Source organism: Equus caballus, chromosome 13, assembly GCF_041296265.1.
Source record: "Equus caballus isolate H_3958 breed thoroughbred chromosome 13, TB-T2T, whole genome shotgun sequence".
Classification (NCBI taxonomy): Eukaryota; Metazoa; Chordata; class Mammalia; order Perissodactyla; family Equidae; genus Equus; species Equus caballus.
In genome coordinates this window covers 2412479-2635527 of record NC_091696.1, presented here as the reverse complement: position 1 = coordinate 2635527, position 223049 = coordinate 2412479, and the positions used below count along the sequence as shown (strand labels likewise).

Below are 223049 nucleotides of genomic sequence, written 5' to 3'. Positions count from 1 at the left end.
GGTTATTCATGACCAGGGAGGGGTCAGCAGAGGAGAGAAGCATCAGGAATATTTGAAAGCACAGACCTCAAGGAGCTGGTAATTGCAGCTTCTTCCCAAATGTTAACTGCGGCTGCTCAAAGATTGTAAAATGAATGAAGGCTTCGCCTCTTCCTTCTCTGTCCTGGCTGCGAGTGCCAGTAGCTGTGATACTGACAGAGGGTGGGGTGCGCTGGGAAGGAAGAAGAAAACTAAAGACATGACATGATGCACAGGCTGGAGGGGGGGACTTGGCAAAGAAGAGAGAGCCTTTCCTGGAGGCAGGAGAGGAAACGGACATGGGGTTGAGAGCTGGGCATGGGGCCTTAAGTGCTTACTCTCATTTACTCCTCACACCCACCCTGCAAAGAGGGCCTCATTTTTACAAATGAGCATGCAGTATTCAGAGGGGGTAGGAAACCAGCCTGGAATCACACAAGATTTCGGTGGGCGACTTTGACCCAATGCTCCTTCTCTTGCTGGTACCCCTCGCAAGCCCAGGCTGCAGCTCCTGTGATCTTGAGACTCAGGCATCTCACCTTCCATCACTCACCTTAGAAACGGCCATTAGCCTAGAACAGTGGTTCTTAACCTCTCGGAGGATGCCTTTGAGAGGCTGGTGAGAGGCATGCATTCTTTCTGCAGAAAATGCACGTCCCTGCATACAGGCACACGACCGTGGTTCCCCCTACAGCATCAGGGCATCTGTGGATGTCCCGAACGGAAGCACAGCTGGTGGGGTACAGGTAAAGCACGTCCTCCCCAATCTGGTATATGGTGAACAATTTTTAGGTAATATGCCAACGTGTCTGTGGTTGGAGAGCTGATAGACAAATGTGAGAGGAAGCAGAGTTTTGGCAAAAGGGTTTCTGCCTTCTACAGATGGAAGGAGAGGGCTGGGGCTTGGGGAGAAAGCAGCGGCATTGTTTGGTGGTTCCTTGGCTTGGCCATGCCTCAATTTGCCCATCTGTAAAATGGGAGCAATGGCAGTTCTAACCTCATAGGCTCGTTCCACCTGCAAAACACAGAGAAGTGTACCTGGAGCCTGGGAATCTCAGCTCACGCGAGAGCTGCGGTTCCCTCCAGCCTCTGCGTCCACATATATCAGATAAGAGTGTTCTGGGGTTGCAGAGGGAACTCCTGTTAAATAACACCCCTGGTGTTCCCCTGGGCTTTGAACAAGTTGAGTGAGACCAATGAGAGGTGAAAGCATCCCCTTCATTCTCCAGCACCATCACGTACATCCCTCCACCTCCCAGGGGCGTGCGGAGGCCGGTCAGCATCGCACTCACTGCAAAGGCATTTTCTGTGCCCATCACGCCAACCCCAGTCCTGCGTGGCGCCTGGAAGCACCTGCGGTTTGAGATGTGTCTGCATCTTTGTGACCACCACCCTGCGAGTCAGCTTTGGCCTCTAGTGAACCCCATCAGCGGAACCTTCTAGATGGAAACCTGCTGTGTGGAAACACAGTGGCAGCTGCACTTGGGTGTCAGACAGGGCAGTTTCTTTCCCTGTGCGGCCCCTCCTTGTGTGGCTGCAATGGCTCAGCCACTTCCCTCTTCTCCTCTGCCAGCAGGTTACACAGGACTGCCTCGCTGCCTGCAGATTCCCAGATGACTCTCCCAGCAGCTGCCTCTAATCGGAGACACCTCTGCCTTTAAAGCCTGCAAGCCAATGATGATGACCTCGCTCACCCCAGGCTGCCTCCAATTTTGTTTTTCAGCAAGAGAGAAGCATCTGTGTTACTAATGAAGTCAAGATTTGGGGAGAAAAAGCATACTTCCAGCTAAGTTCTGGCCTTACATAAATACAATCCACTCGAAGAAAAGCAACAGACTAGAAAAAAATATTGTTAGCACCCGTAACAGAAAAAATGATTACTGTTGATAATATATAAAGAGCTCCTACAAATCAAAAAGAAAAAGACAGCCCAGTGGAAAAATTGACTTTTTTTTTTTACTTAAAAAATTGTTTTTAGTTGTGGTAAAATGCAGGTAACATAAAATTTATCATAGTAACCATTTTTAAGTACCCTCACATCATTGTGCAACCAGCGCCATCATCCATCGCCAGAAATTTTTCATCTTCCCAAACTGAGACTCTTTCCTCATTAAACACTAACCTCCCTGCCCCTGGAACCCACCCTTCTGCTTTCCGTCTCTGTGAACTTGACGACTCTAGGTCCCTCCTATAAGCAGAATCATATAGTGTTTGTCCTTTTGTGGCTAACTTACTTCATTTAACATAATGTCATCAATTATTTGTCCATGTTGCAGCATGTGCCAGGATTTCCTTCCTTTTTAAGGCTGAATAATATTCCATTGTGTGGATGGACCACATTTTGTTTATCCGTTCATCCATCAACAGACACTTAGATTGTTCCATCTTTTGGCTATTGTGAATAGGGCTGCTATGGATGTGGGTGTGCAAACATCTCTGAGTCCTTGCTCTCAACTCTTCTGGGTAGAGACCCAGAAGTGGAATTGCTGGATCACATGGTGATTCTATGTTTATTTTTTTGAGGAACCTCCAGACTCTTTTCCACACAGCTGCACCATCTTCCAGCCCCTCATCTGCCCTTCTTTCTAGAAGGAGATAAATCTCTTATTGACGAAGCCAGTTGAGTCACAGTTTACTGTTCTTTGCCCCCAAAGCACCCTAATTCATACAGATATGAAAAGGCACAGTTGTAGCTGAGATATGATTGGCCAATAAACATATGAAAATATGCTCAGCCTAAGTGGTTAAATAGGGAAATGCAAATTGCAATAACAATGATATAATTTGTGCCTATCAGATTGGCAAAGAGTAAAAAGATTGATAATACGTAATGTCGGTGAGGCTGTGGTATAGGAGGAGCTCTCGTACACGAGCAGAGGGAGTCTTCATTAGTACAGCATTTGGGGAGGAGAATGGGAGGGCACCTCTAAGAATTTAAATTCACCGATCCTTTAACATAACGACGCCAATTCAACCTGTATGGTAGAAACACTTGCACAAACGTACAAAGGAGTAGAGCAGAAAGACATTCATTTGCAGCAATGGCAATAGTGAAAACAGGAAAGAGTACAAATTGCCTCTAAACAGACTTGGGTAAATAAATCACGATGCAGTCACACTGTGGAAAACTACGCAGCTGTAACAAGAACGGGCTTTGTGGCTAAGCGTGCAAACATGGAAAAACTTCCAAGACAATAAATAAGAGTTCAGTGAAAAACAAGTCACAGAATAATGCAAATAGTTTAATTGCACTTACGTAAAACCTTGTATCTGAACTTATACATACTTGTGTATACATATGCAAATGCAGAGAATAAAGACCCTATAAAGGCACAGAGAAAAGTATCAACAATGGTTCCTCTGTGAAGAGAAAGTGGAGAGATGGAAATAAGAGGAAACTTGACCTTTTTATTCCATGTTCTGCTTGAAAAAAATTTTACAATGTATTACTGTATTGTGTGATTTCTTAGAAATGCAAGCCGCTCATGATGTTTAAAGTCAATATATAAAGGGGATGTGTTACAGAAAAAAAAGGGGTTCATTGTATAGGGGGTGGTTCTGCTCGCCCCCTTTCCCCCCTGAGGCCCGACCCCATGTCACAGACGCGTGCATTTCCCGGCCACGGAGAAAATGGCAGCAGCTCCAAGGCTGCCAGCGTGAGGCCATTGCCTCCAATTTCTCAGCCCGGGACCGGGAGGAGCCCGAAAACAGAACCATCTCTCAGGGCTCTTCAGGCCTCCACAGCCGGGCAGCCCTCAGGCCTCCCCCTGTGCAAATGTCAGTCACATGCCCCCTCATTTCTTCCTACCTGGCGTCACCCATGGAGCTCTAGCCTCTGCCGGGAGCCAGCTGCCCTGAGAGATTGGAAGGTTGCAGCCGCCTCAGCCACATGCCGGAGTCACATTCCTGGTTTGCCGCCATGGGGCTGGAAACTGCCCTGTGCAGAGACGCCCAGCTGAGAGGGCCAGCAGGAGCCAAAATCCATCCCGTCCTCCATTCAAGGAGCTCTGTGCATCTGCTCAGAGGAAGGAGAGACTTCTCTGCAAAGGGCATGGTCCACTTGCTAAGGTAAGCACCCTTACAGTTGTGTGCACCCAGAGGGGTCCACTTTTCTGCGACCTGTACAATAACCAGGTGGAGCGGCTGAGGTCCCGGGTGATCCCCTTGTGGGGAAGGTGAGCTGGAAACCTAGAGGCTGGAACAGGAGGTGGGGAGAGGGGGGAAGAGGAGAGGAGAGGCGGGGAGAGGAGCGGGGAAGGGAGAGGAGGAGAGAAGAGGAGAGGGGAGGGAAGGGGAGGGGCCACGGGTCAGGCTGAGACCCATGGGCCTTGCTCCTCTGTCCTCACTTCCCCACTCCCTACACACGCACACCCAGAGAGCTGTTTTCTACCTCATTCTGGCATCCTCTGACCAGGATTCTAGTTTGTTCTGGTCCCAAATCCAGTGCATCTCAAGTTCACAGAGGAGGCCCCGATGTTCCCTATGGGGTCAGTACAAATATGGAGCAAACCCTCAACTCAGCAGGAAGCAGGAGGTAGGACTTGGGCCAAGAAGCCCAGACTCCCGATTTCAGTGGGGACGCAGCCTCTCCTGGAGAAGAGAAGGAAAGAACCTGAACGAGACGCCCCTCCTTACAGGATCTGGAGGAGCATCCTTCAGAGCGCCGAGGTGCCTCCTGCTGAAACAAGAGGAGAGGGCTCCGAGTTAGACCCGGCAAACATCCCTTTGCTGAGCACTGAATCATTTTTTTCCACTTTCCCTTTACGGAGAGGAAGCTATTTTGAAGACTGCTCAGCGCTATAAAAATAAAGGCAGAATCCCATATCTGGGCCTCGGCAGAGCCCGCCGCAGGAAATGTAGAGTGCAAGGCTATTTATACAGCGAGGGAGCGTTTCGGCAAGAAACTCACAACTAGCGTTTAGAATTAATTTAGCGCTTTGTCTGCTCCAAGGACATATGCTATGTGTCTAGAATTATGACACCTCCAACACCATATGTGCGTGTTGGAGGTGGCCAGAAAGGATCGTGGAGCCTCCTGGCACACAGACACAGGCGCGCTCCATGTGTCGGCGATGATCACCCCTCCCTGTGTGTGTGAAAGCAGCCGATGCCTCTAGAATCCTAGAGTCTTTGGAAATAAGTGGGCATATGGCACATGTCTCGTGTGTTGGCACCAGGTGCAGAAAATAAACGGTGGTGTGCAATGCGGAGTCAGGCAGGGGGTTACCTGTGCTGTCCTTGCTATCTCGGCTTCACACAACGTGGCAGGCTCCCAGCTCAGAGGGGCAGCTCGGCGTCCCCAGGGCTTGCATCTGAAAGTACTGCCGCCTGCGGTGGGAGTGTTGGAAGAGGACTCGGGAATACACACCCACCTGATCTGTAACTGGCAGCGCACGCGGCAGTTTTTCACCTTTGAAGCGCTGCAAAGGTAACTGGTTACATCTGGTAACACAGAGCTGGAAAATCTGCTAGCCAGGGACTGAGCGGCTGCCCAAGGGTTGGAAGCAAGGAGAGAGAATCATCTTGACAGATGCGGGGTTGCAGGCCAGACCCCTGAATACTGTCCAGGAAGGGAGCTGGGAAAAGCAGCGATTGTCACCAGTCAACTGACTCATTGTCCCCCTGGTGGTCAGACATCTTAAGAAGCCCCAAGACTCTTCTCCCCATTCCCTGTGGGGGCCAGATGCAAAGTCATCTATGCACTCAGCAAACATTTATGGAGCATGCTTGTAGCAGGTAGTTATACAGAAGAGAACAAGACATCCAAACGTCCATCTTCGTGGAGCAGACATTCCAACCAGGGTGACAGGGATGTGTCGTCTGCTCAGGCCGCCACCACAAGACACCACAGATGGGGCGGCTTAAACAACAATTTACTTCTCATGGTTCTGGAGGTTGGAAGCCCAAGATCATGGTGCCATCAGGGCTGGTTTCTGGTGAGAGCTCTCTTCCCGGCTTGCAGAGGGCGTTTCCTCTGTGCACCTGCAGGGAGAGAGAGATCTGGGGTCTGTTTCTCTTTTTATAAGGCCACCAGTCTTATCTGGATCAGGGCCCCGCCCTTATGGCCTCATTTAACCTCAATTACCCCCTCAATGGCCCCATCTCCAAACACAGTCGTATTGGGGGTTAGAGCTTCAACATATGAATTTTAGGGAGACAAAATTTAGTCCATAACAGGGAAAGAGAGACACACAAAGTAGTAAGTCCATTACATTGAATGTTTGAAGGAAACTGCCTCGAAGAAAAATGAAGCAGAGGAGAGTGCCGGGCGGGTTTGCAAATTCAATGAAAGTGGTTGGAAGGGCCTGGCTGAGAGGTGATGTTTAAATGCAACAAGCCACTCAGCCTTCCAGACACCAGGAGGGCGCTCCGGGGACCAGACGACAAGTACAGAGGTTGAGGAGTGCTGTGGGTAGCCAGGAGGCACGCTGGCCCGAGAGGCGGCACGATGGGTGTATCAAGTTCAGAGATGGCGGACAAGGTCAGCCCAGCAATGGGGGGATGGGACGGATCACATGGACCCTGTAGCGTTGGCAAGGATTTGGCTTTTACTCTTGGCGATGAAGAACCTTCAGGGGAGTTCAGGGCAGAGCAGTGACATGACTTGACCTCTGTTTTTAAAGGACCACTCTGGCTGCTGGATAGGCAATATTCTGTCAGGGTGAAGGTTAAAGCAACTTTTTTTTTTTTTTTATTGTGAACTCAATGAGTTATTGCTTTAGTCTCTGGTTTTCCAATTGCATTCAGGACCCCGTAGAGAAAGAACAAAGTCATAGTCAGGAGACTTGGGTGGAAACCCTCACTCTGTGATCACGGACAAGCCACGAAACTGCCCTGCCTCAGTTTCCCCATCTGTCAAATGGGGACAGTCATGGCAGCCCTCCCCACCTCACTGGTAGCAAGGCTTTGAATGTAAAGATGCTCTTGGGCGCTGGGGGGTCCTGGGGGTGAAGCCAACACTTCTTGCCCTTGTGTCCTCTGGGTCAAGCTGGGGTGAGCTGTGGTGTCATAGCATCCAGAGTAACCCAACACGAGGCCATGTCTGGAACGTGTGTTGAGCCGCGAGGGCAGTTGTCAAGCTAAACAGGGACAGTCTCACGAGATGGATGACTTCTGCGGTGTCCTCACCGCGGAATGTCCCCCTAAAGCTCCTAAACCCCCCACTTCCTGTAGCCAGCAACTTGCAAGAAATTGTTTTCTCCTTTTCATTTAACAATCACCAAATTCATCTTCAAATTGTGCAAACTGAAAATCAGCTCATGAACTGAAAATAATATTACCAACTAGAGAGCACAAGAATTTAAAAAAAAAAAAGGTTTTTAAAGACTGGGTGCCCCTTGCAGAGAGAGGAGATTTCATCAGTAGAAAGGGGCATGCAGGGAGAGGCGAGTGTAACTATTCCTCCATATACTTTTTTTTTTTTTTTAAAGATTTCATTTTTTCCTTTTTCTCCCCAAAGCCCCCCAATACATAGTTGTATATTCTTCGTTGTGGGTCCTTCTAGTTGTGGCATGTGGGACGCTGCCTCAGCGTGGTCTGATGAGCAGTGCCATGTCCGTGCCCAGGATTCGAACCAACGAAACACTGGGCCACCTGCAGCGGAGTGCACAGACTTAACCACTCGGCCACGGGGCCAGCCCCTCCTCCATATACTTTTTATACACATGTGTATAATTCCTTTAATTTCAAAACAAATTGTACTCGCTTTGGCATCTTGATCTTTTCACTTAACAACGTGTCTTGTATACTGTTCCATATCGGCACGTAGAGAACTTCCTCATTCGTTTTCATTTCTTTTGCACAATCTTTTTCATAGAGTGAAAGTACCATAATTTATTCCAGCAGACGCCTATTTATTTGGGTTGTTTTCCATTTGGGGCTAACTTCTACGATGTACCCAAATGCTTCTGGGTACCCGTGTGAATACATCTGTAGGATAAATTCCTAGGAGAGGAGTAGCTGGGTCAGAAGGTCAGGGCATTTGGCATTTGCATAGGTCTCACCCAATTGCCTTCCAAAAAACTTGTATTTACTCCATGACCCCCAACGAATGAGAGCCGTGATGCCCCAAATGGAAGTTGTGTCAGTCTCCTGGGGCTGCCCAGGAGGTAAGAAATGACTACAAGCTAAGATTCAAAACAACATTGTGACTCTGTCACATTTCTGGATGCCAGACTCCAGAATCAAGGTGTCGGCAGGGTTGATTCCTTCTGGAGGCTGAAAGGGAGAATCTGTTCCACGTCTCTTTTCTAGCTTCTGGTGGTTGCTGGCATTCCCTGCTGTCCCTTGGCCTGTAGATACATCACTCCAGTCTCTGCCTCCGTCTTCTTATGGAGTTCACCCTGTGCTTTGGGCGTCCGAATTTCCTTTGTCATGTAACAACACCAGTCATTAGAATAGGGCCCACTCTAATCCAGAATGACCTCATGGTAACCTGATTCCATCTGCAAAGACCTTTTCTCAAATAAGGTCACATCCACAGATATTGGGGGTTAGGACTTCAACTTACCTTTTAGGGGGACACAATTCAACCCACAACAGAGGTATTATCAAGTGTTTTCACCTTTGTCACTCTGAAAGACCCCAGGCACTTTTTATGGCAGGGTCAAGTCAAGTCAACAGTGGGAACCCCAATAATCCTATAAAATGCTGCTGACTGCCTCATCGGCCACCCCTGACACCTAAAGTTCATTGTCCCTCATCAGAGGGCTTCCAAAGCTCGTTCACTGGCGGGGGAGGGGGTTAGGGAAGTGGAAGGTGTGGCGAGTACAGGGAGTGTTATTATAAGATGCTCTTGCTTATTTCTCAAACTTGGGTACCACTCGAGCAGACTTTGCCAATGCCGATTCCTGGCCCAGTGGACTCCCATTTAATTGGAGCTTAAATTATCAAGTTCTGCAAAGTAGAAAACCACAAATAGTCGAAGTTATCATGCTTGAAAAAGCCCTTCAGACATTCAAAAGCCGACACTCAATTTCTTCTGTTTGCCTTTGCATTTTGGCCGTGGTGTCTGGAAGCCAAGGTCTAGCTGGGGCTCTCTCTGTGTCACCCCCGTCTGCATTTTGGGGCCATGTGATACATCTCCCTCGAAATCAGGCAAGGATGCTCCTGCCCAGGGAGAGCTTGCGGCATCTTATGCGCCTCTTGAGAGGAAGGGCAGTATTCAGTTTCTCTCTTCCCTTCAGCAGAGCCTTAAAGTGAACAAATCTGAAGTGGTGACATGCCGGGAACGCAGGCTCAGCCTACGTGGAAACCCTAGTTACGGTCTGCCAGCAAGATGAGCGGCCCGGAGGCGACGGGCGGCCCCCAGGGACACAGAGGATGCCTCCAACTCTCTCGGCAGCTCAGCCAGCCCCCTTCCCATTTTCTGTCTGTGGGGCACACTGGGGCCCAGTCCTGGTGATGAGCCTGTGTCATTCAGCTGTTTCCTTCCCATGGAGGGAAAAGGAGGGAGCAGGATGGTTGGGAATCCTTACCCGGTGCGCGCTTGCTAATCCAGAAAGCCGACGGCAGTGACTCTAGAAGTAGAAAAGCAGGGGAAACGAGAGCTCCTCCGGGCTCTGACAGAGATGCAGAGAACCCTGGGGTCCGATCGATGGAATATGTAATGGACTGAGGACGTTTGCTTTGGGAAATCTCCCCATCTGCTCCAGCCAATTATCCTCGCTCAAGATGAGGATCCTAAGTGTTTTGCCCCGTTTAAGTGATATTTAAAGACCTGCCTTTGTGTCGGAGGAGCCGGGGAGGGCTCCCCAGCACACATCAGTTTAAGTGGAGCAAACGAAAATGTTGTGCGCAATTCTTGATTTATTGACTGACTTCTCCCGGTCAATTTCCCACTGGGGAGTGGCCTGAGGCTGGAAGCTGCATGAAAATCTTCCAAATGCTGCTCAGAAAACAGGGTGTCACCCCGTGGACACACTGCCTGCTCCCTGAGACGGCTGGAGAAAAATCCCTGAGCCCAACTGACCACTACATGTTCATGGTTAATCCCAAGCACTAAACACAATGAGGGTTCACCATCCGTGCCGGATAACTGTACCAAGGCGAGCAGTTTTATTTGCCAGAAGTTTCCTGTTAGGATTTCGCATGGGCAGATGGGGAAAGGTGAGACCGGCAGAATGACAGAGCCCCACCTTTCCTGAGAGGGCTCCTAACGCTGGGGAAAAGGCAAGACTCCTTTCCAGACTAGAAAGGCAAATGAAAGTTCTTGTTTACTGATCTTTTTTTTTTTAGGGTTTCTTAAAGAGAAGGCTGTTATTGGTCACAATTTCATTTCCTTTAATATTTTAAGAGAAAAAAAGATCCAATATTGGAATTATTTTAAATGAGCATCATTTGATGGTTTGTTTCTGTCCGTGTGAGCCTATATGGAACAGAGCCACATGGGGCCTGGGGGATGGCTTGGGTTGCATCCTGGGGCATGCTTCAGGATTCTGGTACAGATGTGTTGTACTCAGAGTGGGCTTGGGCACAGAGGGTGTTCATCATGAGCCCCTGCCTTCTGGACTCGTGACATCCAGGATTACAAGGCCTCCGATTCAAGCCATTCTGGTTCTTGGAATACAACCGCAAAGCCAGAGAGACATTACAGAGAGGGCGCTAAAAAAAACTACCCTTTCTGGAAAAATGTACACTAGGTAGACAGTCTCAGAGTAATATGTGAGTTCACTCAAATTGAGAAGCTTTAAAACCCTCTTCTGGAAAAGTCTGAAGGTTTAAATTTGAAAGTAGGTTCTTTTCCCTTGCTTCCTAATTTCCACAGACACCAACATGTTGTTTAGAAATCAGAGTCGTTTCCAGACACTGAAAGAAGTTCACCGTCAGATTAGTTCAAATGGCTGCTCAGATTGTAAAATAATTTAAAAGTTGTCTTCCAGTCATCCCTTCCTTTGATCACTTACAAACTTATGGAATTCTAAAGAATTGAATGAACAAAGGGATGAGGAATTGCCCTCTCGTCCCACAGGACCCAACACTAGGAGACACACCATTAATACCTGTAGGCGGCCTGAACCCCTGGCCATGGGATGCCAGCGCAGAAGACCAGCCAGAAGGAAGAGATCACCGAGTCCTGCTCTCGGAGAGTTTACAATCTAGAGACTGGATAAAGAAAGAGCCAGCAAGGAAGGGAAGGAGCAGAGAGACAGGGCTGACCAGGCAAATCCATGCTTTGGTGAGGAACCCCCAAGTCTGATTTGATGGAGGCCTCTCTGCCATTTGCCCATCACCGGCCCTGTTCCTTCCCCTCACTGTGTCCAAGCTCCTTGCCATGTGACTCTGCATTTCTTCCCCTTGAAAGGAAGGAGCATGTTCCCCGATACCCTGACTGTGGGTTCCCTCCCAGGACTTGCTTTGCCCCATAGAATGAGGAGGGCGTGACGGTGTGCCAGTTCTCAGCCTGGACTTGAAGAGCGCGTGCACATTTGGCTTTGTTCTTTCGTCCTTCTGCCATCGTCATGAGCAGGACATGCCTGGCTAGCCCACTGGAGGAAGAGCCAACACTGGATCATTCAACACTCTGCCGACTCTCAGACCCTCAAGGAGAAATAGTTGGAGTTCAAAGCCTTTGAGTTTGGGGTGGTTTTGTTTTGCAACAATTTTCTATCAATAGCTCACGGATACGCTCCCCTTGCACGACTTGCTCAGCCCTCCCCATTCCGCGTGTTTTGGCTCGTCTGCATCTTCCACAGCACCCACGCCAGCCGCTCTTCTGCGTGCTGTATGCTAATATTGATTCTCTGAGACCCTTCAGCACCACCATTGATTTTTCAGTCCACCTACTTTCCTTGTACTGACGTTTCCATCTCCTTTGAATCTGTCTGGGGTCCGTAGCGCCTCTCGCACACGGGTCCCGCTTGTCCTGCCCTCATCCGGCTCTCATCCCCTCTCCCCTGAGCTTGCCTTTCGTCCCTGCCCTTCCTTCCTCCGCTCCCCATCTCCCTTTGCCTTGGAGCGCTGGGCAGATGCTCACTTCCCCTCCAGAGTCCCCACTGCCTTCTTTGCAGGAAGGAATTTAGAGACGCTCTGTGGAGGCATTATTCATACATGAGACATTGTCACTGTTGACAGGGTAGGTAGGTCCCACGGCGGGCCTCGGTGACCTCCGATGCCAAGATCTCCTGGCAGAGGCAGCCGGGCTTTTGTGGAACAGACACAACCTTGTCTGGCAGCATGCAGTCTCTGCCAACAGCAAATTCCATGGACTGCGACGGTTCCTTGACAGCATTTATTAACATATTAATGACAGGAAAAGGCTTTTTGGCAGGAATATCTCAGCCCTGGGTCCTCCTCTCTGAAGGAAAGGAATGGGGCTGTGTGGGGATGCAAAGTATACACCAATGAACCAACACCCCTGGTGATGATCCCCAATGTCACCAATGCTGTTTTAGAGGGTGGGCTCACAGACGCAGACACTCTCGTCTGCCTGTTGAACCCCAAAGTCACGCAGTTGGTTGCAAGGAACAGGGACCCACCCAGGCTAACACAAGAAAAAGGGAAGTCTCCATCAGGATCCTCACAGCAAAGATGGCGCACTCAAATTAGGATGACTCAAGAAGGGCTTTAAGAAAGACAAATGGTTGGGAAGTCTGCTGGGAAACCACAGGGAGATGAAGAACCTTGGGGCTAGTAACACAGGAGCTCCCCCATGTCCAGGCCCAAAGGGGCATGGCGGAGCGGATTACAAGAAGCAGGGAGGAGAGAGGCACGTGGAGAGAGCCACCTTCGGTTACGGGACACAACTGGCCCAAGGTGACCCCTCAAGGAGGGAGCCAGGGAAATCAACACACTGGCCTTGACCTCCTCTGTCCCTCTGAACTCCTTCTGGGGCTCCCCAGTGGTTAAGCCCAATGGTAAGCCAAAGATGAGTAGTCCATTGACGTCATCCATACTGATCAGCCTCCTGGGCTGAGAGCAGAGGGAAGAAGAGTGGAGAGTGGATCTGGATATTTGTAGCTCGTAGGCAAACCCTGAGACAGCTGTTGAGGGCTGGGCTTCACAAAGTCCAATGCTAAGAAGGGGTCTGGATTCACGACAGCTCCAGAGGCCTCAGTAGCAGCTCCACCATGAACACAACTCAGCTACTCTCCACGGTTCTGTTGCATCTGGTCTCACCACCAAATAGCAAACCAATTCCCTGTTTCTTCATTTGAATTCCAAAGAAAGAGAGAATCTGAACTACCCAGTTTTAGGTTCTGGAATCAGTTTACACGATACAAGAGGACACTGGCAAGTCTCTGGATCACTCGGGTACCAGACTAGTCCAGTCTAGCAGGGTGGCATGCTTCCACTGGAAGGCGATGGGATGGCGCACATTCATTCAATCATTCCGTCTTAGCTTGGATTTTCCTAGGGGCAGACCCCGAGACTAGGATGCAAATAAACTAGGTAGGTAGTTTATTTGGGAGATGGTCCCAGGAAGCACGAGTTGGGGAATGCAGAAGTGAGAGAGGAGAGGAAAAGCATCCATTCAAAGGTGCATTAACAAGCTGACCGCCACTGTGGGTAACTGAGACTGCCTCCTGCTGTGGTACTCGGTGAGTCAGTAAAAAACGTGTGCCTCAGAGTTATCCCAACTAGGGGCAGAGGGGGTGGAATATTTGTACATATACTTACATTCTATTTTTATATACATGTTATATTTATATTATATATAATATAATGTTATACTATATTATATTATATAGACATAATATATCTGATAAATAGATATATCTGGTATATTTCTATAATATATCAGATACAGTATATCAAATATACTATATTTATATATGCCAGTCGATGGCTGAGGGCCATTGGGGACAGTCATGCTCAGGCACTTTCCAGGGACCAGAGAGGGTCCTGATGCCATGGGAAGTTAGGTACAGTGCACCACAGTGGTGTCCGAAGGGTACTTGGACTTGGGATTTGCTAGAATCGGGCGTGGTAAGACACGCAGACATGGAAATGACTGTCACGAAGGAAGGAGTTTTTACACTCTCTGGAAACAGGAGGCTGCACACCATGCAGGGCCACGTGGGGCAGCACCAGGGTCAGTGGGGAGACCGAGGGAGGTGGGCACTGTGGGCAGGAGGCTTTATCGTGCTTTCTGCAGGAAGGAATGGACGAGGCAGGGTAAGCAGGCTGAGGAGCTGCTGGTTTGAATAATTCCGATGGGCTCTGGGCCAGAGGGGCTGTCCCCAGTTTGCTGCTACCCGGCCCTGGGGAGATCAGGCTGGAGAATATTGGCCCAGAGTTTGAGAGCCCCATGGAGGAGGGGGCGGGGTATGGCACTCTGGGTTGCATTTGGAAGGAGTGCCCCCAGGCCCGTTGTTTGCTGTCTCTAGGAATTGGATAGTCCTGGAGGGACAGTCCCTCCAGGGTCAGAAAGGCCCCAGACGTCAAAGCACCAGAAACACAGACAATAAAGACATGGTCAGTGCAAACGGTGAGGCCAGAGGGGAAAGAGAGAGGGTTGGAAAGGGGAGGGTGCACTGAAAGTGTCCGTTACACATTTATTCCACTTTTTAGTAGAACCTCCTGTGTGTAAAGCCCTGTGCCAAACAAAGAGATTTCCAACAATCATGGGGGACTCTGCTCCCATCATGCAGATGATGCGGACACAGCGACTTCAGCTTAGGGCAGGCAGGACCGGAGCCGCTATACGTGTAGGCGTTGTCCACTCCAGCGAGGACGGGAACACACTTGGCCCCACGTCTAGTCAGTGCCAGGAGTGGGCACCGAGAGTTCCACTTTCAAAACCAATTCTGGAAGCTGCTGGGCATGCGCATCACTTCTCTCTCTGCCAGAGCCGGCCAGGGAGGTGCCATCCACTGGCTTTTCAGGACATGATGTTGTCTGCTGAGTGAACACTCCAAGGCCACTTGGGGAATCTGTGGAAGCTGCATGGGAGGTGGGAAAGGGAGCATAAAGGAAGCTGCTGGTGGAAGCTGGGGTGGGCAGGACAGGGTAGCACCTCCTGGAGAAAGATCCTTCTATGATGAGGGCTCTCGCTGCCGGCTTCTTTGCATCAAAAAAAAAATATCCCACTTTGGAAGATGGGAGCCTGCAGAACGGAAACACCAAAAATCTTCAAACAAGGCAATTAACTTTTCCGTCTAGACCCCATCCTCTTCAAAGCAATGAAAGGTTTCTTTCAGCAAACTCGGAACATTTAACGAGGCTGGAAATAAAGCAGTTACCCACGTTGAAAACCAGGGAGCCAAAAAAAAGGAAAACGGAAAAAAGTCACAAGGACACGAAAGACGGAGCAGTTTCTGGAGTATCCTTTGCAAAACTGCATTGGGCGCTTCCATTTGATTTCCAAGTTATTGGGCCCAATGAGGCTGGCTGGCTCTCCTTTGCCTTTCCCCTGGGCGGTGGCCACTGTGACACAGAAGACAGCAGCCCTCCCTCTCTGGGGGACAAGCGGCACTTCAGGGCAGGGTGTCCAAGCACCTTTCAGGACCCAGCCTCCTGCAACTCAAATGCTGCGTTGACAAGGAAGGCTCAAAGCTCGGGACACTGGCAAACGCCTTTCTCCATTATGATTTTTTTTTCTTTGAGCTTGCTAATTAAATCATTAAAATTTTATCTTCACTTAACCATGGATAAGAACCATTTGAAACATTTAATTAGCATGCTGCAGGAGGTACACAGCAGCCAGGAATCTCCGCAAGTTGGGTCCATTAGGAAGGGGAGGTGGAGGAAGTCGGGGAGAGGAGAGAGACACAAGAAAGGAGACAGAAAAAAGAGGGTGGATGATGTACGTGCAAAGGACTCTGTCACCACTCTCCTGCCTTTGATAAGAGCTGGGAGAGCGAGCAGAGCCCCCTGCCTGGTCCTGCCTCTGCCTTTCTCGTGAGCTTTGGCTGGTGGCCACAGCCAGATTCTCACCCAGCGTGGCAATCCCTGTGTGCGTGCATGTGTGTGCACATGCGTGTGTGTGTGTGTGTGTGAGAGAGAGAGAAGTAATGAGATTGGGCTTCCAGGGCTCTTGGCTCGACAGTCTAAACTGCATTTCACATTTTACATACATTTACATTCAGGGCCTCTGAGTTCCCTGCCCTTCTCCCACTGCCAGCCAGCAAAATAAAATATCACGAAATAAAATGGAAGTGGTGCAACCCCAAGGTCAAGCTAATAAGCAGGTTGGGAAAAGGGCTCCTGGGCGCGTGGTGAATAGAATCTGCCGGTTTGAGCCTGTCTGTCATGCCCAGCAGCTTGCTAAGCATTTTTGACAATCTCCCGTAATCCCACAACAACCTCAGAGCTGGCATTATCATCTCCTTAGCCGTGGCGAATCTATGGTTCCCGTTTCCTGTGGCCGCCGTAACGAAGCACCACACTAGGCAGCTTAGCACAGCAGACGTTTATCATCTCACCACTCCGGAGACCACAAGTCTGAAATCAAGGTGCGGGCAGGGTCATGCTCCCTCTGAACCCCGTGGGGAGCCCATCCTGGCCTGGCCTCTTCCAGCTTCTGGTAGCCCCAGACATTCTTTGGTTTCTGGCAGCATCAGCACGGTCTTCCTGCCTCTTGACATCGTCTTCCCTCTGTGTGCATCTGTCCCTGTGTCTAAATTTCCTCTTTTCTAAGGACACAGTCATATTAGATTAGGATCCACCTAACGACCTCGCCCTAACTTGATTACCTCCGCGAAGAGCCTATCTCCAAACAAGGTCACATCCACAGGGACCGGGGTGAGGGTTTCAACGCGTCTTGCTGGGGACACCAGTTAGCCCATAACAGTGGCTGTGAGAGAATTCAAAGTCCATACAAGGTCACACAACCGTTAAGAACGGGAGCTGGATTTACCACCCACATCTGACTTCAGTGCCAGGCTCCCGACAGCTGCGCTGCTCCAGGGGCGTCCTAGGCCTTACACACGGGGGCTTCTGCTCCCCCCATGACCCCACCCTCCAGGAGTGTCCCAGGCGGGCTGTCAGGGGCACCCAGAGCCACTCAGGGCAGGCATGGCCGGAGCCTGGAGCAAGCCTCAGGCTCTCTTCTATCGGATAACGGATGCCGACGTCCTCGTCTGTCTCTGTTGTTCTGTGGGAATTCAGGGCTCACTGCAGGTGTGAATAAATCTCCACGAGCGAGGATTCCAGTCGATTTTTTCTGGTGACACCACCCCCTCCCTCCAGTTCTCTCAGCTCCCTTGCTCATACCTGGCCGCATGGCCAGTAGGATCCTGACAGGACAAAGTGGGGGGCCCAAGTGACGCTCCCCTGGCTGTGGCCTCAGGATGTTAGGATCAGAGGGGCCTCTCAGACTCTCCTTTGTGTCCCAAGCCCTGAGCCCAGGAGGTGCCCTGGCGTTGCTCAGGGTTGTCCAGAAGGGAGGGGCCTGTCTCACCTTCTTGGTGTCCCCATTGTCTGTCCCTACCCCCCGGGGCTTTCTCTGTCACCTCCAGCTCCACCCTGCTCAGGGCAGAGAGAGGATGCTGGAGGAGGGCAGAGGGAGGGGTGGCCTCTGACAGCCAGGCACTCACCCTCGTTTCCTGCCCACTCGGGTCAAGTGCATGGTCTCTTCGATAGCTCCCTGTTCATTCCTGTCGTAAATGAACGAGTCGATGGCTGCCTCGCTGAGAAGCAGACAGCCCCCAGCATGCAGGCGCATCCGCCAAGTTTTCCGCAGGAGGGGATTACCGAAGGGAAGGATTTCCCCTTAAACAGTAATTATTAAAATCCTTTGAGGCAACATGAAGGGGAGCGTATGCAAAACATTTAAGGAAACTTCTGGTACTGAACCGCTATTATACTGTCAAGTTACAGATACGGTGCAAGCAGAAAAAAAGAAAAAAAAAAACCCACGGATGTCAGCGTTCACAAAACATAATGATACACGATTGCACGTAAAGTGGCAGTGACAGGATGAACCTGATCTGTTTGTTATGAGTTAATGAGAGTGTGCAATTCTTTGATTTCCACTAACTCCCCGGGGGGAGTTTAGCCCTTTATTCCAGAATGGGCTTCAGGCTGGAGTGGGATATCTGATTGCACCGCGGCCGCGTTCCTGGCAGGCTCCCCTGTGTGCTAGGGAAGGAAGATTTCTGCTCCCGGGACAGATGGAGCCAGTGGCCAGATGCTCCGTTGACAGACTGGTCTCAGTGAATTCCAGAGAATTCTTAAAAGGGCTGGGGGAAGTGAGTGTGTTGAGTGGGGCACGAAGTGTCAGCCAGCAGGAGGCAGTAGGGAGTCAAACCCCCCCATCCTTTGTGATCACCTTCCCACTAAATCCGCCATTTCTTCCTGGCCAGGGAGGGGTGGCAGGCTGAGAGAGACAGCACCGGGGGCCCACGCAGATCTTGGCAAGAAAACTTCGGCTCCCACACCTCCCCCTTTACCCACAGCAAATAAGAACTCGTTGTTCTTATTCGGGGCGTGTGTGTGCCCAAGAAAGTTCTGGTTAGATTCTTGGGCTGGGCAGAGGGAGGGCAAGTCATTTTTTTCCTTCCTTGTTAGGAGGGAATATTCCACAGAAGAGAAAGCAGACAGGTCTTTGTGAGGTGTATCCGGAAATTTCTATCGCCCCAGGCACTCCCTGGGGCTTTATTGATGCCCCCGGCAATTCAGCTTGAGTGGGATCTGAGGAGAGTGCCTAATTGGTCCTGGCTGCTCCTGAGTCACCCAACAGCAAAACGCCATCCTCCTCGGCTACAGCTCCACTCTCACCCTGGAATGAGCTCTGTAGCTCCCGCAGCCGGGGAGGTTTCTCCACTGACCAGTAGCTGTGACAAGGCTGGAAACGTTCCATACCAGGGCCTGCGGATAGTGCTAGGGGTGACAGCCCATTTTCGTCTCTTCCCTGCCACACAAGATTCCCTGGGGCCGTTGCCAACAGCATTCTAAGAGTCTTGGACTTGCTACTTGAGGAGTGATCCAAGAACCAGCAGCATTGGCATCAGTCGGAACTTGCTAGAAACCCACAGCTACGGAGCCAGTCATTGTAGCAAGGTGATCTGCATGCACGTCACAGCTGGAGAAGCACTTCTCTGAGGTGCTAACCTGGGCTATACTGATGCCCACCCTGAAGGACAGCAGAAGGGAAGACATCTCCAGATCTACCCAGTCTGAGGGAAGAGTCCAGAAACGAAGACCCAATCGTGGAGATGGCCTCTGTTATGGGCCGAATATTTCTGTTCCCTTGAAATGCATATGTAGAGATCCTAATCCCCAAGGTGATGCTATTAGGAGGTGGGGCCTTTGGGAGGTGACTGGGTCATGAGGTGGAGCCCTCAGATAGGATTAGGGCCCTTATAAAGGGACCCCAGAGAGCTCCATTGCCCCTTCTGCCATGTAAGGAAGGACACCGTGGAGGACGCCATCTGTGAACCAGGAAGCAGGTCCTCACCACACGCCGAATCTGCTGGCAACTTGATCTTGGACTTCCCAGCCTCCAGAACTGTGAGAAGTAAATGTGTGCTGTTTATAAGGCACCCAGTGTGCGCTATTTTATTACGGCAGCCTGAATGGACTGGACACCCTCCCTTGCACATGGAAAAGAAAGAGCTGCTTTTTGAGCTGGGCCTCCCACAGGGTGTACCCCACAGCTCCGGGAGGAGATGGTGACCCCCAGAAGAGCAACCGAGAGCGCTGAGAACACAAGACAAAACATGAGAGTCCCCTCATCCTGACCTACCCCTCTCCCCTCACCTGTGAGGAGCTTGAGCTGTCGCCCTCTGCTGGGCTCCATGAGAAATACAACTGGGGGCTGCATTGTGATGCCTGAAATCAAACCAGACCTCAGGATAACGTCAATAAATGAGGATGATGCTAACAGCCAAGCTGCACCGAGGACCGCTCTGTCCTGGGCCCTCTTCTAGGGGCTTTATATATGAACCCACTTGATTCTCACAGCTCCCAGGAGACTTTTATTATTAGAGACTGCAATACCTACACTTGTCCTTGACCATGCCTATTTCGTTGCAGTAAAACTCAATACATGCGGCATAAACTTTACCCTTTTAAGTATTTTTAAGTGTCCAATTCAGTGGCCTAAAATGATAACTTTAAAAAAAAAAAAAAACTTTGTGAAATGAGTAATGTGACCACCAACCATCTTATTTTGCTGGAAATGGACCTCAAACAAATCAAAAAAAAAAAAAAAAAAATGGGGGAGAGGGGAACAGCACTAGCAGCAGCCCTGGCTGCTTCAGGAATGTTGTAGAAGTGGAAAGCGGAGCCACTCCCTCTGGCAACTGACCTGGGAAGCCCTGTGACCGTCCACTGTTCTCCGGGCGGTGTGGCCTGCTCATGGTGCGTTTCTAAGCCGAGCGGCTCTCCTGTCTGAGTTGTTGTCACAGCCTGCTGGGCACAGCCAGCAGGCAGCCGCCACAGAGACCTGTTCAATCATATCTACCTGGCTGTCCACCAGCGCCCTCGGAACTGGCAGTTCCCAAGAGGACGGTCAGGGCCAGACCCATCCCCCAGATGATCCCAGCTTCCTGCAGGTGAGGGAAGGGAAAAATCCAGAAAGGCCCTAAACACTTGGAGGAGGCTCCCCCATCTCCCCAACGCTGCTGATCAGTTCTCCCCGTCAGGGGTCCGACAGAATTCCTTTGACCCCAGGGGGAGTTTCGTCACTTCTGTTGGCCAGTTAGACATCAAATCCTCTCTAGAAGCCAGTCTAGACCTGAACTGGGTTCTCAGGTTTCAGCCCACACGTTTCCAGACCAAGTTCTGTGACCACGTCTCTCGTTCGGCTCCTTTCCGAGTTGCGATTCTTTCTCCTTTAACCACATGGTGGGGGAGAGCAGTAGGATGGGATACACAGCTTTCTCCCTTTTAAAAACGAAAGATTTCCAGCACAGAACTTGACCGAGTGTAAATGGCACAGGTTCATTGCCACGGACTTAACTACTTCTGTTCCCTTCCCCCTGAGAACCAGCCTCATCTTGGAAGGAGAATGGCGGTCTGGGTCTTAAGAATGCTCCTCAGACCTGACGGGTGACTGGGGAGTGAGCCTGAGCGCCTTGCTGAGGTCTTAATGTCCTGTTTAGTTTAGGGGCATTTTTACCGCTCACCTGTTTGTCTCCTCCTCTCAGTGACTGTCTTCTTTCCAAAGGGGAATCAGTTCAGGACAAGAGACACAGCCTTTCTGCCTTGCCCTCCCAATCTCCCACACCCTCCTCCAGAAAACAGAACGAGGCAGGGGCTTGCCTCCCTGAGCGGGACTGAGTGGGCGCCAAGTTAGTGAACAAGACTTGCACCCCATCCGGGCTCAGCCACAGGGAGTGTATCGGGGCCAGGGTGGGGTACGCTGGGGGGTCTGCCTGGGGGAGGAGGGGGTGCGGCACCATCTGCAGAGCTGAGACGGGGTACGGCTTGGAGGGCAAGGGGCCCAGATGGTTCCCAGGCAGCCCCTGGGAGGCTGGCTTTGATGCCATCCTAGAATTTGGTTCAGAGTCAAAGCAAAGGAATGAATTTGTTAGCTGGAAGACAGCCCTGAACTCTCCCCAGGAAATTCACTGAAAAAGAGATTTAACCTGGGAGGGTTTCCATGAGGAGATGAATCACCCAGCTTCCCTCCCGTATTTCATACCCAACATTTCACTTTTCTGCCTCGGGTTAGATGAAGGAATGTATAACATCCCAAGACTCCTGGGCACCGGATCTGAAGCTGCCAAAGGACATTTACTGACCTTGTCTCCTGTGACCCTCTGGGCAACCTCGCAGGTGGATGGCCGAGGTGTAGTGACTGGATCCTGGGGTAAAGGTCCCAGTCGTACCAATGGAGAAACAGGAGACAAATAAGGTCCAGTGACTTTGCCAAAGTCCCACAGCCTGGGAAGGGTGGTGAGGACCAGACCCCGGGTCTCCAGCCTTATTATTTCATGGTCCTTGGCTTCGGGCTGCTTCACACTATGGTGTTGGGAAAGGCACGGACATTTAGAACTGAAACCAGATCAGTCATAGCCCCATTTAAAGTGCTCAGTGAGCACATGTGGCTGGTGGTTGCCACATTGGACAGCACAGAACGAACACTTCCATCATCGCAGAGAACTGTGTGAGCTTCAATTCAAGGCTGATCCTGTTTCCTTTGTTCCTCTCCCCATTCCCGGCGAGCTCTAGACTCTTTTGAGGCAAATCACAGGCATTCTGTCATTTAGTCTATAAATATTTCAGTATGCATCTTTGAAAAATACGACCACGATACTATTATCATAGCTAAAATTTCATAATAATTCCTTAATATCATCAGATATCCAGCCAATGATCTAAGTTCTCTAATTGTCTCATAGATTATTTTTTCCTTTATTATGTTTAAATGTGAATTGGGGTCTAAATAAGGTCCAGATAGTGTGATTGGTTGATCTGTCGCTTAAGCGTCTTATAATCTATACCCCCTCCTTTTCCTTGCAATTATTTAGTTAAATAATTATTTAATTGAATTATTTAATGAAGCAAGAGGGTCCTACAGAGTTTACCACAGTCTAGATTTGATGATTGCGTCTCCATGGTGTCACTGAACACGTTCCTCTGTCCTCTGCATTTTCTGTAAATGGGTAGTTGGGTCTAGAGGCTGGGTGAGATGCACGTTTTGGTTCTGGGCAAGAACATTTCATCATGTAGTGCCGTGTCCTTCCATTGGGGCACAGAACGCTTGGTTTGTGTCTTTGGGAGGGATGTCTGTGGCCTTTAGTTGTCATTGCATACATCTATTAATTCTTTAGAAGCTTCAAAACGGTCATATTTGAATCCTACACTCCTCTTCATTAATTAGCTGGAATACTTCTGGAGTGAGGACCCTCCCCTCATCCGCCATTTGGTCACCTGGCCTGAGGTATAGTTGCTAGAGGGAAGGCAAGATAAGTGCTTGATTTTTTTCCCCTTTTATGATCAATTTTCAAAATAATGAGTTGGTGGCCCAGCATCCTCTAGAGGTGGTCAATGAGCGATTTTATTTTTCTTTTTTAAGTAGCATCAATTCATGGATTTCAGCATATTTGATGTGTTTCAATCCATCGTACTAGTTATCCTTAAGGATGCTGAATTGTCAGAAGGGATCTTTGGACCAACTCCCCCTGAACCGTGGAACTGGCAGCTTCTGACACAAGAGCCATCAGGCTGGTTAAGGAAAGACAGGGTCCCCTCATCTTGCCACAGGCGGCAGCACCCCACCTGGTCAATCCAAGATCTGCCCATGTGCAGATGCTTGGTTCACAGACAAGAGCAGCCACAAACAGAGAATGTTCTAGAACCCAGCCAGGTGGTGGGAAGGGCCAGGCACCATTCCTGGTCAAGAGGGAAAAACCTGGACCCAATTTCCCATGGTGAAAGGTGTGTCTTGTTGGAACGTGGTGATGCAAGACATTGATTCCAAGCTTTAAAATACACACATTGCACACCACATGTGCACACACATCACACCGATACAACACAGCTTCTGTTCATGAGGGAAGATAATTTCCAGGCTTCTGTTCCCACCTGCCGAAAACACAGATGCTCTCATATCGCATAATGGGCCAACTAATCTGATCTGATAAAGGAATAGCTTCTGCTTTTTAAGGCACAGCTACCTGCACGTCTATGTAAGTTTTTTTCTCTACTCCTCCCGCCTCAGAACTCAGGCCGTTGATGAGCAGGGACATTCCCAACCAACCAGTATTAAGTGGGATTTCTAATGCCGTTTTCAAAGCTGGCAGATACCCACTGGCATTTTGCTTATTTTATTTTCTCCATCCCTGCTCAGGACGGGATATTGTAGGTGAATTATTTATACCGCCAAGAAACCAAAAGAAAGAGAGAGAAAAAGAGAGAGAAAGAGCGAGAAAACAGTAATTTCTGCACGGCTGTCAGGCAGGTTTCTGCCTTTCTCATGAAAAAATATTTTATTCTCCCTTCCTTTTTGAGAATTTCGTTTGTGTACTGCCACGGGAGGACAACGTTATTGATTTATTTTAAATATTTATACTGAATTACAACATCAAGATAGACACATGCATTAGCAGGAGCTGTTCAGAACAATATGCCCATGAAGTTTCCATTTGAACAGAAAGTTGAGAAGGCTGTGTCTACAAACATCAGATGACTCATTCTTCGCTAATTACTGACACCTGCAGCGGAATCGCTCTCTACTAAAACTCAGCATTTCGGTTAATTTCTGCTCTAATTAGTGTGGTAACAAATGCATCTCCTGCTTGATATAGAAATGCAGAAGCTGCACAATGACTTCGGGAGTTTTCGATTTTCTTCCTAAAATTCTGGCAAAGAAATCAAGAAAAGGCAACGGTTTGGGCTTCACGGTGTGAGCCAGGGGGTCAGGGGTCCTGCTACCTGGGACAGGGCAGGGTCGCTTAGAAACCAGTCAGTTTGATCTCTTGAGATGGGACAGTGGAGAGTTCAGGACCTGGGGGTCAGACAGTCTTGGGTTCCCGTTTCTGCCCTGCCATGCACATGCTGTGTGACCTTGGGCAAATCACTTAGCCCCTCTGAGTCTCAGGATGGGGATAAACAATTGGTCCCAACTCCCTGGGACGTTGTGGAGGGAGAGCAGTTGGAACGTGGTGGGTGCTCCATACACATTCTTCCCATGGCTACTGCTTAGGATCAGCCCCATTTTTCTTGACCCCAAAACTCCCTCACCAGTGTCGCTCCCCGTTTCAGTTCTCCAGGCTTAGCTCCTGACAATTTTCACTGCCTTGTCTAGGTCCTGTTTGTGTGGCTCCTGCCTCCAACAGGGCCATGATGTGGTCATACGTTCTTCTTAACCCGGCCTTTTTCCCTCCCAGGCCCAACCCACTATGTGGACAGCAAAGCAGCCCCCTGCAAAGCTCCTCATGTGCATGGACTCCGTAAATCTTCATGACTTCCAAGGGAGAGATGGCATTGTTCCCTCATTTTTTGATGAGGAAACCAAGACTTTAGGGAAAGCAGTTCAAAAACATATCACCAGACAATTCACGGCAGAGGAAATCAAAATTGCCTATCAAGCTTAGGCCAAGTTGCCCAACCTCACAAACTGTCAAGGAAACGCGACTTCATTGGTCATGAAATACCATTTTTCATCCATCAGAGGAGCAGATGACAAAAAGGGCAATGACTTCCAATGCCAGCCTGAATATGGAAAACCTGGAGCTCACGTGCCTTGTGAAGGAGCATGAATTGCTGCAAATTTTATGGGCATTAAACTTACAATAGCTATTAAAATTTAAAATGCATGTCCCTGAGCAAGCAACCTCACCTTTGGGAATGTATCCGACACAAGGAAAATCAACAATGCGTGAAAGACATCTATAAGGATGTTTATGGCAGCCTTGCTCGAGGTAGGGAAGATGAATGACTCCTACAGTGTTGTCTGTAGTGGAGGAAAAAATGGAAGCAACTCAAGGATGTTATAGGATTGTTCCTACTGGGGCAAAATGGACACAGACTAGGTTTTCATCCATAGGGAGGAGCTGACTGAATTTTGTCTGTCTGTATTACGGAATACTATGCAGCAGTTTAAAAGAATGAATTAAAGCTCTGCACGCTTGATTGCTGAGTGGAAAATACACCTAAGCCACTCCTTAAAACGTGTTATAATGAAGCAATGCCATTGCCTGGTTTTAGATAATATTCACTAAGTGGGAAAGTATCATAACGCATTCCCAGACATCCAAAAACCCCAAGCAAGCCCCCTAAATTGCTAAACCTCTCTGCAACACCCACATATCAATCCACCAACTATTTTTGCAAAACAGCCATTTAAAACGTCAACAACCCAATTATTTAACACTGACCGCTCTCACTCGAGGGTGTGTGCGCGCGTGTACGCCCAGCAGGGATGTCTTCCTTCTCTACTGCAGTTAACGTACCCGTGATATCAGCAAATGGCAAGATAATATGTTAAAGATACACGGTGAATGCAAATAAGACTTAGCAAAATAAAATAAACAAGGGAGCATTTTGCAATGGTGATTTAATGATTGGGAAGTCAACTGAGTGAGGAGGCGGACCGGTGCTGTCGTGGGCGTGTGTGCCATCCGGATGCCCCTGCCGTGAGGAATCTGTCGCTCCAGCTGCTGGCAGGGCTGTGGGCAGACAGCCTTCAAACATGAGCGCTTCAGGAGCTTCTTCTGTGGGGACTCGTCTCCCAAGGCCACGTCCCTTCCTGGGACAGCTTATCCACGTGGGTCGTTGGCTTCCTGGTCTAATGGGCACAGTCGGACATCTGTTCGCCCCTCAAGGATGAGCATGGTGAGCAGCCTTAGGATTGGCAAATTTGAACAATCCCAGCGGGATCTGGGGCAGAGGGGCTGTCTGCAGTTTTCTGGTGCCTGGCCCTGGGTGACAAGGACAGGGGGATAGTGGCCCAGAGTGTGAGAACCCCATGGTGGAGGGGGTTGGGGTGTGAGCTCTGGGTTGGCTGGTTTGCATTGGAAGGAGTGCTCCCAGGAAGTTGGTCACTATCTCTAGGACTCGGCTGCCCCTGAGGAGGGGCGGTCCCTGCAGGGTCAGCAGGACCCCAGACGCCAAAGTACCAGATCCAGACAATAAAAGACAGCATTGGCACCTGTCATCAGCGAGGTGAGAGGATAGAGAATCATGCTCGCAGGAGCTGCGTAATCGCCAGCACCGGAAAGACAGCCGCACGTTCTCACTTCCCATCCACATCGCTCCATCCACAGCTTCCAAGGATGGCTCAGTCTCCCTGGAGGCAGAAAAGACTGCACGGGCATCTTGGGTTTGACATGGACTCTGCTCTCGGATGCTGGTTCTCTCGTCCTTCGCCAGCTCACACTGCTGCCCCTCCCCAACAGTGACCTCAGCCTCTGGCCAGGTGGGGCTCCCTGAGACAGCAGACTGGGCTTCAGCATGCCGGATGGTTACCAAGGAGTGCCCCCGGGGCTGCCACCCTGCAGGGGAGGGGAGGGAGCAGGAGTGGGCAGAGGGAGAAATGGAGCTGTGGCGCAGCCTCAGCCATGGCCTCCTCCAGCCCTGCCGGGTCTCTGGAGCCAGAATGGCCCCCCAGAGGGGCCCAGTGCTGCTACACTAGCTCCAGGCCTTTGCAGCTGCCTCGGGAGGCCTGTGAGCCTGGAGGAGGTACAGCCCCCTGCCCCGACCAGTTGCAGGTCAGGGAGAGGTGGAAGGGCCTGGCAGAGGCTGGAGGTTGGAAGAGCATCTTGAGGGACGAGCAGAACGTCTGACAACTACACACACAGAGGAAGAGCATGACGCAGAGAGAGGCACCGAGGCTGAGGCTGGGGGGTATCTGGGGTCTGGGGAGTTAGAAGAGAAAAGGCTGTTGGGACAAGCAGGGCCTTGGTGTGGAGATCCTAAATGGGACCCGCTGGGAAGCCCGGCCTGTGCCCAGCGGGCCAAGGGAGCGGTCAGGAGGGTTAAGCAGGGCTGGCCGAATCTGCTGTGTTGCTGAGGGTGGGTTGCCGGGGAATCAATGGCTGGCTGGGTTTTTGTCGACTGAATCAATGAACAAATTTGGAGCTGTTGCAGTCAGGGCTAGAGTGGAGCGGACAAAGTTTGGAGATATTTGGGATGCTGCGTGAGGACTTGGCGACTGATGGAAACGTGTGCGGGTTGGGTAAGCAGTGAAGGGAGGCCAGCACGGACCCTCCCTGGTTTAACTTGCAGGGTGGGTGGGCGTTGGGGTATTTACCTGGAGCAGAACCTCAAGGACACACTGGGTTCGGGGAGGAAATACCTTCTTGTAAGAAAAAGGCATCTTGAATAAAGTTCATTTAAAAGAGCTGTGCTGGATGCTCATCGATGTGGGCCAAGCTCATCTACCAACTTCCTCCGTCCTCCTCGCCAACTCTCTGTCCCCCCCATGCTTCTTTCTTTCTCCTTTCCCTCCCCCCTGAAATATATTTTTAGCATCAGAGTTATTGAGCAGCCCACACACGGCATTAAGGAAAACTTGACAATAATTCTATGTGACATAAAATTCATTAGAGGTACCAAGTTTTGCCTTAATTATTCAGAATGCGGTATCCATTCAATCCAAAACTCGGATGAGATGGTGCATAGAGGTACGTGGAGAAGAAGGCTGCCAATACGAGCTGAACGACCTCGTGACGATGGTTTATCGTCTAGTCTGTTTCCTCAGCTCTAAAATACAGTGCAAGCTGTCCCACAGGACGCCGTGAGGACCCAGCAGAGTCACTCTATGGGCAGGGTTATCCTTTCCTCCCTCAGCCAGCTGGTATTTTTTTTTTTTTTTTTGAGGAAGATTAGCCCTGAGCTAACTGCTGCCAATCCTCCTCTTTTTGCTGAGGAAGACTGGCCCTGAGCTAACATCCATGCACATCCTCCTCCACTTTCATATGTGGGATGCCTATCACAGCATGGCTTGCCAAGCGGTGCCATGTCCGCACCAAGGATCTGAACCGGCGAACCCCGGGCCACCGAAGCGGAAGGTGCGCACTTAACCGCTGCTCCACCAGGCCGGCCCCAAGCTCGTATTTCTGACCTTGGAGGTATGCCACGCTCAGCCCTTGCCGAGGGGGCATCTCCTTGTCACCTCGTCTCCTCATGATTCCCTGACTCTGCCCACTGTGGACGTGAACCGGGATTCCTGTTAACCCAAACACTGGCACCCAGGGCCACTGACCTCACACTGGTTTCCATAACTTGGATCCTTCCTCCCCAATTTGCAACCACTTTCTTAGTAAGTGATTACAAAGCTGAACACCGTCCTTTCCATGAGGGGTAGTCCTCTGAATCAATTGCAGAGGCATGTTTCCTGCTCATTTTTCTCCCGCGTGGTGCATGCTTCATCATCTTAAAGATCTCTGCTTGACTGTTAAGTGCATTTGTGCAGACTGGCGTGATATTTCTTCCCTATTGTAATTATTATTTCCTCTTCTAATTTCTGAGTTATATGATCGCTTCTAACATCATTCTCCCAGCCCTTGGACACAAAGATTTCCGCCGTACCCCAACAGCAACACTGCACGCAAAAAGCATAACATCAGTGAGATGGCCCAGATGGATGTGTAAAGATCCTATAGAAATAAAGCAAATGGCACTGATGGGCTAAGCAGGACAAGCATCGCCTTGTAAGAAAAATACCAACGTATTCATTTAGCAACCATTCCAGACAAAGGCAGAGTGATCATCAAGGTTTGGGGCAGCTCATATCACCTCGAATTACAATGTAATTCTTCATGGTGGCGACCTCATTATTACATTTAAAATGCTTGTTCATCATAAGGTCTGAGCGGGCACCAGAGAAATCTTTTGGCACACACGTTCCTCCGCCTCACTCAGGCAGTTCCCGAGCTCCCGGACGCAGAGGGAAATAAAAAGCCTTAACAGCAAAAGAGCCTGACCCTCACTGTGCCCAAGGCTGTCGTTTGCCTCATCACGTGCCATCAATATGTACTTTGCTCTGAGGCCATAAGGTGGTGTTAGCAACCTGTCGGCTTTATAGAGGTGAGCCAGGGAGCCAGGAAGCCATTCACGGGCCGGAGGCAACAGGTGACAGTGAGACCCTGTCACTCAAGTCTGGCCCAGAGACCAGCAGCCCAGGCATTGCCTGGGAGCTTGTTAGAAACACACCCCGCACCTGCGGCATCAGAAACTGCGATTTCTTGAGATTGAAGTTCGAGAAGCACTGGTTTAGAAAGAACTTCTTGAAATAAAGCCGAGAGAGGTGGAGGAGCTCTCGTGCCAAAGGCGGCCCCGGGACGTCATGTCGGGACCGTTTTCAGAGCATCAGAGCATCAGCGCCTGGGGAGGAGCTGGTGGCTCCCACTTAACATTTAGGAAGTTTCAATTAAGGATAATTTTGTTACTCGATGATTTCGAATCAGTAGGATTTCAGCATTTTTTTTTTTTTAGGGGATATGTATGAACTTGAAAGAAGTGCTCAAGTGGCTTTCTCTGTTCTCATCAAGCCAGTTTAGATTCCAGAATCACGTAACTCCTACTCACTCAGGTTGTTATTCTGATAATGGGGGAAGGAGGAGGTGGAGGAAGAGGAGGAGGACAGGATGAAAAGAAGAGGGAAAGAAAGAAAGAAAGGAGGAAGGAGGGAGAGAAGGAAGGAAAGAAAAAGGCAGAGTAAAACTGCTCTTTATTTAAGGGAAGCACGCCAACCCTGGTCCCTGGTTGGAAAGAATCGTTTGTTTAAAAGAATTTTTATTTTTTAAAATAGTGATTCAGTGCCAGGCAGCCCCCAAGTGTTGGACTTTATAAATATGCTTTTCTAACTGGGAAGAATGATGCTGGCTCGCTCCACGTCATTACTGCCGGCCTGTGCCAAAACCAGAGCCGAGGACGTAAGTGTCACCTGAGAGACGACCGGTGCTTATGGAAGGAGACAGTCACAGCGGGGCGTGTGTTAGTTACCTGTGGCTGCTGTAACAGTATACCTCAAATCAACAGAAATGTGTTCTCTCGTGGTTCTGGAGGCTGGAAGTCTGAAATCAAGGTGTCGCAGGGCCACGTTCCCTCTGAAGGCTCCAGGGGAGGATACTGCCTGCTTCTCCAAGCTTCTGGTGACTCCCAGTGTCCCTTGACATTCCTTGGCTTGTGGATGCATCACTCCAGCCTCTGCCTCGATCTTCACACGGCCTTCCTATAAGGACACTCATCATTAGGCTTAGGGTCCACCCTAATCCAGTATGACCTCATCTCAATTTAAAACATTACCTCTGCAAAGATCTTATTTCCAAATAAGGTCACGTTCTGAGGTTCTGGGTAGACATGAATTTTGAAGGGACGCTATCTGACCCGTACGGAGGGGAAGGCAGGTGACAGAGTGGCAGGACGGCCCAGCAGGGCGATGGGATACCTGAGTTCTGCTCCTGCCTGAGCATCCTCCGGGGCCCTCCGTCTCTATGTTCATAAAAGAAGGTGCCATCAGAGCCTTTACTGAATTTTTTCTTTAATTCTAGGGTGGCGGAAAACTGACTGAGGATACACGAAATGGGGCCAACGAGGAGAAGTGGCTAGAATTCCTCTCTCCTTGAATACTCAAACTTTGGGTCAAGGTCCCAAGTTTCGGACTCTCCGGATTGGTCCCTCAGGCCCCTTAGGTACGTCCTTGCCTCTCTGCTTCCATCCCCTTGCATTTGAAACCGAGCTAATAACTTGGAACGTCCTCACAGGAATATTGTAAAGAAGTGGTATTTAAAAGAAAATGATTCTCCAGCTTGTTGCAAATAGGAGGTGCTACAGGAATATTAACTAGGAGGTGACCTGCCGAGGTTCCTCAGATTCTAAATCTGGAGAGAAGGGGCGGGGGGGTGGGTGGGCGGGGCAGAAGGAGCTATTTTTAATTCCTCGCCAAGAAATGATTTTTTAAAAAAATCCACACTAATATTATGAGCTCAGCCTGTTCCAACAATGAATTCTGTTTCCGTAATTGTCCTGTCCGCGGTTATGCTGGTGGAGAGAAGAGCAAGAATCAGGGTGATTTCCATCTAAATCTGCCTGTGTTTCCAGGTGGCAGAGGGGGTGGGGATGCTGCAGGAGCCCCCAGAGAATCCTGAGGGAGAGGGATGATGGCTCCCCCTGATACCAAGCCATATGACTAAGAATTAATATTTAACAGTAAGTAAGTGGCAAGGCCCTCAGTTAGCACACATTATCTAAGGTCAGGAACAGAAGAAATGCGTTTATTTATTGATTTGCTTTGTCCACTCTCATCCCCATTTGTGCCTCTCTGTGCATGAGAATCAATATTGCCTACAATGTCCAGATGTTTTTAAAGGTCTCCTGGACGCGACCATAAAGACAGGCAGCTCTCTGCTTCCCGGGCCCCCTGCCGCTGGGGAGAGCATGACAGCAAGAAAGTCGCTTATTCAGCGAGAGCGCTCAGTCTCCTTCTGCCACCAGGCCTGCTACACGATAATTCACTACTGTTCCAAGAGGACGGCCGTACGAATTCAGCGCGCAGTTTCTCATCGGTTTTTATTTTTTCAGAATGTTTGAAACACAGACAAGAGCAAAGAGCAACAGAATAAATTCCCCAGGTGCCCACCGCCCAAAATGGACAAGTGCCAACATTTTCTGCCTTTTGGGTCTTTTTTAATATAAAATGAAGAAAACGTCTCAATCCCACTGGCAGGGTCTTCCGTCGCTCCTCTCTTAAACACGGGTCTTCAGGCTGGCGTCATAAGTGCTGTTACCCTCCTCTACGTGAATCCGTGAACAATCCATAATACTGTTGTTGGGGCTGCTTTAAGGTTTCTAGAACTTGCTTTCTGTCAACCGACACTACATTTTTGATAATTACCCATGTCAGTCTATATACATCTAGATTATTCATTGCACTTGCTCATGGAAGTCTGTCAAATGAACACTCCATGCCTTATTCATCTTCCTGTTGGTGGACATTTAGGCTATTTCTCTTTTACAAGCAACGAATATTCTTTTCACGCCTTCTGGTGTACACATACGTGTGCAATTCCTGACTCACGTGTATGCGAATTTTCAGCCACCAACTTGCTCCCCAGAAAGGCGGGATCGATTTGCACTCCCCCTAACAGTTCGCAAGAGTTACTTTCCCTCCCATTCTCCCCAACATTTAACGTTGCCTGACTTTTCTTCCTTATTTTAAACAATCTGATGGATGGGGTAGGGGAAGAGTACCGCACGATTGCTTTCATGTCGTTATTCTTGGGCTCTCTCTGTTGGACGTCCTGAAACGCAGCCAAGGGAGCAGAAGCCAGAGCAGGAAGCAGATTTAGGAAATCTGAGACTGGAAAGTCTACCAGGTTCCAAGGGGCGGCTCTCCGGAGACCTCGCCAGCAAGACTGCCGTGCCCCCCATCCCACCCGCCATTTCAGGAAAGCGGAGTAACCAGGTAAGTATTTTGAGGACGAGCTGTCGAGTAGGCAAGATCAGGGTCCGCATGTTGGCTCTAGACTTTCTTTGGACAACTGACTTCACTCTCCGAGCCTCAGTTTCCCCAACTGTCAGAGGTGGACCACAATTCTCACCCTGTGGGTCCTGCAAAGGCCGAAGGAAGCAATATTTGCAGAGGGCTTAACACATCTCTTGGCATATAGCATTCAGAAAAGCTTACCTGTTATTATTAATAATCAATAGTACATTGAAAGGGTTGAGGCTCAGGGCCGGCCCAGTGGCACAGCACTAAGTGTGCATGTTCCACTTCGGCAGCCCAGGGTTCACCGGTTCGGATCCCAGGTGTGGACATGGCGCCACATGGCAAGCCATGCTGTGGTAGGCGTCCCACATATAAAGTGGAGGAAGATAGGCACGGATGTTAGCTCAGGGCCAGTCTTCCTCAGCAAAAAGAGGAGGATTGGCAGCAGTTAGCTCAGGGCTAATCTTCCTCAAAAAAAAAAGAAAGAAAGAAAGGGTTGAGGCTGGCTCTGGTGGCACTGCCAGGGTTTCTTTCCTGCCTTGGCCACTCACTTGCCATGTGTCTGTGTTGAATCCCTTGTAAAATGGGAGTACTGTTCACATCAATTGTGAAGATCAAGTGAGGTCATTCATTAGTGCATAGCACACAGTAAGTGCTCAATAAACGATTGCCCGTATTTCTGACAGCAAGTTAGTGAGAGCAGAGCTAGCCTGTGATCTGTGCAGAATCTGTTCAGGAACCTTGACCTGGAAGGTCACCAAACGGCAAATGTTTCATAGTGTAACGCAGCTCATTTAAAGTCTTCCAGATGAGGAGAGCTCTGTTCTCGAGACTGTCAACCTTGGCAACCGGATGATGGTGGGCGTGCACGTTGGGGAGGGCCCAGTGGTCCTTCTACTGGCTGCCTGGTTCTGTGGCATGATGGCAGGTCTGGCCTCCAAAGGCCTGGGCAGGTTTTGGGCAGAGGGAAGAGAGGAAGCTGAGCCAACCGAGGGCAGCGCCTCATGCAAAAGCTCCTCATGCCCGGGCCCAGGAGGCAAGCACTACGGACTGGCCCCGGAATAGAAATGCTGGTGGGAAGCGACATCAATTCTCTCCTCTTCTGAGATTTCGCCTGCTAGCATTCTGAGTGATAATGAATCACTCATTTCTGACACGGTTTATTTTTCCAAGAAGCATCCAGCCATCTCATTTCAAACATAATTGAAATGGGGAAAAAAATGCTGTGATGTTTATTATTAATTAAACAGGATTACAGGACCAACTAGGTAGAAATGGGCAGAGGGAAGCAGACATCATTCCAAACGTATCACACCCTGCTCCAGACCTTCCTGGGAGGGGCTTCCAGATGAGATGCCTTTTGTCATAAATCCAAATCTTTATTCACGCCTATCTGCATGTTGATGCTGGAATTAGATGCTCTGTGTGTGCGGATGTTGGAATATTTATTGATAGTTAAAATTTCATGTTCCCTGGATTGATGTTTGTGCATAAGGACAAATGACTAGTGTCTTGCAGGTAGTTGGAACAGGTGTAGAGTAAAGATTATTTAACACCAACTTCTGCTTTCTGTCTTCAGATTCTCCAGGAAACGAGGAATCAAATCTCCAGGGACGATCCAGGTGGGAAATGGAAATAAATGATAAACATATAAATAAGTCAGTTCTGTTTCCTATTGGTTGGGAGCAGCCTTTCTCTTTTATGATCTTGTTACTGTTCCAAATTTATGAATTCTAAAAAATTTAGAGACGATTTGAAATATTTAAATGCGTTTTAAAGACTCTGTAGGAAACGGAGCTACAGCCTGACAACCGCCGAAGTGTCTTTCACAAGCCTGTGCTCACTCGGGGAGGGCGTTTGCTGAGTGGTGCCCGAGTCCCATCGGTGCGATGCTTGGGCTGCATAAAGGGCTGCAGCTGGAGACAGGGATGGAGGACCCAGAGTTAGGCTTGGGGATCCCACCCAGAGCACTGTCCTTGGAGTATGGACAGCAAAGATCCTCAAAGAGTGTGTCTGCAAGATCCCTAGATGGCTGATGCCCACCCTGTTCGTACCAAAAATGTGCCCAGCACAGTGTCTTGCTCATAGCTCATAACCGGATGACTCAGTCCTTGGTCCTCCCAGGAGTGGCATACCGAGAGTGGGAGCCATGACCCCCACGGGCCACACTCAGGGGTGCGTCATCTGTAGAGAATTTTAAAACAATAATAGGGGCTGGCCCTGTGGCCGAGTGGTTAAGTTTGTACGCTCTGCTTCGGCGGCCCAGGGTTTCGCCGGTTGGGGTCCTGGGCACGGACATGGCACCATTCATCAGGCCACGCTGAGGCAGCGTCCCACATAGCACAACCAGAGACACTCACAACTACAATATGCAACTATGTACCGGGGGCCTTTGGGGAGAAAAAGAAGAAAAGAAGAATAATAAATAAAACGAAAGGATAATGCAAGAGAACAATGATTTCTGCATGATTATTATAAAAAATAATTTTGTCTGTAAAGGAGAGGGGTATTTAAAAGGATGGGCTTCAGGCATCTGTTGTGCTTGGCGCACCTCTGCCTCCCAGCAGACTTGAACTACCACCAGTGGCTGGGTACCTGCTGTGAATTTCTGTCCTATAAGCATTTACCTGGGTCAGAACCCTGAGGCCTCAGCAGAGACCACAATAGACATTTCTAAATAGTGAATCCTACAGTTAATTATTTAAGTATAAATGTCATCAGTGCCATGAAAGAGAATACTGTAGGAAATGACCATATTAGTAGTCTATTGCAGTATCACAAATTACCACAAAACGTAGTGCCTCAAAACAATAAACGTATAGTATCTCCATTTCTGTGGGTCAAGAATTTGTGCATGGCTCAGCTGAGTGGTTCTGGCTGAATCTTTCTTGAGGTTGCAGACAGGAAGCAGACTGGTGCTGTGTCATCTGAAGGCTCGACTGGGGCACTGGAATCCACATCTAAACTCGCTCACTAGCTGTTGACCAGAGGCCTCAGGTCCTCACCATGTAGGCCCAAGCAGAGGCCTGCTGAGTATCCTTACAACATGGTGGCTGGCTTCCCCAGAGCAGGTGATCCAAGAGAGAAAACAAGAAGGAAGCCACAAGGCTTTTTATGACTTAGTCTCAGAAGTCACACATCGCCACTTCTGTCATATTCTATTCATCAGAAGTGAGTCACTAAGTCCAGTCTACTCTCAAAGGGAGGGGAATCACGCCCCATATCGGAGGGAGGAGCACTAAAGAATTTGTGGGCTCATTTTAAAAGCCCCGCACCAACTCTGGAGTGTGAATGGGAACTATCTAGGTAAAGAAAGAGGCAGGAGCATCCTGGGGAGAGGAAACAGTGGGTGCAAAGGCCATGGAGCGGGAAGGAGCAGAGTGGCTGGAGAGCAAAGAGGAAAGTGGCTCCAGACCAGGAAGGGGAGCCAGGCAGGGAGGGATCACACTCTGCTAAGGATTTGGGGTTTTATCCTAATAGTGAGCAAAGGGTGTACAGCAGGGGATTGACACGTTCCAATTTGTATTTTTTAAGAATCTCTATGGTAACCACATGGAGACTAAGTCAGAGGAGTCAGGAATCGATGGGAGATGGATCCATTAGAAGGCGGGTACCATAACCCACGTTGAAGGAACGATGGCTTGGCCAGGGAGTGGCGGGGGATAGAAAGAGCTGACTGGGCTCGAAAGGTATTTACTGATGGGTTGTGAGGGGTTGAGAGAGGGAAAGGGCAGAGCCGACACTGAGGTTCTGGCTTGTGCGGTTGGCTGAGGAGGCAGTGGCTGGTGCCATCCACTCTGACAGGGAAACCCTGGAGGAAGAGGAGCCGTTACAGGAGGAAGGTCATGAGCTGAGTTTTAACCCACTTAGTCTGTGAGCCCTGCCAGATCTCCAAATGGCGCCATCAATCAGAGAGCTGGCTATACAAGGCAGGAGTTCAGGTTTGGGAATATCCATCTGGCCATAGGTTTAGCCTTGTAGGGAGAGAAGGAAGGCAATTACTTCCGAGAAGGGAGGAAATAAGATAGAAGATGGCATCTGAACCCCTTTCTCTCAGCTAAATTCTTGTCTGCTTTTACGATTTGATTAGCTAGACAAGAAAGTTACTTGTTTTGCTTGAGCTACTTAGAGTTGGGGTTGGGTTTCTGTCACTTGCATCCGAAACGTTCTGACAAATAGACAAGAGCACTTGCGAAGGGTTTTTGCTTCTCAGAACAATAAACTCATCTTTCCTCCCACTTGGAAAGAAGATGAGAAAGTATTTAATTTGTATGCAAAGGGAGATGGATGGTGACCTCCTGCTTATCAAAAGCAGCTTGTCCTCTTTTCAGAAAACAGAAACTTATATTCTACTTCATACAAATGCTGCAGTGCAGGATGGCAGCCCGAGGCAAATATTTCTTTCTTCTTTTTTTTCTTTTTGCCGATTGTTAAGCAAGACCTCACTTGCTGTATAAATGCTTCTGTAACCTTTGACACAACTGCTTCAGATCTTTCCTCCTGGGTGAAACTTTCGGTGGAAGGGGCTGGACAGAGAAGTTTAATTAGAAAGCCAATCACCCACCCATGGGTGATCAAAATGCAGAGTGTGCGGGTCCCTCCTGGCTGGCATTCTAGCAAGAGCAAGTGATGGAAGCCAAATGTGAGTGGCCGAACGTGTCAATATCAGGTACCCGGTCAACATGTCATCCTGGGAGGTCATGACCCTGCGTTCCTTTCTTAGAAGAACACAAATTATCAAAGACCTGACATGTTGGAACGGAAGGAAGGAGGCTAGACAGTATGACACTGAGTGTCGCTTTGGACATCACAGTGATACTCCTAGGAATAATGATGGATGCGGCATTTATCACCTACAAAATGTTTTCACGTCTATTGCTCACCAAGCCCTTCCTCAGAGCAATTCCCAATCCTTATGGGACCCAACTTCTAAATGAGCCCTCAGGTCCAGAAATCCTTAGTCCTTCGGACCCATCTGCATCATTTTTAGAGTTTAACATATCCTGAAAGAAAGTGGCAATGTCTCTTGTATTTTCAATGGCTGCATAGCAAATCATGGTGGCTTAAAACGATAACCATTCGATATCTTGCAGTTTCTAGGGATCAGGAATTTGGGAGCAGCTCAGTTGAAGTGATGGAAGCCAAATGTGAGTGGCCGAACGTGTCAATATCAGGTACCCGGTCAACATGTCATCCTGGGAGGTCATGACCCTGCGTTCCTTTCTTAGAAGAACACAAATTATCAAAGACCTGACATGTTGGAACGGAAGGAAGGAGGCTAGACAGTATGACACTGAGTGTCGCTTTGGACATCACAGTGATACTCCTAGGAATAATGATGGATGCGGCATTTATCACCTACAAAATGTTTTCACGTCTATTGCTCACCAAGCCCTTCCTCAGAGCAATTCCCAATCCTTATGGGACCCAACTTCTAAATGAGCCCTCAGGTCCAGAAATCCTTAGTCCTTCGGACCCATCTGCATCATTTTTAGAGTTTAACATATCCTGAAAGAAAGTGGCAATGTCTCTTGTATTTTCAATGGCTGCATAGCAAATCATGGTGGCTTAAAACGATAACCATTCGATATCTTGCAGTTTCTAGGGATCAGGAATTTGGGAGCAGCTCAGTTGGGCGGTTCTGGCTCAGGGCATCTCTCTCTCTCTCTCTTTTTTTTTTTTAAAGATTTTATTTTTTTCCTTTTTCTCTCCAAAGCCCCCCGGTACATGGTTGTATATTCTTCGTTGTGGGTCCTTCTAGTTGTGGCATGTGGGACGCTGCCTCAGCGTGGTTTGATGAGCAGTGCCATGTCCGCGCCCAGGATTCGAACCAACAAAACACTGGGCCGCCTGCAGTGGAGCGCTCGAACTTAACCACTCGGCCACGGGGCCAGCCCCTGGTTCAGGGCATCTCTTGAGTTTGCGGTGAGATGTTGCCTGGGGCTTCAGGCATCTGAAGGCTTGAGACTCCCCTTCTGAAATGGCTCACTCTGTAGGGCTGCTTGAGTGATCTCGCAACATGGCAGCTGGCTTCCGCCGGAGTAACTGATCCAAGAGAGAGCGCAAGGCAGAAGTCGCAACACCTTTTGTGACCTCGTCTCAGAAACCACACATCATCATTTCTGCCAGATGCTGTTCATCAGAATGAGTCACTAAGTCCGGACCACAGAAAAAAGGAGGAGAGTTAGGCTTCACATTTGAAGGGAGGAGTATCAGATCATTTGTGGACGTATTTTAAAACCAAATCTGTTGAAGCCAAAAAGCTGGGAGAAGAGACAGCAAATCGGTGCAACCATTCATTGAGCAGAGACTAGGGAACCCGACTCTGCCACACACGTGTTATTCTGCAATGAGCATTTTTTATCAGTCAGGGTGCTAGCAGGAAACAGATGGCACTCTCAGATGGTGAACCACCTCAATACTCACAGGAAAAGCAATTGACAAAATCCAACACCCATTCATGAATAAAAAACATCAACAAACTAGGAATGTAAGGGAATTTCCTCAGCCTGATGAAGGGCATTGACAAAAACCCACAGCTAACATCATACTTAATGGAGAAAGACTGAACATTTTCCCCAAACTGGAAACCAGACTGGAAACCAACAAGGCAAAGACATCCGCTCTCTCCACTTCTAGAGAGCATCGTGCTGAAGAGTCTAGCCAGCGAAATAAGGTCAACAAAAAAAAATTAAAGGCACCCAGATTGGAAAGAAAGAAGTAAAACTTTTTATTCACAAATGATATCATCATATATGTAGAAAATCCTAAGGAATTCACACCAAAAAAATCCTCCTGGAACTAACAAATTTAGTAAGTTTGCAGGATAAAAGATCAATATACAAAAATAAATTGTATTTTTCCATATTAGTAGTGGATAATTTGAGAATGACATTCTTTTAAAGTTCTTTTGCAATAATATCAAAAAGAATAAAACATTTTGGAATGAATTGAAAAAAAATTGTAAGATTTGTACACCGAAGACTATAAAACATCACTGAGAAAAGTTAAAGAAGATGTAAATAAGCGGAGGCATATTCCATGCTCATCAATTGGAAGATTTAATATTGTTAGGATGGCGATATCCCAAAATCGATTTATAGATTCAATGCAACACTAATTAAAATCCCAGCAGGATTTTTTGAAGAAACTGACAAGCTGGTCCTAAAACATGTACGGAATTGCAAAATGCCCAGAATTGCCAAAATAAGTTTGAAAAGGGAAGACAAAGTTGGAGGACCTATACTACCAACTGCAAAACTGACTGCAAAGCTACAATATTTGAGACAGTGTGATACTGGAGGAAGGGGCAGCATATTGAGCAATGGAACAGAAGCGAGACCTCCAAAATAAACCCTTACATTTGTGGTCAATTGATTCTTGACAAAGATGCCAAGGCAATTCAATCGGGGAAAGGATGGTCTTTTCAAAAAGGGTGTTGTAACAACTAGATATTCGTACACAAAAAAATGAGCTTAGGCCTTTAGTATATAAAACTGAACTAGTATGAATCATAGACCTAAACGTAAGAACTACAACTATAAAACTTCCAGGAGAAAATCTTCAAGAATTCGGGTTAGGCAAAGAGTTCTTAGACTTGACACCAAAAGCATGAGATAACTGATAAATTGGACATCATTAAAATAAAAAACTTTAACACTTCAAAAGACACCGTTAAGAAAATGGAAAGGTAAGCCATCGTCTGGAAGAAAGTGTTTTCCAATCACATATCTGACGAAGAACTTGTATCCATAATATACAAAGAACACTTGCAACTCAATAAGAAGAAGACAATTTAACCAAATTAAAAATGAGCATAAGACTTGATGGACATGACGCTAAAGACGGCACACAAATAACTCATAAGCACATAAAAAGGCACTCAACATTATTAGTCACTAGGGAGACACAAATTGAAACCATAATGAGATACGACTATACACCTAATAAATGGCTGTAGTTTTAAAAAATCAGACCATATCAAGTAGAGACGAGGATGTGCAGAGGTTGGAATTCTCATTCATCGCTGGTGAAAATGTAAAATGACACAGTAGCTTTGCCAAACAGTTGGACAGTTTCTTCAAAAGTTTATCATAAACTTACCATACAACCCAGCAAGTCCCCTCCTTGGAATCTGCCCAAGAGAGCAGAAAGCATAGGTCGACACAAAGCCTCGTAAGCAAATTTTCATGACAGCTTTATTAACAATAGCCCCAAACTGCAAACAGCTCAAATATACATCAACTGGCGAGCAGATAAACCAAATATGGTGCATCTATACAGTAGACTACTATGCAGAATAAAAAGGAACAAAATACTAACACATGCCCACAACATGGATGAACCTCAACAACCTGAGGCTAAGTGAAAGAAGCCAGACATAAGACTATCTCTTGTATGGTTCCATTTATACGAAACGTCCAGAAAAGGCAATTTCTCAATATTGCCGGGAGCGGCTGCAAATAGGCTGGAGTGAATTTTGGGGCGGGTAATGGAAATGTTCTGAAACAGGACAGCGGTGATAGCTGCATAATGCTATCAAATTACTAAGGATCATTGAATTGTACACTTGCAATGGGTGAACTTTATGGTATGCAAATGACACCTTAATAAAGCTATAAAAGAGAAGAGAAAAGAGGAGTCAGAGGAGAAGGGAGGCCTGGCGATGTAGTCCCTAGAAATGAGTTTTGGGGCAGAGAGGAGGTTGGAGAAGGGCGAAGAGTCCATCTGGAGGGGCAGACATTGAAAATCCAGTTCAATGAGTGACTCCTCCTCCCCAGCATCTTTTCTCCACTCTTGGTGACAGCACTCCACTTTTCCTTGGGCGAACCACTCCTCCAGCTCTCTGGGGCCACCACTCCTGCCTGCAGGGAGGAGCAGGTGACCAGGGCCTGGCCAACCACCGGCGATCCTAAGGGTGTGACGAGAATTCCTGGGAAGTCATTGCTGTTGGTTGCTAAGCAGATCAAGCATAAGGCTGACGCTTTTAGAGAAACCTCTGCCCACCATGAGGGAGTGCCTGCCTGGAAAGAAGCCATCACAGAGGAACGTAGAACTGAGAGATGGGGAAAAGGAGAGAAAGACACTATGTCTTGAGGTTCAGCTCCTCCTGGTCCTTTCAGATGAGTCAACAAACTCCTCTCGTGATTACATCAGGGTAGGTTGGGTTTCTGTCACTTGTAACCAAAAGTCTTAACTCCCACACTTTTTCTACTGCATCGAAGCTTGCTGCTCTGTGCTCTCACTCCTCCTCCTTTATCTTCCCCTCGCTTCCTCTGCCATTTTCCCTTCCCTTGTTCACTCTCACCTCCCACCATTAGGCTTCTAACTGCAGTGGGTGAAGCGGAACCAGCCACTCACCACCCACTGTTTACCAGCAGCTTCAACTTGTTGGACAGGTGACTTCCTTCTCCGAGCCCCTGTCACCTCATCTATAAATCTGGGGCAATAATATTGACTTATGGGTTTGCCAGAAGGATTAAATGAGGCACCATATGCCAAGCATCTGTCACATAGTAGGTTTCCAACAAATGTAACTATTATCACTAATCCTTATTATCTTGGCATTAGCTGGCCCAAGAGGCGGCATGCGGTACTAGGATGGTTGCAAAGCTATGTATACAGTCAGCCCTTGTGTGTCATGTCGTGGTGAAGAAGTCAGAGTTGACTCTCAGGCACCACACCACCCCTGGGATGGCCAGTATCACTGGTCCACGTCTCCCTAAAGGTGGAAGACGTTGGAGAGCAATTAACTAGAGCTGAGAACAATGAGGCTTAGAATTGTCCGCAATAAGCAGGATCCCTCCCGATTGTGGTCTATCTAATGCTTCCCAAACTCGAACGTGCGCACAGATCCACTGAGAACCACTTATGCACCAGGTGATCCTGGCAATTCAGGAGGTCTGGCATGGGGCCTGAGATTGTTTTTCTAGCTGGTCCCAGGTGATTGCTGCTGGTTCACGGACCACACGTTGAGTAGCAAGGATTCCAAAGCCCTGGGTTTCATGTTTGCCTGCACATTGCAATCACCTGGGGGAATTTTAAACAATAGAGATGCCCGGGTTCCACCCCAAGAGGTTCTCATTTAATTGGTCTTGGGTGTGGCTGGGGCATTCACATTCATCAAAGCTCCCCAAGGAATCCTGAGGGGCTGCGGGGAGCTGAGAACCATTGTCCTAAATGCACCCTGGTCTCTCCCTACGTGTCCTCAGGCTGGAGGATTTGCTTCAAACACCAGAGAGGGAAGTTGACTTTTTTTATCCTTCTGTAAGTACCTCCCCCCAAGAAGGAAATAAGTGATTCACAGCTTGAACCCTGGCACACTGAAATATCAACAGAGACAACGAATGAAAGTCGAAAGGAAAGATGTGTAAACCCTTTAACCTAATTAAGATGCCTCGGTGATCCTGGGGGAGGGGAGCTGTGAGTTCCGAGCTTCGTTCAGGGAGCAGAGCAGTGACATTTTCTCCTAGGGAAAGGAAAGCATCTCCCCAAATCGTGACCTTGGTGACCCTTCAGATATTTTCGGGGAGTCTTGAATGTTAATGTATGCGCTCGAGAAATGTTCCGTTCCTGGAGAAATGTTATCCCTGGTCCTTTCAGCTTGGAGTTGCCGCTTGTCTCCACTTCTGAGCTTCTGACTCAGGCCTTGTGGCTTTACCTCCCGAAACTCTAGAAACTCAGCCTTGATCTTGAGAGCTGGGAGCAGAGAGGGTCATGCCGGGCCCCAGTCCTTGCCGTAGGCGGAGTGGTGTCAGCCCCAACACGGAAGCCACTTCAACCACACTCAGCCAGCACCCTGGATGTCAGCTGGAACCCAGAGAACGTAGGGTGAGCGGCCAGCGATGGAAATGAGAGCTCGGAACCCCTTGCAAGAAGAAGCACAAAATGCTCATACTTTGTTTTTGTATTTTTAGTAAAATTTTCCCACATTGAATACTTTCTATTGTGGTAAAATATACATGGCATCAATGTCACCATTTTGACCTTTTTTTTTTTTTTGAGGAAGATTAGACCTGAGCTAACATCTACTGCCAATCCTCCTCTTTTTGCTGAGGAAGATTGGCCCTGAGCTAACATCCATGCCCATCTTCCTCTATTTTTTTTAATATGTGGAATGACTGCCACAGCATGGCTTGATAAGCAGTGCGTAGGTCTGCACCCAGGATCAGAACCCATAAACCCCGGGCTGCTGAAGTGGAATATGCAAACTTACCTGCTGTGCCACCAGGCTGGCCCCCCAGTTGGACCATTTTTAAGTGTACAGTTCAGGAGCACTAAGTTCTTGGGCAACCATCTGCACCATCCACCTGCAGAACTCTTTCCATCTTCCCAAACTAAAACTCTGTCCCCATTAAACTTGCACTCCACCCCACCCCCAGCCCCTGGCACCCACCCTTCCACTTTCAGTCTCTGTGCATTTGGCGACCTTAGGTCCTCACATGAGTGGAAGCACACCATCTTTGTCCTTTTGTAACTGGCTTATTTCACTTAGCATAATATCCTCGAGGGTCAACCATGTTGTCGCACGTGCCAGAATTTCCTTTCTCTCTAAGGGGGAGCACTGGTTTCGGAGCCTGTTTGAATTCCAGACTTGAGGTAGATGCTCCACCTCTCTAGGCCTCGGTTTTCTCATCTGTAAAGTGGATCATCATGTCCAGCAACAGCCTGTTAGGGGTTGTGTTCACCTGTATGTAGCAGAAGTCCAACTGCAGGGGCTTCAGCAAAGAGGGCGCCTTTCTCTCCACTTCAACATTTAACAAGACATCTGCAGGAGGCAGCCCAGGGCTAGGAAATTGTTCCACGATATCCTCAGTGTCCTAAACTTGTTCTTTGTGCTCCGTCACTCTTAGCGGGTGACTTTCATCTTCATGATCATGAGATAGTTGCTCTTCCACAGCTCCCTGTCCATGTTATGGGCAGGAAAAAGGGGAAAGAAGCAACATGCATTAATAAAAACAAACACACACCTTTCAGGCGTGATCATTGAAAATTGTGAAACAGTTGGAAACAGAAGCAATAGGTCCTGTGAAATGAGACAGGCAAACAATGTAAGAAGTAACACCTCTTACATTACCAGCCTCCTTTGCAGCCAGGAGCGGTCATGTGACACATTCTGGCCAATGAGATGTGAGAGGAAGTCTGTCTGAGACTTCTGGGAAAACGTCACCTTCTTAATATGGGCACCACCCCTTCCTTTTCGTTGTTTGTTTTTATTAATGCAGGTGTTAAAAATTTAGTGCCTTGCCACGCTAACCAAAATCAGGGTTCTAGGTAGTAAGGAACGAGGAGGGGAATGCATGAGAGGTAAGTCATAGTGATCAACCACTTCACAAGTTGTCCCAGGGATTCAATATTGGTATGCAAAGCATCTGAAATAGTGCCGGCACGCAGGAGGCACTCAGCCAAGGAGCATGTCCATGATGATGATGATGATGGTGATGATAAAGGATGTGGACAAAAACATTCTCAGCAGAATAAGATTTTTCCTAAAGACTTGGTTAACCAGATTCGTTGGGAAAACAATAGCAGCCAATAAATAGCTGGCATTTGTTGAGCGCTCATTGTGTACCCGGCGCTTTGCAGGCATTATCTTCCTGAATCCTCAGGACTCTCCCACGAGCACCTGATTTCCATTTAGGCATATTTTTGGGGGTCAACTCCACTTCTGCTCCAGAAAAGGGAGGTGCCTCAGGCCCAATCTGAGCAATTAATCTGATCCCCTGGACTCTCGTTGGTCCAGATGTGGTCACATCACCCAAATCAGCCCACGAACCCTGGGGACAGTTATAATGAGGGGTCCTCACTCTTCTGTGAGGGGATCCAGAAGGGACACTTGCCTTCTCTCCATGAGGACGTTTCCAGCTCCGGGACTAGCTGGCAGCCATGTTATTATGTCATGATGAGGCTGACACTGCCCAGAAATGGACATAAACAAGGTACCATCTCAGTTTGAGGTGAACTTGACATTCATGGCACCTCTATGCATCCCAAATGGTGCAAATTGTTACTAGGATCAGCCCCATTTTACAGACCGGAAAACTGAGGCTCAAAGAGGTCAGGGCCACACAACGAAGAAGTGGAAGAGCGGAGATTGGACCCCACACAGTAGGACATCAACCATTAGAACATAATCACTCTGTTGTACCAAAATAGTGTGCTTTTTGGTGGAGGTTTCGAGTCCCCCCCCCCCCATCCCAATAACCCTGGCATTTCCATCTTTCTTCCTGAGCCCCCCTCCTCTAGGATCACTGACATCTTCCATGCCAAGTTCAGCTCCCCCCAGCATTCATGCAGGCAGTAAGGGAGTCTGGAGTCTTGCTTCTGTATTTCCAAAAGCTTAATGGAAAGGACCTGTACATTTACAGAGAGTGACAGCTTTCAGGATAATTCGAATATGGAGCGTCACTGGAATCATATCCATTCCATGGGGAAACCCTGGTTAGCTCCATAACAGTAGAATGTTCCTTTCCTATTGTATGTCTTTGACTAATAATTTTTTTAATGAATGCATTATTTCTTAATAAATGCAACTTAGTAAACAAAGCCTTTCAAAGTGCAAGATGTATGAGGAACACAACAAAGGGAGCCTTTGTCTTCTCCGTTCCTAAGTGTGGGCATCACCACTCCCAGAATGCCTCTGTCCTCCTTAGCTCCAGGCTTGTGTGACTGTTCAACAAGGTCGGGAGACTTCTCACCATCCCAGGTCACCCAAGACCCAGAGCTGAGCGAAAAGCAGCCCTTATTCTTTATAAGGAAAATGTCCGTGGGACTCTTCCCGCTAAAATGAAAAGGGAAAAGTTCACATGCGATGAAACTAGTTCCCAAGATCTTGTTTAAATGTTGTTTAAAAAATATTCGGCAGGAAGCGATGCCAGCGGCTTCTGAAATAGAGTGTTCTGCGAGGTTTCTGTCGGTGGTTTGAGGAAGTTGCCTGGGAGAGCCCCCGTTGCCAGGGTGACGGTAAGGAGGTTCATTACATGTAAATTCCGGGAAAAGAGGAGGCAGCGAGAGTGAGTTCTCTCAAAAAGGGAAGCATTCGGAAGAGATGGGGAAGAAGTCTGGCAGAGAAACTTTGTGACTAGAGAAGGACAGCCCCTGCTCAGGCTTTGAGCTCAGGGGAGAGAGAAATGAGGAAGAAATACTCTCTCTGTCTCTCTCTCACTCCCTCTCTCCGTCTCTAGGGAAGTAGTAAATCCTATTCTAAGCTTTTCTTCTCATAAATCAAGGGACCAGGCAGAGTTGCCAGATAGAGCAAATACAAAAAATTATGCTAAAAAAATGTGTTGTTTATCTGAAATCCAAATTTAACCTGAAAACCCTCAGTGCAGGGGGCTATGGCCTGCCCCTGCCTTCTTTGCGACAGCACCAACACCCCACCTCGGGTTCCAGCATTAGCTCCCCAAATCTCTGTGGGGGTAAATGTGTGTGTGTGTGTGTGTGTGCATGCATGTGTGCTTGGGACATGATAGAACGTGAAACTGAGTAAGCAGTACATGAAATCAGCCTTATAAATTTTAAGCGTAGCGTGATTCTATTTATTCTGTGGCTCAGTATAAATCACATTTTAAGAAATCAAGATAGGCACTAAAGAATAACCATAAGCCTGGGACCCCATCGCCCGAGGAGGTTTACCATTGCCAGATCTCAGTGCAGCAACTGTAGATGACCACGCTTCCCCCAACCCTCCATTCTCACGTCCTGCCCCCACTCCCACCCACACACAGGCGTTTCTCCACCGTAAGCCCCTGGCTTGAAGCAGACGGTGATTCCTGCCCCTGGGCTGATTTCCTGCTGACAGCCCTGTCCCTGAGCCCATCCACCTGTGGCTGCGCTGCCACACCTGACTTCTGACACTCAGCCCAGTGGGACTTGAATGAAGATAGAGATGGCCCCAGCCCTGCAGGCCAGGGTCCCAGCCAAGGCTACAGGACATGGTGGAATTGGGTTTACACAGAAGACATGCCTCCACCCCACCTTTTCCGCTCCACACCGCTTCCTCGAGCCACCAAATTGTCTTTGCAAACACAACAGTTGTTTGGTTGGCCTGGGGCGTATCTTTATCCATCCTCTATTGTTGAGTATTTAGATGGTGTCCAACTTTGTAAGGGCTTTGATCTTAAAGTCTTAAAGGGAAAGAGGAAGGAAGTTATAATAGCTACAAATTTATGAGCTATGTGCCCAAGTTTTATGTGTCTTCTTGACTTGGCATGTTTGGAGATGAACTATACAGTTTTCATCAAAAGATACATTTTAATGGGCTATTAATGGAAAGTCCACAGTTCTGGTCTGGAACTTAAAAAAAAAAATGTGAAGGGAGGGCACATCGCAAAACCATCTGAATAGAAACGTTGCCAATACACAGAGGGATGTGACAGAGAATAAGATTCCCAAGTGCTGCCTTTGCAAACGTGAAGTTATGAAGGGATAAGAGTAGAGGGAGAACATCCTAGAAAAAGCGGTACCTTCCTGGGTCAAAGGTGGCCCAGTAATCTGTTCTGAATCTACCTGGGGTTTCTCCATCTAAGTCCCCTTCACGGTTTAGGGAAAGGCAAGAGGAGCCCACCTGGTTGGGTGGGTGGGTGGCACTGGGGAGAAAGAGAGTGCTGTGGCTTAGCCAAACCAGGTGGGGAGTTGATCTGTATCAATAACAGATCAAGACAAAAGCCGGAGTCCTATCAAAGCATCAAATCCGAAGGGCAAGGTGAAGCTGGGAACAGAAAAATAATCTATGGATGATCAACGAGCTCAGATGCTGAGAGGACTCAAAACAAGATGGCGGGCAGGGTGAGGTGCTGGGTGAGGTACGTGGTTCAGAACGAGTAGTCAGTGAACAGGGAGAGAATTCTGGAGTTCCTTTTAAATGGAGAGGGTGTTGTCCAGCATGCAGGGGTGGGTGTGACGCTAAAAGGAATCTTGCAAGGCTGGCCACCTGTCATATCGCTCTTCAACTCTGGACGTTTCATCCATCAATCTCCTTTCTTGGTCCATTTCTCATTTCATACCACACTTAGATTGTCAACGAGCTGCCAGCTGCTGCCCTGCCCACATTCCTACCACCACCACCTTTAGCCTCACTCAGCTCTCTAGTATAGAACGAGAGAGTCACTTCCTTACGTTGAGAAAGGAATATCCTCCAGAGAGAGGGGCTCCCCTCCCCCTCCACCCCTTCCGAATAATAAATCCAGAAGATAAAAATTAAAACCATCAAAATAAAGTCACTTGCTGACAAGCTATGGCTTGGGAAAACTAAATGTTTGTGGATAGAAGGGCGCAGGAGAAATCCATTTGGGGAAATTATTTCTAAAGTTTGCCGTCTACCTACAGCCTTAAAGTTTTTCTTTTCTCAAATTACAGGAAAAGATCAATCGTGGTGAGGGAAAAATTTCTTCTGGAGAAGTCGTGAAAAATGTCTTTGCTCCGACACGAAGCAACAGAATTTTGTCTGATTTTCCTGGTGGGCACGTTGAGGAAGATGGGGCAGAGATAAAGAGTGATGGTGATGGCAGTTTGTGTTGCTGACACATAGTCCTAAAGATGATAATCAGCTCAGCAGGGAGGGCTGGAGGAAAGAAGGATACGAGGGCAGAATGAACACGTATGATCTATAAATAGGACACAGGCCTGAGAAGCAGCTGATCTTATCTGGAGACAGTCTTACCTCTGTTGTCTCATTGATTCTCCCCACGTTAATGGTGTTGCTGGAGCTTACTATTAATCTAATGCCTGTGCCTTGGAATAATAATGCTCCTCTCCTGCCCTGTCTCTCTCATTTGACAGACAGCTCAGATTCATCAGAGAGATGGCCCGAGAGCTGCAGGAGTCACGAAGAAACAGAAATCAATAGAGGACGTCACGTGAAGGAAGCCGCAAATCTACGACAGGAGGCACCGTGTTACCTCTGAACTCTGAAGTCTGTCCCGGTGCCCCAGCACCAGAGTTCTCTGAGGACACACTGAGACACTGGGCCCTGGAAACGTACGCATCTGCTTTGAAAATTAACGCTGCTAAGAGGGCAGCCGGAGAGGATGCAGTGTCAGGGGTGCCCTCTGGAGCCGAGCACGTGGGTAGCCCCGGTCCTGGGCTCCTCAATGGGGCAGACTTCAGTGTGAAGCCACATCTCCAAGCTGTTAACCAGCGCCCAGCAGACAGGGCTGCACACCCCGTCTCAATCAGCAGGCTGGAGAGCGACTATTTAAGCCAAGAAGGGCAAAAATAAGCAGGTGCAGACGTATGCCTGAGGTCTGAGGCCACAGAGCTTTGGAAGCAGGCTTCAAGGTACCTGGGGCGGTAACTAATGCCAGCCGGGGGGCTCGCCCCCGTTCCTCCATTCCTCATTGCCAGTCACGGCCCTGCCTTGTCCCCGGGACAGTTGGGTGAGAGTATTTCGGTGTGACTGACGGACAGGAGAGCCACTCAAAGCTGTGTCTTGTTCCCATACTTCAGCGAGCTCCCCAAGAACAGGATGAAGGCGTTGTTTTCCAAAGGTACAGCTGTGCCAGCTCTGCTCCAAACTGTTGGCCCAGCACCAATGCCTTCATGCTGGCTCATCCCGTTCCTATTTGTAGCAGCAGTAATAACACCAAATAATAGTTAACATCCCGACTGCTTACTGTGGGCTGACAACAAGCCCAAGAGATCTCACTGAATTTTCACAACAACCCCGTGAACTAGGATCTATTTTGGCCCCATTTTAGAGATGAGGCGCTTGAGGCTCAGAGAGCCCACACGCCCAGATTCAAACCCAGCCTCCCTGAAGCCACACTAGTGCTCTTACCCACTGGGCTTGGCTGCCACCTCCCCACAAGTTGGTGAGATCCACGTCCTAACCCTGGGCACCCTCCCATCACTGCCCTACACCCACAAAGCTGCCAGATTTGCCTGTGAGGCCGACATTGTCGGGACTCCACTCATGTTCTCTCAGAACCCTTTGCCGTGACATGCACACAAGCTCCCATCGCTCTTTTGATCCCAATAGCCAGCACCTGGGTCTCTTTGTGGGAGACTGTCTGGTGCGCACTTCCCTGCCCGAATGGAGAGCCAGCGGTGCCTGGGGACTTTTGTCCCCACCCTGCCCCAGCAGCTCTTAGGCAATGACTGATGCATGTGCGGACATACATTCTCTAACTCCCACAGATTGGGACACTCTGAGCTGTGACCAGCACTGTCTCCAGAGATCCCCAGTGCAATTGAGGCAAAATGACTTTATCAGTTCCCTATTGCCGTGTAAACAAATTAATTCCAAATTTGCGACTTAAAATAAACATTTATCATCTCACAGTTTCTAGGGGTCAGGAATTTGGATGTGGCCTAGCTGGGTGCTCCTGGCTCAGGTCTCTCCTGAGGTTGCAGTCAAGACATCAGCCAGAGCTGCGGCATCTGAAGGCTCAACTGGGGCTGGAGGCTCTGCTTCTGAAGATGGCTCCCTCACATGGCTGGCAAGTTGGTGCTGACTGTTGGCTGGAGGCCTCAGTGTCTCCCACGTGGGCCTCTCCACAGACTGCTTGAGTGTCCTCGCATCATGGCGGCTGGTGATCCAAGACAGCAAGGGAGACATGCGATGTCTCACTGGCTGGGGTCCTACTCATTAGAACCACCCCCTAGAACCAACAATATTCTCTATTGAGCACTTGGCATACCTCACTCCATTTATCTTAACTCCCAAATAATCCTTTAAAGCAACTGTTATTATCTCCTTTTCCAGGAGAGGAAACTGAGATTTAGAGAAATTGCACAAGTGTACATTCCCAGCATCAGAGCCAGTGTCTGCAAGGTCCATCATGTCATCAGTTGTTCCTTCAACATTCTTTCCACTTGCTGCCACTCTGTACCCGCAGGTCTGACCCTCCCAAAGACAGGAATGGACCTGAGGTTGACCACATCTCCTTGGGCTGCTGGCCACTCTCTCACCCTGTGGTCTGGGTCCACTCCCGCTGCTGGCCTGCTGCTGACTTCCTGTCCCTCCACACCCACAGTGGAAATCTCCAGCATGGGTCTGGCCTTCCTGCCTGAACCAGCCCAGAGTTGTGGTCACTCTGGTCAGGACACATAGATCTCAGTGATTAACCCCTACCCTCTGCCACATTGCCACTCAGCCCCATCACCTTTGTTTCAGGGAGTCCACATGTCCCTCATGTCACCAGGCGCCCAACCTGGCTGCCACAGACGGAATGGCCTCGTCTTGGTCAAAAGGTTTTGCTTCCCCTGAAAATTGTGCTTGAGCCTAAGCACACTGGTGCTGGGTTTTCCTCGAGGACAAGGTATGATGGAAGTCGGGGCACAGTGCAACGCAGTGGGCTCTTTTCAGGGGAATAAACTAGGCAGGTCCTGGGGCCATAATCTTAGCTCTTTCAAATAGGGCAAGTCCTCCCCTGGGAAAGATGGGTGTTTAGGCAAACCAGTCCTGGGGCCGTGGAACCTTCTTGCTTATAAAACACAAAGCTCCCAGGGTAGCACCTCACTCATTAGCTAGTCGTTCTGCATAAATTCGCCTTTTAAATTCAAAAGGGCAAACTCCTCGGACATACCATAAAGCCAAGTTCAGTTTTAAAGAAAGACTCAAGAAAATATCAAATAGGTTTTTTTTTTAACTTTGTATCAAAGATATATATGTATGTATATTCTGGATGTGTCCTCAATATATCTTCACTATATATTGAACTTCAAATCTGAAGTTCAATAAATTTTCACAAACTGAGCTCGCCCGTATAATCAGCATCCACACCAAGAAAAAGAACATTTCAGCTCCCCAGAAATCTCCTCATTTTTCCTCCCAGTCACTGGCCCTCCATTCGCCTGATACTGTAAATTAGTCAAGCAGGGGTCATGTGGATGTCATTCTTTAATTGAACTATAATTAACACAATAAAATGCATAGATCTTAGGCATTCAGTTCAATGAGGTTTTTTTCTTTTCTTTTTTGAGGAAGATTGGCCCTGAGCTAACATCCGTGCCCATCCTCCTCTACTTTACATGTGGGATGCTGCCTCAGCATGGCTTGATGAGTGGTGTGTAGGTCTGTGCCTGGGATCCAAACCAGAGAACCTTGGGCTGCCTAAGTGGAGTGCGCGAAGTTAACCACTGTGCCACCGGGCTGGCCCCTCAATGAGTTTTGACAATTGCATACACTCAGGTAACTACCATTCAAAACAAAATATAGACCAGCTCTGTCCAGTAGTAATATAGAGAGCCACACATGTCATTTTAAATTTTCTAGCAGCCATATTAGGAAAAGTAAGAAGACACAAGTGAAATTAATTTTAATACCATACGTTTAGCCCAGGGTATTTAAAACATTATCATTTCAACATGTAATGAAAATTATAAGAAATTTTACTTTTTTTAATCAGTGACAAGTCTTTGAAACTTGGTGGATATTTTTTACTTAGAGCACCTCTCAATTCGGATGCCAACTTTTTAACGGTTAGTGTGAAATAATGTCCTACCAAAACAATAGAGTTGTGTTTAAGGGAAAAATATTTTGCACTGCTTCAGTTTTTAAGCTAAAATGAAATAAAATGAAACAAAATTAAAACTTCATTTCCTCAGTTCCGCTAGCCACAATTCAAGTCACATTTCATGTGGCTTGTGGCCCCCATATTGGACAGTGAGGATTAAAACATTTCTATCGGTCCAGAAAGTTCCCTCTTCCCTTTTTCCACTCAATTTTCTTCCTCCACATCCAGGCAACCACTTTCTGATTTCTCTCCTCATAGATTATTTCATTTGTTCTTGAGTTTCATATAAATGGGGTTATATGGTAAACGCTGTTTTGGGTCCCTGCTTATTTTGCTCAGCATAATCGTTTTTCAGAACCATCCAATACCACTACATACCGATTAGAATGGCCCAAATCCAGAACACTGACAACGTCAAATGCTGGCAAGGACGTGGAGCGACAGGAACTCTCACACGTTCCTGGTGGGGATGCAAAATGGTATAACCCCTTTGGAAGAGTTTAGAAGACAAAACTAGACATACTCTTCCCATACGACCCGGTGATTGAGCTCCTTGACATTTATCCAAAATAGTTGAAAACTTATGTCCTCGTGCAAACCTGCACACAGATGTTCACAGCAGCTTTATTCATCATTGCCAAGCAGCCAAGTGATCCTTCAGTAACTAAACAGATCAATAAACTGTGGCACATCCAGATAGTGGAATAGCATTCGGCGCTAAAAAGAAGTAAGTTCTCAAGCCGTGAAAAGACATAGCGGAAACTGAAATGCATACCACTAAGTGAAGAAAGTCAATCTGAGAAGGCTACATACTATATGATTCCAACAATATGACCTTCTGGAAAAGCCAAAACTATGGAGACAGCAAAAACGTAAGTAGTTGCCAGGGGTCCGGTTGGGAGGGCAGAGACAAGAACTGAATAGGCAGAGTGCAAAGGATTCTTAGGGCAATGAAAATACAGTCATGCGTGGCTTAACGATGAGGCTATGTTCTGAGAAATGTGTTGTTAGGCGAATTTGTGGTTGCACAAACATCCTGGAGTGTACTTGCACAAACCTGGATGGTATAGCCTGCTACACACCTAGGCTGTGTGGTACGAATCTTATGGGACCACTGTCACGTACGTGGCCCATCATTGACTGAAACATCCTGAGGCATGACTGTAATCTGTTTGACATTATAACGATAGATACACGTTATACATTTGTTCAAACCAACAAGCCCGGTGGCATAGTGGTTAAGTTCACACGCTCCACTTCCACAGCCCAGGGTTTGCAGCTTCTGATCCCAGGCGCAGACCTACACACCACTCATCAAGCCATGCTGTGGCAGCATTCCACATACAAAGTGGAAGAAGATTGGCACAGATGTTAGCTCAGGGCAAATCCTCCTCTCAGGAAAAAAAAAAAAAAAACGAACAGAATACACACCACCAAGAGTGCACCCTAATGCCAACTTAGACATTAAGTGATTTGATGTGTCAATGTAGGTTTATCCTTGATATAAAAAAGGTACCATTCTGGTAAGCCATGTTGATAATGGGGGAGGCTATGCATATGTGTGGGCAGGGGGTATACGGGAAACCTCTGTACCTTCCTCTCAATTTTATTGTCAACCTGAAACTGCTGTCAAAAATAGTCTTTAATTAGGGCCAGCCCCGTGGCTGAGTGGTTAAGTTTGCACGCTCCACTTCGGCGGCCCAGGGTTTCACCAGTTTGGATCCTGGGTGCAGACATGGCACCGCTCATCAGGCCATGCTGAGGCAGCATCCCACATAGCACAACCAGAAGGACCTACAGCTAGAATACACAACTACGTACTGGGGGGCTATGGGGAGAAGAAGAAGGGAAAAAAAAAAAAAGATTGGCAACAGATGTTAGCTCATGTGCCAATCTTAGGAAAAAACGTCTTTAGTTAAAAAAAAAGAATCATCCACGTTGTTGCACGTATCAGTAGTTTGTTCTTTTTTATTGCTGAGTAGTATTCCATCGCATAAATAGACCACTATTTATCCAATCTTCTATTGATGCGTACTTGGCTGTTTTTGGTTTGGGGCTGTTATGAATAAAGCTGCCATACGCATTCTTGTACGAGTCATTTTAGAAACATATGTTTTCATTCCTCTTGGGTAAGCACCAAAGAGGACCTGCCGAGTCGTATGCTGGTACATGTTTAACTTTGTAATAAACCATTCTCCCCATCACGTCCCCGTCAACAACATTTGAGAGTTCCATTTTCCCCACATCTTTGCCCACATTTGGTACTGTTAATCTTTTTTATTTTAGCCATTCCGTCTCCTGTGGTTATAATTTGCACTTTGTTGATGACTAAAGACGTTGAGAACCTTTGATATATTCCCCGGCCATTCTTAGATCTTCTGTGAGGGACCTAATCAAGTCTTTGGTTCAGTTTTTAAATTGGGTTGTTGTCTCTTTATTGTTAATTTGTGGGCATTCTGTACATGTTCTGGATACAAATCCTTTGTCAGATATGTGGGCTGCCACTATTTTTTCCAGTCTGAGGCTCATCTTAATGATGTCTTTTGATGAGCAATTTCTTAACACTGTCTCGTGATGAGCAGAAACTTTCGATGAAGTCCAATTTATCCCGTTTTTAATTTTGTGGTTAGCGCTCTTTGCGTTCTGACCAGAAAATCTTTGCCAAGGTCGTAAGATTTGCTCCCATGTTTCCTTTTAGAACAGGGGTTGGCAAACTACAGCTCTCAGGCCAGATCCAGCCTGCCATCTGTGTTTGTACGGCTTACGAGCTAAGAAGGATTTTGCATTTTTTAATGGCTGGGGAAAAAAATCGAAAGCAGAATAATAATATGTTACATGTGAAACATACATGAGATTCAAATTTCAATATCCATAAGGAAAGTTTCATTGGAACACAGGCATGTCCATTCATTTATGTGCTGTCTGTGGCTGTTTTCACCCCACAGAGGCAGAGTTGAGTAGTTGTGTCAGAGACTGGATGGTCCACAAAGCCTAAAATATATAATATCTGGCTCTTTACAGAATGAGTTTGCCGATCCCTGTTCTAGAAGCTTCTATGGTTCTCAGTTTTGTGTTTGGGTCTGTGATCCATCTGGAATTAAGTTCTGTGTTTGGAGCGAGATTGAGGTCAAGTTTCATTCAAACAGATCTCTTTAACTGATTATTTGAATTATGTGGCTGATGGGGACACACCAGGAAGCCCATGTTTCTGGATTGTGGCAAGAAGCACCTCTTTCCTTCCCTCTGGAAAGAGACTGTCCAGGGCCTGGCATCGGGGCTGAGGACTGGAGCTGACGGTCTCTCATCTCAGTCTCTTGAGGGCCGAAGGAGCTGGCTTAGAAATGGCACGGTTTTCAACTCTCGTGGATATCCCTGGATTACACAAACCGCTTCAAGTTTGGGGTTTTTTATATTAAAATTGAAGTCCTCTATTTGCAATTGCTCACGGTTCATTCCCGGAGCAAACGTGCCTCTCCAGATAGGGATCAGCCGGCACTCCTGTTGCCAGGGCCCTCTCATCCGACAGAACAGACTCAATGCCAGCTCCGGGCCTGGTGCATTCATCCATCAGCGATTCCATAGCTACCGGCTTCCTCTTTTATAGCCCTTATCACACAGAGCCATCTCCTGCCGCTCTGTAACCACGTGACAATGCCATGGAAGCCTTGCAAAAGCAAATAATTAGTTCGAATCTGTTTATAGCCGGTCAAAGTTATTTGGCTCTAAGAATGGAGTTCAAAAAGTCATTCCTCCTAACCACCAAGCAGAAATATCTGCCTGTAGTTTAAAAATTCTGTAGCTCTCGGGGGGCCGCCTTACCTTAAAATGCTTGTTATGCAAAGCGTTCTGAGATGAAATTTAAGTTCAGCCCTTGGGGAAGGGCTTTAGATGGATTTGCTAACTGACTTTATTTGCTTTTCCTCTCTTGTATTCTGTGCTCTATCTTCTCCTTGTTATCTTTTATGCGCGGCCAGGACTAGTGGTTATTTTGCCTTTGTGAATCCTGTTTTCAACAGAAACCTCACACACTCAGAAAAAACTCCTTAGGTGCATCCAAGGAGCGGGTACCCTGCCAGCCTCTGCCGCCCACTCTGTCAAGATTGCAGTCGTGTCATTAGAATAACGCTCTGCATCCATGTCACATGTTTCGTCTACAGTCACAAAGGGTTTCACAAACTACCCTATCATTTCATTCCTTTTACAAGTGGAGAAATGAGGCCAGGAGACTCTTGTGACATTTCACGTCACTGACTACCTCCTACCTCTCTGGGCTTGCTCCAAACACAGCCCTCAGCTCGGATGCATTAGGACGACATCCACCACTTCTTGTGGCCACGTAGTGTGCGTCCAGCTCTGCTCTCAGCGCCTTTCACATGCCAGCCAAGTTCATCCTCAACAGTTTATGTCCTATGTTTCAAGTGGGGAAAATGAGGCACAGAAAGATTAAGAAAATTGCCCAGGGTCACAAAGCTAGTGAGGAGCAGAGCTGGAATCTAAACCCAGGGAGATGAACTCCAAAAGCCACGCTGGAGTCTGCGACATCCCACACGATGGTTGGTGCTGTCTAGAAACGATTTGCCCTCCTGGATGATAGGGACAGGTAACACACACAGCATGCATCAGAGCCCAGGGCTGGAGAAGCCTGTACGTGACGGATACGCGGTTCCCATCTGCTTGACCAAATTGTCAAAGGATTTCTCCACGTGTCAAAGGAAAATTAAAGAGCAGATTTTTGCTGGATGTTTTGAAATGCAAACCACACTAAAGGGCACTCAACCTAAAAGCAAGCATGTGGCCAACTGTGGAGCTGACCATTTGTGACCGAAGAGCATCAGAAAGAAATACAGCGGGGACGAGACTGCCGTAAAAACCCACAGCATGCTTATTCCAGTTTAAAATAAGTACGTGTTTTCACGTGCACAACCTAAATCTGTATGCAAAGCGGAATAAACCCCTCAGCAGAAAAATGCATCTGGACTTCCCCCTGCCTTAGAACATATCCTCCAAGGATTTTTCTGTGAGGCCGAGTAAAATTACAAGGTTGGTTTTTTCAGTGAAGTCACAAAATGATAATAGTGTGAAGGGCACCAGAAAAGCCAATGGTCATTACGACCAATTAGCATTTGTTGACGCCAAAGGCGGCGAGGAAGCTTTCCACACAGGTCTGTGCTGAGGGACGCTTCCCCCGTCTCACCCCAGACCAACTATAAAGAGAACTGAGGTTTCCTGCGACCTTGGCAACAGGAGATGCTGGGATGGGAGTCAGAGACCCCCCCGCCAGCCCTTTCTCCCCCCTGAAACTGTCAGGCTGGACGCGTCTCTGAGATTCTGCTTCTGACCACCTGGAAATCCATTGACATCCTTCGTTTATCCAACTTCATTCAACAGATATCTGAGCCCCTCCAACACGCCAGACTCCGGGCTTGGCAATTTGATGGTGAAGGAGACAGATGGAGCCTCTGTCCCCTAGAGCTGTGAAAATACGCGCTGTGAGGGTAGACATGTCTTAACACAGAGGAAGAACATGGAAGGAGTCAGCAACGCATCTGCTGCAAGGAACAAAATCCTGGCTAGAGAAGCTGAAACCAAAAGGGAGTTATTTTTCCTACTTAACAAGAAGGTCCAGGTAGGTGGCTATTGGTGTTGGTTCAGGTGCTCCACGATATCAAAATCCACATGTTGACGAGTCTCTTGGCCTTTCCCTCAGGATCACAAGATGACTGCTGCAACTCCAGCCATCATGTTCTCATTTGAGGCAGAAAAGGGAGTGGAAGCTGCACTGTTCTCTCGTAACAGGAAAGAAAAGGCTTTCTCAGATCACTTGACTGTGTCTCATGGCCGCCCCAGCTGCAAAGCAGGTTCAAGATGCAGTATATAGGTGGGTACATAGCCACTCCAAACAAAACCAGAATTCTTTAGCAAGGAAGAGGGGATGAGAAAGGGCTATTTGGTGACTAATTGTTCCAGTTATCTATTGCTGTGTTAACAAACTACCCCAAACAGAAGGACATAAAACAACCACCATTTTGTCTGCTCAGTGATTCTGTGAGTCCGAAATTTGGACAAGGCACAGTAGGGATGGCCTGTCTCTGCTCCCTGATGTCTAGGGCCTCCACTGGGAGTGATTTAAATGACTGAGGGTCAGACTCATCTGGAGGTTCTTTCATCATGCCTGGTTCCTGGGCTGGAATGTCTTGAAGGCTTGGGCTTCCTCACAACATGGCAGCTGAGTTCCAAGAGAGATACTGAGATGAGTGTCCAAAATGAGAGCTTTCTAAGAGAACCAGTGGGAGCCACACGGCCTCATCTGGCCTAGCCTTGGAGTCATGCAGCCTCACTTCCGCCATATTCTCTCGGTTATGAGCCAGTCGCTAAGGCCCACCCGAATTCAAGGGGACAGGAGTTAGACTCCTCGTCTTGATGGGGGAGTGGCAAGATCACAGAGGTACAGGTGGAATGAGAGCTATTGTTGAAGTCGTCTTTGGAAATAGAAGGTAGGGGTGGCAGCCACAGGCTCCTGGACAGGACATGGGGCTCAGGAAAGTGTTGAGAGAGGAAGCTTCATCTACACTGAAAACCGGAGGACAAATAGAACTTAGCCAGATGAAAGGGGGTGGCATGGAGGGTGACCAGGGGGACAGAGCATTCCAGGCAGAAGAAAGAATGTGCAAAGACAGGAAGGCAACGGAGAGCATGGCCACTGGAGAAATGAAGGCATCATTACAGCCAGAATGGGCGGGGCCAGGTGGAGTGGGAAGGAAATTGTGGGTAGCGACCGCATGGGACTCATGGGCCAGAGAAGGGGCTTGGACTTTCTCCCGAGAGCAGTGAGAGGTCATTGTGGGGTTTTGCACAGGGAGCAAAGTGACAGATTTGCATGTTAGGAAGTCCACAGGCAACGGATGGGGGCACCTGAAGGCAGGTGGACAGGAGGAGGCTGCTGCAGGAATTCAGGGGAGCTTGACCGGTGGTTTGGACCTGGCTGGAAGGATGGGATGGAGAGACACAGACGTGGATTGAGTGTGTTTGGGAGGGGAGCTTTTGCTGAATTGCAGAGAGGAGGGAGAGAGAGGAAGGAATGATGAGTCCTGCATTTTGAGCTCAAGCACTCTGGGCCCCACCCCTGAAAGGTGCTGGCACAGGGTGGCTTCTTAAGAAGTGACACCTGCTTTGGAAGGGGCACTTTCCTCAAGTCTTTCTAAAATGCAAACCCAAACAAGGCCCTCTGCTGCTCAAAACTCAGCGAGTCTACTTTGCCCCCAGCTAAAGGCTAACGGATCCCCTGAGACTGCCCTGTAAACTCGTCGGCCCAGTCGCTCTGATGCCCTCCCTCCCACACCTGTAGCTCCACAGAATGGCAGAATGACTCAAGAGCAGCCAGAAATTACACTCTTTCTCAAATCTATGCCTTTGCCCGGCTGCTCACCTTGCCCTCCTTCACACCTCCTAGCTACCCCCTTGCCACTTTTCAGGACTCAGTTGAGAAGTCACTTCCTCCTGTTCTGGGGTATTCACCCCATCTCACCACATGCTATGGTCTACATCAGCCAGCCCCTCTGAACTGTGAGTTCTCAGTGGTGAGCTTCTTGTCTCTCCTTCAGCGCTGTGTGGCTGAGTCCTGGGCTGTGCTAGGCACCCACCAAGGGTTTGGAAGGCCAAATCAACACAGCCAGTCCTGGGAATGGGGAAGACACAGGGCGCCAGAGGAGACATGTTGGGGAGTGGGGTCAGAGGGTGGAAGACACTTGATGCATCTATGGCACTTGGCTTCTGCCGGAGGCCCTTAGCTACACTTGGCACCTGGTCAGCTTTCAGTTCCAAAAAGTCAAGAATTGCAAGTTCCTCAGATGCTACGAAGCAGTGGTACTTTTCTGGCTGAGCAGTCTGGCTGTGGCTTGACTTGAAAGTCAATAGTGCATAAACTTCCCATTTTTATAAACAGCTCAAAAGGAATCCAGAAAGACAGAAGTCAAAAATTAGGATTAGAAAGTGATACAGAACTTGAGGTGCTCCATTTCATCATCTCTTAAAAAACCACAAGAAAACCCTAAGAGAGGAAAAAATATACACATGGCTCTCTCCAGCTGACTCTTCCAACAGTGAGATGAAGAAGTCACATGGGGAACATGGTTTTTGGAATCACACTTGCTGATCGTGATTTTCTGCTTTCAGCCTCAATTTCCTCGTTTGTAAAATGGAAGCAACATTGTTTTAGGATTCGATGGTATATGCTCAGTGCCTGGCATTACAGGGCCACCCAACAAGAGTAACTCTCCCTCTTTGGTGCATTTGGTCAAAACTTTGAACAATATGCACCTAACATCAGATGACCTCAGTACATAAGCAAATATTAACAAGACCTGAAGGGAGAAACAGACAGTAATACAATAATAGTAGGGGATGTCAATATCCCACTTTCAACAATAGATAGATCATCCAGACAGAAAATCAATAAGGAAACATTGGACTTAAATGACATGTTAGACCAGATGGACTTACCAGACATTACAGAACATTCCATCCAACAGCAGCAGACTACACATTTTTCTCGAGCGCATGTGGAACCTTCTCTAGGACAGATCATATATTAGGACACCAAACAAGGCTTAATACATGCAAGAAGATTAAAATCCCATCAAGCATCTTTTCCAACCACAGTGCTATGAAACTAGAAATCAGTTACAAGAAGAAAACTGGAAAATTCACCAGACATGTGGAGATTAAACAACATGCTACCGAACAACCAACGAATCAAAGAAGAAGTCAAAAGAGAAATCAAAAAACATCTTGGGACAAAGGAAAATGGAAATGCAACAAACCAAAGTGCAGGGGATGCAGCAAAAGCAGTTCTAAAAGGGACGTTCATAGCAATAAACACCTACGTTAAGAGAAAAAAAATTGAACATGGAATCAGTTGCCTTTCTTGTGTTGTTCTTAATTTCCCAATGATTTAGAACAGCTACAGTGACAATGACTAATGGGATCAACCAGTACCCTGTCACAGGACACGAATGCATCAATAAATGCAGTCAGAAAGCAAAACTCATCCACCCCACCCACCCCAGCGCCACGCCGGGATGCAATCAATGGCAAGTCCTGTGTGCTTACTAGACACGCAATAAACACTAGCTGCCTTTTAAATTTCCCTTTTCTTGGGAGGGAGCGTGAAAATTTGAGAGGCAGGATGGTGCGCTCAGGGTGGAAGCTGGGGCTCCATTTGATGTGTTTTCGTGTACAGCTGGTAATGCAGTTTCCTCTCATTAAAGATTGCTCCTAGTGGCGCACCATTCAAGTGACATTAAATTCCAAGATCTATTTAGATTTCTATTTCTTCAGGCTAAGTGGAAACTTGGTAGGTTATTTTTTCCCAATTAAAATAATAATAAAACTGATTTGGAAAAAAATAAAATAAAACAAGCTGGAAGAGGTCTAAACATATCCGTTTGTCAGTTTTACCGTTACAGAGAGAATTAACCCAAACCCTTAAGCGGCTTCCAGAGCCTTCCTCGTGTGGGTTCCTTCTGTGTATATTCTCTGCACAGAATGTTATTAGGTATAATTTATCCTCCTCAAATTTATTAGATTATGTCTATATACTGCTGCACTTACTTTAACAAAAAGGTTTTTAAACAAATACAAGTAAATGTAGATTTAATTTATTTCACCGGGCGAGGAATTCTCAAGAAAATCAATTTTCATTTGCACAGGTATTCTGGTAGCCTGGCACCCCACCCCCCACCCCCTCACCCCCCGTTATTGCACTCCTGCTCCTTCTATGCTGGGGTTTACATGACAGATAGCTTCATTTCTCTGCCATGATCCTATTACTTGCAGAAAAATCTGTTTAAGGAGTCTTAAAGGTCTCGCTTAACCTGACAAAAGTCACGAAGCCTTGTGTTAAGGCTCTAACTTACTCCAGCGAATGGGAACCATTGGGAGAAGGGCATGAGGCCCTTGGTGAGGGGGTGCGTCAGTTTTCATTTGCAGCCCCTCATGTTTGGTTAATTTACAGAAGGCCTTTAATGCTATCTAAATGGGAAAACGGGTCTCGGCCCAGCATGAGAAGGTCTGACAATGGGCTTTCTATCTCTTCTCGCTGAAACTGTGCTTCTCAGAAGCGGGGTGTGTGGGGGGTGCCCTCTGCCAAGGTTCTAAAGCGGAGAGGTCTTAGGTCTACTCCCAAATGCTCCAGTTCACCCCATTTTTCTAGCCTCGCGGCTCACTGACCAACATGACTCAGATCCTATTTTCTGTCCTCTGCCTAGAACCCTTCTAACGGCTTTGCGTCTTCCTTTCCAAACTCCTTGACTCCTCGAACGCCTGCTAGAGCCGGCTTGTACCAGCTGGCGAGGGCCACCACGCTCCCCTCTTTCCAACTCTGCATTCGGGGTTCACCCTGGCTGCGTGAAACCAGCCACGACGTGAATATTTGCACCACGGAAATCGGCCAACGCTACAAATCCGGGCTTTGTTTTTTTGTTTCTGTCTTTGCTTTTTGTTTCGAGCCACTGAAAACCTTTCCTGGCTCTCCGCTGCCCTCCCGCCTCCTTTCCGCACACCCCTCATGGCGTGCCGGCCTCGCTAACTTCGAACGCCCGTCGAGCTCTTTCCTCCGGGGGCTTTTGCCTCTTCGGGCCCCTAGCACTGAACACTCGCGCCTCGCTGCAGGCGCTGTCTCTTCTCTGCTTATATCCCCTTGTCCTTCCTCCATCAGCATACACCAGCTTCCAATCTCCAGCTGCCAGGACCATGCTGGTCCCAAAGACTTGCTCTGGCCACTGTGTGTTGCCAGTGTAGAAGGCCAGAGCACCAGGACCTAAGGCGCCATCCCCAACCCTACCCTTAACAAAGAGGAGCAGGAGTTGGTGTCTAGACAGCCCAACTCCATGGCCGTCCGGAGCGGATACACCTGGACACGTCTTCCACACGCTCCCTGGGTCTGGTGCCCCTCCCAGCAGCCTGCCGCATGCGGGGCTGACTTGGACATCACTTGTATTCAGTGGTCATTTTGGCAGCTTTCTCCAGGCACTCCTACCAGCTCATCTATGTCCCTCTTCTTAGAATCGAGTTGTCATCCTTCTGATTATAAACCATCATCTAGCGCCAACTGCATCCCCTAGAACATTGATTGGTCCATCCGAATGTTAATAAGCAGTGCAGACAGAAGGTAACACGATCAAGAGACTCTGAGGAACACTGTGTATTGGGAAGCACTGCACAACACAGGCCCATCGCGGAGATTCACAAAGCACACCAGAATCGTAAAGGTTCTGAGAAGTCCTGCAGCGAACATAACAAAAAGCAGAAACAAACACTGTGCTTCTTTATCTGTGTCTGATCCAGGGCTGTTTTGTGAATCTTAAAAGGGAAAGCTTATTATCCAGTCCCAAACGGACCTATATCTTCTCATCCACAAATATTTATGTGATATCTACTTGGTGCCAGGCCCCACAATGGATCCTGCGATGATGACAGTGAATGAAAGGGACACGGGCCCTATCCTCAGAGATCCTGCACTTATCAGGGAAGACAGGCCTCAAAGGCATACTTACAACCTATGTATTCAATTACAGTGGAGATCTGAGCTACGACAGCAAATTCCAGGGTCCTAAGCTCGGCTATAAGACGCTCACCTGCCCACAGGCTGCCCGGCGGACACAGACACAGCACTTCCTTTGAGACTGGTCCAGGGCGTGGTTCTCAAACTTATTTTAGGGAACTTTGACACGATCGAAGGACTTGACAGCTCACCCACTTCATCCCCTGCCGTTTCCATGTTCTTCTAGAAGAATGTTTTGGTTTTAACGCCACACAAAAGCAAGGTTCAGAGGTGTATTAATGGTATAAGCAAATCACTTCACATCAGAAACGAATAAGGCATTTTCAAATGATTATTGGCACCAGGTCTGCTGGAAGGCATCCGTGGATTCTCAGGTCCCTCGGGCCTGAAACGCCTGGGTCTAAACCATCCGTGAGCTTTTCAAAGTTGCTCATTTCTCCCACTGCTAATGGAATTAATCACCTTGCTCCTACTTCCTCATGGAGATCCTTGACGACGAAAGGAAGCTGCCTGACGTTCTCAGCAACCGAGACCCCCGGGGGAATCGGCTCACCATCTCCCTGCCCTGGGCCCCTCCACCCTTGCAGGGGACTCGAGCGGTTTTCCAGCTCTTTCCAGCCTGGGACCCCACCTTGGAGGGTCCCCTGAGCTGGGCGTGGAGCAGGGGAGAGGCTCTGTGGGAAACCGGAAAAGAGCCAGGAGAAACCGCTCCTGGCAAGGAGACGGTCTTGGATTCAGGGAACAAAGATGACCCTGTTACATTCAAACGTGTCCTTAATGCCTGCTCTCCACTGGGTAGAGAGTCTTTCACTTTCTTTTCTGTAAAACTTTAACACCTTGGCTAAAAACACTTTTTCTTTTTTTTTTTTTTTGAGGAAGATTAGCCATGAGCTAACATCTGCCGCCAATCCTCCTCGTTTTGCTGAGGAAGACTGGCCCTGAGCTAACATCCGTGCCCATCTTCCTCTACTTTATATGTGGGACGCCTGCCACAGCACGGCTTGCCAAGCGGTGCCATGTCCACACCCAGGATCCGAACCGGTGAACCCCAGGCCGCCGAAGCTGAACGTGAGCACTGAACCACTGCGCCACTGGGCCGGCCCCTAAAAACACTTTTTTTTCTCTTTTTTTAATTACATTCTTAAAAACTACTTTCCAGGCAGTCTCTCTTTTTGGGGGAGTGGGGAAGGCTGACCTTTCAAGGGACTGGCATTTTGTGGTGGAATGGGTGTGGCTTTGGACCCCCGAGGGGTCATCTTCTGACATCTGCTGGCCTAACCAGGTCTTTCTGGGGGACCCCCACCATTTGGACTTTATTCTGTGATCTGCCTAAAAGGAGGGGACCCCCTGCCTAGACCAGGCTGCATTTCGACTATTTCATCACAATGAGACTCCGAGAGAGGGAGCGTGGTTAGAAATCCCTTTCCCGCTACTTTTTGACGCTCGCTGAATGCAATGCCCGAGGCGAGCATGGGTTTGGCTGCACCTCCATCTGGCCCCGATGGAGGTGGTGGGGAGCTTCAAGGATTCAAGGGTCCCAGGCCCGGTCTGGGGGCCCCACCCTGTGCCTGCAGTCCAGCCTCAGTGGGGACCCCTCCAGGCCTTTCGGATCCGGTAACCACAGGGGGTACCCTGACCCCATTTTATAACTCACTTGTCCAGAGCTTCTGTCTTCCTCACCGCCTCTCTGGGGTGTAATCCCATTGGACCTTGCTGGGCATAGCTGTTTGCCCAGGCAGCCTTAATAGACCTCATAAAAGTCCTCTAAATATATAAGCTTGGGCCAAGTGGGGAGATCTGGGACCCCTATCTGTACAGAGGCCTGGGCTCTGCCAACTTTGCAAACTTTACAGAAGAGAATGAGGTGAGCTTTTAGCAGAACTTGCAGAGGAACAATTTCACAAATTTATAAATAGACTTTTTTTTTTTTTTTTTTGGCGAGGAGGACTGGCCCCGAGCTAACATCTGCTGCCAATCTTCCTCTTTTTGCTTGAGGAAGATTGGCCCTGAGCTAACCTGTGCCAATGTTCCTCTATTTTGTAGGTGGGTCACCACCACAGCATGGCCGATGAGTGGTGTATAGGTCCATGCCCAGGATCCAAACCTGTGAACCCAGGCCACAGAAGTGGAGCTGGAAAACTTAACCGCTACACCATGGGGCCGGCCCCTATAAATATTCTCTATTCCTAAAGGGAGGGGGAGCTATTACACAGCAGACTTCAGAGTTCACATGAGTCCTACACACTTCAGACATTAGAGTTGGGGGTGGGGTGTGCAGAGCTCGGGGGGAGGCAAGGAAGCCAGGATATCTTGACACAAAGCACCCTAAAGATCCTGGATCTTTATCTGGAAAGGTAGCCATATCCTGGAGGGGCATTCTGTACCCTGGAAGATTTATTATGATTACTATTAAGGTGAAATTCACATAACATACAACTGACCATTTTAAAGTGTAAAATTCAGTGGCGTTTATTTAGCACAATCCCAATGCTGTGCCACCATCACCTCTCTCCAGTTTCAAAACTTTTCCATCATCCCAGAAGAACATCTGTGCACTGGAGTGTTAGGCAATGTGGGTTGAGTACCCCCTGGGTGTTTCACTCAACCCCACCAACAGTCCTACAGGGCGTGTGTTAAAAATCTCCCCTTACAGAAACAATAGAAAGAATAAACAAGTGGGACTTCATCAGACTAAAGAGCTTCTACAAAGCAAGAGAAAATGGGATTGAAACAAAAACACAACCCACACCTGGGAAAAAATATTTGCAAGTCATATATCCAACAAAGGGTTAATCTCTGTAACATATAAAGAACTCACACAACTCAACAACGAGAAATCAAACAAGCTGATCAAAAAATGGGCAGGGAATATGAACAGACATTTCTCCAAAGAAGATATACAGATGGCCAACAGGCATATGAAAAGATGCTCATCATCACTGATCATCAGGGAAATGCAAATCAAAACTACACTAAGATATCACCTTGCACCTGTTAGAATGGCAAAAACAACCAGGACAAAAAATAACAAATGTTGGAGAGGTTGTGGAGAAAAGGGAACACTCATACACTGCTGGTGGGAATGCAAATTGGTCCAGCCACTATGGAAAACAGTATGGAGACTTCTCAAAAAAGTAAAAATAGAAATACCGTATCACCCAGCTATCCCAGTACTGGGTATCTATCCAAAGAACTTGAAGTCAGCAACTCAAAGAGATCCATGCACCCCAATGTTCATTGCAGCACTATTCACAATAGCCGAGATGTGGAAGCAGCCTAAGTGCCTATCAACTGATGATTGGATAAAGAAGATATTGTATATATGTATACAATGGAATACTACTCAGCCATAAAAAAGGATAAAACCGTCCCATTCACCACAACATGGATGGACCTTGAGGGTATTATGCTAAGTGAAATAAGCCAGATAGAGAAAGACAATCTCTGTATGACTCCACTCACAGATGGAAGTTAAACAAACACATGGACAAAGAGAGCAGATGAGTGGTTACCAGGAGGAAGAGGGGTCAGGGGGTGGGCACAAAGGGTGAAGGGGTGCCCCTACAACACGACTGACAAACAATAATGTACAACTGAAATTTCACAAGGTTGTAAGCTATTATAACCTCAATAAAAAACAAACTAGAAAAAAATTATCCTAAGCAAAAACATAAAAAAAAAAAAATCCCACCTTACAGCAGAAGAAGCTGAGATGGAACCCACCACAGCTGCCACAGAGGCTGATTGTCCCATCCCAGTGGGCCAAATCACCCATAGCCAACATTCCTGAAACTCTGCTGCTAAGTCCATCGCTAGATGGTTCTTAAATACAGATTCCTTGGTCCAGCCCCAGAGACTAATCCCCTGGGCGGGGGCGGTGGGGCTATAAACAATCTGAATTTTCAGTACTTTTCCCAAATAACTCTGATAGCACCAGGGCCACGTGGCTCTCACCTGCGCACATTTTATCCCTTCTCTGGGAAACGGTCCCTTCTCTTTGAGGAAGGATTTCCTCATCCTCTGGGGGCCCGTGGGGCCCTGCTGTGCCTCCCCAGCTTGCACTGTGACTTGGGTCAACCTGCCTCCCTCCCAGGTGTCTGCTTCGGGACCCCTTCTTCCCCTCCCACCCACTCGCTCCTCCACGTCTGTCCTCACCTGGAGGAGAGAGGATTCAGGTGCCTTTGCCTGGTCCCGGGAGCCAGTTCTAGGTCACACCTGACACTCCGCCTCTGACCCCCAGCTGCAGCCTTATTAGGGGACCTGGTCCCCTCGCTAGACCCTGTGTCTAAGTGCTGAGTCTCCATCCTTTGCCCTGAGCCTGTATCTCTGTCCTGGTAACCTCCTGGGAGGGGATCTCTGGGCCCTTGGAATGTCCTGCCTGATAGGAGTGTCTTTGTTTACCTGGGGACTTTGGGCCATGCCAGAGAGACTAAACGTGTGATTTCAGGTGGGGGCTGTGGGCCACAAGATATCAGCTCCACCTCCAGAGGGGCTGGAGGGCTGTGGTCAGCCACACAGGGATCCAGCCATGTCTACGTGATGGAGCCCCAACAAAAACTCTGGACACCAAGCTTCGAGTGGCTTCCCAGCTGGCAACACCCTATGCACGTTGTCACGCATCGATGCTGGGAGGAGTCAGCACTGTCCACTGGCAGGGGACACCTGGAAGCCCCGTGTGTGGGACCCTCCTCGATTCTGCCCACTGCATCTCTCCCCTGGGCTGACTTTAATCTGAATCCTTTGCTGTAATAAACCATAACTGTGAGTTCAACATCTTTCAGTGGGTCTGCAAATCCTTCTAGCAAATTATCCAACCTGAGGGTATCTTGGTGTCAGAAGCAAAGGGAGTCTTGCTGACCGCCCCCTGACTTCACAAACCCCCCAGTTCCAGGGTTAGGAACCTCATCTGTCCCTTCACAGGCCTTAGGGCCCCCAATCCTTGTCATGCTGGCTGGGATGTACCCCTTTCCATGAGGCTCCCCGGTGTGATGGCCTGCACCCTGCAGTCAGGTTTCCTGATCTGTGTCTCCTGCCCTCCTTGCCCTGTGTCAGCCTCCCTGATCCAGTCCTGTCCTGGTGCCTTTACCTTTTGGAATCCGGGTTCTGGGCCTGGACTGTCTCCCCAGCACCTGCATCTGTGCCTGAATTTCTCCCCCTTCCCCACTGCATGGGCGTCCTGCAGCCCAGCCCTGCTCTTCCGTCTCATCCCCTTCCTTCAACCTATAGGATAAGTAAACAGGCCTCGAGAACGCCACCTCCCCTTCCCTCGATGTACCCTGCCAGCCGGGTCCCATCAACTGGAGACATTTGTCAACTTGGGAATAGCCTAATGGAAGATTTCTCCCTGCACTTTCTCGTTCTGCTGGCCCGTTTCACCCGGGCACATTTATCTAGTCCGACTGAATCTTCCATTTCCCCTTTTCACAGAACAAGTTCGTCCCATGTTTTAGCCCCTGTGGGCTCCAGGGATGAGCAGAGCCCTCTGTCTGGTCATGACCATGTTTCCCTCTTTGGGCATCGACTGAGACACACGGATCTCACGGCTTCCTCCTTGGAGAAAGTACGAAAGGGGCTGCGGCAGTGGTCCCGGTACGTTTCAAATGAGGCGAGCCCTCCTCCTTGGCATCTTTGGCAGCCATCTGCCTAGCAGTCTCTTAACTTCCTGACATTAAACAAAAACGAAACCGAGGTTTCCCTAATTGGGGATCCTAATCAAGAATCTGTCACAGGGTCTCTTAGAAATTAATTCAACTCGGTTGTCTTTAGACCTTTGCTAAGGAGCCGGCATGTTACTCCTGACACTGACTTGTCCCATTTTCATCCCATAATAGTTCCCTAACAAGGTTGCACGATCGGCTCTTGGTTCGCAAATCAGAAAAACGGGCGATGGTTCCTGCGGCTACATCCTGGCACTCTCACACGGGATTGCTGTAATTCTCTAACCACAAGGCTTCCGGATCTTTCTCTGTGAGCTGAAATGGGCTCCAAATGTAAAACTTTGTGTTTGATGTCCCCCTACCCCAGTGCTCTCAAGGTGCTACATTTTTAAAAAAGAACTTCACCTGGTCGCCCGTCTCAAGGAAATAGCGTGTTGAGTTGTTTCAGAGTGAACGAAGGTTTATCAAAAAGTGCTCCCGTACCCCCATCTAAATGCATCTCTGGCCCCAAAATGATGCATAGAATGCTCTTCGGTCAGGATTTGTGAATCTTCACTGAGGAAGGTCACTGGGATCAATGATACCCTGAAACTCTGGGCTACAGTCGTGGGTTGTAACTGACATCTTGGTCCACATGGAGCCACATCTGTCAAGTGGAGGTAACCACAAACCTCCCTGCCAGGGTTGCCAGGAGGGTTACAGGCAATAAGAAAACAGCAGAGCCAATTTCTTCTTCTGTTCCTTCCCAGAAGGAGTACCCACAAGGTGGGGTCCCTCCAAGCTCTCGGCCCTGCACACTCAGGTGTTTTACCTTTGGTCCTGGGTCTGAGGCTCGTGCGTTTCTGAAGGGTGTGGTGCAAATCAAATCATGGTTATAATTACAAACATCCACCTTGCAGCTCAGCTGTTCATTGTCCTCAGTTACATCCCGTTCTCACCTGCGGGAAATCACAGAGCCTTACCGGAGAAACCACCGTGGTGTTGAAATCCCGTATCATGCCTCGGTGTCAGGCAGTAGTCGTCGAAGCAGGAGACGTCCACCCGGACTGCAATACTTAAGTCACCAGCAAAAGCCAAAGAGAGAAGTAGAAAATGTATGAGTGCCAAATGAATTGATTTTCATAAAATCAACATTATACTGTATAATAGCGTTTCCCAATATAAAGTCTTTTTCACATTAATATTTATAACGTTGTATGGATTAAATCATACCTTTGTGATTATTTTAATCTTTTTTTAACCTTATTCTGTTCCAAAGATCAGAGCTGGTTGTGGGTCGCCTTTGTTTTCTTTCTTTGGCCTTTATCTCTGGAACGTTCTAGGGGCATTCTGAATTGGGAGGGAGTGTACCTTTAATCATGGTTACACACATGCCCACAAGAATCTGCCACAGAGTTGGTGGGACTGAAAAATCTACTTAGACACCCAGATTGAAAAAGCTTTCATTTTTTGTGTTTCATTTGCAACAATCTCCCTCTTTGGTGCACATTAAGATCACTGAAATAGATCAACAAATGCACATTCCGGCTGCCTCCTGCCTCCCTGTGCTGGGGTTCTGGGCTTCGGGGCGTCTGCCTTCTGGGGTACGGGTCTATGGCAGGAGTCGGGGAGCAAATACATGCAGGAAGATGCAGGAGGAGCATTGCTGCAGCCTCAGAGCTACAGCCAGGGCTCCCCTGGCCAGCTTCCTGCAGGAGGCCCGATGCCCCAGGGCCCGCGGACTCCCGAGCCGAGCCGTGTTCACAGAAACTACTCGCAAAACCCAAGAGGCGGTGCAGGAAGTGAGACCTGCAGCCGCGTCACGGGGCCTCACGTCTTCACTGGAGATGGGGAACCCTACCCTTCTTCCTTTCGCAGCAACAGATTTTTTTTAAGCATGACTTTTTTTTTTTTTTATGCTTACCAATACTTTAAGTTTGGGCTTCTTTTGGAACGTTCGAGATCATCATTTGAGCTGAGTAATGACGAGATGCACACAGCTCACCCCGTCTCTCATTGACTATCTCCAGTTTGCTAGGCCTGCCGTGATGGAGGACCACGCACTAGGGACTTCAACAATAGAAACTTCTTGTCTCTCAGTTCTAGAGGCTACAGGGCCAAGAGGAAGGTGTCAGCAGGCTTGCTTCCTTCGGGGGCTGGGAGGAAGCGTTGGCTCCAGGCCTCCCCCCGTGTCCGCAGGTTTGCTAGCAATCTTCGGGGTTCCCGGGCTTGCACATCATTACCCCCATCTCTGCCTTCATCTTCACACCGTATTCTCCCTGTGTGTGAGTCTCTGTGTCCAAATTTCCCCTTTTCATAAGGACACAGTCATACTGGATTAGGGCCCATCCTAACGACCTCATCTCAGCTCAATGATCTGCAAAGACCCTATTTCCAAATAAGGTCACATTCACGGGTACTGGCGGTTGGGACCTCCACATCTTTCCGGGGAGGACACAATTCAACCCATAACCGGCCCCTTCCTCTCTTCCCTCCCCTCCCAATGCAGACCGCCAGCTCCCCTGGCCTGACTTGGGGAACCCGTCTCCTCACTGGTCCCCTCCTCCACCCTGCACCCTCTCTGGCCCCGTTTCCTATTGTGAGCTTGCAGGCTGGGTGCCCCAGCAAGCAGACTCAGAGAGGAGGATGAGCTTGCAGGAGGAGCTCCCTCCAGGGGTGGTGTTAGCAACGCCCCCTGTGGAAGGTGGGGGAGTGCAGGACTAGGCAGGGGGCATTATCGAGCTTCCATGCGGCCTCAAGGAAGGGCTCGGACAACTCCGCCGGGAATTCTGGAGGTGGGATGATCCCTCAGAGCCCTCCTGGGGTTGATCAGGTGCCAGACACTGGCTCTCCTGAGAAGGGGCTAGATGCTGAGCGCTTTCTGCCAGCAGCCCTCCCAGCATCCAGGGGAACAGCCTTTATTTCTGCAGGGCGATCTGGACGGTGCATGGTCGAGCTCACCTCAGGAAACCAAAGCGATTGTTCTAAAAGGCACTCCGACCACACTACCACTTCACATTCTTTAGTGGTTCCCACTGCTCTTGGGATAAAGACTAAAACTTCTCAGCTGGGCCCTCACCCAGTGCACAGCCCTACAGTGCACTGTGTCCGCATCCCTCTCTACTCTCACCTCTGGCTGCCATATGCCCTCCAGCCACAGGGCCTTTGCAAATGCTGTCTCCTCGGGCCAGATCGCTCTTGCCCACTTTCAGCTACCTATTGACTCCATCTCATCTTTCAAGGGTCACTTCTTCAAAAAGCACCCTCAGCTCCTTGATGGAGTCAAATCTTCTCACAAGAGGCTATTAGAGCCCTGGACAGTTTCCTGAGAACACAATTTGCGATCCTTCCTTCATTTATGTGACTATTTGATTCCTGTCTAGCTTCCCACGGGATTGTAACTGCCTTGAGGATAGGGATCCAGCCTGGATTTTCTTCATCGTTGTTTTCCCAGAGCCTAGCACAGGCCGGGCATACAGTAGGTACTCAATAAATCCTTATCAAATGCATAAATCAATTCATCAATATCTGTTATCAAGATATAATAATATTAATATGATAATAACATTAATGAATCGGGTAATGACTATCTATGTCCCGTCATCAGTGAGTGACTCCCCACAATGGAGGACGCCACAGGAAACTTGAGATGCATTCACACTGACCATCTGAAAAAAACAAAAAGGAAAAGCAAGCCCTGGCAGCCTTTTGGTCGCTGAAAGCTGTGAAAGATTGGCCCTCCAGCAGGTTAATAAACAGCGGTGGGCCCTGGAAGACACGAGGGAGCCGTTTTTCCAAGCGAGGACAGAATTCACTGGTGTCGGGGATTTAGTAAATGGCCCCCTGGTGGACTGAAAAAGAATGTGATTTCCCAAGTTGGGCCTGACCGGGCCACCTCGGGCGGGTCTCCCGATGGAGGCCTGGAGGTCCTTACCACATCTGTCTGCCTGGGCCGCCCCCCGGAATTCTTTTCTAACCGGTTTACATTCCCAGCTGTATACATCCTGGGCTGATACATCGAGAGCCAGCAGGAGAGAGGACAGGAACTGGGGGTGACACGCTGGCCTTAGAATATTTGCATGGTGAATGGCCCACTTGGAGTCCCCTTCACGTACAGTGACTGGAGTTGGCCCTGACCCGATCAGGTTGCCAAGAAGCTGCCTCTAGTTTCTCCTCCTTTCACGGGGATCCTTCCTGTTCCTTCCAATCACATTGCTCCTGCTTCCTCCTGGTCCCCAACCTTTCCCTGATACAAACAGCTCCTGCTGACGGTTCCTGGGTGCCAGCACTGAGCTCCAAGTACACGGTCTTGTTTTAATGTTGGCAGCGACCCAGCGAGGCGGGCTGTCCTTCCCATCAGATGGAGGGAGAGAGTGAGGCTAAGCAACTTGCTGGAGTTTGAAGTCCACCCAGCCTTCTCGCAGGTCTCCCACAGGGACTGGCGCAGCTACACGGAACTGCAGAGAGCAGGGAGCTGGTGGAAATGTGGGGGTCCAAGGAGGGGGTCTAAAGAGCAGCAGAGAAGCGGGTCATTCGTGGTTATCCTCTGCTCTCCCTCAGCAGCCACTGAGCTTTCCCGGGCCTCCAACTGGGGTGAAGTACCACTCATCTTTCTGCAGAGCCGGAGGCGGAAAAGGCCTAAGAGGTGAGAGATGGGGTCCTGGGCAAATCAGGCCCTGAGGCTCCCGGCCTCGGCCAGAAACCTCCGGCAGGTCCATTGCACCGGCAGCACCCACTGATGCCCCTTCTTCTTTTGTCCTTGGTTGGCGCCACCCCAAGACAAAAACTTGAGGACTTCAGAGGAAGTTGGCCCCACTCCCGGGCCTGGGTGACAATGAAGCCAGCCCCAGACTGATCACTTCGCTGCTGTCCCTGGTCCCTGGTGTAGCTGCAGACACGGAGAAGTGCCTCTGGAGCCCCCAAGTGTTTTCTTGGCACCCAAGCCCTAAATGGTGGGTCCAGCTGGGAGCCATCCGACAGGGAGAGAAACACCCCTCGCCTCCTGTGGCCTTTTCTTCTCAGCCCTGTATGGGAAAGTAAATTCTTCCCTAACACATGGTGCATGACCAGAACATTTTCCCCCAACCGAGAGGATCATCCATCAATGCCAGAAAGTGGGATGCGGGTTCCCTGAGTTTCTGGAAGAACGCTGCGGCTAAAAGCACACACCTGTTCCAGGGTGGCTCTGCCAGGGCGGGGGGAGTGGCAGCATGTGCGGGTAGAATTCCACAGAGGAGAGAAGGTCTGGTCTGAACAGCTCTTCCTCAAGGCGGAAAGAGGGGGGTCTTCATTACCCCAGGGCTGACCTGGGGTGGCCAGAGCTGGTCCCGGCTCCTGGTTCTTCTTTGGGGCTTCACGGGCTGTAATGCCGTCTCGTTAGGGTGGAGGGTCCAGTTCTGTTTCCGGACAAGGAAAAGTAGCCTACTAGGGCATCCTCAGGCCACCGAGTAGAACCCACATCTCCTGCCGCCCCGTTAGCCAAACGCTGTCTCCCCTGGGGGTGGAACGCAGGTCTCCTCCCCCAGGTAGGAAAATCCCCTCCATGGCTGCGATCTAAGATGCCTCATCTTCTCTCAGGGAGAGAGGCAGCCACGGCTAATGAGAACGAGTGGACGTGAGCTTCTAAAAACACCAAATGAAAAATGACACTCTTCGGCTCAGTAAAATATAAAAGAAAGACCACTCTAGAATTTCTCTGAATGCTGGCTTTGTAGCCCGCAGGCAACGCTGTCATTTCGGACTAAGCTCAGCCAAGGAGGAAATGATGCTGATGGCTCATCGTTAGCTTCCAGTCTCCTGATTTTGTTGCCTTGTTAATACATCCAAAGTCATTCTCCCCCAAGGTAACAATGGCTTGTTCTCTGCCCGGGCATTTTGCAGGCGTGACATTGAGTTCCTTGGGAGAAGGTTCCACTGTCAGAGTTAAATAAATAAATAGGATGAAATGGTCCACTTTTCCTGGCCTGACGCCCCGTCTCAAAATATGAAGTCCCTGCTTTTCGAATAGACGGTGGGGCAGCTCTGTCTGTGTTTTGTAAGGACAAAATAGTAAATATTCTCTCTCTCTTCTCCGGCCATGGCTGACGACGCAAGGGAAAGAGCGTCATAATTCTTCTCCTTATGATGGTGAAAAGCATCACCCCAGGAGAGTATCTAAGCCTGCCCTTGACTCTCCAGTGTCAGTCTTTCAGCCGTTGCAGAGAAGGGCGCCTTTGAAGCGTCCAAGAAGAAATCGGCCTCCTTGCTCCGCTGGTCTGCAGGTGAGAAGGTGGTACCCATAGGCTGTGGCTGCGCATCTCCGAGCCTCTTCACATTTCTAAAATGCGACACTTAGCACAGTCGGAACCACAGGGGCCTGGCGACGGAGTCTAAAAAAGTAACGCCAACCAGAAGACGCAAAGGGAAAATATCAGTCAATTCATCGGCTTTCTGTTTTGGTTTGTTTCCTTTCTTTCAAAATTTTTCATCTATAAGATGCCGATGGCCGATTTGACCGCTTTCCTCTATTATTTCTAGAATGTTCTGGACACTTTAGGGTTTTAGACGTTAGTTTCTATTTTTGTTTTCAGTGAGTTCATGGAAGTTGGTTTCATCCTGAGACACCTGGATTCGAATCAGGGACCCAGGGTCCCGGGGCGGCTTTGTAATTGTCTTTCCCAACAAGTCCCCCCATTGTGAGCCCCAATTTGTCTGCCTCCCAAGGATGCAAAGTCCCTCAGATGGTGAAACTTCATTCGCTGTCCTCACTGAGCACTTGGCGACTTCGGGATCCAACCAACATTGCCCCAGATGTGTCCTTCAAGTGCTATTGGCTAAAACTCCCCACCTCAACCTTCTAGCTCTTCTGAGCGCCGGAACATGAAGAGTGGCCTTGGGTTTGACTTTCTTGCCTCCCACGAAGATGGGTCCCCTGACCCCCACTAGCCAGCACCTCCACGGGCCCTCTCTGCTGCATCCCTGGGGCCTGCCTTGGTCACCTCTCCCCATCACACCACCACTGCTGGCCCCCCCGATCCCAGGACCCTGCACCCATCCACCTCTCCTTCTTCAGCCGGACACAGGTGTGTGTTCCATCTACCGTCACCATACACCTTTATGGCATCTCGTCCACATCGGAATTTCAATAGAAACGCATCCCACTCCAGGAATCACCCTAGTGTCCCACACATTCCCAGGGACGACTGGCATCTCTTCCCCTCTTCTGATTAATCCCCTATGTCCCTTTGAGGCCTGATTCCTGGTCCTCTCCAGGGTACCTTGGCCTGTCTGTGGTCAGCCTCCTAGGAACACCTAGAGCCCTCTGGCCCTGACGTCCTCTGTCCAGTAGCTTTTCAGCTCCCTGTTAATGGCGCCATTGACCTTCTCCTTGGCCCGAATGGAGCGTTGACCGGCTCCCCGTCTCTGGGATTGTCCTACCGTGTCTTCTGATCCCATCCATTTGATGAACTGTGCACGACATACCCTACTTGTATTTGCATAGAGTCAGTAATTAGCTGTGTAGCATTTTGTTAAACTTCCATGTGAAAGATGCTGGAGAAAACTAAATTGCATTGTATTGTATCTTACTCCTGAGCGCGTCCTGCACGGCCTGTCCCAGCCGCTATTTGCCTGCCGCATTACCATCCTGAAAATTGCTATTCTTGTCTTGATTACTGGGTCTTTTCAGCCTCCGGAATTAGTTTTCAGGGTACAGAAGCAGTTTCTACCAACTCCATCCTTTTTTCAGAGGGTCTTATTTACCAAAGTTAATTTTGCTCATATTGCAACGTGCTTGAAAATAAGTATGAATCTTGTTTATTTTCATTTGCCCTGTTCCACCAGCAAGGAGCAATTGGAACTAAATTACAAGTGTTCAAGGAATGTACTCACATATTTCTGAGCTATTGAGAAACATCTTGCTGGACAAAGCCAGTTTGGAACAAGGCTATAAACCAAACCATTGTTAGCTTTAGGACCCCCCAGAGAGTGAGTTCGTTGGTGCCACGACAGGCCAGGGGGGACTGCTGGGGGGCGTTTGTTTTAGTTGCAAAAGCTGGTCACAGTTTTACCATCTGTCTCTCTCACATCCCTGGCAGGCAAGCAGGGGATGGCATCAACTTAATGGTTCCTAGCCCATTAGAAATGCAAACCTTTTTATTTCCTTGTAAATAAATCTCCACTTATTTGCAAGGCTGCCCGAAAGGAATGGGGCTGCCAAGGAAGGCCTGTGTACTTTCTCAACAAGGTTATTCTCCGTTTCTTCCCAGGAAGGCAGAGAGCTCGGCGCCCCCCGGGGAGGGGGTCAGGCAGTCGATCAGCAAAACTTCAGGGTGGGCTTGCCACGTGCTGGGAAACCAAGCCAGGCAAGGTCCCTGTCCCCATGTGGTTTGCAATCTATCAAACAAGGAGGCCCACGGAGCCACACGCAGTGTCCCCCGCAGGAGGTTCTACAAAGACAAGTGAGCAGTTGCTGAGAAACCACAGCAAGAACGCTCCTTTAGGCTGGGGACCCAGACAAGGGCTTTCTGAGGAAGCGACATTGCAGCAGGAGACAGGAATCTTGACGCTAGCAGTCAAGATGCGGGTTTTTCTGTTGGACTCAAACCGGGGATCCCTACCAGCTTTATCCCTTACCGTGTGTGGATTTCCGAGGGTACACCACAAACCTTAAACACCGTGTCACCAGAAATTTTGTGGATTCTGATTTTTCCATTGGACCTAATGCCAGGGAACATTATCTTCATCTCTGATGGAGCCCTGCTTGGCAAGGGACCTCTAACTATTTCTAAGTGTTTCTGTCCCTCTTAACCACCTCTAAGCTACTCTGACTTGAAGTTCCGATTTTCACCTTCAAAGTACAATGCTTAGGAATCCTCTAGGTTGATTGCAAAAACGACCCCATTTCTCCACCCCTCCCGAAATCCATGCCCTTTGCCCCTGTGCTCTGCAGCATCTCCCAGCAAGAAGCGGGGTCTATTTCCCCACCCCTAGAAGCCAGGCTGTCACGTGATTTGCTTTGGCCAATGGGATGCGGCAGAAGTGATGACGTGCCAGCCGGGAGCCTAGACCTCCAGGGAGCTGTGCCCTATGCTCTGTTTCTAGTTCTTTCTCTCTTCGTTTCTGAGCCCTGCTGTCACCATGACAACAAGTCCAGGCTCCCTACTGGAGCACGAGAGACCCCGTGGAGCACAGCGATGCTGCCGCCGGTCCCAGCCGAGGCTACCGAGGACCCGCTGACAGCCTACGGGGGGCAGGTGAGCTGGGTGATGAGCAGCAGGACCGCCCGGCCACCCGCAGACCCTGAGCAACAGCAAGAGGTCAGGGGCATCTCAGTTTGCTGGGGCCGCCGTAACAAAGCAACACAGATGGGGCGGCTTAGACAACAGACGTTCGTTTCCTCTCAGTCCTGGAGGCTGAAGTCCAAGATCAAGTTGTGGGCAGGACTGGTTTCTCCCAAGTCCTCTCTCCTTGGCGTGTAGACTGCCGATGTCTCCCCATGTGCTCGCATGGTCTCTCCTCTGTGTGTGTCTGTGTCCTCATCTCCTCTCATAAGGACACCAGTCATATCGGGTCAGGGACCACCCATCTGACCTCATTCTACCTAATTACCTCTTTAAGGCCCTATCTCCCAATACAGTAACATTCTGAGGTCCTGGGGTTGGGACTTCAATGTATGAATTTGGGTGGGGCTTTGGGGGAAGGAAAACAACAACATAGGTCAGCCCATAATGGGACATTTCGTTTCATGGCATCGTTGTGGCAGTTAATCAAACACACCCTTGGTAAGCCAGGCACTGCGTTTGCACTGGGGTTACAAGCAAGCACGACGCAAGGTTCGTGCCCTGAACAGCTCACAGTGTGTGGGCTTTCCTTGCAATGTAACCCCTACCTGGGGCCAACCACATACATGTGCATACACACATCCCGGTCTAGGTCTGGAACCGTCCATCCCCAGCCGGCAGCCTCACGCTCTGTCTTTGCCAACCAGACTCCAAGAAACACACTGGGAGGGAGAAAACATTATACTCCCCACTTATCTTCACATTCAGTCACATAATAAGCAGTTACATTTTCCAGCCCCAGGCAAGAGCTTGTTCTGTTTTAATTAACTTGCCTTTTATTGAATTTTCGTATCAGTCACCAGACACCAACACACCTTTACGTGCGTCTGTAAAGTTGGTGATCACACCGTGTGGCGCTCGGGGGCACACAGGACCTCTGATCACGGGGAGGAAGGTATGGCTCACTCCGGGGAGTTTGTTGGTGGTTTGATCCTACTACAGCAGGACTCGGGTGGGGGCCGCAGGAAGATGGCGTGACGAGGAGAGGAGAGTCGTGGGCAAGCAGGGAGGGCAAGATTCGGCCCTCTGGAGTACAATGAGGGCACAGACTTTGTGGCTGATAAAGAATGAGACCTGCCTCACGCTGGCAGCTGCAAGTAACAGGGGCTTTATTTCTGCCTGTAAGCAAGAAACCAGTGGCAACAGGGAGATAAACTATGCACAAATCAAACTGAAACTGAGCTTGCCTTCTCCAGTATCTACCAAGGCCTCGTGGGGATGAGGTTGGATAGGCAATGACAAAATAGGGACCAGCGCCACCAGAACAGATGCCGACATTCTATTGCAGCCTAGAAAGACCTCCGAGTTCCGGCCAGACGCGAGGATGTCAGCCCCACACGTAGAGGGGTTTCGTCTGTTTGTTTTACTGCTCTATCTCCGGTGTCTGGAAATAGCGCTTGGCACGGAGCAGGTGCTCAGAAAACACTTGTCTCAATGAATGCATGTGTCTGCGTCACGCCCTGCTCCTCTCCGCACACGGGGGTCTGTCTTAGGTTGGGTTTCCCAGAAGCAGATCCTGAGATGAGGGGTTCGAGAGGTTGCCAGGGAAACTGGTGAAGCAGGAGGGGCCAGTGGGGAGCAGGCGGGGAAAAGCGAAACCCAGCATGGCCGATGTGTCAGGAGAAGTGCCGCAGATGGTGGCTCCTGCCAGACCCCACGGGGAGTGCTGGAGAGTAGATCAAGTGAGAGGCTGGGCTTCCCACAGCTGTCCTCTTCAGCCCTGGGCTAACGGCCGCTCCGGGGAACAGCGGCCACCAGGTGCTCCAGCTCCCAGTGGCTCAGGCAAGCCAGCTCCAGCACCCGAGGGCAGCTCTCTGATGAAGAGGTGGCGCGGGCTGTAGGAGGCAGCAGTACCCTGGATCTGGGAGAGAGCTGCCCAGAAATAGAAAAGGGATCGGAGGGGATCTGGGTAGAGCGTAGACGGAAGTGTAGTTCGGGAGGCTGCACGCCAAATGGGAGCCCCTCACAGTCGGTTCATGGCCCCCCTGTGGGGGCTAATTTTACGTGTCGACTTGGCTATTCCTGGTACCCAGATATGTGGTCAAACACCAGTCTAGATGTTGCTGTGAAAGTATTTTTTAGATGAGATTAACATTTAGATCAGTAGACTTGCAATAAAGTGGATCATCCTCCATAATGTAGGTGGGCCACGTCCAATCAGTTGAAGGCTATAAGACAAAAAAGACTGCCATTCCCCAAGGAAGAAGGAATTCTTCCAGTCTACTGCCTTAGGACTTGAGCTGCAACATCAACTCTTCCCTGGGACTCAAGCCTGCTGGCCTGACCTGCAGATTTTAAACTTATCATCCTCCACAATGGTGTGAGCCAATTCATAAATCAAGAGGTAGATAGAGAGATGTATTTAATTATATCTACATGTGTCTTTATCCAGACAGATACAGATTTAGATATAGATACATATAGATATGTATATAATCTATGTAGCTAGAGCTGGAGCTATATTTATACAAAGCCTCCGTGTGAGGATAGCTAGGGCCGTATCGTCTGGGCTGGAACATCGAGACTGCTCACTCCCACGGCCGGCGGTTGGTGCTGACTGCTGTGTGGGGCTCCTCCACGTGGCCCCTCTTGCAGCTTGGGCTTTCTCACAGCATGGCGTCTGGGTTCTGAGAGGAAGCATTCCATAGCGAAGCTGCAGACGTCTTAAGATCCGGCATTGGAAGTCAGACAGTGTCACTTCTGCTGCCACGACTGGTCAGAGCCATCAGTGGGCCGTCCCAGATTCAGGATGAGAGTGACTACACGGGGCATGAAGCCTGGGAAGCATGGCTCATTGCCGAGACGGGGGAGGCTCATGTTTTGAAACTAACTACCACAAAAGAAAATTCACATGCAGAATTTTAAAAACCGTTGTTCAGGCCCAGTGAATCCTCAGCGGGCCGAATCTGGTCTCCAGGCTGCAAGTCTGGAATGTCTATTTCTGGTCCAACACCCCAATTTTCCCAGAGGAAGACCCTAAGATCTGGTGGGTGATAGGGGTGGGAGGAACTTTTCTTTTTAAAACCGAATTGAAGTGAAATTCCCATTATATGAGATTAATCATTTTAAGGTGAACAATTCACTGATTTAGCACATTCATAGTGTTGAGAGACCATCACCTCTATCTAGTTTCAAAGCATTTCCATCGCCCCGAAAGAAACCCTGTACCCACAGAGCTGTCTCTCCCCATTTCTTCCTCTCCCCAGCCCCTGGCACCCACCCGTCTGCTTCCTGTCTCTGTGGATTTACCCATTCTGAATATTTCATATAAAAGGAATCATACAATATGGGCCTTTTTGTGTCTGGCTTCTCTCATTTAGCATCACGTTTTCAGTACTTCCTTCCTTTTTTATGGCTGAGTAGTATTCCATTGCATGGATTTACCACGATTGATTTACCCACTCATCCATCGACAGACATCTGGTTGTTCCCATCTCGTGGCTATTGGAATAGCGCTGCTGTGAACACTCACACAGAAGTATTTGAAGACAGGAAATTATTTTTGAGACTATGCAGGCAGTTAGAAGCGGATCTTAAACAAAAATGTAGTTTCTCTGGCTCCCAACCTAACACATATTCATAGACTGTTAGAATTAGATGCAGCCAAGAGCTACAAGGATGGAGGCGGGCAGTCTGCCAGGTCCTGGCTGTTTGTGAGGTGATTTCAACAATGAATCAGAACCAGAAAATTGCTGCTGAGTCTGATATTATACAAATAAAGCTACCTGGTGACGAGGATGCAAAGACCCAAAGAGGGTTTGATTTTATTCTTTCCTTTAAAAGATGAGCATGGGTACACACACACACACACACGCACGCACGCACAATCCATCCTACGCTAAGCTGAGACCTGAGACAGCATCAAACATTTTGAAGACTTGGGAACAGTTCTCAAAAGATTCTTCCCAGCCAAGCTGCTCCAGGATGCTCCTGTGGGCCTGAGGATTTCTTTCATCTTCTCCAACCCAGGAGACATCCTACGGTAAATGACAGCTACTGAGAAAATACGAGCATTGTGGCCGGAACTGAAAGAACCCGACATTTCCAGCTTTGAAACCTCTGCATTTCACAGGTCCCTGGAACTGTCTTTGTTGCTGTATTTTAAAAGAAACGTTATCACCCCCAGGGGCTCCGGCAGGTTGCGGGCTTTGAGTTATGGCTCTGGATCTCGCTATATGTTGGTTGTTATGCAAAATTAATTATCTTGGTCATTTGAATGTTTTCCCCCAAACATAATATAATCTCATTACTGACTACTCCATACCAGAGTGAATCTGGAGCCAAATTCCATTTAGGAAATTGAAGGTAATTTAGAGTTATATGATTTGCAAAAAAAAAAAAAAAAGAGAGAGAGAGAGAGAGAAGCCCCTTTCTCTGGTAAATGCTAATTTGGTCCATCTCTATAATGCAGAAGTGACATTCATTTGGTTGGGGAATTGCTGTAAGTGTGTAGGAAACTTTGGGCAGCAGAAGGGGCTGTTCAGAATTTTTTAGTGAGTTATCTAGAAATAGACTCTGCGTAAGAATTCTGGGATAAAGGCTGCAGAGGACAGAAGGCCCACAGGCTTCCCAGAGGACGGCATTTGTCTGCTGGTGAGCAGGCGAGTCCTTGGGAAATACAGCCCTTCCACCCAGGAGACAACTGTGAACAGAGAGGAGGCAAGGCATTTGGAGAAAGCAGGAGGGGAAGGGAGAAAGTCCGGACCACTTGGGCTGGCTCAGTTTTAGCTTTCACAGCGTATATTAGTTCGTGGGGGCTGCCGTAACAAAGTACCACACACCCAGTGACTTAAACAACAAATTTATTTTCTCACAATTCTGGAGGTGAGCAGTCTGAGATCCAAGTGCCAGCAGGCTTGGTTTCTCCTGAGGCCTCTCTCCTGGGCCGTCTTCTCTCTGTGTCCTCACGTGGTCTTCCCTCTGTGTGTGTCTGTGTCCTCATCTCCTCTTATAAGGACACCAGTCACCTTGGCTCAAGGCCCACCCTAATGACCTCACTTTACCTGAATTACCTCTTTACAGACCCTGTCTCCAAATACAGTCACATTCTGGGGTCCTGGGGGTTAGAATGTTGACATCTGAATTTGCAGGGGACACAGTTCAGCCCATAAAAGAATTGTAAAGCCAAAATGTCATCTACCCAGCCACCGTCTTGTCTCCCCTAGATGTCCATGCAGCCTACCCTGGCCTCCTTGCTCTCTTGCACACCCTCTTCTGGTGCTTTCTGCACACAGTCGCCAGGATGGACGATGTTCCTAAAACATCTATCCGGTCATGACATTCCCTGAGGCCTTTGGGAGCTTTCCATTGTGGGTTGTCGTTTTTTTTTTAATTGAGGTCATATTGGCTTACAACATTGTGTAATTTCAGGTGTACATTACTGCATTTCAGTTTCTGTATAGACTGCATTGTGTTCACCACCAATAGTCTAGTTTTTATCTGTCACCATATATGCGTGCCTCTTTATCCCCTCTGCTCCCCCCCTACCCCCTCCTTCTCTGGCACCCACTAATTTGTTTTCCTTATCTATGTATTTATCTTCCACGTATGAGTGAAATCATATGGCATTTGTCTTTCTCTGTCTGACTTATTTCGCTTAACGTAATACCCTCAAGGTCCATCCATGTTGTTGCAAGTGGCACTATTTTGTCCTTTTTTATGGCTGAGTAGTATTCCATTGTATAGACATACCACATCTTCTTTATCCAATCATCCACTGATGGGCTCTTGGGTTGACTGGAAGAATAAAGGTAGTTAAAATGTCCATATTGCCTAAAGCAATCTACAGATTCAATGCAATCCCAATCAGAGTCCCAATGACATTCTTCATGGAAATAGGTCAAAGAATCCTAAAATTTATATGGAAGAGCAAAAGTCCCCAAGTGGCCAAACCAATCCTGAGAAAAAAGTACAAAGTTAGAGGTATTACACTCCCTGAATTCATATTATACTACAAAGCTCTAGTAATCAAAACAGCATGGCACTGGCAGAAAAACAGGCCAATGGAACAGAATTGAGAGCCCAGAAATAAGCCCACACGTGGACAGCTAGTCTTTCCACTGTGTTGTGAATAAATGCAAACTTTCCAACGGGGCGCCAGAGTGGGCTCTGCCTAACTCTCCAGCTCGGATCTCCAGGCATTGTGTTCACGATGACTCAGCCTCGCCTCCCCTTGAGCTCCCAGGTCTTGTCTTCTCTGCCTCAGGGCATTTCATGTCCTTTGCCTTGTGCCAGGAGACACTTGTCCTTGCTTATTATCTAACCAGCCCACTCCTACTCATCCTTGGAGCCTCTCTTTAAATATCTCTTCTGCAGGAGAGCCTGTCCTGAGTTCCCTCCTCCTGATCGGAAGGAGCCTCTCCACTGCCTGGCATTGGCAGACACTCAATAGACACTCACTCAACAGAAGAGAAAATGGAGAAACGAATGAATGAATGAAAATTGAGTGAACAAACAAATATCTCCAAACACAGTGCAGTAACTTGTCACCCCTCCAATGAAAGTTGATGGCATCAACCACCGAGTCCTTGATCTCTGTATTGGTGCAGAGGAAACAGAGGCATGGGGGCTTGGGGGTGTTCTCACCCTTACCCCCCCACCCCGAGATGGCCTGCCAGGATGAGCTCACCTCTCACTTCCTACCCTCCATAACCCATTGCAAGCAACAATCCACAGCTCTGAGGCTCTCTCCGGCCCTCCCACCCAAACTTCTCTCCCACCAGATACATCAAATTATAAACCACAGAGATGGAGGCTGAGAAATGTTTCCAGTGGCAGTAAGAGTGCCCGTTCAGCTTCTCCTGATTTTTTTTCTTGAATTATTATTATCCAAAAGCCTATTCGAGCCATTCACGCCCTCCGCCTGGGCATTACGGTTGTGAGGTAATGAATAACCCTCAAAGAATTTAACAAGCTTAGTCATGTAAGTATAACTGTTAGTGAAACGTGAGTGCAACAGATTAGTAAATGATTTCTTGAAAGAGTGAATCTTGTTGCTTCTGAAACGATACTGTCAGAAGTGAGGTCGCTCCAGAAGCCGACTCGGACACAAGGAGGTGAGTATAAGCAGTTTATTGGGAATTCAACCCCAGGAAGCACTGAGGAAAGGAAATGTGCTCAGCCAAATAATGCCACCCTCCTGAAAAGATATCCAGGTCCTAACTCCTGGACCCTCTGACTGTTACCTTCCATGGCAAAAAGGGACATGGTGGGTGTGGTTAAGTTAAGGATCTTGAGGTAGGGAGCTCACCCTGGATTATTTGGGTGGGCCCTTAATACAGTCACAGATTTCCTTATGAGAGGGAGGCAGAGGGACATTTGACTACAGAGGAGAAGGCTATGTGGAGACAGAGGCCGAGGTTGGAGGGATGTGGCCATAAGCCAAGGAATGCCAGGGACTGCTGACAGCCCCCAGAAACTGGAAGTCGCAAGGGACAGACTCTCCCCTCGGGCCTCAGGAAGGAGTGTGACCCCACTGACACTTGATTTCAGCCCAGGGATACTGAGTTGGGACTTCCGGCCTCTAGAGCCATGAGAGAATAGAGTCTGTTGTCTTAAGCTTCCAACTTTGTGGTCATTTTTGTTATGGAAGCCACAGGACACCAAGAGAGGAAGAAAGCCAATACTCTGCATGTCACCAAGCAGCTCACCCCTGTGGGAACTGGGTCTCAGTCCTGCTGGGGGAGGGTGGGACACTGTGGGTCACACCCCAGAGCCATCCTAGCCAGGGGACGAGGAGCTGGAGAATTTACTCACTGGCTCTCAGTCATCGGTTGAAAGGTATTCCGGGGCGGGGGGGGGGGGGGGGGGCGCTCCGCTCTCTGTCCCCTGTGCAAACCAAGCAGGTGCCAGCAGCCAGAGGGAGTTCTCAGAAAGAGTTGTAGCTGCGGCAGTTACAAGCCAGCGGCGAGTCAGTGTGCATGGAAACGAGGACTGCCAAGGGCCTGTGGGCAGGGCGCCAGCAATGTCTGCTACACAGGTGAAAATAAATGAGAAACTCAACAGCGAATGCCCAAACTCGGGCACGAAGGTTGAACCTACCCTAGGACATTTTTTGGTGAATACATCAGGAAGCCAAGAGAGGTAGCTGAATGTTAACCCACAGCTCCAATGTTACCTGTGAAAACAACTGAGAATAGACAGAAGAACTAGGATTGGTTGCCTGTTTGCATCAATGAAACACTTGCATCCATCTTTTCATACTGTATCCTAAGTCTCTGTAGAGTGCTAGCTTCGTTCCTTGGGCTGCTGTAATAAATTGCCACAAACTGAGTGGCTTAAAACAATGGAAATATATTCTTTCACAGTTCTGGAGCTTAGACGTAGGAGACCAAGGTGTACGCAGGACTGTTTCCTTCCAGAGGCCCAGAGGGAGAATGTGCTCCGTGTCTCTCTCCCCCAGCTCCTGGTGGCTGCCTGCAATGCTCGGCATTCCCTGGTGTGTACACACCTCACTCCAATTTCTGCCTCCATCTTCATGTGGCCTTCCCCAGGATGTGTCTCTCTGTGTGCTTTCCTCTTCTTCATTGGATGTGGGTCCACCCTAAATCCAGGACGATCTCATCTCAAGACCTTTAATTAACTATATCTGCAGAGATCCTGTTTCTAAATACGGCCACACTCTGAGGTTCCGGGGGACATGAACTTGAGGGTGGGGATGCTATTGAACCCACTACAAGTAGTTACTAGTATCCCCATTTTTATGAATGAGAGAGAACTGAGGTTGCCCAAGATGGCCGAGCTGGTGGGTGGAAGACGGATGATTTTGGCCCAGGTTTATAGGACATCAAGGTGCTCGAGCTGTCCCCAGACCTGCTGCACGTGGGCTATGGAGCTATTTAAAGCCTCTGAGAATCCTCCTAGCAAAAGTGGCTCAAGGTGGGCCAGGCACAATTTAGGCTCAACAAATATCTGTTGCATAACTGAAATGAATATTCCCAGGGACCCCAGATTCCAGGCTCAAACACAAATAGTGCATTTCCCTTTCACATCTACCTGATGGGGACCTTTTGCCCTGGAAAACTGGGAGGAGAAGGCATGATCTGGCCAAGATCCATGGTCCACAGTTTGTACTTCTGTCTACTGCTTTTGTCCTTGGCATTTGAAAAACTCCCAGCCACAGTTTGATATTTTATTGCCTTTTTACCTGGTTCTCAAACAGCCTCAGGTACACTGGAGCATCTTTTATTCTTAATGGTCTCTGTCCTTCCGAAATTTATTTTGGAAACTGATGAGTAAACAAAAGAAACCAAACCCAGCTTGACCCCAATAACTCTGAACCAAACAAATTGGGTCTTCTTTTTAGTTTCTTTGCCACTTACAAGACTTTAAAAGGTCTTATGAGGCATTAATCTGTTGGCTCTTTTGGAAGTATTTACACGGAGCCATTAAGTGGAGGGAGGTTAGGAGTCTTCATGAAGTCAGCCTCTGACCCTGACTCCCCATCTCCTCCTAAGACAGAAACCCAGACGGGACTTAGGCTGGGGGACTGCCAGTTCATTGTGGCCTGGTTGTCAGTCCCCAGACAATAATTTTCCACCCTTATCCTCATCTTTAGTAAAAAAAAAAAAAAGAAAGAAAGAAAGAAAGAAAGAAAACAAAACATAAGGGCAGAACTCTAAACTCTAAGGGAAAAAGAAGGGGTCCTAGAATAATGAATTAGTCACACCCCATAGAGATTTCTCCAGGAAGAAATGAAAAGCTCTCATCTATATTGTATCATCTTAGCCACCATCCGGCGAAAACATGTGGCAATGCAGTTCTTACACTAACTTCCTAATTCGTGAGTTAGGTCACATTTCACAGGTAGAGACTGTCCTCACGTCAGACACCACCACAAGCTCAGAAGTCCCCGGGCCACCTGCACTTCTGACCATCTGTCCTCCGTCAGCCTCGATAATTCACTAGAGCAACTCCCAGAACTCAAGGGAGCACAATACTATTACTGTTTTATTATAAAGGACACAAATTAGGACCACCCAAAAGAGGAGATCCCCAGGGCTAGCACTGGGAGGGCCCCAAAGACAAGCTTTGCATCTTCAGATGCTCCCCACACAGATGTCTGATTACCAACCTAAAGCTCAGCTGAGCTTCGGTATCCAGAGTTTTTATTGGGGGTTTCATTATGTAGGCATGATTGATTGCATCATTGATCACACGATGGAACTCAATCTCCAAGAAAGAGTTGTTGGAGGCTGGGGGGCGGGGGGTAAGTTTGGCACATAGGAGCCTTGGGAGCAGCTGGGGATTGGGGACAAGAGGGGAGGGGCTTTAGGAAGTGTGTGTGAGGGTTTTAAGATGGACTGTCTGTAATTTTTGGAGAAACATGACTTAGGAATGAAATTCATTTGAATTTCTTTTGACTGTGGCCTGTGCTTTTAAAAATCTTCCTGCAAAGACTGAGCTGTGAGTTTCATCCCCCCAGGAGGCGTCATGATTTTATCCCATATATCCATCTTCTTTTCCAATAGTGGACTTTTCCTCTTTCGCATGCCGTCCTCACATTACAAGTAGGGGCCAGTCCAAATTCAGCATACGCCTCAACCTCCAAGTACAAGCAGGAAAGGCATGTGCTATACCCCAGTGGGAGCCTAAGGATGATAGAGCAAAGGCCCTGGGGCCCAGGTGCTAGCAGTTTGGTCCTGGATGTTGTCTGTGCCCTTTCCTGTATCAGATGCTCGGTTCCTCTTGGTGCTGAGCATGGGGCACGGAGTGGGAGGGAGAGACTGCATCAACGGGACAGTGGGAATCTCCAGATCCACTATAAGTCAGTGGCAGAGAGCTAATGACTGAACTTCTCTCAGTCAGCATCAGTTTCCTGATCTGCAAAATGGGTAGACCCAGTCCGCATCTTCCCTTGGGACCCGACTATTTTAGTAAGCACCTACTGGCTCCTCTTAGCAGTATCTGCATTTCTATGCCTAAGGGATGTTTCCCAGATGCTCAAAGAGCTGTTATATGAAGAACAGCTCTCACACACCCCAGGTGGGATCATCTTGATGCTATTCTAAGTCCTCCCCCAGGGCCTCCCAGTGAGGCAGAGCCCCTCTTGTCCCCAGTGGTGACTTACTCACCAAGCACCCTGTGTTCACTGTCTTCCCTTCCTGGCTTCATTTCTCCTTGCCTCTGAAAAAAACCAAAAAAACGAAAATCAGTACTTCCTGGGATCATCAACCAAATAAACTACCGGCCCAGAAATCCTTGTCTCACCGTCAGCTTCCCGGGAAGCCGAAACCAAGACATAAAGTTAGTGTGAGGATTAATTGAGATTCTGTACAAAGGGCTTGCACAGCTCCGGCACATAGGAAGGTGTGTTAAATACCGGGTGCAATCGTAACCTTCGGCTGGGTGGGATTTGGAGCCGAGATTGGCCTTGGAGAGAGCTGGGAGTGGTCCAGCTGGAAGAGAGGCGATGGATGAAGTCACCAAAGGCAGGAGGAAAGAGTGCCCCCTGTGGGTGAGAGGAAAAGGAGCTGGAAGAGCGTTAGAAGGGTTGGCCAACATCAACCACCGGAGGAGGACAGAGGTCTTTACGCTCCTAAACTCCTCGTTCCTAACGGGAATGGACTTAATTTCTCGGAATCTGTGTTCCTGGTCCCCCGGCTCTGTGTAGCTCCATCCTCCTGGTCGGACGGTGGGTCTATCATCGTCCTCGAGCCTGTGGTTCGGGTAGAAAAGGTAGACTCCTTCTCCTAGGCTACAATGCTTTTTTCCTTTCTTTGTGGTTATTCCTGTCGTTTGTCTCACTTTGGGCATCAAGCTTTATTGTAATCAGAGCAGCATTTTAGACTTATAAACCGCCTTTGGTCTGACACTCTCTGAAGACTCTGGAAACTTTAAAGAACCCATACAAAGCTCTGCTTGGCTCCACTCTCCTCTCAGAGGTAAGTGTGGGGGCAGAGAGGGCACGGATCACACACTCACCATCCTCACCGACTTCTCACAATACACCAGTGAGGGAGGAATCATTATCCCATTTCACGGATACGGAGAAGAGCTTCCCGGAAGCGAATTTCCTGGTTTCTCAATTAAGGTCATGTGACCCAGACCTCACATCCCCAGAGGGCCTCCCAACAGGACTTGTGATACTATCTCCAAATGATGCACTCTGACAGTTAGAAGGAAGACCACGTCCTTCATCCACCCATAAATAGGCCCGCATCACCATCCTGCGTGATGAAGCAATGTCTTCTTAAAATAAATCCTCTAATCAACCTGCGAAAAGCACAATAGTATTGCACTGTGTGTTGAGTTCATTTCTTTCCGGAAAATATTTTAAATATATGCAATTTTGTACCTATTTTTGGCATGTTGTCACATAGTAAGAATTGTGGGGACTTTAGAAAACTAGAGGTGTAAAGATACTGTATCATATATTTGAAACTTAGTAAGAGAGAAGATCTTAAAAGTTCTGACCACAAGAAAAAAAAATTTGCAACTATGTGTGGTGACGGATGTTCACTGAACTTATTGTGGTCACTTCGCAACATATACATGTATCAAATCATTATGCTGTACACCTGAAACTAATACACTGTTGTGTGTCAATTGTATCTCAATGAAACTGGGAGAAAAAAGAACTTAAGTGAAATTCTCTAAGAGTAAACATCCCTGTATTGTGAGATCATCACAAAAGAGAACAAAATAAAAATAAAATAAAAATAATTCTTAGGTCACAGACTGTGGCTTGCATTTTGCCCATGGGCTGTAATTTGCTGATCCTACTGTGGCAGACAATGAAGTATCAAGAAAAAAAAGGAGGTGGCCCCAGCCTCTCCTGATTCCCGAGAGACCCGCTCTCGAGGTCTTCCTTTCACCTTTTATTCTGTCTTAGGTTGGAGACCCCAGAAGCAGGTCCTGAAACAAAGATTCGAGGGCAAGGCGTTTGTATGGGAGGTGGTCCCAGAACTCCCGATGTGGGAGTGAGGAAGTGAGACAGGAGAGAAAAGGCAACGAGTGAAGGGTTTGCTGGTGATCCAGTCACTGTGGCGGTCCGGCTGCGGACCTATGGGAGACAAGCAGAACCGACCTCAGAGTTACCCTACGAGACAGGTGAGCGACTTGGGCTAATTGTCCTCCAATTCCACCAGCGATTAGCTGAGAGCTGCTTCTGGGGCCGCTCATGTGAACCAGAGAAGGCATCCAGGTGGGGAGTCCCAGGTGGTTGCTGCTGGCAGCAGCGGGGCCTTTGCACCCAGAAGTGGCGAGGACCAGGGGATGGGGGATGTGAGTGGGGCACTGACAGCATCCTTCCTTTACAGCTTCTTCAGGAGCACGCACTTCCTTATTCAAAACAATTCTCCTTCTTCCCCAGAAATAGCTGCTCTCCATTAGTGGGCTCATACCCTCTCCATTTCCTGCTAATCCACGTAAAAAAATGAAACACATCTTAAAATATATTTTGACAAGCCCAAGAAAGTGAGCCCCTAGAAAGCAGGAATGATATAAGCAGGTGGTTTCTCCCCCTTTGTATTTGTAACACCTCACTCCTTCCAAAGGCTCAGTAACACAGATGCATTAACAAAACTTTCCACTCTGAGGTGGGGAGCGAAAGGGGAGGAGGGCAACGTGCTGGCGGCAGGTCAGACTGCACCATTATCCCCATTTTACAGAAGAGAAACTGAAAGAGCTGCAGCTGTGGGCCCTGGGTCACACGATGAGTAACAGTAGAACCTGTCATTCTCACATGCCTTCCCTCCACCCGAGGGTGTGCAGAGTCAACTCTGCAGCCCCTACTGCACTGTCATCCTGTGCTCTCTGCCCACGGTCCCCCGAGAGCAGTGTTGAGACGGAGCAGAGAGTCCCACTCAACACGTCCCCAGACTGTCTCAGTCGACTCAGCAGGCATGTGTGAAGTCTTCTGTGCGTAGGGCGGGGAGGGGGGCAGAAATGGGTAAGACGAGGTCCATGCCTGTGGGTGATCGAGCGTGCACATCACAGACAGATTTGTGTCCAAGTAGGGTTCAGGGACTGCCAGAAAATTGGGGTGAACATCGGAGCACCAAAGGTGGGGCAGTGGGAGCCATCTGCCCTGGGTGCAGGCAGCAGGGGGCATGTTGTCCACAGAGAATTTAAAAACAACAATGAAATCCAATACAAGTCAGCCTGTTTCTATTATCACAATGCACCAGCAATTCGACACCATGCCAATGATAAACTGCTCCCCCCTGAAAAATATATTTGGTTGGTTCAAGTTCTAAACAATTGCTGTGATTACTGCTGGGTTTTAATAATATATATGTCAGCCTCAGGTTAGCACATTTTTACTTGAATTTTCCTAAATACTGTACTCTACACGGGAGTTAATTGAGTTCTGCAATTCACCCAGCTCAGCCACACAACATGCTCGTTTTGACTAAGTGCCCGTGGGAACAAGACAAGAATATTTATCTTGGCCACTTCTACGGGAGGCTCTGGCCAAGGCAATTAGGCAAGAAAAAGAAATAAAAGGCATCCAGACTGGGAAAAAAAGAAGTCAAACTATCTCCATTTGCAGATGACATGATCTTATATATAGACAATCCCAAGGAATCCACTAAAAAACTATTAAAACTAATCAACAAGTTCAGCAAGACTGAGAGACACAAGATCAATTACACAAAAACTGATTGCATTTCTGTACACTAGCAAAAAACAATCTGAAAACAAAATTAAGAAAACTATTCATTTACACTGGCATTAAAGGAATACAATTCTTAAGACTCAATTTAACAAAAGAAGTGAAGGCATACACTGAAAACTATAAAAACTGTTGAAAAAAATTAAAGAAGATCTAAATAAATGCAAAGATATCCCTTGTTCATAATCCTCAAATTTATCTATGGATTCAACACAATTCCTATCAAAATCTCCTCTGGCTTTTTTTGCAGAAATTGACAAGCCGACCCTAAAATTCATATGGAAATTCAAGGGGATCAGAATGGCCAAGACAATCTTGAAAATGAAGAACAAGGTTGAAGAACTCACACCTCCCAATTTCAAAACTAATTACAAAGCTACTGTAATCAAGATAGTGTGGTACTAGCATAAGGATAGACATATAGATAATGGAATAAAGTTGAGACTCCAAAAATAAACCCTTATTTATAGCCAATTGATTTTCCATAAAGGGGCCAAGACAATTCAATGACGGAAGAATTGGCTTTTCAGTTATGGTGCTGGGACAAATAAATATCCACATGTGAAAGAATGAATTTGAACCCCTGCCTCACACCATACACAAATATTACACCAAAGTGGACCATATACCTAAATACAAGAGCTAAAATTATGACACTCTTAGAAGAAAACACGAGAGTAGATATTTGTGACCTTGAGTTAGTCAATGATTTCTTAGATATTTCACCAAATGCACCAGTGACAAAAGAAAAAATAAATTGGACTACATCAAAATTGAAATTTTTGTGGGGCAAACAACGCCATCAGGAAGGTGAAAAGACAACCCACAGAATGAGAGAAAATATCGACAAATCATAAATCTGATAAGGGACTTGTATCCACAATATACAAACAACTCTTACAACTCAATAATAAAAAGACAACCCCCTTTTAAAAATGGGCAAAGGATTTGAATAGACATCTCTCTAAGAAAGATATACAAATGGCCAACGCAAACCAAAACCACAATGAGATACCACTTCACACACAGCAGAATGGCTCTAATAAAAAAGACAGATGGTAACAAGTGTCGACAAAGAAATGGACACATTAGAATCCTTACACACTGCCAGTGGGCATGTAAAATGGTGCAGCTGCTTTGGAAAATAATCTGGCAGTTCCTCAAAATATTAAACATAGAGTTACCATATGACACAGAAATTCCACTCTTAGGTATCTCCCCAAGAGAAGTGAAAACATATGTCAACATGAGAACATGTACCTAAATGTTGATAGCATTATTTGTAACAGCCAAAAAGTGGAAACCACCCAAACGTCCAACAACTGATAACTTAACAAAATATGGCATATTTATAGAAAAGGGTAATATTTGGCAATGCAAAGAATGAAGTGCTGATTCACGTTACGACATGGATGAACCTTGAAAACATTTTCTAAGTGAAAGAAACCAGGCGCACAAGACTGCATATTGTATGATCCCATTTACAGAAAATGCTCAGAAGTGACAAATCCCCTGAAACGGAAAGTAGATTTGTGGTCAGCTAGGCTGGGGATGGATTTGGGAGTGAAAGTTGGAGAACGACTGCCAGTGGGTACGAGGTTTGTTTGGGGGGTGATGAAAATGTTCTCAAATGAGGTTATGGTGTGATTATACAACTCTGTAGATAGACTAAATACTGTCGAATTGTGCACTTTGAATAGGTGAACTTTATAGTATGTAAATTTTATCTCCATAAAGCCATTTAAAATTTAAAAGTGCCCACAGGTTCAGAATTGTTTGAGCGAGTTTCAGGCTGGTTCTTGTCCCCAACCCCTGTGCTGCTCCACGCTCCCATCTCTAAACAGGAGATTCCAAATCAATGATTGTAAAGAACAAAACAGAACTGGAGTTACCTTGTTTCTGCCATTCGTGTGGCCACTTGGAGTTTTTATTTATGTCTAAAATTTAAAACAATGAAACAGAAGGCAAATCGTAAACTGTAATATTTTTGTCTGGTAAGTACAAATTTTACTTCATATGTGAAATATTTACCTGAATTTGAGTATCTTTAAAACTGAATTTCATTCTTTTTACAACTGATCATTGTGTGTGTGCGTTTTTTTTTTTTTTTTTTTTTTTGAGGAAGATGAGCCCTGAGCTAACATCTGCTGCCAATCTTCCTCTTTTTGCTGAGGAAGACTGGCCCTGAGCTAACATCCGTGCCCATCTTCCTCTGCTTTATATGTGGGATGCCTACCACAGCATGGTTTGCCAAGCGGTGCCATGTCCACACCCGGGATCCAAACCGGCGAACCCTGGGCTGCAGAAGTGGAACATGCGCGCTTAACTGCTGCACCACCGGGCCAGCCCCTGATCATTGTTTTAAAACCAAAAAACAAATAACAAATAATGATTGTTGCTGATTATTATATAATTATTACTGAAAATAATTTTGAAATATAGAGGAGATTGTTAAAAATTATCTGCTCCAGCCATCAAACATACTGGGGCGGCTCCGGGAGGTGGGACATGTTATGAAGGATTGGAACACCACACTTTAAAGAAACTAGCTGTACCCAGAATAATCCATGCAGGCCCAGTTAATAGTTATTAATAAAATATTTATATATTTCATGCATCTATTCAAGAGCTTTAATATTGTTTGGGCTATTTCCACAGCATAATTTTTTTTTTCTTTTTTTGTGAGGAAGATTCACCCTGAGTTAATATCCATTGCCAATCCTCCTCTTTTTTGGCTTGAGGAAGATTAGCCCTGAGCTGACATCTGTGCCAGTCTTCCTCCGCTTTGTACGTGGGATGCTTCCACAGCGTGGCTGATGGGTGGAGCAGGTCCGCGCCCGGGATCCAAACCCACGAACCCTCAGGCTGCCGAAGCAGAGCATACAGAACTTTAACCACTCGGCCACAGGGCCGGCCCTACACAACATAATGGAATCTCAGCATCTCCTAATACCAAAGCAAGTGCTGAAAAAAAACCCGTGTATACATGGAATACAAAACTGGCACACGCTGTGTGTGTGTGTGTGTGAGAGAGAGAGGGTGTGTATTTAGTTGTTCTTTTGTTTCGATTTTGCTCTGTGTGTATCCACTCTTGGCAGCTCCCACGCGGCCGTCTCGGACAGCGTGCCAAATGAAATGCTTCCACCTGGACAGTGTTTAGTGTATTCATTTGGGGTACGGTCGTGTGTCACTTAACAATGGGGATATGTTCTGAGAAACGCGTTGTTAGGTGATTTCATCGTTGTGTGAACGTCATAGAGCGCACTTACACAAACCTAGATGGTACAGCCCACCACACACCTAGGCTACATGGCACTGATCTCATGGGACTGCCATCGCCTGTGCAGTCCATCATCGACTGAAACGTCATGATACGCCCCATGACTGTATTTGTCTCTTGGCCTCGATTCCCCGGGCTGAATATTTTTTAACCTTATTGATTATTCCCAGCGCTTGCTTCTGTCCGATCAATCCTAGAGCGATTCGTTCTTCCTCTCACTTTCAATCATTCTTTTCTTTCTTCCCTCCCATTTGCTCTCTCAATGGCTCCTCGCTTAACAGTTGCGTCTTTTCCCCGTGTTCTTACGCATTGAACTCCGCCACTTCACTACGAACACTTCACATGGACACAATTCTTGATGAAGAAACTCTAAAGGTCAGAAACAAATCTTCCAGTCTGTGCACAGCGAAGTTCACAGTAGATAACAATGCATTTAATTTTATAGAAAGTAAAATATTCGAGGGCTTAAGCTAACAGGATTACATAAGCACCCGCTCAGAAATGCATATAATTCTACTAAATAGTCATACCGTAACTGTCACACGCTGGTGCCGACACTGACAAAGTCACAGCTGCTTTCCCCAGCGACCGTGAAGGGCTCACTTCTTCGCTGGCTGGAGTGGCTGCGGATGCCATGCCCAGCTGAACCTTGAGGAAAATTCTGAAGTGTGTTATGCCCATAGATACCGAGAGATGCCTCATAAAAACCCAGACTGCTATAAAACAGTTTCAGAACCGCTGGCGTGCAGGCAAACTGTGTTTAAAGTGGCCAATTCTATAAGCTACCACATTCGGATTTTTAATGAGCCCTGACTTGCGTGCTCAAACAACGTGTGCTAAAAACAGACGCAACTCAGAGCCATTTATATTGCTTGGGTGTTTCCAGTGGCTTTCTCCAAAAGCAGAGGGAGCGACAAAAACAATTGGCAGGCATGGTGACTGATGAGCTGGGCTAAACATTTTCCGTTTTTAAACAGCGGACCGAAAGCAAATATTGAGACACTCTGAAGCTCTGTGCGGAGAGGAACAGACTCCAACTTGACGGAGCATCTCTCCAGCCTCAGGTGACCCAGAGCATTTGAAAGCCTCATCAGTCACACGCCGGTGCTACAGTCCGTGAAGACAAACAGGGCATCCGTTATGTGCTCGCTGCAATAGCTCGCACACATTTCTGGTCATTACTTCGATTGCTCATTATTTATGGAGAGCCATGAGCACAGACACAACACTGTACAAGAGATGTAATGTGCCAATTACCCTAAGTTGATTAACTGGGAAAGGAAATGGTGGTCAAGTTTCAGAGCCTGTCATCTGTCCTCTTGGAGAGGAAAAGCGACAGAGCATGGCAGTCTGCAGTCAACGGGGTGATTTTCCTTTTTCCCCGACGTCTGACTACTGCACGAGATGGTGCCTCTATGGCCCATCATGGAGCCGGCCTCCCAGGCTTCCACCGAAACACCGAGGTCATTGCAACAGTGGCCCTCTTACGAGCCTACCGCCATTTTGCAGATTTCCTGCAGAAATGCCTCCCCATCAGCACTGTGGCCGAGGGAATTTCAAGGTATCTTTTCCTCGTGAGATATATAGACGGCTATCATCATATTTCGTAGCTCAAGCAATTGAAAACTATTGAATGCATATTACCAGCTTACAGATGGGAATATTTTCCTCCTTGACTTAAGCCGTGCTTTCTGTAGGAATTGGAGAAGAAAAAAAAAAAAAAACCCAAGTTAAGTCAAGGGTCATTTAAGGTGTTCAGCATACACAGGAACGTAAACGGACCTTTCTGCGGGTTGTCTTTTTATCGGTGTGGGATAATGTAGATATATTGATGCCTTTCTGGAAGCATCTCTGCATGGGGAGATGGCATGGGAACTATCTGAAATGAAGAAGAATGAGCTTGAAGGGGCTGAGAGAGCAATAACAGCATAAAAATATAAAGCACGTAAAACATAATTAAAGGCCTGGAAGGTTCTGTTTTTGCTCTTGATGCTATTTTTGGGAGAATTAATATATACCATGGCAGCGAGGTGTGGCATCTGGGAAAAAAGCAATATACTCATTCTCAGATCAATAGTTTGTGAAATGCCTGTTTGCTGTCCCAAGCGTGTGACCATTGCACTGATAAGGATGATTTTCTGGGAGGTGAAGGGGCCTGCCCCAGAAGGAGACTGCTCTCTGGAGGGGAGGGAGGAGGGTGGGGGTGCACCAGACCAGCAAAGGGGGGTCATTTAAGAGAGGGAACCACATCTTCCCCTGGGTTCCTACTCTCATTCCATTTTGATCTCCGTGCAGTACAGAAACGTCTTAAAACAGCCCCATGACTGGATCAGAGGTTCGGCTCTAGGTAAAACCAATCTCTCATTTTTCCCTTCCTGATGTCCCGTCGGGGCTCAGGCAGCTTTGGCTGCTGTATATAGCTAAAATCTTTCAGGGGGAGGAAAACTGAAGACAGGGAGCATTGGTAGACATAGTGAGACATACTGGGGAGCCATAGTGAGAAAGGAGGGACGTAACAAACGGCTGACAGTCTCGGGAATGGAAGCAGTTTCATGAACCGCTTCCAACTGGGCAGCTGTGACACGGGTCTTTGCTGTTTGCGTCCTTGCTGTTTCCAAGATGTCAGTTCAGGGTGACCCCATCTTGTGAGAAGCCCTGTGACGCACACCTCCCCCAGGCAGCCCTCAGCCAATGGCTTACCAACGTCTTGTGGCCTCAAGGGGAGCATTCTTTCTGGTGCAGTTCTCGCTCCAGGGCTCCCGGTGGGATCGGGCTGGACTCCAGCTGGAATGATTCCCAGTTCAGCCTTTTCCTCTCGGCTCTTCTGCTCTTCTCGCTTTCCTTCTCCTGAAATCATTCTCCCAGGAATTCCCGTCTCAGGGTCTGCTTCTAGTTGTCTCTGCTCCGATGGGGAAAGAAGACACAGACGTCCGCAAGGGGAAGTGTGCATGTACGAGGGAGAGAGATCTCTTTCCCTGTCAGCTTCCTCACATTTAGAAAGATGGGGTCTCCTGGAGTTCTCCCAATAGCTGGATACAGGAGACAGAGAGAGGATGCTGAAAGGACCACACATGAGTCTTGGGCTGCCCCCCTGCAAAACCTGAATGCCACAGCACATCCTGCAGAGAGAGGCCTGGAGCATGGGCCTCCCTGAGCTAGTTCGAAGTTCCCCCGTGACCCGGACAGCAAGTGAGAGCCTGCTGTGGCACGAGAGCGGACCCCACAGCAGAGGCTGCAGGTGGCCTTCCGGGCTGAATAAGATTATGGCAGGTATGAACCCGAGCCAAGAGACAGCAGACCAGGAGTCCCACCGGAGCTAGACGTCAGCCGTGAATTCCAGCTGGCAATAGGGGGAGAAAGAGGTCCTGGCCTGGAGATCCAAGAAACTGGAGGTCAGAGGTTGGGACCCCGAGTCTTCCTCATGGCCCTCCAGGTCCTAAAAGCCCCTCTTCTCCTTCACAGACTCCTGCTGTCTTGGGGGGAAAGCAGAAGGAGCAGCAGCCACAGGGGAGAGAAACGTTTTTATTCCAGATACCTAAAAGCACTGTTCAATTACTAGATGAGGCTAAATTTTAAGCCAGCTAGAGCTAAAAGTTTTATTTTTCCTACTAACGTGGAGGAGGGGCCCAGAAAGAAGACAAGATTACTTCTAGATAAAATAGAGCTTTTCTCTGGACACACACGTCCAGTGGTATGAGTGAGCCTGTGACCCAACCGCGTGCACAGATCGTGATAACTCGAATGACGGAGATATGTGTTACCTCCCTGGGTTTTATTCTTCAGGGGTCCCCCCAGTTCCTGCTTCTTATAAAAACGATTTATTTTTATTATAAAAGGATTACAAGGATATGGAAATAGACCTTTTCCAATCTAGGAGGACATCCAGCAAAGAACAAATACACCCATTGTACAAATAACCACCCCACTCACCCCTTTCCTAGTTCAACTCCTTAGAAATGACCATTTTTGACCAAATAAGACTTTTAGGTCCATCTGGCATAAAACCAGTGATTTCACAGTGCTCTTCAGTTTCCTTGGTAGCTAGGTCTGCACCGAAAGCTCAGCCACAGGCCGACTTTATCCTGGGGCTCCCGCACAGTTACCATTCCTTTTACTGGTCTCGTGGATTCATTTCCCTCTTTCTCAGATCCCATGTCTTCCTCTTTCTTCCATTCTTTTCCACTTTGTTGTAGTGCATTCTCAAGCAATTTTTTGGTATCTTGAGAAGTGGTTGAGAAGCAAATTTCCCAAAGCCCCTGCATGTCTAAGAACATGTCTGTTTTGCTGTCACACCTGGATGATAATTTGGTGGAATACAGAACTCTACGTTTAAAGGAAATTTCCGAGAACGCTCAAGCTTGCCTTCATTATGTCCTTGCCAGGAGATAATCCAGGGCTGCTCATGAGAGCCCTGAATCTCAGCTCATGCTTGGCATCAGCATGCATTTTTTTCCCCTCTCTATAAGATTTCAGAATCTTCTCATTATCCATTTTTTTCTTTTCTGAAATTTCATGAGGATGTGTCTACGTGGAGATCTTTTTTCAGTCTCCATCTTGGTTCTCCCGGGGCCCTCTCGTTGTAGAGAATCATGTCACTCCTCAGCTGTGGCAAACATTATTATTATCATCATTTCTGGATTAATTCCTCCCTCTGTTTTCTCTTTTCCTGCCCAGAATGCTTTTTAAATGCACACTGGTCTTTTCGAATTGATCGTTTCTGTCTCAACTTTTCCCTCAGACTTCTCACATCTTCATGGGTTTGATTTCATTTTGGCTTTCCAGCCTAGGAGATATACTTGACAGACATCTTCTTCCAGCCCTTGTGTGGAATTTTATTTATTCATTCTAGTATTTTGGCAATCATATTTTGAATGTCCATGAACTGTCCCTTTATTCAGGCAGCCCATTTCACAGCAATCGGTTCTCGTCTTCCGGCTGTGCTTTCTGCTTGAATCTCTCTGTGGATATCCATTTGGATCATTATGCTCCGGTCCCTCCCCAGCGGACTCCACTCCCTGTACACCCACAGGAGACAGCTGTCCTATTTGTTTATCTCAGTCTCACTCTTTCAAGTTGCCGATTTCTGCCCACGTTTGTGAAGGCCCAGGTTGACTGGCCGGGGCAGACGTGGTTGCCTGGGCAGGCTGCCTCTCCTCCTGGGCAGCGCTACGCAAACTCTTGACCATGGACCATTGTCCTTCTGTGCACCAGTCCTTGACAAGATGAGAACACAAACTGAGACCCAGCATTTAGAAACCTCCACAGCTTTTGGACACTGCCATATAAGCAAGCGTGATCAGCGACCTTGTACCTTGAGTATTTTTTAAATTCCATTTTCTCATGATTTGTTTTTATTATAGTTTATAAGAATATCAATCCATAACAGATTAGAAATTTTTTAAAGGTAGGGGCAGTCGGGGCACCTCTTTCTCTACAGATGGTTCAGGGGGCACTGCTTTAGGGGGCCCAGGCAGGGAAAGGTCTAGTGGGCTGTCCCTCTGCTAAATGTCACATGGGAAGGGATCTCCTCGGGCCACTGTCCCCATTCCAAGAGCCTTTGACCCTCAGAGCAGGTTTCATTAAAAATAGTTCTCTGGCTTCACTTGGGGGAGAAACTGAAGTCACACAGTGGAAGGGTAGAGGAGGGAAGTGTCCAGAGAATTCTACCGTCAGCCCTTCCATCCATCCATCACTCAGCGTCTGCCCTGCCTTTCATACCTGCCCTGCCTGCAAACCAGATAGATCCGATGGGTTCCCCAGTGGGAGAACCACTCCCAAATGCTGCCCCTTCTCCCCTGATGATCTAGAGGTTAAGACTTGGTGCTTTCACCTCTCCCACCCAGGTTCCTTTCCCGGTCAGGGAACCACACCCCCATCTGTCGGCTGTCATACTGTGGCGGCTGTGTGTGGTTGTGATGCTGAAAGCCATGCCACCGGTATTTCAAATACCAGGAGGGTCACCCACGGTGGACAGGTTTCAGCAGAACTTCCATACTAGACAGACTAGGAAGAAGGACCTGGTCACCCACTTCTGAAAAAGTTGGCCACGAAAACCCTGTGAGAGCTGGGGCTTCCGTTTGCGGCGTCCTGTCTTCCGGAAATGCCCTGCACCTGTCCACTCGGTCACTTTCCCGGAGCCTCTATTGACTCATTGCCCACTCTTCTTTGCTGTCATTTCAGCAGGTTTTCAAAGAGGAGGTGAAAGTTTGTTTTTGGTTCTCTGTCTGAAACCAGAAGTCCTATTCAAAGACTTTCAAATCACCCTCCCTCTGGGGCCACAGAGGAATGAAGTTTTGAAAGGACATGCCCGGGTCGGAGGGAACTTTCTGGGCGATGGCAGTGTTCCACACGATATCAACACCGTCACATAAAAATATAATGTATAATTTAAAATTTCCTAGCGGCACCATTAAAAAAGAAATGTGAAATTCATTTTGATAATTTATTTTATTTAACCCAACATATCTGGAATATTATTTCAACATGCAATTAATACCAAAATTATGAATGACATGTTTTGCATTCTTTTTTACACACTGTGTCTTACAGCACCTCAATTCGGACACCAAATTTTCCTTGCAAACGCTTGACCTCTATTTGTAAAATTTACAGTTGCAAAAGTAGATTAATGTACTCAAATTGCTCTCCACATACTTAAAAGTTTTCCAATAACAGAATCAAGTATCAGTTTTAGATTTTAATTCGAATTAAATGGAATTTAAAAGTTGGTTCCTCATTCACACCAGCCACATGGCAAGCATTCAAAAGCCAAGTGCGGTTTGTGGTTGCCATGTTGGAACACAGAGTTCTATATCTTCACAGGGATTTTGGTTACAAAGTGTATACATTTGTCAAAACTCATTGCATGATATAGTTAAAATCGGGATGTAAATTTTACCTAAAAAAACTCTCTAGGTAATGATAGGCATGATGAAGTATTTCAAGGTGAAGTATGTTGATGTCTTCGACTTATTTAGAAATGCATCCAAAGACAAAAAAAAGAAATGAGAAGGGTTGATGGCCAGAGGGATAGATGGATAGATGTGTGACGAAGCAAATAGAGCAAAATGTTCATTGTAGAATTACGTGGTGTGATATATGGGTGTTCACTGTACAACCCTTCTAACTCTTCTGGATGTCTAAACATTCTACTAAGGTCTTGGGGAGAAAAGGACACGTGTCGTCAATGAACTAACTATACCTGCTTGTAACCCCATCACTAAAGCTGAAGAAACATATTGGGTGAAAGAATCCAGACCCAAAAGAGAATCTACGTATGGCTCCATTTGTATAAAGTTTTTGAACTTTATAGGCAAGAAATCAGGCAAAACAGATCTATGCTGTTAGAGGTCAGATTGTGACTATCCTTGGGTTGGGGGTGGGGGGACTAGAAAGGAGTATCAAGGGGAGTTCTGGGGTTCAGACAAAGTTCTATGCTTTGACTCGGGTGTGGGTCACATGAGTGTGCTGGTTTTGTGAAAATTCATCAAGCTTTTGCAGAGTTTGTGCACTTAACTGTACTTCTATCTCCATAATGAGTTTTGATGCTGTTTTAGGGCAAACCCACCCTTCAGATCCTGCATGAGGGAACCCAGAGCGCTCTGTTAAACCCCCACTTTCCAGGTTTCACCGAGCGCAAAGGAAATTCCTCCCGGGTCGGAGGAGTCATGGGGCTCTCAGGACCTGGATGCTGGGGCCCTTGGTATTTATTATGGGAACCTTCTCTCTTTGCGGTTCTTGTTTGCATTTTTGAACACGCTTTGCAGAAAGCAAACTTGTGTCTTCCTTAATGCCTGGCCCGTGGGCATCGGTACGTCCTCGCTCCTCCAAATTGCCGGGACTTCAAATGCTCCTGCGCGTGGACCGCAGCGCCATTATTTATTTATCCTCTTGCTTGGTGGTTTAATTTATCGAATGGCTTTGCCTCCGGGAGCTCAAGGAACTTTTCTCAGAGAACTTAAAACACGAAACAGGAGGGTACGTTCCCTAGCTGTCGTAGGGGGAATCAAAAGAGGGGGAGGAGGGCGACAAAAGAGTGGTAAACTGAGGCAGAGCAGAAGCAGAGGTTGGGGGCTGGGGAAACAGTGGGGAATCAGCAGTCGGCAGACTAGAGCCCAAGATTCTCATCCACAGATTTTTAAGTTCAGGATTCAGATCAACCCTTGGGACCTTCCCACCCATACAGCACTTACGTGAAAGAACGACGTGTTCCCCCCCCCCCCCCCCGCCCCAGGGGCCTATGCCACAGGCAGCTTCTGGAGGAAATTATTGGAACCACAACATCCAGAAATCAGTTTCTCTTACAAGGGTGCTTCGCCAGGCCTCTGAGAACACTACTCGGGGGCGGGTGTGGGGGCCGAGGCAGTGGGGTGAGGAGGGTCCCGCTGGACTGTCACCATGAAGTGTCCAGGAGGGGTGTGGGAGGCCGGTGGAGGATGCTGACAGCCAGGCAAGCCCCAGGAAGCTTCCAGAACAAAGGCTGAGGGAGGAAAGAGGCCTGGGGGTGCCGACGCCCCCCAAGTCCCTTGCTTCCCCCTCCTTTGTGGGCAAAGCCTCCCCCCTAAATCGCAGTGACACGGTCTGGAAGATCTCCAGAACGTGGCCAATTCCTCTAAAGGGACGGCTGCCCAAACCTCCCACTCAGAGCCTGGCGAACCCAAAAGGGGGCAACCCTTCCCAGGGCCTCACCTGCGTTCTGGCAGGTTCTCTGGGTCCGGGTCGGGCGGACTTGGGGTCAGAGGAAGGTGTGTCTGATGGCCCCGGCTGGGGTCCAGCCTCACCCCACGTGGGGCAGGTGGCTCTGGGCCTGCCTGGGACTCCCCACTCCTGGTACCCCCGTGGCCAGTCCCCGCAGCGCCCCTATCCCTGGGTCCCCCCACCACCCCCACCATCCCCACCATCCCCAACACCCCCACCTCGTTACCGATGCCTCCTCCCAAGCCCGGGACCCAAACTCCGCCCCCTCCCCCTCTTCCTTATCTCTTTTTCTAACCTTTTGCATTTTTTTAGTCTCATTTCCTGTCGGGTTTTGCATTTCCCTCCCCCGCCCCTCCCAGCCTGTGACACACTTTCTCTCCTTTTTTCTCTCTTTTGCCTCCTCTGGCCTCCGGAGTCCTGCCCGGGTGGCGCGCAGTCCCCTCCCCGCCCTGCAGCCCCTGGGCGGGCGGCGCCCCTCGGACGGTCCGGGCGGCGGGGACCGAGGGCCGGGGCGCCGGGAGGAAGCCGGCGGCCTGCGCGGAGGAGGCGCCCGCGCGGCTGGCGGAGCATGAGCGCCCCAGGTAGGCGCGGCGCCGGGGGGGAGGGGTGCGGGGGACGCGGCCGTGGTGGGGGACGCGCCTGGGGGGAGCACCGGGGCGCGGTGGGGGCGATGCCGTCGGGGGGGATGCCGTGGAGCGCGCCTTGGGGCGGGGGCGGGAGTGAGGGGCTCCGCTCGCCCCCTCGGTGTTGGACTCGCATCCCTCTCTCCCCATCTTTCTTTCCCGCTTCCCCTCTTTCTCTCCCTCCTCCAAACCTTTTTCTTTCTTCCACTTTCCACCTCCCTTATCTCTCTCCGTGTTTCTCTCGGTTCGTCCGTCTCTAAGTGGCTCCCTCTGGCAGGGTCCCCGCGCCCCTCAGAGAGGAAAGGGGTGAGTGGGGGGTCGGGGGCAGTGGCCCGGCAGGGTGCCCTTCGGTGCACCTGCCCCAGAGGGAGGAAAAGAACCTTTTCTAACACCTGAAAGGACAGGAAGTTTCCAGACCACAGCCAGCCCTGAGTCAGAGGCTCATGAGAAGGTGGGGCCCCAGGGGGTAGGAGGAGAGAAGGACAGCCCCTCCCATGGGCAGTGACACCAGGGGCCCAGGTTCCCAGCAAAGCCAGAATGAGGCCCTAGTGGCCTCGGGCCTGGAGTCACCTTCCCAGGGGCACTGACCTCCCCCAGGACACTGCCCGGGCTGGAAGCTCTTCTGAGCTCTGGGCACAGGGAGGGAAGTTTCATTCTCTGTCCCTTCGGGGTTCAGAGCAGAGTCGAGGGGGCCGCAGGGGGACAGTTACCCTGTGGGGAGCAGCCTGCCCAGCTGCGCCTGCACCCCGGTGAACAGGCTCGTCTGAGCTGGGAGCTCGCCTTTCCCCAGCTCAGGAGTGTCAGCAGAGAGCCACCTGTACCAGCGTGGCCTTGGGCCAGACTGACCTGTGTGTCCAGCCTGTTCCCAACGCCTCTCATTTGTAGTTGGAAAAAGTTTCTCCTGCCATTTGTGACTCCTCTTGAAGGTGCAAGGTTACCAAGCTACCAGAAAGGGAAAAAACGGTCAGTCACTCAACAGCTACTGAGCGCCTCCTCCGTAATGTGTGCTGGAAACCCTGTGCGCCCGGGAGGACGGGGTTTCAGCTCCAGCGCTGCACTTCTGTCCTTTCCCTGAATCTCTGCTGCTCTCCACCCCTACACCCTCCCGGCAGCTGTAAGGAAATGATGGGTCCCAGGTGGGCCAGGGGGCGCTTTGAGGCCAAAGATAGCCTCAGGCTCAGCCTTGTCACATCCTGGCGAAATGGTTTGGAGATGCCCCTCCATATCAGAAGGGAAGGTGGTCTCCCCACCAGTCTGGTCTCGAATCTGTGCATCAATGATCCTTGATGTGACTTTTCGAAAATTATGGTAAAATACATATAACACAAAATTTACCATTTTTAAGCGTACCGTCCAGGGGCATTAAGAATATTCACATTGCTGTACACTATCCATCTCCAGAACATTTTCACCTCCCCAAGCAGAAACTCTGTGTCCCCATTAAACACCAACTCCCCACCCCCACCCCCCACCCACCATTGTACACTCTGTCTCTGTGAGTCCGCCTGCTTTAGCTACCGCCCGTAAATGGACTCACACTGTGTTTCTTTTTATGTCTGGCTTATTTCACTTAGCGTAATGTCCTCAAGATTCATCCATGTTGGAGATGTGTCAGAATTTCCTTCCTTTGTGAGGCTGAATCATATCCCATTGTCTGGATGGACCACATTGTGTTTGCCCGTTCATTCTTTCTGTGGTCTTTTAAAAGGACCTGTAAACCTAACTCTTCTTCTAAAGATGATGGGCCTTGTTTGAATCAATCAGTGGGCCCTGTCTCGGGGATGCTATACTGGGCATCGTGCGGGACACATAGAAGGAATGTGAGACCCCGATGTCCGTGCCCTAAGTGGGTCACATGTACAGCGTATGTATGTCGTGATCCGACTGTGGCTGAGACTCAAACGAGACGAGCAAGAGTTGAGGCAAGGGAGGATGGCGGGAGGCGAGTGGGGAGATGGTGGGACTCAGAGGGCCCAGGGATTACTAGAAGGTTCCAGGCTGAGTTGTGCTGGAAGGGCAACCTCCTGACGTCCTTCTCTACTTTCTTACACAGTGTTTCTTCGCCCTTCTGATGCGAGACTTGCTTCCGGGACTGAAGGGCTGGGTGTCTGGTTTGGTGGTGGCAGGGTGAGGGGGTGGAGGAGAATGAGGGTGCTTCTGTGGCTGTGGCTCCTTGGAGCACGTCGTGCATGAAAGGCCAGATCGAGGGCTGCCGTTCAGGTGACTGTGATGAAAAAAAGGAGTGTCAGATGCTGATAACTGGAATCTCCTCATGTCCGTTTAAAACTGCCGTCCCTTCTCTCTTGCCTTTCCCCTGCACCGGGCCATGAAGACGGCGTCTCCTGGTAATCGAGACGAGGGTTAGGTCCCATGTGGGCCAGAATTCCCAAATGATCACCATGACCCAGAGCGTGACAGCTGTTGTTTTGCAAAACCAGCTCTGTGAAACTTGGGTTAAAAAAAAAAAGTCAGATCAAGATCAAGGGAAGAAGGCAACCACCTTTTGGGTCTGTGGCCGTGTGGGAAGGAGGGTCACGCTGTGGCCCCAGACATGGGTTCCGGTCACAACTACTCTTCTGTGGTCACCCTGAGACCTTGGACAGAAGTGTGGTCACTTCAGCTCTCTGAAGGTCATTTCTCTCCAGCGAGATCAGGATATTAATACTGATTATTTTCAGGATTGCCAGTTACACCAAGCGTAAAATGAAGAGACACGAGATGTGACATACTGTTCACTTTGCTGTTACTCCCAAGATCTGGGGAGGATAAGAGGTTGGACGTTGACATCCAGAGCCAGGGCTGGAATGCCGGCTTACCCACCAACCCCAGCTGGGTGGACTCTCTTACTTAGTTTCTTGGTCTGCACTCCCATTTTCCAGGGCAACTGTGACAACTGAAGGAAATCCACCCTGTAGATATGCCGCATTATCTGATCGGTCTAGAAAGTAAATATTTGAATTGACTTAAATATGGGAACAGAAAGAAAAGGAAAAGACAACTTTCGAGGAAGCCCCTTAAAAACGCTTTTCTGCTGAAGGAAACTTTGCCGGCAGGTTCCCAGATGGCAGCTGGAGAAGAACACGGCTAGTGCGCGTTAAGCCTTACAAAAAACATGCCCCGTGCGTCGTCTCCTAAACTCTCCTTGAGCGACTCTTGCTCTGTGGGTCAGTGGTTTTAATGGGGGGACTCTTCAGGATGGTAACCTTGTTGGTGTAATTTGTTCAGGGTTCCGAGATTGTAATGGTCGCTGTCAAATTTGTGTAACGGGTGTCCGTGGACCGGTGCCAGGGGGTAATACAAGTTCTCGCTTCCGGCTGCCTCAGGCTCACACGCTATCTTCCCTGCTCCCGCCCCGTGGGTGAGCACATCTGTTACGTCACTGTTCTCTGGTCCTCCCCGCTCCGTTGGGGGGCCATTCCACAGTAGGCAATGCTCCTCACAAGTGGGTAAGCCAGAGGGAGGGGCGTGCACACTCCATACCCCAAAGGAGGGCTCCGTCCACACCATGTGGTTTCTGTTTCGAAGGTGTAACCTTCTTTCCTGCCCCCACTCCGACTCAGGAATGTGCAGTCTTTATACACAAGTATGACAGTGACACAGCGGGGGCTCCCCCGTGCTCTGTCCCACACACCTCACGGATCCTTGTGGTGCCACAGGCAACAGCTGTCAGACTTTGCTTTTTACCGCCAGCCCCTGGTGCTGGTCCTGTGCATTAAGAGGCAGGATGCTCAAGTGGAAAGATCTATGGACTTGGAGCCAGGCAGACAAGGGTGTGGATCCTGGCTCTGCCACCTGCTAGCTGTGTGACCTCAGGAAGGTCACCCATGGCTCTGAGCCTCAGTTACCAGATGTGTAAAATGGGTATGAACATGCCACCCCTAAAATATTGTGGACCAGAGTGTTTCCAGATGCACTGTGTACATTAAAGTGTTCAGGGGGCTCTGCTTTTAAAGTGTTACTTGTGACCTGATTGTGTTTGCTGAACTGGGGGCAGGAAGCAGAACAGAGTGATAAGTTCAATGCAAAACAGACTATATATGACAAAGACTGTTTGCTTAATTTACAAAGAACTCATATCCAGAAATCAACTCGAGTCAGGCGTCAGCAAACTTTTTCTGCAAAGGTCCAGATAGTAAATCTTTTTACTGTCGAAACTGCTCAGCGCTGTCCATGTAGCTCGAAGGCAGCTGCAGACAGGAATGCGTGTGGCTGGATCTGGGCAGTGGCACAAAATGGGCAGCGTGCAATTGCGCCCTTGGCCGTAGTCTGCCAGCTCCAGAGGTGGGGAACTCAAGCAAGAGAGAATGCTTAAAGGATATGAACAAACAGAATATGAACAGACCCATCAATAGACTTCGTTTACAGTGAAATCTGTGCAAAATGAGACAACAAGGACATAGCATTTTTTTCACCTGTCAGACTGGCAAAGATCAAAAAAGTTGATAAAACCTAACATTGGCAAGGGAGAGGGGAAGCAGGCATTCTGCTATGCTGTCAGTGTGATGGGACAGCCATGCGTCACTTAATGGCAAGGACACAGTCTGAGAAAGGCATCATTAGGCGATTCTGTCGTTGTGCGAACATCGTAGAGCGCCCTTGCACAAACCTAGATGGTACAGCCCACTACACAGCTAGGCTACATGGTGCTCATCTAACGGGACCACTGTCATTTATGTGGTCTGTCGTTGACCAAAATGTCACTATGCAACTCATGACTGTATTTACCAACGTGATAAGTGATTAAACCCTCTGGTCTAGGAATTCCGCTTCTAAGAAATTATCTTACAGATAGACTTGTCCATCTTTTTTTGCACGTTGATGTTAATTGCAGCATTGTTTATTATGGGGGGAAAGCTTGAAACCACACCAATGCTCCTCAAAGCGAAGTCCATCCAGACAGTGGAGTTCTATGGGGCGTTAATGAGACGGAGGTGGGTTTAGGGGACATCCGGAGTTTCTGGAAGAAAACACCAGCGTATATAAGAAACTCCTCCAGTGGGGACCTCTGGGGGATGGGTGGGGAGGAAGGAGTGGGTCAAAGGGGGAGGAATTTTATTATTTACTTTGTATTCTTTGTTTGTGTTACCATGAGCATCTATCATCTTATGCTTAAGAAAGGTTAGGAAAAGCGTGGCAAATGTGGTCCCCCTTGGCTGCTGTCCCGCCCAGTCCTAGCCTTCCTGGTTCCCAACCCACCCCCTCGCATAAGTTTTCCTCCTGTAGTGACTTCCGATTTCGGCTGCGTCTCAGTAAGAGGAATCACGGGGCCTCAGCGCTCCTGTTGAATGACAAAACTGGTTAAAAAAAAATGTTTTTTAGAAACTTAAGGCATAGCCGCCACACAGGACACTTCCCAAATCTGGAGTGCACTATTGAGTTTTTATACACACCCACATAGCCAATCACCTAGATCAAAGTACAGGTCCTTTCCAGGCCCCTGGGGGTCCTCATGCCCCTTCCCAGGTGCTACCCTCCCCCACTCTTTGCCTGTCCTTGAACTTCACCTAAATGGAATCACGCGGCCTGTTCTCTTTTGTCGGCAGCTTGACACTCATCTGTGTTGCGTGTGGCCGTCGTGTGGGATTTTTTAGCTACTGCGTAGAGTTGCGTTGTACCAGTTTCCCGCAATTTCTAGATCCATTCTACCTCTGACCAACATCTGAGTTGTTTGCACTTTGGGGCCTATTATGGGAAAGCCGCTGTGACATTCTTGTCGAAGTCTGGCTGGCGACGACACTTTTTTTTTTTCAGTCTGAGGGCAAGCAGAAGCCCTGTGCCAGCATTATTTGAGGTTTAGTAAATTGTTATTTCAGTGGATAAACGTTAGTGTGAAATAAAACTGCGTTTTATTGACATTAGCGCTTCGTTCCCTGCCTCCGAGTAAGGATTATGTGACGCATTGAAGTTTTCTAAGAAGAAATGGCCCTTTTTTAAGGGAATTTGAGTGCCGTTGGTTCAGGGGGAAACGTTCAGCTGAATAATAACGATACCTCACACTTCTTTCCGAGGCTCCCGTCTTCAATTCTCAGATGCTTTTCGAAAACCAGCTTGTTAGCCTCCCTCGGGCCCGGGGAGCCGTGGCGCACCGTCAGCCCTGTTAGTGGGGGAATGGGCGGGGGCGCGTGGAGGTTCTCCGTTCCCTGTGGAGCTCTTCATCTTTGGAAAGCTCGTCTTCCCCTACAGCTGGGGGTGGGGGTGGGGATCCTCCCTAGGGCCCTGGAGATGCACCTGTTCTGAGTTTGGGGAGGTTTTAGGTCCCATAGGAAGGTTGTTTTCTCTCACTGCTCCAAGTAGGGGAGACCTGCCGACCACAGCAGGGCAGAAGGCTGCTCCCAGGAGTGGATCCACCTCTTTCTGCTTAAATTTGGTATACAGATTTTATATAATGTTAAAATGTCTTTCTTAACTAATTTTAAAACACTCTTTTTTGTTGTTGTGCAGGTAGCTTACAACCTTGTGACATTTCAGTTGTACATTATTGTCGGTCATCTTATAGGTGCACCCCTTCACCCCTTGTGCCCACCCTCCACCCCCCTTCCCTCTGGTAACCACTCATCTGTTCTCTTTGTCCATGTGTTTGTTTATCTTCCACATATGAGTGGAGTCATACAGTGTTTGTCTTTCTCTGGTTTATTTCACTTAAGATAATACTCTCAAGGTCCATCCATGTGGTTGTGAATGGGAGGATTTTTTATGGCTGAGTGGTATTCCATTGTAGATATATATATATATATATATATATACACCGCATTTTCTTTATCCATTCGTCAGTCGATGGGCACTTGGGTTGCTTCCACATCTTGGCTACTGTGAATAATGCTGCGATGAACATAGGGGTGCATAAGTCTCTTTGAATTGCTGATTTCATGTTCTTTGGCTAGATACCTGGTAGTGGGATGGCTGGGTTATACGATATTTCTATTTTTAATTTTTTGGGAAATCTCCGTACTGTTTTCCGTAGTGGCTGCCCCAGTTTGCATTCCCACCAGCAGTGTATGAGAGTTCCCTTTTCTCCACACCCTCTCCAACATTTGTTATTTTTTGTCTTGGTGATTATAGCCATTCTAACGGGTGTAAGGTGATATCTTATAAAATACCATTTTTAAACCCAATCTTTTCTGTCTTGCGGCAGAGCCAGACTAACTGGGCCCAAGATGCCCTCGTGCCCTAAGCTGATGACCTTCCTCCTTCCGCTCTCTGGCTCCTGCCTCGTGTGTCAGGGCCCAGGGCCTCCCCTGCCTCCTCCACCCGCCAGGCCCACCTCCTCGTGTAGGCGCCAGAGCCCGCCTGGCCTGTCCCAAGACACTTCCCCGGCAGTTGTCTCCTTTCTCTCCGGCGTCATCCATGTTTTTCCTTCTCTACAGGGACCGCTCCCATCAGAGTACAGGTCTGCTGCAGTCCCACCCATCTTTCAAAAAACAGAACAAACTCGCCTTGATTTCCTGTTCGCTTTCGGCTATCACTGCCCTGCTCTGTGGCCCGTTTGTACTAGTTTGCTGGGGCTGCTGTAACAGACTATCACACATTGGGCCGCTTGAACAATGGCCATTTCTTCTCTCACAACTCTAGAAGCTGCAAGTCTGAGGTCAAGGGCTGGTCTCTCCTGAGGCCTCTCTCCGTGGTCTTCCCTCTGTGTGCGTGCGCCCCGGTGTCTCTCTGCATGTCTGATTTCCTCTTCTTATATGGACACCAGGCATGTTGGATTAGGGACCACACTAGTGGCGTCATTTTAGCTTAATCGCCTCTTTAAAGGCCTTCCTCCAGCTACAGTGGCATTCTGAGGTACTCAGGTTAAGGCATGAGCATGTGAACTTCGGGGGACACAATTCAGCCCAGCAACCATTACAGGAAATCTCTGAAATTGTCTCCAGTCTCTGTCCTCAGTTGCTTGCCTCCTCTTCTGTCTTGGACCCACTTCAGTCAAGCTTTTGTCCTCAAACTCAATTTAAATGGCTCTTATCGGGCCGGCCCCGTGGCCGAGTGGTTAAGTTCACGCGCTCCACTTCGGCAGCCCAGGGTTTCAGCGGTTTGGATCCTGGGCGCGGACATGGCACCGCTCATCAGGCCGTGTTGAGGCGGCGTCCCACATGTCACAACTAGAAGGACCCACAACTAGAATACACAACTATGTCCTGGGGGCCTTTAAGGAGAAGAAGAAGAAAAAAGCAAAGGTTGGCAGCAGATGTTAGCTCAGGGCCAATCTTAAAAAAAAAAGGCTCTTATCAAGGTCACCGCTGGCCTCCGAGTTGCTAAGTCCCGTGGTCTACTCTTAGCCCTCATAGGACCTGACCTCTCAGTGGCATTTGACACAGTCCATCCTTCTCTCCTCCTTGGGACACAGCGTTCATTTGGCTGTTGGGCCTCCATTCTTTGGGTTTTTCTCCTTCCTTACAGGTCCACTCCTTCCTGGTCTCTTTTCTGATTCCCCTGTGTCCTTGACCTCTAAGATCAAGTGCCCTGGGCCTCTTCTCCCTCTGTTCTCCTTCCTGGGTGGTCTCATCCAGTCTCTCACAGCTTTCAACTCCACACTTTAATAGCCAGCTCTCTAGACTTGTCTACGTGGACATGGAGGAGATCTGCAATCGAACTTCTGGTTTTTGATCCGTAGGCCCTCTTCCATCCTGCCAGGTGCTCAGGCTTAAAACCCTTGGAAGGGTCTTTGCTTCTGCTCTTAAGAATAGGAATGCGTCCCCTTGCTCAGCACAGAAAACCCACTTGCTCTGGCTAGGTCAGGAAGAATGTCATTCCCATGCCTTGTTGGTTCATCTTTCATTGGGGAGTTATTTACCCAGCAGATGGGGTGTAGCTTGGTGTGCTGGAGAGACCCCTGGGTTCACAAAGAGGGGGTGTGGGTTCTGTGCCACGAACCCATTGGGCAGTCTTGGCCAAGTTCCTTCTCCTCTCTGGGCCCAGTTTCCTCATATGGAAAGTGAGACGATTAGAGAGGGCCTGGGGTGGCAAAGGGTTTCCTCTTAAGGGCTGGTTCCGGGCAACTAGTCATGGCTGGCTTGAGAAGGACCCAGCTCTGTGGATGAGAGCTCTGTGATCGATTGCCCGTGTCTGCTGTGGGTGCGAAACTGAAATTTGAAGCCTGGTGCCCCCGTGAGTCACCGCCCGCACTTGCCCTTCAGGACCAAGAGCCCTTCCAGCCTTAGAAATCCGTGATTGCTCCGTGACCTTGAGCAAATCACTTCGCTGTCCCAAGATTTTGTTTCTTCCCAGGCAAGATGGAGATTGATAATCCCTGCCTTCCTACCACACAGAATTGCTCTGAGGAGCATATGAGATAGCAGGTAAAAAAAAAAAAAAAAAAAAAAAATTGCTTTGAAAATAACAAAACGTTCTATAAATGTGAGTTTGTATTGTTATTAATTGACCTCCCTTGTCATGAATTCCTGTTAGTCATGCCTTCCTCTGAACCACCTGACTTTGCTGTCATTTTCCCCACCCTCTGGCAAGACAATGCCATTTGGATTTGCCTGGTGAGGAGAAGGAAGGGCATTAATACGGATGCCCGGTGTGGGGTGCGATCTCTCTGTGCTTGGGAGATCTCAGCATCTGTAACAGCAGCCTCCCCCCCACCCCTCCCCGAGCAAGTGAAAGGCAGGCGGCTCTCCCAGGCGGCCATTCAGCAAGTCAGCGGCATCTCCTCACCAGTTTGGGACACTTGTGCACAGCGGGTGGGGAAAATTCTTCCCAAAGTACATTTTTGTCGCCCTTAAGGGTTCGTTCCTTATTGTCCCAGTGTCCCGAGTTAAATTAATTCTCCAGTTGGGCAGTGGGGAGCGGTAGGTCCCCCCGGAACGCTGCTGAGCACGGCTCTGGTTAATTTCGGGAGTGGGAACGTGCCCTGTGGCCCACGGGGACCCAGTTGGAGACATCCAGATATATCTGTTTGTGTTACCTGATGAAAAAACATCCCGTCTCTGAATCTACACACCTCCCTTCTTTCACCTTGAATGTTGGTAATGCCCTATGTTTTCTGCCAAAATCCCAAACCGAGCTCCGGTTTGCAGCCTTCTGTATGCATTAACTTTTCCCAGAGACCCAGGGGAGCCATCTGTTCTCGTATTATTTGGTTTAAGCAAAGCTTTGGGGCATTTCTTCTTGCCGGTGGTATGTTGTGAGCTGAATTCATGGCTTGGCTCTTATTTATTAGTGAGCGTGTTTTATTGTCATGTGTTTCATTTCCTACTGTCTTTTACTTTGAGCTTCGTTCTGCAGCCTTTGTCGCGAACAGTGTTCGGTGCTGTGTGAAATGAGCAGCTTTCAAAACTCTTCTAAGACGTGAAGGTTGTTTTTTTTTTTTTCTGGTTTGATTTTTTTTTTTTTTCTTAGTGGCAGAAAAATAAAGGACTTGAGTTTCCTGTAGGACTGGAAACAGTGAATCAGATTTTTGTTTTGTTTAAAACTTGAAAATCTCAGGCAGGATCGAGAGTCTCTGGACAGAGCTGAAGGCTGGGTTTAGGGGGTTGGGGCGATGCGCCTTCCTGACGGGCCATTCCACGGGAGAGGGGGTGGCCACGCAGGGAGACTGATCGAGAGGGACCAGAAAGGCTGCCTGAGTCAAAACACTGCCCAGGCCTGAGTGGGCACTGACACTCCCCGCCTTTCCTGTTTCGTGTAGCGTTTTAATGATTCAGCGCCTGGGGTTGCTCACAGAAGAAGGAGGGTGATGAGTGTGGCTCTGCGTCCTGCCAGCCGTGCGACCTTGGACAAGTCCTTGAACTTCTGTGCACCTTTCTCCTCCTAATCCGTGAAACTGGATAACAGCACCCCTACCCCAGGAAATTAAATGAGATCCTGTCTACCAAGTGCCCAGCACATGTGGCAAGCACGGTGCTCAGGGAGCAGTGCCCACGAATGATACAGGTGCCCCGCTCGTTAGCAGGTGCCCTAGGGCAGGGTCTGAAGGGTCCCCGCCAAATCTAAAATCTAGCTTGAACCATTTGAAAACAGTTGTTTATATTCCTGCACCTCATCACCGTAGGTGAGCATCCATGATTCCCATTATCCACTTATTCATCCCTTGACGCAGACCCGGTCACTGCCATTCGCAAGCACTCCACTAGGTGCTGGGGATAAAAAGATGCAAAGCCAGGGTCCCCGCCCCAACAAGCCTGTAGTCTGGTGAGGAGACAGTTAATTGCAAGATAATGCAGTTGCGATAAGAAGGTACACACTGAAGACGCATCTGAGAGAGAGGAGTACCCAGGTCTGCCCGAGAGAGTCAGAAAAACCTCCCACGGCCAGGGGGTGGAAATGAGGCTGGGAAAATAGCTTGCCTTTTCCAGGCAGGGAGGTGGGGAGAGCCTTCTAAACAGAGAAACAGCAGGTGCAAAACCTTGGAGGTGTGGTGAGCGTCAATGTCAGAGAAAAGACGTGAAGACGTGGGGGCAGGGGGAGGAGAGGCTACCCAGAGCCCCAGGATGCTGAGCCAAGGAAGCAGATGCTGGCCTGTGGGCAAGGGCAGCAGCTGGGGCGTTCTGAGCAGGGGCCACGGGCCAGGCTGGGCGTGCAGGTTCCGGAGATCACGGACGGCAGCGTGGAGGACAGATGGAAGACTCGGGGCAAGAGGCAGGGCCCTGCTCTAACGGGACAAGGGCCAGGACCAGCTTTATTGTCGTTTGAAATAAACTTTCTATCGAAGAATAACATTCATGCATGAGACGTGCACGAATCCTGAGTATGGAGCACAACGGGTTTTCACGTGAGCGCATCCGTGTCTCCAGCACCCAGATGAAGCAGTGGAAAATTCCCAGCTAAGAAATAATATTGCCGTTAGTAATCATAATGACTTTTAATATAATAATAACTTTTAGGATAAGTGTGTCCCAAATAATGCATGGGACGTTCATGTTTTAAAAAATTATTGGTTGTTTATTCAAAGCACAGATCGAATTGCACGCCTGTCTTTCATCTGACAACCCTGGCTTCATCCGTGTTTTCCATATGGCAGCAGTTCTACCATATTTTTATTGCCAGAACAGTCCGTTTTATGAATAGTCCACATTTTATCTATACTACTGTTGATGGATATTTGGGTTGTTTCCAGTTTTTGGCCGTTGTGAATAAGGCTGCTGTGAGCACTCTTGTCCATATCTGTTGGAGACACGTGCTCACATCTCCACACCGGGATGGATTTGCTGACTCTTAGAGTGTGTTTGTATGCAGCTCTAATAAATAAGTAAATACCACCAAATAGTTTGCCAAGAATGTTGTTCCACGCTACGCCCCCATCAGTAACAGATGAGAGTTCCAATTGCTCCACGTCCTTGTCCCCACATGGTATTGTCTGTCTCTTCGTTTTAGCCATTCTGGTGGGTGTGCAGTCAAAACAAATAATTTTGTGGTTTTAATTTGCATTTTATTTATGACTAATTAAGTCGAGTACCTTTTCAAGTGTTTATTGGCCATCTTGGATATCCTCCTTTGTGAGCCACCTGTTCAAGTATTTTCCTTGTTTTTCTATTGGGTTAGCTTTTTCTTATTAAATTGTAGTAGTTCTTTATATATGATAGGCAGGAAACCTTTATCTTTCTTATGTTTCTTCCTAAAAGCTTGATTGTTTCATCTTTCACATTTAGATCTATAATCCATCTGGAATGGATTTTTCCTTTAAAATCAACTCTATTGAAGTATAGTTTACATACAATAAAATGTACCCATTTTAAGTACACAGTCCAGGGAGTTTTGATACCTGCATATACTCAAGTAACCACAACCACATCAAGATATAGAACATTTCCATCATGCCACAAAGTTGCCTCATGTCCCTTTGCTTCTCAGATTGCAGTCTGTGGCCCAGGAGCCTCAGGCCTCACCCCAGACCTCCTGAATTGGAATCTGCATTTTGACAAGATTCCCAGGTACTTTGGAGGCACATTAAAAGTTTAGAGACCATCTGAGCTCTTTCAGAGAAAAGTGACATGCCAAAAATGCTGTTTCTATTGTTGTAAATAGCATAGCCTGAAGCAAGGCGAGGTAAATGGGTAAATGATGGATTATTCAGTTTGGGGAAAAAATGAGAGCGAGAAGAAGGACTAAGTTGGGCAGAAATTTTGAAGTCATTACAGGAGCACCCTCTGTTCCCGGGACCGAACACTCCTTCTCCTGGAGGCCTGGCCCCCTGGTGTCCTAGGGTGGGCCCTGCGGATCTGAGGGACAAGAGTTGCCACTGAGGAGGCTGGGGGCTCCAGGGGCAGCTGCTTCCCAGTCTGTGCCCTGCACCAGAGTGCAGAAAGCCGGCCTAATGACTAAGTCCAGAAGAGGGCTTAGTTTTGGGTCGTTGTTGCTGTTATTTTCTCTTTTTTAAAAACTTTTAGTTTTATTTAAATAATATATATATAGGTTGACTGTGTCTCCTGGCCTGCTCCATGCCACCCCCCCCGCCTCGCCCCGCAAATCCCACATCTCTGACATTTTAATCACCTTCTTTTCCGATGGCCCCTTACCCCTCACACCTGGTGTCCAGTTTTCCAGTGACTAGACCGTCCCTCTGCTGACGGGGCTGGGGAGGGAATCTGGGGCGGATCTGCTTCCTTTTTGTATCTTCCACCCGCCCTCCTGGTTTAGCCCCCACCCCGCACGTCCGCCTCCTGCGGTACAAGGTGCCCCTGTTACTCTCTGAGCCTTTCTGGGGTTCTGCAGCGTAAACTGGCTTTCTTCTTGCCAGCTCTCCCACCGTTAGGCGCTTAGGTTTCATCCTTCTCTCTTCTAAGTCTTTAAACACTTTTTAATTATAAATTAAATTTCTTTAAAAAACTCAAACAGAGACTGTTTACACATGTTAGAAAGAATACTAACAAAAAGACTTCACGTTTCAGTCTATGGAATTTGTTTTTGTGAATGGTTTGAAATCCAATTAAATTTATTTAATAAAATTAAATCTATTCCACCGGGCTGTCCGGTTGTCTCTCTCCGCCCTGGGCTTCGGTGCCGAGTTTCTCATTTGTCAAATCTCCATATATTCCTGGCTCTAAATCTGAGCTCGCTGTTGTGTTCCTCAGACCGACTGGTCTTTTGCCAAATACCAGGCTGTCTTCTTCTCTGTTTTCTGCCTTCTTAGGTTTTAACTGAGCATTTCCCGATTCCATTTGATCTCCTCTCTCAGTGTATCAATTATACTTCTCTTAAAGTTTTTTTAGTGGTTGCCCTAGAATTTAGAAATTTTTTTTTTTTTTTTTGCTGAGGAAGATTAGCCCTGAGCTAACATCTGTTAGCCAATCTTCCTCTTTTTTTGCTTGAGGAAGGTTAGTCCTGAGCTAACATCTGTGCCAGTCTTCCTCCACTTTATGGGTCACCACCACCACACATGGCTGACAAGTGGTATAGGTCTGCACCCGGGATCCAAACCCACAAATCTGGGCTGCCAAACCAGAGCGCGCCAAGCTTAACCAATGACACGGGGGTGGTCCCTAGAAAATACATTTTTAGCTAAACCAAGTCCCCTGTCAAATGATGTTATATTGTGGGGCTGGCCTGGTGGTGTAGTGGGTGAGTTCATGAGCTCCTCTTCAGCAGCCTGGGGTTCACTGGTTCAGATCCTGGGCACGGACCTATGCACTGCTCATCAAGCCATGCTGTGGCAGGCCTCCCACATATAAAATAGAGTGAGATGGGCATGGATGTTAGCTCAGGGCTAGTCTTCCTCAGCAAAAAAAAAAAAAAAAACAAAAAAACATGTTATATTGCTTCCCACATAGTACAGACATCTTAGAACAGAGTAGTCCCCATTCACCCTCCCGACCCTGTGAGGTTGCTGTCAATCATTTCACTTACCCATCTGCTATAGTTACCTGACACGTTGTTACTGTTACTTTAAAAATAGTTATATTTTAGATCAATTAAGAATAAGAAAAATAAAAGATCGTATTTTACTTTTATTTGGTCCTTCTCTAGTATTTTCCCTTTCTTTCTATTATTTTTCTTCTCCCTGGCGATCCTCTTTTAACATATCTTTCAGGGCAAGTCTGCTGGCCATAAATTCTCTCCGTTTTGGTTTATCTGAGAAAGTCTTTATTTCTCCTTCACTTTTGAGGACAGTTTCACTGGATATAGAACTCTGAGTTGGTAGTTTTTTTCTTTCTTTATACTCGCCATATTTCACTCCACTTCCTTCTTGCTTGCACGGTTTCTGATGAGAAGTCCACTGTAATTCTTATCATTATTCTTTTATAAGGAAAGTGATTTTTTTCCCCTTCTGGCTTCTTTCAAGATTTTCCATCAACCTTTGGGTTTCTGTGGTTTGGATCTAATATTCCTGGGTGAGTTTTTGTTTGTTTTTCCTCCCTGGCATTCTCTGAACTTCCTGGATCTGTGTGGTTTGGTGTCATTAACTTCGGAAAGTTCTTGGCCATTATTAATTCGAATATTTCTTTTGCTTCCTTCCCTTTTTCTTCTCTTCTGCTCATCCAATTATGTGTATACTGCAGTTTTTATATTATCTAATAGTTCTTGGATATTCTGTTGTGATTTTTTTTTTTTTTGAGGAAGATTAGCCCTGAGCTAACATCTGCTGCCAATCCTCCTCTTTTTGCTGAGGAAGACTGGCCCTGAGCTAACATCGGTGCCCATCTTCCTCTGCTTTATATGTGGGACGCCTGACACAGCATGGCTTGCCAAGCAGTGCCATGTCCGCACGTGGGATCCGAACCGGCGAACCCCAGGCCACCAAAGCAGAACGTGTGAACTTAACCACAGCGCCACCGGGCCAGCCTTGTTCTGATTTTTTCACTCTTTTTTTTCTCTTTGCACTTCAGTTTGAGACATTATATTGACCCCATTCAAGCTCACGATTTCCTTCCTCGGCCATGTGCAGTCCACTGATGAGCTTCTCGAAGGCATTCTTCGTTTCTGATACTGTGTTTTTAATTCTTGCTTAGAGTTTCCCTCTCTGTGCTTACATTACCCATCTTCATGCTGTCTCGTTTTTCCACTGGATCCTTCCACATGTTAATCATAGTTATTTTAAATTATCCGTCTCATAATTTGAGCATCTGTGTCATATCTCAGTCTGGTTCTGATCATTGCTTTGTCACTTCAAAATGTGTTTTTTCTTGCCTTTTGGCATACCTTATACTTTTTCGTTGAGAGACGTACGTGCTGCATTGGGTGCTAGGAACTGAGGTACATAGGGTTTTAGCGTGAGGACGTATGTTAATCTGGCTGGAATCGGAGCTCTATTTAATGTTTGTGGTAGCTGTAGGTGCTAGAAGCTTCCGACTCCTTGAGTATCTCTGTTTCTGTCTCCCTTCTTGGCGTTGGGTTTCCCTGTGTACTCCTCCTTAAAGAGAGTCTGGTTTTTACGGCTCTTTCAACTCCACTCCATGGTGGTCCTGGAGCCCTGTTGGTGTGGTCATGAAGTGTGGGGAGGGGACTGGTGTGTAATGTGCGATGATTTTCAGTCTCTTAGTGGTTTGTGATTTGGGGCCATGAGCTCACAGGTGATTCTCCAGTGACATAGCTTTTTCCCTCTGCCCCCTGACTCCCTTCCCCAGCTGCAGCTTTCCCATTCTGTTTCCTTGAAGCCTAACCCTGTTGGCTGTGGTCCGCCTTCCCGCTTTGCTGAGACAGGAAGGCTGGAGGGGGCTGGAGAAGGGAGCAGTTCCTTCCCCAGTTGAGTTAAGGTGTCTGAATCGCACTCTGGCCAAGTCCTCCCCCTTAGAGAATAGGCTTTTGTTATGAAGAAACTCTGGGTCTATTTCACGGAGGTTCCTTTTCCCCTTCCTCTGCCACCAGGGAGGTCTTTTTGGGATCCTCACTGTGAGAACTTTGTGGGGTTTCTGGGAGAAAGCCCAAAAATACATGGTGCCCCGCCCCACTGCCGAGTTTTTCATTCTCATACTAGTCCACACTCAGCCTCCAGAACTTCTTCAAAATCTCCATTTATGTGTTCCTACCAGCTTATGGCTCCCTAAAAGCAGACCTCAGTTGCTGTATTCCTCAAGACATCCCTGTCTCTCAAGTTTTCAGGGTGGCCTTCTGTCCTGCGACCTTAGTTCTCTGATGGTACAGGAAAATCGCTGATTTTCAGTTTGTCCAGCTTTTTCTTGTAAGGATGGAAGTGACAGCTGCTAAGCTCTTTACATGTTGGAGCTGAAACCAGAGGTCAGTATCAAGCTGTTTTCCTTACTGTCGTATATTGGTTAGTAGGCTACACTGCGTAACAAATAGACCCCAAGATATCAAAGTCTTAAAGAACAGGAAGTATATATATATTTTCATGTAAAATCTAGGATGGGTTTTCAGGTCAGCAGGACAGCTCTTCTCCACACAGTCAGTCAGGGACCCAGGCTGTTTCCATCATGTGCTCCACCATACCCTAAGGCCATGGTGTTGTTTGCACCCAGTCAGAGAAAGAGGAGGGCAGAAGGGCACACACGTGAGAGGTTTGCTATGGACCTGACCTGGAAGCAAAACACATTGCTTTTGCTCACATTGCATTGGAAAGAACTTAGTCACATGGCCACACCTGACTGCAAAAAAGCTGGGAAATGTACTCTAGTCACGCAACCAAAGAAAAAGAGAATGGAACAGCTACCAATCTTTACCGTGTGTTGCTTTCCATTAGGTCTTAATGTCTGGGTTGGACCCATCCACTTGACCTTGTCTTTATCATGTGAGTCTTGACTCCTTTTGGTCCTTTGCTTCTCCCTACATGTTTCAGATCCAGATTCTCATCTTCTATAAAACACGCTATTGGGGTTTCAGCTGTGTGGATTCCAGAGATCAATTTGGGGAGAACTGGCATCTTTATGATCCTGAGTGTTTCCGTCTGTGAACTTGGCGTATCTTTCCATTTGTTTAGATCTTCCAGGCCGGTTTTCAGGAGAGTTTTAAAATCATCCCTATGAAGGTCTTGCTTAGCTTTTGTTCAGCTTATTCCTAGTGTCTTCGGGTTTTTTACTGCTATTACAAAGAGTACGTTTTACAATTTTTTATGTTTGTTACTAGTGTAGAGAAACAGTTGATTTTTTTTATGTCTAATCTTGAATTCATAACTATAATAAAGTCTTTTTAAAAGTCTAATGATTAGTCTCTATGGTTTTTAGTTTTTCTATTTAGATAATATCGTTTGTGAATTACGGCAGCATTTTTTTCTTCTTTTCCGTTTCTTAGATCTTTTATTTCTTTCTCTCATCTTCATTTATGTTTTTTACTGTACTGGCTAGCGTCGACAATAACGCACTGAATAGTAGCTGTAATCATGGGCATCTGTGTGTTAGCCCCAATCTTGAAAGAAAAGCTTTTAAAGTTTCCCCTTTACTGTTATGCTCACTGGAGGATTTTTGTGGAGATGTTTAATTAGGTTAAGAACGTTTATTTCCTTCCCACTCCTGGTTTGCCAATATATTTTACCATGAATGCATATCAGATTTTATCAAACGCTTTTTCTCTACAGTTACTGAAATGACTGTGTACAACTTTTTGCGTTACCCTGTTAAGGAATCAAATTTCATCATAATATTTTCTAAAGTTAAACCAACCTTGTGCTTCTGGGATAAACCCAACTTCGTTATGATTTTGTTTATTGTCACTAGATTTGTTTTTCTAGTTGAATGGTCTTTTTGTTTTAACTCATTTTATGCTTTCTCTAGTTCCCATTTTAAAATATTCTTTTTTCTCATTTCTTCAGAATTGATTGAGATTTTCATTTTGTTTCCCTTCTAATTCTAGCCTCCACCCACTGGCTTTGGGTTCAGAAGTTAGACACTCTATTTTTTATTTGTTTAATGGATACTCAAGACATTTTAACATTTATATTTAATAAAGTTAATTAATATTTTTGCCCTCTTCCCCCAAAATACAAGGATTTTCGTATTCATTTCTAAATAGTGAGCATGCTGATTCATGCAGTGTTTTGCAATATTTTAGTTTTATTATTTTTAAACCCCACAAAATAGACATTATTTGTTTTGTTTTGTATAGCTAATGCTTGTCTAGATTTCTGTATATATTTATTATTTTCCTCAGTCGCTCTTCTTTCTTGCATCTAGATCCTTCTTCTGAGAGTATGTTTCCCCACCCGAAATATGTCCTTTAGAAGTTCCTTTAATGAGGGCCTGCTGGAGATAAATTCTCTATTTGTGTTTGTTTGAACATACCTTGATTTTGCTGGTGTTCTTGAAATAAAATGTCACAGAGTATACAGTTCTGGATTGACTGATACATGCTTGCAGCAAGCTAAATGTATCATTTCACTGCTGCTGAGGTTTCCACTTCTGCTGACATTTTTGTCACCTGCGAGTCTAGTTGTTGTCCCTTTGAAGATAGTCTTTTTCTCCCTTGCTTCTTTGACAGTTGCTTTCTGTTTTGTGGTGTTTTTTCTGCAGTTTCACCACAAAATATCTAGGTGTGGGTTGATCTTTTATTTCTCCGTCTGGGATTTGTCGTGTATCCTGAATATGAAAATTCACGTTTTCATCAGCCCTGGAAAATTCTCGATTACGCTGCCGTGTTGTCTCTCTTCCTGGATCTCTCTTGACACACGTGGTGTCTTTTCACATGTTCCTCTACCTGCCTCGACCTCCCTAATATTTTTCATCTTTTTGCCTTTCTGTACCATATTCTCAGTAAATTCTTGGTATTTGGTATCTTGGTAATTTCTTCATATCTATTTTTTAGTTGACTAATTCTCACCTCAGGTGTATCTATTCTGTTTAACCATCTTTTGAGGGCTTCAAAAACCATATTATTAAGGACGTTTTCAAACATATACCAAAATAGAAAGATTCAGATAATGAACTCTTCCCTTTTCCCATTGCCTGAGTTGAATAATTATCTCCATGTGAGCTGCTTCTTGGTATATCGATACGCCCACTTCTTCTCCCCTCACTGGATTGTTGCCAAGCAAATCCCGAACTCTGTATCATTTCATCTATAACCATTTTAGTTCCATAGAGTTTTGAACTTCAATCGTTACAGTTTTTCATTTCTAATTCTATTTGGTTCTTAGAGATCTGTTGGAGTAGTTATTTCTTTATATTTTAATTCATTTTATTTATTTAAATGTATTAAAGACAATAATCCTATCTTCTGTATTTGGTCAACTTCCAGTATCTGAATTCCTGGTGGATCTGATGCTGCATTTACTGTTCTGCTAATTGTTGGTTATTGGGTTTTGGTTCATTCTATGACTTTTTTTTAATTGTGTGAGTTCTTTGAAACTTTGTCTACGGAGCAATTTCAAGGCCTGGGTTGAGGCTGTGCTCCTCCAAAGATGATGTGAATTTGCTTCTGCCAATGCCTGGGAGCCCTGTGAACGGGATCACTTTGTTTAATGTAAGCATTTTATTGAAGTATGACATACATACAAAAACACATACAAATCGTTAGTGAACAGCTTTTGTGACCAAGAAGCAGAAGATGATCAGAACTACAGAATTCCCTCCTGTTCCTCTTAGTTATTTCCTCCCCTCCAAGGTCACCTCTATCCTGAACATAGAGTAGTGTTGCCTGTTTTCGTACAAATGCAATCATCGTCTGTCCTCTTTTTTTGTATCTGGCCTCTTTCACTCACCGTATGTCTGTGAGCTTCATCCCTGTAGATGCATGGAGTTGCAGTGTTCATTTTCGTGGCTGTATAGTACTCCACTTCATTCATCTCTCCTACAGCTGACGAGCGTCTGAGTGGTGTCCACGTGGGGAATGATGAATAGTGCTGCTATGAAATTCTTGTGCATGTCTTGTGTACACATATTCTGCTTTTCTGTTGGGTCTTATAGGAATGGAATCAGGGGGTTCCCAGGATGCTTGTATGTTCTGCTTTAATACTGACAGCTTTCCAAAATAGTCGTACTAACTTATATTTCCACCAGCAGCACAAGAGGACAGGATGGTTTAAAGTAAATCCTCAGCTTGATGCTTTCTGGTCCTTGAAGTCAGGTGGATTAAGATCCTCAAGCCACATGAAACCAGTGGCTACAAAGTCAGAGGGAGGACTTTCCCCTCCACTCAGCTCAGGCTGAGACAGATGAGTTTGCTCACAGATGAGTCTCCATCTGTGGATTTTGTGATTCGTTGCCTCTCTAGGAATACCGCCTTCCAGAGGCCCCCCGCTTTATGTGAGGGTCTCCGGTCTGACTCCCCACCTCCATCTGGCCCCAGGTTGGTTCACCGGCCTGGGAGAGGTCTTCAGGGCTGCCTCTGGGGTGCAACTGTTTGCTCCCTAATTTCTCTGGTCTCCTGCATGCTTTTGCTGCTGGCCCCTGAGGACTTCCTCTAGTGTCTTACTGGTGGCCTGTTATGCACTTTAATAAATATCTTAAAGTATTTTATCGGGCATTTTCCATGTATTATGGTGGAAGTGTCTTTAAACTATATAGTTTCCCAGAAATAGTGGTCTCTGGCTGCTTTCCGTCTTCCCAAATTTTGTCAACATCTCTCATCTGCTGTGGTCTTTTCCGTTCTCTGTGTCCATGCGTACACACACGCACGTGTCTCCTTCCTTCACTGTCGAATTGGTGCTGTTTCAGGAGAGAGCAGAGTAATGTGTAGGCATGTAACTGGAAATCCAGCTAGAAGCATTTTAAGTAATTTTCTTCTCTCTCCGTCTTTGCTGACAACTTTTCTCGTGGTGCCACTTTCTCTTACTCCTCAAAGTGTGGTCCTCAGACCAGCAGCACTGACATCTCTCGTGCTCTTGTTGGAAATTCAGACTCCCAGGCCCCACCCCAGACCTTCTGAATTATTTCAATGAGAGCCCCAGTGACGCCTGAACACAGTGACCTTGAGAAGCACGGCTCAGCGCACAAGCCTTTCCTGGGCCCCTCCACCTTGCATCCTGGCTCCCTTTTCCGTCTCCACCGGGATCGCTGTTGAAGCTGGGAGCTCAGGTGCAGTGGTTCTGAACCTGCTTGTTAGAAGCATCTTCCCAAAGTGACTTTGCCTGGGTCAACCCACAGCTAATCACATCCTTATTTGGGGCAAGGCCTGAGCATCGTGTGCTAAAAGGTCCACAGATGATGCTGAGGTGTGGCCGGGAGGTACAAAGACAGTAAGAGACAGCCATGGCCTAGGAATTGCCCAGCCTGGATATGGGAGAACAATCTGGAGAGTCAGAAACAGCCCTGGAGCGCAAAGAGGAGACTTCCGCACAACTGATGTCAATTACACGTCACTGCACCGGCACGGTTTCGTTTTGGCGTCAGATGCCTGAACTCATGGTGGAAACCCCAAAACTCTGTTTTTCTGGGATCTTGGATTCTGTCGAAGCTCTCAGTGTTTCACTGGCCACGCTCACGCCCCGAGTGACAATGTCATCAAACTGAACTCGATCGCTTGGTCCAGGAGCCACAGTGGGACCAGGACCAATGTGGGAAGAAATACAAGGGTGTCATTGAATGCTGTTCCCTCCTGATGTTTCTCCTCAGCAGACCCTCATACTCTACTTCCAACGTCCTGTTCCATCTGAAAGGTTGCAGGGCCCACCCTTCCGTCTCAGGCAGTGGGTCGGGTGGTCCTGACCCCTCAGAGATAAAACAGGACTCTGGCTGCTTGACATTCCACCTCCTTCTAACTCTTCATCCTAGTTTCATCTTTTTCTAAGAGCCGGTCCTTAACGTGTCCTAAAGTTGATAATGGAGGATGGGGCACTCCCAGAGCTGTGTTCTCCAGGACCATTGCTTTCTTATCTGCTAACCAGACGCGTTACCTAAATTTCCACGGAGACGTTCTGCGTCTTCATGAACGGGGCTGCGAGGGGGGTTTGCGGTTCTAGGATGCAACCCGCAGTGAGCCGATGCCTAAAGTTGCTGTCTTAAGTAACAGAGTCTCACACACACTTAATTACTTCCCTGGGCTCGTTCTGGAATCAGAGTCTGGAAGTGGCCGCCAGCCAGAGTGATCTGACTCAGCCAGGTGAGGAGCGGGCGGCCCGGGAGCCCCTCCAGGGCCTCAGCGGGTGTGATGGGCTGAACTGTGTCTCCCGCAAAAAATCGTCTGTTGGAGTCCTAACCCCTAGTACCTCAGAATGTGACTGTATGTGGAGATAGGGTCTTTAAAGGGGTAATTAAGGTAAATGAGGTCATTAGGGATGGGCCCTCAGCAGGGAGGACGGGTGTCCTTATAAGAAGAGGAGATGAGGGGACACACACACACACAAAAGAATGACTATGTGAGGACACAGGGAGAAATTGGCAGTCTACACACCAAAGAGAGAGGCCTCAGGAGAAACCAGCCCTGCTGACACCTGGATCTTGGACTTCAGCCTCCAGGACTATGAGAGAATAGATTTCTGATGTCTAAGCTGCTCCATGTGTGGCATTTGTTAGGGCGGCCCGGGCAGGCTAATCCAGGGGTCCTGCTCACCCCTCCCTTCTCTGATGTGACTGCCTGCCCCCACGTCTGTGCGAGCCCAACGACAGGAACCAGACGCTCCCCCCTGGGCACCAGAAACCGTGGTGGGATGAATGTCACAGCTGGCTGCAGTGTGGGCTCCAGGGCCCAGCCGAGATCTTTCTAGCACATGGACAGCCATCGGGTCCCCAGAGCGGAGCTGGAGTGTTGGCTGCAGGAGAAGCATCTAAGGTTCCTGCCTCCTCCCTATTTCCCGCTATCATGGAGCCCCGCGACAGGCACAGTGCTGAGCTAATTTTTTTTTTTTTAATTGGCTCACCCGAGCCACCGTGGGAGCTTCCAGGAGTTCATTTTAAAGTCAGAGAGAAGAAGCAGGAGCTGGCTGATGCCCTGGTTCAACTGCCTGCTAAAGCTGCTTTGGTACCTTTCTGCCTGGCGCATCTCTTTACGACACTTGGAAGCAGACACATGACAGCTCTGGGTGCCCTGCCTCTGCCCCGAGGGGTCAGGACAAAAGACGGATGTCATTGCAAGGGCCACCGCCCTCCCCCCGTCCTATCTGCCTCTGACTGTGGATTTCCCATCATCCACTAAGAGGCGAAGGGGCACAGTGATGGAGACTGGTCCCACGCCAGAGGCCAACCTGTGCTAGAGGGCTCTCCAGCCACCGATCAGGTGACCTTCCTACAACTAAATATGTGTGCTCGGCCGAGCCAGTCACCCGACGGAGCCCCGGCCCGCTCCCGCCCGCTGTGCCCGCCAGCCCTGCCCCCAGCCTCTGCAGAGTCTCTGGTCCTGCCGTCTCACGCAGGCGCCATGGACCTCTTCTAGCCGCTTTCCTTTGCACCGCCGCCTACCGTCTCGGATTTTCTGTTGCATTTTGTAGTTCAGAAAGAAATCATGGTGGGAATGTAGAATGGCGCAGCTGGTGCAGAAAACAGTTCCGTGGTTCCTCTAAAGGTTACATACAGACTTACCGTATGACCCAGCCATGCCACTCCCAGGCGTGGACCCAGAAGAAATGAACACAGGTGTTCAAGTAGATCCTTGTACGCGGATGTCCACAGCACGACTCTTTGCAGCAGCCAAGACGTGGAAACAACCCCAAATCGACATTAACGGTGGATGGAGAAACAGAATGTGGGAAATCCATGCAATGGACTATTATTCTGCCATAAAAAGGAATGAAGTACTGACCCATGCTGCAATGGGGAGAACCTTGAAACGGTTATGCTCGGTGAAAGAAGCCAGCCACAGGAGACCACCTATGGTTCCACTTACAGGAACCACTCAGAACGGGCAAATCCATAGAGGCAGAAGGCGGGTTAGTGGTTGCCAAGAGCTCAGGGAAGATCAGGACTGCTAAAGGTTAGTCTGGAACTGATTAACAGTGATGGTGGCACTACAGTGTGAATGCACTAAATGCCACTAGACCTGTACCCTTCAAATGGTGGATCTTACGTTATGTGAATTTCACCTCGATGAAAAGGAAGAAACTGTGGATTCTTAGAGCTGGGGGGAATTTTAATCCAGCCCAACCTTGTAGGTGATGCAAGAATCCTCTGTAGGGTGTCCCTGACAGTCCCCTACCTAATGACCCCTGATGTGTGAGAGGCACTGGCTGGGGGGAGAACGGGCCGGCCGGGTGAAGTCTGTCCCACGTGGTGAGTGTTCAGGTAAAGGAGGATGGCCTCCCCCTGTCCACCCCTGTCTCCTTCCTTCTTTCCTCCCCTCCTTGTTCAGAGGTCAAGCTATGGTTGCTTGGTTTCTTAGCCTTCCATTTTCCAGCCATGGTGGTGTCAAGAAGCTGCATAAACTCGGTGGTTACATTTTGGGACTTTGCAGCCGGTTGACTTGGGTTTACATCTGGCCTCTACCAGTAGGAGCTGTGTGATGGTGGGCATCTTCCCGACTTCTCTGAGCTCTGGTTCCTCTCCCGTGATAGGGCTGACATGGGTGTCTACCAGATGCATTTAAGTAAGATTTCGGCTGTGAGGTGCTCAGGGCCGCGCCTGGCCGAGAGCCTGCCGAGACCACAAGTTAGTCATCGTTATTATTTACGATCCCAGTTCCTTCCACTGTCCTTATTTGGGTTTTCATATTAATCACCAACTCGGTCTTTTCCTTGGATAGTTAGGGTGACCGAATAACTTACTGTCCAAACCGGGACACTTTTTATTTTAATTAACACACAGAAAATTGACTCCCTTTCGTGTGTGGTTCTGTGAATTTCGAGGCGTATGTGGATTCAAGTGACCACCACCAAAATCTGGATTCAGAACACCGCCATCACCCCAAATAACTCGCTCGAGCTGCTCCCCTCCCCTGGAAACCACTGATGCGTTCTGACCCTGTAGCTGTCTCTCTTTGAGAATATCGTATAAATGGGATCATATAGTGTGTAGCCTTTCAAGACCAGCTTCATTCATCCAGCATAACACCTTTGAGATTCATCGTGTTATTACATGCATGGATAATTCATTCCTTTGGTTGCCGAGTCCTGTTCCATGGTGTGGATGGACCATATGTGTCTGTTCACACGTTGGCGCACATTTGCATGGTGTCCATTTCTTGGTGATTATAAATAGAGCTGTTACAAACATCAGTGTCCAGGCTTTGGGAGGAACATAAGTTTTCATTTTTCTAGGGTAAATACCTAAGAGTGGGATTTCTGGGTAAGTTTATATTTAACTTTATAAGAAATTGCCAAAGCTGTTTTCCAGAGTGGCTTGTACGTACCATTCTGCCGTCCCGTCGGCCACGCGTGATGGATCTGTTTGCTCCACATCTTCACCAGCACTTGGCATTGCCAGTGTTTTTTGTTTTAGGGTGCTAATAGGGGTGTCAAGCCATCTCACCTTGGTTTTAATTTGCATTTCCCTCATGGCTAACAATGCTGAGTGTCTTTTCATGTGGTCATTTAGCATCCATATATCCTTTTCGGCAAAGAGTCTGTTCAAGTCTTTTGTCCATTTTTAAATTGGGTTGTTCATTTCCTCAGTGCTAGTTTGGTTTTCTTTTAAGGTATGCTTTTTTCTGGGAAGAATCATTGGCCCTAAGGAACATCTGTTGCCAATCTTCCTCTTTTTCTTTTTCCTCCCCAAAGCCCCAGTATGTAATTGTGTATCCTAGTCGGAAGTCCTTCTGGTTCTTCTATGTGGGATGCTGTCACAGCATGGCTTGATGAGCGCTGTGTATGTCGCACCCAGGATGTGAACTGGCAAACCCCGGGCTGTGGAAGCAGAGTGCGCGAACTTAACCACTACGCCACCGGCCCGGCCCTTCTCAGCGCTAATTTTTGAGAGTTCTTTTTATATTCCGGATACAAGTCCTGTGTCAGACAGGTGATATGCAAATATTTTCTCCCAGTGTTGTAGCTTGTCTTTTCATTCTTTTAACGGTGTCTTTTGCAGAGCAAAGTTTTTAATTTTCAAAAACGTCCAATTTGTCCGTTTTTCCTTTTGCGGACTATGCTTTTGGTGTCTTGTCTAAGAACTCTTTGTCTAACCCATTATCGCAAATATTTTCTATGTTTCCTAAAAGTTTTATAGTTGTGTGTTTTATAGTTAAACATGTGACTCATTTTGAGTTAATTTTTATAAGGTTTAGGTATATGTTGAAGTTCATTTTTTTGCGTGGGGAAGTCCAGGTATTCCCATCCTTCCTCTGTTGGGTAGCTTTTAAATCTTTGTCAAAAATCAATTGGCCATCCTTCTGTGCGTTTATTTCTGGACTCTATTCCGTTCCTTTGATCTACGTGTCTGTCCCTTCACCAGTACCGTACTCTGTTGACTACCGTAGCTTTACAGTAGTTTCAAAACCAGGTTTTCAAAATTGTTTTGACTATTCTAGTTTCTTTCACCTTCCCATATAAATTTTAGGGTCGGCTTGTCTCCATCTCCAAAAAAATCCTGCTGTGATTTCTATTGGAATTGGGTTAAGTCTGTAGCTCAATTTGGCGAGAATTCGCATCTTTACCGTGTTGAGTTTTTTAACCCGTGAACACGGTGTGTCTCGCCGTCCCTTAGGTCTTCTTTGATTTCGGTGTGCAGGATTTTTTCATCAACATTTGTGCCTGTTTGGGCATATCGTCTCTACCTGTTTGGGAAGATTTATACCTGAGTTTTTTGGTTTTGTTTTTTTTCTGGAGCTCCTTTAAATCAAAACAGGAAACTCTTGAGGAACTCCAGTTGTGAATCTCTCTCTAAGTGTGATGCTCAGATTGGACACAGAAGCCCCCGATGTTGTCTGACCCTCCCAGCGCACAGTGGGGCTGTCACTTCTTGTGACCTGGACACGCTACTCCCAACATGTTTCAGTGTTGTGGCATCATACGATACTTATTGTTCTGTGACTTGTTTTCTTCACTTAAAAATATGTCTGGGGGGTAGCCCTGTGGCGTGGTAGTTGAATTCGGCATGCTCCACGTCGGCAGGCCGGGTTCGCAGGTTCAGATCCCCGGCGTGGACCTACACCACTCGTCAGCCATGCTGTGGTGGTGAGCCTCATATAAAGTGGAGGAAGATTGGCACAGATGTTAGCTCAAGGCTTACCTTTCTCGTGCAAAAAGAGGAAGATTGGCAACAGAGGTTAACTCAGGGCCAATCTTCCATAGCAAAAACAAACAAAAAATATCTTGGCAATCTCTCCATGTTAGTATCAGCTCCACTTTGTTCCTACCAACACCTACACAGTCTTCCATGGTGTGAAAGCACCGTGTTTAATGTAATCAGTTCCCTACCAATGGGCATTTAGGATTCTTTCTCATCTTTGCTGCCTTGTGTGCCCAGGCCTCCTGTACAGAGAGGTGAATGTTTCTCTAAGTTAGGTGCCAACGTGGAATTACCGGGTGTAGGATCCTTGTATTCTATGCGTACATGGATATTGCCAAATTGTCCACCCAGATTGGCTAGACCAATTTTCTATTTTCACCAAGACAGTGTGAGAGTGTTTTTTCCCTGCACCCTTGCCAAAACTTTACATTACTGAGATTGAAAGTTTTTGCCACTCAGATTGCTACAACGTACTGAAGATGATACTCACCATGGCTAATGCTGATAGACTGTTGACTACCCTCTGGGCACAGGTTCAAGAGCTCTGCTTCTCTATATTGACTCATTTAATCCCACAACGACCCTGTGACGTGGGGTCCCTTTTTTGTTCCTGTTTTACAGTTGACAAAACTCAGGTGTAGAATGAGATCTTATTGTTTCAACTGTTTTTCCTGATTATGACTGAGCCGAATTATTGCTTCATGTTTATTGATCACGTAAACCTCTGTGACTTGCAGGTTCATTTTCCTTCTTTCCTTTTCTAACATGTTTCTTGTCTTTTTCTTATTGATGCTCTGTACGTTAGTCTTTATTGCATACATCACAGATGTTTTCCTAGACTGCAGCTGACGCTTTAACTTGGTTATGCTGTTTTCCATCCCATGGAAGTTTTAAACAATGATGCACTTAGGTACATCAGGCTTTTCCCAAATGACGGGAGCATATCATGCCTTGTTTAGGAACGCTTTTCTTATCCCGAGGTTATAAGCATGTTTTAAAATTTGTCTCCTCTAAAACTTTTGGAATTCGCTATTTAATTTTTAAGTCATTAATCTATCTGCAAGTTATTTTGGCAAAGGGGGATAGTAGAAATATAATTCCCTCCAAATTGTTAGCAAATTATCCCAACGCTTATTGAATTTTATTCTATTTTATTTTTATTCTTTACATTGATTTGAAAAGTCGCCCTAATCATGCCCTAAATTTCTACACTTAGGTGAGTTGTTTACTTGACTTTAGTTTATTGATCTAATTATCTGTTTCCCTACCCCTATGGTCTCTTGTTTATAATATGTCTTAATATCTGGAGAGAGAGAAGTTCATCTTGTGTTTAGCCACCTTGCTGAATTCTCATATTCGTTCTAGCAGTTTATGGCCTCACTTTGTGTGTCCTTTTAAGCTGAGGACTCATGTCTTTTTTTCAATTCTGGAAATATTTTTCTTGGAATATCTTTGAGTTTGTCTTCCTCTCCGTTCTTTTCATTTTCTCCGTCTGGATCACCTATAAGGGAAATGGAATGTCTGGATCTATCTTCCATTTCTCTTGACTTTTCTTTCATTCTGTCCATTCCTTTTTTTCTGGATCCTGGGAGAATTTCTCAGTTCAGTCTCCCAGCTCGGTAATCTGGTTGTGAGCTGTGTCCACCCGCAGATTTTTGTTCCAGTCGTGTTTTGCATTTCTATTGGTTGAGCCAATCTCTCTTGCATCTCTCTGGGGACGTTAAGGATGCGTGTTCTGGTGACTCGATCTGCTGGCTCTGTGGATAGTCTCCCTGGTGGGGGTTCTGTTTGTTGCCCTTGGTTGGTTGTCTGTTGTGGTGTTGACTTTCCTCAAATGTCTGGTGTTTCTTGGTGAGGGGACCATATTTACCGTGGGCGTTCTCTGTAGCCTGTCTGCCCTGGCTGCGTTGGCTCACTGCAGCCTTTTTGTGAGAGAGAGGTGAACCCAGATGTTTTGTGGGGAAAGATGCTTCAAGAACTCTTTTTCTTGGCCCCGAGGCCTCCTGCTCCCCCTGGGTCTTCCTGCACACCCCATCCCTTATCCCAGAGACCTCTCTGCCTCTCTGACCACCAGGCTCATAGTCACAACTGGAAGACATCCCCATGGTTTGCTGCCTGGCCACGGGAGGTGGAGGGGTTTGCTGAAGGTCAGCCGGCCTGGCTGCTCCTGTCCCAGGCAGGGCTCTAACTTGTCACCCTAGGGTCGCTCCTGTGTCTGGCACTTTAAAGCTTGCAACTGGCCTTTTCTGCTGCCATTTGGACTTAGGTTTTCTCTTTTAGCCTTCTAGTTATCAAAAGATTTCTCATAATTTCTTGTCCACTGGATTGAGGGTGGGAGGGAGGGGAGAAATTGCATCATATACAGAATTTTCCTTCTTCATACAGTCTTACATTATTTTCTAAGTACCTGTGTTGCATTATTGGGTTACTTTGAATGTTTAATTAATCAAAAGCCCCCAGTGATTTTTCTTTCTTTCTTTCTTTCTTTTTTGCACAAATCTCTGCCATGGCAATTTTCCCCTGTCCTAGCCTTGTCCCCTTTTTTAAGGCAAAATGTAGCACTTTACATGTATTTCTATTGAATTCTGTCTTGTGGTTTGGGCCCTATGTTCTCGCCTGTCAGATCTTCTTGAATATTGATGGGCACATTTATCATATTAACTGTCCCTCCCAACTTTGTGTGACCTGCACATCTGATAAGATTCTTCTTCATGTCTTTCACTCACATCATTGTCAAAAACATTGAACACAGCAGGGCCCAGAAATGAGCTCTTTGGTTTTGCCACTCGAGACCTTGCCTAAGATTTACTCGTTCGGTAAACATTTATAAAGGTAGATATAAACATTTATTGTTGGTCCCCCTTAGGGAATGCCGGTCAACAACTTGTGAGTTCACCTATCAGGAAAGACAGTCAATACAAATTCTATTGTCTTATCCTCAAGGTTATCACAGAAAATTGGTCAGAAGCTAAAATCGGGATGCACTGTCCGTTAATCCTAGCAGATTGGCATGGAATTGTCTTACTGTCTCCTGATTGTTCTGGTACGGTGGTTTGTCTCTCTAGTTGGAGTTTGAGTTTCTTGGGGGCGGGTACTGATGTCGTTTGTGGGGGGGGGGATGGGTATAGTCATGCACACACAGTCATTCTGACGTGGAAGCCGTTGTGTTCAATGCTTTATAGATCCTTACTCACCACACCACAATGGGGGCAATGTTGTCATTTCACTTTTATAGATGGGGAAATGCCTCGTGTAAGGTACCCAACTGGTTAGGGTAGAGTTTGTTTGACTGTCTGACTCCAAACCCAGGCGCTCTGCATTGCGCGTGCTCCCTCCCCAGATGTGGCACCACCGTCCTCCCCATTCCACAATTCGGGAATAGGCTCAGGAAATACCATCCTTTGAAATTCCACCGGCGGACAAGAATTGAGGTGAAATGAATGCGGTAAGCCCCCAGCAGGGCTCTCCTCCCCTAAAAGGTGAATTGAACTGGGTTGCTGGAGTGACTGGGCTGTTCCGACACTCGTCAGTAGACACCTAGCCAAAACATAACTAATGCAAAGTGATCGTCTTTATTGGGCTTGTCCATTGTGAGTATTGGTGCCGGAAAGGGGAATTCTTATCGAAGAGGAAGAATTGGCCGCGTGCTTTTGCCCGCACTGTCCTGGGGAGAGCGTGGCCTGCTGCTAAGGACAGGTTTTGGAACATTTTCAGAACAGACACATCCCTGGAGTGGACATGAGTTCGTCAGCCTTCTCCGGGTTGATGGTCGTGTGTCCCAAGGTGGTGTTTCTCAAAGCATATGCCACAAAACCCTATCCTGTGAGTTGCTTCATCAAACAAGGATTCCACAGTCAGACAACCTGGGAGAAGCTGTGTGCCGCATCCACCTCAGGGAGATTGACACGCAAAGGCTCTGAGAAGTCCTGCAGTAACCCAGCTTTCCAATCCATTTGACCACATCCCACGCTCCATTCCTCACCTTTTTTTTTTTTTTTTTTTTGGTTAAACACACTTTGAAGGAAATTCTGACCTGTGAGACCTATCTTTCTTTACTCTCATTTTGAACTTGTCCATTGGACAGACACCCCACTTCTTTCTCTCTCTCTCATGACACTCAGTTCACTTCCTTCAAATCTCTTATCACAGTTTCTTAGTGTAAGCTGATTAGTATGCTTATTTATTTCATACTGGACTGTCAGCCCTGTGAAGGCAGGGGTCACACCTGTTTTACTCACCACTGTAAACTTAGTGCCAAGCAAAGTGCTGGCACATAGTAGGTCCTCAAAAGCATGTATTGACAGAATAGATGCACCTCCAGTCTTCATTTTGCTCTCCTAGGGGCGGAATTCTGTGCAATTAACAGGAAATATTCATTGAGTTTCCACTTCGCAGGCCCCGCGCTGAGCTCTCCATGCACATTATTTCATTTACTCCTTGCAGCAGCCCCAGGGAGTCTGTACATTATCCTCATTCCCATCTTACAGGCAACGTCTTTGAGGCTTGAAGAGTTTATGCTGTTTTCCCAGCTCACCCGGCTAACAGGTGGCAGAGCCAGGTTCGATCCCTGGCCTACGTCCCTGCGAAGTCCACTCCGTCATTCTCTCTAGAGGGAAATGACCACTTAGAGGAATCATAAAAATAAATTACCGTTCTGGTCTATGAGTCAGCCTTGTGATAGTCCAGTGATCCAGACGACCCAGAATGGAGGGGAAAACGCTAGCTTGCAAAACTCAAGCTTGCAAAACTGAGCCCCACGTCCCAAGGGTAGGGTGACCCCACTATAGCATAGCCAGGGTCCTGGTTTCTTTCTAGATATTTATTTCACTTCCCTCTCTGTCGTCAAACTTTCCTGCCAGAAGAGATCCAGCATGGCACGGGGCACATTAAGGGGATGACTTACCTGGCTGTCAGGGTGACGATTGAGAGCAGCTGGCCCAAGTCCTTACCTGGGAAGGCATGTTGGGTCCTCACAGCAGGCTGTGAGCTTTGAGGCAGCCGCCGACCTCTCTCCCGGCCCACATTTGTGCTTGACAGTGAGTCTGGCTGTCTGTTATTCCTGAAACGCCCAAGGATGCTGCCCTCGCTTATGCATGTTCCCAGCAGTTGATCTCAGCTGCTTCTTCCTCTTTTGGCCTCATGCCGTTTCCTTGCCAGCCCACTTAGAGCCCTGAAATCCCCACTCTGGCTGGTCCGGGTCTCTCAGGCCCTCAGCCCGTACCACTCATTCCCCCAGGAACTCTAGATTGTCCCGTCTCCGTGGGGACCTGACATCCCATCTCCATAGTAACGTACAGAAAGCTCATGATGGCCTGGGGCCTGGAGTGGGACATATTGCACTCCTTGGAAGTGATCTCTTCCCACAGCGACCTCAGATGGAGAAGAAGTGATTTGGGGGAGCGGGTAAGAGGGCGTCCCAGCGCCTTCTGGAGCTGATCGTAGACAGAGGCATCCACACCCATGCCCTTCTTGACATGGAGTTCTTGCCAAAACATGTCATTGAACTGATGCAACAGTGGATTAAGGCGAGGGAGAGGCCCCTCTAGTGTTTCAGTATTAATAAGCCAGGCTGCAATGCTCAGGCAGCAGAACGGCGGACCATATAGAGAAGCTTGTGCCACCTGCTTCGACATGCACGGCCTCCAGATGGCTGTGGGGCCAGAATCAGGGGATGGTTCATTGAGCCCTGGGCCAGGCACTAAGGATAGAGGGGTGAAGGAAACAGAACATGGTCCCTAATATCGAAAGCATTCAGGGTGGCAACAACAGTAGTATCTTGCATGCACGAACCATCTGGTACCTTAATAAGGTCATTTTAGTTACTCCACGAGTTACACGGTGAGATGGGAACGGTCAGCCCTTCCATGTCACTGTCAACATCCGACATCCAAGGCCACCATCATCCCTTGCCTCCCAAGTTGTCCCCCTGCCTCTACTCTTGTCTCCCCAGAGTCAGTTCTCATCCAGCAGCCTCCTCAAGCTGTTTAAAATGCAAACCACATCCTCTCCCGCTGGTCCCAACAGTCTCGCCCTGCTCGCCTTCTGACAGGTCCTTTCTCTGCCCTGTCCAGGTCGGTGGCCACTCCCCGACGTGGCTGTCGAGCACTTGAATATGGCCAGTCCAAACCGAGATGTGCCGTGCGTGTGAATACACTCTGCATTTCGAAGTCTTGGAATGAAAAAAGAGAATGCAGAATATCCCCTCAACAGTTTTTATATTGATCACATTTTGGATATATTAGATGAACTACGATATATTCTTAAAATTAATTTTACCTGTTTCTTTTGACTTTCTTTAACGTAGTTGCTAGAAAATTTAAGATTACGTCCGCAGCCCACATTCCCGGCCGACACGCTCTCCCTGTTGGACAGCGTCGCCCTGGCTGCTGCTGGCGTGTTCCTTCTGCGTCTTTGCGTTTGCTGTCTTCCCTGCCAGGAGCCCTGGTCCCCTCACACTTCCTCCATTTGGTTCCTCCCCATCATTTGGGCCTTGAATGAAGACTGACGCAGGCCTTCCGTGGCTGCCTCGTCTAAGCATCCTCTCCTGTCTCACCCACAGCCTTTGTCAGCGCCTGTTTCCTTCTTTCCCAGCATTAATCGCACCGTGTAATTGCTGTCCTTTATTGACTCCATTCTCCGACAACGCTTACTCTGTGCCAAGCACCTTTCTAAGTCTTTCACGTGTGTTCACTTTTTAAAGCCCCATCACAACCCTCAGAGGTAGACATCCCCCCATTAGACAGATGGGAAACCAAGGGATTCCAGCCCAAGGGTCTGGCCTCAGAGCCTGCTGTTCTGACCCAGCGACAGGCAGGGACCCTGCTCACCTTGAGTTCCCACTTGGCACGTTATTTGTTAACAATCCCGATGTCCATCAACAGATGAATGGATAAGCAAAATGTGGTCTATCTGTACGAGGGAATACTATTCAGCCATAAAAAGGAATGCAGTGGTGATGCATGCTACGATGTGGATGGACCTTGGGAACATGATGCTAAATGGAAGCCAGACACAAGAGGCTACACATTGTCTGATTCTGTTTGTATGAAATGGCCGTAGAGGCAATCCATGGAGACGGGAAGCTGAATAGTAGTTGCCAGCGCCTGGGGGACAGAGGGAATGGGGAGTGACTGCCAATAGGTATGGGATTTCTTTTGGGGGTGATGAAAACATTCTGGAATTAGATGGTAGTGATGGTTGCACAACTTCGTGAATATACTAAAACTCACTGAATTGTACACTGGAGATGGTGAATTTTATGATATGTGAATTAGACTTTAATTAAAGTAAGTAAATACATAAACATCATGTTGACTGAACGAATCGGCACAGAGGCAAACGTGAAAACCCAGGATCCACCATCTTTCTCAAGGAGCCGTCCGGAAATGCTATGCTCAGATGCAAAGAACAGTTGCCCCTGAGTCATTCATTCATCAGCTATTTCTCACGCATCTGCAAATATGCCGGGCACTTTGCCAGGCATGGTGTTGGCGCTCTGAATAAGACAGATGGGGTCCCTGACCCCTAGGCTCCTGCAGGGAAGACCCATGGTTCTGCAGATGCTTGCAAGGAGGTGGGAAGACTGTGTGACCCTGGGGCAGGGTTTCTTGACCTTGAGCCCAGAGGCCCCCGCCACCCCCAGGGTCCGTGGATAGAATTCAAGAGGCCCGTGAACTTAGAAGGAAGAAATCACATCTTCATTTTCACTAACTCTAGTGAAAATTTAGCATTTCCTCCGATTATGAATTCGGGTGACAAGCCACAGAGGTATCGGCAGCACTTTTAACTTTGTCACCACCAGAAATCACAAATATTTTCATATGTTTTTTTTTTTTTTTGCAGCTCCTTCAAAGTATTATTTGCGTATCCCCATTTCAAAATGCAGTTTTTAAAATATTTGATAACTATTTCCGTTTGATGGTTCTCCTTTGTAATCTCCTGTATGTTATTTCATATATTTAAAAACACTATTCTGGAAGTGGTCCCTGATACCGGAGGGATTCAAGAAGGTTGAGAAGTGCTGCCCTCCTTCTTAGCTAAGAAGTTAAGAGGGGCTCCTTGTGCTGGAACATCCCAGGTGGGTGCTGCGATGGAAGGAGTAGGCAGGCAGAGGACCGGCAAACGGAGGCCCAGGTGACCCTGAGGGAAGGTGGCCCACTCGAAAGCACAGGAGTGATGCTCAGGCTCCTGGAGCGGCCACGGGGCAGAATGGAGCTTGTCATGCCCAGTCTTCCACTGACCTGAAAGAATATGAGTGGCTGTGTACTGAATGGATGGCAGGATGGACAGAGATCTGGGGTCCTAGAAGAGACAACTGCTTCAGAAGGAAGTGATCCTTCTAACCAGCTTTAGCTTGCAGGTTTGGCCTTCATTGCTTGAAAAACACTTTGGGAAAGTGAAGACGGAGAAAGAGCCTGGTAACTTTCTGAAATACACCGTTAGGGTTGGCGAGCCATTCTCAACTCATTGCAGTGTTGGAGGGGAGCGCTCCGTGTCAGGCCGATCATGAAGGGAACCCACATTTCTGTTGCAGAAAACAGGCACAGGAGGGCCCGTTATGAATGGCACATCAGCCGTGACCGTAAGTTCCGTGGTTTTATCGGTCTGTGTCATAACCTGAACGTTACTTATGTGTAGTTGCGTGGTGTTTTTTATTACTGTTGCCCCTTCTTTTCCCCGTGGCTGCTAATATTTCGTGTCGCGGCTCCCCAGTCGCTCTTGTCACCATTATCCATTACTGTCACCGCCCTGCCAGGATGTCCTTGGAGGCGACTCTTAATGGAGCTGTCCTGGTTAAAGAAATTCAATGTGATTGAACTGTGGCAAAGAATCAAAATCCAAATATCTGAAAGGGATGAATAAGAACTAGGTATTAAAGCATATTGGTTATTTATTACTGGCAGAAGGCAGGAAAACATTAGCATGTAAAAAGCTGTAAATTAATCACGGCTGGTGATAGGAAGCCTGAAAAAGGCACCTCTATCTGCGTTAACTCTGTTTTCTTATTCTCAGTGTGTCCCCGAGCCCCCGCTCTTGTCCTTCCGTGATAAATTTGCATCCCGGCTGGCTAGCTGCTGGCACGGAGGGGAGAGGTTAACCCAAAATATGGTTAATCTCGCGTCACCTGGCACTGAAAAGAGGGCGGCAAGGGTGAGTGTCCGTGAACTGACCTAGATTCACATTGTGGCCACACCGCTCACTCGCTGAGACCTGGGACAAGTCAGCTGACGGCTCCGGACGTTGGGTCGCCAGTCTGTCAAGGGCAAATGATTGTAAAACCCCCCTCACAGAGTTGTCGTAAGGATTAAATGAGATGCTGCCTTTACGTGTTCAGTCCTGTGGCAAATGGCAGCTGTTGGTGACCGGCAAAGGGGCAAAGGCCTTGCCACTCAAAATGTGGTCCGTGGGCCAGCATCGTGTTAGAAATGCAGATTCCCAGGCCTCGCCTCTGTCCTCCTGCGTTAGAATGTGCATTCAACAGGATCCCCAATAGACAGTAATGTTTGACAAGCCCCATCACAACGTGTTTTTGTACATACAGGGCACTTTTTAGCGAATTGGAGAAAGGGCGTTCTGTGTTGTGGTAAAAACAGGGAAAAGATTCATCCACGCTGAAAGGATTCATTGAATACAGCATGGCGGCTGGCTGTTGAGAACGAATGTCCCAAGAGATGGGCGGTGGAAACTGCCAGCTTCTTCAGGCCTGGGTCCAGACCCTGGCACAGCATCTCTCCACATTTTTGTATGGATCTGCAGTGCCCGAATTCAAGGGGAGGAAACGTAGGCCCCACCTGCCGATGGGATGTGTGGCAGAGAGTTTGGGGGTCACACTTTAGATCTGCCACAGGTAGCCTTTAAGCAAACTGAGACTCAAATGTGGATTTTCCGGCACAGAGCTCTTTCTACCGTTCCAATTTGCACTTCCCTCTTGATCTTTCTTTGGGGAGAATTTAGACCCTGTCAGTCTGATTCTGCATCGAAATAAAAATAGCCCCATCTTTTCGCTTTATGGTGTGAGCCGAGAGCCCGGGGCCCAGACTGTCATCCTGGTCCCAGAGAGAGAACCCTGGGAGCCACTGTGTGGGATGTCTCAGCTCTTTAGGGCTTGTTTGCCACAGCATGGGCATGTGGCAGCCGCTGCCCGCCCCTGCTGCAGGCCTGAAGGTCTGGGGACCGTCTCTCAGTTAACACAAGCCGCAAGAAGACGTGCCACCAGACGTTGCCCGGCTCTGCTCACAGATGACACCTTACCCCCACCGGCTGGGCTGCAGGAGCCCCCAGCTTCCTGGATCTCTTCCCCCTGAGAAATGGCGCGTGTCCGTCTGCCTGAGATGCAGGCTAAGACGGGGGGCTGGGGCTCTCTCTTGCGTGGTTCGAAGCTTCGTTGGAGCTGGGGTTGGAGTCCAGCCTCACCTGTCCAGTGCCCCATCCACCATTCCAGACCTTCTGCGGCTTCCTCTGGGTTCCCCCGAAAGGAGCCACGAGACGGATTCGAACCGGGATCTCAGAGCAGGGAAGTGGGACAGGGATGGGAAGGCAGCCCGTCAATGAAGGGTGTATCATTAGGCCTGTTGTCACCATGGGCAACAGGAACTTAATCTTGTAGAGAAACTCTGGAAAATGGCAGATCACGTCTCCCACCCGAGGAGACAGCCCACCCGAGGAGAAGGGGACTGGGACCATCACCAGCTCCTGAGCAGCGTGAGTTGAGGGTACAGGCGGCCCACAGACGTGAGGAGGGAGCCACACGGCTGCTGGGGGGTTAAGGTAATGGTGGCACTGGGCCCCAAGGGACGTGAAGGAGTCTGCCAGGCGGACAGAGTGCCCAAGGGCATTCCAGGCCCAGGGAACAGCATGGGCTAACGCAGAGGCACGGGAAACCTAAAGTGCTTGGTGTGGCTGCTGTGTGCACTCTGTGCCTTCTCCAGGGATAACGTCACTGCCCACAAAATGACGGGAATCCTCTCCCTTTGCGTTGTTTTTCAAGCTTTGCAACTGCAGCTTATAAACCGTCGCTGATAGCAATTCAGAGGAACTTCCATTAAATATATTGAACAGTTCTGGCATCGTTGCAAAGATGGCCTTGAAGGACCGTGTTCGTTTAGGTGTGATCAAGTGCAGTCTCCTTTGTTTAAACAAGTCCCTTTTGTCTGGCAAAGGCATTCACGTGTAGAAACCATTCCAGTTCAACCCTCTCAACATACCTCTGCTCCTGTGAAAACAGTGTTATGTTTTCGAGGCCCCCTTTTCCAGGAAAGTTCTGATCCCTTGGACATGCAGACACTCAGATCCTGCTGTTGGAAATTCCTGTTAGGAATAGCTGTTTGCACCGTTCCGAAACAGGTGTTCCTAGACAGGGTGACGCCTTAAACAGGGCCAGTGGCCAAAACTTTGCATGAAGGATTTAGAGACCAGAGTCCTGCGCCTGCAGCCAGACACACTGGAGTGTGAACGGGGCTCACTCAGTCCCCGCTGTGTTACCTCGCGCAGGGAATTCACGCCTCTGAGCCTTAATGTGGTTAGGAGTGTTGGGATCCCAGAGGAATTGTGAGCGTGCTCCGCCTGGAGAAGGCGGCTGCTGGCTCTGAGTTTCTGCTCTTCGTGCGTTTCCTGGGGGCCGAGCTTAATGGGACAAGATGAAAGAGACTTAGGAGTGAGCATCTGGCGGGGTGGCATGGGGGCACCTCCAGCCCGGAGGAAGGGGCGGGGCAGGTTGGCTGGGTGTGTCAGGAACACATTTACAGCTAAGCCTGCAGAAGGTTCCCCCGGCTGAGGATCATCCACTCAAAGTTGATTTCTCTATGGGGAAAGATAAAGGGCCTCTGCTCCTTCATGGAGAAGGATCAGTGGCGACTCTGACCTGAGCTGAAGGCCGACCTTTGGCTCCTTGTGGACCCAAGCTTCTCCCTGGCACACACGCACACACGCTCTCCTCTCTTTCCTGTTGAGTTCACAGGTGTCAAGGGGTGTTCTCAGTGTTTCTCAGGACCCACACATTTTGGTGAGGCCTCTGGGTGGATAGCATACCAATCCAGGATGGCCGCCAGAAATGCACTTGCTTTCCAAGGACCCGGAGAAGTGCCGTCTACGACGCTGCATCCGATGGGACAGTGGCCTGATGTGTGCACATCGGGCTCTTTTGAATTTTAATGCCGAAAAACCTGCATTTGCTGCCCCTTCGTTACCTGGGTCTGCATATCCCAAACCCAGATGTGGGCTGTTCATGGCCCCTGGAAGACCCCACGCTGTTCCCTGAGGATGCCCTGCCCATGCAGGTGACTTTCCTGTCACCTCTGAATTGTTTTGGTGCCCTTTGTCAAAATCAATTGACTTTATCGGTCTACTTTTGGACTCGCTATTCTGTTTCATTGATTTATTGCTTATCCTTACACAAAAACCATACCATCTTGATGATTTTTTTTACAGTTTTACAGTAAGCGTTGAATTGGATAATTATATTTATATATAAATATATATAATATGTAAATTATAGTATGATACAATAATACAATATATAAAATATATAATGCCTAACTATATAATAAATATGTATATATTAATTTATACTATATTCCTCCAATTTTTTTTCAGGCAGGTGCTAGCCATCAATGTCCCTTATCTTGCTATTTAAATATTAGAATTAGTTTGTTCATACTATACGCAAAAAGCTTGTCGGTACTTGATTGGAATTTATTGAAGTTATAAGTCAATCTGGACCTAACTGACATCTTCGCGATGTTGAGGAGTCTTCCAAATGGTGAACATGAGCTTTCTCTCTCTTTGATTTGGGGCTGCTTTAATTTTTTTTAGCAATGCTTTGTAGTTTTCCATGTAGACATTTTATACATCTTTCATTATATTTACATCCTACTTTTTTATATTAGGATTTTTTAAATTTTCATATATTGAAATCCTTGTATCCCATGTCCTTGCTAAATTAGAGAATGATGATTAGTAGTGATTATGAACTGATTCATATTAATTCTAGTAGGTCTTTTTATAGATTCCTTTGGATTTTTTCTTACACAATCATGTTGTCTGCAAATAAGGACAGTTTTACCTCCGCCTACCAATCTTCATGGCCTTTATTTCTTTTTCTTGCCTTATTGCATTATCTGGAAACCCCAGGACAAGGTTGAGTGGAAGGGGTAGCATGAATATCTTTTCTTTGCTCCCAGTCCTAAAGGAGAAGCATTTAGCCTTTCATCACAGAGAATCTCATAGCTGTTGTCAGGTTGCGGACAATCCTCTCTATTTTAGTTTGCTGAGAGTTTTTAATATGAACGGGGGTTGAATTTTCCCAAATGATTTCTGCATCTGTGAAATAATCATATGGTTTCTTTCTTCTTTCTTCTCTTAATATGGTGAATTACGCTGGTTGATTTTTTTTTTTTTTTTTTTTTTGAGGAAGATTAGCCCTGAGCTAACACCTGCCGCCAATCCTCCTCTTTTTTGCTGAGGAAGACTGGCCCTGAGCTAACATCCATGTCCATCTTCCTCTACTTTATACGTGGGACGCCTACCACAGCATGGTGTGCCAAGCGGTGCCATGTCCACACCTGGGATCTGAACCAGCGAACCCCGCCCGGGCCACTGAAGCAGAACATGTGCACTTAACCGCTGTGCCACCAGGCCAGCCCCTCGTTGATTTTTGAATGTTTCACTAACCTTGCCTTCCTGGAACCCACCAGTTTTTAAAATCAATCAGTGAAAGGAGAGAAGATTTTTATTTTAGAGCTTTGCAATGCAATTTGTTTTCTAAATACCACTCTGTTCTTCAAAAGAACGAAAATAAGACCTGGCCAGTCACTCCTATAGCTTGTGAGCATCATATTTCAATGGAAGCAACACATGCAACAGAAAAAAAAACCCAACCCACACATAGATACACAATTTACCCTCTACACACACGTCCATGGAAACCATGAAATTAAGGAAACTGAAGTCAGACAGAGCAATTTAAAAAATATATAAAAGTACTCCTAATCATGATGTATAAATAAACTTTATGGAAAAGGAGTGGAAAAAACTGGTATTACCCTTTCCTTATATTTCTGAAATATTGTGCTAAAATTACATTAAGGATTTCTGCATCTGTCTTCACAAGGGGATGCTGGTTTTCTTTTCCTGTAATGTCTTTGGTTTTGGAATCAATATAATGTTGGCCACGTAAAGTGAGATGGGAAGTATCACTTCTCCCTTTATTTTATGAAAGAATGTATGTAGGATTGGTGTCATTTCTTCCTTAAAAGTTTGATAGAATTCACCGGTGAAGCCGTATGAGTCTAGAGCTTTCTTTGCGGGAGGGTTTCTGATAATGTCTTCCAATTCTTTAAGAGATATAGGGCTAACTCAGGTGTCTATTTCTTCTAAGGTTAATTTTGGAAATGTGTGTGTTTTGAATGATTTTTGTCCTTATCATCTATGTTGCAGAGTTTGTGGGCATAGAGTTTTTCATAATATTCCCATAATATCCTCCCATTGCCTGGTGGATCCATAGTTATATCTCCTCTCTTGTTCTAGATATTGGTAATTTTGTTTCCTCTCTTTTTTTCTTAATCAGTCTAGCTAGAGGCTCATCAATTTTGTCAATCTTTTCAAAGAACCAGCTTTTGATTTCGTTGATTTTTCCATCTTGCTTTTCTATTTTCCATTTTACTGATTTCCACTCTTATCTTTATTCTCTCCTTTTCTCTTCTTACTTTGGCTTTTCTGGCTTCTTAATACAGAAACTTAGATCATTAATTCTAAATCATTCCTCTGTTCTAATATAAGCATTTAAAATATATTGTTTCCCTCTAAGCATTGCTTTAGCTGCATGCCACAGATTTTGATATTTTGGTTTGCTTTTTTTAGTTGAAAAGTGTTTATTTATTCATTTTTATTTTATTAAGGTCACATTGGTTTATAACATTTTATAAATTTCAGTTGTACATCGTTATATTTCAGCTTCTGTATAGACTGCTTCGTGCTCACCAGTAAAAGTCTAGTTTCCATCTGTCACCGTACATATGTGCCGCTTCACCCCTTTCACCCTCCCCCACCCCTTCCCTTCTGGTAACCACCTATCTGTTCTCTGTATCTATGTGTTTGTTTATTTTCCACATATGCATGAAGTCATATGGTATTTGTCTTTCCCCATCTGACTTATTTCACTTAGCATAAAACCCTCAAGCTCTGTCCATGTTGTCACAAATGGCAAGATTTCATCTTTTTTATGGCTGAGTAGTATTCCGTTGTATACATATACCACCCCTTTATCCATTCACTCGTTGATGAGCATTCAGGCTGCTTCCAAGTCTTGGCTATTGTGAATAATGTGGCAGTGAACCTAAGGGTGCATATATCTTTTTGAATTAGTGTTTTCATATTCTTTGAAATACCTGGAAGTGGAATAAGTGGGTCATATAGTATTTCTATTTTTAATTTTTTAAGAAATCTCCATACTGTTTACACCAATTTACATTCCCACCAGCAGCGTACGAGAGTTCCTTTTTCTCCACATCCTCTCCAACACTTGTTATTTCTTGTCTTTTTAATAATAGCCCTTCTGACAGATATGAAGTGATATCTCATTGTAGCTTTGATTTGCATTTGCTAATAATTAGTGATGTTGAACGTGTTTTCATTTGGCTCTTGGCCATCTGTCTATCTTCTTTGGAAAAATGTGTGTGTGCATATCTTCTGCCCATTTTTTGATTGAGTTTTGTTTTTGTTTTGTTTTTTCGTTGTTGAGTTGTATGAGTTCTTATGTATTTTGGATATTAGCCCCTTATCAGATGTATGATTTGCAAATATTTTCTGCCAGTTGGTGTGTTGTCTTTTCATCTTCTTGATGGTTTCTTTTGCTGTGCAGAAGCTTTTTAGTTTGATGTAGTCCCAATTGTTTGTTTTTTCTTTTGTTTCCCTTGCCTGAGGAAACATGATATTCAAAGAGATGCTATTTGGGGGCTGGCCCCGTGGCTGACTGTTTAAGTTTGCGCGCTCCACTTCGGCAGCCCAGAGTTTCACTGGTTCGCGGATCCTGGGCACGGACATGGCAACACTCATCAGGCCATGCTGAGGTGGCGTCCCACATAGCGCAGCCAGAAGGACCTACAACTAGAATATACAGCTATGTACTGGGGGGTTTGGGGGAGAAGAAAAAGAAAAAAAAGAAAAGATTGGCAACAGATGTTAGCTCAGGTGCCAATCTTTAAATAAAAAAAGATGCTGTTTTGATTGCTGTAGCTTTGTAGTGTATTTTGAAATCAGGGCGTGTGATGCCTGCAGCTTTGTTCTTTTTTCTCAGGATTGCTTTGGCCACTGGGGTCTTTCGTTGTTCCATATAAATTTTAGGGTTCTTTGTTCTATTTCTGTGAAAAATATCATTGGGATTCTGATTGAGATTGCATTCTGTAGATTGTAAACTAGATTGCTGTAGATAATATAGGACATTAGGTAAAACAGGATATTTTAACTATGTTTATTCTTCCAATCCATAAACACAGAGTATCTTTCTATTTCTTTATGTCTTCAATTTCTTTCAATAATGTCTTAAAGTTTTCAGCGTATAGGTCTTTCACTTCCTTGGTTAAATTTATTCCTAGGTATTTTTTTCTTTTTGTTGTGAATGTAAATGGGTGATATTTTGGTTTAGTTTCTATTCCATTCAAAATATTTTCAAGTTTTCCTTTTGGTTTCTTTTTTATCAATGTGTTGCTTAGGACCGTGTCATTTAATTTCGAAATATCTAGAGATTTTTCAGGTACTTTTCAATTATCAGTTTCTAATCTAATTCCCTGCCTCAGAAAACGTATTTTATATAATTTTAATATTTTCAAAGTTATTGAGACTTCTTTTATGGCCCAATATAAGGTCTTGATGAATGTTCCATGTCCACTTGAAAAGCATACGTATTCTGCGGTTGTTAGCTGTGGTGTTTTGTGAATTTCCATTAGGTAAAGCTGGTTGATAGTGTTGTTCAAATCTTCAATATCCTTGATTTCTATCTACTTGTTCTAACAATTACTGAGAGAGGAGTGTGGAAATCTGCAACTATTATTGTGGATTTTGCTAATCGTCCTTTCAGTTTTATCAGTTTTTGCCTCATATGTGTTGAAGCTTTATAATTAGGGGCATACACGTTTAGGATTGTATCTCCTTGATGAATTGACTCTATTAACATTATAAAATGCCCCTCTTTATCTCTGGTAAGACGCCTTTTCCTGAAGTCTACTTTTCTAATCTTAATCTGGCCATTGCAGTTTTTATGGATAGTGTTTCCATGTTTCTACTTTTGCCTTATCTGTGTCTTTATATTTAAAGTGTGTCTTTTATAAACTGCCTATAGTTTAATAATTTTTTAATCCACTCTAATTTCTGTCTTTTAATTCAAGGGTTTAGTCCAGTTGCATTTACCATCTAAGGGTTTGTTTTCTTTTTGATGCGTCTGTTCTTTTTTCAATGTGTTATAATCTGCTTAATAGACTGTTGTTATTTTTGCTTTAAGGTATAAATTATCTTTTAAAGAAATTACAAGTGAAAAAATATTTTATATTCACTCACATATCTACCACTTCTGGCCCTCGTCAGTCCTTCATGCAGATGCAGGTTTACATCAGGTATCATTTTTCTTCAGACTGAAGAATATCCTTCAATATTCTTTATACCACAGGTCTGCTGATGATGAATTTTTTCGGTTTTTGGTTTTTGGTTTATCAAAAGAAAGAGCCTTTATTTCATCTTTTTTTTTTTTTTTTTTGAGGAAGATTAGCCCTGAGCTAACATCTGCCAATCCTCCTCTTTTTGCTGAGGAAGACTGGCCCTGAGCTAACATCGTGCCCATCTTCCTCTACCTTATATGTGGGACGCCTACCACAGCATGGCATGCCAAGCGGTGCCATGTCCGCACCTGGGATCTGAACCGGCAAACCCTGGGCTGCAGAAGCAGAACGTGTGCACTTAACTGCTGCACCACTGGGCCGGTCCCTATTTCATCTTATTTTTGAAAGATATTTCACTGGGTAAAGAATTCCTACCTGGCTTTTTGTTTCAGCACTTTAAAGATGTGCTTCCATCGTCTTCTTCCTCGCATTGTTTCTTATGAGGAATGCAAAGTGATTCTTATCGCTATTCCCTTGTATGTAATGTATCCTTTTTCCCTGTCTGCTTTAAAGTTTTTCTCTTTATATTTAATTTTCAACTGTTTGATTGAGATATGCCTCTGTATGGTTTTGTGTTTATTTTGCTTAGAGTAGATTGAGTTTCTTGGATGTGTGGGTTGATATTTTTTGTCAAATTTTTAAAGTAATTCTTCTCCCACTATTTCTCTTTCTCCCCTTCCTCTGGGACTCTAATTATATGAATATTATCCCACAGTTCACTGATTCTCTGTTTGTGCTTTTAGGCCTTTTTCCCCCCGTGTGCCTCAGTTGTGTAGTTTCTATTGCCCTATTTTCAAGTTCACTGATTTTTCTCTTCTGCAATGACCCGATTGTTGTTAAGCCCATCTATTAAATATGTAACTCATATATTCTAATTTTTATGTCTATAATTTCCATTTGGTTATTTCTTCTTTCATATCTTTCTCCTTATTATGTTCATGTTTTCTTTAAATCTTTGATGTATTTCTGATAGATGTTTTTAGTCCTTGTGTGCAAATTCCAACATTTCTGTAATTTCTGGTTCTGTTCCTATTAACTTGGTTTTTCTCCCACTTAGGAATCAGATTTGTTGGTTTATGCACATCTAGTAAAACTTTTTATTGAATTCTGATCATGGTGGATGCCAAGTTTCTAGATTTTGTTGTCTGTAAGTTATGATAAGCTTTGATCTGGTAAATAGTTAATTTATGGATGAATAGGCTTGATTCTTTTGAAACTTTTTTTTCTTTTTTGGTGAGGAAAATTCACCCTGAGCCAACATCCATTGCCAATCTTCCTCTTTTTTTTTCTTTTTTACTTGAAGAAGATTAGCCCTGAGCTAACATCTGTGCCGGTCTTCCTCCACTTTGTATGTAGGATGCCTCCACAGCATGGCTGACAAGCAGAGTAGGTACGTGCCTGGGATCTGAACCCGCAAACCCAGGTCACCATAGCAGAGCGCATGGAACCTTAACCACTCGGCCACAGGGCCGGTCTCCTGAAACTTATTTTTAAGTTGTGTTAGGTACATCTAGATTAGACCTTATTCTGGAGTCAGAGTAGCCCCACTCCTCATATGTGGACTTTCCAGGCCTCTGAATTCCCAGGGAGCTCAGTGGGGTCTCTCCAGTCTGGCTAGTTGGAGCTCTAACGTCTCTCAGTCCGGTGTGTTGTCCGAAATCTCTTAGTTCACAGCCCCTTGGCAGGTGTTCTCTGCCAAGCTCATGGAGTCTTGCTGGTGCGTGTATAGTTCAGCATTTAGCCAAACACTCTTTCTCTGTGTAGTTCCCTGCTCTTGGCATCCTTTGTCCCGGATTGCAGACCTCAGCAGCCCTCAGCTCAGATCTCCGTCTCCTCCGTTCAGTGAGGCTGCTGTGCTCTGTTTCGGCTCCACCTCTCTGCCCGTGGTCTGTAAACTGCACCTAGGCAAGGAGCCGGAGTGACCGTGAGGCTTACCTCATTACCTTGCCTTCTCCCTGGGTCAGTCCTGAGCCTCCTGTTGTCCAGTGTCTACAAACCGTTGTTTCAAATATCTTGTCCCATTTTATAATTGTGTAATATTTTCATCGTTATTCGTAATGTGTTACTTTCCACGCACCTCACGACTGACCTGAAGTCACCAGGCCAGATCAGAGGGTATTATAAAAGATGGCAATGAAGTAGCATCTATTATAAGTAGAATCCATTGGGCAGCCTGGCCCCAAATAAGAATTCAAGTACCCCAAAAAATCTTTTGTATGAAATACTGGATTTTTATTAGAAGTAATGGTGGGGCTTCATCCTTACTTTGCAGAAGCCTTCACTTTACAAAAGGACTAGCTACAAGCAGTCAGCATTCTTCCTTAACCTGTTTAAGAGATTGGAAGGTGACCGTTCGAAGCAGAGGTAGGCGCTGGGCAGCGGAGCCCCGAGTCCTGGAAGTTGTTTCCAGGCGGAGTTGTCAGGAATGATGCTCACGTACCCCTGACGTGTCGCAGCATGTCCTAGCATCTGGGGCCCCCAGGTGAGGCCAAAACAAAGTGAGGGGCGCTGTGGAAAGAAGCATGAAGACCTGGTCTGACTTCGGGCTGAGTTACGCCAAAGAATCTTGAGTGCATCTTGGGAAGTCAGAAACACCATCAAAGACCAGGCAGGGGTTCCAGCCAGGAGAGACTGGCACGTGTGTCAAATCATGGTTCTGGAAGGCTTAGAAGGGGAGTGAACAGGTAAGTCAGCAACGCATGTCGATGCAACAATGAGGAGTAAGTTAGAGCTGTGCTGGGTGTGTGTGCGAACCACCTGCCGAGCTTGTGATAATAAATCTCTGATTCAGGTCTGAGCTAAGGCCTGAAACGCTGCGGGTCCGACAGGCCCCAGGAGAAGCTGCTGCCGTGGGCCCACAAACAGCAGCCTGCTGAGGGAGGAACTTGAGTCTGTGGGTTTGCAGAGGGTGGGTCCTCACAGAGGATCAGCTGATGTTTGTGGCACAGCAGAGACCGTGGCACGAAACCCAGTATTTGTAATGGAGAAAAAGGGTTTGATTTACACAAACATAGTTTACCCGTGACATTTAATCCTTGAAGCCGCTGCACCTGTTGGGGCTGACAACCACACCTGCGGAGGGGGGTCAGGCGCCAGCATCCCAGAAATCTCAGCTGTGACCCTGGGAGAATTCCCTGCAGAGCCTCACGGAGCCAAAACAGGAGCTGCTCCTGCTTGTTCATTAACCCAAACGCCAGCAGAATTGCAACATGCTTCAACTAAAAAAAAAAAAAAAGGCAAGAAAACAACCCTCAAACTCTGTTACCTCTGCCGTAAACTTTTGTCTAGAATATAATCTCCTGTGCCGTGACTACAGGGTAAGTCTAAAGTTTGCTGCTGCAGACCCGGGGGAACGTGGCTCGCTCTCACAGCTCACAGGTTTTCATGTGTGGCGAGTCTGCACACCTGCTCCCGGGTGCACACGCAGGGCGTGTGCACAGCCACGACCTCTGCACGTGTGGAGGACACATACGCACACTCTTGGATTTTAGACACGGATGCAGAACACGCTTTGGTTGATGTTAACATTATTTCCATATGGTTCCAGCAACCACATGGCCTGGGTTCTTCTCCCCATCACGTTTAGGGAATGAACAATCGTGTTGTCACTTCACCTTCCTGGAGGATGCTCGAATGCTCCATTTCTCCTCAATAAGACTTCAGATCCTAGTGAGCTCCGGACTTGGGACTGAAAGGATGAGCTCACACAGGGAGGACAATAATGAAAGTCCCTATTTATTCGGCATCTACGATATTCCAGGCTCGTGTTTCAGAGACGCTCTTAATCATCACTAACATTCCGCCAGCTGTGGGCGTCATTGTTCCTATTTTATAGATCAACTATTTATAGGTTCCTATTTTATAGAGAAACCGAGGCCGGGGGCAGTTGGAGGAACCCGGCGGCTGTTGGGTTTTGCGTGTTTCATAAATGTAAATACCACCGCCTCCTGCCATGGGGAATGGAGTTTTCGAGAGAAGACAGAACCGAGCCTCTGACCAGCCGGAGTGCCCAGCAACTTCCCACTGACCCAAGGAGGGGACAGCTGAGCCAGGACCCACCTCGATTCCCCACCCGAGTGAGCGGCCCCCTTGTCCTTTCCAGACGGGGACAGCCAGCGGCTTCGGCTTTGTGCGCGCCGCCCTCCTCCCCTCTCCGCGTCTCCAGGCCGCCTTCCACGGCGACTTCATTAGCAGCGAGCTGCTAATTAAATTTCATATTTATGATCAGAAAATAAAATCGTTGGACCTTTTGGAAATAGGATTTTATGAGTTTCAGCTCCGTCAGCTGAGTCAGCAGTCAGGGGCCTGCCCTGTTTAGAACCGTGGTTTCAAGGTGGAGATAAATAAAACAACGAGACCGAATCCTGAGTCGTCGGGCCGGCTGGCCCTGGACGCATTCCGGGGTCTCGGCAGGACAGACATGAGTCTGCTCTGGGAGCAGCGTCGGGACAAGGAGCTCCTCTCCGGCGGCCTCCTCAGGGTTTGGAAGGGCCGGGCGTGGGCCTCCTACACCAAAGCCGCTGGTCCAAGTCGGATGCATTTTGTCTCCAGGGTTGCCAAGCTCCAGTGGGGCTGTTTTCGTTGCAGAGCCAGCTGTTTTGTGTTCTTTTTTCTTCTTGCCATACTAGAAAAAATCATTCTTCACCCACAAGCTCAGGCTGGAACCTCGCTGGGTGCGTGTGCGGGAAGCCCCCGGATGCCACTTCCCCTCGCGTGTGACTAGTTCCTGCCGCCTCCTCCGAGAGCTCTCAGCACCCTTTCCTCCCTGGCCTCTTCTGGTGGCTGCCCGTGAGAATTCAGCTCCGCCTGCCCTTGGATGCTGGCGTCCCTTGTGTTGCGCCCTTGACCGGCCCAGTGGGACTGCCCTCACCCGGTCACGGACAATTCTACCATCTCTTTTTGACCTCTCCGATGGGGACTGTTTTAGAATCCCAGAGAGCTGGAAGGGACTTCGAGGGCGTGTGCCCCCCCCCCCCCCCCCCCGCCTTGGACATGCTTAGACATCCTTTGCCCTGAAATTCGCCCAACTGGAAAGCTTCCCTTGGCTTGTTTTGATGGGTTTAAGGTCCTTGGTGCCATAATTTACCGTCTCTCCTATCTGAGCTGGGAAGGCTCAGCTCTCTCCATGGAAAGAAGAGAAAAGTGGAGGGGGTGGTGGAAAGATCGTTGTGCGGAGGTATAAGAAGACCAGGATGGGTCTCTGCGTCTGCGGGGGTCCAGGGCCCAGCATTCAATGCCTCCACCTTGAGACCCTCTCCTGCAACATGGAGGGCAAAGCGACCTATTGCACAGAGCGGCTGATGTGGCACCAAAGACCCCTCCCAACTCTGCAGTGCCGTTCCCTGGGGCTCTGACCCCGTAAGGCTGCGTCTTCGCACCCTACTTTCCTTCCGTTGATTCGCTCAGGGCGTCCTCACTCGGTGGACGACGTCCCTCTGGTGCCTACTGCTGAGCAGGTAACAAGAGGGAGGCCCTGACCTTGGGGAGACCCAGCAGGTACTGCCATGTGTTGTGGGCTGAACGTTGGTGCTCCCCCACCCACCCCAAGAACTCGTGTGTTGAAACCCTGAGCCCCAGTGGGATGGTAGTTGGAGGTGGGGCCTTTGGGGGTCTTGGGGTTACATGAGGGCATGATATGGACCTTCCTGGTGGGATTAGTGACCTTAGAAGAAGAGGAGGAGACGCCAGGACTCTCTCCCCATGAGTGCACACGGGGACAGGCCGTTTGAGTACACAGCGAGAAGGTGCCACCTATGAACCAGGAGCTGGGCTCAAATCTGCCAACTCCCTGATCTGGGACTTTCCAGGCTCCAGAACTATGAGAAATAAATGTTTGTTGTTTAAGCGGCCCAGTCGGAGGACTAGATATCATGTGACCTCGGGCAAATCCTACAGCCTCTCTGAGCCTCGGTTTCCTGGTGACGGAGGCAGCTGCCACACAGGACTTCTGGGGGAACTGAAGGAGATGCGGTTGAGCAGGGCTCCCCTCCCATGGCGTTCCTGTAGGGACAGCTTTCAGAATGAGAGGCCGAGAACGAGGAATATTTAAGGATCTAGCATCTTCTGAGAGGTCCTCCGAAAGCTCCTCCCCTTTCCAGAGTGTGGGGCGGGCTACCTTCTCCCCGCTCATTTCAGTTCAAGCCAACGATTATGCAGTGAGCGCCTAGAACATGAGAGGGTGACCAGGAGATGCCGAAAACTTTCGGTCCCCGAGAAGGAGTCTGTCGTGCTGAGCAGAGCTCCCGGAGGGGAGGACATGTGGCTTCCCGAGCGCTCACCGCATGCAGCCGCCGGGCTCACGTCTTCCAAGCATCAACTCTTCATCCTCACGCCCCCCCCTGCCAGGTTGGCGCTGGCACTGTCCCCATGTGACAGAGGAGAAATCTGAGATTCGGAGGATGTGCCAGAAAATCTCCCTCTGCTCTGCAGCCCCACCCCCATGTGCTGTGCCCCGAGGTGACCTGGAGAAGCCCCATCTGTGGGCTCCCTGACCTTTGGCTTCTGCTTGGGTTAGGCTGATGGGAGTGCAAAGGGAGGACAGAGGTGAGGCATTTAGTCCCCTGGGGGTGGCCATGCCCCTCTCACGAAGGCTGGCCTCCTGTCCTGCAGCCCTCGCTGTAGGATGAGTGTCTGCAGGCTGCAGTGCCCACCGTCTCCCCCTGCCCCTTCAGTCCAGGGAGAACTCCCCAGGTGGCAGCCCCAGGGGACAGTGCTCACTAGTCCATCTTGGCCCCCTGCCACACCTTTCTGGACTGTCCCTACATTACACTCTCCCAGACCTACCCTTACAACACCTGTTTGCTGCCAGCCCCTCACTGAAACAGGTCCACGTCTTTTTTTTTTTTTTTTAATTTTTATTGAGTTAATGATAGGTTACAATCTTGTGAAATTTCAGTTGTACATTATTGTTTGTCAGTCGTGTTGTAGGTGCACCACTTCACCCTTTGTGCCCACCCCCCACCCCCCCTTTCCCCTGGTAGCCACTAATCTGTTCTCTTGGTCCACATTTTTAAATTCCTCATATGAGTGGAGTCATACAGAGATTGTCCTTCTCTCTCCGGCTTATTTCACTCAACATAATTCCCTCAAGGTCCATCCATGTTGTTGCAAAGGGGACGATTTTGTTCTGTTTTACGGCTGAGTAGTATTTCCTTGTATATATATACCACATCTTCTTTATCCATTCGTCTGTTGATGGGCACTTAGGTTGCTTCCATGTCTTGAAACAGGTCCACATCTTGCCCAAGGTCACCCAGCTGGTCAGTGGTGGCTGCCGCGTCCTGCCCTTAGCCCTGCCTGGGTCTTGTCTGAAGGTGCCCAGGGAGGAGGAGAGCATCTGAGGTGAGGGCAGTCAGGGAGGGTCTCATGGAGGAGGAGGTGTTGCTCAGGAAGGGCCTGGGCTGGATAGGAGTTTGACTGGGAGACATGGATGGGAGATGTTGCAGGGTGCGCCCTTTTCCTGAAACCACTGTGACAAATTACCATGAACTGGAAGGCTTAGAACAAAAGAAATTTATCCTCCCACAGTCATGGAGGCCAGAAGTCTGAAATCAAGACAGGGCTGTGCTCCCTCCAGAGGCTCTAAGGAAGGATCCTTCCTGTCTCCTCCAGCTTCGGGGGGCTCCTGGCATCCCTTGGCTTGTGGCCACATCCTCCATCTCTGCTTTCATCATCACACGGCCATCTTTCCTTTGTGTCTGTCATTGGATTTAGGGCCCACCCTAATCCAGGAAGACATGTTAACTGAGTTCATCTGCAAAAACCCTATTTCCAAATAAGGTCGCCTTCTGAAATTCTAGGTGGACGTGGGTTTTGGGGGGCGCTGTTCAACCCAGTGCATGTGAGAAGGCGTAAGAGGATGAGAGATCCAGGGGGAAGGAAAGAAGGAGCCAGACTGGAGGAGGGGATGTGTGGGGTGTGCAAAGTAAGGGACGGTGTTGCTACTCGGCGAGTCGAAGCCCTGAGTTTACAAAGCCTAAGGCCCAAGTGTCAACGAGGCAGGAACTGGAGCTCCCGCCCCTCCTGGCGGGAGGATAGGTGGGCGATGGGGCCACTTCGGGAAATGGCGCGGCAGTGTCTTACGAAGTTAAGCATGCCCCTACCGTGTGAGCAGCAGCCCCCTTCCTAGGTATTTACTCCAAAGAGATGACAACCTATGCCCACACAAAGATTTGTCCAAGAACATCCCAATAAGTCACTTTGGGAAGCAACCCCACTGTCCATCAACAGGTGGACGGATAAACAAAATGGAACGTATATCCATGGAATACACTCAGGATCAAAAAGGAGCAAGCTGTTAACACCGCAAATAGCCACACCTCAGAGTGCTGAGCGGAGCGAGCCAGCCCCTAAAGAGAGCTTGCTGTGCTGTCCCATGTTTCTGGGGTCCAAGAAAAGGCAGCCGGGATAGAAATCACAGTGGTGGTTGCCTCTGGGGGTGGGGGGTGGGGAGTGGGATGAAAAGGGCCATAAAGGAACTTTCTAGGGTGATGGCCATGCTCTCTTTCTGGATTGGGGCTTCGTTGCATAGCTGTCTGCTTTTCCAAACTCAATGAACTATGTGCTTAAGATGCATGCAACTTACTGATCGCACCGGCGTTATTTTTAAAAAGGAAAGGGAACAGTAAGTTTCTCATGATGGATGCGGGTCAGGAAATAGAGAGAAATGAGGTTGAAACGGTAGATTGGGACTCTGTGGTCTGGGGCCGTGGAGCATTGGGCAGAAACTTGTGTCCAGCCTCATAGGCATGGAGCGGACGTGGCAAGCTTCCAGGAAAGGGGTCTGGGCTGATCTTTCTGGATCACCTGCGTGTGCAGGACACTCGGACAGGCGACTTTCACGCATCAGTTCCGTCCACCCACCCGCGACTCTCTCGCTCTCTCCCTGAGCATTGTGCTAACCCATCCACGGTGAAGTGTCTATACCACAGGGCCTCCCAGGGGAAGGGTGTGATCAGAGCTGTGCTGCAGCCTGCAGTGTGAGGTCCAGCTGGAGAAGGCAAGAGAGAAGACACGGTTGTCAGAAAGGCACTGGGTCAGTGGTCCAAGGTGGCTGCTGGGTGGGGGCGGCCAACAGGGGGAGTCGGAGATGTCGGGAGGAGAAGAGTATGATGGTGCGTTTGGCTCTGGGCAGCTCGGCGTGGAGCTTGCGGAAGCATCTTCCCTGGAAAGTTCTAGGCCCCACACTTCCGCCAGCTGGCCTTCAAAGTCAGGGGACTGAGGTCTCCTAGGCGAGGTGTCCTGGTCGAGGTCGGGCACCGCGGCAGGGGCCAGCAGGAAGGGCAGAGCTGGGTGACTCTGGGGTCCTGCCCACTCCTCTCTCCCCGCTAACCCCCCACCCATGCTCGCTGCCCCCCCAAGGGCAGGCATGGCCCCGGCTCTCTGCAGCACCCCGCCTGCCAGAGAGACCGCAGTCCCCTCCTCTTGTCTCAGCCTCCCCCCTCCATGGAAAGTCACCCACAGACTCTGCTCAGAACAAAAATAAAAAGGGAAGTATGGCAGCCCACCGCAGCCCCCACCTCTGCCCCTGCTAAAAATAGCGGTGGCCTCTGAGTAGGGTGTCGTGTGGGCTTCCGGGGGCGGCCGTTGCTCCCTGCAGCATCATCGTTTTCTGGGGCCCGGCAGGCGATGCGCCAGAAGAGAGGGAATTTGAGAGGACCCCGGAGAGACCTCAAGCCAGACCCAGGGCAGAGCCAGTTTGCAAACGCGTGAGTACATTTCCCAGCTGGCCGGTCCTTTTCCTCCGAGGCACGCGTGTGCCGAGCTCGTGAAGCCCCATCCCTGTTCAGGGAGAATCTCCTGCCCCAGGTCAGGGGGCTGCTGTGTGACCCCCGCTTCCCGCCACCATTCCCTCTTGCTCTTGTCTGAACCCTGTGCTCTGATGGCATCATGCATGTTCCTTTTCATTTCTTAATTCCTTAAACAACACAGTGGACTCTGAACAGCTGGTGCCGGGCCAACTGTTTTATGCTGTAGCTTGATTGCACAGACTGTGGAATTGAGCCCAGAGAAGGCTGTCAATAAATGCCTGATGATCAATTCGGACAGAACACTCCTGTTCCTACGTGCTGTTTTTTTCTAACTCTCTTTTGATGGAGGACAGTGCAGAGGGCTGAGTGGGGGGTGAGTGCACAGAATGCATTCTTGTTGAAGGAGTGAGATGCCCATGGCCCCAGCTGGGTGGAGAGGAAGTGTGGGCAGTGTCTGTTTCCAGAAGCCAGGGCCCTTGCCTTTATCTGAATCTCGCAGCCCCGGAGCCTTGCCCTCTCTGGGATCCCTGCCCTTCCCCTGGGATCGCCTTTCAATCAGTTCCTCCTCGATTGTCCAACAGTTAAGCCAAGGCCGGGGGGGGGGGGGGGGGGGGGGCTGCCCTCAAGCAAAATGGAATGAGAAAAAGATATTGGAGAGCAGAACCAAGCAGGACACCTTTGATCCCGAATCCAGGGGAAAGAGGCACAGCGTGGGGTGAATGGCTCAGCAAGGAGGCAGAAGGACCAGGACCCCCAAGAGGAAGTCACCCCCCACCCCTCCCCACCCCCGTATCTCTTGGAGGCAGCTGAATGAGACGCTTCAGGAATCCATGAAGTCCTGCAGGCTTGAAGAAACTTTTGCAGCCCCTGGGGATCCTTGGCTTACTGGAGGCTGTAGTCTACTTCTAGCGGGGCAAACTGACGTCACGGGTTTGAAGAAGTCAGCAAGGTCTTAGAGGCATCCTTTAAACACAGTGCTAAATTGGTGGTGCCTCAAAGTCACGCAGTGGGTAACATCCCTCGATGCAGAAATTTCACCACCTGCCGGAGGAAGACGCCCTGCCTGGCCTGCAGCGTCCTTGGGTAACGCGGGGCGGCCAGCCTTCAATCCCGGCTTCGTACGTGGACTCACTCGGAGCTCCTCAGCCACAGGCAGGAAGACATCAGTGATGGTAAAAGCAGCCGGGTACCCCCAGCCTGCTGCTAACAAACCTTGTTCCTGACAACTTCGAGTTTGTACTGATCTCCGGCGTCTGGGTGCAATTTTGATGGGTGCCTTATGTAATTATTGGTGATTATATCATTCGGCACACACCAAAAAAATGGCTTTCTGGTTTGCACCTGATTTATAAGCTTTCGCTTACACAGCAAGAAGCTAGAGATTATCTCTGACATGAATATTCCCAGATTCCTGTCACTGTTACTTTCAGATTCTCCGTGAAGTGTTTCCATCACAACCGTGCAGGAAGGATAAGACATCGGAAAAACCCAATCTTGTATTTGCCGGTGCGTGGTGGTAGGGAAAATGAAAAGACATGCTCACCAGCCAACAACCAGGACAAATTCATTTAAAGATACTTTTACGCAATAGATGATTACAAGAGAGCTAGGGAGCGCTCCAGAGCTCTCCCCTGAGAAGGAAAATCGGTGTATTTTGACATGTTTTGCGACCTCATCTCCCTGACTCCACTTATCTCGCAAAGATACGTGGAAAATGTGAGTCTCAGTGTTTCTATGTTTCCAGCTCTCTCACAGCTTGAAAACAGGTGAGCTGGCCTAAGGAAAGTTACTCAAGTTCACATGCAAGTTGCCCACCGTCTCAGGAGCTCTTGGGAGCAGGGATGTGATGGACGCACGGATGCTGAGCCAGAAGGAGCCCCTCCTGGCCAGACTCTGCTTTCCCCCTCCATGCTCCTGCGCTCAGCCTGCCCTCCCCAGCCCCTCCACCATGCCTCCTCCCTTGACAGCGTCTTGCTTCATTTCTCTTTCCTTTTCACAGCTGTGCACCTGCGGGTACTAAATAAAACTGCTAGTTCTGGTTCCCTTTTCTCTGTCCTCTTTCTCTCTTCTAACCCTCCCCTCACCTGCTTCTGCTGCCTCTGCTTCTCTGTCGTCTTTTCCTTGATGCAGCAGCCCGCAGAAGTCACTCTCTGGATTCCCACGTCCGCCAGAACCTCTGGTTTGAAGAGCCACTGGAGCGCTACAGTGGAGAGTGCGTGTGCTTGCCTCGCGGGGCCCCAATCCAGCCTCGCCCCGGCTCCCCTCGCCCGTGATGCCCCCTCCTCAGGCCTCGATTTTGTTATTTCTTCATCAGAGTTGTTGACGCCTGCCCGCCAGGGCTGTCTAAGGAGTTGGTCTTGGTTTAGGACCCAGCACCGCACAGGCACTCAAGCAATTGTAGCTGTTTTTATTTTATTCTACTCTGTTGATGGAGGTGACCTTCACATAACACAAAATGCACCACTTTAAAGTGGGCAATTCAGTGGTGTTTATCACATTCACAGTGTTATGCGACCACCACCTCTGTCTGGTTCCAAAATATTGTCGTTGCCCCCGGATAAAACCCCTTACCCATCGGCAGTCACCACCTCCATGCTCCTCTCCTCCCACTTCTGGTCAGCGCCATTCTGCTTTCTGTCTGTCTGGATTTGCCTATTCTGCACATTTCATATAGATGGAATCGTGCAATATGTGGCCTTTGGTGTCTGGCTTCTTGCACTCAGTATAATGTTTTCAAGGCTCCTCCACGTTGTAGCCTTTTTACGGTTGAGTAGTATTCCATTGCACGAATAAGGTGTCTTTACTTTAAGGGTAACCGGAGAGGATAACTGGGCAGAGGAAGGCGAGAGAAGCAGGAACCTTGCTCGGCGCCATGATGCAGCAAAGATGCCAGAAGCAACCCATGGGGGTCTCTGCCCGTCACCCTCGCCCACCCCACAGGGCAGCTAGGTCTTGTGGTGGAGCCTGAACTCCGAGCGGCCCCTTCGAGGGGCACGTTGGAGACATGAGCAGCCATGGCCAGCCTTCCCGAGCTGCCGTCTGGCTCTGCGCTGGGTACATCATAACAATTAATTACAGCCAGCCGTTGATTATCAGAAGTAATAGGGGACCAGAATAACACAGAGCTAATTGAAATACGGGGCTGCGGAGATGGTAACGGAGGGGGCCTCGTTCCATGAGAGAGCTGTTGATTCTGTAGTTAATTATGAGTAAAGAGACCCTTTCGGAGTCCCACTCTTCCTCCTTCTCTCTCTCTCCCTCTCAGAAGCCTAACGTTTTATTGCAAGCACAAAGCTATTTTGGTCCCAACATAGTGGATGCTCAGTTAATGCATTTTAATGGACTTGCTCCCTTGCCGTCTCTCCGGCAGAGCATTTCAGGAGAGAAGATCGGACTGGTTTAGATTTCGCGTCTGCGCCTGCCTAATCTCGCATGCAAACGCTCGCTGTTGTAATAATTGCGGTCATAAGAGAGCCGGGTGTAGGCATCACGCTTTGTTCTTCTAAAAACTTCTGCAGTAAATGGCAATGTCTCCCCAAGACATGCAGGAGAGGGGAAAACGGAACAAATCAGGCGCCTGGAAGCTCCACAAAGTGGGCCGCCAGTCCTGGCAGGGTTGGGGAGATGGGGTCGCTGTTTCTGGCTTGCCCAGGAGCTCTTTCCTGGACGGGCAGAGGTCCTGAATAGCGAGACACCTCTCTTCTTTTCCGGCTCAGTTAAAAACTAAAAGTCAGTGCTGTGTCCTCTAACTTTCCATCAGCGGTGCCTCCGTCCGTCACCCCTTTTCTCCCGGGAGGCAGGGCCGCGGTCTAGAGTAATCCTAGGGTAGCCAGCAGAGGACCACACGGGACTTGCAGAGAGTGGCTCTTCTAGCTCTTTGGCACTACAGCCGTCCTTTCTGAGACTCTGCCTGCCTCCATCCGTGCTGTCTGCTGTGGCTTTTTGTTCCTGAGTCGTTCTCTCCCCTTCTCTGAAATGGAGCGAGCGCCCGCTGCGTGTCAGACACCCACAAGTGCAGAAGGCACCGAGCCCTGCTTGCTCAGGACTGTGTCTTCTGAAGGTCAACTGGTGACGAAGCTACCATCAACCTCCTGCCACCGTGCACAAGGACGCAATGACCTGTTGGGTTGCTCCCAACAATGCCGGCTGGTGTCGGGTTGTCAGTTTTCAAAGGATTAGGATTCCGCAAAGCAAGCCGGACTCCAGCACGCCGATGGCTAGAATGGGCCGTCCTTGCTAATGCAGAAGGTCCTTCGGATTCCGCTGGTGCCCCGGGGAAGGAGCACATTGCAGAAATCAACCGTTGCCATAACACTGCGGCGATGTTTGGGACCACCAGCCAATGAAGAGCTCTCCCCAACAGAATGGAGGACCAGCTGGCTTTTTTGCATTTTGCCCGGTGAAGACGGTTTGTGACAAGATGGCCCTGTCCCTGTGGGTCAGAAATTGGAGGGACAACTCTTCTAGACGTCTAATCCGTGACTGATTGAGAGGACCAGCTAGGTTGGTGCTTAGATCTGAAATGCAGGTGCAGCGAACAGACTGGGTACAAATGAAAGACATAGGGTGCCATCAGCAGGCTGTCGTGGTGAAAGCCTTCGCCACACGCGCCGAGACGGAAGTCTTCTCCGCTGAAGGGAGGAAATACAGCAAGAAGAGAGCCGGCGCTTACCCATCAGGAATCGATCACTTCGTAAATACGAAACGCCTACTTGCGTAAGATCCTTGCTGGGCCACAGGGCGGACGAGGAAATGTGGGATGGGGGAAGATCACAGGCGACATGGTACACACAAAGAGATGCTAACCCCACCCGGTGAGTGAGCTGCAGGTGGGAAGCCCAGACAAAAGGGTTGAAGACAAGTCTTTAAGTTTTTTCTAAATTCTCTTTGAGGTGGAGGTAATTATACGGGACACGTAGGCGGAGACCCTTGTTTCCATCACGAGTTTGCCGCTGGCTTCTGAAGGGTGGCCTATGTGATATTAATTAAGTGCCTGCCATGTGCGCTGCAGCCCCCCCTAAGATGTACGTGCTGCTTGTCCAATTTCACAGACCAATAGATGGAGGCTCAGAGAGGTTAAGCAGCATGCCCAAAGCCACACAGCGGCAAATGGTAGGACTGGAGTTGAAACCCAGGACTATCTCCCTTCGGAAGCCTGTCCTTTCTGCTAGAACAGAGGGAAGCTGTCAGTTTTATCTGTTTGTGCAAAGGTTTCTTGGTTTGACTCTCTTTTTGTTTGATCAGAGTTCCTGCCATCCTTCCCCCATGGCCGCTATGTTTGGGGGTCGGGGGGGAACGATGTCACTTCACAACGTATTTGAACCTCCCAAGGGTGGGAGGTGCGTCTTCCTTGAGTAGGGTGCCCTGCGCATGCAACCCCAGCATCCAGTTCTCTCAGCCTGCAGCAGAAGGGGTCTTCAGAGGCAGCCCAGCTTAACAGAGTCACTCTCCCCCGGCCCTCACGCCAGCTCCCTCTTTCCTCTGCTGCCCGGAAATCTGCCCACTGAACTAATGGATGAGAAAGTACAGACTGGCCTCCAGCCTTGAACACCTCGGGGTCAAATAAGGAAGTCTGAGGTCTACAGAGAACCCAGGGCTGCCGCCTCCTGCACCAGCGTTTCAACCAGCCCCAAAGGCTTTTCGAGAAAGAGGCTCTGGGATCCCCGTGCAGCCCCGGAAAGCCAGAGCTTCGTGCCACCTCCTCCCCTGGGGGCTTCTCTGCTGCGGCTCAGGTGACCTTCCTGGTTTCACTTGTTGGCGTTATTTTTGGACAATGATGGGAGCGTTCGAGAACTGGAGGCGGAAACTCCCCAGCCCCCATCACTGCCACCCTGTCCCCATAGAAGAAAACCTGAAATTGCATTTTTCCGGATCCTAACCTCCTGGTTGATTGAAATCCTTGGCAGAGTTATTTTCAAAACACATGGAAATGTGTCGAGAAGCATCCCCGCGTTTTCCTGTTCCCGTGAAAAAATTCATAAAATAGACGGCCCCCCCAACTAGAGTTGGGTTTAAAACGGATGGCCGCATCGCTTCTAAGTACATTTTCAGAGCGTCTCATAAATGTGGGAGCGGGGACTCCAGTGCTCGGCAATGTGCCGCTGCGGCTGGGGCCTCAAAGGATGGGTGCGATGCTCTGGGACCAGCTCTGGGCCCCGGAGATAACTTCTTCTGAGCTGCAGGTGGCGACCCCGTGACCCGCTCTGCAGCCCCCTGGTGAATCGCTGAGCTGTGCCTCTGATTTGCATGCTCTGAGCCTACGCTTACCTTTGAAGTCTGGGCCGGGCCGGGCTGTCATCCCAGCTGGCTTCGCCCTCCTCTCTTTTCCACCCGTCACCGCTCCCATCTTTCTCCCTCTTCCTTCTTCCTATGAATCTTCAGGTTTCTCTTTCTCTGCCTCCTTAGTCGGCTCTGAACATCCCCGAGCTTGTTGCTTGTGTCTTATTCTCACTCGTCCTTGTCTTTTTTTTCCTCCTGAACCTGCTCATAGTCAGCTTCTTCCTTTTTCTTACTCTTCTGTCTTGTGCAGCTAGTAATGCTTGATGAATCAAGTGAGTGAGTGAATGAGTGGAGTTCCCACTCTCCGGCTTCAAGTCTACTCTGAAGTATCCACGTCACCAAACTTTGGGGACGTGCCCTGGGTAGACATCCAAAGGCGTCGGCCCCCGCCTGGTCTAACGTTTTAACCTGTCTCACGCTCCGATGGGATTCCAATGCCAGCCAGGCAAGGGGAGGAGAAGGTAAAAGGGGAAGCTTTAAGTCTGAATGTGGCTCCCGCGGAACCTTCCAGCACTCATTCTTGGCTGCTTTCCAAGTGGGGCTCTTCTTGGATGACACTGGTGACCTTTTCTATGAAATGCAAGGGCCCAACCTTTTCACTTCGAAGATTCCCGGGGCCCCTGGGCTCACCCCACACACTCACCCGCCAGCCCCAAAGGCTCCTGGGAGCAGAATTCTTGTTAATGCTCAAGTTTAGGGCAGTGCCTTTCCCGTGTCCGATTTTGACCCTTCCAGACTGCCTCCGCGAGACCCCAAATCAAAAAGTAACTCCTGGTTCCCTCCCACCCCACCCGCACTAGAGTTTAGCTTCTCTGCAATTGATGCACCGAGATGCATGCGCTGTGTCCCGCTTTGGGGTCGCTTTTGTGCAGTAGGAACCCCAGGTCTCCAGGCTGACCCTGGAAGGAGACACGATCGCTCGCTGAGCAGGTGCGTGGAGAGCTCGCCGCGTGCTGGGCAGCGTGCTCTGCTTCACAGATGAGTGTGACACGAGTCCTCCTCTCAGGGAATTCACAGCAGACATGGAAATGAGTCACGGCACAACAGAGAAACACGCAGGAATGTCGGTCCATGCTCGGCATCCAGGAGGATGCGGAGGGAGTCGGTGCTCCTCTTGGAGGGGTCGGACAGGGCTTCACAGAGCCGCGAGCCTGGGCTGACCGTATCATTTGCTTCTTGGTTGACTGATTGCTGAACACAGTTCTGTGACAATGGAATATTTTTATCAAAAATCCTTAGGTCGTTAGAGCATTCGATTCAGCAGACATCTCTTGACAACCGACCACATGCTGGAGAGCGTGGCTGCAAACCGAGGCTTAAGACTGACCTGAAGAATTCTAAGAGGGACTGTGGACTCGCCAAGTTATTCCCAGCCCAAATAGGGAAATGGTAGCCAGGACGCTAAAGAGCACGCCCGTGAAAAAGAATTTCGTCGGGCCCACAGATGAAACAAAGGGTCTGTCTTTGAAAGCACAGAGGGCTCCTGAATTGGAATCAGCTGGTGGTCCCAGTGACTTACAGCCCCCTACGGCAAAGGCAGATCTGTTGACCAGCCTTTGAGGACAACCGCAGCAGAGAACATATTTCATTATCGTCGAAGCCAGCCCCACGGCGAGGCTGCCCTTTCCAGGAGTCCAAGAGGGTGACCTCACTCTTGGGTTTGGCAGAGTGGTCCAGCCGTGGCTCCCAGAGACCATCAGAGCTGTCAGTTTGCTGTGTGCATGGCTCTGGAATCCAGACGGCGCAAACGCTCATGAGGAGCCAATGTGAAAAATTGACACGCATTTCAGAACAATTTAAATCTGTCATTCCTGATTGTGCTCTTTTCGGCAGCTTCTCTGCAGTGGTGGTAGGAAAATGAGAGCTCGAGGTCGGGGGGGAAGCAGTATCCTTTGGGAATGCAAGAGGCGTGTGCCCTTCCAAAATTCTTTGCCTCCACGGAATAAGTTTGGGCTGGCGGCAGGCCTGGGGAGGAGGAGGGGTTAAGGTTTGCCATGCCCTTGGCCTCTGGGTTCCGTAACTGTGCCATGATTCACCCCCCACCAGATACTGACTTCCTACAGATGCTTCAGCCTTTCCTAAAAGGTACCAAGTCGAGACATATTTATTCCACAGAAACCTTTGGCTCTTTGCCTGGCTCACCTGAAAATAGATGGCTGGGGCACCTTGAGGAGTTCAGGTATAAGTATTATAGGTAGCCTGGTGCCTGAGGAGATGCCAGGCGTGGTGGGCGTGCCTGGGCTGAAGGCTGAGAAGCTTGGCTGTAATGTGAGATGGGTGCGTGTGGAATAATGAGATTGACTGAAAAGTGAGGGGTGGCTCAGCATTTGAGGCAGGACCATAGTGGGCAGGTGAGCGCCGTCGTCCTGCCCACGCATGGCAGGCCAGGGATGGCTAGGCAAACAGACTCTGGTGGAGTGTGGGGGTTCCCGTCTCCTCATGGCATTGCTAACCCCTCAGAGTCACACCACTGTCTGTTTGTGGGCAATACTTAGTCTTTATTGATCACTTGCTTACTCTGGTTTTGTATCTAGAAAAAAGGAGCAGGAGCAAATAGATAAATAAGGCTATTGCTTAGATTGTAGGACTCAGAAGTCTGTGGCTGGGACCAGTATGACTTTCTTAGAAGGCTTGGAGCTTACTTGTCACATATATCAGTTTGGATGGTTTTCAGCTACAAGTAATAGAAAGAAAATCAGAGTTTTATGCATACTAGGGATTTTTTCCTTCTCATGGACCAAGAACTCAAAGGTTAGCTTGGACCCAAAGTCCTTGTAGCATCCTATGCAGCCATACTTAGAGTGTGGCCTTTGTCTTCATGCTCACAAGATAGCTGCTCTGCTTCAGATCATTGCATCCACATTCCAGGTAGGAAGACAGGGGCAAAGAAAAGGTTCTTCTCCCCTGATTCTGCCTCCCTCTAAAGAGCCTTCCTGGATCTCATCCAGAAGCTTCCACGTACGTCTCGCTGGCCAGAATTGTGCCTCACAGCCACCTCTAGCTGCAAGGGAGGCTGGAAATCGTCTTTTAGATGAGCACAGTAATGCTCCAAACAAAATCGGGGCTCTGTTCATGAGAGAGAATGGCTATCGGGCCGGCAGCTGGCAGTGTCTGCCACTCGGCTGTGAATTTGAAACGCTAATTGCTGCTTTCAAAATATGTATCAGTGAAGCCCTGCTGATTGCTGTACACATGTAAATTGATGAGAAATATTATCATCACAATATTTCAGGGGAATGAGCTCAGATAGACAGAGGTTAAAAAGTTAACTGAGATGTCAAGGAAGATGCCTGCAGGGGAGTTTTCCAGCTTCTTCTCTAAGTGCCCTTTTTGTAGGCATGAAGGGGACTGTGAGAGTGGGGGGAGGTGGGGAGGCACCCAGGAGGGGGTGATCCTGGTCCCTTTCTGTGAGCTTTAATTCTGGGGCTATAAACCCTCTAGAGGCTGGAGTGCCGGTGTGTGCCAACGTCTCTTCAGTCCTTCCACGCAAGGCAGTAGATCATCCTTTTAAATAATCTTTTTCCCTTTTTTTGCCAGAAGTCCTTTCAATTAAGTGGAGGTTTCATTGGAATAATTAAACCCTCCATCTCCAGCCTCTCGCTCCAATCATCCAGGCAGATCAATTAACCAGAGATGCATTTATCTAACTGACTGTTGACCCCCTTCTGGTTTCAGAGCTTTTGTGCTGGGTCGGCTGTTGGAGAGACGAGGTGTCTGCCTCGCAAAGACAGCTCATTGCCAGAGGGCTGGGTACTCTCTGGATTTGAGGCGATTGCAGCTCTTTGCTTATGTTATTGAGGATTTTATTTTTGTTTATTCACCCAACAAATGTATATTGAACACCTGCCAAGAGTAAGCCCTCGTGCTAAGTTCTCTGGGAGATGCAGAGAGGAGACAGAGCTGTGGCAGGTAACTTAACCTCTCTGAGCCTGTTTCCTCTTGTATAAAATGGGCATAGTAGTAGCATCTACCTCATGGGGTGGTTGTGTTCAATGAGATAATCCACATGGAGCATTTAACACAACATCTGCCTATAACAACCACCATGTACCTTTTCATGGATGGCTATTAGAGGATATACTCCAGCAAAATGAGAGAATAAAGCAATAAAGAGGAGGCTACAGAGCCCAGGAAGCAAGGAGTCTCATTGGTTCGATTAGACACTGTGCATAACAAATGTTAGCTATGATGATTGCTAGTTTAATTAACATAAGATGACCTGGAGTCAGTGGGGGCGGAGCCGAAATCTCCGCTGTGCCACTTAGTGGCTGTGGGATCTCACCCCATTATTTGACTCTCTGATCCTGCATCCTCATCATAAAATGGGAAGAGTAAAACCTACTGTTTTGAGCTCCTGTGAAGGTTAAGTGAGGGGACATCTGTGAAGTGCCCAGGACACATGTCTGTTTTATGAAGGGGTGAGCTATCTGACAAGCATTACAAAAGATAGAATGTGGTTAAGTGTGCAGAGAAGGGAGGTAACTGTTGATTCTTTTATTATTTTTCCCCCAAAGTCCCAGTACATAGCTGTATATCCTAGTTGTAAGTCCTTCTAGTTCTTTTATGTGGGATGCTGCCACAGCATGGCTTGATGAGTCGTGTGTAGGTCTGTGCCCAGGACGAGAACTGGCAAAACCCGGGCCGCCGAAGCGGAGTGTGCGAACTTAACCACTACGCCACCAGGCCGACCCCCATGATTCTTTATACTTAAATGCATTGTCCATATTTCCAACTATTGACATAATTAATTTTTATCAATTTTTTTCCAAAATAATATATATGTCATGCAGAATTTAAAAAGTAAAGCACACTTGCAATGGAAAACATCAGTTCTCAAACTGGCCATCACCATCACCAGTCCTGATCCCCAGAGGCAACCACTTCTAACTCTTCGTTGTCATTTTCTTCTGCTATTTACCTCCTTATTTCTTCCCCCGCCTCGCCCCCGCACCGAGGAAGATTAGCCCTGAGCTAACATCTGCCAATCCTCCTCTTTTTGCTGGGAAAGACTGGCCCTGAGCTAACATCCATGCCCATCTTCCTCTACTTTATATGCGGGACGCCTACCACAGCATGGCTTGGTGAGCGGTGCCATGTCTGCACCCAGGATTTGAACCAGTGAACCCTGGGCCGCTGAAGTGGAATGTGCATGCTTAGCCACTGCACCACTGGGCCAGCCCCTACCTCCTTATTTCTAAATAACATGCTTGTATTGCTGTTTATTGCTATATGTGTTAAAAGTCACTATTTATTGACATGCTGTTAGGTAGGTAAGAATTTAGCTGTCTTTTACTAGTAGCGCACTCCATGCATTTCCCCTCCCTCCATTCTCTTAATACATTTGTATCACAGTTTTGCACGTTACATTATCGTGACTAGGTGAATATTGTTCATGCCGAGGCAAGTTGTATGCTGTGATTATGTTGCCTTCCTTGTCTTTTGTTTTTTCCTGGAGTTAATATTGCCTCACTTTTTTTTTTTTCATTTGCTGAGGCTTTTTATGTATCTATCCTTAATTATTTTTTCCATGTACTCTCAGTCCTGTCATTTGCCTAACAATATTATTTCTTAAATTATCAATATATCAGATAACCATTCAGTATTTTTCCCGACAGCCTTCCTCTCGTGCGCCCTCCATTATCCTGCCATAATCTTAGCCAGCTACTTTTTGCTGCATCCGTCTCATCTGGAACTTTCCTTGTTGCTTTGTCCAATTAGATTCTCTGTTTCCTGGGCTCCATACCTTCCTCTTGTATTACTTTATTCCCTCCTTTTACTGGAACATATCCTCCAATAGCTTCCTAGGATATGGTACAGGGGAGATAAACGTCTAGAGTCCTTGCCTTTCTGAAAATAATGTCATTCTATTTTCACACATAATAGTTTGGATGGCTATGGAATTCTAGGGTAAAAAGTATTTTCCATCAAAAATGTGAAGGTACCGCCTCATTGTGTCCCTGCTTCTGCCGTTGCTGTGGAAAGGTCTGATGCCACATTTCCTTCCAGTCCTTTGCATATGACCTGATGTTCTCTCTCTGGCAGCTTTTAGGGTCTTCTCTTAGTCCCTGGTGGCCTGAACTCTCATAGTGATGTTCTGAGAAGGTTCTTTTCCACTGATTGTAATAAGTGCTCGAAGACTAAATCTGAAGACTCATGATCCTACATTTGATGAATCCTCTAATATTATTTCTCTGATAATTTCATCCCTTAATTTATGTTGTATGCCCAAAATATTTACAAGAGAGAAAGCATAACCTCTGTGATCTCTTTCCAGGATTTCTATTTATCAGGTATTAGAACTTCTAAATGGACCTCATTTGTCCCCCCTTTCTTATCTTCCTTCTCTTTAAATTTTTTGGGAGACTTCCTCAACTTTATCTTCCAAATTTTCTATTGATTATAAATTTCTGCTACTTCAATTGCTAAGAACTCTTTCTTGTTCTCTGATTGTTCCCTTTTCATAGCATCCTACCGTTGTTTTCTGGATGCAATATCTTATCTAATCTCTTAATGGCATTTAATTATTAGACTGTGTTTCTTTAAGTTTTCTCTCATTCCGTGCGTCGTCTCATTCCTGCAGGTTCCTTGTATCAGTTTGTCTCTTGATGTCTTCCTTTCACATGGAGACTTTCCTCAAACATCAAGTGACCCTCAGCTCTCTGTTTTTCATTCTTCAGTGGGAGTCAGCAAAAATAGCGTGGACAAGTTCTGCTTGCCAACTAATGGGCTTCACTGTCGGGTGACTGGGCATCGACCCATGGTGCCTGAATGACACCAATGACAGGGAGCTCATAACTCACTAAGCAGTTGATTCCTTTTTGGAGAAGCAATATTCTTTTGAACCCTGAGCCAATATCTGCCATCTTAGGACTTGGTTTTAATTCTGTCTTGAGCTTGTGTATTAAAAGGGATATTTCAGGGAACTTTTTTTTTTTAATTTTTATTGAGTTAATGATAGGTTACAATCTGGTGAAATTTCAGTTGTACATTATTGTTTATCAGTCGTGTTGTAGGTGCACCCCTTCACCCTCTGTGCCCACCCCCCACCCCCTCTTTCCCCTGGTAGCCACTAATCTGTTCTCTTTGCCTACATGTTTAATTTCCTCGTATGAGCGGAGTCATACAGAGATTGTCTTTCTCTATCTGGCTTATTTCACTCAACATAATTTCAGGCAGCTTTTTGTACATACACTTTCTGGTTAGAGTTCTCTCAAAGGTAAACTTAAAAAAAAACAAAAAGGCAATTCTAGGGGCTGTATAGTAGGAATTAAGAGGAAGTAAGAGAACCTTGGGTCCAAATCCTGCCTCTCGTGATGATTATATGCCTTTGAACATCTCCCAGGCTTGATTTTCTTGGCTATAAAATGGTGGTGATGATAACAATAATAGTAATGATACCACCTAGCTTGAAGAGTTCTGGAGGTTTCTCAGTTACGCTTAGCAAAATGCCTGGCACATAGTAAATACTCTCTAAATATCAGATGCTTCAGCCAGATGAATGTTACACCTATCCGTCAAGCCCTCAGGAGACGAACCCTGTACATCTTCCCCGACCTTAGGACCAAGTTCTCGAGGGCGTAGGCCAGATTCTAAGGGTGGAAATAGAAAGGCCCGCCTCATTGCTGGTTGTCTCATGCCTCGGTTTTCCCAGCCTATGTTGACACGTTGGGTAGTCGTACAAACCTGTTTTCCTCTTCTTGCAATTAAAATCTCTCTTACACTTAATTTTTAAAAAGCCTTTTCTTCTGCTTACAAAAGAAACACACGTTTCCACTTTTTTAATGCAAATTCAGAACAGTGTCATTTCCCCTTGCCTTTGCCCGTTGGCCTGTGGACAGACCTGCTGCCCTGCACCGGGGGGCTTGGCCCCGCTCCCCAGCCTGGTCCACGGGGCCCGCAGCACTGTGGCCGCTCCGGTCCCAGCCGCGGAGCAGGACGGCCACGAGGAGACCAAGGAGACAGTGTCCTCCAGAGAAGCGTGTCGTCGCCACCTCCCCAGGGCCAAGGGCCTGTGACAGTTCACTTCGATCCAAGCTGACACCCGACAAGAGCAGCTTCTGTCAGCCCTGGGAGCTCTGGTGTCACCTGTGATTAATCCTCCAAGCCAAAACCGAACAAGATCCTGATTAAACAGCGGCGTCCCAGGGTCCCCGTCACTGCCGAGTGGAGCCGCCGCCTGAGGAGGCCCCCGTTACAGGGACCTCCGCAGCTGTCAGGACAGGTGTCAAGCCCCTTGTCACCTTCTCAGGATTTGAGCCTCACCTTCCCCCCGTCCCTGACCTCCCTTTCTCCAGAAGAGGAACTAGCCTTTCCCCATAAACCCACAGCCATCACCGGGCTCCTGGAGTGACCGCTCTGGGCATCACTGAGGCCGTGGCAGTCACCGTAAGGAACACCACCTTGGGGCAATTACGCGTGTGCCGTGGCGTGTTCCTGCCCAAACCCACGGCAATCGGGGGTCCGGGGACATAATTCACGGTGAAGGGAACTCTTCTGGGCTCAGGGGTTCATCGCTGCCTTTGACCTAATGAATTAGTAGCTGATTAGAAGGTCTCCACTCTGCAAAGGCTTCTCTCAAAGCCGAGTCAAGATCTTTCACCCTGGCCAAGTGACCCGGGCTCCCACCTACCCTTCTCTCCATTGCCAGAGGTCTCGGGACCTGCAGCCAGGGGCCTTCCAGGCCGGCCACGGCTGGAACAGAAGCCCTTCTGCTCCCACAGCTCCTGGCTGTGGCCACCGCGTCACTCTCATCTGGAGAGATGCGCACCTTGGCATTTTCTGGCCTTTTCTTCCCAAGCCGGGCATCGCTTTGATAGCTGAAGGGTTCTCTCGCTGCGACCTCTGCCCTCGCGCCAAGTCAGATGACCTTTCCTTTTACAGATCGCGGCCACCGCAGCTGCAGATCCAGAAGGAGACGGGCTCAGGGAAGGACAAGCCCCAGCCGGAAGGAGTCCGGGTCAGGCCTCAATAACGGGAGAGCGGCTACTGTCTGCTGAGCGCCTGCTGCATGCCAGGTACTTCCCCTACGTCAGCTCCTTTATATAAAAAAAGCAGCAAGTGAGGCCTAGCTGACACTTGATGGGCGGGCGGAGAGGGGAGGGCTCCAGGCAGAGGGAGGCTCAGGGCGTTCCCTGAGGGAGCCAGAGCTTGGTGGAGAATCAGGGAGAAGGCCAGCGTGCCCGGGATACAGCCGAGGTGAGACGCAGGGACTGGCAAGGCCTCGGGGGTCGAGGTAAAGACTTTATGTAACAGCAGGAGAGGCCACAGGACGAATGTTTTGAATGAATGAGGGAGGGAAGTGAGACCAGCAGCTGCCAGGGTGTCTGTCCAGGGGCAGGCAGCCTCCCCATCCTGTAGGAAGGTGAGCAGAATGGCTCTTCGTGTAGAACCCAAAGACTGACGTGGTCTAGGGTTTGACTTCTTAAGACTGGAAGCCAAATCCTGCTGAAGGTCGGGTCAGAGTTGCCACCGGCTCTGGCTAAGAGTGAGGGGAGAGAGGACGCCCCAGCACGGTAGGCTGCTAAAATTCAGGGCCTCAGTGGCTAAGAGCACGTTTCTGGGCCAGTTGTTTTCAAGGAAACTGCCCAGAGCTGGATACTGGCCGCCTGCTTTGGCCCAGGCGACGGGACTGAGTCAGGCCGGGTTACAGCAAAGTGTTTGGGAAGGTAAATACATTGGGAAAGGAAATACATCGAAACTGTGTCCAAGATTTTTTTTCTTCCAAGCTAGCTACACTACGAATAGTTTTTGCACGTTAAATCATTCATTAATTCATTTATGTGTGTGTGTGTGTATCTATGAGGCAAAGAACAATAAAATGCCCACTCGTGTCCCGAGCTGAAGGAGTAACACGATTCCCAGGATCACCGAGATCACCTGGGTGTCGGTCCACGTCCCAGCCGTCATGCTGGCCTCGTGGGGGAGCCACCGTTCTGACGTTTCTCAGTCTTTGCTCCTCGGTATAGTTTTGCTGTAGATCCTGAACAGTGTGGCTTGGTCGTGCATGTTTGGGAAATTTACACAGACAGTCGCATTGTTTGTGCTCTGCTGGGACTGGCCTTTTCGCTCAGTGTCACCTCCCTGAGGTTCGTCCATGTGGATGCACGTAGCGTATTTCTTTCCCTCTGCGCTGCTGTGGAGTACGCCATCGTTGGGTATACACGTCATTTATCCTCTCTGCTGCACCGGGATGTCTGTGGGGTCCCCCGGTTTTGGGATGCACAATGCCGCTGTTGAACGTTCTTGCATGTCTTGTGCCGTGCGGAGAGGGAAGGAGGGCTGGGCTGGGTGGCACGCGTGTTCAGCCAGACTAGGTAACCGACGTCAGCCTGTTTTCCGATCCTAAAGTTTATTTCAACCACACAGACACCTGTCGGTGACTCACTGTCCGCCTTACTCTCTGGCCCTCGAGTGGGAACAGGTGGCCCGGGTTCCGTGCCACGCAAACTCCAGTCCTTCACCGACAGCTTTAATCTACCTCCCCGTCTACACAGCAAACTCCTGCTCCAAATGCCACCTGCTCTTAAAGAGAGGAACCTCAGAGGGGAGCCTTAGCGTTGGGGAGGTCTGGGCGGGAACCCCACTTTTTGCTCGCTGTGTGGCCCTGAGCGAGTTCCTTAGGCCAGTGTTTGTCTTCATCAGCTGGGGCCACCATAACAAGACACCGCAGATGGCCAGCTCCACTGATTTCTCACCGTTCTGGAGGCTGGAAGTCCAGGATCAAGGCACCAGCCCGTGTGGGTTCTGGCGAGACCTCTCTAGCTTGCCGATGGCCACCTTCCCACTGTGTCCTCCCATGGTGGAGGAGAGCAGGCTGCCTGGTGTCTCTCTCCCAAGGACACTTACCCCGTCATGAGGGCCGTCCTCATCTAACCCTAATACCTCCCAAAGGCCCCGCCTACAAACGCCCCCCCCACCCCCCGCATTGGAGGTTAGAGCTTCTCCAGATCAATTTGCGGGGGAGACAGTTCAATCCCTAGGACCTGCCTACAAGGCAGGGATGACCCTGTCCGCCTCTCAGAGTTGCTGTGATAATTGAAGGAGGCGATTGACATAAGGAGATGATTGACAGCTCCCGGCACAGGGGCGATCCAGTATGGAGGGCGTTTCCCGTTCCGCTGGTGGGCTGGCTGCTGCCTCTCCCGCAGCCTCCTCACCCTCCTGCGGGTGTCTGTGCAGGCACCATCTCTTACCACCAAAGTCTGAGCACCTCACAAGGACGGGGACTGTGCTGGAAAGATCTTTGCATGCCATTCCTCACACAGTGTCCGGTGCATAGTAGGTACTCGCTCATGTTGGGCGCACAGTGGGTGCTCACTCGAGTTAGCCAATGGTGGAGGAATGCCGACCTGGGGATGCACAGGCCTCATCCCTCAGGATGCTCACTGGAGTCAGTTCTTGTAAGTTCTACTTAGCCGGTGTTTGCTAAGCAGCTGAGATGCACAGGGGTATATTTAAATTAGATCCGAGTTCTGTGATCTCCTTGCATAGAAGGTAGGAGGGCGCCTTTCATCTCTGTTTTGGAAAAAAGGCTTTGCCCTAGGCATTTCCTACCTCTTTTTTTCTTCCTTCTCCCAGCAGAAGCCACCAAAGGCCTGCTGAGGTGGCTGCATGGGCCACCCTGGTCCCCGGAGGAAGTGTTTCTATTGCATTGAACACGCTTGTACCTGGAATGTCGCACCAGCTAGTACAACCTCCTTGTCGGTGAAGGGCAGTGAGAGATGCTTGTCGGTGCCATCCAGACCTGCTCGTCTTCCTGCCTCGAGCTGTCATTTAATTAATTCCAGGCACGGGCCTCTGACTCTCCCAAAAAGCATAAACTCCTTCACTCCTGATTCTCAGCTCTCTTGCGCTCCCTGTGCTGAGCAAGTCTGCGTACCAAGTAGATACATTTGTTAGTCAAGCTTTGGACTGCAAATAATAGTAGACCCAACTTAAAATGGTTTAGGGCAAAGGGCATTTATTATCTTACATAGGAAGGAGTCCAGAGGGATCCAGTGTTGGTTGATTTAGTGTCCAAGAGGTGACATCATGAAGAACACAAGTTCTTCCCATCTCTCTACTCTGCCATCTTGAGGGTGTTAGCTTTTGTCCTTAGGTAAGTCCTCAGGTCACAGGATGGCTGCAGTGACCCCCAGCATCACACACAGCTTCACACACTAACATCCAAAGGCTCGATGACAGTGTTGCTTCCTTGCGTTCCTGTCAAAGATCAAGGAGAAAAGCACCAGAATTGCCCCCAGCAGACTTTCCGTTGGTTGCAAGGGCCATAAAGGGCTTCATGTACCTGTCTTAAGCCACTGGTAGAGACCAGATGAGACCCAGACTTTGCAGCTCAGAAGCTGCCTGGCCTCCTTCAAGCATGAGGCCACTTGATTCCTGGGGAAAAAATCAGGATCCCATAAGTAGGCAGAGCAGGGGAGAGATGTGGATAAACTATGGCGGCGTCTGCCTCCTGTTCAATACACAATTTGTCGAGTCAAGTTCTTAGGGTGGTGACTCCTTAAAAATAGTAAAGGGAAGTCCATTTTCCTCTGTGAGTGGAAATGCTCGTACCGACACATCGTCAGAGTGAGCGACTGCGGGGGGCATCTTAGTGCTGCACTGCCCCCACAGGAACTGGACGCAGGCACCCAGAGAGGGACTCCCACCACTTCTCGTGGACCCTTGGTGTCTCTCAGTGCAGCTCCCCTGGGCAGACCCGCCTCCTCTGTCCGCCTCCACCTTCCCCATCTCCACAGCCTCGACCTCCCTGCGTCTCTGCTTTACTGTGCCACAGCTCCAGCCTCCACAGCCACCTTGCAGCTCAATTCCCCACAAGCGCTCACCCGCCCCACTGTCTCTGTGGCCCATATGAAACCCCCAGCCTACGGATCGGTCCTCCTTGGAGCAGATCGGTCGGCTGGGGCCAGAGGGTTTATTTGGTACAAACAGGGTACTGGGGCCATGGCCTCCTGAGAGCATGTGAGTCGAAAGGCAGATAGTGGATACTGGTGTATCTATTGCTCTAGACTTGGCTTCTATCTCTGTTAATTTTCACAAGCCCACCCCCACTTCAGATGCCAGTTGTCAGTCCCAGGGGCCACCCAGACTCTCAGTGAACAGCTATAACTCAGGGATTCCCACAGCCCCTTCATCAAGTTCAGTAATTTGCTGGAATGACTCACAGAATTCAGGAAAACCCTATATTTATTATAGTTTATCTTAAAAGGGTACAAATGAAAAGCCATATGAGGAGGTGTATAGGGCAAGAACTGGAAGGGTCCTGAGCTCAGGAGCCTCTGTCCCCATGGAGTCAAGGCGTGCCACCCTCCCAGGACATGTGTGTGTTCACAAACTTGGGATCTCCTTGAACCCCATTGTTTAGGGACTTTTCTCAAGGCTTCCTTATGTAGGCACGGTTGATTAAATCACTTACCAGTGATGATGGAACTCCATCTCCCGCCTCACTCCCCTCCCCAGAGTAGGGGTGTGGGGCTGGAAGTCATAACCTTCGAATCACTTGCTTGGTTTTCCTGGCAATCAGCCCCATCCTCAAGCTATCCAGGGGTTTCTTAGCCAAGAGTCATCTCATTACCATCCAAAAGATGCTCACACTCTGGAGATTCCAAGAGTTTCAGGAGCTCTGTGCCAGAAACCGGGGACAAAGACCAATTTTTTTATTATTATTATACCACACGTATGTGTTCTGAAATTTGCTTTGTTTGAAACCATGTGTCTTGGAATGTCTCCATGTCACCATATCCCTTTAAAATGTTATTCCATAGTACAAAAGGATCATGGAATACCTACTGATGGATGTTTAGCTTATTTCCATTTTTCTCTATTACAAATGGTGCTAAATGTTCAAGTAAAAACTTGGGGGAAAATTAAATATCCATCAATAAGGAAATGGATAAATAAATTATGGTATATTCATGCAATGGAATAATATATAAAACAGTTAAAAATGAATAAATCAATTGAAATTCAGAGGTTGTTGGAATAGATTAAAACAGCAGCAATAGGATCGTCTATATTCTGCTACAGGAGAAAAACCTTAGGTCCAAAGGTACAAGGAGGTTGAAAGTACAAAGAGGTTGAAAATAAAAGGATGGAAAGATATACTATGCAAACAGCAAGCATGAAAGAGCTAGAGTGGCTAATATCAGATGCAATGGACTTGAGGTGTTACTAGAAATAAGAAGACATTTCATAATGATAAAAGGGTCAATCCACCAGCAAGTCATAGCAATCATAAGTATGTACGCACCTAACAAGAGAGCCCCAAAATACACAAAGCAAAACTGACAGAACTGACGGGAGAAATACACAACTCAATGATAAAAGTTGGAGACTTAAATACCCTACCATCAATGATAGATAACAACTAGACAGAAGGTCAGTAAGAAACAGAAGACTTGAAAACACTAGAAATAAACTAGACCTAACAGGCATCCATGGTACGCTCTACCTAACAGCAGCAGAATGCACATTCTTCTCAAGCACAAACTGGAACATTCTCCAAGATGGTTCAGACTAGTGCATAAAACAAGCTTCAATAAATTTAAAAGGACTGAAATGTTACAAAGCACATTTTCCAATCACGGTGGAATTAAATTAGAAATCAGTAACAAAGATATTTGGGAAATTCATAAATATAGGAAAATTAAATATCGTATTCTTGAAAAACTGAACCAAAGAAAAAATCACAGAAGAAATTAGAAAATTTACTTTGAGATGAATGAAAATGAAAATGCAACATACCAAAACTTAAGGGACGTAGCTAGAGCAGGGCTCAGAGGGAAGTTTATAGCTATAAATGCTTATGTCTAAAAGGATCTCAAATCAATAACCTAACCTTCCACCTTATGAAACCAGAAAAAGAAGAATAAACGAAGCCGAAAGCAAGCAGAAGGAAGAAAATAATAAAGATTAGGACAGAAATAAATGAGTTAGAGAATAGAAAAGCCATAGAGAAAATCAATGAAACCAAAAGAGTATTGCTATCTCTATTATACAAATACAAAATAGTATTACTATGGGTTCCTTGAAATATCAACAAATTGACAAACCTTTAGCTAGACCTGACCAAGAAAAAAACAGAGAAGACTCCAATTACCAGAATCAGAAATAAAAGAGAAGACGTTACTACCAACCTTACAGAAACGTGTTGTGAAGGAATAATGTGAACAATTGTTTTCAATAAATTAGATAACTTAGACGAAATGGATAAATTCCTAGAAAGACACAAACGACTGGAACTGACTCAAGAAAAACAGGAAATCTGAGCAAACCTATAACAAAGAAAGAATTAGCAATCAAAAACCTCCTGCAAAGAAAAGCCCAGAACCAGATGTCTTCACTGGTGAATTCTACCAAAGAATAGAAAGAAGACCCATATTCACGGGTCATAAGACAATATTGTTAGATAGTAATACTCTCCAAATTGATCTACATATTTAATGGATTTGCCCTCAAAATCCCAGCTACCTTTTTTTTGCAGATACTGACAAAATGATCCTTAAATGCGTATGGAATTACAAGGGGCCATGAGCAGCCAAAACAATCTTAAGAAGGAGGAACAAGGTTGGAGGACCCTTACTTCCCCATTCCAAAAACTTACGACAAATCTACAGTAACGAAGACAGTGTGGGACTGGCATAAGTACAGACATATAGATCAATGGAATAGAACTGAGAGTCCAGAAATAAATGCTTATATTAATGGTCAATTGAGTTTTGACAAAGGTGCCGAGGCCATTCAATGGGGAAAGAATCATCTTTTTAACAGATTGCTCTGGGACTACTAAATATCCACATGTGAAAGAACACGGTGGGGCCCTTACCTCAAAAAAAAAAAAAAAAAAAAAAAAGCCCTTACCTGTTTTGCCATAAACAAAAATTAACTCGAAATGCATCATAGGCCTAAATGTAAGAGCTAAAAGGATAAAACTCTTAGGAAAAAATAGAAATAAATCTTCATAACCTTGAGTTAGGCAGTGGCTTTTGAGATACACACCAAAAGCACAACTGAAAATAGGAAAAATAAATAAATTGGACCACATCGAAACTAAAAACTTTTTGGGGCCGGCCTGGTGGCACAGTGGTTAAGTGCGCATGTTCCTCTTCGGTGGCCCAGGGTTCACCTGTTCGGATCCCAGGTGTGGACATGGCACCACTTGGCAGGCCATGCTGTGGCAGGCGTCCCACATATAAAGTAGAGGAAGATGGGCATGGATGTTAGCTCAGGGCCAGTCTTCCTCAGCAAAAAAGAGGGGGATTGGCAGCAGTTAGCTCAGGGCTGATCTTCCTCAAAAAAAAAAAAAAAAACTAAAAACTTTTGGCTACAAATAATACCTTTAAGAAAGTGAAAAGATAACTGACAGAAGGGGAGAAAACATTTGCAAATTATGTATCTGATAAGGGGCTTGTATCCAGAACATGGAGACAATTGCTATCTCTCAATAACAAAGACAAACCACCCAAATGAAAAATGAGCAAAGGATTTGACTAGACATTTCTCCACACACGAGTGGCCAATATGCACATGAAAAGACGCTCAGCATTGCTCATCATTGGAGAAATAAATAATCAAAACCACAGTGAGATACCACTTCCCACCCACTCAGAGGGCTACAAAAGAAAAAGACGGACAATCACAAGTGTTGACGAGGAGGTAGATAAATTAGGACCCGCAGACATTGCTAGCAAGGATGTAAAATGGTGCCGCCATTTTGGAAAACAGTTTGGCAGCTCCTCAAAATGTTAAACAGAGACTTAGAAATGGCTCAGTCCTTCCACTTCTCCCTATCTGCCCAAGGGAAACAAAAACATATGTCTGCCCAAAAACTTGTGCATGACTCTTCATAGCAGCATAACTCATAGTAGCCAAAAACTAGAAACAACCCAACTGTCCATCAACGGATGGCTAAACGAGATGTGGTATGTCCATACAGTGAAAAATTATTCATCAGTAAAAAGAAATAAAGTACTTCAACATGCTACAACATGGATGAAACTTGAAAACATTATCCTAAGTGGAAGAAGATAGTCACAAAAGACCACGTGTTGAATAATTCCATTTATATGAAATGTCCAGAATCGGTAAATCTATAGAAACAGAAAGTAGATTAGTAGTTGCCTTTGGCTCGGGAGACAGGTACCGGAATGACTACAAAAGGGTATGGAGTGTCTTTGGGGGGAGATGAAAATGTTCTAAAGTTAATTGTGGGCATCTCCATCAGTATACTAAAAATCACTGAATTGTTCACTTTTTAAAGGTGAATTGCATGGTCCATGAATTCTATCTCACTAAAGCAGTTTTTAAAAAATGAGTGAATTAGATCTATATGTACCAACCTAGATAAATCTCAAAAGTGTAGAGAGAAAAAAGCAAGTTGAAGAAGAAAACAAGGAAGCGTACAGTATGAAGCCTTTTGTGTGAAATTTTAAAACCAAAAATCATGGTCTATAGTCTTTCGCGGAAAGATAAATTCTTAGTAAAATATAAAAGCTTGGACGGAAAGGATGTACTCCAACTGCAAAATTTTCTTTCTCTGCCCATAAATAATGTTTTAAACATTTTGTGGCTTCTCCATCCATTGTTTATGTTGAGTATATACAGAAACGTATCTATCTATATTCATATCCCTTCCTTCCTTAACTAAAAGGTATGTACTTTTCTCTACTTTTTCAAACTTCACAACGTAGTCTAGCGATCACTGAAGGTGTTTCTAGAGCTGCTCCAGTGGGGTTCTTTTATTAACCTTGTTGGGGTCTCTGTCTAAAAGGAGGAGGGCCAGACATGGATGACTATATGGAGACGCTGAAGGATGAGGAGGACGCCTTGTGGGAGAACGTGGAGTGCAACCGGCACATGCTAAGCCGCTATATCAACCCGGCCAAGCTCACCCCCTACCTGCGCCAGTGCAAGGTCATTGATGAGCAAGATGAAGATGAGGTGCTTAACGCTCCCATGTTGCCGTCCAAGATCAACCGGGCAGGTAACCTGACGAGCCGCTTTGGAGCAAAGGGTGGGCTACCTCTCGTGGAAGCTGCAGGAAATAGTCCTCGGTTAGCTGGACCAAAATGAAGTGTCTCTAGCTCAGGAATTTTTTTCGCTGGGGTCCATAGACCTCTGCCCATCGCGTCCGCCACCGGGCTGTTTATGCATAGAATTGAGAGGGTCTGTGAACTTGGGTGGGAGCAAATTACGTCTTTATTGGACTAACCTCAACCCAGATGGAGCATTCCTTTTGGTTGTGAACGTAGGCAGGCAACACATCACGGGAGTGATCGGCAGTACCTGCGACTCTGTCGACCGTAAAAATTACAGACATCTTCATGTCCCATTACAGCTGCTGCAGATGTCGCCAAATATCATGCACGCTCCTCTCTCCCTCAGAATCACACTAGTTATCAGACCTGCCAAGGGATCTTGTTATTTAATGCATTGATACAGAAGAACACTTATTACTGAATCAGAGATGCCATATTTGCTAACTGTATCTTATTATAATTGATTTCCTTTGTAATCCAAGGCATTTTATCTGTTTAAAAATATTATTCTGAGGAGGGGGTCCGTAGGCTTTCCCAGGCTGCCTAGGGGTCCATGACACTCGCTCACTTTCATTAGAGGTGATCACTATGGTTTGTGAAACTTGTTTTGGTTTTATACATGTATGTGTGTGTACACACATATATATATGTTGTATCTTTGTGTGTGGGCGTGAGGTCACAATGTAGAATATATTTCTTTCTGGGGCTCACAGTTTAAAAGGTTCGAAGATCACTGTCCCCCAGTAGGACTGGTGGTGAGTGGCTCACCCTTTGTGACTTTTGCATACGTGACAGACATCACTAATCACACCCTGCTTTCCTGCTGAGCTCGGATGTGCCTTTAGACTCCTTCCCAACCCGGTGCTCCAGGCAGCTTCGCCAAACACAGCTGACACAAGATGAAACCTATTTATTATGTCCATCCTAGGGAAAATGTAGAGTTTCAGGACCTCAAGGGAAGAAATATCTGAAAATAAAGTGTGTAAGGAAGGGCCAAGAAATGTAAACGATAAGTGGAACCGGTAGGAGAGACAGTGAAAACTGCTGGGCAGGTTACCTTTAGGATAAAGATGTTTCCAGATTACGTGATAATCCCAAAGAACAGCATGGAGCTATGCCTGCTTCCTGGGACTTTTCCTAGCTCCCCACCCAATTATCCGTCTTCCTTCTCTGAGTCTCAGAGAACCACATATTATTCTGTAATCGTTATTGTATTTCTAACCTCCTTCACTCACAGAAGAGCGGGTGTCTATCTGGGTAATTTTAACCTTTTGGTCAATTCGGAAGCTCCCTGAAACTGTTGGTTTCCTGTGGCTGCAATTCCATTTATCCTGGCTCTACCAACTTCTTAGAGAAAGGAAACTAACACCCACTGAATCCTTGCTGAGGGCCTGGCCCTTTGACTTACATTGTCTGGACTCCAAGACGCAGTTCAGGAGTGACAATGTGATGAGACTGTCTTCTTAGAGTTTTCTTGAGGGATATGAGTCCAAGATAAGACTGGACAAGGAGACTTGAATCCAATCAGATACGTGTTCTTCTCATTGAGTGATGTGGCCTGTCCCCTAGGCCGGTTGTTGGACATTCTACATACCAAGGGGCAAAGGGGCTACGTGGTCTTCTTGGAGAGCCTGGAGTTTTACTACCCGGAATTGTACAAACTGGTGACTGGCAAGGAGCCCACCCGGAGGTTTTCCACCATCGTGGGTAAGTGGCTTTGCCATCAGGAGTATCTGGACTCTAGCAGGAGGTGTGTCTGTGTCTGTGTGTGTGTCCAGTGGGGGAGCAGGTCTAAAGCTATGAATCTGTGACATCAGGACAGTGCCCCTGTGGCACTTGTGGGCCATCAACCACTTGTTTCTGCCTGATGATGAAAGACAGGTGACAGAGGAGCAAATGGAAATAGGGGCCAAGAGAAGTGGGTGTTCATGGAACATCTCCCATGAATGTTGGTGGGGTGGAACAGACATTCGCACCACCCTCTGGGTCTTGTCCTTGCCTTGCTTACTCTCTTGCCAGTATCCCGTGAGCCAGAGCCCTTGGTCATCTCATCTCCTTGATTTTCTTTCCTAAATATTCCTAAGTTAGTCTTCTCTCCATCTCCATCACTACCCTAGTCCAGACCCCTTCAACCCCATCAACTCTACATCCGTTCCTGCTCTGATCCAACACTTTCCCTACTCCAGGTACCCCTCCCCTGCTTAAAACCTTTCACTGGTTTTCCACTGGTTCCATCTAAAGACCCAGGTCTTTAATGGAGCCCACAAGGACCCCACGTGGTCCAGCCTCTGCTGACACTCCCAGCCTCACCTTTCTGCTTCTCCCCCTCTCCCCGCCCCAGCGGGGCACTCTGGGTTTTCCTTCAGTTCCTCCTTCCTCCCCAGAGGGCCCTGGCAATGTGGCTCCTAGAATGTGTTTCCCCCTCAACTCAACATTTCAGCTCAACCACCAAGAGCCCTCTGCCCCCCAGGCTGGATGTGGCCCCCCTGTTACACACTCTCACAGCCCCCTACACCTTCACTTTGTGAAATCCTCTCCCTCTGTAGTTTTGTGTGTGTGTGTGTGATCATTTGCTTTTTAATGTCTGTCTCCCTTACCAGACCGTAAGCTCTGCCCAGACCAAGGCTATTTTGCTCACCCTGACTCCCCAGTGCCCAATGGGTAGTGAGAGCTCGGTAAAATGTTGGTGAGTGAATGAGTGAACGAATGACCCCTGCCCGCGTCTGGGACGCCCTCTTCCCCTCGGCAGTCCTCGGGCCTGACTGGGTGCCCCCTCTCCACAGTGGAGGAGGGCCACGAGGGCCTCACGCACTTCCTGATGAACGAGGTCATCAAGCTGCAGCAGCAGATGAAGGCCAAGGACCTGCAGCGGTGCGAGCTGCTGGCCAAGTCGCGACAGCTGGAAGACGAGAAGAAGCAGCTGACGCTGACGCGGGTGGAGCTGCTGACCTTCCAGGAGCGCTACTACAAGATGAAGGAGGAGCGGGACAGCTACAACGACGAGCTGGTCAAGGTCAAGGACGACAACTACAACCTGGCCATGCGCTACGCCCAGCTCAGCGAAGAGAAAAACATGGCGGTCATGAGGAGCCGGGACCTCCAGCTCGAGGTGAGGGGCACGCGGGGGGCCGCTGGGGTGCAAGACCACCACGTGGGCAAGTGCAGACAGGTGCACACAGGCTGCCACAGCTTCGCCCCCAGCTAGGTTAGGGGGCATGAAGGACACGGGGTCCGAGGACCTAGACACACGGTGTGCAGCAACATATGCACGCCAACGCAGGGAGGCTTAGCGCGATGGTTTGAGAGCCGCCCCCACCCCCGGCCCCCAACCACATCCTCTACGCACATGCGCACGCGGAACCAGTAGGGCTTCCTGTCGCTGGCTCAGGACCCAGATCCACCATGCGCATGTGCCATGTGCGCATGGATCCAGTGAGCTTCTCTGCTCATTGGGAGCTTGAATCCACCGTGTGCATGTGTGGATGTGAGCACGCAGGCCCTGCACCGTGCGGATGAGAGGGAAGATGCGGGGGGGGCCCGGGGGCTTGGGCTGTGGCCCTGGAAGATCAGGGAGGAGATGGACACGGTGCATGAGGTCCTTGAGGCCAGGACTCTGCCCATCACAGCTGTATCCACAGTGCTCAGCGTGGCACAGTGGGCTAGTCAATACACTTATCAGTGAACAGTCCGCCAGCCAAAGGATTGGCGTCAAACATGAGTTTACCTCCAAAATGGAGAAAGGAAAGGGAGTTTGCTTAACTCGTGTGTTCTTTTTATTTATGGAGCGTCGCCATGCGCCGGGCTCTTTTCCAGGGATACGTAACTGGAGAGCAAGGCCCTGCTGTCACGGGGCTCACATTCTAATCAGAAAACAAATGCATAAATGCCTGGTAATGGTAAGTGCTATAAGAAGAGGAAAAAAAGAGCATTAGCATAGTGAGTGAGGGATGCGATTTTAAATAGGACGCTCAGGAAAGGTCCCTGAGAAGGAGACACACGGGCAGAGACCTAAAGAAAGGCAGGGAGCCAACCGGGCTGGTCTCAGGAGAAACAAAAAGGCCCCGAGTAGGGCCACGCTGCGTATTTTTAAGAAACAGCAAGAGAGCCAGCGGGGCTGGAGCCAAGTGAGCAAGTGGCAGGAAGGGAGGTGGGGGAGATGGCTAGGGGCCGGATCGTGGGGGGCTGGTAAGAACTTGGGAATTTATTCCACTTGTGATGGGAAGTCACTGAAGGATTGAGAGCTGGGGAGTGACAACTGATTTATATCTAGAAAGATCCCTCTGGCTGCTGGGTGGAAAATAGACTCTCAGAATATTTATTAAGCACCTGCCACGTGTAAGGCACTGTGCTAAGCACTGGGGGGACACAAGGATAAATAACGTGATTTCTGCCCAGGTCACTTACAATTTAGTTGAAGCAGACAGATCAGTAAATAGTCCTCTAGAATTCAAGGGAATTGAGTCAGCAGCATAGCGGGCAGTAGAGTGTTTCTGTTAAGAGCATGAGCTTTGAAATCCTACGCATTTGGTCCAAATCTGGCTTCTGGCTTCTGGCTTTACCGCTTAGTTGCCTCTTGGCTTCAGTTTCCTCGTTTGTAAAGAGCAATAATGAAAATAATACCTACGCCCTGGGATTGCTGAGATGCTGCACCTTGAGCCTTTGGCAAAGCGGCTAACCCAGTAAGCGTCCCACGGCGCCAGCACCTCGTGCCCACTTGGATGGGACTCGAGGTCTGGACCCAGCACTGGGCACTGGGGCTGATCTTCCAAGATGCTGAGGATGCGTGACCAGGAGGAGAGGTTTCTGTGCTGTTCTATCTAGGGTTTAAGAGCAGTTGACCTGTGGCAGGGACTTAAAAGTTTCTCTCCTAGAACTTTCTCCTGTGTTATATTTCCCTGGAGATATATTAGTAGGGAAACAGCGTGTCTGGAACTGCAACGAACGTCTGGCCGGCTGGGTCCCGAGGTTATTTCGCAGCGCCAGGCTGCTTCCCTCTGGCCGCAGGGAAGAGCCACAGTCCTTTCCCAGCTAAAGCCCCACCCGCTACCCGCTGGGTGTCTTGTGACCATTCTCCCCATAAGCCTAGAACTGAAAAAGATGCTCACCCCTTTGCTGCCTCCCTTCCTTGCAGCCCTTGAGAACGATCTTCTTGTCTTACCGTGTTTCACCAAGGCAGACACGCTTAGTCACAAAGACTTCTTAAGACGTCTTCTGCTGGCCCCAGTTCCTGCCACTCACCTCTCGGAGGTGATGCTCAGCGCGTCTCCGGTTGTCCCATTTCCAGATGTAGTACCTGCCTCCTCCAGGAAGTCCGTCTTTGGAGCACTAAGTCTGGGCACGTCCTTTAGGCTGGAGATCTCTTGAACTTAAGTCCAGTAAATCTCAAGCTGTTCTTTCGGAAGCTGTGCCATTTGTTCTAATAAAATCTTGTGTGAAACCCAAGAGGACAAAACCTGGGCAGGGAGGGCTGCTCCGGAGGATGAAGGCAGCGTGGGGCCCAGAACCCTGTCTTCTTGGCCGTCTCTGGGCCCCCTTCGATCACACTAGGGTTCTTCAGGGGAATCCTTGAGTTCAGGGGATCAGAGTTTGAAACCCACCACAAAAGGGCATTGTAACGGATAACATACCTCAAGGAAAACAGCTTTGCTATCTTTTATCCTAATCTGTAGCCTGTTCCACCACGCAGAAGTTACCGGGGGGAATTGTCTCAGGGCCATATAGCGCCTTTAAAACTATTCTAAATTGACAAGGCAGTCGGCATCAACCAAGAGCTGGTGGTTTGTTTTACTGGAAAACGTTTCTTTGAGCCCTTCTCTGTCGCCAGCCGGAAGAAGGGGCGGGGGGGGGCCGTAACACAGGTCGTGCTGGAAGTTCTGTAGGACCTGGGGAAGCATCGCCTTTCCCGAGTGTTTCCTGCCAACTGCATTCTCCCCTCGGCACCCTTGGCGTGTTTCAGATTGACCAACTCAAGCATCGGTTAAATAAGATGGAAGAGGAATGCAAGCTGGAGCGGAATCAGTCACTGAAACTGAAGAACGACATCGAGAACCGGCCCAAGAAGGAGCAGGTTCTGGAACTGGAGCGGGAGAATGAGATGCTGAAGACAAAAATCCAGGAGCTGCAATCCATCATACAGGTGAGCGCGGGGGGCGGGGGCAGCGTGGGCAGAGGGAGGATGACGGCCTGGGGGACGGACACACCTGCCTGGGTGTGAGACCCAGAGCTGTCACTCACTGACTGCAGGACCACCAGCGATGCAGGTCATCCCTGGGCACCTTAGTGTCCTCCTTTGTAAAGTGGGGGTGACCACACCACCCACTTCTCGGAGACATGACATTACGTGAGAGAGTACTTGTGACAGTGTTTCCTTAATTGAAGCATTCAGTGAAAATCGCCATTCACACGGAAATCAGTGCCCCGGGGCACTGTGCGAAAAGTACATCCGGGAAACCTACTTGCCCTTAAAGATTCCGGGGAATCTCAACTCTCAGCTCCGTGTGATTTGTTAAAACTTCAGATGCCTCCCCACGTTTGTCATCACGGAATCGTTGGTGGGGATGAAGGAGGAAGTGCTGAGACGTAACATCCCAAAAACACAGCTACAGGGAAAATTTTAAAAGCATCACTCCCCTTCTCCCAGAATGGCTCCCCGCCCCCCGCCCCCCCCCACCGGGATGGGCTGCCCAGCGGTTTAAGGCTCTGATTCGGAGCAGAGGATGAATCCTGGTTTAATCAGGGCAGATTAATTGGTGTTTCAGGGGAAGCATCTGGAAGGCAGATCAGCCCTCTCTTTCTTGTCACCTAGGAAGGGTTTGGAGGAGCAGCAGCCACTTCTCTCGGCTCTGATACGAGCCAGAGCCAAACAATAGGCGTCAGATGTTCCTGAGCAGAAGTGGGTTTTATGCTGCTTTCCAGGTGATAGAATTCTTAAATACGAAGCTGCATAAGGACCCCAAGAGACAGTGACTGTTGCCTCTGCTCCCCCAGCACAAAACCACCTGCTCTCTTGGTGTCTGCCACTGGCTCTTTTGTCCCCCGCCTTCTGGGTCCACCTTGCTCCCTGCCCACCCTCCCACGACACCCCACAGCAACCTTAAGCCTTCCTACCCGCCCACCCAGGCCGGCAAGCGCAGCCTGCCAGACTCAGACAAGGCCATCCTGGACATCCTGGAGCACGACCGCAAGGAGGCCTTGGAGGACCGACAGGAGCTTGTCAACAAGATCTACAACCTGCAAGAGGAGGTCCGCCAGGCAGAGGAGCTGCGAGACAAGGTGGGAGCCCCACAGGCGGTGGGGACAGCTTCCAGCCAGCTGGTGCTCTGACTGGCCTCTTTCTCACCAGGGACCTCCCTGGTAGGAGGCACAGGGCCCCTCCAGCCCCACACTCTCTTCTGGGGACTAGGTCTGACCCCTGGTATAAATTCCTTGTGCCTGCCAGTGTCAGCATGCTTGTGGTTATTTATGAGTTATTGTCAGTCTTAGCATAGTTCCTGTCTTCCCCTCCTGGCTGAAGCCCACAGTAGGGCGCGCAAGGTGTCTGCACTGTCCCGGACTACATTCCCTGGCACATAGTAGGTCCACAGCAAGTCTCAGTTGATGGACTGGGCTACCACCGTGCTCCCTGCTAGTCAGATAGCGGACTCTCAGTCCAGAACATAGGGACCAGGTGACACAGGGAGGACTGCCCATCTCCAGCCAGGAGGACGGCACCACTAGAAACAGCTATCCACCCCCCACCCCCGTGCTGGTTGCTTGACGCGCGCATTGATTTCTGCCCATCTCCTGCAGTACCTGGAGGAGAAGGAGGACCTGGAGCTGAAGTGCTCGACCCTGGGGAAGGATTGCGAAATGTACAAGCACCGCATGAACACCGTCATGCTGCAACTGGAGGAGGTGGAGCGAGAGCGGGACCAGGTGCGGGCCTGCCGAGGGCTGCCGAGGCCGTGCACCCGGCGGGCTGCAGAGCAGGGCTCTCACCTCAAGCCACTGGGGCCCGTCGGGATATCTCGCCCAGTGTGATGTCGTTAGCTACGCAGGAATTCCTCGTGAATGCATCTGTCCTATTTCCGAAAAATGAATTCTATCCCAAAAAGCGTTTGAATGTCACGGGGGCCTGAGCTGGACTCCCAAGGGCTCATCCCACAGAGCATGGTCCTTAAATTCCTGGTCTCTAGAGGAAGACAGCCAGGTTCAGGCCCTGTCACTCATCAGGTGTGTGACTGCGGGCAGGCTTCTCCCTGGGCAGCCTCAGTGCCCTCATCTGTGAAATGGGAATAATAAACACAGCACTACGTCCTGGGGGCAGACAGTGGACTCGATACTGCCTGACTCTTGGCGAGGGCTGGACAGACAGCAGATGTGCTATGTAGTGTTGACGAAGGTAGTGATTGGGGTCAAGAAAGGAGCAGGAGATGACGTGGCTGACACCTAGGCTGGGAAGAGGGTTTCTAGCCGGAGACCCTGTCTGTGCCTGGATCCAGTGTGGTTCGGTCAGGGTGAAGACTCCAAGTGTCCTGTCCCCGTTCTCTCCGGCAGGCCTTCCATTCCCGGGATGAGGCACAGACCCAGTACTCACAGTGCCTCATCGAGAAGGACAAGTACAGGAAGCAGATCCGCGAGCTGGAGGAGAAGAATGACGAAATGAGGATCGAGATGGTCCGACGGGAGGCCTGCATCGTCACCCTGGAGAGCAAGCTCCGGCGCCTCTCCAAGGACAGCGGCAGCCTCGACCAGGTGGGGCTGGGCTGGGCGTGTCCCCCACACCTGCAGCCAGGTGCCTCCCACCCCCGGCCAGTGGCTGAGCGGAGTCACGGCCTCCCGTGCAGAAGTACGGCCTCCCTACCACACCCCTTCTGCAAGTGGGACATATTTGATAGACACGTCTGTTCCGTGTGTCTGTGTCATGATGAGTAGAAACTATTAGTTTGGAAGTTAGAAAATGCAGCAGAAGACCCTGGCTTGGCCACTTGCTAGGCTGGGTGATCTCAGACAAGTCACTTTCCCCTTAGGACTTCAGCTCCCTCTCAAGTGACCACCGCCGGCCATCAGCCTCCCATTGCATTCCCACCACCATCTGGGCGGTCACTGGGTTTAAGATGCCCTGTTCCCGTTAAAGTCACTAGTGCCTATGAGGAAACTGTCATTTATGGGCAGTGTGAAGTTCAGAGTGCATGTCACAGCAGGGCCCCGGGCGCTCAGCAATGACCGAATGCTGCCGTCAAAGCTGACGGTACTGTCCTTGCTGTCACTGGGGCTGTGAGTGCTGTCCTGTGCAGGTGCCATGCTTGGGCCTTCTGTGCATGATCTCGTCTCACCCTTACAACTGCCCAGCTGCCAGGGTACGATCACCGGCCTCATTTACCAAGGAAGGAGCCCAGACCCAAGCAGCTGAGCAACTTGCCTGAGGTCACGACCACTAGTCAGTGGCCTGGGGAGGCCGGGATAAGACGCAGCCCCTCTCCTCACAGGACGCAAATCCAGCCCTGGAGGCAAATCCAGGAACATGACATTTCAACACGAGATTATAAACGACAAGTCAAAGGGTGCTTGGGAGCCCAGGGGAGGAGGCCTCCGCTCCTTCGGGGTTTCAGGACAGACCTCCTCCAGGAGAAGCCCTTGATAGGGCCTCCACTGGGAATGCTGTCCCCCTGACTCCACCTGGCCCAGTTCTGCCCCCCATCTGGCCGTGGCTGCAATGTCACTTCCTCAGCGAGGCTTTCGCTGGCCCCCGTCATGAAAACCAGGAGCTTCTGTGTTATGCTCTCAGCCTTTGGAGCATTTCCCACAGTTTGTAATCACGCAGTAGCTCCGTGAAGGCCCGTCTGTTTGTCCAGGACCTCGCACGGTGCCAGGCACAGGGGAGACCACTGGGGACACCTGCTGAATAAATGAATGAAAGCTGTGATGGCACCCGGTTAGGAGAGGAGAGATGGGGCTCGTATTCCAGGCCGTGGGGACAGCATGAGCAGATGACGCCTGTGGCATGCTGTCGGCAGGCCACGATGGACAGTTCTGTCATCTGTGGAGCGGGAGGCAGGGACAGACAGGAGATGCGGCCAGAGAGGGCAGCAGGAGGTGGCAGAGCGGCCTTGTGGGCTAAGGACCTTTGTTGTTGGTGATTCTGGGACCTTGAAGGGTCTCATGTGGGGAGGTGAGGCAAACGGCTCTGGGTCTGTAGCATGAGGGTGTCGTGTGGCTCTGGGGGGTCACCCAGAAGTTACTTCGTGTTCCTGCACCTCAGCTTCAAACAGTGAGCATACAGCGCTCAGGACAGCCCCAGGCACTGTTTTTATCATTATTCCGTCGTTGGGCAATATTTTTTACATTTGTAGCTTGGGCACAGGGCTGAAAATTGGAAATATGATGGTGACATATCAGATCTAGGGGGCAATCCCTTTACTGCTGTAAATGAAGACGAGGGTGGCCCCAGGCCCCTGGCAGGAGGTGAGTAGGGACAGGAGGCTCGTGAGGAGGAGAGTTGCACCAGACTGAGAAGCCTTGGCGTCCAGGTGGATGCTGGGGGTCAGGAACAAAGAGCAGGCCGTCCTGGGTTGCAAGCTTGGGTGCCTGAGGGGATGATGGCACCATTAGCAAAGCTGTTCCTCTGCCTGGCGGCTGCTCCTCATGCCCAGTCGCCAGCACTGGCTTTGTCTTTGTCTTCAGAGCCTGCCCAGGAACCTGCCAGTGACCATCATCTCTCAGAACTTTGGGGACGCCAGCCCCAGGACCAACGGCCAGGAAGCTGACGACTCCTCCACCTCAGAGGAGTCGCCGGAAGACAGCAGATACTTCCTGCCCTACCACCCGCCCAAGCGCAGGATGAATCTGAAAGGCATCCAGGTACCGTGTGGCGGAGGGGGCGTGGCTCCGCCACCACCGTCAGGCTCTTGCCAGATCGGGTCCTGGGGAGCTGGGAGCCCCGCTGCGGACCGGCAAGGACCCAGCACGGCCACGTGTGGTTCTGGTGCGGGTCTCAGACCCCACACGCGACTCGACCCGTTTCAGCCCTAGAGACAGAAATCTTGCCAGCTCATGCTTTGGACTCGTCTTTACCAATTCTCTCATCTCGTGTAAATGTAACGGAAGTTAAGGAGAAAGAGAGAGAGGATGAAATCAGCATTATTTCCCAGTTCATTTTGTTTGTTCAACAAATAGGTATCGAGTGCCTGTCACGAGCTCACTGATGTTAATGGCTGGGGACAGGCACCATTTGGGGAGCAGCCAGCGCTAACCCCCTCTGCCCTGCTCAGTCTCTAGTGCCTTCCATGGCACATGGCTGACCCCTGATGAGGAATGAACCATTGAGTGAGTGAATGAGTGAGACCATCTCACATGAGAGCGGCCGTGACCAACAGGGCCTGACAGTGCCTCTACCCCACCCCCTCTTTGCGCACGTGGAGCCAGAAGCCCCAGGACAGCACGTTGGAGGCCAGCTGGGGCACTGCTGTTGCCTCGTGCTGAGGGTGGCCGGGCAGCCACCCGCAAACCTTGTCCTTTCCTGAAAAGTCCCCTGCATCGTGTCCCTGATTCTGCTCAGCCTCCCACTCCCGCTCGCTCTGTCCCCCTCTGCCACTCTCAGCCCTTGTACCCTCCAAGCCACACCACAGCCCCCAGGGAGAGCTTGTCTGTGCCAGCCACTGCCACTCCCGGAGACGGGCGTTGCTGGCCTCCTGTGATCCGGCGGCCACAGGACAAGGGAGCATGCGCTCGCCTCCGTTCATTTTTTCCTTCGCTCTGGTGACATGTGTCTCAGGCCGTGTTTGATGTGTGTCCTCTGTCTTCTCCCCTCCCCTCTCCACTTGTTCAGCTGCAGAGAGCCAAATCTCCCATCAGCCTGAAGCGCACAGCAGATTTTCAAGGTTAGTGAGACCCCCAGATCCCTCTCCTGTCTGTCACTCTGACTCTCTCGGTCCATCTGTTTCTCCCATCGTGGCCGTCAATCCTGCCAAGTGAACCTGGGCTGGGCCTCAGGGACCCCTGAGTGGCGGGGCATCCAGGTAGTAATTAATGTTCACTGTCATCAGAGGGGGCAGGAGCCCCAACCATGGAAACCTCGCGTCTGTGGTTCCGGCCACCCTGCGCCTCCCCGTGCCTCCGTTCAGAGGCCCTGATGCTTCAGCTGAACTTTGCATTTCTGCTCTTGGCTTGTCAGCCAGAGGACTGCTCGACCCTCCTCCCAGGCTCTTGGCCGGGCACTCCGGGCGTGGGAGGCAGCCGGGTCACCTGTGAGCCCCGGGCTCTCCAAGACACGCTGTCTCCAGGGTCCTCTCACGGGGACTCTGGGAGTGACAATGGCCAGCGGGGGTTTGCCCAGGTGAATCAGGCACCTGCTGTGTGCCAGGTGCCGGCAGGTCCAAGTACTCAGGCAGGGCCATCAGTGAGGAGTAGAAAGTGGCTTTGGATGCCCACGAGACAGTGGTTGGAGGAAGGATGAAGAAGAATAAAGAAGGGATGTCAAGTAGGGGACATCTAGACCAGGACCGGAAAAGGGAGACTCTTGGCCAATGGACACAGTCTCCAGAAGGGCACCCAGGACAGAGCGGGGAGCAGAGACAGGGACGTGGGGCCCGGCAAGTGCAGTGTGAAAAGCTCAGAGCGGGACAGAGCTGGGCGTGAGACTGCAGAGGTTGATAGGGCAGACGGACAGGGCGGGTTCATGGACCTCATCCCCCCGAGGGGCGGTGAGGAGGCAGGGGCGTGAAGGGTAGGATCTGGGCTGTAGGCTGCCCTCCCTGGGCCTGGTGGAGGGCAGAGGTGGGGCACCCGGGGAAGGTGGAGCCCAGAGCTGGGTGCCATCCCCTTCCCTTGCGGCTGGATCAGAGGTCGCTGGGAGCTGCTTCATCAGAAGGGAGGCGTGAAGGGCCTGAGGCCTGCGGGAAGTAGAGAGGGCGTTTGTGCCAAGAAGAGGGCAAGGGGCAGCAGGATGATGGGGCTTCGCTCCTCACCCAGCCTTTGCCGGGTGCCTAGTGCAAGGCACCGGGGTCAGGAATGTGCAACATGCAGTTTGTCCCTCGAGGTGGCCACAGATGTAGGTGCATGCGTGTGTGTCTGTGCACACACACCACACGCACACATGCATGCTCAGCAAGGCGTGGCACACGGGTGGGAAAGCCAGCCCCTCCTCTGCAGCAAGACGAGGGCCAAGAGATATGTGCAGGAAGCCCCAGACAGCCCTGAAGGAGCAGGAGGGGTGCCGGGCCTTCCCTGAGGAGGCGACAAAGCGCCCTCATTGGCCTCAGTCCGTGATGGGCCAGTCCCATTTAGTAGGGACAGTGGGATCCGTTTTGAGGATGGGGTGATTGGCAGGGCCAGTCCCTGCTCCGCGAGAGACATGCCTTCCCAGTTTCTGCTATTCCACCCAGAGTGCCAGCTGGGGACGCCACCTGGGTCCTCAGAGACAAATGACAGCCTCCAGCCTTGACTGAGGCCACCCTGGGCCCGGCCCTGGCTGGGGGCAGGGACATGCTGGCGAACAAGACCAGGCTCCCCTTCAGGAGCCTACAGTCGGAAGGGGAAACGAGAGCACGGAAGCCCCCATGGGAGAGAGGACAGCTCCCACGTGCTCAGTGCCCTTCAAATCCCCTTTCCCTCTCTGCATCCTGCCCCGACTCGACGAGGACAGGGAGAGGACATGAAGAAGAAGGTGTGGACATCAGCCCCAGCTCCTCGAGATCCCTGCCCATCACCAACTCATTCTCCAAGATGGTAAGCCGTGGTCCCCCCACCATCCGCCTTCCGGCTCAGGCCCCAGCCCTGCCTCCCCTCACCCCGCCAGCTTCCCTCTGCAAGCCAGCCTGTGAACAGCATCACCCCCCTTCTGGGGCTGCAGCCCAGGCCCTCCTTATGTTTATTTAAAGATGTTTCCACAGCCTCACGATGTATTTACACCTTCTTGCCGCCTCCTCTCCCAATTTAACACTTGGTGGGAGGAAGAGATGGGCCTCCGAGGGGCTGTAGTGAATTGCACAGGCGGATGAAAATTCTGCGGCAACTTCTCAGCCCCTGGCAACTCCAGCAGCCTGGGGAGGCGGGTGGGCGGGCGGCGGGCGGGCGGCGGGCGGGGGCGTCAGCAGCTGGAGCCTCAAACGGTGCAGAGCAAAGTGCCCCCTCCCCCCGGGTCCAGCGCCCCCCAGCCTCGGCTCCAGCACACCTGGGCAGGGCCTGGCAGGGTCCCAACCACTGATCCAGTGTCACTCCCCGCAGCCAGGCAGCAGAAGGTGTGGGATTGGAAATTCTAACCCCGAGGGGAAGCCCTGGGAAGCTTGTCAGCTCAGCTGCCAAAATCAGGCCCTGGGGAGGCGAGATTTGATCACGAGTGACTCCTGTCTGATTGCAGCTCTGGGGGCGAAATCCAGGCCTTTTATTTAAGGCAGCCCTTGCCAGAAGCCAGTGGGCCTTGTTCCAGAGGGTCACCCTCCAGCAGCCATGCTGTCCAGGGGGGTGGCATCCATTGCCCCCACCACCCCACGCCTGCAGGTCTTCCTCTCATCCAGAGCAAGTGCCCAAGGCAGGCGCAGCCCAGGGGACATGGAGCTCAGCCTGTGCTCCCAAAGCTCGTGAGGCCCCTGAGCCCCGGCGATTCCCGCCCGCATCCTCCCTGCCCCCTCCCGAGGCAAGCAGATGTGCAAGCAGATGTGCACCCAGCTCGGCGGCTGCAGCCTCCCCAGGCTGAGCACGCGCCTTCTCCGGCCAAGGTCGCCGCTGAACACCAGCTTGCTGTGCCCACACTGCCTGCCTCGGAGGCGGGGACGCATCTAAGTTAAATTTAGTCCCTGTGTATATAATATTTATGCCCGCGGAGGCGCGTAACACGTCTGTGTGTGTGTCTGAAGCAGCCCCATCGGAGCCGCTCCAGCATCATGTCGATCACTGCCGAGCCCCCAGGAAATGACTCCATCGTCAGACGCTATAAGGAAGACGCGCCTCCTCGGAGGTGGGTGACAGGTGGAGGGAGGAGGCGGGATGTTTTCCTGGAACCCTCAGGGGCCACTCTACACTCACTAACTCAGCTGTCCATGAGGCAACCTGGAAGGGTAGGCAGGATGGTGCCCGTTTTATAAGGAGAAGACTGAGGCTCAGAGAGGACGTGTGGCTTTCCCAGAGTCACCCAGCTAGCTATCCAATGACAAAACCTACGTCACTTTGCCCCCTGCTGCCCAGAAATCAAGTTCCTCATTGCAATGACCCTGGGGCTTGGCTTTTTCTCCCAAAGATTGATTGACACTATGAATGGCCTCTCCCTTCCTGCTCCCTCTCCCCCCAACCCACCTCTTGTAAACCATCAGAGCCCCCGACTAGTACAACGACAGTGGAGGTACACCTGGGCATCGAGATGTTTCCAATCGGCCAGATAGTTGGCGTATCACAGTCGAAGTCAGAGACCATTGGGTGGTTTCTGGCAGGGCTGGACCCACAGCTCCCATCCAGTGCCATCTCAGGGGGCTCCTTGATTTTACGCCCATCACGCAGTGCAGCCCATCCGAGCACAGATGGCTATGCAGTTCTTTCTCTGTGTCAAAGAAGAGTGAGTGGGAAGTCGCAGGCGGGCTGTCGGCCGCTCTACTCCCCAGCTCTTCCTGCCGCTCCGCACACTGGCTGATGTGGCCTCCGCAGGCTGCCGGGGCCGCCCTGCCCTCCTAGCACAGCGTCCAACCCCGCCTTGGTCCATGATCCTCCACCCACCCGCTGACCTTCCTCTCCCACCCACCCTGCCCTCTGAGAAACAACGCCTCTCAGAAGGCCGGAACCTTCCAGAATCTTCCCCCTCCCTTGACCACGTGCATGCACACAGGAGCTCCCCCGTCCCTCCCTTGTGTCTTGCAGCACGATCGAAGAGGACAATGACAGCGGTGGATTCGATGCCCTAGACCTCGACGGTAGGTACCTGGCAAATGTGGGAGGCCTTCCAGGTGCAGGGGCTGCCTGCCATCCACAAGAACAGGGCTGCATTGCCCGCACCCTGACCTGCACATAGTGGGTCCTCAGGAAACTGTGTGGGACAGATCCCAAGAAAGCAGTGCTCGAGTGCTGTCTGTGCACACGGAAGGTAGGCGCTGGTGATGCGCTGCCTGGGCCGGAGGCCCCCTGAGGAGCCGTCCTCTGTCTTGGAGGCGGTTGGGGCCATCCAGCTGCCGAGCAGGAAGAGTCAGGTCTGAGCTTTTAAGAGAGCGGCTCTCATGATTGTAGCCACGCGCTGCGGCCGCGCTCGCCCTGCGTGCCTGGTCCCCTTTGACTCTCAGCAACTGTTTGCAGAAATCTATTGTTACCCCCATTTGAGGGATGAAGAAACAGAGCCTTGGCGAGATTCAGGAGCAGTAGAGTGAGGGTGGGCTGGGAGCAAGGAGACCACCTAAGAATCCCTCTGTTAACCAGCCCGAACGAGACGAGCAGTAGGAATGGGGGAGGAGGCTAGAATTGAGGGGGGAGTGGCAATTAGGATTCCTTTTCTTCCCTTGAAGTTGGAGGTGTGGGGCGGGCAGGCACCGGGGAGATGGAGCGTGTGTGGTAGTCCTAAAACGGCCATCCCCTACGATGGAGGGGATGTTCCCTTGGCCCCGGAACACGCGGTGCAGAGAGGCGGGAACAAGGGCTCAGTCCCTAGGGAGACAATGAGCGCGTGGCGCCGGCCCCCACCCCTTACAGCCGGGGAGGCCCAGTTCAGCCCAGCAGACCTGGAGCCTCCACACTTTGCCAGGCCCTGTTACAGATGCACAGAACACAAAGATGTCCCCAAGTCCTTGCTATGGCAGAGACTGCGGCAGTCTAGCTGCGGACCAGTGGGGATGACAGATGCCAATGCACATACCGAGAGCATCTGACTGGGCGGGCAGGAGCGAGGGGAGCAGGAAGGGTTCGGGCCTCTCAGGAGATGGCTCGGTGCCTCAGGATGGTGGCAGCGTCCCCTGGCCCCCACAGAGCCAGCAGCATGGAGCCTGGCTCTGAATCCTCTGGGTGTGGCCTGCCAGCCCCCTCGGTTCTGGGGCTCCCCCAATGCTGCCTCCACCCCCCCGCCAGCTCAGCTGCCAGCAGATAAAATGGAAGATTAGTGGCTCTCTTTAATTGGGGACCATCAGAAGCTATCAAGTGTTAAAGAGAGGTTAGCACCTAATGGAAGCTGGGTAATAAGAAGAATTGAAGGAGTTTTGGAAAGGGGAGAGCTGGGGAGAGAATTCTGGGCAGCCGTCCAAAGCATTTTGCAATGTCGGGACAGATTCCCTGTGCAGAGAAGCCTCTGTTATCAGCCCAGAGCAGGGTTTGCAGATTGTCCATCCCAGCAGCCTGAGCTGTGTGGAGGGGGTGTCGTTCCCTGGGTCCTCGGGGTCTCACTGAGTTCAGGAGAGAGGGGGTGCTTCTGTGCTCGGTCCAGACTCTGCTCCTCCAGCCCCGCCCCGTCCCATAGGCCAAGAAGCCGGTAGATGGTGGTGAGACCTAAGGTGGTCCCAAAATGAAAATACGGACCCCGATTACAAACCAGGACCGGCACCTGCTAATGGAGACCCCTTTTCCGGATGCAAAAAGGAGTCTTAAGATCCTGATTGCTGGTGACGCTTCCCACTAAGAGGGGACTCCTGGAGGCAGGAGACGAGCTCTCTTGGAGAGGATTCAAAGACCCGACCCTATGCCCCTGGGGGGCCTCAGGGACCAGCTGACTCTGATGCAGCTTCCTCGCCCAGCGTTGGGGGGCGGGGTGCTTAGAATTTCCCAGGAGGCTAGCAGGGAGGGGCAGGGACCAGAGCCACCAGACTAGCCTGCAGCCAGGACCCTGGCCTGCCTCCCCTGGCCATCCCAGCCAGTCCAGGGGCCGCCCTCGGGCCACCCCTGGCCACTCCCAGGTCCTGACGGGCGCCTCACTCCTTTGCAGATGACAGTCACGAGCGCTACTCCTTTGGCCCCCCCTCCATCCACTCCTCCTCCTCCTCCCACCAGTCCGAGGGCCTGGACGCCTATGACCTGGAGCAGGTCAACCTCATGTTCAGGAAGTTCTCTCTAGAAAGGTACCATGGTCATGGGAAAGGGGAAGCCAGGGTGGGGGACAGGGTAAAGGCCACTCACCCTCTGGGTCCCCCACAAAGTGGACCATCCATGTCACTCCCGAATTCTAGAATCAGAGTCTCAGAGTCAGAAGTCACTTGGCCTGACCCTGATCAGGCCCAGAGAGGAAGGGCCTTGCCCCGGGCCACACAGCCTGGTAGAGCCAAGGTAGGGGGACTCCCATGTCTGACTGGCCCGGGCCCCACCTGTGACCCATCAAAGCCCAGTGGGCCACGCCCACAGCCGCCCTTCTGGTCCACGAGAAGGAGCAGGGTAGCCAGTGCACCCGGGCAGCCCAGCCGATGCAGAAGGTCAGCCCTGTGCATGACCCCAGGTCTCACAGTGATGATGTCCCCCTGTGGCCACTGCGGCCAGGAGGGCGGCTCAGCTTCCTGTCTGTGTTTTGACAGCAGGAGCCAGTTGCAACTCTTACTGACAGCAGCTGCTGTTGCCGCTCCCAGGGCGTCCGAGGAAGCCAGGAGGCTGCGCCCCGAGTCCCGCCCCCTGCTGTGTCCCGGAAGCGGTGTCCTCATGAGAGCCACCTAACCACTCTTTTATATCCTGACGCAGACCCTTCCGGCCGTCTGTCACGTCCGTGGGGCACGTGCGGGGTCCCGGGCCCTCGGTGCAGCACACCACGCTGAACGGCGACGGTCTCATCTCCCAGCTCACCCTGCTCGGGGGCAACGCGCGTGGGAGCTTCGTCCACTCGGTCAAGCCGGGCTCCCTGGCCGAGAAGGCGGGCCTGCATGAGGGCCAACAGCTGCTGCTGGTGAGGGGCTGGGGCTGGGGAAGGTGGCAGCCCAGCCTAAGCGCCCGTGGCTTTCCCTCCGTTTGCACACCGTCTGCACACCTACTGCTGACAGAGGACAAGCCCCCACCCCCACCCGCAGCCTTGCATTAAGCTGCGGATTCCCGGCCAGCAGGAGGGAGCTGGGAGGTGGCAGGGCCATCAGCTCCTTGCCACAAGTCCCTCTCCAGGCCTTTCTCTGCAGCTCCTCGCTTGTGTTTCTATTGCCTCTGCACGTGCCACGTGCAGACACCTGCACACGCGTGCCCCGGGGGGTGGACGGGAGCCCCCGTTTAAGAGGGGTGCTTTCTTCCTTGTGGCCATCGCTGAACTAGTCGGTGGGGGGGGAGAGAGGCTTTCATTGCCCCGCGGAGCCCAGGAAAAACGGTGTGTCTTTGCTCTCTAGCTAGAAGGCTGCATCAGAGGCGAGAAGCAGAGCGTCCCCTTGGATACGTGCACGAAGGAGGAGGCGCACTGGACCATCCAGAGGTGCAGCGGCCCCATCACTCTGCACTACAAGGTCAACCAGGAAGGTGAGGCCGCCATGCGCTCCTGCCCTTGGCCACGGCTGGGAGGCCGCCAGGTGGGGCGAGACCCTGGACAAACATCTTCATCTTGCTTGTCCATTCAGCGGGATGGATGAGCTGGTCCTGGCTCCCTCTGGAGGATCTCATGGGCAGGCGTGGGACAGCAGGCCAGAAGGGAGATGCACCTGAGCACAGGTGCGCACACCTGCCCTGGGGCAAGCAGCACACCCAGCCACAGTGGACTGACTGCCGGACCCAGCAGGAGGGGGCCAGGGCCCCCAGCCCATGGCTGCACACCGGCCTGGCCCACCTTGCCCCTCTCCCCACCAGGCTGAAGTCTGCGTGCCCTCTCGGGCTTCTCAGCCGGGATGTGGGCCACGGCTCCGGGCTAGCCACTCCGGCACCAGCAGGTCCTCTGAGCCACATCGTGGGCTGGGCCTTTTACTCTGAGCTCCCGGCTGCAGGACAGCCAGGCCTCGCCCCACCTGCTCGTCTGGCCCCCGGCAGCCTCTGCATCTTGCCTCTGCTCTCTCGGCCAAGACTCCCCGGCAGGGAGCTCTGAGCTCTGTCTTCCATTTGCCAGCGTCTGAGTTCTCATTCTCACCTCTGGGTTTTTTCCTGCATGATTATCTCTGCAGCTGGATCTTATTTTTAACCACCAGCGCTCATGAATGTTTCAACAGAGCATAAATAGCCACTTTCTCTTTAGCCGTTCCCACGGCTGCCTGCTCGTCCCCGCTCCTTCCCGGCAGGGCCTGGTCGGGGCAGAAGATGATAATGATGCTCTGTCCCCAAACACAGGACCCAGACTCCCGCCCTCTCCCGGGCCTGGCCTTGCAGCCTAGCAGAAAGTCTCTGGGCAGTGCCCTGCCCACTGGCCAGCAGTGCCACGGGACACAATGTGAACAGTGCCCCCCGAGTTGTCCAGCAGCATAGCCCGCAGTCTGGAATCCAGTGAAAGAAAGGATGCTTTTGGCAGAGCCTTGTTGGTAGGGCCTTTCCGCCCAGGTGGCGGAGAGCTCAGATGGCGCTGCCTGTTGACCCCCGACCAGCTGGGTGGGAAGGACCCGACTGGGAACCCCCCATTTCTCCACACACATTGATCAGACAGCCCGCTGGCTCAGATCTCCCTGGAACGTGTGGGGTTGATGTTCGACAAGCTCTTTCTGGGCCGTCTTAGCCCCCACCGTGTTACACGGTTCTCTGCTTGTGGCACTGATTTTGGGGTTTGTATTACGGATTTATGTCACAGACGTACACATTGCTGCCTTTATTGCTTTCATGCTTTAGGCCCTGCTTCCCACCATAGAGATTTGTTAAAATTTATCCTAAAAGACGACTGGGTTAAATAAGGTTAAAACAACATTTGCCATGGTCCTGCCACCTTGGAAAACCATTTGGCAACATCAACTAACGCTAAATATATACATAATCAATGATCTGGGAGTTCCGCTTCTTTTGAATGTATCCAAGAGAAATGAGTACATATGTCCGCCAAAAGATACGAACGTGTGAGAAGGTTCATAGCAGAGTTAGTCATGATAACCAAAAAATGGAAACGGCACAAATGTGCACACCAGAGAAAGGATAAATCAACACCGTGTGAAATACTATACAGCAATGAAAAAGAACACAGGGTGCTACCTCGCAGCATCACGGATGAATCTCACTGACACAGTACTGAGCAATCAAAGCCAGACGTGGAAGAGCACATACTGTTGGTTCCATTTCTATGGAGTGAGGCACAGCCAGCCTGGAGAGTGGTTACCGTGAAGAGTGTTAACAGAGAGGGGACAGGAGAGAGGGTTCTGGGTGGTGGTTACCCGGGTATACACATTTGCAAAAATTCATCAAACTGAAGACTTAAGAATGTATGCAGCTTACTGTACATAAGTTGCGCAGCAATTAAAGAAAAACAAAAATCATGCGCATTCCGTGTGATGGTGGGAAAGGCCTGGAGACTGTACAAAGATTCTAGATTTGCAGCAACCTGGCACAGAATTTCTCTCTGAGCTTCTTGGCAGCCAAGGCAAAAAGGGAAACCCATAAGTGACCCACTACTCATTGATCAGGGGGGACAGGCTTTTTTCTAGCCACCAACTCTAAGAGGAGTGTATCATGTGGGTGCGTTATCTGGGGGTGACAGAGTGAGGGAGTTTGTTCTTGGGGGCCTCTTAGTGACAGGAGGCCCTTTGCCGATGGACAGCTGGTGCATCCTTGACCTGCTCTCCTGCCACAGGATACCGGAAGCTGCTGAAGGACATGGAGGAAGGCCTGATCACGTCGGGGGATTCCTTCTACATCCGGCTGAACCTGAACATCTCCAGCCAGCTGGACGCCTGCTCCATGTCCCTGAAGTGCGATGACGTGGTGCACGTCCGCGACACCATGTACCAGGACAGGCACGAGTGGCTGTGCGCGCGGGTTGACCCCTTCACAGACCACGACCTGGACATGGGCACCATCCCCAGCTACAGCCGGTGAGGCTGGAACCCGGGCGGGGCTGGGGGGTGTGGAGCTCGGCAAAGGGGCTGGAGGGGGAGCCTGTGCCTGTTGACCAGTGAGGTCCCCCGTTCCCCACTCCTCCTGGAAGGCTCTCCGGGGATGCTGCTCTCTAAAATCCCATTTCACCAGTAAATCTCAGAGCGCCTCCTTTCTGTCGTTCCTGGACAGCTTCAGTTTTATGCTCTTTTGGGTTCCCTAGTCACTTCTTTACAGGCGGCCATCTCCCAACCTCTTTACGTAAGTACAGAGCAGTAGCCGCCCAGGGCTGAGCATCCGCCTCCCCTGGTTGGGCACACCAGGTGTCTGGAAAGCTGCTCAGGCCGGCCCTGCGAGGTCAGCATCAGCAGACCAGATTCACAGATGGGGAAACTGAGGTCAGAGGGGTTAGGTGACTTTGCCACGGCCCTGCAGAGTCAGCACTGGAGGCAGGATTTAAGGCCAGATTCAAGGCACCATGTGTTCCCTGGGGTGCCCCTGGGGCTCAACGCTCACACCCTGCGCAGGGCTGGGCACACGCCCCCTCCCCGAGCTCACCCCTGAGCCTCACCCTCCCCTCTCGCCTCCCCAGAGCCCAGCAGCTCCTCCTGGTCAAGCTGCAGCGTCTGATGCACAAGGGCAGCCGGGAGGAGGCGGACACGGCCCACCACACCCTGAGGACCCTCCGGGTAGGTCACCCAGCGGCCCTGCCGGCTTCAAACCACCTCCCGGGGTCTCTGTTGAGGAATAATAAGTGGGAGCCATTAATCTAATTGGGACGATGGATTCAGGGGACTTGGTGCCTCCGGAGTGGGACGCCCCTCCAGAAGGAGCCCCACCCTCTGTCCTCCCACGGCCTCTGACTTTAAAGCGACAGTGATGGCCCAGCCGGTTTTCAGTCTGGCTGGGCTGCAGGCCTTCCCTCCGCTGTCTCTGGTCTCTGTTGGAACAAGTCTCGGGGCTCCTCGTACCCTTCCAGGCTTGCTCCCCATCTGGAACACTTTGACCCGTGCCTGGGGCTCCTCCGCCTTTAGCACGGAGCGGGTCTGGGGGCACGTCTCTGCTTCCCCATGGCGTCAGTGTGCTGGCACGTCCTGCCCAGCCCAGCGGTCTGACCGATGGCTGAACTGATTTCAGAACACCCTGCAACCTGAAGAGCCGCTTTCCACCAGTGACCCCCGGGTCAGCCCCCGCCTCTCGCGAGCAAGTTTCCTCTTTGGCCAACTCCTTCAGGTAAAGCTCCCCAGAGCACCGACTGACTTCTCAACCCCGTTTTGCTGTGGCTCTGCCCTCTCCCTACCCAGAAGAGAAGCCTGTATCAGAATAGCGGTGTTCTGCATCTGCACACCACTCACACCTTTTCACTGCACCTCATATCTCCCACAACATTTTATCCAGGTGGCAGGTTGGGAGACAGTAGCAAACCCTGCTGTCATGAAAAGATTTGAGGCCAAAAGATACTTAAGCAACTCGATTGTTCAAGTACTAAAAGAAGAATCAGAAACAATGTATCAGTAAACATTGCAGATATCCAGGTCAGTTCTGTCCCTCAGATGGAGCATTAAATTCGAGCATCCTGGCAGCCAAGGGAAAAAGGGAAACCCAGCAGCTTCTTTAAATCTTTTCTGACCACAGAAACGTTTTAGCTCTTCAGGACCAGAAAGAATTTTTCCCTTGTATTTAATTCTAAAGTAATTTGGGGGGGGGAGGGGGGGGCATGGACCATTATACAAAAGACATCGAACAGCATAGTGGAGGATAACTTCAGAAACAGTTTCATATAAATGCAGAAGCATTCTGTGTGGCCATTTCCTCCATCACCAATTGACAGAAGCTGAGGGAGTAATTACTAAGATGTAGCCCGCTGAGGCTGTTCCTATGTTGGCCTCCGTGGAGCTAGCATGATCCCTCCACTGCTCCATCCTATGATGGAACAGAGGGAACCCCAAGAGGTGGTTAATGGTGTGACCCTAAAACCCAGGTAGACACAGACAGGTAGCAGAAAGACACTCCCGGAGGTGGAAGGGAGCCCTGGCAAAGTCTGAGGTCCCCCCGGCTCCTGGACTTTGCTCCATGCAGAAGGAGGACATGGTGAGACCCAAAGGAGCCCATGGAGTATGGCGGGAGCCCGGTTCCATGCCCACCGCTGGGGCGTCCCTTTCCGCCCTCCAGGACCCAACTCTGAGTTGTAGAAGAAAACAGGCCTCCCCCCACCGGAAGACTCGGGGATACCGAGGCAGGGGGCGTGGAGAGCACGGTGTCACAGGAGACGAAGTCATTCTGCGCGCACACACCAGGCGGGCAGTCTGTGGGCTGGGAGCTGGGGCGGCACAGCTGGGCCACTCCAGGTGCCCGTGGGCCCACGTGGGCTGCACCCACAGGTCCCCCAGAAGGCAGAAGGATTATCGGGGGGCCTCATTGAGGGTCTGCTCAGGGCCAGCCCCCAGCAGGCTTCCTGCCTGGTTGTGGGGGAGAGAGTGGCGTTCATTCGCTCATTTCCCTACGCTGACATCCCCAACATCCAAAGGACTCGGGCGACCTGCTGGGTGTCTCCTGTTTGTACAGGGGAGGCGACTGACCCTGGCCCCAGGGGCAGAGCTGGGACCCGAAAAGAGCCTCCCCGAGCCCGGGTGGAGGCGGCTCGATCCGGTTCGAAGCCGTCCTCTGCCCCCCCCCCCCCGTGTCCTCCAGTTCGTCAGCAGGTCTGAGAACAAGTACAAACGGATGAACAGCAACGAGCGGGTGCGCATCGTCTCGGGGAGCCCGCTGGGGAGCCTGGCCCGGTCCTCGCTGGATGCCACCAAGCTCTTGACCGAGAAGCAGGAAGGTAGGGCGCTGGCTGCCTGGCCCCTCCCCACCTCCTGCAGGTCCCGTGGCCTCACAGGTCCCGGTGGGCCACATGGGTCCCTTCAACGGGACTGGGATGTGTGCTTCCTCAAAATGGGGGATGCCACCTGGGGATGAGCTGCCTGGCCTTGGCTGGGAGGACCACACAGCCCCCGGGGGCAGCGTCCCGCCAAGCTCGCCCCTAACTAACACTGGCTATGGTTGGTGTGAGCCCAGATGCCCATGTTAATTGGAGCTGTTTGCTGTCAGGTGGTCACTTACTGATTTCTCTCCCCTCTGCGTGCCTCTTGCCATTCATCAAGCTGGCGAGGGGCCGCCCAGTGCCCAGTGCCCTGTGGAAGGCCCTGCTGATGGCAAACCAACCCTCCTCCCACAGGAGGACCTGGGGCTTCAGGGCTGGGACGGCTCGGCGGGGCTCGGGGGGCCGGGTGGAGTAAAGGGACAGTCCGCTGGTCTCGCTCTCCTTGCATCCGCCCTGCCCTCTGCCCAGCCCGCTCTTGCTCCAGCTCTCCTCGCCGGGCTCCTTCTCTGGGTGCCGGACTCAGTCCCTGCCTCTCCTCAGTGAAGCCATCACTGACCGTCCTGCCCCAGGCCCCTTCTTCGGAGCCCAGCGCCGGCCAAAGTGATCAGTGTGTGTGCGTTACACGCCTCTGTCTGCTCCCCGCCACCACCGACCCCCTGACACAAAAGCACCGAGAGGCAGGGCCCCCCTCTGCCTGGGTCAGCGCTGTCACCACAGCTCCCAGAATGGGGCCCGGCCCACGGGTCACCTCATCAACGTTCTGGAGATGGCCAAAGGGTATCCTGAGCCCGTGGGCTTGCAGTCAGCCGACACACTTTCAAGGCTCCCCAGAGGGCACCCAGGGTCTCCGTGCCGCCCAACCCCGCCGGGCGGGCAGGGGTCTCACAGCAGGTCCTTTGCTGTCCTCTCCCAGAGCTGGACCCTGAGAGCGACCTCGGCAAGAAGTTCAGCCTGATCCCCTACAGCCTGGTGCGTGCCTTCTACTGCGAGCGCCGCCGGCCCGTCCTCTTCACGCCCACCATGCTGGCCAAGGCGCTGGTCCAGAAGCTGCTCAACTCGGGGGGCGCCATGGAGTTCACCATGTGCAAGCCAGGTGAGCGCCCCACGCCGCCCCGGGAGCCCGCCCACCGCCACTCCTCCTCCATCACGTGGTGTCATGTCACGTCGCCTCGGGGCTGGAGAAGCGCTGGGTGTGGACGGGTCGGGGGAGAATGCAGCCTTAGTTCCCGCGGCCCCCCTCTCTGAGTTGCCTCTGTCCCACAGCAGCCCCGGGAGCAAGGAGAGCAGACCTTGTCTTCCCCATTTTACACGCAGGGTGACAGGGCAAAGGTCACGGGGTCAGCCAGGAGACTCGACTTGGGGTCCCCACTCTGGGCCCTTAGGCAGGAGGCGAGCCACCCTATAGCTCTGGGCCTCCGCGTCCTCGTGTGTGCCTGGGGGACGACGATAGTACCCTGCACGGCAGAGCGTGGAGCCCCAATCCTGGCCGTTCTCTAGAATCATCCTCAGCATCGCCTGTATTTAAAACTGTGGGTGTCCAAGCCCACCCCAGACCAATTAAATGTCAGGTGTCTGGGGTGTTTTTTTTCAGTTACGGCAAAATAAAGAAAACATCAAATTTACCATTTTAACCCTGTGTAAGTGTGCAATCCAGTGGCGTGGAGCACATTCACGTTGTTGTGCAGCCATCCCCACCACCCATCTCCAGAACTTTCCATCTTCCCAAACTGAAACTCTGTCCCCATTAAACGCTAACTCCCATCCCCCTCCCCCAGCCCCTGGCGCCCACCCTTCTACTTTCTGTCTCTGTGAACTTGATGACTCTTAGGTCCTCGAGCAAGTGAAGTCACACGCTATTTGTCTTTTTGGGACTGGCTTATTTCGCTTAGCATATTGTCTTCAAGGTTCATGCACGTTGGAGCGTGTTGTCAGAACTTCCTTCGTTTTTAAGGCTGAACAATATTCCACTGCATGGATGGACCACATTTCCTTTATCCATTCATCTGCCAGTGGACACTGCGGTTGCTGACCTTTTGGCCGTGTGAATAGTGCTGCCGTGAACACGGCTGTGCGAGTATCTGCTCCAGTCTCTGCCCTTTGTAATTTTGAGTGTACACCCAGGAGTGGAATTGCTGGATCGCGTGGTCCTTCTATGTTTATTTTTTTAATTTTGACACTGCCACACTCTCTTCCACACTGGCTGCACCATTTTACAACCCCACCAACAGTGCACAAGGGTTCCACTTTCTCCCCATCCTCACCAACACCTGTGATTTTCTGTTTTGGGGTTTTTTTAATAATAGACATCCTAATGGGTGAGAAGTAGAGGTGTCAATGTTTTAAGGCAAGCTTTGGAGGTACCATTTACATACAACAACATGCTCCTATTGTAAGTGTGCACTTGAATGAGTTTACACGAGCGTGTACACTCCTGCAAGCACGGCCACAACCAGGATGGAGAGCATTGCATCCCCCCATAGAGCTCCCTGGGGCTCCTTTACAATCCTGTCCCTCCCTCCACCTCCTGCCCCAGACACCGTTGCTCTGCTTCCTGTCACACCTTAGTTTGCATTTTCTAGAACTTTCTATAAATGGAATCATGCCGTGTGGGATCGTTTGTATGCCTCTTTCTTCCACCCAATATAATGTTGCTGAGATCCCTTGTGTCGTCGCTCCTCCTGCTGCTGAGAAGCATTCCGTTGCACGCACGTAGTTTATGCAAAGGCCCCCGGTGGCTCTCACGTGGGGCCCAGGCTGAGAACCAGCGGTCAGCACCATCCCTGGCCCAGATGGGCCTCCGTGAGCCTGAACCCCTGCCCTTGCCACTGACCTTTCTCAGGAAGCCCCACAGTAAGGGTCCAAGCAGGAACAGACCCGCCTCCTGGGTCCACACGGATTCCCAGGTCCACGGCCTTGAATGTTGGCACTAAAGCTCCCGAGGGCTTGAGGGTGCTGGCTCTGTGGGGCTCTGTGGCCCCCGCAGCGTGCTCCCTCCCCGTCCAGGAGGGCCTCAGCAGACGGTGTGGTTGGTGGGCAGGAAGGATGGTAGTCCTTGAGGCAGGTGGCCTGCGAGGGGCCCAGCCTCTCTGAGCACCAGCTGCTGCAGCCACCGGAGTGCCCACCTCTTTTCTCAACAGGGCCCATGTGCCTGCACGGCCCTCCCAGGCCCAGCTATTGGGTGCAGGAACCGTTTTGGGGTGTGCACCCCCAGGAGCCACATATGCCCTCCAGGGAGGCTCCAGGAGAGGAACTTCACTTCCCCCCTGAGGCTCCACGCCTTTTCAGCTGACACCCTGGCCTGTAGGAGGCTTGGTAAAAAGCCTGACTTGAAATCCCACTTGGGCCCCTGAACTCTGCAGATGCATCCCTTCATCCCCTTGGTGCATTCATGGCCAGCTGGCCTTGGGCGCTGTCAGGGCAGGAATTCGAGGCTTCCTCCCTCCCCCGAATTCCCCCAGAGCTCCTCGCCTGCTGGCTCGCCCCAGATCCCTTCCGGTTCACTTCCACCACGCTGTAAGCGTGCACGCTGGACTAGGGGCTGATGTGGGCTCCCCCCGGCCAGCCAGGCCTGGCCTTTCCCCACCCTCCTCCTTCACAAACAGAGAACCTGAGGCCCGGAAAGGTTAAAGACGTATTCAGGGTCACCCAGCAAGTGAGTGGTGGAGCACTCCTCCTCCAGGAAGTCTGCCCGCTCCCCTTTCCCGCCACACCTCCTCAGTGCTCCCACAATAGGTAGCCCTTCACTGCACCTACTAAGTTATATCTGTGTCCCACATTCTTCTCCCCAGTTAGGTTGTAGGTCCTCGAGTACAACAGCTATGTTTTCATCTTATTTTTATTCTTAATGCCTGACCCTTAGTAAATTTTCAATAAATGTTGAATTATTAAATTAATAGATGGGTGGGTGGATGGATGGATGGATACGTAGATGGATGGATGGAGATGAATAGATGGATGGGTTGATGATGGATAGATTGATGGATGGATGATGGGTGGGTGGATTGATGGATAGATAGATGGAAGATGATAGGTAGATGGATGGATGGATTGATGATGGATAGATGGATGGATGGTAGGTAGGTAGATGGATGGATGATGGGTAGATAAATGGATGCATTGATGATGGATAGATAGATGGATGGATGATAGGTAGATGGATGGATGGTTTGATGATGGATAGATGGATGGATGGTAGATAGGTGGATGGATGGATGATGGGTAGATGGATGGATGGATAGTGGGTAGATGGATGAATGGATTATGGATAGATAAATGAATGATGGGTGGGTGGATGGATGGATGGGTAGATAGAGGGAGGGATGATAGATAGATGGATGGATGGATGATGGATAGATGGATGGATGATAGGTAGATTGATGATGGATAGATGGATGGATGGTAGGTAGGTAGGTGGCTGGATGATGGGTAGATAGATGGAAGGGTGATGGGTAGATGGATAGATGGGTTGATGATGCATAGATAGATGGATGATAGGTAGATAGATGGATGGATGGATTGATGATGGATAGATGGATGGATGGATGATGGGTGGGTAGATGGATGATGGATAGATGGATGGATGATATGTAGATAGATGGATGGATGGATTGATGATGGATAGATGGATGGATGGATGATGGTTAGATGGATGGATAAATTGATGATGGATAAACAGATGGACGGATGATAGGTAGACGGATGGATGGATTGATGATGGATAGGAAGATGGATGGATGGTAGATAGGTAGGTGGATGGATGATGGGTAGATGGATAGATGGTAGGCAGGTAGGTGGATGGATGATGGATAGATAGATGGATGGATGATGGGTAGATGGATAGATGGATTGATGATGGATAGATAGATGGATGTATGGTAGGTAGGTAGGTGGATGGATGATGGGTAGATAGATGGAAGGGTGATGGGTAGATGGATAGATGGGTTGATGATGCATAGATAGATGGATGATAGATAGATAGATGGATGGATGGATTGATGATGGATAGGTAGGCGGATGGATGAGCGGTAGATGGATAGATGGATTGATGGTGGATAGATAGATGGACGGATGATGGGTGGACAGATGGATGGAACAGGAAGTCCTTCATGATGAGCGACTGGTGATCGACACTGCACCACGGTGCCTGAGCTACCTTGTAATGAAACTTATTGCCGAGAAGCCAAACCATGAGTGTTTACCCTACACCTATTCCGTGGGCTGCCGTGGGGAGCGTGAAGAAGCGTGACTTCAACCCTGCCCTCAAGAAGCCTCGCCGTCTAGTGAAGCAGACAGGAGTCATGTAAACGTGGCCAGAAGGGGATTGGACACAGAGTTCTGTCGAGCCCAGGAGGGGGAGGCAGAGCCTGGATGGGGCCACCTTGTCCCGCTCTCAGGACTGGCCCGTCTCTCCGCAGATGTTGTCACCAGAGACGAGTTCCTCAGGAAGCAGAAGACAGAGACCATCATCTACTCCCGGGAAAAGAACCCCAACACTTTTGAATGCATCGTTCCCGCCAACATTGAAGCTGTGGCAGCCAAGGTGAGATGGGGGCTGGGGGTCTGGCTGGGGGTGACACCCCCCCGATCACCTGGGCCGTGGACGAGGGCCAGATGCAGAGTTGCTTTCACATCCACCCCACCTGCCCCAGGCACACTTTCTCCTTTTCCCTGTCGCGCTCATCTGCCCCGTATTAACTGTCTCTCTCCACGCCCTCGTTCTCCGGGCCCTGACGTGCGTTTATATTTTGAAACCACTTTCTATTTCCGATGGCTTCCTGATGCAGGTGTTCCAGTTCGCGTTGTTTAGGCCTGTGTGTGTCTGCCTGTGATAACGAGGGCCAGAGATAGAGAGTGAGCATGTCAGGGCGAGAGACAGCGAGAGGCGGGTGGGTGACAGGTATCGTGTTTGCCAAACGAGGGAAAATGGAGCATCTGAAGGGTTATTGGCCGCGATGCAGGAGAGGTGTCTGCATGCAATTTAGAGTCTTCTGGAGCCAGGCCGGGTGACCCTTATCGGCCCTGCGCACCGAGTTCTTTCTCATTCTGGGGCTTTATGAAAGCCCGGCTCCAGCCCATGGCAGCTGAGCACTGTCCCAGAGACTGGGGGCTCTGCTCCGTGGTGGGCAGTGACCTTGAGGGTGGCAGGAGCGGGAGCCCAGCCAGGAACTCCTCATTTGTTGTCCAGCTGACAGTCATTCCCACGCCCTCCCCATGTTGTCACTCACTCAGAGGAAAGCACAGGCAGAGCCGTCAGCCAGCCTTGAGCCGTTGGTTTGGTTTTAAACATGGGCACCAGGGGTTTCGGGAATCTGACAGCCGGAGGGCATGGAAAACGAGTGGCCGGGCTGGAGCCAAGGTACTTTTAGCCGAAAAGGTGATTCCGTCCGACGGATCCATGCCGTTGGAAGTCCCAGTAGTGACCACGCTGGCGGGGAGGGGACAGTGACCAGAAGGAACATGGGGGGCTCTGGGGCTGGTCGTCCCCACCTCTGGACCTGGGTGCTGGTCCCACGGGCTCGCTCAGTTTGTGAAAATGCACTGAGCTGTATGCTCAGGAACATGTGCACTTTGCTGTATTCGTGTCCTACTTTGATGCAGGGTTTTTGTTTCTGAAGTGACGCCTTCAGCAAAACAGAGATTGTCCTTCTATAGAAATGACAAGCCCATGGGCCATGGGGAACCCTGGTTGAGGACCTTGCAGATTCGCCCAGGGCCCACAGCCCGCCCCCCTTTTAGGAGTTCTCTACCCTGTGCCGAGTACCAAGGATGCCTTGGGCCGAGCAGGATAGCAGGCGCCCTCCATGCTCATTTTGACTTTTATTAAAACTCACTCACGCCGCCTGACCCACCTCGGGCTGGGTGCCTCAGCTCTGCCATCACCAGTCGCCGTGCACAGCAGAGGGGGACCAGGTGTCCGGACGGGTGGGGGCCTTGTCTCGTGGAGAGTGGGCGTCGCCTTGGGTCCGTCCCCACTTCAGCCAAGGTGGCACTCAGGGCTCTCGCCCCCTGTCTCTGTCCCGTGAGCCTGACCCTGCATCACAGGCCCCGCCCCAGGCACCCATCAGGCTGGAGGAGGGGCCCCGCTACTCACCGCCGGCCGCTGTGCTTACAGAACAAGCATTGTCTGCTGGAGGCCGGGATCAACTGCACCAAAGATTTGATCAGGTCCAGCATCTACCCCATCGTGCTCCTCATCCGGGTGTCAGAGAAGAACATCAAGAGGTTCAGGTAAGGCTCCGAGACCCCCGGGCCCTAAAGCACCCCTCCTTCTCCCTCCCACCCCTCAAGCCTCTGGGGTTCCCACCAAGAACAGCTGGCTGTGTCAGCCCCACCCCCACCGCCACCCCACTTGTCCCTTTAGTGAATCCTTATTGAGGGCCGGACCATAGTCCAGGGTGGACACGGCCCCTGACCTCCAGCAATGGAGACAGGAACATACACTCATAGACCATGTCCAGGGGACGGATGCTGGGAGGGAGGAATGGGCGCTGCGGGACCAGGCAGACAGGAAGCTGACGTCAGAGCAGACCCGCCGCGGTGAGGGGGGCCGGGCAGGTGCTGCAGGAGATGCACTCCGGGCGGAGGGCACAGCTGGCGCCCAGACCCCAAGGAAGGGACAGCCCAGAGGAGGCCAGTGTGGTGGGCGATGGGCAGAGCAGTGAGAGCTGACCTTGCAGCCGACGGGGGTCCAGACGATGCCAGGCCGTGTCGGCCGTGGGAAGGATGTGACATTTTAGTCTGGGTGAGACGGGAGCCACTGAAGGTTGTGAGCAGAGGAGTTGCGTGATCGGATGCAGGACTTAAAAGTCTTGCTCTGGCTGCCGTGTGGACACAGACGTTAGGACCACCCGGGCAAGAGCTGGGACCCAGATCCTCTCTGGGGGGCGATGAGGAGAGGGCCGATTCTGGATCCTGTTCAAGGTCCAGCCTGTGCAGTTTTTTGAAGGGTTAGCTATGGGGTTCAATGGGGAGAGAGGAATCGGGGTGATACTGAGGTTTGGGGCCTGGCTGTCACGTGGTGTGATCTGTCTCTGATCCCCACCTCGCCTCGCACACGCCTGCAACTGGGACTGAGAGAGGTCTCTCTCCCCAACTACTTCCTGAGCACCTACTAAGTGCCAGGCACCAGGGAGCCCATGAATGAGCAAAGGAGACAGAAATCCCCACCTCCCCATGTCACACGCGCTCTGACAGCTGCTGTCCGAACACCAGAAACGAGCAGCGTTGGTGAGGTCGGGGAGAAATTGGAAGCCTGGTGCCCCGCTGGTGGGAATGTAAAACCGTGCAGCCGCTATCGAAGACAGTGTGGGAGTTTCCCAAAATATGAATAATAGAACTACCATATGATCCAGCACTTACGCCTCTGAGTTTATACCAGAAAGAATCAGAAACAGAGTCTTGGAGATATTTGCACACCCGTGTTCATAGCATCACTATTCACAATAGTCAAAAGGTGGAAGCAACCCCAGTTTCCATCGACGGATGAATGGATAAACAAAATGTGGTCCATCCAGACAAGGGAATACTATTCAGCCTTGAAAAAGGAAGGAGGTTCTGACACCTGCTACCACATGGATGCACCTTGAGGACATTATCCTAAGTGAAATAAACCAGTCACAAAAGGGCAAATACTGTGTGATTCCACTTCTGTGGGGTCCCCAGAGTCATCAAATTCACAGAGACAGAAAGTAGAAGGGTGGGCACCAGGGGCTGATGGAGGAGAAGAGGGAGTCAGCGTTTCATGGGGACCGAGTTTCAGTTTGGGAAGATGAACACGTTCTGGAGATGGTTGCCCGATGACGTGAATAAACTCAACAGTACTGAGCTGTACACTTAAAAAATTGGCAAGATGGCAAATTTTATTTTGTGTGTACTTTACCACAGTTAAAAAAGAAACTTTTCTTAAATCCCGACCTCTTGGGATTTGCATCAGGAACAGAATAGATGCACTAATAGCGTGCTAGAGGCGGTGGACGTGATGGAGAAACACAGAAGGGGAGGGGGCACTCAGTGGGAGGACTGGGGAGGCCTCCGGCACGGGGTGGCCAGGTGGGCACAGCGCCACTTCCCGAGGTTCTCCCGGGGGTCAGACAGTGGGCCCACGCCGCGGGGCCCAGCCCAGCCACGCCACAGCCGCCCGCGTGTCCCCCCGCCCTCTGCCCGCAGGAAGATGCTGCCGCGGCCCGAGACGGAGGAGGAGTTCCTGCGCCTGTGCCGGCTGAAGGAGAAGGAGCTGGAGGCGCTGCCGTGCCTGTACGCCACGGTGGAGGCCGACATGTGGGGCAGCGTGGAGGAGCTCCTGCGCGTCATCAAGGACAAGATCGGCGAGGAGCAGCGCAAGACCGTCTGGGTCGACGAGGACCAGCTGTGAGGCGCGGCAGCCCTGAGTCTGAGCGGGGGCTCGGGAGGGGCGTCCGGACCGCCCCCCACCACCGGGCAGTGCCGTGGGGGCGAGGGAGCATCCTGCTGTCCGCAGGGCCACCCCGGCCTGGGGGCTCGGTCTACCCGGTGGGGAGTCCCTCCAGGGAGCCCCAGGGAGCAGGTGCAGCTGTGGGGACAGACGCGCTCGGGAGGGAGCAAGGCGTATTTATTCCGCCCAGGGCTGACCTGGCTGAGCGGTCCAGCCCTGCTGGCATTAGCGGGGAGGCGGGGCCCCTCAAAGGACACGCAGCCAGGCCCGAGGCCAGCGGCCCGTCGGGAGCCGGAGCAGCAATTGAATGTAATGCATGGGACAGGTGTGCTCCCTGTGGGGCAGGGACCCCGAAAGCCAGGGCACCCCTCAGCCCTTGGGACACGTGAGATGCACATCCCCAGGCGGGACAGGGGAACGTGCACCATGCTCTTATCTTTCTTGCATTAAAACTTCTCTATTTCCTTGTTTTCAACCTCTTTTTTCTTTTTAATTTGATAGTTTGCAGAGTTTCTCAGCTCTCACCACCTTCCTGACCTGCAGGCTGGGTTCAGGCCCCGGGTCCCGAGGAGGACAAGGGAGGGTGCCATATGTCCGGCTTTCCCAGGACGGGCCTGATTCACACCGGGCTCGGGGTCTGGGCGTGATCGCTAACAGCTCCCCTTCGGCTGGGAGGCGTCCTGATTTGGACGATAAATTATACGGTCACCCTGGGACGGGCCCGTCCTTTCAGAGGCTGCCCGGGGGTCTCGCTGTCTGTACCCCTGTGTCCCCCGACTCCAGCCCTCCCAGCACACTGTTCTCTGTCTCTCAGTGTGTGTCACCTTCCCACATGCGGCCCGGCTTCATCCAGCATGAGGCAGAGAACACGGTGGGTTAAGGCGCTCTGGCAGGTTGGCTCCCCACTGCCCAGCAGCTTGGGGGCTGCAAGAAAGCTGTGCTTCCCTCCACAGTGGGTAGCAAAGGCCCTATGGGTTCTAGATTGTTCTCCTTGATGCAAACTTCTCAGGTATGGACCCAATAGGGCATGGCCAAATGAGGCACAGCTCAAAGACCATAGTTTCCTGCCACCCTTGAAGCTAGGGTAATCAAGGAAATGTCAGGCAAGGATGGAGAAGGAGAAGAGACAAAGCAGACAAACAGCCCTTCTTCCAGTTTCTTGTCTGGAATACAGATGTGATGGCTGGAGCTCCAGCAGTCCTCTTGGATCTTGAGGTGACCTTGAGGATGGAAACCCTGCACAGAGGATGGTAGAATTTAAAGATAGAAGGAGTCAGAGTGGCTGATGACACTTTGGAGCCCAGGACTGCCGCTTGGGTTTCTTTTATATGAGACTGAAATAAATTCTTACCTTGCGTTAAATGGTTGTTGTTTCGGTTCTCAGTTACTTGCCTTTTCAAACAGAGAGCGGCCCTCCAGGAGCCCGGGAGGGATGTTTCTTCCTCCAGAACAGCCCCAGGCACAAGTCGGACCGCGCTGGGTCTGGAGAGACCGTGATTCCGGAGGGTCAGCGGAGGTCCCTCGGGGCCGGATAAACCGCCACGCGGCGAGATGCGAGAGCCAAAATGTCTGTTTCCATCCTGCTTCAAGTTAAACAGTAAATTCTCCCCCGGCCGAGGCAATCACGTTCCCACTCAGAGGCCGAGCTTCCTCGGAACGCACTCGGAGCCGAGGGGACGGACGTGGCTGGAAGAGAGTCCCGGAGTGAAAGGTCTGCTGATGGGTTTATATTTATTTGACTTCAGGATTCTCAGGCCTGGCACAATGACCACTCTCGGCTTGCCTGTAATCTGGGGGGGTGGGAGGGGACAAGGACGGGTGAAGGTAAGCCATGCGGGGGGGAAAGAGCTGAAAAGAGCTTGTGGCTGGGGTCCCCCCCCCACCCCGAGGGATTGCAGCCAGGCCCCAGCACGCCGGCGGGGGTTGTATGTTTGTTAATAAGATGGGGTGGAAGGAGAGAAGTCGGGAGTGAGCCGCCGTGTTCTCGGTCGCTCCCTGGATGAACCGGTGACGTCGGCGGGAGGCTGGGGTTTGGAGCCCTGGGGAATCTGTCCCCCTGGGGATTTCAAAGGAGACCCCTGGCATCATCTCCTCCAGCTCTTGGGTCCCATTAGTCAGCGGCCCAGCCATGCACAGCCCCCGGGCTGCCTGGGAAGGGAAATGGACCCCGGGTAGAGCTGGGCGCTGGGACCGCTCAGAGGTCTCTGCAGAGCCGGCTGCAGCTTGGGTTGTCACGCCAGGGTCTGCCAGCCGAGTGTTTCCCCTGGAGCCAGCCCAGGGCTCGCGGGGGCTGCCCCCCTAAGGCGCACAGTGGGGCTTCTGCCCACACAGCAAGCCCGTGCCCCGGGTTCTGGACAGGAGCCTGTGCCGGGCTGGTGGCACCAGTGACGGATGCCCAGTCTGCCTCCAA

General features: G+C 49.5%; 1 protein-coding gene and 4 long non-coding RNA genes across 14 annotated transcripts; 3 read left to right on the top strand and 2 right to left on the bottom strand.

Moving 5' to 3' along the window:
• Positions 1-3626: 3626 nt before the first annotated feature.
• Positions 3627-36817, top strand: LOC138917052 (uncharacterized). Of its 2 annotated transcripts, XR_011424456.1 has the most exons (4): positions 3644-4086; positions 30846-30986; positions 31876-32758; positions 34362-36817. It is a non-coding gene; the product is annotated as an uncharacterized lncRNA (long non-coding RNA). The 2 variants fall into 2 exon arrangements; XR_011424455.1 differs by having other exon boundaries at positions 3627-4086; positions 30846-32758.
• Positions 30071-71509, bottom strand: LOC138917053 (uncharacterized). Its single transcript, XR_011424457.1, has 2 exons — positions 71418-71509; positions 30071-30526 (listed from the first exon to the last, which is right to left on the bottom strand). It is a non-coding gene; the product is annotated as an uncharacterized lncRNA (long non-coding RNA).
• On the top strand, positions 44278-69569 carry LOC138917051 (uncharacterized). Of its 7 annotated transcripts, XR_011424454.1 has the most exons (5): positions 44296-46744; positions 49139-50059; positions 51063-58864; positions 58946-59116; positions 65678-69569. It is a non-coding gene; the product is annotated as an uncharacterized lncRNA (long non-coding RNA). The 7 variants fall into 7 exon arrangements; XR_011424453.1 differs by having other exon boundaries at positions 44278-50059; XR_011424449.1 differs by having other exon boundaries at positions 44293-58864; positions 65678-65866; positions 66842-69569.
• Positions 71510-84540: 13031 nt separating the features above from the next.
• LOC138917050 (uncharacterized) lies at positions 84541-100550 on the bottom strand. The gene is made up of 3 exons (XR_011424446.1): positions 100352-100550; positions 90827-90878; positions 84541-85490 (listed from the first exon to the last, which is right to left on the bottom strand). It is a non-coding gene; the product is annotated as an uncharacterized lncRNA (long non-coding RNA).
• A 6165-nt stretch (positions 100551-106715) lies between these two features.
• On the top strand, positions 106716-221114 carry CARD11 (caspase recruitment domain family member 11). 3 transcript variants are annotated; one of them, XM_023655184.2, is made up of 26 exons: positions 106824-106929; positions 162092-162174; positions 177376-177509; positions 186266-186478; positions 188103-188240; positions 189317-189642; positions 192490-192669; positions 193653-193805; positions 194322-194447; positions 195069-195266; positions 197196-197372; positions 198340-198391; positions 200155-200237; positions 201368-201465; positions 202356-202408; positions 204394-204526; positions 205134-205335; positions 205760-205886; positions 208120-208360; positions 208954-209050; positions 209499-209594; positions 211053-211188; positions 212144-212323; positions 216645-216769; positions 218342-218457; positions 220396-221114. In XM_023655184.2, exons 3-26 carry the CDS (start codon positions 177503-177505, stop codon positions 220598-220600), a joined length of 3462 nt encoding a protein of 1153 aa, XP_023510952.1. In that variant the 5' UTR covers positions 106824-106929; positions 162092-162174; positions 177376-177502; the 3' UTR covers positions 220601-221114. The 3 variants fall into 3 exon arrangements, with proteins under 3 accessions (XP_023510951.1, XP_023510952.1, XP_070087490.1); XM_070231389.1 differs by having other exon boundaries at positions 106826-106929; positions 201365-201465; XM_023655183.2 differs by lacking the exon at positions 162092-162174 and having other exon boundaries at positions 106716-106929; positions 201365-201465.
• The last annotated feature ends 1935 nt before the right edge of the window (positions 221115-223049 follow it).

Excerpts from the sequence above, each read along its gene's own strand:
- CARD11 (XM_023655183.2), top strand. Across the intron at positions 198,392-200,154 it reads GCGCACAGCAGATTTTCAAG|GGAGAGGACATGAAGAAGAA; the intron begins GTTAGTGAGACC and ends CGACGAGGACAG. Across the intron at positions 212,324-216,644 it reads GTTCACCATGTGCAAGCCAG|ATGTTGTCACCAGAGACGAG; the intron begins GTGAGCGCCCCA and ends GTCTCTCCGCAG.